This window comes from Schistocerca cancellata, chromosome 10 (genome assembly GCF_023864275.1).
Source record: "Schistocerca cancellata isolate TAMUIC-IGC-003103 chromosome 10, iqSchCanc2.1, whole genome shotgun sequence".
In the NCBI taxonomy this organism is placed as follows: Eukaryota; Metazoa; Arthropoda; class Insecta; order Orthoptera; family Acrididae; genus Schistocerca; species Schistocerca cancellata.
The window spans coordinates 163,148,696-163,437,053 of NC_064635.1; the positions used below are offsets into that span (position 1 = coordinate 163,148,696).

The following is a 288,358-nucleotide window of genomic DNA, read 5'->3' on the forward strand; positions in this document are numbered from 1 at the left end:
TAGATTGGGTAATTGTACGGGCGCTGATAACCGCGCAGTTGAGCGCCCCACAAACCAATCATCACCACTTTTAATAGTCCATTAGGACAATGTAGTATGCGAGCAGTAAGGCGTACTACTTAGGCGACTGCGAGAAAATCGCAAGAAAATTTTCACGCGGCAGTGATGTACTGTTGCTTTATGACCCTGAGCACGGGACGGTGGCGGTTATGTGGGTTAGCTTCCGAGCTACGTAATCATTGGATGGAATCCCATTCATGTTTTCTTTTAATTTGTATTTTTTTTCAACACTTGGCATATTATGTCGTACGTATTACATATGAAAGGTGGTATGATGAAAAGACATGTGTATTTGCATGAACTTTTATTGAACTTCCGACGTTATTTGGTTGTTCGTCAATTTTTAGTACCGCAACAGTTATTATATTTGTAACTATCGACAAGTAGATGACAAAACGCATAAAGTTTTCCTGAAATTGTATGCCTGTCGTGATTTTTGAAATACCTTATCGGATAAAGTGCATTGGTTTATGCTAGGTCTGAGGTGCCTCAAGGTTCAGTACTCAGACCTTTGTTGTTTTTGCTAATGATTAATGACCTCCCTTTATTTATGAATTCTCGCACAATATTGTATGCCAACGACACAAGTTTTCTAAATAAAACTGAAAATACCATTTCTCATTCTTTATTATGGTTCAAAGTGAACGGTTTCCTACTAAATGAAAGTAAAACACAGGTACTCAACTTTAGCCTTAAAGAGATTCCTAGCTATTATGAATTAGAAACTGTTTAATTTTTAGGTGTCCTTATTGACAATAAATTTATCTGAGAACCACACATTAAACACACATGTGCTAGACATTCAAGAATTATGTATTTAATTAGAAATTTAAAAAGATATGCTCCAAATAACTATGTAAGATCAGTATATTCTGCTTTCTTCCAAAGTATCATATCATATGAAATTTTATTGTAGTAGTTGTCATGTAAATGACATTTTACCCTTGCAGAAGAAAGAGATAAGAATAATGACTGATTCTGATTAAACAAAACATTGTAAACCTCCGTTCATTAAACTGGAATGTCTAGTAGTAGTAAACTTATGCATCTTTTTATTGTATGTAAGAAACAATGTTTCTAATTTTGAACTGAGAAGTGATGTACATAGTTGTATCACTAGAAATAGAACATTTGTAGACGTGCCATATCAGATTATCTAAATCACATGATTCCTACTTGGTCGTTGGACTAAGGATGTTTAATAGGCTAAGAGCAGGTTTTAAAGAATTGCCTGTAAATATATTTAAAGCTAAATTGCGTAAGCTACAAGTAAACAATTCTTGTTAGACAGTTGATGGATTTTTTGAAGATGAAAGTACAGCTTTCTAACATGTAGTTTCTAGTTCCATCACTTTCATGTAACCTAAATTACGTTGATACAGTAGTTAAAGTAGAAATGTATGCTTTTGGCTTTGTCTACTACTGTAAGGGCTGAACGACAGTAAATTATTATTATTATTATTATTATTATTATTATTATTATCGAGAACTGCTTTGCACCTGGACTCTTCGATTTTCAGACACGGATTTCAAGGACGAGGGACAGGCTTGGAAATCCCAAGCCCAACATCGATAAATAAAGATTTAAGTAGCTTCATTCAACAACGCAATGGGTTACAGTATGCCAGAATATGAGGGTAATGTACGATTACTCGTCGGATGTGCTTTCGACATTACATGTTGCTCGATAATATTCTTCACACAGGCGCGGAAAACATAAGTTAAATCGACATCTGCTATATCAAACGAATGCAGTTTTCCCACGTTGAAAAGAAACTTTCAGAGTTTCTGAGGCAAAACGAAACTCGCTGACATTTTGAAAAGTTTCTCTTTCTTCCGATAATTTGGATGCAAACCGTGCGTAACGCAACAGTTTCGTAAATATCGGAGCCGAAAATTGGTGATGGACGATAGAATGCACATCCATAGCATCTTTACAATAAGCCATTTCTCGTTCGTTGTCAATAAAATATGACCAAGATTGAAGCCGCTTCATAAAGTTTTCAACTTGCCTATAGAAATAGGAGTCGTATAATATTTGTTTTAACAATAAAATGTTGTAAATTGAAAGGCAACATCGGAAATTTAATAAAAGTTCATGCAAATACACTTGTTTTTTCATCATATTATCCTTCAGATTTAATGTGTACGAAATCATGAAGAAAAAATTAATTAAAAAAAGAAAAATGAGCGGGATCGGATCCATCGATTACGGAGCTTGAAAGCTAACCACATGACCGCCGCTATCTTGTGTTCAGGGCCGCAATGCACCTTTACATCAATGACGAGTGAAAATTATTTTGACATATTCTTTAAATCGCCCAAATACTACGCCCTACTACTTGCATATTATGTTGTCCTAACAGACTACTACAAGTGTACAAAGTCTGAAGTAAATCTGTGATCCGAACGCTGTGGTCTCCCGTTGTAAGTTAAATCTCCATTATCTTGAGGGGCAATCTACATCTACTTTTACATGAGTACTCTGCAATTCACACTTAAGTGCATGGCAGAGGGTTCATCGAACCATCTTCGAACTATTTTCCTACCGTTCTACTCTCGAACAGCACTTTGGAAAAATGAACACTAAAATCTTACCGTATGCACTCTGATTTCTCTTAATTAATTATAATGATCATTTATTGCTTTGTAGGTTATGTTCAATAAAATATTTTCGTGTTCAGAGGAGAGAGCTGAAGAATCAAATTTCGTGCAAAGATCTCGCCGCAACGATAAACACCTTTGTTATAATGACTGCCACCTCAACCCGCTTATCATACTCACGATACTCTTTCCCCTTTTTCGTTATATTACAAAACGAGCTCCCCTTCTTTGGACTTTTCGATGTACTCCGTCAGTCGTGTCTGCTAAGGATTTCACACCGCACAGCAATACTCCAGTAGAGGACGGACAAGCGTAGTGTAGACAGGCTCTTTACTAGATCTGTTGCATCTTCTAAGTCTTCTGCCAATGAAATGCACTCATTGGTTTGCCTTACCCACAAAATTATCTATGTGATCGTATAAATTTAACTTGTTCGTCATTCTAATTCTTAGGTATTTAGTTGAATTGACAGCCGTTAGATTTTTGTGATGTATCGTGCTACCGAAATTTAACGGATTCCTTTACGTACCCACGTGGATGACCTCACACTTTCATTAGGATAAACTGCCACTTTTCAAACGACACAGACATTGTGTCTAAGTCAAGTCTCTACCCATTCTTTCTAGATGTTGGTTCCTGTTGCATCTATTATCTTGTATTTTATTGGGGATATTAAATAAATTGGATTCCATTCTACCCTAACTTCTAAAATATGAAATTTTTCACCTTCTCTGATTTTAGAAATTTCATCGCTGTTCCCTGTATGCGACTCTTTCTGGCGTTTATTTATAATCCACGACTAATCTCCGTAAACAAGCATTGGGACTGTCATTGTTTTATAAAACAGCAGTCTGTGTACAGACATGAAATATAAATACACTCCTGGAAATGGAAAAAAGAACACATTGACACCGGTGTGTCAGACCCACCATACTTGCTCCGGACACTGCGAGAGGGCTGTACAAGCAATGATCACACGCACGGCACAGCGGACACACCAGGAACCGCGGTGTTGGCCGTCGAATGGCGCTAGCTGCGCAGCATTTGTGCACCGCCGCCGTCAGTGTCAGCCAGTTTGCCGTGGCATACGGAGCTCCATCGAAGTCTTTAACACTGGTAGCATGCCGCGACAGCGTGGACGTGAACCGTATGTGCAGTTGACGGACTTTGAGCGAGGGCGTATAGTGGGCATGCGGGAGGCCGGGTGGACGTACCGCCGAATTGCTCAACACGTGGGGCGTGAGGTCTCCACAGTACATCGATGTTGTCGCCAGTGGTCGGCGGAAGGTGCACGTGCCCGTCGACCTGGGACCGGACCGCAGCGACGCACGGATGCACGCCAAGACCGTAGGATCCTACGCAGTGCCGTAGGGGACCGCACCGCCACTTCCCAGCAAATTAGGGACACTGTTGCTCCTGGGGTATCGGCGAGGACCATTCGCAACCGTCTCCACGAAGCTGGGCTACGGTCCCGCACACCGTTAGGCCGTCTTCCGCTCACGCCCCAACATCGTGCAGCCCGCCTCCAGTGGTGTCGCGACAGGCGTGAATGGAGCTTGTTTGGCGCCGTGCAGGTGAGCGCCACAATCAGGACTGCATACGACCGAGGCACACAGGGCCAACACCCGGCATCATGGTGTGGGGAGCGATCTCCTACACTGGCCGTACACCACTGGTGATCGTCGAGGGGACACTGAATAGTGCACGGTACATCCAAACCGTCATCGAACCCATCGTTCTACCATTCCTAGACCGGCAAGGGAACTTGCTGTTCCAACAGGACAATGCACGTCCGCATGTATCCCGTGCCACCCAACGTGCTCTAGAAGGTGTAAGTCAACTACCCTGGCCAGCAAGATCTCCGGATCTGTCCCCCATTGAGCATGTTTGGGACTGGATGAAGCGTCGTCTCACGCGGTCTGCACGTCCAGCACGAACGCTGGTCCAACTGAGGCGCCAGGTGGAAATGGCATGGCAAGCCGTTCCACAGGACTACATCCAGCATCTCTACGATCGTCTCCATGGGAGAATAGCAGCCTGCATTGCTGCGAAAGGTGGATATACACTGTACTAGTGCCGACATTGTGCATGCTCTGTTGCCTGTGTCTATGTGCCTGTGGTTCTGTCAGTGTGATCATGTGATGTATCTGACCCCAGGAATGTGTCAATAAAGTTTCCCCTTCCTGGGACAATGAATTCACGGTGTTCTTATTTCAATTTCCAGGAGTGTACAAATACCTGCAATCCGTCCACTTATAAAATGTTCCGTAGTACAGTACATGTTAAGCGCCTGCGGAATTGAAGCTCAGTATTTACCAAACATTAGTATGTTTAAAAACTTTCCACTTACCAGAAGCTAGATGTTATCTTTGCACTCTGCAGTGTTTACAGAGTGATGTTACACGTGATGTAATGCAATAGAAAAACGTGTCTGTGATTACTGGAGGTATTTTTACTTTATATACACTGCCGGTAATTATTATTGCTACACTGAGAAGAAATGCAGATGATATACGGGTATTCATTGGACAAATATATTATCCTGGAACTGACATGAGATTACATTTTCACGCAATTTGGGTGCATAGATCCTGAGAAATCAGTGCCCAGAACAACCACCTCTGCCCGTAATAACGGCCTTGATACGCCTGGGCATTGAGTCAAACATAGCTTGGATAGCGTGTACATGTACAGCTGTCCATGCAGCTTCAACACGATACCACAGTTCATCAAGAGTAGTGACTGGCTTATTGTGACGAGCCAGTTGCTCGGCCACCATTGACCAGACGTTATCAGTTGGTGAGAGATCTGGAGAATGTGCTGGCCAGGGCAGCAGTCGAACATTTTCTGTATCCAGAAACACCCGTACAGGACCTGCAACATGCGTTCGTGCATTATCCTGCTGAAATGTAGGGTTTTGCAGGGACCGAATGAAGGGTAGAGCCACGGGTCGTAACATATCAGAAATGTAACGTCCACTGTTCAAACTACCGTCAATGTGAACAAGAGGTGACCGAGACGTGTAACTAATGGCACCCCATGCCATCACGCCGGGTGATACGCCAGTATGACGAAGACGAATACGCGCTTCCAATGTGCGTTCACCGCGATGTCGCCAAACACGGATGCGACCATGATGATGCTGTAAACAGAACCGGGATTGACGTTTTGCCATTTGTGCACCCAGGCTCGTCGTTGAGTACACCATCGCAGGCGCTCCTGTCTGTGATGCAGCGTCTAGGCCAGGGTAACCGCACCCATGGCCTCCGAGCTGATAGTCCATGCTTCTGCAAACGCCGTCGAACTGTTCGTGCAGATGGTTGTTGTCTTGCAAACGTCCCCATCTGTTGACTCAGGGATCGAGACGTGGCTGCACGATCCGTTAGAGCCAAGCGGATACGATGCCTGTCATCTCGACTGCTGGTGATATGAGGCTGTTGGGATCCAACATGGCGTTCCGTATTATCCTCCTGAAGTTACCGATGCCATATTCTGCTTACAGTCATTGGATCTTGACCAACGCGAGCAGCAATGTCGGGATTCGATAAACCGCAATCGCGGTATGCTACAATCCGACCTTTATCAAAGTCGGAACCGTGATGGTACGCATTTCTCCTCCTTACACGAGGCATCACAACAACGTTTCACCAGGCAACGCCGGTCAACTGCGGTTTGTGTATGAGAAATCGTTTGGAAACTTTCCTCATGTCAGCCGGCCGGAGTAGCCGTGCGGTTCTAGGCGCTGCAGTCTGGAACCGATCGACCGCTGCGGTCTCAGGTTCGAGTCCTGCCTTGGGCATGGATGTGTGTGATGTCCTTAGGTTAGTTAGGTTTAATTAGTTCTAAGTTCTAGGCGACTGATGACCTCAGAAGTCGCATAGTGCTCAGAGCCATTTTCCTAATGTCAGCACGTTGTAGGTGTCGCCACCAGCGCCAATCTTGTGTGAATGCTCTGAAAAGCATCTTCTTCCTGTCGGTTAAACTTCGCGTATGTAGCACGTCGTCTTCGTGGAGTAGCAATTTTAATGGCCAGTAGTGTATATAGTATTTTACATAAGGCAAAGTTTAAAATACCCAAACTATATATATATATATATATATATATATATATATATATATATATATATATATATATATATACAGGGCGAGTCACCTAACATTACCGCTGGATATATTTCGTAAACCACATCAAATACTGACGAATCGATTCCACAGACCGAACGTGAGGGGAGGGGCTAGTGTAATTGGTCAATACAAACCACAAAAAAATGCAGGGAAGTGTGTTTTTTAACACAAATCTACGTTTTTTAAAAATAGAACCCCGTTAGTTTTGTTAGCACATCTGAACATATAAACAAATACGTAATCAGCGCCGTTTTTTGCATTGTAAAATGTTAATTACATCCGGAGATATTGTAACCTAAACTTGACGCTTGAGTACCACTCCTCCGCTGTTCGATCGTGTGTATCGGAGTGCACCGAATTACGTAGGGATCCAAAGGGAACGGTAATGGAACTTAGGTACAGAAGAGACTGAAACAGCACATTACGCCCACATGCTAACACCTTTTTATTGGTCTTTTTCACTGACGCACATGTACATTACCATGAGGGGTGAGGTAAACGTACACACGTGGTTTCCGTTTTCAATTACGGAGTGGAATAGAGTGTGTCCCGACATGTCAGGCCAATAGATGTTCCATGTGGTGGCCTTCATTTGCTGCACACAATTGCAATCTCTGGCGTAATGAATGTCGTACACGCCGCAGTACATCTGGTGTAATGTCGCCGCAGGCTGCCACAATACGTTGTTTCATATCCTCTGGGGTTGTAGGCACATCACGGTACACACTCTCCTATAACGTGCCTTACAGAAATAAGTCCAAAGGTGTAAGATCAGGAGAACGGGCTGGCCAATTTATGCGTCCTCTACGTCCTATGAAACGCCCGTCGAACATCCTGTCAAGGGTCAGCCTAGTGTTAATTGCGGGATGTGCAGGTGCACCATCATGCTGATACCACATACGTCGACTCGTTTCCAGTGGGAAATTTTCGAGCAACGTTGGCAGATCATTCTGTAGAAACGCGATGCATGTTGCAGCTGTTTGGGCCCCTGCAATGAAGTGAGGACCAATGGGGTGGCGTCAACTTTAGGTTACAATATCTCCGGATGTAATTAACGTTTTACAATGCAACAAACGGCACTGATTACGTATTTGTTTATATGTTCAGATGTGCTAACAAAACTAACGTGGTTCCATTTAAAAGAACGTAGGTTTGTGTTAAAAAGCATACTTCCGTGCATTTTTGTATGGTTTGCATTAAACAATTACACTAGCCCCTCTCCTCACGTTCGGTCTGTGGAATCGGTTCGTCAGTATTTAATGTGGTTTACGAAATATATCCAGCGGTAACGTTAGGTGACTCACCCTGTATATTCAGTTTGGGTTTTTTATGTTAGCCGAGGGCGCTAACACGCTGCTTCCTGGACTCAAGTAGGCCCGCCGGCCCTGGATCGAATCCGCCCAGCGGATTAACTACGAGGACCGGTGTGCCATGACAGCCTGGCTACGGTTTTTAGGTGGTTTTCCACATCCCACTAGATGAATACCGGATGGGTTCCCAAGTCTCGTCTCAGTTCCACGACTTGCATACATTTGAAAACGTTCGCACTATTTCGTGGTTTACACTCGACACAGACAACTGGGGTACACAATTCCGTCACAGGGGGTATGGGATGGCGACATTAAGGGCAGCCGGCCACCCTCTAACATCGCCATAGTAACAAGGTCGACCCCACACTGATGTGGGACAGAAGCCACAGCTAATGAATGAATCAGTTTGGGTTTTTAAAGACTTTGCCTTGTATAAAATACTATTTATTTCTTCCTACAGTGTTTTTCATAAGGCTGAGATAAAAAAGAACCAAATTTTAAATCGCAAAACACGGAAAAACGTCAAGATCTTCTTCCAATATCAGTAAGATAATATATATTTTCGTTCCTGTTTTCATCCACAGACCTCGACAGAATTATGAACCATATACTAAAACTGTTTTGTTTTTGACGTCTTCTGCTGGTGAGTGACGCAGGATACCTCAAAGGTCATAAATACAAAACATACACAGTCCAGTCACATTAACGTGACAGTCTGTCAGAAGCCTGAATATGATCCCCAAGGATAGATGCATACGTTGTTGTTGTTGTTGTGGTCCTCAGACCTGAGACTGGTTTGATGCAGCTCTCCATGCTACTTTATCCTGTGCAAGCTTCTTCATCTCCCAGTACCTACTGCAACCTACATCCTTCTGAATCTGCTTAGTGTATTCATCTCTTGGTCTCCCTTTACGATTTTTACCCTCCACGCTGCCCTCCAATACCAAATTGGTGATCCCTTGATGCCTCAACACATGTCCTACCCACCGATCCCTTCTTCTAGTCAAGTTGTGCCACAAACTTCTCCCCAATCCTATTCAATACTTCCTCATTAGTTCTACCCATCTAATCTTCAGCATTCTTCGTATACGTATGTTGATCTATTGTGCCTTCCAGGATGAGGAGATCACCCAGGGACTGTCACGAAATTATTCCCCCAAACCATAATGCTCCCTCTTCTGGCCTGGACCCTTCCGATGATTGTTGCAGGGTGTTTCTTTTCATAAGTTTCACACCGACCACACCAACAGTCATCTGTCCGGCGGAGCATAAAACGTGATTCATCTGAAAAATCCCACTTGTTACCACACAATGGACGTCTGATTGCGGAACAGGTGTGCGGACTACACTGCTCATCGTCGACGAACAGCAGTCAGTATGGGTGCATGAAAAGGCGCTGAGGAGATCCTGTAGGTGGCCCCTTCGTTCATTTGAGCGATTACCTGCTCAACAGTCCACGCGCCGTACACATTTCTGCAGCCATCGTTCACCCCTGCTATCTGTGGCCCGTGGTGCGTCACAGTTGCCTCGGCCCCGGTTTTGGATAGAGCCATGTTTCCATGCTGGTATACGAGGATAAGTCAATTATTATCCGCAATTTAGTTACAAAAATGGTTCAAATGGCTCTGAGCACTATGGGACTTAACATCTGTGGTCATCAGTCCCCTAGAACTTAGAACTACTTAAACCTAACTAACCTAAGGACATCACACAACACCCAGTCATCACGAGGCAGAGAAAATCCCTGACCCCGCCGGGAATCGAACCCGGGAACCCGGGCGTGGGAAGCGAGATTTAGTTACATTTTTGTTTATTTTGGTAGTAATTTGCCACCAATTGGATGAAAATCAGTGTGGGTTTAGGCCTCTTAGAGGTTGTCAGGACCAGATCTTTAGCTTACGGCAAATAATGGAGAAGCGCTACGAGTGGAACAGGGAGTTGTATCTATGTTTTATAGATCTAGAAAAGGCATATGACCGGTTTCCTAGGAGGAAGTTAATGTCTGTTCTACGTGATTATGGAATAGGAGGCAAACTTTTGCAAGCAATTAAAGGTCTTTACATAGATAGTCAGGCAGCAGTTAGAGTTGACGATAAATTGAGTCCATGGTTCAGAGTAGTTTCAGGGGTAAGACAAGGCTGCAACCTGTCTCCACTGTTGTTCATATTATTTATGGATCATATGTTGAAAACAATACACTGTCGGGTTGAGATTAAGATATGTGAACACAAAATAAGCAGTCTTGCATATGCGGATGACTTAGTTGTGATGGCAGATTCGATTGAAAGTTTGCAAAGTAATATTTAAGAGCTAGATCAGAAATGTAAGGACTATGGTATGAAGATTAGCATCTCCAAAACGAAAGTAATGTCAGTGGGAAAGAGAGATAAACGGATTGAGTGCCAAATAGGAGGAACAAAGTTAGAACAGGTGGACGGTTTCAAGTACTTAGGATGCATATTCTCACAGGATGGCAACATAGTGAAAGAACTGGAAGCGAGGTGTAGCAAAGCTAATGCAGTGAGTGCTCAGCTACGATCTACTGTCTTCTGCAAGAAGGAAGTCAGTACCAAGACTAAGTTATCTGTGCACCGTTCAATCTTTCGACCAACTTTGTTGTATGGGAGCGAAAGCTGGGTGGATTCAGGTTACCTTACCAATAAGGTTGAGGTTACGGATATGAAAGTACACTCCTGGAAATGGAAAAAAGAACACATTGACACCGGTGTGTCAGACCCACCATACTTGCTCCGGACACTGCGAGAGGGCTGTACAAGCAATAATCACACGCACGGCACAGCGGACACACCAGGAACCGCGGTGTTGGCCGTCGAATGGCGCTAGCTGCGCAGCATTTGTGCACCGTCGCCGTCAGTGTCAGCCAGTTTGCCATGGCATACGGAGCTCCATCGCAGTCTTTAACACTGGTAGCATGCCGCGACAGCGTGGACGTGAATCGTATGTGCAGTTGACGGACTTTGAGCGAGGGCGTATAGTGGGCATGCGGGAGGCCGGGTGGACGTACCGCCGAATTGCTCAACACGTGGGGCGTGAGGTCTCCACAGTACATCGATGTTGTCGCCAGTGGTCGGCGGAAGGTGCACGTGCCCGTCGACCTGGGACCGGACCGCAGCGACGCACGGATGCACGCCAAGACCGTTGGATCCTACGCAGTGCCGTAGGGGACCGCACCGCCACTTCCCAGCAAATTAGGGACACTGTTGCTCCTGGGGTATCGGCGAGGACCATTCGCAACCGTCTCCATGAAGCTGGGCTACGGTCCCGCACACCGTTAGGCCGTCTTCCGCTCACACCCCAACATCGTGCAGCCCGCCTCCAGTGGTGTCGCGACAGGCGTGAATGGAGGGACGAATGGAGACGTGTCGTCTTCAGCGATGAGAGTCGCTTCTGCCTTGGTGCCAATGATGGTCGTATGCGTGTTTGGCGCCGTGCAGGTGAGCGCCACAATCAGGACTGCATACGACCGAGGCACACAGGGCCAACACCCGGCATCATGGTGTGGGGAGCGATCTCCTACACTGGCCGTACACCACTGGTGATCGTCGAGGGGACACTGAATAGTGCACGGTACATCCAAACCGTCATCGAACCCATCGTTCTACCATTCCTAGACCGGCAAGGGAACTTGCTGTTCCAACAGGACAATGCACGTCCGCATGTATCCTGTGCCACCCAACGTGCTCTAGAAGGTGTAAGTCAACTACCCTGACCAGCAAGATCTCCGGATCTGTCCCCCATTGAGCATGTTTGGGACTGGATGAAGCGTTGTCTCACGCGGTCTTCACGTCCAGCACGAACGCTGGTCTAACTGAGGCGCCAGGTGGAAATGGCATGGCAAGCCGTTCCACAGGACTACATCCAGCATCTCTACGATCGTCTCCATGGGAGAATAGCAGCCTGCATTGCTGCGAAAGGTGGATATACACTGTACTAGTGCCGACATTGTGCATGCTCTGTTGCCTGTGTCTATGTGCCTGTGGTTCTGTCAGTGTGATCATGTGATGTATCTGACCCCAGGAATGTGTCAATAAAGTTTCCCCTTCCTGGGACAATGAATTCACGGTGTTCTTATTTCAATTTTCAGGAGTGTAGCTAGGATGATTGCAGGTACTTGTAGATGGGAACAATGGCAGGAGGGTGTCCACAATGAGGAAATCAAAGAAAAACTGGGAATGAACTCTATAGATGTAGCAGTCAGGGCGAACAGGCTTAGATGGTGGGGGTCATGTTACACGCATGGGAGAAGCAAGGTTACACATGTGTTGAGCAGTAGAGGGTAGGAGGAGTCGGGGCAGACCAAGGAGAAGGTACCTGGATTCGGTTAAGAATGATTTTGAAGTAATAGGCTTAACATCAGAAGAGGCACCAATGTTAGCACTGAATAGGGGATCATGGAGGAACTGTATAAGGGAGGCTATGCTCCAGACTGAACGCTGAAAGGCATAATCAGTCGTAAATGATGATGATGATGATGATGATAGTAATGTCGTTTTAGTTTGATGACGCATTATTTGTTTATTTGTTGTTATATCCATGAACCATGGACCTTGTCGTTGGTGGGGAGGCTTGCGTGCCTCAGCGATACAGATAGCCGTACCGTAGGTACAACCACAACGGAGGGGTATCTGTTGAGAGGCCAGACAAACGTGTGGTTCCTGAAGAGGGGCAGCAGCCTTTTCAGTAGTTGCAAGGGCAACAGTCTGGATGATTGACTGATCTGGCCTTGTAACAATAACCAAAACGGCCTTGCTGTGCTGGTACTGCGAACGGCTGAAAGCAAGGGGAAACTACGGCCGTAATTTTTCCCGAGGGCATGCAGCTTTACTGTATGATTAAATGATGATGGCGTCCTCTTGGGTAAAATATTCCGGAGGTAAAATAGTCCCCCATTCGGATCTCCGGGCGGAGACTACTCAGGAGGACGTCGTTATCAGGAGAAAGAAAACTGGCGTTCTACGGATCGGAGCGTGGAATGTCAGATCACTTAATCGGGCAGGTAGGTTAGAAAATTTAAAAAGGGAAATGGATAGGTTAAAGTTAGATATAGTGGGAATTAGTGAAGTTCGGTGGCAGGAGGAACAAGACTTCTGGTCAGGCGAATACAGGGTTATAATTACAAAGTCAAATAGGGGTAATGCAGGAGTAGGTTTAATAATGAATAGGAAAATAGGAATGCGGGTAAGCTACTACAAACAGCATAGTGAACGCATTATTGTGGCCAAGATAGATACGAAGCCCACACCTACTACAGTAGTACAAGTTTATATGCCAACTAGCTCTGCAGATGACGAAGAAATTGAAGAAATGTATGATGAAATAAAAGAAATTATTCAGATAGTGAAGGGGCTAAGAAATGAAAGAGGAAGCCGCCTGGTAGAATTTTGCACAGAGCACAACTTAATCATAGCTAACACTTGGTTTAAGAATCACGATAGAAGGTTGTATACATGGAAGAACCCTGGAGATACTAAAAGGTATCAGATAGATTATATAATGGTAGGACAGAGATTTAGGAACCAGGTTTTAAATTGTAAGACATTTCCAGGGGCAGATGTGGACTCTGACCACAATCTATTGGTTATGACCTGTAGATTAAAACTGAAGAAACTGCAAAAAGGTGGGAATTTAAGGAGATGGGACCTGGATAAACTAAAAGAACCAGAGGTTGTACAGAGTTTCAGGGAGAGCATAAGGGAACAATTGACAGGAATGGGGGAAAGAAATACAGTAGAAGAAGAATGGGTAGCTTTGAGGGATGAAGTAGTGAAGGCAGCAGAGGATCAAGTAGGTAAAAAGACGAGGGCTAGTAGAAATCCTTGGGTAACAGAAGAAATATTGAATTTAATTGATGAAAGGAGAAAATATAAAAAGGCAGTAAATGAAGCAGGCAAAAAGGAATACAAACGTCTCAAAAATGAGATCGACAGGAAGTGCAAAATGGCTAAGCAGGGATGGCTAGAGGACAAATGTAAGGATGTAGAGGCTTATCTCACTAGGGGTAAGATAGATACTGCCTACAGGAAAATTAAAGAGACCTTTGGAGATAAGAGAACCACTTGCATGAACATCAAGAGCTCAGATGGAAACCCAGTTCTAAGCAAAGAAGGGAAAGCAGAAAGGTGGAAGGAGTATATAGAGGGTCTATACAAGGGTGATGTACTTGAGGACAATATTATGGAAATGGAAGAGGATGTAGATGAAGATGAAATGGGAGATACGATACTGCGTGAAGAGTTTGACAGAGCACTGAAAGACCTGAGTCGAAACAAGGCCCCCGGAGTAGACAACATTCCATTGGAACTACTGACAGCCTTGGGAGAGCCAGTCCTGACAAAACTCTACCACCTGGTGAGCAAGATGTATGAAACAGGCGAGGTACCCTCAGACTTCAGGAAGAATATAATAATTTCAATTCCAAAGAGAGCGGGTGTTGACAGATGTGAAAATTACCGAACTATCAGTTTAATAAGCCACAGCTGCAAAATACTAACACGAATTCTTTACAGACGAATGGAAAAACTAGTAGAAGCCGACCTCGGGGAAGATCAGTTTGGATTCCGTAGAAAAATGGGAACACGTGAGGCAATACTGACCTTACGACTTATCTTAGAAGAAAGATTAAGGAAAGGCAAACCTACGTTTCTAGCATTTGTAGACTTGGAGAAGGCTTTTGACAATGTTGACTGGAATACTCTCTTTCAAATTCTAAAGGTGGCAGGGGTAAAATACAGGGAGCGAAAGGCTATTTACAATTTGCACAGAAACCAGATGGCAGTTATAAGAGTCGAGGGACATGAAAGAGAAGCAGTGGTTGGGAAGGGAGTAAGACAGGGTTGTAGCCTCTCCCCTATGTTATTCAATCTGTATATTGAGCAAGCAGTAAAGGAAACAAAAGAAAAATTCGGAGTAGGTATTAAAATCCATGGAGAAGAAATAAAAACTTTGAGGTTCGCCGATGACATTGTAATTCTGACAGAGACAGCAAAGGACTTGGAAGAGCAGTTGAACGGAATGGATAGTGTCTTGAAAGGAGGATATAAGATGAACATCAACAAAAGCAAAACGAAGATAATGGAATGTAGTCGAATTAAGTCGGGTGATGTTGAGGCTATTAGATTAGGAAATGAGACACTTAAAGTAGTAAATGAGTTTTGCTATTTGGGGAGCAAAATAACTGATGATGGTCGAAGTAGGGAGGATATAAAATGTAGACTGGCAATGGCAAGGAAAGCGTTTCTGAAGAAGAGAAATTTGTTAACATCGAGTATAGATTTAAGTGTCAGGAAGTCATTTCTGAAAGTATTTGTATGGAGTGTAGCAATGTATGGAAGTGAAACATGGACGGTAAATAGTTTGGACAAGAAGAGAATAGAAGCTTTCGAAATGTGGTGCTACAGAAGAATGCTGAAGATTAGATGGGTAGATCACATAACTAATGAGGAAGTATTGAATAGGATTGGGGAAAAGAGAAGTTTGTGGCACAATTTGACCAGAAGAAGAGATCGGTTGGTAGGACATGTTCTGAGGCATCAAGGGATCACCAATTTAGTATTGGAGGGCAGCGTGGAGGGTAAAAATTGTGGGGGGAGACCAAGAGATGAATACACTAAGCAGATTCAGAAGGATGTAGGTTGCAGTAGGTACTGGGAGATGAAGAAACTTGCACAGGATAGAGTAGCATGGAGAGCTGCATCAAACCAGTCTCAGGACTGAAGACCACAACAACAACAACATCTTTGCAATTTTCAAGCTGCTAGGTTAGTTTCGTTATCGCTGCCATGCTGTTAATCATGGCTGCTCCGCTATTTGCACAAAATAAGGGTAACGACGTGATCCGCTTTTTCTGGTCGGAAGGCGTATCAGGGACCGAAATTCACCTAAGACGTTCGGTACAGCATGGGACAATGATTTGCCACAACGGAGTGTCTACAAATGGATTGAAAATTTCCGAAATGGTCGGACTAGTGTTGCGCACGATGAAGGAACCGGAAGACCATTTACCGCCACAAATGAAGAAACCATTGAGCGTTGACGTGAAATGATTCTCTTAGACAGACGATTAACTATTGACGAAGTGACACATCGTCCGCAAAATTAGTTCTGCCTACGAAATCATCCACTACAGAATTGGATTTCATAAAGTTTGTGCAGGATGAGTCCCAAACAACTCACACAGTTACATACACTCCTGGAAATTGAAATAAGAACACCGTGAATTCATTGTCCCAGGAAGGGGAAACTTTATTGACACATTCCTGGGGTCAGATACATCACATGATCACACTGACAGAACCACAGGCACATAGACACAGGCAACAGAGCATGCACAATGTCGGCACTAGTACAGTGTATATCCACCTTTCTTCCATCTGGTGAGCAAGACGTATGAGACAGGCAAAATATCCTTAAAGAAGAATTTAGTAATTCCATCTCCAAAGAAAGTAGTTGCTGACAGGTGTGAAAATTACCGTACTATCAGTTTAATAAGTAATGACTGCAAAACAGTATCACGAATTCTTTAAAGAAGAATGGGAAAACTGATGGAAGCCGACCTCGGGGAAGATCAGTTTAGACTCCGGAGAAACGTAGGAACACGCGAGGCAATACTGACGCTACGACTTATCTTAGAAGATAGGTTAAGGAATGACAGATCTACTTTATAGCATTTGTAGACTTAAGGAAAGCTTATGACAATGTTGACTAGAATACTCTCTTTGAAATTCTGAAGGTAGGAGGGGTAAAATACAGGAGCGAAAGGCTATTTACAACTTTTACAGAAAGCAGACGGCAGTTATAAGAGTTGCGGGCATTCAACTTATACAAGGTGTTACAAAAAGGTAGGCCAAACTTTCAGGAAACATTCCTCACACACAAATAAAGAAAAGGTGTTATGTGGACATGTGTCCGGAAACGCTTACTTTCCATGTTACAGCTCATTTTATTACTTCTCTCCAGATTACATTAATCATGGAATGGAAACACACAGCAACAGAACGTACCAGCGTGACTTCAAACACTTTGATACAGGAAATGTTCAAAATGTCCTCCGTTAGCGAGGATACATGCATCCACCCTCCGTCGCATGGAATCCCTGATGAGCTGATGCAGCCCTGGAGAATGGCGTATTGTATCACAGCCGTCCACAATACGAGCACGAAGAGTTTCTACATTTGGTACCGGGGTTGCGTAGACAAGAGCTTTCAAATGCCCCCGTAAATGAAAGACAAGAGGGTTGGGGTCAGGAGAGCGTGGAGGCCATGGAGTTGGTCCGCCTCTACCAATCCATCGGTCACCGAATCTGTTGTTGAGGAGCGTACGAACACTTCGACTGAAATGTGCAGGAGCTCCTTCGTGCATGAACCACATGTTGTGTCGTACTTGTAAAGGCACATGTTCTAGCAGCACAGGTAGAGTATCCCGTATGAAATCATGATAACGTGCTACATTGAGCGTAGGTGGAAGAACATGGGGCCCAATCAAGACATCACCAACAATGCCTGCCCAAACGTCCACAGAAAATCTGCGTTGATGACGAGATTGCACAATTGCGTGCGGATTCTCGTCAGCCCACACACGTTGATTATGAAGATTAACAATTTGATCACGTTGGAATGACGCCTCATCCGTAAAGAGAACATTTGCACTGAAATGAGGATTGACACATTGTCGGATGAACCATTCGCAGAAGTGTACCCGTGGAGGCCAGTCAGCTGCACACGCTGTACATGGTACGGAAACAACTGGTTCTCTCGTAGCACTCTCCATACAGTGACGTGGTCAACGTTACCTTGTACAGCAGCAACTTCTCTGACGCTGATATTAGGGTTATCGTCAACTGCCTCGTCCATTGCAGGTGTCCTCGTCGTTCTAGGTCTTCCCCAGTCGCGAGTCATAGGCTGGAATGTTCCGTGCTCCCTAAGACGCCGATCAATTGCTTCGAACGTATTCCTGTCGGGACACCTTCGTTCTGGAAATCTGTCTCGATACAAACGTACCGCGCCACGGCTATTGCCCCGTGCTAATCCATACATCAAATGGGCATCTGCCAACTCCGCATTTGTAAACATTGCAGTGACTGCAAAACCACGTTCATGATGAACACTAACCTGTTGATGCTACGTACTGATGTGCTTGATGCTAGTACTGTAGAGCAATGATTCGCATGTCAACACAAGCACCGAAGTCAACATTACCTTCCTTCAATTGGGCCAACTGGCGGTGAATCGAGGAAATACAGTACATACTGACGAACTAAAATGAGCTCTAACATGGAAATTAAGTGTTTCCGGACACATATCCATATAACATCTTTTCTTTATTTGTGTGTGAGGAATGTTTCCTGAAAGTTTGGCCGTACCTTTTTGTAACACCCTGTATAATTTGAATGCCCGCAACGCTTATAACTGCCGTCTGCTTTCTGTAAAAGTTGTCAATAGCCTTTCGCTCCCTGTATTTTACCCCTCCTACCTTCAGAATTTCAAAGAGAGTATTCTAGTCAACATTGTCATAAGTTTTCCTTAAGTCTACAAATGCTATAAAGTAGATCTGTCTTTCCTTAACCTATCTTCTAAGATAAGTCGTAGCGTCAGTATTGCCTCGCGTGTTCCTACGTTTCTCCGGAGTCTAAACTGATCTTCCCCGAGGTCGGCTTCCATCAGTTTTTCCATTCTTCTTTAAAGAATTCGTGATACTGTTTTGCAGTCATTACTTATTAAACTGATAGTACGGTAATTTTCACACCTGTCAGCAACTACTTTCTTTGGAGATGGAATTACTAAATTCTTCTTTAAGGATATTTTGCCTGTCTCATACGTCTTGCTCACCAGATGGAAGACTTTTGTCGTGGCTGGTTTTCCCAATGCTACCAGGAATATCGCCTGCCCTCGCGGCTTAGTTTCGGCTTAGATCCTTCAGAGCTCTGTCAGATTCTTCTCCCAGTATCATATCTCTCATCTCCTTTGTATAGACTCTCTACACACTCCTTCCACCTCTCAGCTTTCCCTTCTTTCTTTAGGACTGGTTTTTCATCTGAGCTCTTGATACTCATATAGCTGCTTCTATTTTCCTCAAAGGCCTCTTTAATTTTCCTGTAGGCGGTATATGTCTTTCCCCTAGCGAAATATGCTTCTAATTCCTTACATTGGCCTTCTGCCATTTCCTGCTAGTCAATTTTGCGCTTCCTGTCAATCTCGTTTTTTAAACGTTTGTGTTCCCTTTCGCTTGGTTCATTTGCCACATTTTTTAAATTTTTTACTTTAATCGAGTATATATTCAAGATCTCCTTTGCTATCCAAAGGTTTTTTCTAGGCCTTGTCTTTTTACCTATTTTATTCTCTGCCGCCTTCACTATTTCATCTGTTAAAGCTACCCATTCATTGTCTACTGTACTCGTTTCCCCTATCCTAGTCAACTTTGACTAATGCTGCCTCTGAAACTCTCAGCAACCTCTGGTTCTTTCAGCGTATCCAAGTCCCAGCTCTTCAGTTTCCTACCTTTTCTCAATTAGATTTTCAATCTACAGTTCATACCAAAGAGACTATTGTCAGAGTCCACATCTACACATGGAAATGCCTTACAACTTAAAATCTGGTTCTTAAATTTCTATCTTACCATAATATAATTAATCTGCAACCTTCCAGTGTCTCCAGGCCTCTTCCACGTATACAACTTTCTTTTACGATTCTTAAACCAAGTGTTAGCAATGATTAAATTATGCTCTGTGCAAAATTCTACCGGGCATCTTCCTCTTTCATTCCTTTCCTCCAGTCTGCATTAATTTACTATTTTTCCTTCTTTTCCTTTTCCTACTACCGGATTCCAGTCCCCCATCACAATTAAATTTTCGTCTCCTTTAACTATATGAGTAATTTCTTTTATCCCATCATATATGTCTTCAATCATCTGCGGCGCTGATTAACATATAAACTTGTACTACTGTGGTAGGCATGGGCTTTGTGTCTACCTTCGCTACCATAGTGCGTTCAATATGCTTTTTATAGTAGCTTACCCATGTTCCTATTTTCTTATTCATTATTTAATGCACTCCTGCATTACCCTGTTTGGCTTTGTATTTATAAACCCGTATTCATCTGACCAGGAGCCCCTTTCCCCTGCAATCTAACTTCGCCGATTCTTACTATATCTAACTTCCAACAATCCATTTCCCTTTTTTAAATTTTCTGACCTACCTGCCCGATCAAGGGATCTAACATTCCACGCTCCTATCTGTAGAACACCAGATTTCTTTCTCCTGATGACGACATTCTTCTGAGTAGTCCCTGCTCGGAGACCCAATTGGGGGATTATTTTACTTCTGTAATATTTTACCCAAGAGGACACCATAACCGTTTAACCATACAGTAGAGCCACATGCCCGGTAGTTTCCTTTGCTTTCAGCCGTTCGCAGTACACACTTGGTAGAAGAACTTAATAGTTCTAAATGCAAAAGCACAGTAGTGTGTATTTTCTTCAGTAATAATAATTTCATTAGTCGGTTTTCGGTTTTCAAGGCCATCGTGATACTTTAACTGTTTTTGACTATGATAGTCATTACAAGCTGAAAACCGGTTAAGGAAATTAATTAATTCCGCTGAACATCCACAATGTAGTGCTTTTCGTTTACAATCACATAAAGAAAGCAGATGCGTAGGTCGAAACCTCTGAAACACACAGCGGATGCAAAATAAATTGTGACTGGTAACAGCAAACTTGTTTCAATGAAAGTAATGGTAACCACCTGCTACCATACTCTGAAACTGAGAGCATCAGTTCACTGCGGCTGCTTCCTCTTGCACCAGTTATTAGGATTCCTTCCTGTTCATTCACCTATGAATTACGGGAACAATAGCTGCTTAAACGCCTTAGTACGTAGCCTAATCTTGTCCAGGCGATCCACACGGGACTGGCACGTAGGATGTTGTAGTATATTGCTACACTAGCGGCGAAACCCGACGCTGACCAGGTATTTATGGTCTCCTTCGAAATGCACTCCTCCATAACTCAACCGCTCCCAACGCTGTTTCCACTTACGGAAGCAGTCTTGGTACGCCTCTTACTGGATCGTGCGAAGCGCTGCCAGCGAGTTTTCTTTTATCTCGTCGATCGTTGCAAATCTTCGTCTTTCAAAGGGATTTTCAGATTTGGAAATACAAAAAGTCCGCAGGGGCCAGGTCTGTAAAGTACGGAGGATGAAGCAGCACAGTTATTTGTTTTTTGTGCAATAGTCACGCACCAAGAAGGATGAATGTGAGGATGCGTTATTCTAGGCGCTAAAGTGTGGAACCGCGCGACTGCTACGGTCGCAGGTTCGAATCCTGCCTCGGGCAAGGATGTGTGTGATGTCCTTAGGAGAGTTAGGTTTAATTAGTTCTAGGGGACTGATGACCTCAGATGTTAAGTCCCATAGTGCCCAGAGCCATTTGAACCATTTGCGTTATTCTGATGCAAGTCCATGAATTGTCTCGCCACATTTCAGGTCGCTTCCTTCTCACATTTTCTAGCAGGCGCCGCAATACGTCCCGATAGTACCGTCGATTAACAGATTGTCCCTGTGGCACGAATTCAAGATGAAAAAAAAATCAGCATTGCTTTGACATTTCACCTGAGCTGACGTTCTTTTTTTGTGAAGTCTGAACCTCGCTCTCAACTTCATAACCGTACACCCATGTCCTAACACCAGTTAGGATTCTCTTAAGGAATATCTCGATATCATTTGCGCGATCCAAAAGCTGTTCACAGATTGCGAGGCGAAGGTCTTCCTGGTCTTGACTCATGAGCCGTGGGACGAACTTGGCGGCAATATGATTCACTCCAAGATGATGCGTCAAAATTGCGTGATATGATTCAACAGAAATGTTACATTCTCCTGCAATCTCTCGGGCAGTCAGTCTTTCATTGGCACGCACAATTTGGTTGACGTTCCTGACATGAGCGTCGTAGGTAGACGCCGAAGGGCGTCCTAAACGGGGGTGACCTTTAACCTCCGTTCGTCCATTTTTAAACGGTGTGAGCTATTCGTAACCCTGAATATGGCTTAAGCAATCTGTGGTGTGCGTACTGTAAGACCTTTGGTACACACACCATCAGATTATTTGTCGCTCTAACGAAGTAGGCGTGTCAGCAATATGTCTCCTGGTCTTATCGTGGCGTGTTTATCTTCTGCCGTTAGGTCAGACGATAGAAATTCCACTTGCACGCTTAGAGTAGCAGATTGACGGTGACGAACTTTAAACAGAACTTGATTAATTTTCACACACATTTATTAAAATAGTAACAAGCATAAACCTTACGTAACTTGATTCTGGATGCTATTTACAATTGACAATCTGAAGGTCCTTTGGTCTTGGTACGTTAATCTTATTCTCACATATCTCTGATACTTGACAAAGTGACTATACATTTATCTTCATGGCTATGTACAGGAATATGATAATCTTATTACGCACAGACTGAAACGTGACTATAGACTGGTACAGAATAATGTAGACTGGTACAGACAAATGCAGACTGACTAATCGGAGGTCTGTACACTCGTTATAATACCTCGTGCATTCAGGTATCACTGCGCGAGTGTGATCCGCGAGGAGAAAAGGTTCTACGTTAGCAGCAATCTCATTGGCTGCGTTACATATTAATACGTGGATCGGCGGAAGCAGAATTTGATCTGTCTCTAAGGTAGCGCCATCTCTTAGTGCGGAGATGGACGAGCGCTGCGCCTGCGCTGTTGTGCTTAACGGGGCGCGCTCTAGTGGGAAAGTTGTGTATGTGCTGACTACGCGTAAGTATGTACACAACACAATCATCACCGTAGGCTTCCTGCATCATTTGCTGTGTCTCTGTAAAGGTTTTCTTGTGTATCACGCAAAATTTAATGCAGACGCGTTGCTCCCCTAACGCTGCCGTCTCGAAATTCGCAAACTGTGCGACACAACACTCCTCAATACAGCACTGAACAATAGCTAACAGACATACAATGACGAAACTCCCGGAAGTCACACATTAAACACAGGCGTGTACAGGGATGCCAACAGCATTGCATTCCAACACACCACTGGTGCGAAATTACGAATGTTGCAGAATTTTTTGAATAGACCTCGTGTAGCTGTGCATCCACGGACGTACGATCCAGTGTCTTGCCTTGTGCTTAACTACGTGTCGTACAATAAACTGCATAGCGAATACTGTCTGCAAAGTGCGTTCTGAATGTATTTTGTAGCAATGAAGTAATGAATTTAAACGTCATGCACAATACAGCAATTTTTCAAGCATCTCACAGTTTATTACATCATACTTCCTAAACTATGTGTCGTCCAGTGATATAATGTTTTAGGTACATCAGCGGCATAAGTGGATACTGTCTGCGAAATTTATTGTGAGTAGAGTTAGTAGCAAAGTAGTAAATTTAAATGTCACGCATGATGCAGCAGTTTTTCAGGCATATCATTTCTGATGACGTCATTATGTCCTGAAATACGTGTCGTAAGCCGATATGATTTTGCAGTTAGATTCACTGGTATACGTGCATACTGGCTGTGAAATACGTTGCGAATACAGTTAGCAGCAAAGAAGTAATAAATAATAATGTTACGCCTCATGTGGTACTTTTACTGGATGAACAGTGGGAAAGTAGTAAGCGATAAACGTTTTTCCTTTCATGATTTTATAGTGGTTGTCAGCGAGAACAAGATTCTTTAAGGTTTGATATTACACGCATAAAAAACAGTTTTGCATCACCCCGATTCCCAGAACTCCTGAAGATAGACGTTGACTGTGGATATTGTATCACAGACACAGTCCCTTTGACTGCTCAGAGATGTCACTAAACAGGTCCAAAGATGTAAACAACCACCATGAGCAGCGCCTATTAGTCGGAGCGGGTTAGACAGCCGATCAGTTCCAGTCATTCCACCAGGAAGAAGGTACATGGCTCGTGTTGTCTGTAGTTCAACCATGCCTAGACGGTCAATACCGCGGTTAGATCGCGTCCGCATTGTTACTTTGTGCCAGAAAGGCTCTCAACAAGGGAAGTGTCCAGCCATCTCGGAGTGAACCAAAGTGACGTTGTTCGGACATGGAGGAGATACAGAGAGACAGGAACTGTCGATGACATGCATCACTCAGGCCGCCCAAGAGCTACTACTGCAATGAATGACGGCTACCTACGGATTATGGCTCGGAGGAACCCTGACAGCAACGCCACCATTTTGAATAATGCTTCTCGTGCAGCCACAGAACGTCGTGTTACGACTCAAACTGTGCGCAATAGGCTGCATGATGCGCAACTTCACTCCCGACGTCCATGGGGAGGTCCATCATTGCAACCGTGACACCATGCAGCACGGTACAGGTGGGCCCAACAACATGCCGAGTGGGCCGCTCAGGATTGACATCACGTTCTCTTCACCGATGGGTGTCCCATATGCCTTCAACCAGACAATCATTGGAGACGTGTTTGGGGACAACCTGTTCAGGCTGAACGCCTTAGACATACTGTCCAGTGACTGCAGCAAGGTGGAGGGTCCCTGCTGTTTTGGGGTGGCATTATGTGGGGTCGACGTACATCGCTGGTGGTCATGGAAGGCGCCGTAACGGCTGTAAGATACGTGAATGCCATCCTGCGACCGTTAGTGCAACCATAACGGCCGTATATTGGCGAGGCATTCGTCTTCTTCGCGCCGCCATCGTGCACATCTTGTGAATGACTTCCTTCAGGAAAACGACATCGGTCGACTAGAGTGGCCAGCATGTTCTCCAGACATAAATCCTATGGAACATGCCTGGGATAGATTAAAAAGGGCTGTTTATGGACGATGTGACCCACTAACGACTTTGAGGGATCTACGCCGAATCGCTGTTGAGGAGTGGAACAATCTGGTGCCTTGATGGACTTGTGGATAGTACGCTACGAAGAATACAGGCATGCGTGAATGCAAGAGGACGTGCTACTGGGTACTAGAGGTACCAGTGTGTACAGAAATCCAAACCACCACCTCTGAAGGTCTCACTGTATAGTGCTACAACATGCAACGTGTGGTTTTGATGAGCAATAAGAAGGGCGGAAATGATGTTTATGTTGATCTCTATTCCAAATATCTGTGCAGGTTCCGGAACTCTCGGAACCGAGGTGATGCAAATTTTTTTTTGATGTGTGTATGTGTAAAGTCTGTTGCAAGTCGCTAATTCTCTCATTCACACTACAGGAGGGATAAAGGGAGACGACTGTGACAGGTGAAGTGTATGTAAGCATCCTGTCTGATCACCTGCATCCAGTCATGTCCATTGTGCAATTCCCGCAGGGCAATGGGACATCCCACACATCCAAAATTGCTGCAGAGTGGTGTATTGAGCATATTTGGGATGCCTTGCAACGTGCTGTTCTGAACAGATCTCCATCTCCCCCCCCCCCTCTCTTACTGATTTATGAAGAGCCCTGCAGGATTCAAGTGACAATTCCCTCCAGTGCTACTTCAGATATTAGTCATGCCACATTGTGTTGTGGCACCTCTGCGTGCTCATGGGGGCCCCATACGATATTGGGGAAGTGTACCAGTTTCTTTGGCTCTTCAGTGCATATTGCCGGGTATGGTAACATACTGAATTTTTCTTTGCACTTGGATGGAGGTCTCTATCTGTCACCAATCTCGAGAAAATTGGCCTGACGTGTAGAACACTGATTTGCCATTACACTGCGCCAGCGATAAAGCCAAACTGTAACATTCACAGCATTCCTAATATTTCGTAAACAGTTTGAGATATCGAAAGATTTTGGGAAATGAAAGCACACAAAGAGGAGAATATTTTGCCATATTGTTATTATGTAAAACTGGATTATCTACCCCGCGAACTACTGACTTTTTCGATGAAAGAATGTAATTTTTAACAGCGGCTGTTAGCTGGCGAAACGAGAAATGCTATGGGGTTTGGAACAACGTGATTAGTGAAGATCTACATGTTTATTTTGTGCTGAGGGTGTGGCTTTTCCTATGCTACTGACCTTACTTTTCCTCAGTTCCTTACTTAAAAATAAACTTAGTAAACCACTGGTTCCGCACAACATGTTAGTGAGGTGACACTGTGTAAACTCCGCTGTGTTTTGGCAAAAGAAGCAAATTTTAACATGGCAACAAGAGAAAAGTGTAGGTTCCACTCGAAATTCGCCACTCATGATGCTTTCTGCAACTTACAAACGGTTAACAAGCCAGGCGAAAATAAATCGCTGCATTTTCAGCGGAATCCTTCTTGGATACTAACCAAAACAGAGCTGACAGAACTTTTTGAATGGTCACCATGCAAGTGTGGGCGTGGAGTGGCTCCACTTATCGTTCAGAAAAAATGTGTGTGCAGGTTTCAGTTTAAAACGACTCTTCCCCTCCAGCGCTCAGCGTTTCCCCTACAGTGCCTGCCGGTAACCCCCACCACTACCACTCTTCCCACGTGTGCCCTGACGACTGTGCATCTACGGGCCACGGTATTCTGAAAGTATTCTGCCTCAGTTTTTTCAGCATCTTCGTGACGCTCTCCCATGACTCAGATAAACCTGTGACCATTCCTGTTGTCAGTTTTTTAGTATTGTCAGTGTCCCACATTACTCTTATTTGGCACGGGCAACATTTGAGTAATATTCTGTGATAGGTCGCACGAGTGTTTTGTAAGCAGTCTCTGTTTGTTGACGGATTGAAATGAAGTCTGCTATCAGCTTTACTTGCAGCTGCACTAAGTGATCGTTCAGTTCCATATCCCCTCACATTGTCACACTCATTTACAAAATATGAATTTTTAAACTTCTGGGTGAATCATTACTAGATAGGGCATAACCCCTATGGCAAGTTAAAATACACCAACAAGCGACAAACGTCGGCAAGCCTCTGCACATCGCCAACGTTGACTGGATATACCAGCTGCTATTATAGCTGACCATCAGGCTACTGCATGGAAACCGAAGAGCTCGCCCACTGATGCACAAACAAATCACCATCATCACCCTACACTGTGCATCTGATATATGACCTATCGGACACAAAACAATGATGTAACTAACTGTTACAGGTTTGCTGATGCTGACCGAGAGGTCAACACCGGCACCCAGTGGTAGCTGCCGCATAACCGCACCGCACAACGTCAAAGGTATCAATATGCATCATACCCACTACTAACAAAGCCTACCCCTGCATGACCTGTCGCAGGCAACAAGTCATCCACTACTGCTCTTACTACCCGACCTAACTATCGCAGAGCTTTTTATCCCTTGGCTCTTGCCTTGGCACTTTTTTCCCCTGCCCTTCAAACTGCTACCCTTCGTTCGACTTTCGATCCAATCTATCTCCAGATGAGTGCGTATTAATAGTTAACCTTTGAAACGTCCCCTTAGAAAAATTTGTGAATTACTGTGCTGGTAAGCCCCTACGTTATTTCATTTTCAAACAGCTGAGCAGAACTGACTGTACTCAGACATTTCGCTCTTTACCTATTCTGATTGACACTAAAATGACACACAATATTTTTAGCGCAACGCAATCTGACTTTCAATAATCCCTACAAAAGAATGGCCCTGACTAACATTAACATATACCTTTCACAAATCACTTACCTCACAAAAATCTTCGTTACTCTAACTACTGCAATACAGCGAGCGCCACTACTGCCAGCTAAATAAAAGATTCAAACTACTGAAGGCACTAAGTACTGATAGGCATAGTTAGCAAATGAAAGATTTTGATAGAGAACAAACAATGTATTTACCTTAAAAATGTTCAAAAGTCATAATATATGACATCCAGTCTTACAAATTTCAAAACTCCGCCATTTCTCTCCCCATATCCACCACTGCTGGCGGCTCACCTCCAACTGCGCAACGCTACGCGCTGTTAACAGCCAACTGCCCAACACTACAATAGCCAACAACAATGCAAACCAGCCACAGACTGCACACAGCACACCTTAACCAGACGTACACAAACATCGCAGTACCCACATCCTGCGACACCTCACTTTAGTGGAAACTAACCCTTATGCAGAGATGGCAGTAGACCTTTTGAGTTGACCATCATGCCGGTGTGGGCTCCACTTCTTTAAAAAAAAAAATCTGAAGACGCACCTGAAAAGGGTCATTTTAGGAGATAAAGCAATATTTCATAAGCTCCTGGACACAGCTACCAGTATTTAGATTTCATTTAATACGCAGTCACGTAGTTCTTCTCCTCCTGCAACGGTGAAGCTTAAAATACAACCAGTCGATGGACTTCTACACATAAAATACAGTGAACCATTTGTTTGCAGCGGAGCAAATATTCGTTATCAGTATTATGAGGGGCGCTCAATAAGCAATGCAACACTATTTTTTATGAAAGTAGGTTAGCTTTATTCAGGATCCCAATGTACCATATTAGTTCCCACTCGTTTTGCTGCAAACCCCTATTTTTCAATATTATCTCCGTGCAGTACGCCACCTTAATGGGAGGGCGTGTAAGCTCAAATGGTACCAGTCTGCTAGTCGATATCGCAGTCAACCTCTTGCTGCATCAATAACCTCCCCATCATACACGTACTACTTCACAGGGAGTGCATCCTCCTTTGCACCATTCAGATGGAAGTCAGAAGTGAGAGGTCTACTACGCGTAATAGCAAATGCACTGTTCAAAATCACAAGAGCAAAACGCATACTTAGAAAAGACCTAGAGGTATCAGAAGATTCCAACTGGATTATATCATGGTCAGACATAAATTCTGAAATCAGATATCGGATTGTAAGGTGTACCCAGCAATGATATAGACTCGGATCACAATTTTGTAATGATGAAGAGTAGGCTCAAGATTAAGAGAACCGTACGAAATGTGTGTGTGAATTTCTAAGGGACCATAATGCTGAGGTCATCGGTCCCTAGACTTACACACTACTTAAACTAACTTAAACTAACTTATGCTAAGAACAACACACACACCCATGCCCGAGGGAGGACTCGAACCTCCGACGGGGAGAACCGTACGGAAGAATCAGTGTGTAAGGAGGTGAGGCACTGAATTACTAAGCAATGATGACATACGTTTGAAGTTCTCTGAGGTTATAGATACTGGGATAATCAACACCGCACTTGGCTGTTCAGCTGAAGAGGAACTGATTTCTCTAAAAAGAGCAAACACTGAAGCTGAAAAGATAGTCATAGGTACAAGGAAGAAAACTGTGAAGAAACCTTGAGTAAAAGCACGAATATTTCATGAGACTGATGAAAGAAAGAAGTATGAAACGGTTCAGGAAAATTTACGAATATAGAAACGTAAGTCATTAGGAATGAAGTAAGTAGGGAATGCAGGGAAGCCAAGACGAAATGTCTGCAGGAAAAATATGAACAAATCAAAAAATTTGGCCATCAGAAGGACTAATTTAGAATATAGGAAAGTCAAAATAATCTTCGGTAAAACTAAAAGCAAGTGCGTCAACATTAAGTCTATTCCTCTATGGGTTCCTATCACCAATTACGAGTTTGCATCTTTGCATTTACAGCTGATTTCGTTCCTAATTGACTTGTACTGCTGCCCCTATCTCGGCTTGCGATCGACGCTTTAAGCCCTGTAAGGTGGCACATGCTTCCACCAGTCACCAGGGTGGATGAGAAGGAACAGTGCAATGAAGTTATGTGGGCTCTGCTAGGATGCGCATACTTGTGTTAGTCCTTGCATTGTAACGAAGAAGTTTGTTTGCATATTTGAAACACGCTGAAGTCGTTTCTTCAGTTTCCTGAGAGTAGCACAACACACTTCAGAGTTGATCGTTGCGCCACCAGGGAGGACATCAAACAGAATAACTCCTTCAGAATCCGGGGAGACCATCGCCACGATTAGAATTTCTTCATCTGAGGTGACGTGATGTGGCACTACTCCACGCATTGCTATTTCGTTTCCGGTTCGGTCACTGTCAGAGATACATTCGTTTGAACTTGAGCATTCACATCGGAGCACTATACTGCACATTCGGGAGGACGACGGTTCAATCCCATCTCCAGCCATCCTGATTTAGGTTTTCCGTGATTTCCCTAAATCGTATCAGGCAAATGCCGGGATGGTTCCTTTGAAAGGGCACGGCTGATTTCCTTCCCAATCCTTCCCTAACCCGAGCTTGCGCTCCGTCTCTAATGACCTCGTTGTCGACGGGACGTTAAACACTAACCACCACCATCAAACAACCCCCTTATAGAAGTGGTGTCAGCGTGGGGATAATTATGGGAAATCTACAGTCCTGAAGAGGTGCAGCACAATGTGAACTTCGTGCAGCAGCAGCAGCAGTAGCATTAACATCTTCCGACTAGGTGGGGACATCCAGCGTTGGAATTCAGGTTGGTCTACTCCAGTTTGGATGGAATATGAAAGGCAGTGATGGGTTTTATTTTACATTAGAGTGACTCACTGGCGTTAAATTAGACGAAATGTCGCAATCCAGTCAGAGTAACGTTGTCGATCTACAAACCGTTATTAAAGAACTGCAAGAAGAGATTCGGTAGTTAGAAACAGAAAGGAGCGAGCGTAACATTCCGAAAGATTTGTCAGATGATAGTTCATGCAGTCCAGGTACAACTACAATAAAGAATTTTTCATTATTGCCATCAGTACCAGGGTTTAGCGGGAAACCCGAAGATGACGTGAAGGTATTTTTTCGTAAACTTGAAGGTGCCGCTCTGTTAGGATCATGGACAGATTCCGATAAGTTAGTAGTTGCCAAATTAAGAATTCAGGGAGCCGCACAAGATTTCATTAGCGCGGAGCGTACTTGCGTGTAAACAGAAGATTTCAATGAGTTTAGAACGATTGTTGTTCAGAGATTTAAACGTAAAAACGCGATCAGATTTTACAAAAAATGGCTCTGAGCACTATGGGACTTAACTGCTGTGGTCATCAGTCCCCTAGAACTTAGAACTACTTAAATCTAACTAACCTAAGGACATCACACACATCCATGCCCGAGGCAGGATTCGAACATGCGACCGTAGCGTTCCAGACTGTAGCGCCTAGAACCGCCAGATTTTACAGAGAGCAGCTTCACAGTTTGCAAATGCAACGGGACGAATCTATGGAGCCACGTGTGACGGACACGGTCACTGTGTTCACAGCAGTCACCGCCGGACAAGCATCAGTTTGAATTGGAGTGTTCGCACTGGGACACAGATCACAGAAACAGCGCTGCAGATTTGCCCACAGACGGCAGTCATTTCTGAGACAGTGCAGCGAAACGTTCATTATACAGGGTGTTACAAAAAAGTACGGCCAGACTTTCAGGAAACATTCCTCACACACAAATAAAGAAAAGATGTTATGTGGACATGTGTCCGGAAACGCTTAATTGCCATGTCAGAGCTCATTTTAGTTTCGTCACCAGCCTATGACTCGCGACTGGGGAAGACCTAGAACGACGAGGACACCTGCAATGGACGAGGCAATTCTTCGTGCAGTTGACGATAACCCTAATGTCAGCGTCAGAGAAGTTGCTGCTGTACAAGGTAACGTTGACCACGTCACTGTATGGAGAGTGCTACGGGAGAACTAGTTGTTTCCGTACCATGTACAGCGTGTGCAGGCACTATCAGCAGCTGATTGGCCTCCACGGGTACACTTTTGCGAATGGTTCATCCAACAATGTGTCAATCCTCATTTCAGTGCAAATGTTCTCTTTACGGATGAGGCTTCATTCCAACGTGATCAAATTGTAAATTTTCACAATCAACATGTGTGGGCTGACGAGAATCCGCACGCAGTTGTGCAATCACGTCATCAACACAGATTTCGTGTGAACGTTTAGGCAGGCATTGTTGGTGATGTGTCGATTGGGCCCCACGTTCTTCCACCTACGCTCAATGTAGCACGTTATCATGATTTCATACGGGATACTCTACCTGTGCTGCTAGAACATGTGCCTTTACAAGTACGACACAACATGTGGTTCATGCACGATGGAGCTCCTGCACATTTCAGTCGAAGTGTTCGTACGCTTCTCAACAACAGATTCGGTGACCGATGTATTGGTAGAGGCGGACCAATTCCATGGCCTCCACGCTCTCCTGACCTCAACCCTCTTGAGTTTCATTTATGGGGGCGTTTGATAGCTCTTGTCTACGCAAGCCCGGTACCAAATGTAGAGACTCTTTGTGCTCGTATTGTGGACGGCTATGATAGAATACGCCATTCTCCAGGGCTGCATCAGCGCATCAGGGATTCCATGCGACGGAGGGTGGATCCATGTATCCTCGCTAACGGAGGACATTTTGAACATTTCCTGTAACAAAGTGTTTGAAGTCACGCTGGTACGTTCTGTTGCTGTGTGTTTCCATTCCATGCTTAATGTGATGTGAAGAGAAGTAACAAAGTGTGCTCTAACATTGAAAGTAAGCGTTTCCGGACACATGTGCACGTAATTTATTTTCTTTCTTTGTGTGTGAGGAATGTTTCCTGAAAGTTTGGCCGTACCTTTTTGTAACACCCTGTATATTATACTGTGCACATTGTAGCCATGAGTTTAGATTTCATTAACACGGAAGATTTTATAAGTGAAGTAGAAAGTCGTCCCGCTATTTGGGATGTCAAAAGCGATGACTATAGCAACAAAGTGGTGGCTAGGAGGGCTGTAACCTTCAAGCACATTTGCATCCCTCGCCCGCTTTTCTTTTAAGGCGTTCCGCCTTATGGTCCAAAAAATAGACTTAAAATATTATTCTTAATTACAATTATTTACGCATATGTGGTTACTACAGTAATGAATTTTATTTATTTATTATAACTTCGAAAAAGCCTTTGATTCTGTTACCCACACTGCAGTCATACAAGCACTGGCTGAGCAAGGAGGCGAAACAAAATATATAAACATTATATTAGAACAAATAAGCCCTCGATCACAAATATTAAGTCAGAATTGACCAGGTTTCGACGCTACTATGAGCGTCGTCTTCAGAATTAAACTAACTGTTCTAAAACATATTAGGTATTTAATACATTAATAAAATACAAGTGCGAATTTCCTATTGGAAAAGGAGTAAAGCAGGGCGATCCTACATCCCCGAAGTTATTTATAGCAGTTCTTGAGATGGCTATGTCCAAAATTGTTTGGAACAACAGAGGAATAAGGATAAGTGGTAAAAGGCTCACCAACCTGAGATTTGCTGACGATGTAGTGGTCCTAGCTAACAGTAAGATGGAAATGCAGTCCTCTATAAAAGACTAACAGATCGTTGTCAGGAAGTTGGACTTAAAATAAATCACTCTAAAACTAAGTTTATGCATAATAAGTGGGTAGCTGCAGGACGAGTAACACTGAACAGCAATAATATTACAGAATACGTTTATCTGGGGCAATTAATTGACACAAAATGGGATTTGAAACCTGAAATTTTTCGTCGAATTAAACTGGGTTGGAGGGCTTACGAAAGGAATGCAACAGTTTTCAAATCTAACTTGACAGTCTACTTGAAGAAGACAGTTTTTGATCAGTGTGTCCTGCCGGTTTTAACGTATGGGTGTGAAACTTAGACTTTAAATGAATTTTTCAAAAGGACACTTAGAACGGCTCAGAGAGCTATGGAAAGGTCAATGTTAGGTCTCACTAAGAAAGAGCGACAGAAAAGTGAAAACATTCGAGCAATAACAGGAGTAAAAGATATTATAGAACGGGTTAAGACTCTGAAATGGCAGTGGGCAGGACATATTGCAAGAACGAAGGATGGAAGATGGAAAAAATCAGTTTTAGAGTGGAGTCCCAGAGAAAAACAAAGGCCCCCAGGGAGACCACCTAATCGCTGGGATAAGGAACTCAGGAAAGTTGGCTTCAACTGCCAGAAGACAGCAGCGGACAGAGATGCGTGGAAAAACAAAAATGTATTTAATAACTTAAAGAGGCTACATCTTGTATAGATTGAATTAGCTGAACAATAAATAAATAAATAAATTATAATATTATTGAGGTACAAGTTCCTGACACACTATAATCAGTTCACTGACTACAGTAATGTGACTTCTTACAGTTAACTTAGTAATAATTGCACGATGCACATCACAAACACAATGCCAGATGAAGAACGAGGCCTAACCACATTAACGTTCACGTAACATTTCTAGCAATTACATTTTTGCAGCTGCCATGCCACTTCACCTTCAGGGTTAACGAAGTAGTTTGCAAAGTCATCTCTGATACTGTTCGCAATATTTCCTCCACGGACTAAACGAGGTGACTGTCCTGCAATACCTGACTAGTTAACGTATCCTCAAACGACATAAAGAGTATAAGACAATCCTTTCTCCATCCGATCTTGTACCAATGGATGTACGTGTAATAAACGTTTTGTCTTCATTCTCCTCCTCCCCCTCCTTAAGAAGTACCAACAAAAGTTCCTCCTCACTCGCGCGGGATTAGCCGAGCGGTCTCATGCGCTACAGTCATGGACTGCGCGGCTGGTCCCGGCGGAGGCTCGAGTCCTCCCTCGGGCATGGGTGTGTGTGTTTGTCCTTAGGATAATTTAGGTTAAGTAGTGTGTAAGCTTAGGGACTGATGACCTTAGCAGTCAAGTCCCATAAGATTTCACACACATTTGAACATTTTCCTTCTCACTCGAGTCCATTTCTCTAAGTAATCACTTGACAATACCTGCGGTGTCTGGCATTAGTGATGGAGGAGTGTTCACCACAATTACCGGTGACCGTCACTGGCGACAGTCACCAGTGACCCAGTGTGAAACGGGCGTTATTGATTCTGGTAAAAGTTCACCCGTAACATTAATAAAACTAACAATTTGGCACAAGGGTCCAAAGCCTGGGTTATTGTTTAAAATGTTGGGAATAGCTCCGACAAAGAGGAGTTCAGTAGAATAATTTTATTCATTAACTGAATAGGTTCATTCAACGCCAAACCCTGAGTTCCAAGCTTTTTAATACTTGCAGTTATATGGGGAAAATGAGTGCTAATCATAGCAATGTCTTTTTTAATACAGGAGTCATTAAAAGCTTCCTTGCACTGGCAAACTGCAAAAGCCTCTGCACTATTGAAATCGTTTACTACACCTCCAATGGTCTCGAAATGTTCACTGTAAAGCAATACAGCTTCGGCCCACGTATCCCAACGAGTTACCACTGGTTCGGGAGGTAAACACACATTTGGTAGTTTTCTCTGTAGGCCCTGATGCTTGCACGAGCGTTCAGAAACACTTTCTTTGTGGATGAAATCAGTTTATTTACATTCGCAAAACGTGGAACGTATTTCTTCAGCAAGACGATGTACTCCATGTGCAATGCACGTCACATTAACCAAATCGGGGCAAAATAGTCGGAGGGCGTCTCCTGCTTTCATCATATGGGGAGAAGAATCTGAAATAAATACAAACACCCTTTCATCTGCAGAATATTCTGGAAATATTTTTGTAATACCCTCATTCACAAATCTGGCGATTGTAGAATGATGTACTGTTTCAAGTTCTTTCACAAGTGTCTGTAGTTTCGTCGACTGAAATTCAGATAACATTGTCCTTCAGTTCTTGCGTATTTCTTCCAAAACATTTACGTAAATTGTCGGTATGTCATTTTTACGCACTGTTGATTCATCTGATATTTTTTGATTTAAGCAATATATGCGCAGGAAGCCTTTGAAGATAGGGTTTGAAAGTTTGTGAAGAGGAATATTGCTTCTAATGAATGCTTCACATAGATCCATGTTAAGACGACGTTTTTGGTTACCTTTGCACAAATCGCTGCTACTGCAACTTGCTGTTGTCTGAAGTTGTTGTTGTGGTCCTTTCTTCTGCAGTCCTGCGGTATGAAGATTTACCTTGACATGCTGGTCTATTCGAAACTTTTTTTTGCACGAAACTTTTTTATCGCAAACTCGACAATAGAAAACAATTCCGTCATATGTAAATGTTCCAGGATGGGCAGTTATCCACGAAACGTCGTTTCATTTTTCGGGCGGCGTGGCGCACAACACGTTACGCACTACACGCCGTAAACACGTTCAAATGTGTACAAGGAAATGGAAAGCTAAACTGAAACAATGGACGTGAGACTAAAAGCTTTAATTTAATTGTTGCCGACGCCTACGGTATGACAGTGGAGGGGATGAACAGGGCCAGCGGGCGCAGGAGCATTGGCTATTGTCTGCCTGTTCCTGTTACTCTTCTGTAGTGGTTTAGCTAGGCAGTCGCCTCTCGCTTACCGACTGCACGCAATTCTAGGTCGCGGTCAGTCTGTGATACATCAAAATTAGATCGAGCTAGAGACCGCCCGTCTAAATTTTTAAAATACTGTAAACATAGAACGAGCTTCGTGTTTATCTTAGCCACAACAATGCGTTCACTATGCTGTTTGTAGTAGCTTACCCGCACTCCTATTTTTTTATTCATTATTAAACCTACTCCTGCATTACCCCTATTTGAGTTGGTATTTATAACCCTGTATTCACCTGACCAAAAGTCTTGTTCCTGCTGCCACCGAACATCACTAATTCCCACTATATCTAACTTTAACGTATCCATTTCCCTTTTTAAATTTTCTAACCTACCTGCCTGATTAAGGGATCTGACATTCCACACTCCGACCCGTAGAACGTCAGTTTTCTTTCTCCTGATAACGACATCCTTTTGAGTAGTCCCCGCCCGGAAATCCGAATGGGGGACTATTTTACCTCCGGAATATTTTACCCAAGAGGACGCCATCATCATTTAATCTTAACAGTAAAGCTGCATGCCCTCAGGAAAAATTACGGCTGTAGTTTCCCCTTGCTTTCAGCCGTTCGCAGTACCACAACAGCAAGGCCGTTTTGGTTAGTGTTAAAGGGCCAGATCAGTCAATCATCGAGACTGTTGCCCCTGCAACTACTAAAAGGCTGCTGCTCCCACATTGTTGCCCCTGCAACTACTGAAAAGGCTGCTGCCCCTCTTCAGGAACCACACGTTTGTCTGGCCTCTCAACAGATACCCCTCCGTTGTGGTTGCACCTACGGTACAGCTATCTGTATCGTTGAGGCACTGAAGCCTCCCCACCAACGGCAAGGTCCATGGTTCATGGGGGAGGGGGGGGGGCGTGGGAAATGGAAGAGGATGTAGATGAAGATGAAATGGGAGATATGATACTGCGTGAAGAGTTTGACCTAAGTCGAAACAAGGCCCCGGGAGTAGACAACATTCCATTACAACTACTGACAGCCTTGAGAGAGCCAGTCCTGACAAAACTCTACCATCTGGTGAGCAAGATGTATGAGACAGGCGAAATTCCCTCAGACTTCGAGCAGAATATAATAATTCCAATCCCAAAGAAAGCAGGTGTTGACAGATGTGAAAATTACCGAATTATCAGTTTAATAAGTCACAGCTGCAAAATACTAACGCGAATTCTTTACAGACGAATGGAAAAACTGGTAGGACGCGACCTCGGGGAAGATCAGTTTGGATTCCGTAGAAATGTTGGAACACGTGAGGCATTACTGACCCTACGACTTATCTTAGAAGAAAGATTAAGGAAAGGCAAACCTACGTTTCTACCATTTGTAGACTTAGAGAAAACTTTTGACAATGTTGACTGGAATACTTACACTTAAAGTAGTAAAGGAGTTTTTGCTATTTGAGGAGCAAAATAACTGATGATGGTCGAAGTAGAGAGGATATAAAATGTAGACTGGCAATAGCAAGGAAAGCGTTTCTGAAGAAGAGAAATTTGTTAACATCGAGTATAGATTTAAATGTCAGGAAGTCGTTTCTGAAAGTATTTGTATGGAGTGTAGTCATGTATGGAAGTGAAACGTGGACGATAAATAGTTTGGACAAGAGGAGAATAGAAGCCATCGAAATGTGATGCTACAGAAGAATGATGAAGATTAGATAGGTAGATCACATAACTAATGATGAGGTATTGAATAGAATTGGGTAGAAGAGGAGTTTGTGGCACAACTTGATTAGAACAAGGGATCGGTTGGTAGGACGTGTTCTGAGGCATCAAGGGATCACCAATTTAGTACTGGAGGGCAGCGTGGAGGGTAAAAATCGTAGAGGGAGACTAAGAGATGAATACACTAAGCAGATTCAGAAGGATGTAGGCTGCAGTAGGTACTGGGAGATGAAGAAGCTTGCACAGGATTGAGTAGCATGGAGAGCTGCATCAAACCAGTCTCAGGACTAAAGACCATAACAACAACAGAACGGGATAATGCGTCGTTACTAGTTTTTAGTTAAAATATGCAATAACCGGTGAGAAGGAGCCAAATACACAAATGCATATGCAACATGCAAACGCATATAATCCATTCTCTTGTGATGACGATGCCGGAGAAAGACAGTGTTAGCAAGCTTGTGAATCCCCGCAACTCATGTTCGTCGCGTCGCTACACTGCTGCTGCTGCCAGTTGAATATAACTTTGCCAGATAGAAATAGGTTTCCCGCGGCATCGAATATATGGCCATTTTAAAGAAAGGACGGAATTTCAAACGCTGGACGCTTCATATTAACTTCGAGTATAAGACACACCTGAATTTTGGTGGCAAGTTTTCGAAGAAAAGAGTGCGTCTTACAGTCCGTAAAATACTGTACTCATTTGAAGGCCGATCAAAGATTCTGCACTCTTTAGCAACAACGGCAAAAATACATTCAGCATATCTTTCTAGCCCTACGGAGACTGTATCTGAAAAATCCTTGAAATCCAATTGTGTCCGTATCAGCGCAGCAAGAAAGATGACATCAGCCGCTTCAGTCTGGAATTGCACGACCGTTGCGGTCGCAGGTTCGAATCCTGCCTCGGGCATGGATGTGTGTAATGTCCTTAGGTTAGTTAGGTTTAAGTAGTTCTAAGTTCTAGGGGACTGATGACCTCCCATAGTGCTCAGAGCCATTTGAACCATTTGAAAGATGACACCCTGAAACCTTAATCACTGATGGTTACAAGAGGAAAATAATCACAGGCTTTACACAGCTGCCTGGTTTGAGGAAACTTAGTTTCGTTGTCAATTGACTTCTTATGAAGCAATTAATTCTTGAACAGAAATCAATCTGGCAATCTTCTATTTGCTCCAACGTCAACGAAAAAGAGTCTATGGTGGGTATCACACGTGGCCAGCAACAATATTGGAAAAATATTCTTATTGTTGTAATAAAGCGACCCACAGCCAGCTGCTTTGATGACACGTACATGATTAGCATTTGAAGCCGTCACATAGTTAGTAAACCTTTAATCTTCCTTAGAGAAATAGTAGCACCCAGGATTTACTTTTAAATCACGTCTTTCTGTTTTTCTTATTCAATAAGGCCGGATCCACACATTGGAGCCAGCGTTGGCGCCAACAGTATTGGCCGAATGTCTGGATCAGTGTAATAGCATTGAAACCAGGGTTGGCACCAGTGTTGTTTCGAGTCCGTCGCTTGCCGGTATTTCGACCAAAATGGTTCAAACGGCTCTGCGCACTATGGGACTTAACATCTATGGTCATCAGTTCCCTAGAACTTAGAACTACTTAAACCTAACTAACCTAAGAACATCACACAACACCCAGTCATCACGAGGCAGAGAAAATCCCTGACCCCGCCGGGAATCGAACTATTTCGACCAAACATCAAAGGACGTTGGGCCAAAACCGATACCTCGTCCCCACATTGGCGCGAACTGTGACTGCTTTCTGTCATAGTAGCTTCGGATTAGAAGTTGTTTGTTCGCTTGCTCGTTTTCGTAGTCTTTATTTGCACGTGATAGTTTCGAAATAGCACAGGAACAGTGCACAAATAGTCAAGTGCTCGAGTTTTTGGGGCTGTATCAGCAAGAAAGTAATTTTGTTGACTCCAGCAAGAAGCAGCCACAAAAACCGCAATGCAAATGCGGATGCTTGGCAGCGGATACAACAGAAATTTAGTCTCAACTGTACCGTTAACGAATTTAAGTAGAAAAAAAAGAATCTTTAACGTCTGCATATGTACTATATCAAAAGGAAACCAAAGAATCGCTCTATTCAGGGGCCTCAGCAGATGAGATACACAGACACACATGGTCTGCTGACAACTTTATGGCTAGTTTTCTTGATCAGGTGATAGCAAATAGAATATTAAGTACAGAAGTGAGAGAATTGAAACAAAGTTGTTTTCATATGAGACCTTTTTTATTATCAAGAACGCTCTTGCACATGTGATCGTATTTAAGATCTGGCTGAATATAAGTAAGCTGCAAATTCGTCACATATTTCTTTCACATTTTGCTTTGGCCACCTTGGTTCATTAGTTTGTGGCAGCGGTGAGGAGTGATTTTACTGTAAGATGGCGTAGTATTGCATACTATATGACGTTCTGCTTTCCTTTAAACGGTTGTGAAATATTACAAAAAAGAAAAAAAATGGCTCTGAGCACTATGGGACTCAAATTCTGAGGTCATTAGGCCCCTAGAACTTAGAACTAGTTAAACCTAACTAACCTAAGGACATCACACACATCCATGCCCGAGGCAGGATTCGAACCTGCGACCGTAGCGGTCTCGCGGTTCCAGACTGCAGCGCCCAGAACCGCACGGCAACACCGGCCGGCTGAAATATTACACATCTGAGCGTTATAAGTGTTGATTTTTCTGGTTCCAACAACATTGGTGTCTGGAAAACTCTGAAAACAGGTGTCGTTTACAACCCTGGCACGTGATAACTGCTGATTGAGTATTCTCTGTTAACTGGGGTTGGGTTGTTTAGGGAAGGAGACCAGACAGCGAGGTCATCGGTTCATCGGATTAGGGAAGGATGGCGAAGGAAGTCGGCCGTGCCCTTTCAAAGCAACCATCTCGGCATGTGCCTGCAGCGATTTAGGGAAATCACGGAAAACCTAAATCAGGATGGCCGGACGCGGGATTGAACCGTCGTCCTCCCGAATGCGAGTCCATTGTCTAACCACTGCGCCACCTCGCTCGGTTCTCTATTAACTACCACTGTGTGCTAATCCAGTATAAGACTTCATAATTCTGTCTGATAAAGCAGAGCCGGTATCTGCTACAAAAAGTGTAGGTAAATGGTAGATTGAACCAGGGGAAACGTATTACTGTCTTGAAGTTTGTAGTAAAGCAAGCTATCATGAAATTCCACCATAGCTCATCCAGCCAGGCCTAGTAGTATTATACGGAAACTATTTTTGTTATTAAAACAACTGCCCAATCTTACAAACTGTCCTCTATTGATAGGAGCCTGTATTTTGACATGTTTGCCATCCAAAGCCCCCAGACAGTGTGGGAATTGCTAAGTGTTCCCAAATCTTTGTGGTACAAGAAGTCATTCTTCACTACTTGCAGGAAACTGAAACAGAAGTAAACAAAAACAAATTAGTACTTTCACTATATTATTAGGCCGGCCAGGGTGGCCGTGCGGTTCTACGCGCTACAGTCTGCAAGCGCGTGACCGCTACGGTCGCTGGTTCGAATCCTGCCTCGGGCATGGATGTGTGTGATGTCCTTAGGTTAGTTAGGTTTATATAGTTCTAAGTTCTAGGGGACTGATGACCTTAGAAGTTAAGTCCCATAGTGCTCAGAGCCATTTGAACTACTGTATTATTAGGTCTACAACTTTGCTTCCGCCGTTTTGCAATAGACGGCAGTAGCGGCAAATGGGGTTCGGATGGTTGGTCAAAGGTGTAATACAATAACCTTAGGCATCTGTAAACATAACGCCATAAAAATATTAGTCGATTTGTGATTGCATCATAAGGTTATTCTCGATTAAGTACGTCAGCTTACGTACCCATTTCTCGCCATTTGCGGGAAGCTTTAATTTTCTGCTTTAACATGAAGAAACCTGAGGATGTGGCTCTTAAAATGCTGGGTAACACCAATGGTGAGGGAACTATTGGTGAAAGAACGTGCAGAGAATGTTTTCAACGCCTTTGATTTTGATGTCGAAGACCGGCATGGCTGTGGATGAGGGAACGTTTTCGTAGCTACTGAAACAGACGAAGACAGTCACAGGACATCATCATCGAAAGCAGTTGATGCATTCGAGCCTAGCACTAAAACACAAACGGCTGCAATACAGCGATAGACGCGTAAAAGTAATTTTGCAGCAGGTCAGTGCTCGAGCCCCTGTCGCAAAACCCGCCAAAATACTGTATATATGGAAACGTTGAAATGAGAAGTCCTATCTTGTTGTTGTGGTCTTCAGTCCTGAGACTGGTTTGCTGCAGCTCTCCATGCTACTGTATACTGTGCAAGCCTCTTCATCTCCCAGTACCTACTGCAGCCTACATCCTTCTGAATCTGCTTAGTGTATTCATTCTTGCTCTCCCTCTACGAGTTTTTCCCTCTACGCTGCCCTCCAGTACTAAATTGGTGATCCCTTGATGCCTCAGAACATGTCCTACCAACCGATCCCTTCTTCTAGACAAGTTGTGCCACAAACTCCTCTTCTCCCCAATTCTATTCAATACCTCATCATTAGTTATGTGATCTACCCATCTAATCTTCAGCATTCGTCTGTAGCACCACATTTCGAAAGCTTCTATTCTCTTCTTGTCTAAACTATTTATCGTCCACGTTTCACTTCCATACATGGCTACACTCCATACAAATACTTTCAGAAACGACTTCCTGACATTTAAATCAATACTGGATGTTAACAAATTTCTCTTCTTCAGAAACGCTTTCCTTGCCATTGCCAGTCTACATTTTTATTCTCTCTACTTCGACCATCATCAGTTTATTTGTTCCCCAAATAGCAAAACTCCTTTACTACTTTAAGTGTCTCATTCCCTAATCTAATTCACGCAGCATCACCCGACTTAATTCGACTACATTCCATTATCCTCGTTTTGCTTTTGTTGATGTTCATCTTATACCCTCCTTTCAAGACACTGTCCATTCCGTTCAACTGCTCTTCCAAGTCATTTGCTGCCTCTGACAGAATTACAATGTCATCGGCGAACCTCAAAGTTTTTATTTCTTCTCCGAGGATTTTAATACCTACTCCGAACTTTTCTTTCGTTTCCTTTACTGCTTGCTCAATATACAGACTGAATAGCAATGGGGATAGGCTGCAACCCCGTCTCATTCCCTTCCCAACCGCTGCTCCCTTTTCATGTCCGTCGACACTTATAACTGCCATCTGCTTTCTGTACAAATTGTAAATAGCCTTTCGCTCCCTGTATTTTAGCCCTGCCACCTTTAGAATTTGAAAGAGAGTATTCCAGTCAACATTGTCAAAAGCTTTCTCTAACTCTACAAATGCTAGAAACGTAGGTTTGCCATTCCTTAATCTTTCTTCTAAGATAAGTCGTAGGATCAGTATTGCCTCACGTGTTCCAACATTTCTACGGAATCCAAACTGATCTTCCCCGAGGTCGGCTTCTACCAGTTTTTCCATTCGTCTGTAAGGAATTCGTGTTAGATTTTGCAGCTGTGACTTATTAAACTGATAGTTCGGTAATTTTCACATCTGTCAATACCTGCTTTCTTTGGGATTGGAATTATTATATTATTCTCGAAGTCTGAGGGAATTTCGCCTGTCTCATACATCTTGCTCACCAGATGGTAGAGTTTTGTCAGGACTGGCTCTCCCAAGGTTGTCAGTAGTTCTAATGGAATGTTGTTTACGCCCGGGGCCTTGTTTCGGCTTAGGTCTTTCAGTGCTCTGTCAAACTCTTCACGCAGTATCATATCTCCCATTTCATCTTCATCTATCTCCTCTTCCATTTCCATAATATTGTCCTCAAGGATATCGCCCCTGTACAGGCCCTCTATATACTCCTTCCATCTTTCTACTTTCTGCTTTCTGCTTTCCTATCTCTCCCGTCGTATCCTCCACACGTTGCTCTCTCTGACTACCACCTTTTTCGATCAGTGGCATACAGTCTGGCTCACCAGCACTTCCGATCGTATGAACAAGTGCAAAATTGAATCGATTCATGGATCCTCACAAAAGACGCCCAGTTCTTCCGCCACGGGATTCGTATGCCATCCGAAAGATGGGAGAATGTAGTGAGCAGCGATGGGCAATACTATGAATCATAATATTTTGTAAGTTTTTCACAATAAAGCCCCGAACGTCGAGAAAAAAAGGCGGAAGCAAAGTTGTAGACCTAGTAGTATAAAATAATTGTGCTTCACATGATTAATTATAGCATACGTTTTCCAATAACCAACACTGTGTGTTTGTTTCGGACTTTTTCCAAAGAAACAGATTGTTAAAGGGAAGAGAGAAATTCAGTGGCAAAAGAGTCAACAGAAGAATCCGTCAGTACCAAATGCCGTAGAAGCCAGAGATAGAACATGCCAAGAAACAAATGGATCAGCTGTCTCAATTTTGAAAACATTATCGGGAAGAAAAGAACAAGATGCCGATGAGATAGATTTATATTGCCAACTGCTGGCAAGGATAATTTTAAAAAAATGATGAGCGACGAATGAAGAACATTATGCAAGAAGTAAACAGTTTCTCATACGAGAAGCGTGCAGTGAAAAACCAATACACGACAGTGCACCAAAGTTCGGGTGGCAACCAATATTGCAGTGTATGCAACGCCCACAGAGCTCTGGGCTGGGGAAGAAACAGGTGGTGACTGCCCCGAAAGAGATATTAGGAAGAACACTATAAAAGTGCTACACCAGTGAATGATTTTTATTTCTTTAATTTTGTTTTGTAATGAAGTGCCCTTTATCCAATTAACAAATGTTTTTCCATTCACCTGTTTTACAGTTTCCTTAAACAGTGTGGCGAAATCACTTGAATGGCTATTTGAAACGAATAGCTAGGCTTCTCAAACTTAATGGCGCCTCTGACACCCACTATTATTACAAGTAATTTTAAAAGTAGTCACCATTGTCTTTTAAATCTCAAATATTGCTTTGCAAATTTCAGGCATTATCAGTGATGTCACTTGAGTGGATATTTTAAAAGGAAATGTAGGCTTTTGAAACTGTTTCCTGTTGCAAGCATTCGCGTTGTCACTGCCAAACGAACTTTAGCAGGTATATCTTCCCACCAAAACATATCTTTCTTTTTTTATTTTGAGTTCAATCATTTGAAAAAGCAGCTCAAATTGTCCTGACGGTTCTTGCACCAAACGGCCCTATAATTGATTTCCGTCATACCTGCAACAGTAATTATAATTAAAATCAAGTTGGTAGAATTTTAATTACGGTAACTGATAACTCACACCTCGTTTAACACTTTCTATTTTCGATATGTGTGAAGTGATACAGTCCACCACCTTCTTTCATGTCGTTTCCTTGTTTTGTTTTGTAATTGTAAAGTGTAATTATTGACGCTCAAAACAGCAAATGCTCCGGTATGCGACCTATGCTTCAGACACGTTGACGCTGAACATGTTATTTTAATTTCTTTAAAGTCAGTACCGCCATTAGACTTGTTTATTTACAGTGTTACATTTACATTTACACAATCATTATTTCGGCTTCAAAGTGCCATTATCAAGTGCTTTATGCGTTATAAATTGCCTAAGACGGCATACTGTCATATTAAAATACTCTATTAGACACACTGTCTAAGAGTCGATATGAGTAATGAAACAAAGTAGTAGACTCTGCCAGAAATATCGACTATTAGACAGTGGGTCTAATAGAGTATTTAAATATGACAGTATGCCGTCTTTGGCAATTTATAACGCATAAAACACTTGATAATGGCACTTTGAAGCCGAAATCATGATTGTGTAAGTGTAGATGTCCCACTGTAAATAAACAACACTCTAATGGCGGTACTGACTTCAAAGAAATATGTAGCGGGACTTTGAATTTTTCCGCGCTACACCCGTTCCCTCAGATATAAATTATACTGTCGCAGCTGTATGAGCGCTCGACGGCAAAGAAAATATATAAGAAAATGAAGGTACAAAAGTTGTAACTCTTTTTGTTTTCTACCATCTCTTGTCTCTGGAGAGCGGAAGCTTAATTCAGACGTAAAAACTTATTAGCTGGTCTTGGTCGGATTAAGACGAAAAAACTTATTGATGTGCAGACGTATTGTGGAAGTTTATACGAAATTTGGAGGATGGAAGCAGCAACGTAAAATACATTGCATTAAATATCAAGACGGTTTTAATTTGTATACATTAGTAATTCCTGGGCAATGAAATTTATTGCAAGATTTCGGAGCAGCTACGACTTTTCACGCAGAAATGAAGCAGGAGATTTTTGGAGGACAAGACCTGGACGCTGCACGAGAGAAGACATGTTAACATGGTAAAGAATGAACTCTTATCTACGCCATTTCCCCCTGTTAATCAAATTTTGTTATTCTCTGTTCTCTTTCAAATAATTTTTGTAGTGGAAATTGGTTTGACTTTTGCTCAGGAACGCCACAAGGACCACCCCAACCATAGCTTTTCGGAATCACGAAGTCCGATAACTTTTCTGTAATACGAGGTCCGATTTGCATTTCATTCTTTTCCTTTTTCACGGTCATTAACGATTTTAAAACCCCCTTTTTATTCACCATTTCTTCCCACATTTTCAACCTTTTCTTTTCTTCTTTTTTTTCCTTTTTATTAACCACCTCAAATATACACTCCTGGAAATGGAAAAAAGAACACATTGACACCGGTGTGTCAGACCCACCATACTTGCTCCGGACACTGCGAGAGGGCTGTACAAGCAATGATCACACGCACGGCACAGCGGACACACCAGGAACCGCGGTGTTGGCCGTCGAATGGCGCTAGCTGCGCAGCATTTGTGCACCGCCGCCGTCAGTGTCAGCCAGTTTGCCGTGGCATACGGAGCTCCATCGCAGTCTTTAACACTGGTAGCATGCCGCGACAGCGTGGACGTGAACCGTATGTGCAGTTGACGGACTTTAGCGAGGGCGTATAGTGGGCATGCGGGAGGCCGGGTGGACGTACCGCCGAATTGCTCAACACGTGGGGCGTGAGGTCTCCACAGTACATCGCTGTTGTCGCCAGTGGTCGGCGGAAGGTGCATGTGCCCGTCGACCTGGGACCGGACCGCAGCGACGCACGGATGCACGCCAAGACCTTAGGATCCTACGCAGTGCCGTAGGGGACCGCACCGCCACTTCCCAGCAAATTAGGGACACTGTTGCTCCTGGGGTATCGGCGAGGACCATTCGCAACCGTCTCCATGAAGCTGGGCTACGGTCCCGCACACCGTTAGGCCGTCTTCCGCTCACGCCCCAACATCGTGCAGCCCGCCTCCAGTGGTGTCGCGACAGGCGTGAATGGAGGGACGAATGGAGACGTGTCGTCTTCAGCGATGAGAGTCGCTTCTGCCTTGGTGCCAATGATGGTCGTATGCGTGTTTGGCGCCGTGCAGGTGAGCGCCACAATCAGGACTGCATACGACCGAGGCACACAGGGCCAACACCCGGCATCATGGTGTGGGGAGCGATCTCCTACACTGGCCGTACACCACTGGTGATCGTCGAGGGGACACTGAATAGTGCACGGTACATCCAAACCGTCACCGAACCCATCGTTCTACCATTCCTAGACCGGCAAGGGAACTTGCTGTTCCAACAGGACAATGCACGTCCGCATGTATCCCGTGCCACCCAACGTGCTCTAGAAGGTGTAAGTCAACTACCCTGGCCAGCAAGATCTCCGGATCTGTCCCCCATTGAGCATGTTTGGGACTGGATGAAGCGTCGTCTCACGCGGTCTGCACGTCCAGCACGAACGCTGGTCCAACTGAGGCGCCAGGTGGAAATGGCATGGCAAGCCGTTCCACAGGACTACATCCAGCATCTCTACGATCGTCTCCATGGGAGAATAGCAGCCTGCATTGCTGCGAAAGGTGGATATACACTGTACTAGTGCCGACATTGTGCATGCTCTGTTGCCTGTGTCTATGTGCCTGTGGTTCTGTCAGTGTGATCATGTGATGTATCTGACCCCAGGAATGTGTCAATAAAGTTTCCCCTTCCTGGGACAATGAATTCACGGTGTTCTTATTTCAATTTCCAGGAGTGTATTATGACTGCATTATGGAAAAAAAATTATTATGTTATTGGAACACGTGAGGCAATACTGACCCTACGACTTGTCTTAGAAGCTAGATTAAGGGAAGGCAAACATACATTTCTAGCATTTGTAGACTTAGAGAAAGCTTTTGACAATGTTGACTGGAATACTCTCTTTTAAATTCTGATGGTGGCAGGGGTAAAATACAGGGAGCGAGAGGCTATTTAGAATTTGTACAGAAACCAGATAGCAGTTATAAGAGTCAAGGAGCATGAAAGGGAAGCAGTGGTTGGGAAGGGAATGAGACAGGGTTGTAGCCTATCCCCGATGTTATTCAATCTGTATATTGAGCAAGCAGTGAAGGAAACAAAAGAAAAATTCGGAGTAGGTATTAAAATCCTCGGCGAAGAAATAAAAACTTTGAGGTTCGCCGATGACATTGTAATTCTGTCAGAGACAGCAAAGGACTTGGAAGAGCAGTTGAACGGAATGGACAGTGTCATGAAAGGAAGGTATAAGATAAACATCAACAAAAGCAAAACAAGGATAATGGAATGTAGTCGAATGAAGTTGGGTGATGCTGAGGGAATTAGATTAGGAAATGAGACACTTAAAGTAGTAAAGGAGTTTTTCTATTTGGGGAGCAAAATAACTGATGAAGGTCGAAGTAGAGAGGATATAAAATGTAGACTGCCAATGGCAAGGAAAGCGTTTCTGAAGAAGAGAAATTTGTTAACATCGAATATAGATTTAAGTGTCAGGAAGTCGTTTCTGAAAGTATATGTATGGAGTGTAGCCATGTATGGAAGTGAAACATGGACGATAAATAGTTTGGACAAGAAGAGAATAGAAGCTTTCGAAATGTGGTGCTACAGAAGAATGCTGAAGATTAGATGGGTAGATCACATATCTAATGAGGAGGTACTGAATAGAATTTGGGAGGAGTTTGTGGCGCAACTTGACTAGAAGAAGGGACCGGTTGGTAGGACATGTTCTGAGACATCAGGGGATCACAAATTTAGCATTGGAGGGCAGCATGGAGGGTAATAATTATAGAGGGAGACCAAGAGATGAATACACTAAGCAGATTCAGAAGGATGTAGGTTGCAGTAGGTACTGGTTCAAATGGCTCTGAGCACTATGGGACTCAACATCTTAGGTCATAAGTCCCCTAGAACTTAGAACTACTTAAACCTAACTAACCTAAGGACATCACACACACCCATGCCCGAGGCAGGATTCGAACCTGCGACCGTAGCAGTCCCGCGGTTCCGGACTGCAGCGCCAGAACCGCTAGACCACCGCGGCCGGCACAGTAGGTACTGGAAGAAGCTTGCACAGGATAGAGTAGCATGGAGAGCTGCATCAAACCGGTCTCAGGACTGAAGACCACAACAACAACAACATTTTAAATTACGGTCAACCGCAGCCAAACTTCCTCATTTTGAAAGAAAGAATCCGCACTAGCTGTAGACTATTTATTATTAAGGTTACTGCCAGTTTCGCGCCACTAGAAGACGCGTCCTCAAGTGATAGTTTTTTTGTAATTGGTCATCGTCGAAAGGTAACGGCCTTAGAGCCAGTCCCCATCATTCGCGTCATGACGCAAACAAATAGCGCTAAAAGCAGCAGTCCTTATTCAAAAGGAACTAGTCAGGAGAACCGCGCCACAAGCGGGAAGGTGGTTGAAAATGCAGATTGTTTCAAAACGTTGACCTTGGCCCTGTACGAATTCAACTGCATGTTGGCTCCAGAGTGCGAACGCTGTCCCACAAATAGTTCCAACGTTGGCGCCAGCGTTGGCTCCAGTGTGTGGACGAGGGGCAGGAGAAGCGAAAGGAAGGCGTCCTGCTCATCAGACTCCACGACGGAACTGAAACGTGGCCGACGGCAGCAGAGGCAGATCAAAGGAACCGCTTCTCTTTCCTGCAGCGCCGCGCCCTGTGAAGCTTACTGTGCGCTGCAGAGAAGCACTTTCTGGCGGTGCCGTGCGAAGCAGCCCTCCCTGTATCTGAATGGAAAAGTTTAGTGATGAATCCTACTCCTATGTACTCTTTATTTACGTCACACTAAATTCACAGAAGTACACTGAAGCGCCAAATATACTGGTATGTGCATGCGTATTCATATTCAGATATACAGGGTGTTACAAAAAAGGTACGGCCAAACTTTCAGGAAACATTCCTCACACACAAATAAAGAAAAGATGTTATGTCGACATGTGTCCGGAAACGCTTAATTTCCATGTTAGAGCTCATTTTAGTTTGTTCTTCCACCTACGCTCAATGGAGCACGTTATCATGATTTCATACGGGATACTCTACCTGTGCTGCTAGAACATGTGCCTTTACAAGTACGACACAACATGTGGTTCATGCACGATGGAGCTCCTGCACATTTCAGTCGAAGTGTTCGTACGCTTCTCAACAACAGATTCGGTGACCGATGGATTGGTAGAGGCGGACCAATTCCATGGCCTACACGCTTTCCTGACCTCAACCCTCTTCACTTTCATTTATGGGGGCTTCTGAAAGCTCTTGTCTACGCAACCCCGGTACCAAATGTAGAGACTCTTCGTGCTCGTATTGTGGACGGCTGTGATACAATACGCCATTCTCCAGGGCTGCATCAGCACATCAGGGATTCCATGCGACGGAGGGTGGATACATGTATCCTCGCTAACGGAGGACATTTTGAACATTTCCTGTAACAAAGTGTTTGAAGTCACGCTTGTACGTTCTGTTGCTGTGTGTTTCCATTCCATGAGTAATGTGTTTTGAAGAGAAGTAATAAAATGAGCTCTAACATGGAAAGTAAGCGTTTCCGGACACATGTCCACATAACATATTTTCTTTCTTTGTGTGTGAGGAATGTTTCCCGGAAGTTTGGCCGTACCTTTTTGTAACACCCTGTATGTAAACAGGCAGAATATAGCGCTGTGGTCGGCAACGTCTATATAAGACTACACGTGTCTGGCGCAGTTGTTAGATCTGTTACTGCTGCTACAATGGCAGGTTATCAAGATTTAAGTAACTTTAAACGTGGTGTCATAGCCAACACCGACTGAAAGGAAGGCCTCGGCGCTTGTTCGTGACGTCACGTCAGCTAGGCACGGCGAACGCCAGGTCTGTTGCAGGCAGAAACGCCTGAGCGTGCTTATCACTATAAATCTCCTATTTTTGGACAAAATGTTTGGTATTGTTTTGGATTCTGCAGTTTTACTTAGATGAAAGATTTTCTTACTTTCGTAAAGCTACAAATGAAGATCATAGTTCTGTATTACTGAATCCTGTCGAAACAAACGTAGATCAATATGAGAAGATGCTTTGCCCCATTGCAAGCTTCGGAAATTTTACATTCAAGTAACTATATTTACTTGATCCATTTTGTTATCGAAACTTACCCTAACTCCCTTACAATGAATTCGTTTCTTTTATTTATTTATTTATTTTCGTTTGACATCGTCACTGGAGATGTGAACTAATTTACATGTCGTTAGATTACAGTCGTTTTCAACGAAAGGAATTGTAAGCAGGAAACAAAATAGCTTCATACATCGAAAATACTGCTGAGCTTAAACTTTTTTAAACATGCACATTAGAAAAGATAAATATTCCCCTCTTGCAACTGAAAGGAGAAACTTTGTAAGATAAAAAATTTTTATTGATAAAACAAATATCTCTCTTTTGCCTCTTCTTCTGTGCCCCCACCCCCTCCCCCAACGTGTACAATCGCAAGACATTTCATTAACATTCAGTGCTCCTCACCCCACAGTCAAGCAAGATACCTAAAGAAGAGCACCAATATGTTCACAGATTCTTGTAAAAGCAACCCAGTACAAACGTAACTTCCTCAGATTTACAAACAAGGTAAAGAAGCACGAATTCTGTTGCTGCTGGACCATGAAGTTGTTTTTGTATGTCAATCCTTAAAACAGGTGGAAATTTAAGTTCAGGAGTACACTATTTGTTAAGAAGTGTAATGAATTGCACAATTAATTGAGTGCAGAAATCTCTCAGAACAGTGTGTGTTGGTCACTTACCGCCAATGGTTTCACATTTTCCTGTTTCAGAGAGGGAGACACCACAATTATGAGTATGCCTGCAACAGACCTGGCGTTCGCCGTGCCTAGCTGACGTGACGTCACGAACAAGCGCCGAGGCCTTCCTTTGAGTCAGTGTTGGTTATAGCCGGTGCATGGGCGATGGAACACAGCGTCTCCGAAGTAGCGATGAAATGGGGATTTTCCTATGTGACCATTTCACGAGTATACCGTGAGTATCATGAATCGGGTAAAAAATCAAATCTCCGATTTCACTGCGACCGGAAAAAGATCTTGTAAGAACAGGACCAACGATGAGTGAAGAGAATCGTGCAACGTGACAGAAGTGCAGCCCTTCGCAACTCGGTGCAGATTTCAATACTGGGCCATCAACAAGTGTCAGCGTGTGAACCATTCAACGAAACGTCACCAATACGGGCTTTCGGAGCTGAAGGTCCACTCGTGTACCCTTGATGACCGCACGATGGGACCGATGACCTCGCTGTTTGGTCCCTTCCTCCGAATCAACCAGCCAGTCAACCAACCAAATGTCTTCGAGTGTGTCGATGAATGAAAACTAACTGAAGTTCAGGCTTTGTCAAATGGACTGAAACGGAAATTTCCTTCAGTACTTTTACTGGGAGACTGACAAAACTCTACCATCTGGTGAGAAAGATGTATGAGACAGGCGAAATACCCCCAGACTTCAAGAAGAATATAATAATTTCAATCCCAAAGAAAGGAGGTGTTGACATATGTGAAAATTACCGAACTATCAGTTTAATAAGTCACGGCTGCAAAGTACTAACGCGAATTCTTTACAGACGAATGGAAAAACTGATAGCAGCCGACCTCGGGGAAGATCAGTTTGGATTCCGTAGAAATGTTGGAACACGTGAGGCAATACTGACCCCACGACTTATCTTAGAAGAAAGATTAAGGAAAGGCAAACCTACGTTTCTAGCATTTGTAGACTTAGAGAAAGCTTTTGACAATGTTGATTGGAATACAAATTCTGAAGGTGGCAGGGGTAAAATATAGGGAGCGATAGGCTATTTACAATTTGTACAGAAACCAGATGGCAGTTATAAGAGTCGAGGGGTATGAAAGGGAAGCAGTGGTTGGGAAGGGAGTGAGACATGGTTGTAGCCTATCCCCGATATTATTCAATCTGTATATTCAGCAAGCAGTAAAGGGAACTGTTGTGGACTGACAAGGCAGCCAGTCCACAGTGACGGGTAACCGAAGTGCACGCTTTACTCACGCCGGCTGGCGTGAGATCTGAAACAGGATACGTGATGAATGCTATAAAGAAAAGTACGTAGCTGCGTTAATACTTTATTCCATCATTGTGGTACATCGCTCTTGGTTATACAAGTGAGACACTTTAAATATGGTTAATGGCGCCTTGCTAGGTCGTAGCCATGGACTTAGCTGAAGGTTAGTCTAACTGTCTCTCGGCAAATGAGAGAAAGGCTTCGTCAGTGTAGTCGCTAGCAAAGTCGTCGTACAACTGGGGTCGAGTGCTAGTCCATCTCTCTAGACCTGCCGTGTGGTGGCGTTCGGTCTGCAGTTACTGACAGTGGCGACACACGAGTCCGACATGTACTAATGGACCGCGGCCGATTTAAAGCTACCACCTAGCAAGTGTGGTGTCTGGCGGTGACACCACAGAAACAAAAAAAATTCGGAGTAGGAATTAAAATCCATGGAGAAGAAATAAAAACTTTGAGGTTCGCCGATGACATTGTAATTCTGTCAGAGACAGTAAAGGACCTGGTAGAGCAGCTGAACGGAATGCACAATGTCTTGAAAGGAGGTTATAAGGTGAACATCAACAAAAGCAAAAAGAGAATAACGGAATGTAATTGAATTAAATGGTGACGCTGAGGGAATTAGATTAGGAAATGAGACACTTAAAGTAGTAAAGGAGTTTTGCTATTTGGGGAGCAAAATAACTGATGATGGTCGAAGTAGAGAGGATATAAAATGTAGACTGGCAATGGCAAGGAAAGCGTTTCTGAAGAAGAAAAATTTGTTAACATCGAGTATAGATTTGAATGTCAGGAAGTCGTTTCTGAAAGTATTTGTATGGAGTGTAGCCATGTATGGAAGTGAAACGTGGACGATAAATAGTTTAGAGAAGAAGAGAATAGAAGCTTTCGAAATGTGGTGTTACAGAAGAATGCTGAAGATTAGATGGGTAGATCACATAACTAATGAGGAGGTATTGAATAGAATTGGGAAGAAGAGGAGCTTGTGGCACAACTTGACGAGAAGAAGGGATCGGTTGGTATGACAAGTTCTGATACATCGAGGAATCACCAATTTTATATTGGAGGGCAGCGTGGAGGGTAAAAATCGTAGAGGGAGACCAAGAGATGAATACACTAAGCAGATTCAGAAGGATGTAGGCTGCAGTAGGTACTGGGAGGTGAAGAAGCTTGCACAGGATAGAGTAGCATGGAGAGCTCCATCAAACCAGTCTCAGGACTGAAGACCACAACAACTTTTACTTAATTTTGTACTACAGACGTTAATGCGCACATATGTGCTATTCTCAATTGCCGTTTTTTTCATTTTTTTGAGCAAATAATGGAGATGCTGCGCTTTGAAATTAGTACGTAATCGAAAACTGCGTTTTTAATCAGTTCAGTGTTTCGTTTTACACTGAAGAACGCAGAGGAAAGAGCAGACAGGGGGAAAGGAAAAGATTATGTTCAAAGTCTTACAAGGTGGAAGACCTGTCTGATGACGTGATAGAAGAAGAAACAGAAGTCGATATATACTGAAGAACCAAAGAAACTGGTAGACCTGTCTAATATCGTGTAAGGCCCCCACGAGCACTCAGATGTGCCGCAACACGACGTGGCATGGACTCGACTAATGTATGAAGTAGTGCTGGAGGCAGTTTGTAAAACTCTAATTCCTCTCTCTCAGACCTCTCCCAATGGGGGAAGGGGGAGAGTTTTAGTTTTAGTTTATTTACGAAGTAAATAAATATTTTCTCTTTATCTGTAACCATTTTCCACGCAAAAACGAGAACATGGGTTTTCTTTAATTACAGGGCCAACTACCAAGAATCAAAACAAATATTTAAGACAAAATGTACGTAGTTTTTTATGTACAGTCTGATTCTGCAATAAAAAATGGGGGTTCCCATTTGAAATTTTAAAGTTTCGTCCCGCTTCACCCCCAGTGGGCTAGGGTGGCGTGCTAATTTTAGCACCAGCAGATGTCCCCCTCGAAAATAATCATCGTTGGATTCTACACATTTTTTCGTGTGAAGCTTATTTTTGGAGTTATTCTGGTTTGTCAACTTAAAATTTACACCCTGTGTGTGACACTCTCTCGTGGGTCAAACAAACCTGCAACCACTCGTGCCGCCCTTCTCTGTACAGGTTCAATACTCTCTGTTAGTCCTGTATGGTATGAATCCCAAACACTTGAGCAGAGATTGTAAGCAATCTACTTTGTAGACTGATTGCATTTCCCCAGTGTTCTGCCAGTGAATCGAAGTCAGCCACCTGCTTTATCTACAACTGAGCCTATGTGATCACTCCATTTCATTCCATCACAAAGAGTTGTCAGTTATCTGTATGAGTTGGCCGATTCCAAATGTAACTCATTGACATTTGCAACATCCACACAATAACACTATCCTCAGATGTGCTATCCATAGTAATAATCCTGTAAATAATAAAAATATAAAGTGTCTGGTGGCTGCTTGTCACACTACAAACAACTTGTTTTACTTAACCAATCAAACAAAGAGACACAATAACGACCATTCACTATAAACACTTTTAACAAACTGAGCGAAAGGGGCTGGGAAACAGAAGTACGGAGAATGGAAAGTTTTGTCGTTATGTGCGTTGGAACATTGGGTGATGTATTCTGATGCCCTACAACACCGACTGGGGATTGATATACTTTAATCTTGGCATAATAGTTATCATCATTTTTTAAAAGTATAAGGAATCTAAAAATGAGTACCACGGGATACATAAGTTTACACTTCCTTTTGGGCCACGTCTGGGCCACGGTTGAGGGATGTGGTACATGCGTAATGTAACAACAGCACATTTTGTTGCTGATGCAAGACGTCATCTAAAGCGAAAATATCGTCCAGGATGAATAGGTCAAGCAAAGTCCAGGAAGGAAAAATAAACATTTTGAGGTTTTCAAATGACATTGTACTTCTGTCAGACACGGCAAATGGCTTGCAAAAGCCGTTGAACGGAATGGTTAGCGTCTTGGAAAGCGGTTATAAGATTAACATCAATACAAGTAAAACCATGGTGATAGAATGTAGTTGAATCAAATCGGGTGGTGCCGAAGGAATTAGGTAGCAAGCGACACACTAAATATAGTAGACAAGTTTAGCTATTTGGGCAGAAAAATAATTGATTATGACCAAAATAGAGAGGATATAAAATGCTGACTGGCAATAGCGAAAAAAACATTTCTGAATAAGAAATTTTTTAACATCTGAGATGGATTTAAGTACAATGGAGTGCTTTCTGGAAACATTTCTCTGGAATGTAGCATTTTCCAGAAGTGAAGCATAGACGATAATCAGTTGAGACAAGAAGAGAATAGAAGCTTGTGATAAGTGGTGCTACAGAAAATTTCGGAAGATTAGATGGGCGATCGAGTAATTAAGGGGGTAGGACGTCAAACGGGCCGACGTGGAGCAGGAGAGGCACCACAGGACATTTTATTTTCTACTGTCTATAATTTTACAAATAAATTCATAAAACTTTGTCAGCATGACCAGGAGGATTCAGGGTTCACACTCATAGCAGTGGAAGTGCAAAAACATAACAAAATAATTTCTTTTAGATATGAAATTTCATCATTTTTTCACTTACTGTTGGCTGCATTTGTTGCTATAGGTACATTTTTCTTCACAAGTAAGATTCTTTGATGAATTTTGCACAGCATACAAACCATACTTACAGGTGTATGAAACTCTAGAATTTTTCAAATCTATTAAAAACTGTGATAAAATTGAGATAATTAACTACAAAATTTGATTTTTTTTTCTAAACATAAAGTTTAAAACGTAACAGCCCATTCACTTTTTCATAAATTAAATAGATTCTAGAGTTTCAGACACCTCTAAGTATGGTTTGTATGCTGTGCAAAATTCATCGAACAGTCTCTCTTACTTATGAAGAAAAGTGTACCTATAGCAACAAATGCAGCCAATAGTAAGTGAAAAAAATGATGAAATTTCACATGCAAAATATATATATATATATATATATACTCCTGGAAATTGAAATAAGAACACCGTGAATTCATTGTCCCAGGAACGGGGAAACTTTATTGACACATTCCTGGGGTCAGATACATCACATGATCACACTGACAGAACCAAAGGCACATAGACACAGGCAACAGAGCATGCACAATGTCGGCACTAGTACAGTGTATATCCACCTTTCGCAGCAATGCAGGCTGCTATTCTCCCATGGAGACGATCGTAGAGGTGCTGGATCCCTGTGGAACGGCTTGCCATGCCATTTCCACCTGGCGCCTCAGTTGGACCAGCGTTCGTGCTGGACGTGCAGACCGCGTGAGACGACGCTTCATCCAGTCCCAAACATGCTCAATGGGGGACAGATCCGGAGATCTTGCTGGCCAGGGTAGTTGACTTACACCTTCTAGAGCACGTTGAGTGGCACGGGATACATGCGGACGTGCATTGTCCTGTTGGAACAGCAAGTTCCCTTGCCGGTCTAGGAATGGTAGAACGATGGGTTCGATGACGGTTTGGATGTACCGTGCACTATTCAGTGTCCCCTCGACGATCACCAGTGGTGTACGGCCAGTGTAGGAGATCGCTCCCCACACCATGATGCCGGGTGTTGGCCCTGTGTGCCTCGGTCGTATGCAGTCCTGATTGTGGCGCTCACCTGCACGGCGCCAAACACGCATACGACCATCATTGGCACCAAGGCAGAAGCGACTCTCATCGCTGAAGACGACACGTCTCCATTCGTCCCTCCATTCACGCCTGTCGCGACACCACTGGAGGCGGGCTGCACGATGTTGGGGCGTGAGTGGAAGACGGCCTAACGGTGTGCGGAACCGTAGCCCAGCTTCATGGAGACGGTTGCGAATGGTCCTCGCCGATACCCCAGGAGCAACAGTGTCCCTAATTTGCTGGGAAGTGGCGGTGCGGTCCCCTACGGCACTGCGTAGGATCCTACGGTCTTGGCGTGCATCCGTGCGTCGCTGCGGTCCGGTCCCAGGTCGACGGGCACGTGCACCTTCCGCCGACCACTGGCGACAACATCGATGTACTGCGGAGACCTCACGCCCCACGTGTTGAGCAATTCGGCGGTACGTCCACCCGGCCTCCCGCATGCCCACTATACGCCCTCGCTCAAAGTCCGTCAACTGCACATACGGTTCACGTCCACGCTGTCGCGGCATGCTACCAGTGTTAAAGACTGCGATGGAGCTCCGTATGCCACGGCAAACTGGCTGACACTGACGGCGGCGGTGCACAAATGCTGCGCAGCTAGCGCCATTCGACGGCCAACACCGCGGTTCCTGGTGTGTCCGCTGTGCCGTGCGTGTGATCATTGCTTGTACAGCCCTCTCGCAGTGTCCGGAGCAAGTATGGTGGGTCTGACACACCGGTGTCAATGTGTTCTTTTTTCCATTTCCAGGAGTGTATATATATATATATATATATATATATATATATATATATATATATGTTTTGTTACGTTTTTGAACTTCCGCTGGTACGAGTGTGAATCCTGAATCCTTCTTGGTCATGCTGACAAAGTTTTATGAATTTACTTGTAAAAGTATAGACAGTGGAAATTAAAATGTCCTGTGGTGCCTCTCCTGCTCCAGGTCGGCCCGTTTGACGTCCTACCCCCCTTAATGGGGAGGTACTGATTAGAATTGGGGAAAATAGAAATTTATGACCCAACTTAACTAAAAGAAGGGGTCGATTGGTAGGACGCATACGTAGCCATGAAGGAATTTGGAAAAAAAAAATTTGGAAATTTGTGGCAAGGTCTTATGGGAGCAAACTGCTGAGTTCATCGGACCCAGCGCTATAGCCCTTGGTGAGCCTTGGCTTCTTCAACGATCTTCCTCCACACTTCTCGGTTATTTGCTGCTCTTTTCCATCCCCGGACTCCCATACTGGTGATATCCATCACTACCTCGTCGATCCATCTTCTTCTAGGTCTCCCTTTTCGCCTAACTGGATGGATCATACCTTTCATCATGTTCTTTGGAATTCTATCCTCTGCCATTCTCTTCAAGTGTCCTAGCCATCGTATTCGCTGTGATTTCACAAATTTTACTATGTCCCTGCCTTGTATTAACTCTTGTTATTCGGCATTGTAGCGTATTCTCCAGTCTTCTTCCTCCCTTATTGGCTCATAGATTTCGCATAGTATTTTCCGCTCAATGGTTCTTAGTACATTTTTATCGTGTTCTGTCAACGTCAATACCTCTGAGCCGTATGTTAGTTGCTTAGTTTTTCTTGTAACAAGGCTATTTTTGAAAAGTTGCATATTTGCAAAGTAAGCTCTGTTTCCTGCTTGTATTCTTTCCCTTATAACCTTTCCAATATTGTTATCATTTGTTATTAGGGCTCCCAAGTAGTTAAAAGAGGACATTCCATTGAAGCATTTCCCATTGATGTTTATGACCCAACTTAACTAAAAGAAGAGGTCGGTTGGTAGGACGCATACGTAGCCATGAAGGAATTTGGAAAAAAAAAATTTGGAAATTTGTGGCAAGGTCTTATGGGAGCAAACTGCTGAGGTCATCGGACCCAGCGCTATAGTCCTTGGTGAGCCTTGGCTTCTTGAACGATCTTCCTCCACACTTCTCGGTTATTTGCTGCTCTTTTCCATCCCCGGACTCCCATACTGGTGATATCCATTATTACCTCGTCATCCATCTTCTTCTAGGTCTCCCTTTTCGCCTAACTGGATGGATCATACCTTTCATCATTTTCTTTGGAATTCTATCCTCTGCCATTCTCTTCAAGTGTGCTAGCCATCGTATTCGCTGTGATTTCACAAATTTTACTATGTCCCTGCCTTGTATTAACTCTTGTTATTCGGCATTGTAGCGTATTCTCCAGTCTTCTTCCTCCCTTATTGGCTCATAGATTTCGCATAGTATTTTCCGCTCAATGGTTCTTAGTACATTTTTATCGTGTTCTGTCAACGTCAATACCTCTGAGCCGTATGTTAGTTGCTTAGTTTTTCTTGTAACAAGGCTATTTTTGAAAAGTTGCATATTTGCAAAGTAAGTTCTGTTTCCTGCTTGTATTCTTTCCCTTATAACCTTTCCAATACTGTTATCATTTGTTATTAGGGCTCCCAAGTAGTTAAAAGAGGACATTCCATTGAAGCATTTCCCATTGATGTTTAGGTTTTTGGGGGTTCTTCTGGCCTCAGATTGTGACATTACCATATATTTTGTTTTGTTTTCATTTACTATGAGGCCAATTTTTAAGGATTCTGTTTCCATTGCCTGGTATGTTTCTAGGAGTGTATTGGTATTTCCTCCTACTATAGCAATGTCATCAGCGTATGCACATATCTGGCTAGTTTTCATAAATAGGGTGCCTCTTTTGTTGATTTTATTTTCTACACTATGCAGGGCTATATTGAATAGGACAGTGGAGAGACTATCCCCTTGCTTCACACCTTTATTAAAGTCAAAGCTTTCACTTGTTCTGTTAAGAACCTTTACTTTTGCTCTTGCCTCTGTCATTGTCGTTCTGATTAGTCTTATTAATTTAGCACATATAGCAGCTTCTTTCAGTACTTTGTATAGTTCTTGCCGATTTATGCAGTCAAAGGCTTGTTTGAAGTCGATGAATAGGAACTGCAGATCTATATCATATTCATAGAACTTTTCCATCATTTGTCTTATCACAAATATTTGATCAGTTGTTCCTCTGTCTGGTCGAAGCCACACTGATATTTCCCTAGTATGCCTTCTGCACACTTCTGTATCCTTTCGTTTAATATACTTGTGAAGATCTTATAAGCTGTACTTAGGAGTGTTATACCTCTATATTTTTCACATGCTGTTCTGTCCCCTTTCTCATAAATGGGGATTATCATTCCAATTTTCCAATTATCTGGCATAGTTTCTGTTTCCCGTATATCTGATATTAATGTGTGCAGTTTCTTTATTACAGCCTCACCACCAGTTTTTATTAATTCAGCAGTTATACTGTCTTCCCCAGGGGCTCGATTGTTTTTTGACTTGTGCACAGCCTGGTAGACCTCTTGTAGTGTTGGCTTTCTTGCCTCATTGGTTTCACTGTCTACTTCCAGCTCCACTCTTCCCTCCTGTGCGGCTGTCTCTTCATCTTCTAGGCTGGTGCTTAGTGTATATTTTAAATACTCTGTCCATCTTCCCACTAACTGTTCTTCCTCCCTTATCATCTTCCCATCTTTAATGGAACAGGCCATTGTTTTTGGTTGGAATCTATTCTTCATTTTGCCTGTGGCATGATAGAACTTTCTTATTTCACTCTGTTCCTTTAGTTCTTCTAATTCTTGAAATTTCTTCTTATACCACTCTCTTTTCTTTCTCTTGCACAGTCTGTTAGCTCTTCTCCTTAATTGTCTATATTGTTCCACATTATTTCTGGTTTCTCTCTGTAGCACTTTTGTTCTTTCCCTGTTCTTTTCCTCTATTGCTGACCTGCTATCTTCATCACACCATTCCTGGGTTCTTCTGTTCCTTCTTAGGCATATTATTTCCTCTGCAGCATCCTTAATGACTTTTTCAAACCTGTACCACCTTTCATCTACTCCTACTGTGGTCTCTTCATTGCTCAACTTTCTGCTTAGTGTTACTTGCTATTTTTTTAACTTCATCAGGGATGTTCAGTTTGTCTGTATTCCATATCATCATCTTTCCTATTCTGTTGCCATTTGTTAGTGACAGTTTCTCTCTCAAGACTGGTTTTATCACACCTGGCAAGATCAGGGCCATCAGGCCCTCTCTTACATCTAACCAAGCATTCTACTTATTTTACATTCATATGTTTTGGTAGGCATGTTAAACTACATCTAGTACAAAAAGTGAAATACACAATGACAAAGGCACACCTGGAAAAATACATATATATAGAGTTTATATTCGTAGATCATAAGTACTGTTATAATTAGACATTATTGAAGAGACAGATTTTAGATAGGAGTGCTAGCAGCAGGGAGTATGAGTGATGGTGAAGGGAGGAGAAGAATAGAGACATGATGAAACATAAAGGAAATATGAAGGAAAAGAAGATTGCGTGGCTAATAGAGATAGATGAAGAGGAAGGCATCTCAGGAGCGAGATAGGAGACGCTAGCTTTGCTATTTGACAGATGAGAGGATTAGCCTTGTACATTAATTTTGTGGAGAACGTTATGAGGATGATAGTAGGAAATGCTTCAACTTCGTCTTAAAAGCAGCAGGGGATTGAATTTTGCGCAAGGTAAGGGGCAGTTTCTTCCAGAGGCGGACCGCGGCAACTGAGAAGGAGTTAGCAAAAGTTTTTGTTTTGTGAGTGGGCACAGTTAGGATACCAAATATGGTGTGGGTGGCAGTGGTGAATTATACAGACTTTTCAAGACTTGTGAGATAATCCGGGTGTGTATGTGAAAGAATTTGCAACTCAGTGCAGAGATAAGTGTGTTATTGCATCCAAATGCGGACAAGACACTTTAACAGGTACAAGTTTATAGGGTATTGTGACACGCAACAGAAATAAAGGTTGTATCAAAAAGAATCATCCGACTTTAACAAAATCATAATGATTATATCATTTGAGATATGTGCGTGAACAACATACTGTAGAAAAGAGCAAACTTTCAACTTTTACATGATTCCCGTTAGGTAGCAGCTGTATGCGCTTGGCAGCAGCAGTTCTTGGCAAGATGGAGGCTGACAGTTTTCTTCCAGAGTTAGCGTTTAGTGATGAGGCTACATTCCACTTAAATGGAAAGATGAACCGTCATAATGTGAGAATATGGGGTACGGAACAACCACGTGAAAGAGGGACTCTCAAAATTTAACAGGTTGTGTGCAGTTTCACGGGAAAAGGTGTACAGTCCATTTGTCCATTTTTCTTTGCCGAGAACACTGTTGCAGGAAGCACATATCTCGATATGGTTGAGAATTTTCTTTTCCTACAGTTGGAGACTTCATTTACCAACAGGATGGGCACCGCCACACTGGCATATGGAAGGGCAGGAATTTTTAAATCAAAGGATTACTGAACAATGGATTGGTTGCCCTGGATCAAATGATTCCGCCTTACATTAGTCGCTTCCAACGTCACCACACCTGACTTTGTGTGATTATTTCTTGTTGTAGTTTATAAAACACTCTGTGTTTCCGTTACCAACAACAATGAATGAACTGAGACATTGCAAAACAGCAGCTGTGGAAGCTGTGACTCAAGACATGCTCGCTGCAATGTGGGAACAATTTGAATACCGCATTGACGTAAGACGTGCTCCTCAAGGAGGGCATATTGAACACTTATGAAAAGGTATGAAAAGAAAAAAACTTTTTGAGTTTCCTGTTGATCAAAAAATAAAATTCATTGCGTATGTTCATTAGTTTCAGAGATACAAACGTGCCAAATCGGGTGATTCCTATTGATACAAGGTGTAGTATCGAATTTTTCATTAAGATTGTAGTTCGCCTTGAACACATTAAACGTAAGTGATATTCGTGATTTCAAGTAAAATAAAATAGAATGCTAAATCTGATGATGCAGTTTTATTTCTTACACTTTTGTCTTCAAAATATCCCTCTAACCGGTGCAAGAATCCGTCGAATCCTGAACATTGGTCATCAGCGGGAATTCCGGAAGCTCCTGTTGGATTTACAACAAAATAATGTTGTTGAAACGCGGCAGGCAATTTGGCGTGGGTATTTTTACTTAATTTGAGATTGGTTGTGTAATTACAGGATGATTGCAGTAGGGAGAACATTGAGAATGTTTCTATTGAAAGTATTGCACCACAGTGACAGGTAGTATGGTCATCCATGTAGCTTCATTTCCCTTCCAGAATGAGATTTTCACTCTGCAGCGGAGTATGCGCTGATATGAAACTTCCTGGCAGATTAAAACTGTGTGCCGGACCGAGACTCTAACTCGAGACCTTTGCCTTTCGCAGGCCAGTGCTCTACCAACTGAGCTACCCAATCACGACTCACGCCCCGTCCTCACAGCTTTACTTCTGCCAGTACCTCGTCTCCTACGTTCCAGACTTTACAGAAGCTCTCCTGCGAACCTTGCAGAAGTTTCATATCAGCGCACACTCCGCTGCAGAGTGAAAATCTCATTCTGGAAACATCCCCCAGGCTGTATCTAAGCCATGTCTCCGCAATATCCTTTCTTTCAGGAGTGCTAGTTCTGCAAGGTTCGCAGGAGAGCTTCTGTAAAATTTGGAAGGTAGGAGACAAGGTACTGTCAGAAGTAAAGCTGTGAGGACGGCGCGTGCTTGGGTGGCTCAGTTGGTAGAGCATTTGCCCGTGAAAGGCAAAGGTCCCGCGTTCGAGTCTCGGTCCGGCACACAGTTTTAATCTGCCAGGAAGTTTCATTTCCCTTCTTTAACATGGTGACAGTCTCGCTGGTTTCTGAATGCTCTTTGCGTGCATGGGAAGACAGTGCACTGGAGTCGAGACCGGGTGAACAGAGAAGGCAAAAGGCACTTTGCTGGGGGAGGAGACTGGAGACTCGGGTGCTCTTCGCGGAAGCGGTGCTCTTGAGGCGTCCCCCGGGGGTACCAAATCATTGTCCAGCTCAGCAACCTGGCCCAGCCTAGTGTCCGGCCGGGGCCAAATACGCGGCACAGGCAGTAGGCCGGGATCGCTTCCTCGTGTTTTGTGGACCGCCTTTGTACACTGAAGAGCCAAAGAAACTGGTACAGGCATGCGTATTCAAATACAGAGGTATGTAAACTGGTAAAATACGCGCTGCGGTCGGCAACGCCTGTACAGGGTGTTACAAAAAGGTACGGCCAAACTTTCAGGAAACATTCCTCACACACAAATAAAGAAAAGATGTTATGTGGACAAGTGTCCGGAAACACTTACTTTTCCATGTTAGAGCTCATTTTATTACTTCTCATGGAATGGAAACACAGCAACAGAAAGTACCAGCGTGACTTCAAACACTTTGTTACAGGAAATGTTCAAAATGTCCTCCGTTAGCGAGGATACATGCATCCATCCTCCGTCGCATGGAATCCCTGATGCGCTGATGCAGCCCTGGAGAATGGCGTATTGTATCACAGCCGTCCACAATACGAGCACGAAGAGTCTCAACATTTGGTACCGGGATTGCGTAGACAAGAACTTTCAACGGAGGACATTTTGAACATTTCCTGTAACAAAGTGTTTGAAGTCACGCTGGTACGTTCTGTTGCTGTGTTTCCATTCCATGATTAATGTGCTTTGAAGAGAAGTAATAAAATGAGCTCTAACATGGAAAGTAAGCGTTTACGGACACATGTCCACATAACATCTTTTCTTTCTTTGTGTGTGAGGAATGTTTCCTGAAAGTTTGGCCGTACCTTCTTGTAACACCCTGTATAAGATCACAAGTGTGGCGCAGTTGTTAGATCGGTTACTACTGCTACAATGGCAGCTTATGTAGACTTTAGTGAATTTGAACGTGGTGGTATAGTTGGCGCACGGACGATGGGACCCAACAACTCCGATATAGCGATGAAGCGGGGATTTTCCCGTGCGACCATTTCACGAGTGTACCGTGAATATCAGGTAATCCGGTAAAACATCAAATCTCCGACATCGCTGCGGCGAGATAAAGATCCAGCAAGAACAAGATCAATGGTGACGGAAGAGCATCGTTCAACGTGACAGAAGTGCAACCCTTCCGCAAATTGCTGCAGATTTCAATGCTGGGCCATCAACAAGTGTTAGCGTGCGAACCATGCAACGAAACATCATCGATATGGGTTTCTCGAGCCGAAGGCCTACTCGTGTATCCTTGATGACTGCACGACACAAAGCATTACATCTCTTCTGGACTGTTGATGACTGGAAACATGTTGCCTGGTCGGATGACTCTCGTTTCAAATTGTATGGAGCGGATGGACCTGTACGGGCATGGAGACAACCTCGTAAATTCATGGACCCTGCATGCTGGTAGGGCTCTGTAATGGTATGGGGCGTGTGCAGCTGGAGTGATATGGGACCCCTGATACGTCTATATACGACTCTAAGAGGTGAAACGTATGTAAGCATCCTGTCTTATCACCTGCATCCATTCGTGTCCATTGTGCATTCCGACAGACTTGAGCAATTCCAGCAGAACAATGCGACACCCCACATGTCCAGAAATGCTTCGGAGTGGTTGCAGGAACACTCTTCCGAGTTTAAACACTTCCGCTGTCCACCAAACTCCCCAGATATGAACATTATTGAGCATTCTGGGATGCCTTGGTACGTTCTGTTCATAAGAGATCTCTATCCACTTGTTTATGGACAGCCCTTCAGGATTCATGGTGTCAATTTCGTGCAGCACTACTTCAGACGTTAGTCGAGTCCATGCCACGTCGTTTTGTGGCACTCCTGCGTGCTCTAGGGGCCCTACATGATATTAGGCAGATGTACCGGTTTCTTTGGCTCTTCGGTGTATATAAATGACCAAGTAGATAGGGTCAGAAGTTCCACGAGACTTTTCGCGGATGATGATGTTTTACACACAGAAGTCGCTGCGCTAGAAAACTGTAGCGACGTACAGGAAGACCTGCAGCGGATCGACGTTGGTGCAGGGAATCCCAATTGACCTTCAACTTAAACGGATTAACGTATTGGGAAAACACACAAAGAAAGGCCCTTTATTGTGTTACTACACAGTTGCTGAACAATTTCAGGAAGCAGTTACTTCCATAAAATATATGTAGCAGTATGCGTAAGGAGAGATTTGAAATGGAACGACCCCCACAAAATTAATCGCGAGTAAGGAGGATGCCAGACCGAGTTTCAATGGAAGACTCTTCACGAAATTCTTACAAACCATATGTGGCATACAGCAAACCAGTGCTTAACAGTATTGGTTAAAAACAGTCTTGGTTGCAATTTTAGTTTTTTTTATTTTTCAACTATGCGTTTTGCCTTATTTAGGATCTTCAGGTTATCTCAATTTGGTATTTCTTAGAAGGATCCTTTAGTCAGTGTAGTCAAAGGGCATCGTCGAATATATCAGGCCAACATCGCCTTTGTTAAACTCAGTAAAAATTTTTCTAGATGGACGCGATTGAGACCAAGACCTGCATAACGCGTTCCCGTTCACAGGAGCGAGTAACAGAAACTTCAATCAGGATGGCCGGACGCGGGTTTAAACCGTCGTCCTCCCGAATGCGAGGGCAGAGAGCTAACCAATGCGTCAGCTCGCCCAGTGATATGGCAAGAGTGTTGCGCAAAAGCACAGAGTAACGTGGCAAAAGAAACAGGAAGGACAAAGTCCCGTAGGCTGGCGTCATTCCGTCGGTCACGTGGCGACGTGCTGCCACGGGATTGGCTGCCTGGAAGTGGCGTGATACTCTCGTAGCAGCACAGAGCAGGGTGTGGTCGCACCCACCTCATCTCAGCAAACAGATGGTTGAGAAGAGTGATATTGTATTTCTCTAAATACAATTTTAATAACATTCTCGGATTAACACATCAATTAAAAAATGCAAAATTAGCCTCTCAGACAGCGCAATCTTTATGGTTAAAGCCTAACACAACTGTGAAGCTAGTACCGGTATCCATTCCCTTTGTTTCCAGCGTCTCAAGCATAGTAATAAGAAAAATATAATAATACTAATAATAATAACGCTGCCAATGAAACGTGATGCAGTTGCTGATGTGGTCTTGAGTCAAAGACTGGTTTGTGCAGCTCTCCACCTTACTGTATCCAGTGCAAGCCTCCTCATGTCAGCTAAATACAGCAACCTCTATTTGAATCTGCTTAACTGTATTCATCCCTTGGCCTCCCTCTACAATTTTTACTCAGCACACTCCCCTCTACTATCAAACTACCGATACGTTCATGCCTTAGGACATGTAGTACCAACTGGTCCCTTCTTCTAGTCAAATTCTCCTATAAATTTCTTTTCTCCCCAATTAGATTCAGTACCACCTCATTAGATACTCGATCTACCTATCTAATGTTCAGCATTATTCTGTAGTACCATATTTTGCAAACTTCTATTCTCTTCTTATTTGAACTGCTTGTAATGCATGTTTCATTTCTGTACAAGGCTATACTCCACACAAATACTTTCAGAGAACACTTCCTGACACTGAAATTTGTATTAGATGTTAACAAATTCTGCTTTCTGAGAAATGTGTTTCTAGCTGCAACCAGTCTGCATTTTATATCCTTTCTGCTTCCGCCATCCTCAGTTACTTTGCTGTCCAAACAGCAAAAATCAACTAAAACTTTTACGTGCCTCATCAGTAAACCCATCACCCAATTCTTTAAAGATGCAAACTCATATGTATGAAACACCTTCAAACATCTGATTAATATGCGAATGAGGTAAGGTGTTAAATATTCAACGCTAACCATGTAAGGGAGAAAAAATTTAACAAAGATTTAGAATTACATTTAAAGTTATGTTTCATGCTCTTCAATTTCATAACTGCAGTACGGTCTGTCCACTAGCTGTACATAACCTTCTGCTCTCTGTATTTTATCCCAGCTACCGTTAGAATTTAAAAGACTGTATTACAATCAACATTGTCTAAAGCTTTCTCTGGGTCTACAAAATTATAAATGTAGGTTTATCTTCATTTAAACTGTCTTCTAAGATAATTCGTAGTCACAGTATTGCTTTGTGTGTACCTTCATACTTCTGAACCCAAACACATATTCCCCAATATCAGCTTTAACGGTTTTTTCCTTTCTTCTATGAATATTAGTGTCTGTATTTTGCAACCACGACTAAATAATTGATGGTTTGGTAATATTCGGACCTATCTGCAGTCGCCTCTTTTGAAACTGGAATTAATACATTCTTCTTGAATTCTCAAGGTATTTCGCCTGTCTCTTACATCTTGCACATCAGGTAAAATAGTTTGTCATGGCTGGCTCTCTACGGCATCTAATAATTCACACTGAATATCATCCACTACAAGGCCCTTGTTTCCACTGCCAAAATTCTTCTTCCAGTGTCATATTTTCAGTTCATCTTCATCTAATTCCTTTTCCCTTTCCGTAACTTTACCTTCAACATAATTTACATTCCATTGCTCTTCTGTGTATATCTTCCACCTCTCAACTTTGCCTACTTTGATTAGTACTGGCTTGCCATTGAAGTTCTTGACTTTGCAAAAACAGACATAATGTCTTATGGGATAACAGCAATCACTGATTTTATACGTCATGACGTAGCATGTGAAAGCTGCTGGATTTGGACGTGTTACTCCTGTAACTAAAATATCAGATCTGAAGATGGTTCTGAATGAACCGAAACCGGTCATATGAATAATAAAAAAAAAAAATTGCAATCAAGACAGATTTTAAGTAACATTATAGAAGTTCTTGACATTTATACAGCAGCTTCCCTTTCTCCAAAGGACTCTTTAATTTTTCCTGTGGGCGGAATTTATCTTTGCCTAGTTTATATGCTTCTTCATCCTTGCATTTCTCATGTAGCAGGTTCTGCTTAGCTGCTTAGCCATTTGGCACTTGGTGTCAATATCTTTTTTTGGACATCTGTATTCCCTTTTCACGGCTTCAGTTGCCGTATTTTTATATTTTCTTATTCGTCAATCATTTCAATATCTCATGCATTATCCAACTATTTCTACTGGTTCTTTTGTTTTTACTTGTTTGATACTCTACTATCGTCACCATTTTATCTCTCAATGTTACCCATTTGCCTTCTGTTGGGTTTCTTAAGCTTCTTTCAGTCGATAGTTGCCTACTTCTTCCTTGAAATTCTCATCAACCCCTGCTTATTTTGACTTATCTGTGTCCTATCACGTTAATTTCTTACCTTACTGCAGTTTCCTCCGTTTTAATGTGCAATTCATAACCAATAAAAATATTTGCAGAATCCATATCTACACCTGGAAATTTTTTTGAGTTTAACATCTGGTTTCGAAATCTCTGTCCTACCATCAGGTAATGTATTTGAAGCCTTTCTTGTGTCTGCAGGTCTTTGCCATGTGTACAGCCTTATTTCATCATTTTTAAACCATGTATTAGCGATGATTAAATTATGATCCATGCAGAATCTACCAGAATCTTTCATTCTTTCCCCCAGCCCTTGTCCTGCTACTCTTATTCCTTCTTTTCGTTTTCCTGCTACCTACTTCCAGTCCTCAGCAAAGTTAAATTTTAGTCCTTAACTATTATTTTATCTCATCACAAATTCTTTCAATCTGTACATCATGTGCAAAGCTAGTTGGGATATAAACATGTAATTTTGTAGTGGGTGTTGGCTTCATTTTTTTCTTGACTACGATAATGCAGTCACTATGCTGTTCATAGAAACTTAACCTACACCCTTATTTTCTTCTTCATCATTACACATATCCCAGCATTATTCCCAGTTGATTTCATATTTATAATCCCATACTGACCTAACCAGAAGTCCTGTTCTTTCTGCCACCGCACTTCACTAATTTCAAATATATCGATCTTCAAGCTATTCGTTTCCCTTTGTAAATTCTCCAAACTACCTGCTCAATGCACCCCACTTGCAAACAGCACTTGGCAGACACGGACAGTGACATATCTGAGTCCTAGCCAAGCTCTAGAGCACTTAACCTGGGTCATCCAATAGGGATCGGTGTTATCACTGTGGCAAACCCATTTCCTACATGTAGTGATAGAGTTATGAACCCTGAAGTGCAGTAGGCATGTTGCACAATATTGTGACAACCTGGGGTTAGACTATCATCTTGTTTCTTCAGTTCTAGGCTGTTAAGTCAGTTCTACTGGTTAACTTGAATTTTTTTGGGAGCTTAGAATGCTGACTGTGGGTTGCACTTTATCCAAATAAACCAAAAAAGAAATTTCGTTTTACTTTAATTATACAGGTCAGCCCTAAACGATGGTGTGAAAATAATCTAATAAATCCATTCACATAATCAGATTTTACATTTTGTAAGCCAGATGACTTCGAAGTTCCTATTTTAATCAGTCACACTTTTTATGGTTAGTTTTGTGATATCCAACAAGGTTTACGTAGCTAGTCTGACTTTTTCGTTCTATTGTAGTATTCAGTGACAAGCTAAACATTATCACTATATGAATGAAAATGTCTTTAGTGAATATTTTCTGCCATAATTTCCTGATTTGTTGAATCATATGCAGATGTCATTTTCGATCGTTTAATCGAAAAGAATGTATCCATATTCATTATTACTAGTACAAAAATATTTACTTTGCATTTATTTATGAAATATGCTTGCCTTTTGGGTTATGAAAGTAGCGTGTGCTTCAAAATATACTGAGTCAACTACCAATGCTTTGAGATAAAATAAAACTGATAATAGCATGTTAAAATTTATTCTTTGGGTATAATCGTCTGCTGAGGGCCATAGAATAAGTCATATCAAATACGAAAATTTTAAAACCTTGACCACTCCTGAAGAAATTTCTGCAAACATCCACATTTGCTGCATTTAAACATGGCTGCCATCAATGTTTGCACCATATCATAGCTCAGAAAAGAAAATACACACTGTCATCTGAAGCTGTCAAACCAAACTAATGTGTCCCTTATTAGTTGGTTAGTAGATAACTGCCTATTACAGCTCATTTTACAATAGTGATGTGTAATGTCATTCTTATGGCGTCAGGTTAGAATTACACAATGACTTTTCAATCGAATTATCGTTCAAGCAATTTCAAATACAACCAAAATGATGTTCAGGTATCCTTACACCCTGTCTCTGTTGTTTGGAGGCAAATCGTGTTTGTAATATATTGACTAAATTGGGTTGGTTTGGGGACAGAAGGGCTAAAAGTTACGAAAACGATAGTTACTACAAAATCAAAATTTTACATAATTTAATTGGTATATCGAAAGACTGGATTTTGTAAGCTTAAGTTCTCGAAATTTGCTGCTACATCCTTATTTCTGTTTTAGTTAATTAATAATGACTAAAACATCTTCTTTTAGATTAATCAGATCACCTCCATCACGGCATTTTGACCTCATAGTTTGATTAATATATCTCAGATGCTTAAAAACTATATTTAATGAAAGTACCAAAAAGCAAAGTGAAACACACTTTCGTATCAGAGTTAGTGGGATTAGTCCATAGAAGCCATCCTCCACATACATAATGTTACTGTGGGTGGTTCTGATTTCCACTAAATGTTACTAATGCTGATGATATTTTCTAAATAAGTAAACTTAAATTACAAAGTGAAAGCTGATAAAGTAGATATAAGTGAAAAGATTTATATGAAAAGACACAATAAATTGATAGCATTTTTATGTTGTATTAGGGATTGTTTCTTATGCTTTGAGTGACTGAAATCAGTAAGTACCACAATGTGTGGCTGGCATTTGGATGAAATCAGACTGTGACATGATGAATTTCTCTCACAAATGTGCGCTTTGTCTTGACTACCACATTTATGAAAGTGCTGCTAAAGAGTCGATCATAACTAAATATTTATGACAAGCAAGACCATAAATATGATTGCTGCTCATTTCATTTTCACCAGTTTAAGCTGTGCTCTTAGGTTTCTGTATAACCACACTCTCAAAAATCGTTGCTTATTTCAAAGAAACCACAAAGTATTGGTAACAAGCAAGACCATAAATATGATTGCTGCTCGCTTCATTCGCAGTAATTTAAGCTTTACTTGTAGGTTCCTACCTAACCACACCCTCAGGAATCGCGACATATTAAAAAAAGTCAATTATTTGCGATAAGAAAAAATATAAATTTCATATGATATAAATGTCTTTACTGGTTGTTTCACTAGCAGCAGTTTCATCGTTCATTTTTTAATCAGATTGAAGCCATGAAAGAGAAGAAACTCATTCCATGCAAATAACACCGAATATTGTGGGACATGCTTCTATTACATAAATAAGAAGACCCAGAATGTGTTACTAAAGCAAAGCTGGAGAGAAAAGGTATTAGTGCGTTCCACAATACTATCCTACTTCTTTCAGTTCTGTAACAACACATCTCTAACCGTATATAGAGTGATGTATTTGTGATAAATCTTCTATTTGTCGTTGCCTTCAAATTGCATACTGTCAAAAAATCCAAGTTATAACATGGAAACAACGAAATATGATGAATACAATACTGTGTCTCAAAATTAGTGAGTGAGGGATGTCACATGACCGATTTCTGATTTCAACCAAACACCAGCCACTAATTTCTGATTTCAGCCAAATGCCAGCCACATAACATAAACTTCCTAATTTTAGTCACTCATGATACGTTATGTCATAACCAGTGATTAGTATGTGAAAATTTAGGTTATGATGGTACCACTTTTGTTCCAGCTGGTAAAAATTGAGGAGCATTAATGCTGTAAAGTAGGGATCATTTCAGAGCATCCAGTAAGTGGTTCCATCTCAATGAATTTTGTATTAATTGTGACAAACTGTAAATATTCTCTTTCGCTTATCAATTAAAGAGGATGGCAATGACTGCTTCAGCTAAACTTCTTGACTTCTGTCTTCACACGAAATTAACATGGAAGAATTATACCAAATATATATCTACTAACTTAGTATGTGTTACATATTTGTTAGGTAAACTAAGGTCATGTATTAATGATAAGCTATTGCTAAATGCATACTATACCTTTTTCCAAGCACAATTGACATGCCATTGTGTTATTCAGGAATTTCCCTGGAGCAACAAAAGATCACATTTGGTAAAAATAAGGAGTTCAGATGCATCTGTGGGGCTGTAAATAATGAATCTTGAAAAACCTATTTAAAAAAAAATGAAAATATCAACAGCTACATCCCTCTTCATATTAAGTTGTCTAATACATACAAAAGAAAATTAACACTATTACAAACTAAAACACTCTATCCATCGATGTAATTTTGGAAATTTGTTGTATGTTCCTATGGGGACAAATTGCTGAGGTCATTGGTTTACACACTATTTAATCTAACTTAAACTATCTCACTAAGGATAACACACCCATCCATGCCCCCGAGGGAGGACCAGAACCTCTGATGGGGGGGGAGGGCGGGGGGGAGCTGCAGGAACTGTGGCAAGGTGCCTCAGACCCTGCGGTGTATCCATGTGGCCCGTCAATATAATACACACCTACAACAGAAGACGGACGGACATCACAGTCGCTAGACTTAAGGAAACTCTAGACAGTTACAAATACATGAGGGTAAAACAGTTTAATATGTTGTCACTACAGGCACACAACGTGTCACCAATATGTTGAAAAACCTCGCACAGAAGTGGCTTGAGAGAAAAATTTTTTTATACAATAGAAGAGTTCGAAATAGGCTTTAAAAATTATCTCAGACACTAATATAGTTTCATTACATTAAACTTATGTGTGTGATTCTACAGAATACATCATGTGCAGTATGATGGGCAATTTAATGCCCGACAGTAATTATGTAAAATGTTTTTAAGACTGTGTGTGTTATTTATGTAATTGTATTGCTATGTCTGTGTTCCCAAAAGATGATGTTGGTTGCATTTTTAGTGCATAAAGGTGTATAATAAATAAATAAATGAAAAATTCTTCATCTGAAGCACTTGATTAGACAGAAAGCGAGTATTTGTAATTGACCTTGATCTTTTTTCCTTTCAGATGATTTTGCAGAGTTACAGTCATCTCGAATACAGGCTGCTGTGGCAGACTTATGTCCACTTATGGAATTTACCAAAATATCCTATTCGTTCTGTTCGACTGATGTAGAGACCCATAAATATTCCTGTCTATTCCAGAAATTGGGAATCTAGCACTTTCTGCAGTGTTTGCTTATTTTTACATGACATCCATCTTCTCACTTTGATTTCTTGGGGTGGTAGGTTCCATGTTTCCACAATATTATTTTCCAACTAATGAGAACTAATCAAGCAGATATATGTGCAAAATAGAACTAAGAGCCCTTGGTTTCCAGAGCTCTTACTTCCATAACAAAAGGTGTGCAAAATTAATGTATTTATAGAAATACCAGTAACTTGATGTTTTTAATTTCTGGATCTGCATCTTTTACCAGTCATGACTGGACAGACTCCATAAAGATTACATATGCAGGAGTTATTTATCATTTTTCATATATATATATATATATATATATATATATATATATATATATATATATATATATATATATATATATATATATATATAAGTAAATATATATGACACACACACTGAAGAGCCAAAGAAACTGGTACACCTGCCTAATATCGGGTAGGGCCCCTGCGAGCATGCAGAAGTTTCGCAGCACGACGTGGCATGGACTCAACTAATGTCTAAAGTAGTCCTGGAAAAACCATGAATCCTGCAGGGCTGCCCATAAATCTGCTAGAGTATGATGGGATGGAATCTGTTCTGAAGAGCTTGTTGCAACGCATCCCAGATATGCCAGAGCATGTTCATGCCTGGAGAGTTTGGAGGCCAGAGGAAGTGCTGGACGTGTGGGGTGTCAGATTGACCTGCTGGATTTTTCTAAGTCACAATGGACATGAATGGATGCAGGTAGCCATGATGTTTACATATGTGTCGCCTGTCAGAATCCTAGAAGTATAAGGGGTCCCATTTCATTCCAACTGCACATGTCCCACACCATTACAGAGCCTCCACCAGGTTCAACAGTCCTCTGCTGACATGCAGGGTCCATGAATTCATGAGGTTGTCTCCATACTCATACATGTCCATCTGCTCGATACAATTTGAAAAGAGGCAACATAGTCATTGTTGACGGGCCCTGGCGAGGTGTAAATCTTTGTGTTGTGCAGTCGTCAATGATACACAAGTGGGCCTTCGGCTCCAAAAGCCCATACTGATGATGCTGTTTCATTGAATGGTTTGCACATGGCCCAGCATTGAAATCTGCAGCAATTTGCAGAAGGGTTGCACTTCTGTCACGCTGAACGCTTCTCTTCAGTCGTCGTTTGTCCCATTCTTGTAAGATTTTTTTCCAGCTACAGCGATGTCGTAAATTTGATGTTTTACCGGATTTCTGATATTCACCATATGCTCGTGAAATGGTGATACGGGGAAATCTCCACTTCATCGCTACCTCAGAGTTGCTGTATTCCATTGCTCTTGCACCGACTATAACACCATGTTCAAACTCACTTAAATCTTGATAACCTGCCATTGTAGCAGTAGGTCCCGATCTGACAACTTCCCCAGACACTTCTTGTCTTACATAGGCATTGCAATATTCTGTCTGTTTATATATCTTTGTATTTGAAATCACATGCCTATACCAGTTTCCTTGGCGCTTCAGTGTTTGTGTGTGTGTGTGTGTGTGTGTGTGTGTGTGTGTGTAGAGAGAGAGAGAGAGAGAGAGAGAGAGAGAGAGATTACTCTTTCATATCTTGTGCAGTTTTCCTTTTGAATGGTCCTGGTGACAGGAACTGCACTTCTGGGGCAATGAGTTGAATATTTTTAAAGCAACCATTGAAAAACTATCTTGTGTTCCAGACAGTCGACAACATAGTGTATCAATGTTCCTTTCATGATTATGTATGTCTTGCCTCATGCAGATAACACCTTGGTTTTCTTTTACACTGATGTGGAATAAAAGCACGTACTGGATCTAGATTGTCATTATTCCTAATTGGGTGAACATTGGCTTGCAGTGCTGCAGTCTTTAGCTTGATGCAATGATTCTGACTGCTTTTTTAATGTAGCACTGCCACATTCTTGCAGCCTTCAGAGTATCTCCATAACAAAAGGCCACTATTGATGTGGCTATGAAATAGTGCATAATGCACCGTTATAAGGTATGGGTCAGTTAATACACCTTCTGTTCTCCTCAGAAGGTATATTACTGTACGCTCAAACTAAGTTGACACTCGGCGCGGTGGCTGAAGCAAGCGACAGTGGAGGCATTTCCCATTTACAGTCGTTCCAATAAGCCACGGCGGCGAGTGTCAACTTACTTTCTGCAGACAGTACATCGGAAAGCTGGGAGCACACATACACTACTTGCTCATTCATTATTAATTTGCTGTCAATCAGGAATCCCAGTAGTTTGATAGCCTCCATATTATCGTGGTATGCAACATTTGTAAGGCTGCATGTTAGATTTTGTTGTGTTATTTCTTCATTCGTTTTCGTTTTATTGTCGAAGAACCATTTTTTGATGTTTTGTAAGAGCACATTTGTTGTCTGCAGAGCTTGTGCAGCAGTTTTTGTTTTCGCAAATACTAACAGTGCACTGGCAAAAAAAAAAAAAAGTTAAAAGCTATGTGAATCATTGGTGCTGTACAAAAAAAAACACAGAAGGAAACATATACTGGAGACTGCCCAACCGAATGAACTGCTGGACAAGGAAATATGCATGTGTGGTTGGACATTTAAAAAAGAAAAATTCGTAATGTCCTGTCTGTGCCGAATTCACTGAAGACATGATACATGCGCGGATTGGAGAAGGATAGAACTGTCTCTGTTATTTTCCTTGAGTTATTTAGTGAGATTACAGAATACATAAATCTGGCAAATCAGTCGAGGATTATACACTTCAGAAAAGTTGCAGTAACATTTTGAGGGAACAGGTCACTTTCTCATATCGTTAGAACATTTTTTTGTTAATAAACAGTAAAAGTTGGATTCGATGGAAATTATATATTTTTTCTCTCTCACGTGATGTAAAGTGGGATGCTGGTTGGACAGCGGAGTTAGGACTTAGTCCTTAATTTCCTCTTTTGGCCTCAGCTAAAAGCAAGACGTTTACGCCGGAAGACTGCACGGTTTATATATCTTGACAGCTGAAAGAAGAACCAGCCTTTGTCACCGAGCGGTTCTAGGCGCTACGTTCGCAGGTTCGAATCCTGCCTCGGGCATGGGTGTGTGTGATATCCTTAGGTTAGTTAGGTTTAAGTAGTTCTAAGTTCCAGGGGACTGATGACCTCAGAAGTTAAGTCCCATAGTGCTCACAGCCTTTTGAACCATTTTTTGAAACTAGTAAAGAATCTAGGAAGGTGTTTTGTACTGAGTGACTAAAACAGCCAAACAACACTTCAAAAATGTGCCTCTGTTTGATGGCTCTGTTTAAATTTAAATAAGAAACTCTCGCATTACAATGAGCCAATAGTAGCAACCGAAGTATTAAGCTGTAAACATGATATTTAAAATTTACGATAGAGTCACATTGACAATAAGTATCCTTTACTTCCAAAGCAATTCGTATTTTCTCCTTGAGTTTCATTCTTCTACACATATTTCTAGTGCACACTGTGCACATTTTTATAAGCGGATTCTAATAAGCAGAGGTAAGTTACTGGAAATTTCTTGTTTAGTTATTAGTGTAAGATCTACGGTCTCTATTGGATTGGCTTGGCTATGTCAATAATGATTTTTAATTCTGTCATCAAATGCCCCCAGTTAGCAAGTTAATCTAAAAAGCCATGGATTCATGTCAGCAAATAACAACTCTTTTTTTCCTTCACATTTTAAATTAAATAAATAAACTGGCTTGTTCTAGTGCGTAGTTCTGTTGCTTTGTTATCTTTGGTTGTCGGTATTATTAAAATCCACTGCTCCGGTATGTCTTCATTTATTAAAATACAATCTCTGAAAAGCAGTTTATTTGGAGGCGTACGAAATCCGTTGCTGTGTTTATCTAGGTTTGTTATTTTGAGTATGCGTATGGTGTCTGTCATGTAATCGTATCGTGTTAAGAAGTTATTTGTGTGTTCGAAGTTTGGTTCCGCGATTACTTGCTAGTTGCAAGCAGTTATTATTACCGGTGTACTGCTACAGATTATTCGGTTCTTGTAAAAGACGTGTCCTAGACTATTTCGAGTCATAACGTCAAAAAATTGATGAAAATGCCTCCTAAGATAAGCTCCGTTCGTTGTCTTATACCACTGTTATTATGTATGCTGTCTGACGTTTTGGATTCCGGGGGAGAAAAACCGGTAAATTAACTTTGTAAACATTTATTTGATAGTTTCAGGAGAATTAGTAACATCCAGTACCGGTATGTAATTTCACTGATAAAATAAAGCCACTAACGTCGCACCCCTCCAGTTCTGTAGGACTATGGTTTTGTTGAATACATATTTTTAATATTGAACTGTATTAATCATCCCGTTTATGTGTAATCATGCTTATTTCTAGACCTCGGTATATTTATTTTATCACGCATTTTATCGCAGTCTTGTTTTACGTGAATTTTCATTGCTCACATCGAAATAATTGTGACACATTGCCATTATTTCATCTGAACCAAGTATGTAAAAGATTTGTATTTACGAATACCGGTACATGAAATGTGTAGCTATTGGAATTGTGAATAAGTTTTATTTTTATTGTATCGTGAATCATTGGTAAGGTCTTGGCAGCCTAACTTGACTGTGCAGCTAATATGTAAACCCCAGAAAGCACCAAGCTGATATTCTGAAGTGGGTGTGGAATCTGAGAAACAACCAGTATTCAAGAATATCGCTATGAAAAAGATGACTTTGGAAGTTAATTTGACAAAGTTAACCATGATAACCTCATGACATTTCTTCAAGAAACTGGACTAAGTAATAAATGTGTAAAATAATAATAATACTAAACCTGTTTGGAGTCCAGTGAACAACATGAGCCATAGGTAGCCTATATGAAGTGTGTCATATGGTATCTAGGATATTTTGTTTGTTTCAGTGAAATATTTTGAGTGTGTTTTGATCATAATATGTTTATTTTTTGTGGCAGGTAGCTTGGACCGTTTTGTTTGCTAGGTGTACCTTAAGTCTAGGCCTACTGGAGATGGTGTTCGACTGGGGGAATGCTTGTGGTATACAAGATGTATATATGTGTTCATTTACATTGACAGGCTGATCTGTAGACTAGTGTAAACATATATCTAGGATAGGTTGGGTTGGTAGGTCATTCCATAGACACATTTAAGTACCTATGTGAGGCTCCATTTTCAAACTATGGTCTGGTATTTTCAAGTTTTTAATATGTTCAAAGGATTAATAGAAAGAACATCCCGGGCCCAAAACTACCTTTATCCACAGAGATCCTGTTAGTCTCTAGCATTTTATTTCGCTAATGTTTTCGTGTTATTAGTTACGTGAGCAGTTGGTTGGTTCTGTAAGTCTTATACCTCCACCACTTTAAGGGTGTTGTCGTTCATAAGCTTGGTATCACATTTTTAACTAATGCTGCTGTTGGCATTTCAAAGATTGATTTGGACACAACTGTTCATAACCAGTTCTTTGTCTTGCCTTTCTCCAACCAGTCAGTTATAGAGAGATCTGTGGTTTAACATGAACTCTAAAAACAGTGCAGTTTTTATATTAACAGATTGTTGCCAGAAGTTAAAGATGTGATGAATGACAGAAGAAAGGGGTTGTGACATTTTGAAAACTTAAAGTAAGTGCAATTTTAGGCTATGCTTTCTTAGTCACTGTCCACGTTCTCAGACTAACGTGTAAAAATCTTTTTATGTACCGTGATGTTATGTCTGAGTTGAAGTTTGTTGTCTAGATAACAATAGGGGGAACAATCTTACACGTGAGGTGACATCAGTGCAAGAATCCACATATTAAACAATGAAGTTATTAAGGAATTGTTTTATGAAGAAACAGTATGGCTGGTCACTACTGACAGTGAAGGAAGCAAAATCCCAGGAGGCCCTACTGCTGATTAACACTTTTAAAAGTGAAACACTAATCTTATTTTTCAGAACTATTCATCCTTGTCGTCACAACCTGTCTATCTACATGAGGTAGGAACTATGTTAAGGGGCCATTGGAAGTGTTCGATTCCACCTGTCTTCTTTGACCCATGACATAATGGTGTTGGAATTGGTTTGTGTTTGTAGATGTCAGGTTGTTGTATTTGAAGGTGCCCTCTGGTTGTGGATCTTCACATGTTGAGTTTAACTTGAGATATTGGGTTCATTTGAGTCTTGGTTATCACTGTGGCAACATTAGTTTATTGGAGTATGGGTAGCCAGTGCTGCAATGTGGATTTGGAAATCTTTGCATTTTTCAATGATGGTTTTTTATGTGTGTGGCATTTTGTTAGGTTTGATTAGTTGTGTGTGTGTAGTGGTAGTGGCGGTCAACCTAGGTGATTTTGTTGCAGGCTTTTTGTTGGTAATAAACTTTTATTTTTGTTTTATTCTGTAGTAATTCTGATGTTCTGTCTGTTTTACATTTATCGTACTTCGGTTGGTTTTAATTGATCTGGTGTATATAGGTGTTTTTGGGTTTTCGAGTTGTTGAAGATTTTGGTTTTTGTGGTGTTTTTTGAGTTATGTAGGTGTGTGAAGTTTACATTGTTTTCTTTATTATTATTATTATTATTATTATTATTATTATTATTATTATAGTTGGTAGGTATTAAGAGCTGCATGTGAGCTACATAGGTCAAGGGAAATGTCTGATTCCACTTTTCGTTGTTGTAGCTATTGTTTCCTTGGTATCTGGGCTTCATTTCAGCTGTATAGGTTGAGGGAAACGTCCGATTCTGCTTTTTGTGTCACGGAGTACATGTGCTGATCACAAGAAAAGTAACTATTTTTTAAGGAAACGCGTGTTTCTGAAGATATAAGCACATACATGCGCAGAATACCAAAAAAAATTTTATTTCAAATCTTGAGTGTTACAGTCATATCTGATGCACTCTTCACCATAAAAGTACTTATTTTCATTTGGATGCAAAAAAAAAATCAATTAACTTTCTTAAAAAAAAATTTATAAAAAATGGTGTATTGCATATGTATGCATGGAATTTCAAAAACTTTTTTTTTTAATGATGGAATTAATAACAAAATTTTCTCAAAAAATGATATTTGTTTATTTTGCACAGATATACATTAAAGCTCGAATCACAGATTAGATAAAAACAGCTAGGCTCTACCTCGAGTTAATTTGCAGCATTGGGATAGATTTTTCAAACTTGCTCAATGAAAGTGTGGAATGGATTTTCCCCAAAACGTTGACGCCAGAGAAATTCCGCCAGGTAGTTATTCAGCATAGCACGGTGAGTTCCGAAACGCCTTATAGGATTTTTTTATTTAGCTTTTTGCCAGACTAACTCCATGTGATTTGTGGTTGCGTTTGTAAAGGGATCAACAAAATAAAGCAAATGATTAACAGCTAGATGATTGTGGCCCAAGTTACCTATGGTGTTGTAAGCTTGCCACAAATCGGAAACTACTGGGATTCCAGGCAAAACATACTGTTGCAAAATTGGTAGAAAATGGGTAGCATCACGTCGTGGCACAGCAACCATAAAGCTTTGCTTTGTCTCACTGCCATAACCACCAAAGACCCATTGCTTTCGCACAGTATGACCTTGATGGTACTTTCTCCTGATGAAGCAGCTCTCGTCTATTTCAACAGTATGGCCAGGGCCGCCCAAAACTATTGGCTCAATTAAGAAATATTTATGGCAGATATCCCTACAAAATTGGCACCAATCGACCTCAGTGTGCTCACTGCCAATTTTGAGCTCCCTCATTAAAAACTTTTGCTTATTGAGCTCGAAAGCCCACGTGTAAGACAGTCGCAAAATTTTAGAAATGTCTAAACGACTGTCAGCAAAAAATGACATTTTCCTGATTGAATATTTCTTTCTGCAGTCCCTGCCAATGGAGCAGCACCAAATTTCGCTATCTTTCGCTGCTTCATCTCGTTGTATCCAACACAATACCCACTTTCACACACCATATTGTTCTTCAAAAGACTTTGTTGCCTAGCCCATTGTCTAGAGCTTTGGGTGTTCTCCGTAACATGGTATAAATCTTCCGTTACAAAGTCGCTCAAATCTGGAAAATTTCTCGACGTTTTGGCACACACAGTAATATACGATACTTCAAAACAGACAGCCTCAGCAGAAAGATATAGGTTGTTGGGCGCACTGATCAAGATACATAACTGTGAGCGACAGGGACATATACCATATGCAACAATATGCAAAGCCAACAATAGCTATCATGGTTAGGATGTATGAAACTGTAAGCATTACAAATGGATAAAGAACTCTGTGAAGAAATATATTAAAGTGTCTGCAGCATATTGGCATAGCAACATGAATAAGTTGGTGAAAGCAGACAGTTAATTTATCTTTTTTTATTCCCCCCCTCCATATGAAAATAAGTACTTTTTTGGTATTCCGTGCATTTGTATGCTTATATCTTCAGAAATATGCGTTTCCTTCAAAAATAGGTACTTTTCTCGTGATCAGCGCATGTACCCGCTAAACTGCATAAGCGCCCTTTTCGTTATTGCATATGTTGGTTTTTTGGTATTGTGGGTTTGGTTTGAGCTATATAGGTCGAGTGAACTGTACGATTCCTGCTGGCTTTGTGGCTGTAGCATTGTGTCGTAAGTTGAGACTTTTTTTGGAGTGATGTGATGTTTTGTATTGTGAAAATTAGGTTGTCCTTGCCCTAGACACCCTATTTCACATGATTGTTCTGTAGTTCATTTTATCGTTGAAGTGAGATTACTTTCACTGTTTCTATTTTTCTGTAGGTTTGTTGGCATGTGTACATAGTGACAATATCGTCGACATTTTGTATACTCTGGACATAGGCGTTTCTGTCATATTGATGACGTTGTGGGTCAAAGCAGATGGATTAAATCAGATACTTCCCTAATGTAGAGTTCTGAAGGTTTTTGAATCTACTGACACTGCCTTTGACTGGTAGCATTCTACTGATGTGGTGTGTATGATATCCATGCACAAAACTTCCATACAAACACGTGCGTCGTTTCACAATGCCGTAATTAGTTTCAACCAGTCAGTGGTCGTCTTCAGGCTAAAGGCATTTGCTGAAGCCAACGGTAGACAGAGATCTGTTTCTGCTGTTGTGTTCAATGTTGTTGAGTACAGAATGGAAACCAGTATGTGCCTTTACCCTAAAGGCGACAGCTGGCTTGTCAAAATTGGATACATCGTTGTGAAATGCTTGTGAGATTATGTCAAAAAATATATAAAAGAATGTTAGATCCCTTATCTCTAAAACAGTATGTCATTCTTTTCCATATTTATATTGCTTCTGCATTATTTTTAAATGCAAGTTGGGGAAGCCTATGGTTGTTTCATTATGAGAATAGATAAAATTGTCATTGCAGTGTGTGGTTGATTTCGATGAGTGAGTCCAGCATATTGATGATGTGATAGGTGAAAGCAGACAGTTGGTATTGATAAAAATCAAGATTTCTTTTATGAAAGCTAGGACTAGTGGGTCAGGGAAAAAACTAACTAGTCGCTCGGTCATTTCAGAAAAGAAAATTGATATTTTATGGATGAATTCCCGAATGTTTAATTGGTTTAAAAACATTTTTAAAAAATTTTATTGTTTACATTTAGAAACAGTGGCTATTTTTTGCTTTTACAGGCATCTGTGGTGGTGGTGTTTTTTTTTTTAATTATTCAGTACTGAGTTGTCCCAGACATTTCAAATAAGAATCAAATAAGAATCATAAATTAAAACCATGATAACCATGCTGAATGTGTTTCTTAATATAGGCCCTACTTTTAATGGCTCAAACTTGTTGATTGCAAGCTAAATAAGCTCATTCTTTAAACTATTTAATTGGATAGATAAAAATTCTACTCATCAAGCGGCGGCAGAGCACATACATAAAAGACGGTTGTAATTGGCAAGCTTTTGGAGCCAGTGGCTCCTTCTTCAGGCAGAAGGGTGGAAGGGGAAGTAATCGGGTGAAGGAGAAAGACTGGAGAGTTCTAGGAAAAGGGGTAGATATTGGGAAAGTCACCAAGAACCGCGGGTCAGAGGAGACTTACCGTGCGGGATGAGAAGGAAAGACATTGCTTACAGTAAGTCTCCTCTGACCCGCTGTTCTGGGTGACTTTCCCGATATCTACCCCTTTTCCTAGACCTCTCCAGTCCTTCTCCTTCACCCCTCTTCCGTCTTTTATGTGCGAGCTCTGCTGCCACTTGGTGAGTAGATTTTTTATCTATCCTAATTGTATTTTTCCAAATTAAGAATAATTTCTCAGCCTTAATATTTATTGTGCTATTACACTACACAGTATAACTACTATTTATAGTGAGAAGCTTACACAAAGTGTACACTATTTTTAAAAAAATTATTTTTTTGGATTTTTTCATTCTTTGACCTGCAATATCTTTGTAAGGAGAGCAGATAAAAATCTGAAAATTACACACTTAATGGATCTTCATGATATCAAACTTAAATTGGAAGTAACACACAGAAAATATTGTGGGGAAGGCTAACCAAAGACTGAGTTTTATTGGCACTACTAAGGAGATTGCCTACACTACGCTTGTCCGTCCTCTTTTAGAATACTGCTGCGCGGTGTGGGATCCCTGCCAGATAGGACTGACGGAGTACATTGAAAAATTCAAAGAAGGGCAGCACATTTTGTATTATCGCGAAATATGGGAGAGTGCGTCACAGAAATGATGATGCATTTGGGCTGGACATCATTAAAAGAAAGGCATTTTTTATTGCGACAGAATCTTCTCATAAAATTCCAATCAACTTTCTCCTCCGAATGTGAAAATATTTTGTTGACACTGACCTACATAGGGAGAAACGATCACCACGATAGAATAAGGGAAATCAAGAGCTCGTACGGAAAGATATAGGTGTTCCTTCTTTCTGGGCACTATACGAGATTGGAACAATAGGGAATTGCGAAGGTGGTTCGATGAACCCTCTGCTAGGCACTTAAATGTGATTTGCAGAGTATCCATGTAGATGTAGACAAGCCTGTACAAATCTGTGTGTTGTCTTCCCCCTTCCACCAACATTTGTTCACTCACACTTAGTTAATAATGAGCCCTTGAAGTGTGTGCAGTTGAATAATGGAGTCTCAAAATCATGAGAAGAGTTTTTTTAAGTGTTGGTTACTAACCTTGAAAACTCGATAGTGCGTCATTTAATTGCCAAAGTCATTATAAATTTCTGAAGGACAAAAGCAAACCATGGCAGTTGATGAATGTATAGTTCTTGCTGACTTTTCTGAAAACTATTCCTTTGTTGTTAAAGTGAAATACAAGGTCGCCACTGGGTAAACAGTTTGTCCATTTCTGTTCTGCTATAAAGATCCAGATAAACTAGAGTCATAGTTTTTGTGTTGTAAATGATTACCTTGAACACAAAGCTACAGCAGTGCATGCTTTTCACCTACAGTTAACAAACTACATAAAACAGCACGACAATTCCATATAAACAAACTGATGTACTTCTCTGATGGTGCTGCAAGCCAATATAAAAGCAAACAAATATTAACATCTCCTCTCTCAAAGAAAAAAAGATTGTTGGCTTGGTGCAGAATAGCACTTTTTTGCATCATGCCATGGGAAGAATGAGTGTGATGACATCAAGGGTACAACAAAGCGAGCTGTCACAAAAGCTAGTCTACAATGGACCTATGAGAACCAAATCTGGACACCTCAAGAAATGTTCAAATTCTGTAAAGAACAGGTAAAAGGGATTACGTATGTTTCATTAAATGTGAGGAAATACGAGAACTCTATGCCATTGTCTTGGAGGAAAGATTCAAAACTTGTCATAAGATTAAAGGCACCCGATATTTTCATTGTTTTATACCTTAGTCATACAACTTGCTCAACTGTAAGTTCACATCAACATCCTCTAATAGTGAATGTCACCACTGTGGAAAACTTGTACCACTGACACTTCAAAATAGGACATAGTGGCTTGTGTCTATGGCGAACAGTGGTGGACTACCAAAGTTGGTAACATTGCTCGTCAGAACCAAGATGTGGATGTTACATTTTACCAGCACCAAGAATCCCATTTAAAAAATTTGAAAAGGATCAATTTGAGAGGCCCGTTAAAAATGCATTAACCCTTAACTACTATGGTCATTCACAGGAACACAATTACTGTGGAGGTGTCTCACAGACCGCATTTTTCTATTTTATATATCAAACCAGAATTTTGCTGAACATATGTAGTTTCTTGACTTCCAGTCATTCATTACACTTCTTAGAGGTGGCTTTTGTAGAAATTTGATTTTTTTAAACACTGCAGTATTTTAAACACTTCGACAATTAAAACAAAGCGAAATCTGGAGTATATTTTTATTTTATGAGTTACGAAAATAACAGCAAATAATTAGCTCTCTACTCACACACAGATTTTGATCAGAGGGATTATATTATAAATTGGCAATATAACTAGGGGGAAGAATCCGACATGACTTGCAATAAATTGTGTGCAAAGTCAACTTTCAGTTTGACTCACTTTGCAATGTAGAGCGAATATTTCAGTTCATAAGTCTATGAATGGAGAAACTTTGCCACCATTTTACTTCTAAAATTACAAGTAAAAAGTAAATACTTGTTTTCATGTGCCACTGAATCATACTTAAGTCAATTTCCACCTGCAAACACTTCACGCAGACCTTCCTGGAACACTCCAAACAAATCAGAACACCACACTGTTGACATGGATACCTTGTTTTCCTCTTCAGACGAGGAGGGCAAAAGGTGCACATTTTTCGATTTTAGAATTATTCTTTCGGTGACTGAGGCTCATCTTGCAAGTGAAGACCTCTGTCTCAGATAACACACGTTGCACAGGAGACCCAGCTTTCCCCGCCATGGAGAAACAGTAGCATGCAACAAAAATGCGGCACGCAAACACTATGGTACGTCTGTGAGACCTCTCAAGGCAAATAATTACGAAACAAAGAGCAGCAAGAATGCTGGCACGTGTAGCTTGACAGCCAATAGGAAGGTACATGGAAGAGTCCATTTGGCTTTGCAGGGGTGTGAGAAATATCTCGACAAAAAAATTAGTAGCGGTCTGAGAGACGGTCGATAGTAGTTAAGGGTTAAAGAAGTTGCCTTCTCCCCAGGAATTTATGACTGTGACTAGGCGAACATTTAACCCAGTGCCCAAAGTGAATGAAGAAATGTCTCTGTTGTTCAATAAACAATGTAGTGAAAACAAATAAGTTGAGAACGGGATAATGTAATGAATTGTCTCATTGTTTAAAAGAGTTAGCCTAGATATTTTTAAATTATGTAATTTATACACTTTTTCCATCAGCCCAGATATTGCAAACATTAAGACACATATTTTTGGCATTAAATGTGTGTTGAGGAATACATTCAACAGGGTGATCATGGTGTTAATTTATAGTCCAGTGTCTGCTGAAATAAATACCTCTTATGTGAAAGGTCTGGGGCAATCCGTTACTGAATAATTTAAAAAACCACAGACACTTATAAAAGTGAAAGAATGCTTTCAGCCTGAAACAAAAATGGCTGCTCTTTCTAAACGATAACCAAAAAAATTTTATTAAAAATATTTTTGAGTCCACCAAACATGAAGGAATTCACCCAGTGAATTCTTTCTACGAGGATGCAGTTGTCTCTCTTTGTAATTTTATGGCTTTCTCAAGTATGTTTCCCTTTGGATACAATTAATTGATAGTTTTATGGTTTGGATGGTGTATGATCTTCCACGGCATGCCTGTATTTACTTAATAGGCACACGTTTCAAAATCCAAATATTAGATCATTATTTCTCTGAAGGAAACATTTTTTCCTGTATAAATCCTAGATGCAGAATTGTATTGTTTACATTGTGACTGCAGAACTATTCTTCTCTCACCTGTTGTATATAAATATTTCTGGAATAATTTTAACATCTGTTTAACAGGACACTAATGACAGCAGCAGAGAAGCTTGCCGCTGTTCCTGATGTGGATATCGACCCAGAAGGAACATTTAAGTATGTTCTAATACGTGTCTTTGGTCCAGAGGGTCCTGATGGCAAAGAACCAAGCAAATTAGTGGTCAGTAACTGGTAAACTAATATTTGGTCAACTTTGTGATACATTATTATTTGAGAGACAGTCCTTAGCATCATTTTTCAATTTTCTCAGTTGAATTTTTCTTTTGATGTCGGTGACTTGCAATGGGGAATTGTAGCCTAAGGTTGGTTGGTTATCTGCATACAATAGTGTTTGTGTTTACTGTTAAATTGGAAGTGAGATGGTGAATGGTGATACAACTGAAAACATACAAAAGATTTTCAATGAAACACTGTTGAACTACACAGTTATGACCCTGTATGCTATGGTATCCTTGCCAGATAGCGTTGACAGAGGACGTTTTATTGCTTAGAAGGGGGAGTGCGCCATGGACATGCAGGGTGTATGCAACCTGGGAGATCCAGGAAAAACTTGGGAATTTTTTAGAATGCCAGAAATTTTTCATTGTTTTTGCTTTCAGTTAAATTTTTGTAATTTTGATCGGTAATAACCGATACACTAACAAAGGATATTACTGTGTCCCGATACTGCATCGATAAAACATAAACGAGAGAAAAAACGAAAATAAAAGGGAAAGGCACCATATACAGCAACAAAACACTGCTCATACAAGTGTCTGCCAACAGCAAAATGTGTCAAAGGCTTTAGGAAGACTGTGAAATGCTTCATAACAACAAATTGCCTCCACTTAGCGTGACATCACAACTGTTTGCATTAGATTCGTTTTAGCGGTTACGAGCGGGATCATGCGCATGCACAGTTGAGTAGTACCTTCTCCCGCTTCTGGCTACAGAAACGTGGCTGTTGGCTATGTAAGCAGTCGCAGCAAGCAGCTAGATGCTACCGGGAAAAATTTTACTGGAGCGCCCAAGCTGCCAGATTTATGCATGCGCAGAGGGTCCAAATCTAGGGGGGGGGGGGGGGCAAATTTTCATATTCTTGAGGAGAAAAAACCTTGTTTCACAAAGCGACTAGCATCCAGCGCACGTTAGTTCGTTAGTTTATCGATTATTCATATTACTTTGAAACGCATCCCTGTCGGTTTTTGAACATTTTTAACACGTTCTAAGTTGATTTTGAGTGAGTCGTAAGTTGATTTGTGAATGCGTGCATAGTGTACATGTTTCCTCTGTCAGTGGAATCTGACAGAGCTGAGCGGAGTAAGGCTGAACGGATGAATGCCAACCACTGTCCGATTGTGTGGTTGATTGGGTTTGCGAATGATGAGCGTTGTTATAATTACTAGTGAAATCCATAGATTCAGACTACAAGAGTGGAAATAAACGAATAACAGGTAAGAAAGATTACATATTACCTTCTCGGTGCATCCAAGAAAATGAAATTTTTACAAAAAATTTTTGGACAGATCGCCGTACTAGTAAGGGCCAGTTGAACAGTCCCCGGCTAGCAGCTGCTTTAAGTTCTGTTCTGGAAGAAGCATGGAAAATGCATTGTACGAACATGTAACAATGCCTAACCGGAGCGGGATAGCTAAACCAGTAATTCTGGTAGAGTTAATGAAGTTTTTTTTTTTTTTAAAAAAGAGGGACTTAATGTCAAACTGGCCAACTGTAAACAGGAGAGGTACCACAGGACATTTTAATTTCCACTGTCCTGAATATGGTTTGATGGCATCCATTACGAAATATACACATTTGAATTCCACAGAGCGAAGTACAGTTACGTGCAATAGAAGAATGCTGTGTGAGGAGACAAGGCACTGCACTTTGGCACACTTATGACATGTCTTACATTTCCTCGAACACATACGTTGTATGCATCAGACCCTTCAGAAAGATGTGCGCTACAAAATGAACATATTTTTGAAAATTCTAGTGACCCGTGTTTACATTTAGTGATTTTGCTGTTTCCTCTTCATTTACTGCTCTCACGTCAAATGAAAACAGAACAGATTTCTGTGGCCGGGAGCTATCAAGTGAATTAAAATACATTCACATAATTACAGAAGGCTAAAATGTGTTTAGTTATTTTATTTCCACCTCTCTGACAGTCGAGCATTAATTGCCTTGCAGAAATAATGAAGTTATTTTTGTTGGTTTGCGAAAGAAATTTTCTTTCATTAATCTTTTCCACTAAGGCAGACAATATATTTGAGACAGTGTTTAATTCCGCACACTGTGTTCGCTGCATTTCAAGTGCACATTTTCAGCTTCTAGAACGTTTGGCATTATGCCATAATAAAGAACCAAACATGAGATAGCACAGTACTGGTACTCCCAAGAAAATTTACTTCCCGAAAACCACATTGAAAAGCTTAATATCAGGTCGTGCTACTTCACTGGGAGTCTGGACATACGAATGTGCACTTTAAATGTGCACATTTTAGTATGGGTCACGAAATTCCAATTCTCTTGGAGTATCCTCTGATGTCTTGTTTCTTTTATGACATAATGTAAGATCTTTTAATGTTTTACAGGTACGAACATACGGGCTCCCTATGGCATCATAGCTGCGCAAGTGCAGTGACGCCTGTCATCTGGCGCTCTTTGGCAACTGCAGAAACGAACCTATTTCTAACAGATCGTGGGAAAATATTTCGAATGGTGGTTTGAAAAGCGTCACCATCAAAGTACCATTCTAGCAGTTACATCAGGACTATGAGAGATAATGTACGATGAATTTCTTAATTCACAGAGTGTTTGACTCTCATTTAAAAATCAACTCTTGGATGATAAGCCATTTAGATGAATTTTGAGCCTGAAGATCAGACATTTATGTTGTTATTAAAAATTTTACTGGCACCTTTGTGTGATCCATCTTAAATTGTAATATGCGCATAGAAGACCAACATTGTATGTGAAAGCTTAGCTTCTCTTGCAGCGTATTAATCTTATAGACCAATATTATATGTGAAAGTCCCCCCAGGGGGTCCACAACTGTCCCCCCAGGGGGTCCACAACTCTTTTGTGGATACGTGCGTAGCGAGCACAGGACCCCAAGCTAATGTGGCCTTCCTTCCTTTCCGGGCTGCATACCTTCCCTTTCCGCATCCTTCCCCATCCCCCATCTTCGCCCCTCCTCCCCTCACCTCTGGCTCTTTCCTTCCCTTTCTCCCCATCTGGGAGTATGGTTTGTGCCTACGTCCGGAGATGGACGCTCGAAAATGTAACGCATTCTTCGCCTTCTTTACTTGTATGTCTTCTTCCTTCCTTTGTCCTTGTCTTTTCCTTACCTCTTCTCTTTACCCTTTTCTCCGCTGCGGCGTTTGAGACCTCTCTTCTTTCCTTTCTCTTTCTTCCTCCCAGTGGGTGTCTGAAGGCCGACCCACGCATTTATGTGCGTAGCCGGTGATGGGGTAATGCGTAATTCCCCGCCCCGGGTAGACAGGTAGGACACGTACGTACCCCACTGGTAACAGCCAGGCCCAGGGAGGGGTGATTACCCGAGCTGATACCTTCCGAAAGTGCCGATTGGTCCCTCCGTCCGTTTGTCGGGAGGTGTGACCTGAGGTGTGCACAATCACCTAAGGCGGGAGTGCCCTCAGAGAGGGCCCCCACAAGGGAGGAGCGCGCCATCGGAGACGCCGGTAATCATCGGGGATTCTTCCGCAATGGTTTTGTCACCTTCCACTATGTCTGCTCACAAGCGTAAGTATACTGAGTCTCAGCCACAGACGGTTCTTCCATCGTTGCCACAGTTCCTTGTTGTTTCTCGGTCTGACGAAGGTCACGACTTCTCCACGGTCAACCCTTTCATTATTCAGAAAGGTGTTGACGCAATTGCAGGTCCTGTAAAGTCTTTTTCCAGATTACGGAATGGCACCTTGTTGTTAGAAACAGTCAGTGCCCTCCAGGCACAAAAATTGCTGCGTACTTCACTGCTCCACACCTTCCCTGTCCGGGTTGAAGCGCACCGTACTTTAAATTCCTCGCGTGGAGTCTTATATACACGCTCCCTCGATGGATTGTCTGACGAAGAAATTCAGCACTACTGTCTGACCAGGGCGTAACGGCTGTTCATAGAGTTATGAAACGGGTTGACACGAACATCATTCCAACCCGCACACTCTCCTTGACATTTGACAAAGTTCAACTTCCATCGAAAATCAAAGCAGGCTATGAGATAATTTCCGTTCGCCCTTACGTCCCAAACCCTATGCGTTGCTATCGGTGTCAGTGGTTCAATCACACCAGCCAGTCCTGTTCCAATCCGGCCAAATGTGTTACGTGTGGCAAGGATGCCCATGAGGGTGCTTGTCCACCTCCATCCCCTCGCTGCATCAACTGTATGGGTGACCACGCTGCTTCCTCTAGAGACTGCCCCGTTTTTAAGGACGAGAAGCTCATCCTGGAAATCAGAGTGAAGGAAAAGGTGTCGACCTTTGCTGCTCAAAAATTATTCGCCAGTCGACAGCCCACCGTGCCTCCGACAGGAAAATACAGCACTGTCCTTGCTTCTCCTCGGCCAACAAAGGAGGCGGCCACGCAGACTTGCGACCTCACCTTTAGTGCCACGGTCGTCAGATCGGCCAGCGCAAAGATCGCCTGTTCAACCTCACCACTTTCGCCTGCCCACTCTATGGCTCACCCTTCATCGGGTTCTGCTAAATCACGAGCCCAAAAGTCAGACACCAAGACTTCAAAAAAAGAGCATACTCGTGAAGATTTTTTACGTACCCCAACTTCACAACCATCGGTTCCTCCTTCATCTAAACATCATAATTCCAAGAAGGCTACAAAGAAACCCAGTTCATCTCCTTCTCCGCCAAGGCGTGTCCCATCTACAGCACCACCTGGCGGAAATCGCCCTCAGCAGTCTTCTGTGTCGCCGAGGCGCACTGCTAGCGGCCGATCAACCGGCCGATCGCTGGTGGCAGGAGCTGCTCCTGAACAACCTACGGATCAGGATCTTCTGCCTTCGGCTGAATGCCATTCCATGCTGTCGGTCGCAAGCTCTGAGCAGTCGTTGAGTTGACAGCAACCTTGGTCACATTCCTCCATTTTCTGTTCACCCTATGTCCATTATCCACTGGAATATCCACGGCATTCAAGCCAATCGGGATGAATTGTCGATCCTCTTACGATCCTACTCGCCGGTCATCTTCTGTCTTCAGGAAACAAAGCTGCGTCCCCATGACCGCTTTGTTCTCCCTCATTTTCAGTCCGTCCGATATGACCTCCCCTCTGTTGAAGGCACTCCAGCCCATGGAGGACTCGTGATTCTTCTCCATGATACTCTCCATTATCACCAAATCCACTTAAACACTTCCTTCCAAGCTGTCGCCGTCAGTCTTTCACTTTCTGGATACACGTTCTCTCTTTGTACTGTATACATTCCATCGTCCACACCAATGGCACGAGCTGATCTCCTTCATCTTCTTGGTCAGCTTCCACCCCCCTATTTGCTGGTCGGGGACTTCAATGCCCACCACCCGCTTTGGGGATCTCCACATGGCTCACTATTGCTAGACGTCTTCCACCAAGTGGATCTACTTTGCCTCAACACTGGGGTCCCTACATTTTTGTCTGCCTCCACGACAAATTTATCTCATTTGGATCTTGCGGTCGGTACTGTTCCGCTAGCTCGGCGCTTCGAATGGTTCGCCCTTCATGATACACACTCGAGTTGCCACTTTCCATGTGTCCTTAGACTGCAGCCTCAACTGCCATATATGCGCCCGAGACGCTGGAAGTTTGCCCAGGCTGACTGGACACTTTTTTCGTCTCTAGTGACATTCGATGACCGTCACTTTCCCAGCATCAACGATGAGGTCACACACATTACCGACGTTATTCTTACAGCTGCGGAACGTTCAATACCACGCACCTCCGAATTGCCCCGGCGCCCCCCCATTCCTTGGTGGAACGAGGCATGCCGTGACGCAATACGTGAGCGGCGACGTTTTCTCCGCATTTTCCGCCACCATCCTACTTTGGCCAACTGTATCCGCTATAAGCAGTTCCGAGCGCGATGCTGTCGTGTCATCCGCGATAGCAAGAAGGCGAGCGGAAATTCTTTATTAGCTCATTTAATACCTTCACTCCCTCCTCGGAAGTTTGGAGTCGGCTTCGACGGTTCTCAGGCGTGCCTAGTTTCTCCCCGGTCTCTGGGCTCACTGTCGCGCATGATACATTAGTGGACCCCGTCGCAATTTCTAACTCATTGGGTCAGAACTTTGCTGAGATTTCGAGCTCTTCAAATTACCCGCTAGCGTTTCTCTCGAAGAAACGTGCAGCGGAAGTGCGACCTCTTGCTTTCTCCTCTCAAAATCGCGAAAGCTACAATACTGTTTTCTCCATGCGGGAACTCCAACATGCATTCTCTTCTTCTCGCTCCTCCGCCCCAGGACCGGATGGTATACACATCCAAATGTTGCTGCAATTATCAACCCATAGTCTGCGTTACCTCCTTCGCCTTTATAATCGCATTTGGACCGACAGTACTTTTCCCAGATGATGGCAGGAAGCTATCGTTGTTCCTGTTCCGAAACCTGGAAAGGACAAACATCTCCCCTCTATCTATCGCCCCATTTCTCTCACGAGCAGTGTCTGTAAGGTTTTGGAGCGCATGGTGAATTACCGTTTAGCTTGGTGGCTGGAATCCCGCAGTCTTTTAACACCTGCCCAATGCGGATTCCGAAAGCATCGTTCTGCAGTTGACCATCTTGCTGCTCTCTCCACTTACGTCATGAATAATTTTCTCCGGAAACGCCAAACAGTACCAATATTTTTTGATCTGGAGAGAGCATACGATACCTGTTGGAGGACAGGTATCCTCCGCATACTGTTCTCTTGGGGCTTTCGAGGTCGGCTGCCCCTTTTTCTTCGCGAATTTATGGCAGAGCGCACATTTAGGGTGCGGGTGAACACTACTCTCTCCCGTACTTTCTCCCGAGAAAACGGGGTACCCCAGGGCTCCGTGCTGAGTGTTGTACTGTTTGCCAGTGCCATCAATCCAATTATGGATTGTCTCCTTCCTGATGTCTCGGGCTCCCTCTTTGTGGACGATTTTGCGATCTACTACAGCTCTCAACGGACCAGCCTTCTTGAACCGACGTCTTCAAGGATGTCTCGATCGCCTCCACTCTTGGAGCATCGACACCGGCTTCCGTTTTTCTCCCAGTAAGACCGTTTGTGTTAATTTTTGGCGACGTAAGGAGTTTCTTCCGCCCTCCTTACATCTAGGTCCTGTCAACCTTCCGTTTTCAGACGTCGCTAAATTCTTGGGTCTTATGTTTGACAGAAAACTGTGCTGGTCCTCCCACGTTTCCTATCTTTCGGCTCGCTGTCTGCGATCCCTCAACACCCTCCATGTCCTGAATTGTACCTCCTGGGGAGCGGACCGAGTGGCCCTTCTCCGCCTCTATCGCGCCTTAGTGCGCTCGAAATTGGACTACGGAAGCATAATCTACGCCTCTGCTCGGCCGTCTATTCTTCGGCGTCTCGACTCTATCCACCACCGTGGATTACGGTTAGGGTCTGGAGCTTTTTACACCAGCCCTGTGGAAAGCCTTTATGCTGAGACTGCTGAACCTCCGCTTTCCAATCGGCGAGCAGTCCTTCTGAGTCGTTATGCAAGCCATCTGTCTTCCATGCCTGCTAATCCAGCCCATGACATTTTTTTCGACACCTCCTTTGATGTAGGGTATGCAGGCCGCCCCTCCTCCCTACTACCACCGGGAGTCCGCTTTCGTCAACTGCTCCATTCTCTTTCCTTCCGCTTTCCTAAAACCTTCTTGACGACTTGGGGTACAGCACCGCCTTGGCTCCGTCCCCGGATCTGCCTGCTCAGAGACCTTTGTCAATTTCCTAAGGATGGTACCCCTTCACTTGTTTATCGTCGGGCATTTGCTGCTCTATGTGGACAAATGACGGACGCCACATTTATTTACACCGACGGCTCGAAAACATCGTTAGGTGTAGGGAGTGCCTATATTGTTGGCGACACCCCAAATCACTTTCGGCTTCCCGGCCAGTGTTCAGTTTATACTGCGGAGCTTTACGCTGTTCTCCAGGCTGTCCACTACATCTACGGTACGTTATCTGCTCCGATTCTCTCAGCTCTCTCCTCAATCTCCGAGCTCTTTACCCTGTGCACCCTCTGGTCCACCGGATTCAGGACTGTCTGCGCTTGCTCCACCTGGGGGGCGTCTCGGTGGCGTTCCTCTGGCTCCCGGGACACGTTGGTATCTGCGGAAATGAGGCGGCCGATATTGCAGCCAAGGCTGCAGTCTCTCTTCTTCGGCCAGCAATTCAATCGCTTCCCGTCGCCGATCTCCGGAGCGTTTTATGTCGTCGTGTTGTTCATTTATGGCACGCGCATTGGTCGACACTTCCCCACAATAACTTGCGGGACGTGAAAACTCTTCCTTGTGCTTGGACCTCTTCCTCCCGAACGCGTTGTCGGGAGGAGGTAATTTTAACTAGACTCCGGATAGGACACTGTCCTTTTAGCCATCGACATCTTTTAAGCGGCGATCCTCCCCCACTCTGTCCCCACTGCTCTCAGCTGTGGACGGTAAGACACCTTTTAATTGAGTGCCCCTATTTTAATCCGTTACGCTCCCGTCTACAGCTGTCGCCTGATATATCGTCAATTTTAGCCGATGACACGCGCTCGGCCGATCGCGTTCTAGAGTTCATTCGTGACAGTGAAATGGTGTCAGTCATTTGAAGTTTTTTTTGGGACAACCAACCCCCTTCTGTAGTGGATTTTTAAGCCTTCCTTCTGCTTTTAGTTTCTCCAATTTTATGACTTTCGTTCCCATTGCTGCTGGTTTCCGTTTTCGGTTTTTTACTGCTTCCTAAGTCACAGACCGGGCGCTAATGACCATAGCAGTTTTGCGCCCTTAAACCAAAACCAAAACCAAAAATATATGTGAAAGCGTTGCGTTTCGTGTAGCAACACTATTTATATTAATTTAAACTGTTAACTTTTTCTGTTTGTGTGTTCATGCTACTTAACAGTGATGTTGCTATTGGTTGACTACATCACGTATCCTAAGCTCTGAATACCTGCTATGATCGGTTGGCTAGATCGCGTGACATGAGCTATGACTGGCGTACAAAAGCTCATCCCAATCTCAGTTTCAATGCTTCAGAAAGTAACATGCGGTGTTTGGTGGAATTCAAATTTATACTTTCGTAATAACGAAAATATGTCAGCATACATGTTGCTGCACATCAAAGATCTTTCCAAAACGCTTTTTTTTTTTTTTTTTTTTTTTTTTTTTTTTTTTTTAAAGTGCCTGGAAATTCTACGTCTGTGTATAAAACTATAATCATTCAAAGGACTTATAAGTTATACAGTTCCAAGAGAAAATGTACTGTCAGTTAACAGGGAAAAAGTATGTTTTCACCTGGGAGAAAGTGTATTTTTGACCGAGAAATCCGGGAATTTTTTTTCCTTGTCCGCATATACCCTGGCATGATATACAAGTTGGGCTGGCAGTCATTAAAACAAAGGTGTTTTTTACTACGAGATTAAAACTGTGTGCCTGACCGAGACTCGAACTCGGGACCTCGGGAGTTCGAATCTCGGTCGGGCACACAGTTTTAATCTGCCAGGAAGTTTCATATCAGCGCACACTCCGCTGCAGAGTGAAAATCTCATTCTGGAAGTATCTCCATGGTTCTCCATCATTTGAAAAAACGTCGTTTTCACTAAAACACACAGCTACATTTACAACTCCATTTTTCCTGTACAGTGTTCTATAATACATACAATTGTGACTTTAAATGACGGCTTCGAATTATCAAGGGCATCCGTTTTTTTTCCATTTACAAATTTAATGTGCCATTATCAACAGAATGGTTGCATGCAGACCATTATATTGGCGTGTGAGGTTTTGGGATTGACATTTATTTTTTTTATCAGGTATCTTGAGACTTTGAGCCAAAGCTCGTGGGATGAGGTGGAACCTAGTTTACAGAAAGCTGAATATAAAATTTATAAACAAAAAATTACAGAATTAATAAAATATAAAATTAAGAGAAATTAGGATAAATTACATGTTGCATAGAGAAGTTCTCAAGTATCGTGAGGGTCTCCTGTGTGGAATAGTAGCATACCACAAGGTAACCTTTGTTTGCGGATTTGAATACTTAGGTTTATCACTCTTTTTTTCTTCTCTGCTGGGAAATTTGGAAAAAAAAAAGCCTGGAGAAATCTTGTTTTTTTGTCTCAGTAGATGAAACGGTTTGTTTACTGGGATTTCATGCATCGTCGCTGGCAGGGTGCAGCTTAATACATGCACTGCTTCCCTACTCCCTCATTCTTACTGCGTCTCCCCTTCCTACCACTCCCCCAGCTGGCAGTCAGTGCTGCCACCACTTCTTGCCACTAGCCTAGTAGCTGCCGATGGGAGGCGTGAGGAGTGGTTTGTTTTGATATGATTCTCAGAGATTGTTGACCCAGCGGCTGGAGACGGCGGTCATGTGTGCATGAGTTGTGTCTGAGTGTGTGTGTGTGTGTGTGTGTGTGTGTGTGTGTGTGTGTGTGTGTGTGTGTGTTTCATTTTCTAAGAAAGGCTATGGCCAAAAATTTAGTTGTGAGAGTGTGATTGTCTTTTCTACGTGTCTGTCCATGGTTCAGCGATCATCTTTATGGTGAGTTGCCACCTATCTTTATTAACATTAATTCTCAGAGTATTTGCACAAATTGATGGATTTATCACTACCATCTCATTTCATCAACATAATGTCAGTGACTTGTGAATAGCTGGCCACATGAATGGACTTCCATGATGGGCCAAAACCACAGGCCATTTCTGTGGGGGGTCTCTAATGGATTGGGGCTGCCGATTTGAAGCCCATCGTTTCCCAATAATGTGCAAGCCCTGCCTGTTGGATCTAGTCTCACCGATCTGCTCCCAGGCCGGCTCTGTTTGTGTGTGGCATAATGCAGAGGATTTTCGTGATTTATCCAAGGATTCAGGACTGTGGTGCTCCTCGGCAGGCCAGAGGCCACGGGCGATGGAGTTCAGGAATTGCAACTTTCTCACAGCAAGTACATTGTGCGGTACATTGTTTTATAAACATTTTATTTATTCTAGTACATTTTGGGGCTTAGAAAGTAATTTATACAGGATGTACATAAAGTTCGGGAACACTTTCAATAAGTTATTGCACAAGAACTAAACATTGTACAGATGTCATACATATGGCATTTTTGAAGAGAAACTCTGAAAGTGTTGTTGTTGTTTGTTGTTGTTGTTGTTGCTGTTTGTTTTTTTTTTTTTTTTTTTTTTTTTTTTTTTTTTTTTTTTTTTTTTTTTCAATATGCGAAACATGAGTGACCCGGCAGACATCAATACAGTAATCGAATTCGTGCCATACCTGTCCCAGCATGGCATCGTCGACTGTGACATTCGCTTCTCGTATTCTCTCCCAGAGCTCTGCTACATCAAGTGGTAGAGACCATACATACACCAGATCTTTAATGTGTCCCCACAGAAAAAAAGTCACACAGAGTGAGATCTGGTAATCAGGGAGACCATTCCATGAAACAGCTGTTCCCTTCTGTAGCACGGCCAGTCCATCGATGCGGCAGCCCCGTGTTCAGGTACCCACGAACTTCACAATGAAAATGGGGTGGAGCCCCATCCTGCTGAAAGGTGAACGGAGAATCCGATTGCACCTGAGGCATCAGCCATTGCTGCAACATGCCCGAGTAGGAATATCCAGTGACAGTGCTCTTGGCGAAGAAGAATGACCCGTACAGTTTTCGACATGACAAAGCACAAAAAAACATTTACATTTAGCAAATCACACTCAAATTCAATGCATTCGTGTGGATGCTTTGTACCCCAGATTCGACAATTATGCCTGTTCACTTTCTCATTAGTGTGAAAAGTGGCTTCATTGCTAAAACTTAAGCGATCAAAAATACCATCCCCATCCTTATTCAGTTGTTGCAACTGTGAACAAAACTCAAAACACTTTGTCGTCGTTATTGACCTTCTACACTAGCTCCAATTTGAATGGTTTCATAGACAACTTCTGTCGCAGGACTTTCCACAGTCAATGGAGCCATTTCGAGTTCACGGGATGCACGACGCACTAATTTCTTTGGACTCCTTATGAATGTCTCTCGTATACAATCCAAATTCACTTCACTCACACTGGGATATTCGCTTCTCTGTGCTGGGCACAAGCAATCCGTCATAATAAATTTGTTGTGCCTTCCTTGTTGGTGGTTTCTTACTGTACTCGTATTTTGTTCTAAACATCCATTGAACAGCTGTAGCACACACTTTTTTTGTCGAACTCCAACACACAGAAAACTCGCTCCGCACCTGAACTTGCCACGTTTATGACTGGTGCTATCGGCAAATCACCAAACTATGCTGTGGTGGTATACATGAAAAAGAACTTTCAGGGTTTCACTTCAAAATTACGTGTGTGATATCTGTGCAATGTTTGGTTCTGTATGAGTGATAGGAAGAACAACTTGCGGCAGTCACTGGCGGTTTGTATGCTATGTACTCGTATATTTTGGCCTGTCTTATACACTTCTTTCAGGAGGCCTACTTTTTTCTGAGGTTATTTCTGAAATCAGTGAAGGTATTTTAAATCTGTCTTGCGACACCAAATGCGTGTCACCAAATATGTTTCGTTTTATTGAAATAAAACAACAACAGTGGTCTTAAATGAAATACATATACCATTATCTTCCTTTCTCCATCTAAAAACTGTTCATTACGAAAGGTGCTGACACTAGTACTTAAGATTTTTGCTCACGAGGGGAAGAAATACAGAAGTCCGTACATTCTTTTTTGTGTGTGTGTGTGTGTGTGTGTGTGTGTGTGTGTGTGTGTGTGTGTGTGTGTGAACTTATGTCTTTACTTGCCCTTAAGACCTCGAAATTTGTCAGGGAAAAATGCTAAAACTTGTCTGGAAATCAGGGAATGTCACTTGGGGAAACTTGCGACAACCCTGAATGTTCACAAGCTGGCACTGCAGAGCTTGCTGACTGCATTTTTCTGGGATGAGAATATTCTTGCCAAGTGCACAGAATTGCCCCAAATTATAACACCATATGATATAACAGAGCAAAAGTAAACAAGCTTTTGTGTTTGTGTCCAAGACATTGTGTATAGTGAAGACAGAAGTGTTCACTTTCTGCTTAAGGTGTCGAACATGATACTTCCGAGAGAGCTTTTCATCTATCTTCAGTCTTAAAAATTTAAAATGTCTGTTCGACCAGCTCAGGACAAGACTATTTCGCTTTTACAAGAGTTCAGTTGTTGGCAGTGAAGTGTTAATCCATTCTCCAAAAGCCACGTGCTGATGTTGCCAACTACCTCGTTAGCCTGATGATTTACATTATGTTCCACGTTTTCCGAGAGAACACTTGTCCGAATATACAAAAGCTTTCATTTGCATTTGCAGTAGATACTAGAAAAAACAGAAGCTCCTGTTTGTGTTTCCTATAGATAGTGGATATAACAGCTCCTTTAAGTTTTGTTTTCAAATTATTTTTGAGGCAACAATTTCCACTCATGTTGCTACTTTTGTGTTTTCTTTTTGCTTAGTACTCTTGGATACATTTTGTTCAAAGTTTTACTATGGTTCTTGCTACTAGGTGCGAGGATACAAGCGAGCTGGCTTCCATTCGGACGTCTACGATGAGACGATGGACAGGGTGAAAGGCCTCGGTGTTGATACCGAGTGCACTGGTGGTGGCAGAATACAGCACGACCCCAGTGCCAAGGTCATCAAAGTGTACGGCTACTCACAGGTAATACCAAAAGCAGTGAGTTGTAGAAATGACAGTATGTGTCATCTTGAGCTGTTATTCAACTTAATTTTTTACTGTGTGACTGGTTTCAGTTGAAGACCATTTTCAGGACCTGTCGTATATACATCGTGGATACAGGAAAATTTTGGGTGAAAAGAATGTTTGAAAATTATAGTAACAATACAAGCAACACTTGCAGAATTTAGTTACCAGCAAAAACTATATATAAATCAAAAGAATACAGTGTCAGAAATATAAATTAAACATCCACAAGCATTGTATGTATTGTTACTATAGTTTTGAAATATTCTTTTTGCCTGAATTTTTCCTGTTTCCGTGCTGTGGGCACAACAGGTGCTCGAAAATGGTCTTTGACCAGAACTGGTTGCATCATAAAAAAAATTTATCAACAGCTTAAAGTGTTACGTGATGTCATTTTTACAATTCGTATAATCTGCAGACCACAGTTAAAACAAAAAAATATTTTAAAAACAGTGAAATTTCTTTTCATACGTTGTGTACCCTATAATTCAAGTATTTTTAAAGATTTTAAGATTATTACTGTTTATGTATAATTTGTCCAGTCACATTAATAGCGCTCGCTGATACGTGCACCGTCCATATTTTTCTGTACATATTCCTCCCTAAGACAGAATTGTCAGAAACTAAAATATTTTAAGTGATTACTTTATTAACCACCTTGTCCAATCCAACCTCACTTTAGGACATTGTGCAATCAAATATACTAACTGTTCTATTATTTATTTTTTTTATCTGTTTTTTGCCAGTATTCTGTGAAAAACAGGTCATAAAACAATTTTGTTCAATTCCATATGCCAAGCTGCTCCATGGGAAGCCAGTTTCTGCTTCGGTTACATGGCACAAATTATAGAATACCCTGTTAGATGGTCAGAAGTAAATGTCACTAGATGTTAATACCTGTAAATCATCATCATGCTTCTTACAACCGTGTACAATAATTTGGGTGTGGTGTTGTGGACAAGTGTTTTGGTAGAAATTGCTACTTTTGTTGTGGGTAGCAGCCATGGAAACTTCCTGACAAATTAAAACTATGTGCCAGACCAGGACTACATCCTGAAACCTTGCCTTCTGTGGACAATGCTGATACCAACTGAGCTGTCCAGTCTGATTCATGATTTTTTTCTCACACCTTTCAGATTATTTTTGAGGCCACAATCCTTGCTTCCACCTGAATATTCAGAGAGAGAGAGGATGTTCTGTCCCATATTTTTATGACATTATTATTATTGCCAGCTTCTATATCTTTTGATTGAGTATAGTTACGGCAGCACATGAATTGTGGTGAGCCTGGTGTTTTTACAAGACCTTTTCCAGTTGCCAGGACAGTTGTTGTCGTAATTACTCAAATCAACCATTCCTTGCACTTGGAGCAGACCAAATGATTCCTCCGTACCCCTCGCACCTATTTTATGTTTTTCAGACTGTGTTTCACACATTTTGTGATCTACCTGTTTCATTTATCACAGTTAATACAGTTGCAGATCGTGGGTACATGTTCAATTTTTTGCATGATTACTGCCGCTTGTGTTTCAGTGTTGTGTACAATGCCAGACCCATCAATACAAAAATTAGTTCAGATGCTACATCTTGCACATCTGTTCTGAAGGTCTTTACACGTTTCCTTTTTCTGCTGCTTTTGTGTTGTGATGTGTGGTTTAGAAAATTTCAGATTGCTTTACAGTTTGATGTGCTCTGTATTAGTTGTTTTTTTAGTGTATGTACAAGCACATTATTTACTTATTATGTAGTTGTAGTTAAGAGTTCTCGTTTTAATGTTTAATTATTATTGTGATATGTAGCACACTGTTTAATTGTTCTTTAGTTTTAAAATATCCAAGGACTGCTTCATTTCAGGGGTTTGGGAAGGCAGACCACAGCAAGACTGTAGAAATTCTGAAGACTGCATATCCTGATTACAACATTACTTGGAGTGATGAAGGATACTGATCTGCTCAGGTGATTAAATTTACATATGTGTGTGATGCATTCAAAATGTCTTTGACATTACGACGATCTTCGTAATGAATGAAGGTGATATTTTTCCATTTAAGCTGTTGTATTTTAATAAGACCTCTCCTTAATTATACAGTTACTTCTGACCCAAAAAGCCATTTTAAATGTTTTTAAAGTACAACAAACAGTAGCATTTCTACTGTAATTTGTAAGCCTTGATGAACAGCAGCACATAGTGTGAGTTTGCTGCCATTTTTATTTCTGTGGGACCTCGCTATGTGTGTAAACCAAAAAATAGCTTCTCAGGCTGAAACTAGTTGATTAACTAAAAATATTTTTAATAACTATATTAGCTTAAGTTGAAAAATATCATTTTCATCCAATGACATTAATAATTTTTGTGTCCTCTTTTTCACTTTTGCCATATGGGACTGTTATGAGGAGATCTATCACATGACTACTGCTTTGTTTCTCAGATTGGTACAGTTGTTTTCTGTCATTAGTTATTGTATGCTGCTTTTGACCACTGAGAATCAAATTTTTCAACTGTTTAATATCAGGATTTAGCAGCAAGTTTTTTACTTAAGTGTTAATAGGTGTTGTATCTAACAACTATTTTTCTGATCTGAAGATTGCCATGCAGGAATTCAACAAACTAGTTCTGATCTGATTCAAAGATTGCATTCATTTTGTTGGTAGAGACAGAGGGAGCTGCCCCCTTCAGTCATCATTATCCAGAGGTGAAGCTAGTTTTCTTCAGTACTGGCTGTCATTATTGACTTCAGTCTTCAAGAGTGTGTCTCAGAAATCATTAAATCAGCAGCAGGCTGTTGGTTTATTGCATGAAGAGATTCCAAATACTGCTTTAAATTCACTTCTATCTTAAATTCAGTGCCACGTATGAATGTCTTCTTTTAAACTCCATAGCTACCTCAATCTAACTGATGTGTGTACAAAAGGAGTGAACAAGTGGCCCATGTAATATGCCAAGTGTGGTGAATTTGCCTAGTGTGTTAACAGTGGACACCATTACACACTGGCTATTTTAGAAAATGAATCACTCTACAGCAACCCATGATGTCTCAGAATTCCCACACTATGCAGTACAGTATCCAAAGATTGTTATTCTGTGAGAAGAAATCCATTGGTGTTAATTAGATGTGAACTGTACTCTCCATTTAATGTACAAAAGCAGCTGTTCAGTAGCAATTCATTGCAAGAGGAGGGACAATTTCCAGTTTTTTGTTATTTATTTTATTTACCCATTTAAATAAAGCTGACTTAGGAATTTTCCCTTATGCGGGGACTGCTTGTACTAGATAATGTATCTATTTAAAGTTCTATATTTGCGTATTTTGCTGTTCACATCACTTCTTCTGCATAATTTTTCATTGATTGTGTCGATACTTGTTTGTATTCTGATATGTTGTGAAATTTCGAACATTTGGGAATGCCGCGATAAACTAGTACTATTATTTTCAATTGTAGGCTTAAACTAAACTGTGCTCTTTCAAAAATTTTAAGGACAGTAGGCCTATCATCCTCATTCAGAATAGTCTGTCCCTAATTTTGTTGTCCAATTATGTGAGAAATAGTTTAGTTTCAGAGTTGTCAGGCGCCTACAAAACTATATTTTGTAAGTTAGTGCTACCAGTGTTTTGTATACGCAATTTACTTCGTAGCAAATCAATCCTTTGTGGTTCACAGATCACCCAAAGTATACATCACCCCTGAATTTCATTGTATATCAATGCAAATAAATGTGTGTTTTTGAGAATTTTCAGACATTACCGTTTCATATCAGCGCACACTCCGCTGCAGAGTGAAAACTCATTCTGGAAACATTACCATTGTCCTTTGCATAATCTGTGAGCAGTCGGGGTTTGTGATTTAGTTACTGTGGCAGATTTTCTGACAGACATTTTGTGTTACATTTGGTTTTCCCTTAAAGAGGTGTAGTCCTGTATATTATCTGCATTCATCATAAATTAACGCATTTTTCGAGTTTGCTAACAACTATAATTAAAATCAAAATGTTTTAGGAACCTAGTAATTTCTGCCATAGTGTTTTGCATTGTCTTAATAGAAATCTCGTTTTGTGTATCTGCTTTAATTCTTACAGTGAATTAGCAACTTTTAGCTCAACAGATTAAAAGATAATCAACAGGTTTAATTCAGAGTCCTTTGTTGACTGACTTGTAATACATTGCACCAGCCAAAATGCAGCCCCACTTAAGTGCTGTTCTCAGACATGGGATGTTTGTAAGCAACTGGAAATAGTTCTGACTACTGGCAAACGATTGACAGCTGCTGCGAATCGATGTGTTGGAAGAGCTCTCGAGAGTCGTGTACCTGCAATACCTGTGCAGAGGTACCTCAAGTACTATCTTCTCTTGTGGATCCTGTCTCCTCTGCCGAAAGTACAGGATCTGTCATTACATATTCACTTGACTGCCAGTGGCATGTCAATATTAGATGTAGGCATCGTGTACAGGGTGGATGGGGACCAAGGTCGACTCAGGGTGTTGTACTGATCTCCCTAAACAACAAGGTTGAGGTGCTGTCTTTCACTGAAACTGAGCCAGTGGGATTCACTTTACCTGTTTTGTCAAGTTTCAGGTGGAGGCAAATGCAAAAGGATAGGGGTCCATTAATCGTCGGCATTTCAAACGTACAGCAAATGATGGCACCCCCGAGGGAAATGGCAGCAAGGGGCAGAAAAGGACACCAGGGACACCCAGTGTGTATGCCTGGGGGAGGCTACTCCAGCAGCCATTACGGGAACAGGGTGCAACTAACTGCAAATTGTGGCCCTCATTGGGACAAATAATAACTGCCATCTGGGCTCCAAAGTCATTCTAGGGTCATTCCAACGACCAGCAGAGAAGGTTGAGAAGACCAGCCTTGCATGTAAAGTTTCAGCAAACCTCACAATTTACAGCATTGTCCACTGAACTGATCGTGGCCTTTTTGTTCTGAGTCGAGTGGGAGGACTGAACCAGTTACTTTGAAAGTTCCGGGAAAAGCTAGGCTGCGACTTCCTGGACTTGTGCCGTAGGGTTGAGAACTGTAGGGTCTCCCTAAATAGGTGGGATGTGCAGTGCAAATCATATGCTACTTCTCAGGTAGCTGACTGTGTGTGGATACCACACAAGGATTATTTAGATTATGTGACTGTCCATCCAGTCCACATAACGATGGGTGTAGGATACTCAGACGTATGAGTGTAAGATTGAAAGAAATGCCTCCAACATGTGAGAGTATTAAAATCTTAATGGTAAACTGCCGAAGCATTCATAACAAAATGCCAGAGTTTGAAGCGCTCATGAAATGCAGTGCAGCTCACGTGATACTAGGTACAGAAAGCTGGTTGAAACCTGAAATTGATAGCAGTGAGGTTTTTGGGAAAAATTTAAGTGTATTTCGAAAGGAAAGGGAGGTGATGTATTTGTTGCAGTAGACCAAAAACTCAAAATCCACCGAGGTAGATGAAGCTGCATGTGAGAGTGTTTGGGCAAGACTCTGTGTCAGGGTTGGGCATAAAACGATGATTGGATCCTTCTTTCTGCCACCAGACTCTTCGCATGATGTAACTGAAAACTTCAGAGAAAATCTTAGTTCACTTGTACATAAGTTACCCAGTCATACTGTAATCATTGATGGAGACTTTAATCTTCCAACAATTAATTGGGAAAATGTCCACATCAAAACTGTCGTCAGTGACCATGATGCGGTTATGGCAACAATGATTACCAAAGTACAAAGGACAACTAAAATAAGTGGAAATATATATAATAGAGGGAAACATTCCACGTGGGAAAAATATATCTAAAAAGAAAGATGATGAGACTTACCAAACAAAAGCACTGGCAGGTCGATAGACACACAAACATACACACAAAATTCTAGCTTTTGCAACCAACGGTTGCCTCGTCAGGAAAGAGGGAAGGAGAGGGAAAGACGAAAGGATTTGGGTTTTAAGGGAGAGGGTAAGGAGTCATTCCAATCCCGGGAGCGGAAAGACTTACCTTAGGGGGAAAAAAAAGGACAGGTATACACTAGCGCGCGCGCACACACACACACACACACACACACACACACACACACATATCCATCCGCATATACACAGACACACGCCAAATGTCTGCGTGTGTCTGTGTATATGCGGATGGATATGTGTGTGTGTGCTAGTGTATACCTGTCCTTTTTTCCCCCTAAGGTAAGTCTTTCCGCTCACGGGATTGGTATGACTCCTTACCCTCTCCCTTAAAACCCAAATCCTTTTGTCGAAAGCTAGAATTTTGTGTGTATGTTTGTGTTTGTTTGTGTGTCTGTCGACCTGCCAGCGCTTTTGTTTGGTAAGTCTCATCATCTTCCTTTTTAGATATATTTTTCCCACGTGGAATGTTTCCCTCTATTATCTCTCTCTCTCTCTCTCTCTCTCTCTCTCTCTCTGTGTGTGTGTGTGTGTGTGTGTGTGTGTGTGTGTGTGTGTGTGTGTGTGTGTGTGTTTTCAGTAAACAAGGTAGACATCAGTAATATCTTATCTCAATGAGGAACTTGAATATTTCAGCACAGGTCAGGAGCATGTAGAGGCACTCTGGCTCAATTTTAAAAGAACTGTTGACCATGCACTGGATAGATGGGTATCTAGTATAACAGTTCATAATGGGATTTAACCTCCTTGGCATACAGTCACTGTAAAGAAACTTCTAAAGAAACAGAGATTACTGCTCAATAGCTGTAAAACAAAGTGTAGGATTATAGATAGAGAGAGACGCTGGATGAAACATGTTTGGCTGTCAAGAGAGCAATGCATGAAGCCTTCAATGACTACTGTAGCAGAATATTGTCAAATGACATTTCACAAAATCCAAATAAATTCTGGTCGTATGTAAGGCCTGTTAGTGACACAAAAGTTAGTGTCCAGTCCCTAGCAAGTGAGACAGGAACTGAAATTGAGGGTAGCAAAGTAAAAGCTGAAATTCTGAAATCAATTTTTTAAATGTTCCTTTGCAAAGAAAAACCCAGAAGAACTGCCCCAGTTCAATCCTCGTACACTGAAAAAATGAATGAAATAGGTATTAGTGTCAGTTGTGTCGAGAAACAGTTGAAATCGTTAAACAAAGCTCCAGCCCCCGATGGAATCCCAGTCAGATTCTATATTGAATTTGTGGCTGAGTCATCCTCTCTTCTCACTGTAATCTATCCAAAAAACCTTACCCAGTTTTTGGAAAAAGTTACAGATCACACCCGTCTACAAGAAGGGTTGTAGGAGTGACAAAACTACCATCCAGTAGCCTTGACATCGATTTGTTGTAGAATCTTAGAAAATATTCTGAGCTCAAATATAATGAGGTATCTCGAACGGAGCTACCTTCTCAATATCAACCAGCATGGTTTTCAAAAACATAGATGATATTAAATCCAACTCGCACTTTTCTCACATAACTTGCTGAAAGCGTTGTATCAAGGCAACAGTTAGATACAGTATTTCTTGATTTCCTAACAGTATTTGATTCTGTTCCACACCTACACTTACTGTGAAAAGTACGATCATATGGGGTATCAAGTGAAATTCGTGACTGGATTGAGGTCTTTTTGATAGGAAGGACACAGCATGTTACATTGGATGGAGAGTCATCATCAGATGTAGAAGTAACTTCAGGTGTGCCCCAGGGAAGTGTGTTGGGGCCCTTGCAGTTCTTGTCCATTAATGACCTTGCTGTAAATCAGGATTTTTGCAGATGATGCAGTTATCTGTAATGAAGTACTATTTCAGAGAAGCTGCATAAATATTCAGTCAGATCTTGATGAGATTTCAACATGGTGCAGTGATTGGCAACTTGCTCTGAATGTTTAGAAATGTATAAACTTAGTATCCTATGATTATAGTATTGGTGAGTCACTGTCGGAATCTGCCAACTCGTACAAATACCTGTGTGTAACACTTTGTAGGAATATGAAATGGCATGGTTTATTGGTATAATGATGGGGAAGTGCAATCAGTCTACTAAAGAGATGCTTACAAGTCATTCGTGTGACGACACCCCCCCCCCCCCCCCCCTCCAGACTATTGCTAAAGTGTGTGGGACTTGTACCAGATAAGACCAGCAGGAGACATTGAATGTATACAGAGAAAGGCAGCATGGTCACAGGTTTGCTTAATCCATGGGAGAGTGTCACAGAGATACTGAAGGAACTGAAATGGCAGACTGTTGAAGACAGGTGTAAACTATCCCAAGAAAGTGTATTAGCAAAGTTTCAAGAACTGTCTTTAAATGATTACTCTAGGGATATACTACAACCCCCCACATATTGCTCTCACTGGGGTCGTGAAGATAAGATTAGAATGATTACTGCTCACACAGAGGCATTCAATCATTCTTCCACGCTCCATACATGAATGAAACAGCAAGAAACCCTGATAACTGGTACAATGGGACCTACCCTGTACCATGCACCTCCTGGTGGATTGCAGATTATAAGTGTAGATGTGAACTGACAGTCTCTTATATGTGCATGATGGAAACATACAATCACCTTTATTTTACCAAGACAAAAATTATTATTTACTAAAGTTTCAAACCTTGACAGGAAATAATGGATTAGGCTGTCCATAAATTATAAACTAACATTATTGTGATGATGGAAAATCTCATATAAAGACGTGAAACAAATACTAGCAAAGAGATAGAGGGGCTGGCTAGTACTTAGCTCAGTACAGCCAATAGATACACAAAACATAACAGAAAATTTACGTATCCTAGCTTTCGAACTTTGTTTCTTCGTCAGGGAGGAGAGAGGGGAAAGAAGGGGAAGAAGAGAAAGTGGATTCAGTTACTCACAACCCAGGTTATGAAGCAACAGGGGAGAGGTAAACAGGGAGGGTAGCAAAGATGGAGGCATGGGTGTATACTCCACAGTATGTCAACATGTTGCCTTGACCTGTTTGATCACCAGGTCTGGCTCCAATTCAGTGCACACAGGACATCATTGAACAACTCCAGTGTCTCCCAAAAACAGCATTAACCATCCCTGTTTTGGTGACAATGTGAAACAGGCATGGAACTTCATCCCACAAACTCATATCCAGCACAATGCATGAACGTTTGTATGCTTACATTCAGCATTCGGGCAGTTACACTGGATTTCAATGTATTAGTGTATCACATTTGCAATGGTGTATCTCGCACTTATATTAACCTGTGATCTTGCAATGTTAATCACTTAAATAAGTTACTTAGACATATATGTTCCTGAAATTTCATTACTCTATGTTAATTACTTTTTGGTGTTGCAAATTTTTTTTTTTGTCAGTGTACATGATGACTACAATAAAACATTATAATGTTTCTCCAGTGGTTTCAACATTAACTTTTTAACAGAAAAGATTTTGCTTACAGTTCATTTTTAAGTTAACATTTCTAAACTTTTTAACAATCCATATTAAAGCTAGCAATAGTAACTATATTAATAATTGCTACTGTAAACAGTTACACATATGGACATCAGTTTTGAATAATGGGTTTTGAGTGTAAAAATGTTTTATGTAAGTGTTTGTATTGATACTTAAAATTAAATGTCGTGTAATGAATGTCCAGATACTCATATAAAAAGTTTTGTTGGATCAAGTTATTTACGAACGCGATGTACTGTGTTCTTCTATTAGAGAATGAGTCTGTATTGTTTATCGGTTTCATTACAAAATGCTAATAAGCTTTTAGTTAGAAAACCTTCTATAACTAGAATTATTAATATGAGAATAATAGGAACAATGAAAGAACGGAAGATCAGTTGCAGAAACAAGAGTAGCTCAGAGTTGCAAGAGTGGTTGCTTTTCCCACACATGTAATTAACTGGCATTATCGCCACTATTAACTTACCGTGGTTTCACATCTCATCTGTTCATTGTTCCCCATGTCCTGCCCTTCTGTTCCCCCTTCCTATTAGACCATATATGCCTCTGTTACTGTAATCGATATGTAAACAATATTTATCACATGACCTTTTTTTGTTACAGGTTGTAATATTTGAAATTGCAGCTTTTGAAAATGGAGCAGGATGTTGTGCCCTGTTTCCTATTGGAGTGTTTCTCTGAGATCAGAATTGGAGGCAGACAATTCACTTGAACTGCCATTGCTGTTGTTGATGTCTTTGAATCATGTTGTTTCTTTGTGATTAATAAAAAAATTATACAACCCAATGGTTTCTTCACCTTGTCTTTAAAAATTCCAGACCTATTGTTCAAACTCATATTTTGAGAGTTAAGCATCTGAGCATTTTTGTGGAAAGTGCTTTTCACACATACATTAATTTTTAAACATTGGGAAATCTGGGATGGAATAACAATAATATGAAATAGGATAGCTTTCTGCTCCCCACCTAGAGGAGACACTGAGTGGCAGACAGGCATGTTGAAGGAAGACTTTTAGATATTAGGAAGTGTGGGACAGAGTCCTCATCTGGCAGGTGTGGTGGGGGATAGCAGGTGGTGTGAGGCTGGGGTGGGAGCAGGTAAAGGCCTAGATATGTGAGACACAGAGACTAGCAAAGGTTTAGGCAACGGGGTTTACAGGAGTGAAGAATATGTCGCAGCTAGAGTTTCTAGGCTTCGTTCCTGTGGCCCCACACCTCAATGCCCTCCCCTGCTCCTATTCCAACCTCACACACTGTTACTGTCCCCCTAGTACACCTCTCTCTGTCTGTCCACCTCCACACTCCCAACCAGCAGAGACTCCCTATGCTGAGGTGGGCTCTGTCCATTAGATTACACTCGTAAGATAAAAATAAACATTATGCAGCATGAAAGAATTATCCGTGTGGGATGGAAATATGTAGATGTGATGTACGTGCACAGACAAAAAAAAATTACAATGCCAGAAAAATTGAATGATTTATTCAAGAGAAAGAGCTTCACAAATTGAGCAAGTTGGTCCACATCTGACTCTTGAGCAAGCTCGGCATTGATAGATTTGTTGGATGTCCTACTGAGGGACATCAAGCCAAATTATATCCAAGTAGTGCATTGTATTGTCTAAATCATGAGCTGGTTGGGTGGCCCTGCCCATAATGCCCCAGACATACTCAGTTGGGGAGAGATCCCGTGACCTTGCTGGCAAAGGTAAGGTGTAGCAAGTATGAAGACGAATTGTGTGTGGGCAGGCATTATCTTGCTGAAATGTAAGCAGATGATGGCTTGTCATGAAGAGAAACAAAATGGGGTTTATAATATCGTCAACAGATGTCTGTGTTGTAATGGTGACACAGATGACAACCAAAGGGGTCCTGTTATGAAGAGACATGGCACAGTAGGCCATCAGTCCTTGTTTGGCTGTATGGCAGCCAGCAGCCGGGTTGGTATCGCACTGCTATCTGGTGTGTCCCCAGGCACATCCCTGGTCTGGAATTGCATTGACTGGAATATAATTGGCTTCAGTGATGAATCCCACTATGAACTGAGCCCCAATGATCAGCACAGATGTGTCTGAAGACGCCCCAGACGGTGGGATACCACCCTGAATGTCGCATCCCATACGGTCCAACTACCAGGACTGATGATCTGGGGTGCAATTTCTTTTCGTAACAGATCCCTTTTGGTTGTCATCCATGTCACCCCTACAGCATAGTAGTCTGTTGACAATACTGAACATCCTATTTTGTTTCCCTTCTTGGCAAGCCATACGTTGCTTACATTTCAGCAAGATAATGCCTGTCCGCACACAGCTTGTCCTCGTGCTTGCCAAACCCTACCTTGGCCAGCAAAGTTGCTGGATCTCTCCCCAACTGAGAATGTAAGGAGCATTATGGGCAGGGCTGTTAGACCACCTCGGGATTTTGACTATCTACCATGACATTTGAATAGAATTTGGCATGATGTCCCTCTGTTGGACATCCAACAACTCTACCAGCCAGAGCCAAGCTTGTATAAGGGCCAGAGGTGGACCATCTCATCCAATTTGTGATGCTCTTTCTCTTGAATAAATCATCCAGTTTTTTCTGAAACTGTAATTATTTTTCTGTCTTCACATGTATGTCACATTTACTGATTTCAGCCCTATTTGGTATTTGGATAATTCCTTTAGTACCCAAGTGGGTGTTTTTTTTTTTTTTAAGTATATAGTATCTGACAGTTTCTTTTTTTCAGTATGCTTGTCTGCTGCTCTAACTGGTGAGAAGCAATCTGTCCTATTTCATATTGTTAGAATTAACTTTTGACACTCAATATTTATGATGCAAGCAAACTGTTATTGCCACTTGACATTGGCACAAATAGATTGACATGATAAAACAAGGGTCCACAGCTTTTACAAACTTTTTGAATGTGATAAATACAGCTTACTGCTGTCAATACTTTTGTTAATTACAATTTTGATTGTTAGTTATTTTCAAGCATACATGTCAGGTGCCACGACACCTTTGAATTACTGCAAATGGACAAAGATGACCAGACTCATTTCTCTTCAGTAGAAACAACTATCGACAAGAGAAGAAACTTGATGTCATTCAAATCTACTTTTTCATTGGTAGAGATCTTTCACTCATGGGATTAGCAGCAGAGATTAAAAAGAAGCAGCAGCAAACAGATCCAAGGCATCCATTGTTTGGAACTCGTGTTCTTCCATTACAACTCCTTATAATAGTATCAGCTCTGGAGAACTAAGTCCCATGGTGGATTGTGGACAACAAAAGAGAAGTTGTCATCGGGCTATCATCTCCAATACAGCCTCGGATGACCCCCAACAGACTGAAAACTGGAGTGATGATGTGCAAAATTAATGTGAGGAAGTGGGTCGTGATGAACTTTTATTAATGCGTAATGGAATTGTTTGAATGAGGGACAAGAGGGTGAGGGTCTGTGAACATTTGTTGACCCAGTATATTATTGTCTTCCTCTGATCTCGGAACCACTTACCCTTACCAGTCTTAGAGTTTAACATAGGATCCAACCTATTTTGCAACTTGCTATATACACAAAGCATTTCCAAAAGTGAATATCACATAAACTCTCATAAAAAAGTGCCCTGCAGTCGAACAGGGATCAGTTGCAGACCTTACATTTGCATTTCAATCATTTTTAATTTCAACAACATTTTTGTTGTACAAGTCATATAAGACTGATTAGATTTTTATGAGCTACCTAAGGGCCAACAATAGTAATTTTAATCATGTGATTCATGGTGTTCTAGTAAGTTGTTTCCATTTTATGCACAATATTTCGATGACCAACCCATCCATTTTCTTCAGATTAAACAGCTTGGTAGAACACCTGGAAGCACACTGCTAATCAGATATGCCAAGAAAACCCGAGAAATGACATTCATTTTCTTGTAACAAAATAGACTGGCATTACCTTGCAGTTAAAAATGGGAAGCTTTACATGAATGTCCTACATGCAGTTTTTTTATACTTGTGCTCTTTGAGTTCCTGTCCTAGAATACATTAAAATATTAAAAAATGTGTAAATTAATCTTTGAAACAATCCAAACCTTTCAATGGAAACCAGGAAAGACTTAGAAACATTATCATTTTTTTTAAAAAAAAATCGAGGAAAGGAACAATCAGGGAAAGTCTGCTGTACCCTTCCTGTTGTGTACTGTGTTATTGTTGTTCTTAATTTTTTAAAATTTGATAATGGCCATTAAAGACCACACAGAATAGCAATTGCACATTACTAGAAGCTGCCTTTGCATTCTTCCTCCAACAGCCCGTTGTATTTGCTCTGTTCATGCACTGTTCACAGTTTATGCTCAGCGTAGAAGCCTTTAAAGTTGTAACTCTGGTCGGTCTGAGATGCCGCCTAGATTTAATCCAGCCTGTCAAAGATCCCTTTGTCATTCCCCTGAACTACGTCGGAAACTTTAGGGTTGTTTCCAAGAGTATTAAAAATCTGTTTTGTCAACCTGACCTTAAAACTTTCGTCTTCCTGACTCAACAGGTGCAGGCAGTATTTCTCGATTTCTGAACAGCTTTTGACTTAGTGCCAGATCGATGCTTATTATCAAAATTGCTACTGTGAGGGGTATCGAGTGAAATTTGTCACTGGATTGAGGATATTTTGGTAGGAATGGCTTTACATGTTATCTTGGCTGGGGAGTCATCATCTGATGTAGAAGTAACCTCAGATGTGTCATAGAGAGGTATGTTCTGACCATTGCTGTTTGTGTTCATGTACATTAATGACTTTGCAGACAATATTAATAGTAAAGCACTCTTTTCACAGATAGTGCATTTATCTAGAATAAAGTACAGTCTGAAAGAAATTGTACAAACATTCGCCAGATCTTGATAATTTCAAACTTTCTTTTAAATGTTCAGACATGTAAAATCGTGCATTTTGCAAAATGAAGAAAACGCAGTGTGGTATGACTACAGTATCAGGGTGTCTTGCTTGGATTAAGTCTATTCATACAATTACCTGGGTGAAGCACTTTGGGGATATGAAATGGAACAGTCATATAGGCCCACTCAGGGGTAAGGCAGGCGAAAGAGTTCGATTTTTTTTTGGTAGAATACCATAGAAATGCAGTCATTCTACAAATCATTTGTATGATCCATCCTAGAATATTGCTCAAATGTGTGGGACCTGTATCAAAATGGATTAATGGAGGATTTGAACGCATGCAGAGAAGGGCAGATCAAATGGTCACAGGTTTTGACCCATGGGAGTGTGTCACAGAGATGCTGAAATAACTGAATTGGCAGACGCTTCAAGATAAGATGTACACTATCCTAAGAAAGTATGCTTACCAAGTTTCAAGGACAGGCTTTAAAAGACGACTCTAGGAATATGCTACAACCTCGTAACTACTGCTCCCACAGGGACCGTGAGGACAATATTAGATTAATTACAGCATGCAGAGAAAGATTTAAATGGTCTTGAAACATGAACAAGCTTTAATATCTGGTACAGTGAGATGTACCCTCTGCCATACTCTTCATAGTGATTTGCAGAATGTGGATGAACATGTAGATAGCATCATCAAGAACTCAATCAACATGTATCTGAAACTTGAGCTTCTCCTAGTGTGTAGTGTCACAAACTTTTTGACATTATTATACATACTTCTGCCACTGGGGCAATCATAGGTAATGACTAATTTGGCAGTAATATGCAGTGCTAGATTTATTAAAAGAAAAAAAATAGACTTCTTAACATGAATTTATAGTAAGTAGCACTCTTCTCATTTCCTATATTTCTAAGTTCCAACCGAGAGTTTCCATAGTTTGATTTAGACTTCTGAAAAAGTTATAACACTTTTCTGAGCTTTTTAAAAGTGTGAATACAACATTTGTATCTTACCACTTCAACTAGAGCAAAAGTTCTATTGTACCACATCTCAAAATCTTTGGGTCTAATTTTTTTCGTCATCAGCGGTATACTGTCACAAATCAAGCCTTGGTTATGTGTATTGTTAGATTTTGTTTATTATTATTTATGTGGGTGCATGAGCAATGCAGCTGACTGGGATTCACCTGCTGCAAGTCATAGACTGACCGCTGCTGTGTTCACTGCCTGGGCCAAAGGTGCTGAAAGGATGTGCTCATTGATGCTATGGAGACACTTTTCTGTGTTTTATTTTAATGACAATTATTGTCAGTTTTTTCTTGTTTTGTTTATAAGAAAGGAATGAGGACATCATTAGATCTTTTGAAGAGTACACAACATAAATCACAAAATGTTATTTCTATATTAGCAAAAATTTGGACTACATTGTATGATAGAGATGAAAAAGAAACTGTGATTAAATTCTTTCTGTGTTAGATTCCTGAACCTGCTGATCTTGAGAGAGAGAGAGAGAGAGAGAGAGAGAGGGGGGGGGGGGGAGATTTAATTGTATCTCCCCATGCAGCCATAGCATTTCGGCATGTCGTACATTGGTCAGATCATCAGTAGCTTGGAGGACTCGTATGTAGGGCATAAGCAACACACACACTTAATAATAGTCAAGAAAATTTGCAACCGCAAAATATTACCTCGGTACAGGTCATAGAATCTAATATACAACACGGATATTTCAATACGCATGTCCAGTTACTGGAATAGTGTTATTAAGGAAGCTGTTGAGACACAGAAGTTTTTGCTTAAATTCTGTTTGGAATTGTATTGTTGGGGTCAAACAACGGAGTGACAGTGTTGGTGCTATTTGATCACCTGTTCTCGTTTAATATTTCACTATCAATAACATCTGAAGTCAGTCAAATTTGACTGTGTCATGGTATTAATTATTATTGGCGCTGTGTGTTACCTTCCTGCATATACTGTGTGTTTCCACACTGATGCAGCTTCACTCACTGAGGATGTAAAGTGCTTTGCACTGTAATGTCTTATTTAATTTGTGGCAGAAAATGATGGAATGTTCACCTATGAAAATCCTGACACGTTAAAGACATTACCCATTTGCATGGCTGTAAGTTATCTGAACATCAAACATTGGAACATCCAGGATGGAATAATGACAATACTATGAAAAGGATAGGTTGTTACTCGCCACATAGAGATTTTGAGCCACAGACTGGCATAAGGAAAAGACTGCTATAGATCTGAGCTTTTGGCCAAAAGGATTTCTTTTAAAGTAGAAAACACACACACATTCAAACAAGCACAACTCACACAGCAGCCTTTTCCTTGCGTCACACTGTGACTCAACCTCTCCTTTATATAATGAATAGCACACCATTTTTTTTTCATTATTTGGTCATCAAGCTCTTAGTAACAGGCCACAGCCTCCCAAATCAGCAAAAGCTTGGAATTCTACGTTGAATTCACTGCAGGAAAGATGGCGTGTAATGTGTACAAAAGGAGCAGCAGCTACCTTGACAGCTTTGTGCATCAAGAGATGTCTGGTGATAATAACAAGGGGCATTGCCAAGATGTTCTGCCAGGTACAAGCATGAAGTAGCACATGTGAGAAGACATCACACAATTTTGTTTAGTGACCTCTTCCACTGTGTGAAGTGTATGATCCCTTTCTGGAATTTTTCAAATAATTTATGGAAGAAAACACTAGAAGAACAGCATTATTACTTTCACCTTTATTAAATTCCTTATAATTTACACCAGATGATGTACAAAATAAACTCCAAATTACTGTAACAACATAGTGCACAAGGCACACATTCATTTTCTAAGTACAACAATCATACCCCAAATATTGAAGACCAGCATTTAATTTTAGCTGCTACAAAATTATGTCACAGATAACAATTATTTAATTCACTTCTTAAACATAACAATTTAATTTAAAAAAGACAACAAATAACATTTTTAAGTACAATATTCAAGTTTAGCTGCTGCAAAGATGCATAACAATCATCTATATTTCAACATTCTTATAAAAAATACAACGTAAAAAGGAAGACCTGATTGTAGATCATGGGTGGGCTACATAAAATAAATGACAAAAATCAGCAGCTGTAAAAGGCAGATTTTTTTTCCAACTACAACCAATTCCTCCATTTTACAACAGCATAAATGAATGCAGCTCTTTTCCCCCAAATTTGCTGCTGCTGCTTCAGAGTATTAGTGTCATAATGAATTCTTTTAAGAATTAGAGGCACAAACAGATTAATAAATACAAACAAAAGCAGGAATATTCAATTTGCTCGAGACTACCAAATGAAAGAAGAAAGGGGGCTAGGGAGGAGAAAAAAGATCACGAAAGAAAGAAATAAACTGCTGATTGTTTGCATCATTCCTAGACTCAAAACCCTAAGCAAAAGAAACAGTGATGATAGCATTGATTTAAAATCATGTCAGAAAAGACGGCAGCTAATTCTAGGTGATTCTCCATAAAGCCATGGTCTCATGTTGTCAAACCCCTGCAGGATTATTTGAGGGACAATGATTTAACATTGATTGTTAAGCCAAAAAGGCAATGCATCTTTGACTGAAGAAACAATCAAAAATACATTCTTTTAATGAAGTATTTACATTGCAGTGTACTGATCTGAGAAACATATTGAAAAGAAACATGACTATGTTGAGAAATTTTCATTTTCTTATATTTGTAACCGCAGTACATGAAAAAAGTGACACTCGACATTTGAGTTAACTGAAAGATGAAAGATTAGGCTTTCATGCCCTGCCGATCTTGTCCCCAAACTGGGACAGCCCGCAAACAGAATTCTACCAGCCAGCTTGGACTGAAAACATAACACACGAGGATCATGCCCGTGAGTGTAGATTGCACTCGGAATATCACGCAACACGGATACCTGAAGATGGTGTCTGTCAGAGCAGATTGTAGATGAAGCAGGAAGGCAGAGGGAACAAATTACAGACCTGCTCCATCTGACGATCAGTCTCAAGTAGCACTTTGTAAAAGCAACGACTAATGTTACCGAAATATGCGAGGAAAACAATGATGACTGACTGTGCAAAGGACAACTTGGGAATTTCAGCAAACTTCTGGAAAAACCTGAAGAATCAAATTGACAGAAACCTGTTCTGGATTGGTAACTTACAAAATATAACATTTTCAATCTCTGGACAAGTCACACACAAGAAAGATAATAGGCCTTTAAAAAAAGAGGATACCATACAGTATAAAGCTGAAACATGTAAATTAGTCTGGCCAATATGCTCTACACCTGAGCAAAAGTGTCAATGAAGTGGTGCACCTTTTAGGAACTGTTAAAAAAGTGTCATTTTACATCAATGAACACAGCAATGACAACCTGATCCTAGGAAAAAAGAGCTGATATACACTATACCTCAACATCACAGCACAGGATCATCAAAAATTGAAACAATAGAGCAACACAGAGGACACTACCACACAGCTGGGGGAGGGCACAGAGAGAGAGAGAGTTTAATGACCTACTTACTCACTTTTTACTGGCAACAAGATAAGAGTGGAGGTGGTGTCATATCAAAATTGTAGAGAACATGCACGAGAAAAAGTTTTAACAATAGCAAATTAACGTACTTGCTAGTGCTTATTTTTTGTTTTAAATATCTCTCTCAAATTGATCAGGTATTGGAAAAAGAAAGATAAATATTTTGAATTAAGACTTAAAACAGGATGGAAACAGGTACCATACTGGCCTGAATATAAGCTACACCATTTCTACAAAAAATGTCCAAAAAAATTAGAGTATACAGCACACCCCATAAAAACTGGGACTTTTATGAATCATAGAAACCTAAACTGTAGTGCTTCTTCTTAAGTTTGAAATGAAACAAAAATATCACTACAGTTTGTAAATCAATTGTTGTGTATGAGGTAGCAATGCAAACATTCTCTTTGTTGATATCCCATTTAGGTAGTGACTACAGAGGGATCCAGAAAAATGTAGACATTCTCTGATAGTTATTACCTTTGGAACAAAGTGTTATATGGCTGCAATTTTGAGTGGTAGCATAAACCACTGTTTTCCCAACAGATCTCGTCATGTGGGTTTCCAGCAGATGACAACGCAGCACTGAATGAAGTACAACTATTGTTTGAGCAATGCAAGGCTGTACTGAAGTGGTACTGTTAGTACGAAAACACGATGGAGGTACAATGGCAATGGCATAATGTGTACGGATCTCAGCCACCAACATATACAACAATTTATTGTATTTGGGATAAATTTTAAGCCGACAATACTGTTTAAAATGTGCACAAAGAAAGGTCCGCCGAACAAGAACATCAACCTCCAGGTTCCAGCACTGCTGTATTGCAACATTTTTCTAGATCATCTCAAAAATCTATGAAGCAGGGTGTATGGGGAAGTGGGGTAAGCCGATCAAGTGCATGATAAATTCTGAAGACTGCAAAGTGGAAAGTGTACATTCCAAGATTGTTTCACACTATGAATGAGGACAACCTGAATCGAAGGATGGAGCGCTACGAGTGGTCTGAAGCCAGGCTTCACGAGGATAATGGTTTGCAGGGAAGGTTATCTGGCCTAATGAGGCGCAATTCAACCTGAATGGTAATGTAAACTGTCATAGCTGCGTGTACCGGGCTGCTGAAAATCCTCATGTTCACATGGACAAACATGTTACTTCACTTTGTGTTAATGTGTGGTGTGGTCCGTCATAGTATTGTTTCTCTGACCCATTCTTCTTTGAAGGTACATAACTGGTGAGGTGTATCATATGCTGCAAACATTGATTTTATTAGCCATCAAAGAGGTGTTTGAAAATAAAAGATTTTTACCTACAAGACTGTACTCCGCCTCACCACCACAGAGATATCAGACTCTACTTAGATGAAAATCTACCTGGACAATGGATAAGTCGAAGAGGAGCTGTCAAGTGCCCACCTAGGTCACGGGAGCTTACAATTCTCTACTTCTACCAATGGGGGACCTCTACAAACAAAGTTTACCAACAGAACCCATGAGATATGAGAAACCATCAAGACATCCTGTGCAGCTACCACACCGGCAACACTGACAGCTGTACTTCAGTCAACAATTCAGCAGCATTGATGTTGCTTGGCTGCTAACAGGTGTCACTTTGAACACACAAAATGATCTTCCTCCCATGCAAGAATTTTGACACTCTGCCATTTTGTTCCATCAATATTGACTATCAAAGAGAGTCTACATTTTTCTGCACCCCTCTGTATTACCATTCTCACAGTTTCACTATTTTAGACAATGGGACAGGCACAGTTTTTCTCTAACTAAAGAATATAATTTATTCTTCACCAATGAAGCACAACATTGAGAGAAAATTTTGGAATTCGGTACAGTTACGTTGCAAATTTCAACAGTTATTCATCTAACAGATGTGCTTTTTAAAGGTACGGTTCAAGAAATGCTCTACATGCAATGCCCGGGATTGTAGCGACGGCACTGTACTTTGGGAGGAGAGTGACAAAAATACTGACAGTGACAAAACAATGACTGTTAGTGAAGTTAACAGTGTCTTACATGAAAACTGCAACTGAAAGCTTTGTTTTTATGTGTAATTTATCTACAGTGTACTACAAAAAAAGTGGTTAAGGGTAATCACATTTTGAAAAGCTTTTGTAAATGGGTAACTTGACACATTATTTTTAATTAAGTTTCTCTCTTTTTCGAAATTAAAGGTGCAACTTATATTCAGGCCAATTCGATGTGTATATAATTTATGAAAACTACGAACAGACTTTGAAATTTGCCTACATCACACCAGGTATACTTAACTTATTTCATTGACCCACACTGATGCTCATGTCCGGTGGAAGTCTCCTCTAGTTCCCCCACTTTTGGCCAGAAGCATTATTTCAGATATCACAATGTCATGACTCACAGCTTTGCACATATCGTACACTGTTAAGGCAGACACCGATACAGCAGTGAGAGCTTCCATCTCCACGCCCGTCTGCCCTCTACACTTTGCTGTGCCAGTTATAATCACACAATTGAGAGCAGAGTCCAGTTCAATGTCCACAGCCACAGAGGATAAAGATATGTTATGACACAGAGGGATAAGGCTGGACGTCTGCTTGGCCCCCACAATTCCTGCCAGGCGAGCAACGCTAAGTACGTCACCTTTCTTCAGGCCATTTTCTCGTACGAGTTTCATCAGTTCGGGTCCCACAAAAACCTTTGCTCGTGCTGTAGCAGTCCGTTCTGTCACCGGCTTCGAACCCACGTCGACCATTTTCGCCCTGCCGGTCCGGTCGACATGAGTCAGACTTCCAGACTGTGCTCCCGAACTGCAGAAACGACAAGAGAAGACAGAGGGCTGTGCTCTGTGCGTTTGTCTTGTTAGGAGTCCTGCATTGCACATAATGATTGAGGTACAGGGAAGCAAAAGAAACTGTTTTCTAGATTCAGTCACTACACTCAAATTATGTGATAACAACTGAGACATCTGTGTATCCGACACAAACAGGGGCGGAATATTGGTATCTGAGAAGAAGTACTTTTGAAAATCTTGTTTCTGAAGGTTTAACAACTTCCGACTTTGTGCCTTCACGACATCACTGCAGCCATCAAGGTCAGTGCCACCTGGAACAAAAATACATGCTTAACAAAGAACTCTTCATAATCTGAAAATAGGTTAACTACAAAAGAATTTTTAAGCATTCATGTTCAAGACAAGTTCTTTGAACCTTAATGATCGGTGATGATTCTTTTCTTTCCTAAGCTAAGGTCGAAAATCTGATTTGTCTGCAGAAGTGTGCAATATGAATATTACACAAAGTTGATAGGAACATCTCACATAAATCTCCTCAGTGGCTGTAGATTTCACAATCTTGCAGGAGTGGATACAAGGGGAAGTCGTGACAATGGTGATAACTGCCACCCACTTCCCAAACAACATATTATACTGGGGTGCACTTAAGAAGGCAGCAGTGTGGTGCATTCTGTGCGGAAAGAGATGGGGAATGCTTTATGGTGCTGTCTGTGTGTTTTCGTTTTCGTTTTCTCTCTCTCTCTCTCTCTCTCTCTGTCTCTCTCTCTTTCTCTCTGTCCCACGACTCACATTCCAGCCACTTCCAACCCTTGTGTCTGGCACAGGCCACTGTGTCTGCTTCTGACTCTGCCTAGCAGAATTTATGCGGTCGGAAAGCTATCGCTGTTGCTTTCTAATGTAATACTTGTCATGTTTCCTTTATGCCAGCCATTGTGAACACTAATGGCTAAGTAACCTCACCATACCTAAATGCCTTGTATCGTACATGCACCCCAAAATGCACACTACAGGCAGATGTCGCAGAATGACACGATGTCTTTATATTTTTTACATCAACAATTTCCAAATGCACACACAACTTTTGGAGAAGGAGGTAGCGTGGAAACAGAAGTGTCTCAAAAATGCCAAGTACTTCCAGAAATGACAAGCTACATTTAATAAAGGACACTTTTCAGTTGCTCGTGCTAGGCTCTGCCCACAAGGACATGCTTTTGGTCTGATTGACAACATTCCAGCCGGGTAAAGCTGCACACCACTGGGTTGAACATACCAGCTGTCAACAACAGATCCGATACAACAACAACAGAAAGAATGACTTCCTGAACACAGTTGGAAATCACTGATAGAAACAGCATTCCCCTCATTCACATGTGTTTGCAGACCTCTGTTCAGTCATAATGTTTATTGAAATAATGATGGTGAGTACACACTTTGACAGAGTTCAACTTGGTTATTACGTGATTGTTCACTTTTTTCTTTCTTTCCTCCTCCCTTTTCTCTTCCCAAAATCTTTTCATTCTTTGACTGTGTTCTTGTTTCCTTTGATATGTACATATTTTCTCTGTTTTCTTCCTTCCCTTTACTTCATGTTTTATGTTCATAATTTTGTTTCTGAATTTGTCTCTTTCATTCATCATTTCCATTCTGATTCCTGCGCGTTTTAGCCTTCTTCTATTTCTTGAAACCAACTGGTTTTTTTTTTTATTATTATTATTATTAAGGCATTTACTACATCCTAAATCCCTTTGTGAATCTGTCGCTGTTCATTGTGTGTATGTGTCCACAGAATGTTAGTCGGTGTTTTCTGATCATGACTGAATCTGCCTCTGTGTTCTTATAATTCTTTGGTTGATCTCTTCATCCATATACCATCTCTGTGCATTGCTCCAAAAAATTTTCTGAGGGTTTTGCATTGTATTCTTTCTGCTTTGTGGTGCCTGGTCCTCAGATTGTGGTCATTTCTGATGCAAAGAGTGCTTCTGATACTATAACTGACGTAAAGAGTGCTTCTGATACTATAACTGTATTGTAGTGCATGTGTTTGCCTTGTACTGAAATGTTTCTTTTATTATAGTGTGTCCATGTCAGTTTGTACACTTTCTGAAGTTCTTTTGTTTGTTCTATGTTTTCTTCCTTCTTTGATCCACCTATTTGTATTGTTACTATTATATTGAATAATTTAATATATTTTTGTGTGTTTATTATTGTTATTAAAATTGTAGATGTCTGTCGTATGCTAACAGCGAGGTTGCTAGCAAGTTGCATTTTTGAAGGAAGCTGGGCGAGGGGGGGTGGAAACAATAACAAATCGTCACTCCCCCCCCCCCCCCCCCCCCCCCCCTAAATAACCAAACCCTGGATACCAATACATTTGCTCTGCATAGGTGTTTGTGTCCAGAAGTAAGAGTCAATTTAGCAAAAAAAAGCAAAGGAAAGCTTCATGTTCTGGCCCACATCAGAACCAGATGACCAACCACAGTGTAATCCTCTGCAATGGAATCACTGAAAGCAGTATGGGGGAGGGGGGGGGGGGGGGGGGAGGGGGAGTCAGCACAACCTGTTCTGGTCACTGCGGGCTTTCTTGACCTCAGAGTCACTACGCCTCACTCCAACAGTTCCTCAATGAGCATCACAAGGCTTGGTGCACCTCGTTCCAGTCCTCCCACCAAGGAAAACCATGGGCAGTACTACACGTGAGTCGCAGCTGAGCAGCTGCCTGTACCTGCATTAGCTGCGAGAGGATATTTGTGTTACACATACGCTAAAACTGGCGTAGCTGCCACAGGACACTCTTTGGAGTGTCACTAACAAGCACACACTGCTACACACTTGACAGTGCTAGGTGGCCAAGAGTTCTGGCTCGAAGTTCCTGCAACTGCGGTTGCAACTTCCCCAGTGTGACTCTCCCATTCTTTAATAGGGTATTTCAGTGTCCGGGGCACGTTCACATTGGACAACACTGTCCAACACAGGATGCTGTCTTCCACCCGTGCTCTCTTGCACTGTGCATTGCATCTTGCACAAGTGAGTCATAAGGACTCTCCTCTTCTGTATGTACACTGATAAAGCAAAATTGTCTTTTCAGACAAAAAAGTAAAATTTTCTCATATCCACATTCTACCCTCAATAAAAGTATCCTCGTGTCTGGAAGACGGCAGATCCACCGAGCAGATCCCACCCGATGACCCGTAGCAAGACTGCAGCACAAGAGGCAGGAATGCCATCTGTTCCCTTCGACGTTTCTGTCTTGCTTTGCCACCTATCAGTAAGTGATGAACCAGCTGAATCTGGACTTCGCTGCCACCAATCAAGAAGCAATGGCTCGGAAACAGCACGAGCTCATTGTCCGACTGAGTGGAAGCAACACAACAGCAACAGCAACACCAACACCAACACCAGTCACACCACCAGTGAATATACTAGAGAGGCCCTCAATATCACCGCAGTAGTCCTCGAGCTGGAAGTGACAGCTCCGAGGAACAAAGATGGACCTTGGAAGCTGGTGGGTCCAAAATGCAATCAGCAGCAACATACACGAACAACTGAGCCTACTGACTCACACGGCAAATGCAGCGAGCTTTTACCAACACCAGTTCCGAGCATCGGTAATATGAGGGACCATGCAAACAATTCTGCAGCACCTCAACTACACAACACTACCCCAGCCGCTACGCAGAACACTACACCGACTGGCTTCCCACTGGTCATAATACACAATTACACTTGCCTCGGCAAGCTAAACATTTGTAAAATGTCACTCCCCACCATATACCAAACACAAAACTCCCAAGGGACCATGTATCACTGTATGTATGCAACAAAACAGATTGCACCAATCTCCTGAAATTCCTCAAAGCTGGGGGAATTGAGTATCATAAATATAGCACCCACGGGGGAAAAACTCGAATGTACATCGTGAAAGGAGTTGACATCACAACCCTCAATGACATTCTTCATGATATAATCACAGCTCTCAGCTGGGACTGTGAAAGCATGAAATGAATTCTGGGATTCGTGACACACAGACTGCAGCCAAACTATTTAGTTTACTCCTGCAACTTTCTGACGCAGATGCTCCTGCTTCACATGGTCGTAGTAGAAATATACACACCTCCGTGTGTCCCCCAACAGTGCCACCACTGCCAGCAGTTTGGCCGTGCGGCCCCCGATGTGATCTGGCACACGGTGCCGCAAATGCACTGGTAACTGTGTAGCACGACACTTTAAACTTGGTACAACTATCAAATGTACCAAATGTGGAGGGGTCCATGTGCAAACTACAGATGGTGTGCAGCATACAAAGAAGCTCTAAGGTGCAAAAGTGCCAAAGACAGACAAGTGGTAACCAGAACAGCTCCAAGACACTCCCCACCCCCCAACCAGTAAGGTCTGGAATCTCTTTTACTGGCATTGTCAGTGGAAGTGGATGAACTGAGGACGCACAGAGCTCCACAAACTCATGGCACACTCCCACAACAACAGAACCACAACCCACACCTGCAATGCTAGAAACTGCCCCTGTACTGATGACAACACTGCCGGTCCCAGACAACACCAAGTCAACTCTGTCTGGGCCAGATTGTGACACTCGTGATATCACAGAAGACACACAAACACACGAAATGAAACGGAGGTACCCAAAAAAACCAAAGAGGGGACACTATCACACCACAACAAATACACCAACAACAGACCAAACAAACATAGGAACACATTCAAAGGAACAATGTAACCGTAACTCACACTCTTGCTCCCCTCACCACAGCAATAACACAGGTGACCCCAGATGAAATACGAACCATGAATAACACATAAGCCAGCCCATCCAGTACATCAACATAAGGACCACCAGCCACCAACACCACCGCCAACACTTTGGCTGACATAACAAACATTCTCACCACAATCAGAGGCATAGTGGAGACACTACTCCCCACTCACGTGGCTTAAGATCCTCTTGAGGCTCTTCATCGTAACACAAACAACTACTCTTCCCAAGATATTACATCTACTGTACTGACCACCTGAAGGCACAACTGTAGGTGGAACAGCAATCATCACTTATTGAGACAAAGAATACACAAACATCAAGATCTCTGAACCTGAAAGACTAGAAGCCACAGCTGTTAGGGTCAAGTTCAACTGAGTGAACACTACATTGATATCGATATACAATTGGTTTGGTAACATCATAACAAGCGACATCAGCACAATACTCAACATAGCATAGTGACTAATAGCCATTGGTGATCTTAATGCTAAACACTCTGCTTGGAACTAACAAAGATCAAACACCAATAGCAAAAAACTATGCGAACATGCACTACGCCCAAACTACATTACACTAGTGCCAGCTGAGGTGACACTTAAAACAGGGAACAGAGACTAGATGTGATAGGCATTAGATGTGATAGGCATTATAGTCACAATCAACATTGAAATTATACACGATTTGGCCTCACCAAACACCTGTAATACTTTACACGGAAGAAACACAGCAGTATGATGAATCTCACAGGATACTGAGCTACAAGCGCGTGAATTGGGCATTGTTCAAGGAAATGCTTGAGAAGTCGTATCCCACAAATTCCCAAAATTACACAAAGCAGGAAACTTGTTGAAGCTGTCAAAGCCCTTACCACCGCAGTTCAGGATGCAATAACAGGCACCATTACAGTACTTATACCACAAGAATGCTCAATGGCCCTGCACCCAGAAATATAGGGGCCGATGTCAATGAGATTGACTGGCTGTACAAACAGCATATTAGCAGGCTCCAGGGGATCATACAGGGTAAATTAAAACTTTTAAAACCACAAACTGGGACAATACACTCACAGGGCTGCACACCATGACCTGGAGTGTGGCAGTTAGCTGTCCACTCCACCAAGAAGAAATGCTAAAGTTTACAAATACCTTACAGACCAGCATACTCCATGGAGGAGAAGCATGAGCTGATGACCAGAACACTAGCAACATCATTCACACTGAATCTGGCTCCTTCCAAGCCAGCACTGCTACTTGAAATGGACCAGGAGGTTACATGGCTTGTAACCCAGCCCAAATGCAACGTAACAATACATACTGCTAGACATGAAATTACACAGGTTATTAAGCACAAAACAGCTAGAAAAGCTCCTGGTCCCAATCACTTTCAAAACTGTGTCCTCCAGGAGTTCACGAATAAAGCTATAGAGTATCTCACACATATGACGAATACCATTCTACAACATCAACACTTCCCTGTCGTGATGTTCAGGAAGCCAGGGAAATACCACTCCCTACCAGAAAATTACGGAGGCATCAGCCTGCTGGGCTCCCTGAATAAGATTGTTGAGAAGATGATTCTCAAACATCTTACTATGCACTGCAACACCAATGACTCGCTGAGACTGGAGCAATTTGGATTCAGCAATCACCACTCCACAACACAACAACTCCTCCATGTAGTAGAACATATCACACACACACACCCAACACCAACAAAGCTACAGGAGCGCTGTTCCTGGCCTCCAGTCACCTACGGCACAATTGTCTCATTCGCAAACTCTGCAATGCTAGTCTCCCCGACGAGCTCATACATCTTACACACTCATGTCTCACCAACAGAAGCTTCAACACCGACGTTCAGGGCAAACAGTCAAAACAACACAGTATACAAGTGGGATTACCCCAAGGCAGCATCCAAGGGCCCCTCTTGTTTAATCTCTACGTCAATGACTTTCCAACTGAACAAAACACGATGGCGGCCATCTACGCAGATGACACTGCCATCCTAATGCAAGACTGGAACCCATCAGGCATAATTCACGACTGCAAACAAAACTGCTGAGCCTTAGCTGGAATGACAGTGTGTTAAAGCAAACGTTGATAAGTGTGAAGCACTTCTGTTCACTGACAAACCATAACAACTGCACAAACATTAAGTGTTCTGGCATACCCACAAGCTCTGGAATGAAAATTAAGATCGCAAGAGCAAAAAATGCAGTGAACGCACCGTCAGCCAATAGCCCGCTGCCAAGGGCCGCCCCACGACGGGAGCAGGCCCCTAGACAACGAGAATATAAGTGCCGCTCCTGCCAGCCTTGGCCACTCAGTATTTGGACAGGATTAGGACAGTATACGGACAGGCCTAGCACAGAATGCTACAATAACAGTTATTAGTGATCCACAAACTGTGTGTCAAACTTGCACAAACATTGTATATAACAAAGGACTAGGATTTATACTGCATGTCGCCTATCGCTTGCGACACCATTGTAAATTCCAGGTTAAGCATTGTCAAGCTTCTTGTTTGTAATAAAAACTATTAATGTAGTTTGCTTGAATTGTTGTGTAGCATTTTGAGAATGCAGCATTCTTTAGGCACCCTATACGAGATGAGTGGGCAGGACCTCACACATTAAGACTGCAGAAAAATAACACTACACACACGCCCAATACGTTTCAGTGTGAAAGTCAAATACTTCAGTGACAAGCCAACTGACCAAATGCAAGGCTCAAACAGTGTTACTCTAAGCTCAGCAGGTAAAGCGCACTGAACAGGAGGGTATCGAGGTCCATGTACACGACACTATGACGATACGTGCACCTCCAGTCTGGGGTTACTGCCAACAGGTGATACAGGACAAAGTGCTCCATGATACACACACACTGTGGACCTTCACAGAGAATACTGCCTCGAGACTCTCACATAGGTATTCAAAAAACTCATCACACAACTGTACAAGAACTTGAGACACTCTGACAATCCCTTCATTCTTAACCTGGGAAACTACAACCACAACCACGGGTGGAAACACAACTGCTGAAAAACACTTCTATCTAGGGACAATTAATCACCTGTGGACAGCACAAGCTCACAGACAAAATAAACACTGGTGAATCCTTGTGTTACAGCAAAACTAAATGGCATTGCCAGTTGCAAATATCTAGCTGACCAACTGGCAATACGGGAACGCAGTATTGCACGCTAAACATAAACATATCCAACCAAACCTCTTAAATCGTGGATCGCTTTATGGCCAATTGACCGCTCGTATAACGACCTCGGCATGTTACAAGGACAGATGCTGCAGGTAGCCCAGGAGACACTCAGGTGCCCAGCCCAGCAGTACCCCTCCTCAATAGGACTGACACTCGTAAAGAGTGTTTTAAGCTGCAACAATGGTATCGAGCATCGCACGATACCCAAAACTAACGACAACCTCACCCTTGCAGACAGTTAAGAAACTGATACTGCTCTTACTATCTGTCCAGACTATTGCAGAAGTTCTTTTCCTCTGGTGCTTGCCTCAGCACTTTTCTCCCTCTGCCCTTAAAACTGCTACCTTCTGCTCACTTCTCGACCACTTCTATCGCCTCAAAGTGCCTTTATTAGTGGGTAATCCTATGGACAACATCGTGACCCCACATCCTGTGTACGCCTCAATTGTAACTAACCAAACGGAGGTGATGGTAGAACTTTGGTGATGGTCACCATGTTAGTGTGGGTGTGGAGTAGCTTCACCCTTAAAAAAAAAAGGCATTACCAGGAATTTGACCTGGGTCCTCCACATAGCAGCAAGATATGCTGACCACTGAGCTGCTCAAATGGACAAGAGAGAATTTAGCATTAATTGCAAAGTTTGCAACCATAACAATCACAATATAAATAATTTACATCGAGAGTATGCATTGAAGCTTAGGGTTAAGAAAGCTGTTTTATATTCAGGTGTAACACCCTTTTAACATCTGCCAGCCAACATTAGGAGCAATCTGGAAATCCCCAAATATTCAAAATTAAAGTAAAAAATGCTTTATTAGCCAGTCCACCAATAATTTACCTGGATCTGTGAATGTGAATTTACCTACCTGTCCCACCTCAGATACACAATGCACAAACACTTTCTAACAGAAACCCACATTTGGCCATGCAACATATTCTCTAGGAGCAGACAGGAATGGTACATGGTTTACTCCACAGAGGGAAGCTGGCAGCAGCTTTGGAATGCCTTTTGAAGTGGTGAGTCCATCGAAATAATAGCCTATGTGCAGGTACGGTTGGTTTTCCACGGAACAGAAACTACTCTACTGGTCCCAACGTGGCATTGACGGCATAAAGGGCATTACACAGGAAGGAAGTATAAGAATTTATCAGAATAAGTTTAGATGGCAGTGTCCTGTGTAAAATTAAATGCCCATTTAGCATGAAGTATTAAATCAAAATAGTGGCAGAGCAGTTTAAGTAGCAGAACATTGGCTTTTTTCAAGTAGTTGCTTCTCTATATACGAGTATTTATAAAAATAAAATGATGTAGAACTGATCCCCTTCAATAATGATTAATGTGAGCAGATTAGTAGTAGATGAAAATGGTTGTTAGTAGTTCAGTGGCACTTCTCGCTTACTCGTTTTACACCCCTGAAGGCTCTCATCGATGATGGAGCTGTTGCAATATTACATGTGAATGAATGGCTGAACTCGATAATTTTCAAGGTATTCAATATTCTTGTACAGTGCATTCAAAACAAAGTTATATAAAAATGAAGAGGGATGTGTACTTCATAAATTGGCTTGACACAAGCACACAACAAAGCAGTGTGATGTAGCTTACTCAAGCACCTCAGTTTCGCAGGAGACCCTGAGGCAACAAGTACACACATCATGTTTGCTCATTGTTTTTTATTGCCTGTGCTCGAGCACAGTATGAAATGTATTAATTTTTATGGAGTCAGCTGTGTACTGAATAGGACTTTCAGCAATTGTTTTCCTGTGATTTTCTTAAATTGCTTTGAAATGGACACAGCCAATTTCCTTCTCCAATCTGGGGCTGCATCCAATCTCTAATTAATTTGTCGTCAACAGGACATTAACTGTAATATTCCCTTTAATGAACTCATTTTCAGCAAATTGCTAAGCCGGTAATCTTCCTTTCTGTATCGAATAATAATAGTAACCCTGACATTTACATAAAGAGGCATACCAACAGCAGCAGTTCACTGGCTTTTAAACTTCATTTGATGCATACAGAACATTGGAAATATACTGCAATGTCAGTAGGACATATTTACTGAGAAAAATCATACACAACACACTTGCCTCCACTGAACACATCCACACCCATTAATGAACAGGCAAAAATCCACAAAACCTAACATTCTAGAAGTGGAACAAAATGGATATTTTTCAAATACAGTGCTTAAAAAAAGTTTCACACTGCCCTCACAACTTGCATACTTTGTTTTTAACCCATTTGTGGGCACATTTTTTGTAGCAGCCCTGTTTTGGCACCATCTTAGAAGTGTCAACTACATATAATTTTCGATTATTTTATTTTTGTGATTTAGGAGCAAAAAACTATAGTGGTAAGTATACTTCCCACTGTCTTTAGTAAGCTTTCTGAGTTACTATTACATGTGAAAAAAAAGGAATTTTCTGTTTTTATTTGACTATTTACTACTATTTTACAACCCTAGAAACTTCATTTAACACTACTTAAAGAAACGAGCTGAGACAAGTCACAATAGCGTATATTGCAGAATGAAACAATGTGTTCTGTTGTAACAAGTGACAACAGTACTGACGTCATGACAGACAGACACTAATTGTTTACCATATTACCACAAAAGGTCAACCACATCCAAAGGAGGTACGACATATTCCCAAGAGCATAGTAAAACAACTAAATTAGCGGTAAGTATGGTCAGTTGGTGGTAAGTATCCTTTCTGCAGTCCAAAAAAGAAATTAATTTTGTGGTAAGTATATTCCCCTTGTATCATGGAAAAATTACTTTGGTAGTAAGCATACTTCCCAGTGGCCTTCAAAACAACATTATTTGGTGCCACATATAGTTGCAGCTGCTTCTGAAAGGAACAAGTGACATTTCATGACAATTAAAAACTACATTTCATAACAGACAGAAAGTTCAGCTGGTGCAGCAAACTAACATCTGGTGCCAAGTGCATACAGAGCTCGTATGATGTGTTCTCAGGAATACAGTAAAGAAATACAGTTGGTGGTACGCACACTTCCCACATCCCATAAAATGGTTAAATCAGGAACTTCTCTCACAACATATCGAGCAAGGTGACACAGTGGTGAGCTCACTAGACTCACATTCAGGATGACTAACAGTTAAAGTCCATGCATTACTTTTCTGTGGCAACCTGTTCATCGCAGAGTAGCCCTTTCAACCTACAACCTCAATTATCTGCTGGATGTATTACAATCTCTGTTTTCCTCTACAGTTTTTGCTCTCTACAGCTCCATCTAGTCCGTCCAGACTTGGGTTTCCTGTGCTTTCTCTAAATCATTACAGGCAAATGCTAAGATGGTTCCTCCGAAAGGGCACAATAAATAGCCGTCCCATCCTTGAAATAATCAGACTTCGTGCTCAGACACTAAAGACCTCACTGTTGATGGGACATTAAACACTTATCTTCCTTCATTTCTCCTTTCTCAATATTCTTTTGTCTACCAGAAATTACGAAGTACAACTGACTGTGTAATGTAGGTGAAAGCGAACCTGCATTCTCATTTACTTTAGCAGAGTGCACTGTCTCTCCATTCGTTAATGGGACAGTATGACTCACGTGGGTTGTACAGTCTGTCAACCTGCTGCAAAGAGTGACTTAAGGCTTTTACTGGTCATAAGAGATATACTTAGCAGTAGCTGTGTTTCTTTACTGCATTTTGGGGAATACATTGAACCACTTCTGCATGCTCCTGGCATCCTGACTGCACCAGTTTACTTCTTTTTGTTACGAAATATAGCTTTTAGGGCTGTGAGAAGTATACAGCCCACCAAATAACAGCGTTTTAATGGCTCTTGGAAAATATGCTTTCCATCAAAATAGTTTCTCAAAAAGGCTTGCGAAGTACACTTATTACAAAATTAATATGTCTTGTGAATCTCGGGAAGCATACTTACCAAGCACTTAGTGGTTTTACAAAACTTTTGGGAATATATATTACCATCTGTAGATGTACCTGGTATCTTGTGACAGTACACTGTACCAGATGCATAAAAATTGCTACAACAAAAAGTTTTTGTTTATCGTCAGATCACTACTATCGTCACTTGTGTAGTCGGAAAAAAAATTGCCTCATTTTCACAGTGGGAAATACACTTGCCACAAAAATAGCAGCTCACAAAAGGGCTGTAGGAGAAATACACTACCACCACAGTTTTTGTCCTAAACCACAAAAATAAAATTATAAAAATTTGTGTTAATGCTTAAAGACTGCCCAAGCATTGTCACTTTATAATAAGAATGTTTGTCAGCCTGGAAAGTTACCCCCACAATTGGCACACGCTACAGCGATGTCATATGAACATTCCACAGCCTTTGCAGTAACAAAATGTTAAAAATCTGCACTGCAGAGATTGCTCAGAGCCAACAACAACTGACAACTGCTAACTTCAAATTATAGCTGACAGGTAGTACCTCAGGGGAACTTACTGTAACTGCACTGTGACTTTTTTGCAGATAATGGGGAGAGCTGTGTTGACTCACACGGTACACAACCATCTCGACACATTCAGTGGGGCCTCTAAGTGTCCATTACATACTACAGTACAAACCCCCGGGGAATGTGGTGCACAAATAATCATGATGTACATGGAAACCGGTGGATGGAAAGCGACATTCTTTTTGAGGAGCACTAGTGAGAAAATTTAGAGAAATGGCTGTTGACGCTGACTGCAGAACAATCTACTGCGACTAATGTACATTCCATGTAAGGGCCATGCAGACAAGTTTAGAGAGATTAGGGCTCATACAGAGGTATATAGACAAGTCATTTTGCCCTCATTCTGTTTGAGGTGCAACAGGAAAGGAAATTACTAGTGGTGATACAGGGTGTCCTCCAGCATGCACCATATGGTGGCTTGCAGATTATGTACATAGAAGTAGATGTAGATGTAGATGTAGAAAGAAGACGAGTGAGGGAACACCTGGAAAGGAACTTGGATCAGTGGTATTGTTTTCCTTTCACAATAAGTGAAGCATTTCTTTGATACCTGATGATCCTTGTAGAAGGGTGTGGAAATGGCCAGGTACCAATGCATGTCTCAAGTGTGAAGACCCACAGATTCAGCAGGTAGTTGGGTCAGTCTGGTTTTGGTCTGGTGTCACCTATGGATATCAAATGTCTCTAATAACTAGTAAGTATAATTTGAGAGCTGTGCAGTATCAGAACTGAATCCTACAGCCTACTGTCTAGCCAACATAATGTCAAAATTTCAGCAACGGGTCTCTCGACAAATAGTACACTACGGCATTGGTCCTGTACTTAGCATGCATTTATTGTGATTTCTTGCTTAATGCAAAGTCCAAAGCAATTAGAAAAAAGCACGGTAATTCCTGTATATAAGAAGAGTAAAAGAATGGACCCGCAACATTACAAACCAATAGCCTTAACACTGGTTTGCTGCAGAATTCTTGAATGTATTTTCACTTTGATTTCCATGAAACAGAAAAGCTTCTGTTCACAAATCAGCACAGATTTAGAAATCATCGCTCGTGTGAAACTCTGCTTGCCCTTTTCTCACAAGATATCCTGCAAATCACGGATGAAGGGTAACAGGCAGATTTCACATTGCTATTTCCAGAAAGTGTTTGCCACAGCGCGCCACTGCAGACTGTTGATAAGGTGTGAAATTACAGATTAGGTTTCAAGATATGTGAATGGCTCGAGATGACTTCTTGTGTAGTGGAAGCCAGAATGTCGTCCTTTATGGTGAGTGTTCATCAGACACAGGGGTATCGGGGTTATTCTCAGGAGTGCCCCAGGGTCACCTATAGGATCACTCTCATTCTCTATATAGACTGATGGTCCAAAACATTATGACCTGCTTAATAGCTTTTTTGTCCGTCTTTGGGACAAAATACATCACTGATTCTGCATATCAGGGATCAGACAGTTTGCTGTTAGGTTTGTGGAGGTATGAAGCATTAGATGTCTACACACAGGTCTTGTAATTCACGTAAATAACATATCACTGATTTGCATACGTGGTAATGATGCTCGATAGTGACCCAGATGAGTTCCTTTAGTTTTACATCAGGCAAATTTGGCCACCATGACATCAACGTGACGTCACTATAATGCTTCTCAAACCACTGTAGCATGATTCTGAGTCTAAGACACAAACAATTATACTGCTGAAAGATGACATTGCTGTCGGGGAAGACACCGAGCACGAAGGGACGTAGGTGGTTCACAGCTGTCGGCATGTCTTCGATTACTAACATAGGTCCCATCAAGTGCAGGAGAATGTCTCCCAAGCATAATACTGCTCCCACCAGCCAGCATCCGTGGTGTGCTGCACATTTGGAGCTGCCATTCACCTCGATAATAGTTTTTGTGGAGACACCTATCAACCTAGTGTAGCAAAAATGGGATTCACCCAAAGAGCTGACATTTCCATTGATTAATGGTTTAATCCCAATGGTCCTATGCCCACTGCAATCATAACTGATGATGATGTTGGGTCGACGTGTGAACATGTAGGAGTGGTCTGCTGCGGAGCTCCTTGTTCCAGAATTTACAATGAACCGTGTGCTATGGAACATTTGTGGGTCCACCAGCATTGTGCTCTTTCAGCAGAGTTGCTACAAATCACTGTCTATCTTACATTGCAGCTAGACATGCCTCCAAACCCTGTGTTCTGTGAAGAGTCACGGATGTCTAACCATTTAGCACCTGGTGATAGATAGCACATGAACGTTTGACCAGCGTTGCCGCTTTTGAGATGTTTGTCACAGGCTCAGCATAATAATAATCTGCCATTTGTCTTATCTCAACTGATTTCCCCTTTTGCAGCCCATATCTTCCCTAAAGTAAGCCCCCGTCTGTGTCTGCTCTATTTACACATTTTTGTTACCGCATCACATGCCCGCAATGCCACCAGGCAGCATCCAACTTGCAGTGGGCAGTGGTCATAATGTTTTGGCTAATCAGTGTACATTAAGGATCTGGCAGCCAACGTGGCCAGCACTATGAGGCTGTTTGCTGATGACGCTATTGTGTATGAGCAAATGTCGTCATTGAGTGACTATAGGAGAATATAAGATGACTTAGACAAAATTTGTGATTGCTGAGATGAATGGAAGCTTACTGTGTGTGTGTGTGTATATATATATATATATATATATATATATATATATATATATATATATATATATATATATATAGGTTAATGCAGATGAGAAAGAAAAAATCCCATGATGTTTGAATACAGCATCAGTAGTATGCTGCTTGACAGTCATGTCAATTAAATACCTAGGCATACTGTTGCAAAGCAGTAAGACATGAAACAAGCAAAATTGGTTGTAGGGAAGGCAAATGGCCAAATTGGTTTATTGCAAGAATTTTAGGAAAGTGTAGCTTATCTGTAAAGGACACAACACTAGTGTGACCCATTCTTTAGCATCGCTTGAGTGTTTGGGATCTGCATGACATTGGATTAAAGGAAGACATTGAACCAATTCAGAGATTTGTCATCAGTAAGTTTGACCAGCACATAAGTATTATAGAGATGCTTCATGAACTCAAATAGGAACCCCTGGAGGGAAGATGATATTCTTTTCACAAAACACTATTAAACTATTTAGGTACCTCGTACTTGAAGCTGACTGCAGGACGAGCCTACAGCCACCAATTTGCAATTCATGTAAAGGCCACAAAGACAAGAGAAATTAGGGCTTGTACAGAGGCATATAGACTATCATTTTTCCTAGCACTATTTGTGAGTGGAACAGGACAAGAAATTACTAAGGTGGCTTGTGGGGTATGTACGTAATTTTAATCAGCATGATAGATACATTTTTGTACATGTTTACTTTCAAGGAACTTTGTTGTGCTGTTCTTTTTTAATAAAAACAAATACAAAGCTCGTGCTTATTCACTCGATTCCTGGCTGATGAAAGTATCTAATGTAATTCTCATCTTTCTCATGTTCCCAGTACCTCGGAAACTCTCTGTCAATTGTATTTCTTTTTATTTGGCATTTATGGTGTGGACATCTTGGAATTCACGAGCATCTATTCTGTTATCAGAAACATTACATTCTCTTCAGACCATTCTGCCACTCACAGATCTTGAGTTGAAGACAAAAGTTCACTGATGAAACACCAGAATTTAGCTCTCCCTCTCCTGCTCTCACCAATGCAGAGACGATGGAGACTTCGTTTGACAGTTCATCGAAAGACTGATAATGGGCAGAACATGAGTGAACACCTATGAATGCTAACCAATTGCAACAGAATGGTGTCTGCTTGTGCTCAGCTACTGTTCAGAACCACAGAGAATTCTTGTTCACTTGTGTCCGCTCCAGTGAAAAATGAGTTTCAGACCTGCAGTCCTGTCTTTTAAGTTTAGCAGGCAGATGGATCAGTCATGTTTTGGGCCAATATGGTATACAGATGTCTGACACATCTCATTTCTAACGAGGCTATTTGAGGGCTGTGCAATATGATGATAGGATCCTCCAACCTACTGTCCTGTCATATAGTCGACGTTTGGATGATCATTGGTTGTGTTTCAAGATGACAATGCACAAGCACATCATGGGATACGAATGATGGAGGAAATCAAAGTCAAAATGAGGGCAGCTCAGTCTGTATTATTGTAAAATATTAGGAGAGAGAGAGTCACGGACATGATATGCGAGTTGAGATGGTAATCACAAAAAAAAATACTTTTTTGCTGTGGCAAGATCTTTTCACGAAATTCCAGTCTCCAACTTCATCCTCCAAATGCAAAAACATTTTCGTTTTCATAGCACTCACCTTCATAGGGAAAAATGATCATTGTAATAAAACACAACAAATCAGAGATCACACAGATCAATTTAAGTGTTCCTTTTCCCCACACATTGTTCAAGAGTGGAAAGGTAGAGAAACAGTATGAAAGTGGTTTGATAAATCCTCTGGTGAAATGCAGAGTAGCCATATAGATGCAGACATTTCATATCCCATAAGCACGGTGGTTGTGGTGGTCTAGTGGGTAGCACACTAGACTCCAATCTGGAGGTCCCGGGCTCGATTCCCCATAAAATGTGGGGATTTTTCCTTGTTCCAGTCACTGCAGGATGGCCCCACGTGACATCAACCTGCTATCAGATGACTCCTGGGGATATTTCCCAGGGGTAAAAGGAAGCTGGGATGATAGGCCCATAACCCTCTCCCTCCTAGTGCCACAGCGAACAAAGGCTGCACCCTACCTGCTGTCAGGACAACAGCCCAGTCACTGCCTGCCATCATAGACCTCACTTTAACTTTTATGTTGTATGCGTCTGAACAATTACTTTAGCACAGAACAAATATGGAAATGAACAAGACCATAATAATTAACATATTCTGTTGGATTTTCTGTTGCAGCTATATCATAAATTAAACAACGACAGAAAGACATCTTCAATCAATTTTCTAAAATTCATGACATAAAAGTATTGTATAAATCATTAAAACTCTACTGTACTCTATCGAAATTGTAATATTCCTGGGTAGATGCCAACGTTAGCATGCAGCTAGGGCCAGTGTTGACATGGTTTTTAGGCTGTTGTCCACATCCGACTAGATGAATAGCAGACTGGTACACACACCCCACATCAGTTGCATTATCCTCAAACATTTTGAAAACATTCTCACACTTTCACACACAATAATATTAGGTACATACAGATACAGGGTACATAACTTTCATCCTGGTGAGGGTTGGAAGGGGAGGGAGGGGGGAGGTGGCATGGAAAGGGCATCTGGCCACAATTTACCACTAATACTGCCAAATCCACATTAACATGCTGAGACTGTGATAACAGGGGATAAAGACTAAGAAAAAGAAAAAGTAAAATGTATCAAAGTTGTGAGGTAAAAGTCTGTGCCCACTGCCAGAAGAAAATTCACTCCAGATTTAATGTTGCAACAGTGCATATGGAGTACATGAAATGATCACATTTATAGATCAATACTGCAAATGCTTCTCAGCTACCATGTATCGACCCGTGCCAAAACACACACATTAGTATGTGGTGTAGCCCTCACTGGTGACAATGCAGGCACTGACTATGGCATTCAGTCGATAGTGTGCAGATGGCAAAAACTGTCCTGAGATAAATTATGTCACACATGCTCAATCTGTTCACATAGTTATGTAAGAGTTGTTGGTTGACAAGTTGCACGAGTCACTTCTCATCCCATTGTGTCCCACATGTGCTCGGATGGAGACAAACTCGTAGAACGTGCTGGCCAGGGAAGTCACTGCTCATCTTTCGGAGAACATAGAGTTTCATGGCCAGCGTGTGGGTGAGCACTATACTGTTGGAACAGTACATTACCTTCCAGTTGCAAGAATGCAAAAATAATGGGTGTAACATCATTCTGCATGTACCAAGTGCAGAAACACCACAGATGAATGAGAGTTGTAGTTTATCGCACCCCAGGCCATAAGGGCCACTGTATCTTGGACGAATGCACTCTACAGGAGAGTGTTCACCAGCTTTATGTCATTTGCTGATACGACCATCACTTGTGTGCGAGCAGAATCTGCTTCCATAACTTACGACCACGGCGTGCCATGCCATCCTCAAAGAGATCCTCTGATGGCACCACTCGAGCCATGCATGTCAGTGCTGTGGCACGATTGGAGGACGGGCTAGATGTGTGCACGTCCGTAGCGCAACTGTCAATAACCGCTTCGCAACAGTTCGTGTTGACACATCTGGGGCTCACAAGACCTTTTATCTGTGCTGTGGTAGCTGTACGATCTGCAACTGCTGCCCTTACAGTACAACAATCCTAGTGAGCATCTGTGTTGTGTGGATGTCCAGAACCTCGACTACGTGTGTGAGAATGTTCATGTGATCACTGAGATTAGCAACGTTGCATAACTGACGCAGCACGTCCACCTAGTGTGGCAATTCCCTTGAAAGGACCATCCTGCCACTCGGAAGCCCACAGTTTGACCCCTTTTCAAACTCACTCGTTGGCTATAAGAACCACGAGCATGCCTTCCTGGCTTGCTTCACATATCTGCATCACACTGGCTGTGAGCATTTCCTATTAAAGGGTAGACACATATAGCACTCTGGTAGCTATGCCATTACGGCTTTGACAGAATGGATTGGTAGTCAGGGACCCAATATTGTTACCCAATCAACAGATTGTAAAGATACTTTCTTGTGCAGATGTACACTTTTTAAATGAAACTGTGCTTACTGACATTAACAAACGAAAAATATGGTAAATCAGAATGTCAGTGGGGTTTGTTGCATGATTCTAGTACAAGTTGTCAATGAGATACAGTATTTTTAAAAGTTTCCACACCAATACTAGTTTGTGCCACTCAATCAGGGTAGTTGCTAGGTATGATGTTGTTTGCTTACAGTGTGTTTGTGTGTGTGTTCCTCGAGTGCATTGTGGCTTGCAAGTCAGTAAGTGTGTGACAGTCCAAGCAGTAGGTCATAAGTGGACGATGGGATTTACCAACGCAGAAAAAGGTGACATGCTCATGGTGTATGGAGAGTGTACGAAGAATGCAGTTCATTCTTGTACAGTATATGCGGCAATAAATCCCAATAAATGTCAACCATATCGGCAATCATTTATCAACCTCTTCAACCAGTTATGTGGAAGTCATAGCCTAACTCTTAGCAACATAACAGATGAAACAAATAGTTGATCCACATGTTACCTCCTGCACAATCGCACGTGGAAATGGCATTAATCGGGCAAGTGTCCTATGCATTCTCCATTGACATAGGTTTTATCCCTTTCTATAAAGAGCTGCATGGAATTGATCAAGAGAATCGTGTTAACTTCCATACATGGGCATTAAGACAGGATACTCCAGATGTATCATGTATCTTGTTTAGTGGTGAAGGAAATTTTAACAATCATGGCCTGGTAAAGTGCTGAAATAAGCACTATTGGTCTGTTAACAATTCTCTTTGGCTGTGGCAGGTGGAATGTCAGCATCCTTGGAATGTAAACGTGTGGTGTGGGGCAGTGAACCATCAGCTCATAGGCCCGTTTTTCTTAGAGAGAACACTGAATGCGCACAAGTATCACAGCCTCCTAACAACCATCTTCCACGGATGCTAGAAGAGATTCCTCTGCAGACTAGGAGCAACTTGTGGTACCAATATGATGGCTGTACAACCCACAGTGCACGAAGTACAACATGGCTTCACAAACTGTTTACAAATCATTAGATTGGATGCAGAGGACCTGTATCTTGGTTGACCCATTTGCCAAATTTCATGCCTGCAGACTTTTTTCTATGGGGAAAGCTGAAAGACTGTCTACAAGGGCATACCAACTACATCTGATGATATGCAATGATGTATTACTGCAGCCTGTTGGATTGTCCCTGCTGAAATACTGGTATGTGTGCAGCAGTCTTTCCATACCAGACTGGAAGCATATACTGGTGCTGCCAGTGGTCATTTTGAACACAGCCTGTGATGGTCAATTGTCTCATTACTGGTCACAATCCACGTAACTAGTGTATGGACTTGGACTGTTCTTTAGTGTGTGCTACCGCAGCTAATGTACAAGTGTTGGCGTGGGAACTTTACAGCTAATGTACAAGTGTTGGCGTGGGAACTTTTCAAAATATGATATCTCGTGAATGGCTCACACTAGACTCCTGCAACAAACACCGCTGACAGACTAATTTACCCTACTTTTAGTTAATACCAATAGGCATAGTTTCATTTAAAAAAGGGTATGTTTGCACAAAAAATGCACTTTCTAATATCACTACAATCTGTTGGTTGGTTACTAGCACAAGCACCCAACTACCAAACCATCCTGTGAAAACCACACATCAATAGCACTTTCCATTTCTGCAATGTTTGTGGTGCAGGTTTTAAGCGATTATCCCTGTATAAACAAATCTGTAGTACTGCCATGGGTACTCGCATGGTGCCATCCTATGCCAACTTTTTTATCGGCCATCAGGAGAAGTCCTTCCTATCCAGTCAACACCTAAAACCTCTTGTCTGATTCAGAGTAATTGAGACATTTTCATGATCTGGACTCATGGTATAGACTGCTTCTTCCATAACCTAAAAACCTACTCCCAAATCATCTTAACCTGATCATTCTCAACTCAATGCGCCATGTTACTAGATATCGATATCCATAAATACATGTCAAGTGGACCAACCACCGACAGTACCTCCCTCCACTTTGACAGCTGCCACTCATTCCATGTCAAAAAGTCTCTTCCATACAGCCTTGTCACATGTGGACTCACTATCCCCAGTGGAAAGCAGGAGTTGTCTAAATATGGCAATAGCACTACCAGAGCCACAGTATCCTATCCATCTCATTCATAAATAGATCTCCCGTGCCATCTCCTCATCTCACACCAGTAACCCTGTTAACCAGCACTTCTCTAATCACCCAGGCCTTGAAAAGCTCAACCACATCCTTCACTGGGGCTTTGACTATCTCAGATGGGGTATACTGTACTCAAGATACTACCCACTTCCTGCAAAGATGATGATGATGATGATGTTTAGTTTGTGGGGCGCTCAACTGCGTGGTTATCAGCGCCCGTACAATTTCCCAACCTTTGCTCAGTCCAATTTTGCCACTTTCCTAGATGATGATGAAATGATGAGGACAACACAAACACACCCAGTCATCTCGAGGCAGGTGAAAATCCCTGACCCCGCCGGGAATCGAACCTGGGACCCCGTGCTCGGGAAGCAAGAACGCTACCGCGAGACCATGAGCGGCGGACACTTCTTGCAAAGTAGTGTTCCATTGCCCGCACAATCTAGAGAACATCCTTGTCCGCCCCTAATCCTGTGAGTGACCCAGGCGTGAGACCTGTCCCACAAATCCACCCACCACTTCCTACAGCAGTCCAGTCACAGGCATCTCCCACCATATAAAAGTCACGATCATGTGCAAAAGCAACCTGTTAAAAATCAGCTATGCTGCAATTACCATACAATTTTCCATGTAGGGATGACAAGTAACCAACTGTTCACTCACAGGAATGTCTAGCCCCAAACTGTGGCAAACCACAGACTTGACATTCCAGTTGCCAAGAGGCTGTACACCACTTCAACAACTGCTTCACTAGACATACCATTTGGATATTCCCTACCAGTGCAAGTTTCTCTGAACTACGCAGGTGGAAATTGTCTCTCCAGCACATCTAGTGCCATCCACCTGACCTAAACCTCTGCTAACTTGTTTCTCACTGTATCACTTTACCTTTTCCCTTCTCTCTCCTGTACTTCTGTACCAACCAATCTTTTCCCATTCAGACCATGTACTGTCTTCTCCAATCTCTCTGCCCCCCCCCCCCTCCTGCAGCTACTGCAGGTGTGTACATTTGGGTGTTTGTGTGGTTTCCAAACTAAACCATGTGCATTTTAGATATGTTAGATCCATATAATTTACCCGAAACTAATTCTCTGAGGTACTGAGATTGCTGCTTACTGGCTCAGGGTTTCTATTTTCAGCTAACACAGAAGTATTGTCTACAAACAAAAGTGTATGGGACAGGATATTTACCAGTGAATCATTCACACTGGACACCAAAAAGACTGTTGTGTGGCATGTAGACAACCCCCGAGATGGTGCACCCAGGCAGTGTGACTGCAGAAGCAGACAGCAAAAACTCTACACAAAAGATGGTCCAGCGCTCCTCAGAGCTTACAGTGAAAAATTATCAGGCAAGGTGTCCATATTATGCAAATTAATGTAGGATTAACAAGTGACAAATGCGGTTACCAAAGCAAATTAGATGATGAGCATGCCATCAGTATTATAGCTCTATAGGAAATGCGTTTAGTTGATAATTCAGCAGCTACATGCAAGATTACACAATATAAAGCAATATCAATACTCCTCTCAATTGTTATGTGCATCCACAATAAATGAAAAAAGAAACGGCTCTTGGATTATGCTGGCTTAAGCTGTCAGAAAATTAGTGATGTAGAAGTAATTAGAATAAAACTCAAAGGCCTGGTTATTACATCAGTCCACAAATCACCTAACAAAAAGTGTCTGACCCTAGTCTTACACACAGCACCTAGACAGCACGTATATGTTTAAGGTTTTAATTCCAAAACACAACCCGGACATACATAAATAGAGACAAAAATAGAGAACCATTGTTAAAATGGATCAACACACAAGAAATTATCTAAGTTTGGTGCCAAGGAATTTAAAACGTTTTGGGCAGGCAGATGGAAACTGATACAAAACCTGACCCATCCATCTTTTCCACTGATAAGAACAAATTACCACTGAATCACTCAATAGTAGTACTGAAACATTTTTCAAGGAGTGTACATTGGCTCACAAAAGTCATCATTGGTGCTGAAATATCAGTTACAAAATACATTGATAAACCCGCATGGAAATTTGAAAAAGCTAACTAGATACAATACACCCAGGAAGTGGAGAGCAACCTGCACTGGACACCTCAAAAGGCAGAAAATTACACAATATCTGTGGGAATTATTGTAGATGCAGCTAAATGGAATATCTGAAGGAAAGTAACAAAATAATGTGTACTAGGATGGGACAAACCTGCCCAAGTCCTCTACAAAGGATACCAAGGGACTAAATACACTCCTGGAAATTGAAATAAGAACACCGTGAATTCATTGTCCCAGGAAGGGGAAACTTTATTGACACATTCCTGGGGTCAGATACATCACATGATCACACTGACAGAACCACAGGCACATAGACACAGGCAACAGAGCATGCACAATGTCGGCACTAGTACAGTGTATATCCACCTTTCGCAGCAATGCAGGCTGCTATTCTCCCATGGAGACGATCGTAGAGATGCTGGATGTAGTCCTGTGGAACGGCTTGCCATGCCATTTCCACCTGACGCCTCAGTTGGACCAGCGTTCGTGCTGGACGTGCAGACCGCGTGAGACGACGCTTCATCCAGTCCCAAACATGCTCAATGGGGGACAGATCCGGAGATCTTGCTGGCCAGGGTAGTTCACTTACACCTTCTAGAGCACGTTGGGTGGCACGGGATACATGCGGACGTGCATTGTCCTGTTGGAACAGCAAGTTCCCTTGCCGGTCTAGGAATGGTAGAACGATGGGTTCGATGACGGTTTGGATGTACCGTGCACTATTCAGTGTCCCCTCGACGATCACCAGTGGTGTACGGCCAGTGTAGGAGATTGCTCCCCACACCATGATGCCGGGTGTTGGCCCTGTGTGCCTCGGTCATATGCAGTCCTGATTGTGGCGCTCACCTGCACGGCGCCAAACACGCATACGACCATCATTGGCACCAAGGCAGAAGCGACTCTCATCGCTGAAGACGACACGTCTCCATTCGTCCCCCCATTCACGCCTGTCGCGACACCACTGGAGGCGGGCTGCACGATGTTGGGGCGTGAGCGGAAGACGGCCTAACGGTGTGCGGGACCGTAGCCCAGCTTCACGGAGACGGTTGCGAATGGTCCTTGCCGATACCCCAGGAGCAACAGTGTCCCTAATTTGCTGGGAAGTGGCGGTGCGGTCCCCTACGGCACTGCGTAGGATCCTACGGTCTTGGCGTGCAACCGTGCGTCGCTGCGGTCCAGTCCCAGGTCGACGGGCACGTGCACCTTCCGCCGACCACTGGCGACAACATCGATGTACAGTGGAGACCTCACGCCCCACGTGTTGAGCAATTCGGCGGTACGTCCACCCGGCCTCCCGCATGCCCACTATACGCCCTCGCTCAAAGTCCGTCAACTGCACATACGGTTCACGTCCACGCTGTCGCGGCATGCTACCAGTGTTAAAGACTGCGATGGAGCTCCGTATGCCACGGCAAACTGGCTGACACTGACGGCGGTGGTGCACAAATGCTGCACAGCTAGCGCCATTCGACGGCCAACACCGCGGTTCCTGGTGTGTCCGCTGTGCCGTGCGTGTGATCATTGCTTGTACAGCCCTCTCGCAGTGTCCGGAGCAAGTATGGTGGGTCTGACACACCGGTGTCAACGTGTTCTTTTTTCCATTTCCAGGAGTGTAATTTTTTGATGACATTTTGTATTTAAAAATATTTGTGTGTAGAAATTGTTCATGCTGATGTAAATTTGACAATTTAAGAAATGGTCATGCTTAGGAACAATGTAAGAAATAGGTGTTATGTAAAAGCCAGAGTGCTTTTGTTTGAAACGAAAATGGCTGTGGGGAGTGGAAAAGGTGGCAAGGGCGAATTGGCGTGCTACCTTGAGCAAGCGTGGGAAGTAAGTCACACAGTCTGTAGGCACCAGTGATTGAGGTAACTCCTTTGTGAAGCAGGAGAAGCTTTGCCTGCAAATTTTCATAAAAATGCCTCGGTTGAAGACTGCAAACAGCTTACAGCATAGCTGCGAGTTGTTGAGCTACTGTATGTAAAATTGAATGAAGCCAAGAAGAGTAATTGAGCCCATACAGCAAGAAACTTGCAGGGTAGTGTAGCCATCATAACTGTTCACCACACCAAAGCCTACAGCCACCAGATAAGATTTTTTTTTATTTTTACTTTTGTACAGCATGAATCATTAATTTAAACTGTGTTTTAATAATCATTCTTGAACTTTACGGAAACTGGCTCACCCTGTTATTTCATCCTAATCATACATCTGTATAGGGTTCCTTCCTGGTGTTTGATTAATCAGAGTGTCCTGTTTTACAGACTTATGAAGTGCCAAGTTAATATAAAGAGGCACCATTTAAATTTCTTTGGTGTAAATAATAAAAATGTTTTCTTAACTACTGCAAAGTGTTATAGTTTGCTTACATAAAATTCAATTAGAGTGAAGCCAAGTTACTAGAATCTGTTAGATGGCTATACAGAATTAGTTCAAAGAATAATAGCTTTTGAAAGTAAATTTCATTAAGAAAGAGGTTTTCTTTAAGTGAAATGTTCAGTATAAAAAGTGTGTGCGTAAGTGTCTAAGTATTTAAGTTTCTTGATTATGGAAAGTGCTTTTCTAAAGGTTGTCCCCCCCACCCCGGCTAATTTTTTTTAGCTTCCTTGAAGTTATCTACTGGGCTTTTTCTTTTTTAAAAACACAATGTATAAAGGTGTAGCCCAACATTGTTTAAGTGGGGTAATTTATTTGAAGAACCAACTAAACAGTAGCAAGAAAGTAGGCAAAATTCACATTTCTGCTTCTCCAATACTTCACTATTTCATTGCCAGGATAAGTTGGTGACCATTAAGTACATATTTTAAACCACTAAATGAACTTGGAACTGAGTTGTCCTAGCTTCAGTATATTATTATTCATACTGTGTTTCTATCTAACCACTGGGTAAGATCTTAGGAAAAGAAGTGAAGAGTCCAATTTACTTATCCATTAGACGCAACACACAGTAAATCCTGTAAGAAGGATAACTCTATTGATTATCTTTTCCTATAAACAGGACTATCACCACATTCCTATTGAAACTATTTACTCTTCTTGTAAATAACTCCTATGACAGTTTTATACAAATGTCCACTAAGACTTTGTTCGTCAACTTTCATTTATGTAACAGCGATCTTTTAGATGTATTTAAATCAGTACTGTTAAGAAATCAGTACTATAAAGAAATACTGACTAGCTTTATTTTCAAGAATCTCAAGTTTAAGTTATACATACTGTTATCCTCCAATAAGAATCATTGGCCGATTCTTCATCTTTGACAGGTTCATCATGCCTGCAATGCAAAACATTATCTTTTGCATTAACAGATGAAATCCAACTTTTTTAATTTAATAAATACTTATACAAACATAAAGTTTCTTCAAAAAATGTATTTCTGACAACTGCCTGTCACAGATAATTTTCACTGAATGTTGCAACCCAGTTATATTGCTGATGAGAAGCAAATGTTGATCTTTTCCCTCTCTTCCTTCACCATCTCCTGTTTTGTTCACCTTGACATATTTCTACCAAAAAGACTACCCCAATGGATCCACTGCTTATATTTAACATACAGCAAATTCAGTGCAAATATTTCCTTAACACAGGATGTGCATTGACAAGCTTGAATTAATCAGAAAAATATAAATAGATACTAACCATTCCACAACTCTTACAAAATACATGCATTAAGTAATCATCAAAGCTACTTTTTGTACAGCAAGAGGACTAACAGTCAAAATGGTGCTACGTGCTACGGGCAGTGCAATACAAATTTATTTTACTCATTGCTACAGCAATAAATGTACTTATAAAAATATTCAGACTTAGACTATAATCAAATACAGACAGAGAAAATATTCTAACTAAAGAGATATAGCAGCCATAGGCAGAAACAAATAAAAAAACTGATACGAATCTTAGCTTTGAGAACCAAAAGTTTCTTCATCTGGAAAAAGTAAAGAGAGAAATGAGACTGTTCAAGAATTAAGGATGAAAATTCAGGATCTTGAGTAAGGCAGATGGATGGTTAAATGAATGAAAAAACTAGACTGGACATGATGAAATTCAGTTGCGAAAGAGCAGCACATGATGTGATTTTAAATGCTGAGAAATAAGACGTCTTCAAGAGGAGCCACCAAAAGGTCACATTAGTGAAGAACAAACTGAAAATACTCGTAAATGGGCTAAAATGGCGGCAAATAGATAAAGGAAACAGAAAGAAAGTGCTGAAGAACAGGCAACCAAACAACAATAATAATAATAGCACATTGTAGCAATATATAATAGCAGTCCCATAACATCTGGAGGAAGATTTCCCACTAACAGAGCAATAAATTCATGAAGCCATCAACTCATTCGAAAACATCACAGCAACAAGTGAAGACTCCACTACAGCAAAATTATTCAAATAGTCAGAACACATAAATGATCTACAACTGCTTTTTGAGAACATTTGGAAAGCTGAAGAGATTATGAAAAGCATTAATCCACAGCTATGGAAAAAAGGGGACACACAAAATGTCAACAATTGCAGAGGTGCCTCACTTCTGCCAGTGGTATACAAAATATTATCAAAAATTCTCTGGACAGAGTTGTAGAAACTTTAAACAAATAACTGGGAGAATCTCAAGGAGCTCTAGAAAGGGAAGAACCTGCACAGAACAGATTTTTAATAGAAAAACAATAATTCTCCACAGACTGTTCATCACCAAACCTATAATAGTATCATGTATTGGTTTCAAGAAAACATTTGATTTGGTAGGCAGAGAAATAATAGATAAAATCATCAAAGAATTGTGTGTTAAAGCAAACATAATCCTCAAAACTCTAGCAAATAGGATGACTGAAGCTAAATTTATGGGAGAAGTATCTCAACCATTTGAAATAAAAACTGGTGTTAGACAAGGAAACAGTTTATCACCTTTACTCTAACACTGCATTCTAGAATAAATAGAAAGTATCTGAAATTTGGAGAAAAAAAATCATAAAATTGAACGAATAATTCTAGGACGAAAAACGAATGGAATTAAGGTAAACTGCCTGGCTTCTGCAGATGATTCTGATATACTTTCAAAAAATCTGACAGATATAGTTATTGAAAGAAAGCTTCTGGAAGAAATAGCAAATAGAGCTGGTCCCAAAATTTCCGCAAAAAAACCAACATTGATGACAATTTCAAACAATGCATCAACATTCTTAGAAAAACAAAAATGTAAAATAGCGTTAGTAAGTAAATTTAAATATATTGGACAAACTGTACAACAGAATGGACTAGAAGAATTTACAGTAGATGCAAGAGTCAGCAAACTGGAGAGAGCAAATTGTTTGACAAAGGATATTTACAACAAGAAATGTACGACCAAAAAAACAAAACTAAAACACTATCCCACAGTGGTATGACCAGGATGTTTATATGGATGAGGATGCCTAATGATGAACTATAAGCTGGACAGAACAGAGAGTCCTCAAAGGAGCATATTAGAAAATAATGGTTGCAATACAAGCTACAGATGGCTGGAAAATGAGAAGTAATGAGGAGATCTACAAAAATTTTGAGAAAATATCAGAAGTAATGGCTAAAAGAAGATTAATCTCTTTTTAGAGACCTCTACTGAATGAGTAGTTCTGGAAAAAGGAATCAACAATAGCGTGGATTGCAGAAATAAGAAAGAAACAACATCAAAGAATCCTAAATAATAGAAAGAAACCTTTTTACAGATAAAATACTAAATTTAAAGGATCATTACCTCTCCAAGATCAAAATTAATTTCATCCCTCTCAATAAGACCGTGAAAACTGGAAATAAAATTCATAAATATGATGTTGCAAAGCTCAAAATCAATCAAAACATATTGGAACAATGCCACCAGTAACTGACAGTTGAATCCCATAAATGGGCAGACATTGCCTCCACGATCCAACAAGCAGCTAATACTACAATCCTGACAGCTAAAAAGAGGAAGCATAGATGGTGGAATGAGGTTTGTGATGAGTTGGTGGCCCAAACAGCAAGTGCATGGAAAAAGTGGAACTCCACTAGGAGACCTGAAGATTCTGATGTCTTCTATGAAGTTCGAAAATATGCAGCCAGAACTCTACGAAGGGCTAAGCAACTGTATGAGAAACAGCAGTTAGAACAGATAGATCAGTATTTCCAGATAAACAAAGCCAGAGACTTCTATCAGATGTTCAAATCGAATCTGAAAGGATACCAAGCCCCTAGTTTTTGTTTTAGAGATGAAAATGGAAAGCTCGGTGTTGTGTACATAGTTCCGCGTATTCAGCGCGTACACAACTTTCCCACTAGAGCGCGACCCGCTAAGCACAACAGCGCAGGCGCAACGCTCGTCCGTCTTCGCACTACGAGATGGCGCTGTCATAGAGACGGACCAAATTCTGCTTCCTCCGATCTGCTTATTAATATGTAACGCGGCCAATGAGATTGCTGCTAACGTAGAACCTTTTCTCCTCGCGCATCACACTCGCGCAGTGATACATGAACGCACGAGATATTATAACAAGTGTAAAGACCTCCGATCAGTCCGTCTGCATTTGTCTGCACCAGTCTGTACCAGTCCGCATTAGTCTGTACCAGTCTGTACGAGTTCTACATTTGTCTGTACCAGTCCATAGTCAAGATTCAGTCTGCGCCTAATAAGATTACCATATTCCTCTACATATCCATGAAGATAAATGTATAGACACTTTCGTCAAGTATCCGAGATATATGTGAGAATAAGATTAATGTACCAATACCAAAGGAACTTCAGATTGTCAATTGTAAATAGCATCCAGAACCAAGTTAAGTAATTTTTATGCTTGTTGTTATTTTAATAAATGTGCGTGAAAATTAATCAAGTTCTGTTTAAAGTTGGTCACCGTCAATCTGCTACTCTAAGCGTGCAAGTGGCATTTCTATCATTTGACCTAATGGCAGAAGACAAACACGCCACAGTAAGACCACGAGACATATTGCTGACACTCGCCTCCTACTTCATTAGAGCAACAAGTCAAATAATCTGATGGTGTGTGTACTGAAGGTCTTACAGTACGCACACCACACTCTGCCTGACCAACAAAGAAAACTGCAAGATCATGTCTTGTTATTTTGAAAACCTACTTAATTGTGATGAACTGAAAGAAAGATTCCCAGTATGTGCCCCAATCCACAAACTACCCAACTCATCTCAATCTAGTAAAGAGGAGACCAAAGAGATCATCAACAACTTTAAGAATAATAAGGCAGCTGGAGAGGATTCAGTAGTGGCGGAACTACTGAAGCTGGCAAACAATGAAACTCTAGATGTACTAGTCCAACTTTTTGAGGAGATCTGGAGAGCTGGGATGATACCAACTGAATGGCAGTCAGCTTTAATCCATCGTCTACACAAAAAAGGTGATAAAAAGAATGTCAATAACTATAAGGGTACCTCATTAGTATCTGTTCCATATAAGATTCTCTCCAAAGTGATACAGAATAGAATAGAATAGAAGATCATTGTAACCAACTGATTGGGGACTATCAAGCTGGTTTCCGAAAGGGCCATTCTTGCACAGGACAGATCTTTAACCTGAAGAACATCATCAGGTACAAAAAAAACTGGAAGAAATAACTATGTGGTCATGTTTGTTGATTTTCAGAAAGCATATGACTCCATCGACCGACAGGCATTAATGAATATTTTGGAAAAGTTTGGGGTGGATAATACATCAAGAAAGCTGATCAAACAAACTCTCACTAACACAGTGTCAAAAATTAAATTTATGGGTGAGGTATCTGAACCCTTTACAATCAGAATGGACATAAGACGAGGAGATGGACTATCCCCACTCCTTTTCAATTGTGTCTTGGAAAACATCATTCGAGAGTGGAGAAAGTTACTAGCCCAAGAAGAAACAAATGAAGAGTGGTTCAGACTTGATCCTAAGAACAAAGGGTGTGCATTGACTGCTTGGATTTTGCGGCTGACCTGGTCATTTTTGCTAACAACATAGAGTCAGCAGTCAACAAGATAAATAGGCTGTCAGAAATAGCTGAAAAAGTTGGACTCCAGAGCTCTATTCAAAAGACAAAATATATGATGAGCATCTGTGATGGACCTGAATGGATGATCACCAACCTGGGAAAAATCGGACGAGTTAAGAATTTCAGGTATCTCGGTGAAGTCATCCACCAGGAGAATGGATTGAAAGAAGAAGCAATTGTCAGAATGAGGAAGTTAGACCAAGCACACCAACTGACAAAGAATACTTATAACAAAAAGTCTATGAGTATATGGGCCAAGTTCCAACATTATAATACAGTTGTAAAACCTGAGGGCTTATAAGCATCCAAAACTTTGACCATGAATAGACAAGGTCAAGCTGAGTGGCTGGAAAAGCGAGAGCGTACAATATTAAGGGAAATCCTAAGGTAATAGATGGGTTGATGGACAATGGTGAATGAGAGCAAATGAGGACTTGTACAGCAAGACAGAACCTATCACAGCATCCATTACGAAGAAACAATTGTTATTTTATGGTCATCTCAGGGGGATGGACGGTGATCGACTAACAAAAAGAATATGAAGTTTCATCTGACATAAGAAAACAAGGCCAAGATGATTCAAAGAGTGTGAAAAAGATCTTAGGCAGATTGGTATCTCAGAGAGAGAAATTCCTGAAAGGAACAAATTTAGAAGATTGGTGAACAACTACCAAGGTTTTAAAATGACATCAACATCCAAAAGACAGAGAGGACCATTATCTGAAGAGCATAAAGAGGCACTTCTTGGTGGGCTCCGAAGATACTGGAAGGAAGTCAAAGCTGGAACGAGAACAAGACCTGAACACTAGAGTGAAGTTGGTTGTTACCACGCAGTCCATATAGACTCAACTCGATAATAAAAATAAAATAAAAGGCTTTCAATGCAGAAGAAATAGGGGATTGAGAACAAAATGAATAGAATAAAGGGGAAAATCAAAACATGGAGAGGAGATGGCCGAGTACTGGAAAAACAGGAGACAACAAGGGAAGAACAGGAAGTTAAGTTGTTACATGACAACAGATGGTAATTGAATTTGTTTAGATACAGTTTAAGTTCCATAGACGCAAAAAATGAGATGACTCTCGAGGGTGTGGAACATGTCAGAATGTATAACATGAAAACATTTTAATATAATACATACTACCCTGATCATTTGTCACAAGATTGTCAAAATAGGTGAATACAATACAGTTAACTGGAAAAGCTAATATTTACAGAATTAATATGCTGTCAGAATGAAACACTGTTATGCACTATTAATAAATTTATCATACACAAAATACCTAATCTTGACTGTTGCAACCAAGTGCTGTCAAAACTGAAATCTAACACATTTTTTACTTAAGCTGGCCTAACAGTCTCTGTTAGGATATTCATCTACAGAGTAGAAGGAGTTGCCTATCAAAAAGTCATTCAAACTCTGTTTAAACTGTGCTTTATCTGAAACCAAGTTTTTAATGGTTGCTGGTAATTTATTGAAAATGTGTGTTCCAGAATATTGGACCCCCTTTTGGACCAACATAAGTGATTTTAGGTCTTTATGTAGTGTGTTCTTATTCCTAGTATTGATAATATGTATTGAGCAATTTGTTGCAAACAAATTTTATTAAGGAGTAAGTATACTGAGAAGCAATGGTTGGAATACAAAGTTCCTTGAACAGGTTCTACATGATGTTCTTCAAAGACTGGTCCCACATACTCCATTGCACCGTTCACCGAACATAATAACCCCAAGTTGTCAGTAACAAAAATGAAGTCTTGTTTAAGAGGTTTACAACACTACATGCATTTGTTACCAAAGTCTCATTTACTTTTAGAGCTATCTGTTCCTCTTCCTTTTTGGCCCCACCTCTCTCTCTGTCTTCACTATATCCCATACAGTTCTTATTTTGTTGCCCGATACAATTATCTCTTTCTCTTAATAAAGCTGCTTCGATTTCTGGATTACTTGATTCAATATTTTGCAATATTTTCTGTAATGCATTACAATGCTAATATCAGAGCTGTTCCTAGATAGTAGATACAGTCTCCTTTTTGCCCCACATGATATCTTTATTCCTTGTGTAATCCATGGTTTATTTTTCGACTTCTGTGTGATTTGAGTTACCTGTAGGGGAAAACAGTTTTCAAATGTGAAGGTAACTTTATTAATGAATGCTTTGTATTTTCCATTTGAGTCAGGTAAACATCTATCCAGTTCCTGAATTCCTCAATTTTTGGCTATTTATTACCATCCTGTACTCAGATTTAATATGTTTTTTATCCTGACAAGTTTCAACATTTATGACTTTTTTTCTCCTAGATTTGTTCATAAAGATATTATCAATAGCAGTCTCAGAGCATTTAAATATCCTAGCTGCAAAGTTCACACTAGGAACTAAGTTCACAGTAGGCTGCTTCTTCTTCTTCTTCTTCTTCTTCTCCTCTCTTCCTTTTTTTTAAGCCATTCCTTTCGCTTTGTGAAATGAAGCGCTGCCTAGTTCCAAACCACAGGACTACTATGACAAGTTGAAGTGTTCTCAGAGTGCTACATGTTTTTGTTATGTGTGTACATTCTGTATGATAGTAAATGTAATCAGCACTATAGTTGTTTTCTGAGTAGTTATGCTGTGTGTGTGTTTCATTCAATCAGATGAAATGGAATAAAATCATCAATTTATTTATTTTGGCTCTTTATCACCAAGATCGAGATTCAAGCAGTGATTAAGTACTTTGTAAAGAAAGGTATGAATGCGAAGGACATTCATGCCGATTTCTAGAATACACGAGGGGACTCTGCTTCTTCGTCTTCAACTGTTGCCAAGTGGATAAATGAATTTAAATTTCGTCGGGAGAGCTTAGATGATGATCATCCATGAAATGGTCGGCCAAGATGTGTCACTACTCTAGAAATCATTGCAAAAGTGTACAAAATGATCAAGGAGGATCACCAATTTAGAGTGCATGAAATTGCTCACACTTGCCAGATGTCATTTGAAAGGTATCCGCAAGATGTGTGCCGTGACTCTTGACGCTGGATCAAAAACGCACGAGAATGGACATATCACAACAATGTTTGGCCTGTTTTAGGAGAAACGAACAAGATCTTTTGCGCTGGTTTGTGACCACGATGAAACTTGGGTTTACTACTATACCCTAGAGACAAAACAACAATAAAAGCAGTGGAAACATGCTGAATTTCCGCCGCCAAACTCCTTCAGCGGGGAAGATCGTGGCATTAGTATTCTGGGATGAGAAGGGGATTCTGTTTGTACATTATCTCCCCACTGGGCAAACAATTACTGGAGAATACTATGCTAACCTTCTGGACAAATTGCAACAAAAGATATGTGAAAAAGGCCAGGTTTAACAAGGAAGAAAGTCATCTACCATCAAGCCAATGCACGCCCGCACACACGTGCCATCGCCATGGTAAAATTACACAAACTAAGGTATGAATTGTTGCCACACCCACCTCTTCCCTAAACTGAAGAATTGATAGCCAGAGTTGACAACTATTTTGTAGGCCTGGAGGAAAATCATTGTCAAGATGGCACTGGAACACTGTTGGACCACGTGAATTTATCTACAAGCAGAGTACATTGAAAAACAAAAAAAGTTTCAGTGATATAAGTACTTTTTTTCTATTCTGTTTCGAGAACTCTTCAAACCACCCTCGTAAGCATCCCTGACACCTGAAATAATTAAAAACAAATAAGTCGCCAGTTGCAGATGGAATCTCAATTTGGTTTTACAAAGAGTACTATATGGCATTGGACCCTTACTTAGCTTGTATTTATTGTGAATCTCTAACCCAGTAGAAAGACCTAAGCAACTGAAAAAAAAAAAAAAAAACCACAGGTGTCTCCTGTATATACGAAGGGCGAAAGAACAGACCCGCGAAATTACAGACCAATACCTGTAACATCAGTTTGCTGCAGAATTCTTGAACATATTCTGGGTTTGAATCTAATCAGTTTCATAGAGACCAATAAGTTTATATCCACAAATCAGTACAAAGCATCGGTCATGAGCAACTCGGCATGCCCTTTTCTCATACGAAGTCTGTTCAAAAAATTCCAGAACTTTGTCCACAAAATTTTCTATGCTTATCTTTTAGTTGCTATGCATTGTCTCCTTCGAAATACTCTCCTCCACAATTGATACACTGCTCCCAATATCATTTCCACTTCCAGGAGCAGTCTTGACACACCTCTTGCTGGGTCGCATAAAGTGCCGTCTGTGAATTTTCTTTTATCTCATCTACCAATGACCTTCATCCTTTTCAACTTTGGAAATAAAAATAAGTCTGCAGGAGCCATACTATTCTCGTAAGGAACATCTCATTCTCATTTGTAAGATCCAAAAGCTTGTTTTGGTCTTGACTCATGAGCCGTGGAATGAACTTGGCGGCAACACAATGCCAAGATGCTGTGTCATTTCATAACATGATCCAATTGAAATGTTGCATTCTTCTACAATCTCTCGGACAGTGAATCTTCGACTGGCACACACAATTTCATTGACGTTCCTGACACGAGTGTCATCAGGGGACAACTAAGAGTGTCCTGAACGAGGGTCATTTATGACTTTTGTAAAGCCATTTTTAAAACGTGTGAACAATACGTAACACCGAGTACGGCTTAAGCACTCATCACTATAGGCTCCCTGCATAATTTAGTGTGTAAAGGTTTTCTTGAGTTTCACGCAAAATTTAATGCAGATGCATTGCTCCTCTAACTTTGCCATCTCAAAATTCACAAACCCAAATTCCATATTTCTTGATTTCCAAGAAGCATTTGACACAGTGCCTCACTGCAGACTTTTAACAAAGGTACAAGCACATGGAATAGGTTCCTAGACATGTGAGTGGCTCAAAGACTTCTGAAGTAATAGAACCCACTACGTTATCCCGACGGTGAGTGTCCATCAGTGACTAGGGTATCATTAGGATCATTCCAGGGAAGTGTGATAGGAGTGCTATTACTCATATTTTCTACGTGCATAACTGATCTGATGGACAGAGTGGACAGTAATCTGTGGTTATTTGCTGATGATGTTGTGGTGTATGGAAGGTGTCATCGTTGAGTGATTTAGGAGGATAAAAGATGACTTGGACAAAGTTCCCAGTTGGTGTGATAAATGACAGCTAATCCTAAATGCAGAAAAATATAAGTTACTGCAGATGAGTTGGAAAAACAAATCCATAATGCCAGAATCCAGCATTAGTAGTGTCATACATGAAGAAGTCACACTGTTTCAATATCTGGTCATAACGTTGCAATGTGATATGAAATGGTACAAACTCGTGAGGGTCATGGTAGGGAAGGCAAATAATCATCTTTTGTTTTTGGTGGATTTTACTACAGTGTGGCTCAGCTGTAATGGACATCACATATAGGATGCTAGTGTGATCTCTTCTTGAGTACAGTTCGAGTGTCTGGGATCCGCAAGGGGTCAAATTAAAGCAGACATTGAGGTAATTCAGAGGCAGGATACTAGATTTGTTAACAGTAGGTTGAAACAACAACATACAAGTATTATGGAGATGTTTCTGGAACTCAAATGGAAATCCCTGGATGGATTTTGAGGAACACTGTGCTGACTGCAGAACAATTCTGCTTGCACCAACATACATTACGCATAAGGACCACGAAGATAAGAGACGAGAAATTAGGACTCATACAGAGGCATTTAGACATTCACTTTTTCCTCACTCGATTGGCAGATGGAACGGGACAGGAACTGAGTACATTCGAATTAAAATTACTTGATAATTGGCACCTCAAACGCCAATAAGAGTAGTCAGCGTCACACTTGAACTGTCTGCTGTTGCCAAACTCCACCAAAATTGGCCATTCACTTCCAATTCCTGGTTCAGCATTCTTGATGTATTTGTATCCCGAATCACGGGCCCAACACTTTTATTATGTATTTCATGACATGCGATAACGACACAAAAACAACACACACTAACAATGCTAATGAAAGACACAAATTTCATTCATAGCACTAACCAAACACTACCGAATAACTCAGCGCAAGATGTAATTCAGTATCATACATATAGTTATCATATTCACAGAGATCGTCTTACATTAGATAAGCTTTGCATTACACTGCGCGAAACTGAAATTTTTAAGATTGCAATTCATAGTTGCAACTGGGTCACTACAGTCACATATATAAATACTTCATGCAGAGCTATGGTATAGCACAATGGTTGGCAGATTAATCTAATGTGTAGCATGTCCTAGGTTTGAATCTCATCATTGTAGCAAAATTTTTATTTCTAAATCTAACCAAAAGAGTGTGATTATTATTTTCATTCAATTATTTGGTTTAAATGTATTCTTTTATTTCTAATATGTTGCTGCATCATTTTTCATCATTGTTTTGACTTTTCTATTTGGTCTTATTTTTCTTCCAGTCATTATTTCTTCATTTGGAATCTGCCTCTGTCATCTATAATCCACGACCAAGTGCCAACATGGACTGTTCACTGGTTTCTAACATGGCAGCATGTGCAGCTAGTGTAAGGATAGTTACAGGTAACAAATGTCAGGGAAAAATCTCAATTTGCTTTCAGCCCTGAAACTGAGCTTTTGTTGTCTCGAGTTTACCCTTAAGGGTTAGCTTTAATCGCCATGAACAAAGCGATCATGATATTAGTACTGCTGCAGACTGCTGACCCCAATTTTCTCGGCTGGGTTAGGACACAAGTTTACTGTCAGGGATACAAAACGGGTTGTCTGCCCCAGTTCAGTTACTGGTCACTTTAAATCAATAGTCGACAGAGCATCTAACATTTCTGACATACCTTGCACCAGCCACTAGAAACATTGCTCCGTGTTAAACATTTAACATCATTTGTGAAGTGAGCCGCTTGTTTGTTGTAGCTGGTAGCCAATGTGGCAACATTGTTACAGCAAGTGATTGATGTCAACTATCAAGTAATTTTGCACATGCCTTAAGACTGATTCGTGTGCCTCAGTGGCAAAGGTTTATTAGCTGGTTGGTGTCTAAATGCTCTTGGTGTTTTGGATTTGCCAGTTGAAGTAAGACACAGTTTATGATTGCCAGTGGCATTACTGCAAGTGAGGACAGTAAATCTTTCTTTGATTTTTTATATCCGGAAACCATTTCTTCTTCTTTAGAGGCAAGGGTTTCTGTTGCAACATTTTGTAATTGTAGGCAACATTCTGTAATTCAACCCAGTTTCATCACATTTGTAAAGTTCATTGTCAGTATAACCTCCTTTGTCGATGACTGTGTGCAGTTTCTTCTTAAAATCAGCGATAGCAGCTTCATCCCCAGATAATGATTCGCCACTGATTGCAATTTCATGAATGCCATGCCACTTCTTGAAACGATCCTGCCGACCATCACTTCCGAGGAATTCTTGCTTCTTTCCTTCAATCAGCTCATCAGCTCATTTTGACCAAGTAGAGGACCTGAAAATGGCACACCTTTGGCTCTTATTTATTCGTGCCAGAAAAATAATGCTTCTTTTAACTGAGGATGTGCACCTTTTCTCATTGTTTTTCGAGATTTCACTGTGCTGCCCAATGCTTGGATGAAACAAAATTTTTCAATTTCTGATCGATTTGTCTTCCAATCAGTAATTGTACTCCTACTCTGCAGCAACTTTTGTGGGTGGCTTACCAGCATCAATTCTCTGCAAAGTGTGAAGCTCTTGTTCCAACAAGATCACATTCGTTTTATGTTTCGTGCCTGTAGTCATGTTCAGTGTTCTTTTTACAGACACTCGACTGAGTCCTTTTTGGTTTTTGGCCCCTTTTATCTCTGGACATTTTAAGGCACATAGTGGGAGCACAAAACCTCAAATCAAAAACACACAAACGCACAACTTGACAAGACTCTAGACACACTACACAAACTTTTGACTTTTGAAACCAGGCTGTGACAGCCATCAATGAAAACATTTGATACATCTATCCAATCTCCTCTGTTCTACCCAAGCCCACGTGGCAACACAACAGGGTGTTGTACGTTCACTATTAAACACTTGGCTTTGTCTGATGTACCGACAACAGGCAGAAAGTGTTTGGTGCCGCACTCTCATTGTCGGTTTTGACAGGGCTATGTCACGCTGCATAGAACAGTACTGTATGTACTGTACTTCCAAGGAGTTTCAATAGATGGCAGTGGCACGAAACCGTGCAATACGAACCAGAAACACACTAAAAGTTCAACCAACACACACACAAATTGACAACACTCGGACTTTTGATACGTGCCAGTGCACTGATCAGCAGTAGACTGCCAAAAAACACCAGCGAATGCTTGGCTCCAGGTGCAGACAAGTTGAAACTTGTCAAGTGTCAGTCTAGCTAGCCAAAAGCGTAGCTGCGCGATGCGTCAGACAGCGCCAATGTGACCCACGAAGATCGGAAAAATTTATTCGGATAAAGCAGATTTTGGTTAAACACGATTCGGATAAATGGGAGTTTACTGTACTTGTTCTCATATGTCAGTCACAGATGTGAACAGGTCACAGTGTGCTCGGTACACTATACAGTTATGCTCCCTTGTAGTGATCAGAAGATGTAGTTGACTGGAGCCTTGATGACGAGTATGCCCTTACTTTCCAACATCAGGCCACTGTCAGATCCAAATAAAGATGTTGCAAGGTTTAATCAGGCGACCAAATGGACATCCACAATGAGGTTTCTTTCAAAATCTCATCAGGTGCAGATAATGCTGTCTCATACCAATATTCAGCAACTTCATGTCCTCCAGAGTGAGAATTCAACATCTGATGCTATACGCATCCCTTATATACCACACAATGCTTGCTAAACAGCAATAAAAACAAAGAGCACTAATGAATAATGCAGGAAAAGACAGACTGTTACTTACCATAAAGAACACACCTTAAGCTGCAGACACTTACATAAAGCTTTCAGCCACAACCTTCATCAGTAAGTAGCAATCTGTCTTTTCCAACATTGTTGATATTCCTACTGGAGTTTCCATTGTTTCAAGAACACTAATGCTTTTCTGTGAGTGTACCCTTTATGATGTTTGCTGCATTTTAGCCTTTTCTTAAAATAAAAATAAAAAAATAAAAAAATTAAAAAAAATTGTTGCTGGAAAACTTCTGAAGTCCAATAAAGGAGTAACAAGAGCCACAGATGGTTATCTGGTGGAGGGCTGAAATGTACTGTTGACCAATGGGCATTAATCAGAATGAATATTAAATAAAAAATTAAATCTATTTTTACATAAAAACCACAGGCTCTATCACTGTTATTTTTCGTTCTATTTTGCTCTTATGTTTGCTATGACTTGTTAAGTAGAAATATTATTTCTATCTATAGAGTTACATTTTCTGTAATGTTTTTGAATATGTTACCTGCATGTTGTTTCTTCTTTCTTCTCACTGCTGCTCCAATCATGGCAAGTAAGTCATCCTCACTGCATTTGCTTCGTATTGCATCTCTGAAACAACAGTTGAAACATCCGTTAAACAGTACCAGGCAATTACCACACAGTGAAATGTCGGTACACTAAAGAGGGAGAAAAACTTTACAGAAATTTTCAATAGCAATCTTGCAGTCTGCAGTAGGCAACAGCAGGATAACAAACCCAAGTCATGATAGAAGTTATGTTTCCTTTTATAAGTAAACAGGTATCTTACACAAATGCTCAAGAGTGTACATATGACCTCGGGCTGGAGAGGTGGAGCAGAAACCGACATTAGTTTTGTCGAAGAGGGTGTAGTGGAACACAGCACAATTTCTTGCAAAATGAAGCCAAATTTATTGATAAACTGTTAATTAATTGCCAAGCTTACTAATGTGACCATTTTACAACAGGTACTTACTGCTTGGAGTATATGTGAATTTTTAGGCTTGCCTGGTAGATCGGTTGCAAAAACACTTTGGCTTTCCCACCAGATAACATTATGCAAGTCCCTCCCTCAATACTTCAGTGACGCAACTTTTTGGCATCTTCAGGTGGTGGTGATTGCCACCATCACTGCTGCAAGATGCAACTGGCAATTTCTGCATGACAGCTTTGAAATTTATCAGGCCAGAAGCAGGAATTACACGTCTAAACATCACGCTTGCTTTTGGGACCTCTCGTGGACAACTATGACCATCATATTCCGAATTCGGAGGATTTCATAGGACACCTGAAGATGCTTAAACTAGAATCTTCAAATCGTTTGGTTAGCTCTAATGTTATATCATTACTTACAAAAGTGCCTCTATAGGCCTCATTAGAGGTTATTAGCAGCAAGTTTGAGAAAGACATTGTGGTGTTGTTTAAACATGTGCTTACTCCATCCTATTCCTTACATAACACCCACTACTTTGATCAAGAGGACAGTGTTCCCATGGGAGGTCCCCCAACTTCCCTTGGTAAATATCCAACCTTCCTCCTTCTGGTAGTATGCTGAAGAGACATTTGTGGTGTGGCCCACATAATACAGACACTACCTATGTTCCTGCACCATTTGTATTTGCTCCATCTGAATATTGAGTTCACTGTGGAAGTGCAAAAAGATGCAGCTTACCATTCCTGGATGTCACAGTTAGAAGAAACAATACCAGAGAAGGAAAGTTGCTACTCACCATATAGCGGAGATGCTGAGTCGCGATAGGCACAATAAAAAGATTCACACAATCATAGCTTTCGGCCTTCTGTCCCTTCTCTTTTTGTTTACAGACATTAGTTAGTAAAGAAAACATAGGTCATTTAATGGCAATGTTTATACTCATCTACTTGTTATGCAATATGGTAGGTTTTCATTGTACTGTACTTTGCAATAAATCAAGGAAACTGCAAGACTGGTAAATAAAATAATAAACCTCAATATAAACACATAATTGTTTAACACAATGAAAACATACTGCCTGCCAGATGCAAGACTCAAATCCTGAACGCCATCACTAAAGTCGCACACGTGTGTCCGTAGCCACAATGATATGAATACTTGACTTGGGTTGGGATGATCAAGTGTGACAGACCGAGAGGCTCAACCACTGCAAGCAAGGCAAGGTACATCATCTGGTGACATTTGTCATTCGCTTTTGACACATTTCCCAACATTTGCGACCCCATGTGTCGTATCCAACATTTGCGATCCCATGTGTCTTGTATTAAATTATTTGTCTCAGGGTAATCTACAGTGCTTTGGAGGTTTTTAAATGTTAATATGAATCACCCTGTCTGTGTGTGTGTGTGTGTGTGTGTGTGTGTGTGTGTGTTTTTATGTTTATATATATGAAACAAATACTAACAAAGAGATAGAGGGACTGGCCAGTACTTATCTCAGCTCAGTACAGCCGATAGATACACAAAACAGAACAGAAAATTGATGTATCCTAGCTTTCGGAACTTTGTTCCTTCGTCAGGGAGGAGAGAGGGGAAAAAAGGGGAAGGGAAAGTGGATTCAGTTATTCACAACCCAGGTTATGAAGCAACAGGGGAAAGGTAAACAGGGAGGGTAGCAAAGATGGAGGCATGGATGTCAGAGGGAAGCCAAAGATATTCTACTGTAAGTACTGTGCCAGCTTCAAACCAAGGAGGATGCATACAGAAGTAAAGAGGTATATAGTATAAAGATAAACGCAACTATGTAGGAAGAAAAGATGCGTGAATGGCTAAAGAGGAAAGGGAAAGAGGAGAAGACTAAAGAGTAAATGGGAGTGAGGTTGTTTAACGTAGGTTCTGTCCAGGGGGATGGCGGGATGAAAGGATGTGTTGGAGTGCAAGTTCCCATCTCCGCAGTTCTGAGGGACTGGTGTTGGGTGGGAGAAGCCAAATGGCACATATGGTGTAGCAGGTTCCTAGGTCCCTAGAATTATGCTTGAGGGCATGCTCTGCTACTGGGTATTGGACATCTCCTATGTGGACAGTTCGTCTGTGCCCATTCATGCGCTCAGCCAGTTTAGTTGTCATCATACCAATGTGAAAGGCTGTGCAGTGCAGGCATGTCAGCTGATAAATGATGTGTTGTCTCACATGTGGCCCTGCCTTGAGTTGTGTATGTTTTACCAGTAGCGGGGCTGGAGTAGTTGGTTGTGGGGGGATGCATGGGGCAGGTTTTGCATCGGGGTCGGTTACAGGGGTAGGAACCACTGGGTAGAGAAGGTGGTCTGGGAATATTGTAGGGTTTGACAAGGATGTTACGGAGGTTAGGGGGGTGACAAAAGGCAACTCTGGGTGGTGTGGGGAGAATATTGTCAAGGGATAATCTCATTTCAGGGCTTGACTTGAGAAAGTCATATCCCTGGCAGAGTAATTAGTTAATGTATTCGAGGCCAAGATAATATTGGGTGACAAGGGGAATGCTTCTGTGTGGTCTGGGTGTAGTAACATTGTTGTTGGATGGGGAGGAATGTATTGCTTGGGAGATCTATTTGTGGACAAGGTCTGCAGGATAGTTGTGGGAGAGGAAAGCACTGATATATAATATAATACAGGGAAACATTCCACGTGGGAAAAATATATCTAAAAAAAAAGATTATGTAACTTACCAAACAAAAGCGTTGGTATGTTGACAGACACACAAACAAACACGCACAAAAAATTGAAGCTTTCACAACCCACGGTTGCTTCATCAGAAAAGAGGGAAGGAGAGGGAAAGACGAAAGGATGTGGGTTTTAAGGGAGAGGGTAAGGAGTCATTCCAATCCTGGGAGTGGAAAGACTTACCTTAGGGGGGGAAAAGGACAGGTATACACTCGCGCGCACGCACGCGCGCGCACGCACACACGCACACACGCACACACACACACACACACATATATATCCATCCGCACATATACAGACACAAGCAGGATATATGTGCGGGTGTGTGTGTGTGTGTGTGTGTGTGTGTGTGTGTGTGTGTGTGTGTGTGTGTGTGGCATACTGATTCTGTACTATGCAGCCTTCAAATGGAAGTTTTTTGATCACTCCTTATTTTGCACCCAGCCACCTTGGCAATATGTACCGCAAATCATCAGACAGACGACCTTCCTGCATGCTTCGAGCATCCACTGGTGCTGTTCCGAACAAATGCTAATCTTTGTAACTGCGGCGAGCAGTGTGCAGAGTGCATCTTTGTATCCCACAAAGAGGTGACAGTTCCCAGTGGCATGAATGGTTACTGTTTATTGACTGTCACTGAGTTGGTGAGTCATTTGCTACATTGTGGCCCACCTGTTCGCTGCTAAAGCCATGCTAGTCAGTGGTAACCCCTGTCAATGATATCCTGTTGCCCATAGCAGTTCACTCTGCTGATTGTGGTAGTATTTTCCTTGAATAAATCTGCTCACAGTACACCTTTGACACTGTGGTACAAGAAAGCCCAATGACTACACACCCTTATAGACTAAGTGTCTCGAGCCATGGGTACCCACGATATGGCAGTGATAAAATCACCCTGTGATCAACTGTCACACTGCAGCTGTAAGCTGCACCTCCTTTTTCAAAATACTCAGGTTTATTAATTTGAAGTAAATCAGATCTTTTGAAGGAAGATTTAACAAAAAGAGCACATTCAGGAAAGGATGAAACCATGTCTAATTAACTGGCACACAAAATTAATAATTAGTGGTGACAAAGATCCTCTGCAATAAAAAATAATGTCCACTGACTTCATGTATTAGTCTTCAATTGACAGAATATATGTAACTGTGTCCTTCTTATTTACACTGATTAAACAATGGAAATTCCAGGTAGGAATATCAACAGTGCAGGGAAAGATAGATCACTATTTACCATAAAGAAAACATAGTTGCACACAGGCACAACACACAAGCAAGCACACCACGCGCACATGCGTGCGGCCGCCCACACACACACACACACACACACACACACACACACACACACACACAGAAAAAAATACTGCCAAGTCCAGCAGCTAGGGGCAAGTTGCTGGAGTTGGCAGTCATGTGTGTGTGTGTGTGTGTGTGTGTGTGTGTGTGTGTGTGTGTGTGTGACATGTGCTTGCCTGTGTGTATGAATGTGAGTGTTTCTCTGTATCTCTTTTGCTGATGAAGGTTGTGGCCAAAAGCTTTGTGTAAGTGTCTTTTTATTGTGTCTGTCTACAATGTAACATGTCTCCTTTACAGTAAGCAGCAATCTATCTTTTCCTATATTTTTCATTTACACAGATGTAATTAACAAATCAGAGTCTATTTATTCCAGAGAAGTGACAGTTTGTTCATGACAGTTCAGCACAAATCTGATTTTTTATATATAGCAAGGCTACCTATAAATTATTCTGTGTGCCAGTGTTCATGCTGACTATAGGGATTCACACTGATCATGGGTAATTTGACATCTGGTCCTGTAAACTTACTTCTGCTCAACGTGAAAAATTCTCCAATTCACATTTTGTAATTAACCTTAATATATCAAATAATGTACCCTTCAATATAACTGCTTATTGTCCACTTCCCATCACTCTATTCCCAATGTCAACCCAGCTGACCTCTACTTCTAATCCAAAAACCATGGTTGACTCAATGTTTGCTATTGCAAGCTATTGCTATTGCAACACAAAAGTGCCAGAGGCACCAGTCATGATACATAATTAAAAATACTAGAAAGTAAGGCTCACCGGTTAGTACATGCTACGACAAACACTACAAGTGTCTAAGACACTGCGCTCTCACATAACAAGTACGAGGTCTGAATACATTCCAGTTACGATACACTAAACTGTTTCATTCACAGTGGCAATATACATACTCTCTCCCCAATAAATAGAATAGTTATAACTCAATTGTTCACAAGTGTATATTATGACTCTTGCCACAGCTATGCAGTCAGTATGCCACAGGCGTGCCATAGAAAGGGATCAGGTTCAATTTCTTGTAGAGCCGGGAAATTCTGCTCGGTGGACAGACTGGAATAGGGTACACTCTGCTTGTAGTTCCAGCTGAGGAGCTACTCAAGTGAGAAGTAGTGTCTTCAACTTCTGGAAGTTGATAACAGCCTGGAGAGTTGTGTACTGACCCCCCAGCTCTCCATAGATATATAGTAGAGGACATCTCTCGATCAGCATTGCGTGGTCTTCTGGGCCTAATGCAGAGTTCTTTTATCAATGTATATTGTATATCACCACTTGTACACACTCATCAGCACAGTACCATATTGTCTCTTCACGTGGCAAATTTTTATTTCCTTGTTTCCAGATCAACATTTTTCTTCTTTTTTTCTTTTTCTTTTACTATCATTACTTGTACCACACATATTCAACACAGTTTATGCTCACTCCTTCAATGATACTGCCCATCCTTCTCTAGTGTGAGTTGTCCCTGCTTTCCTGCATGTTTGTTGGTTTAAACACCCTTGTTTCAAAAGAGAGTGACAGCTTAGATACAGTCTTGTCAACATTTTGTATTTTTATTTAGCAATTATCGTTTGAGCCTTATAGGTGAATGTCACAAGATATTGTCAACCACTGCATTCACTAGATTGGAATGGGGTTCATGGTAACTTATTAATTCATTTTTTAAGTTGCTGTTATCTTTTTCATCCTATCTTGGACTAGCTTTTCCATACTCCCACTCTATTTTACGTAGTCAAACAGTTATCTGCCCTTGCAAACTTGCTCCTTTACTACCAAGTTAACTAATACTGGGCAGCCTAACAGAATTTCCAATATCCAGTCTTTCACCACAATTCACCTACACACACTTGTCACTCCCTGATTTTCTTTTTTCAATGTCATAAATATTTTGCTTTCACAGACTGTTGTGCTTTGAACATAAAATTGTAGGAACATCTGCCTCAATTGCATGTCAGTAGACCTGTACATCAAAACTACAGTTTTTCTTTTTAATTTTTTTTATTAAAGAATATGTTCCTTGCTTATTCCTATCTGCTTCTGATACATTTCCATTCTCACTTTTATTTTCTTTTTAATCCATTTCTTTTTTCTTTGATAGACAAGTCAAACAACAATGGCAATATGTTGCAGCCATTTCACCCTACTTACTACGAACTTACTTTTCTTAGCTTCCAATTTTATTAGTCATTTGGTTTTTAAGATACTTAAATTAATTGTTTGACCCTGCATTTTTATATCTTATTTTACCTTGGGTTGATAAAGGATTTCTGGTATGCTCACAAAGAGAGAGCTGATTCTTCCCACCCCCCACCCCCCTTACCTTGTCCTGAAACAAACTTATCGCCAAGTATCTTGCAGTTTTTTCCTATTATTAATCTCTTAGTCTAGTCATCAATTTAAAAGTGTCAGTTGTTGGTCCTATTGTCTAATAATTTGTACATTTATACACATGAAGTTCCAATTTTTATTTGGAACATATAGACTCTGATAATCATGAATCACAGTTCAAATGGCTCTGAGCACTATGGGACTTAACATCTGAGCCGAGGCAGGATTCAAACCTGCGAACGTAGCAGTCGCGCGGTTCTGGACTGAAGCGCCTAGAATCGCTCGGCAACTGTGGCTGGCAAATCATAGTTACCATCACATGGACAGAAATACTGTGTTAACTTTATTACAACCTAGAGACATAGTTAAAAATGTCTTTACATAATTTCCAGTCCTGATTACTTTCCTTTAATTTAATCTCACAAATAGGTTAGTGTAACATGATGTTGACAGAGGCAAATTATATACACTCACAAATTATTTAGCTAGAGGTATCTGGTTTGTATGTCTGGGAGGGGGGAGGCTGCAAGCTGAAAACTTCAAGAAAAGATTACTCATTTCATACCTGCTGGATTTAACTGCAGTTTATCTCTTCCATATACCAACCAAATACCTAATGTGCATGGCAAACAGTTTGAAAGTATTATTCTATACTCAGCATTTGGAACTATCAGTTCCTTCATGAGAGAGGAAAGAGGGATAAGTTTCTGAAGGTCTGAAAGGTCACTCGGACTCCATGACTAATGTGAGGACAAGAGGAACGAATGTGTCTACAAGAAGTTTTAGAATTTCACATCCTGAAGGTAAAATACTGATCAGTCTGTCAGTCTTCTAGTAATTTTATGGTTTCCTCGCATGAATTTTCACTTTGACACAACTATTCTATGTTTCATTACTCACCTGAGAGATATCTCTGAATTCCCAAAGAGACACACCTTCAAATTGCCATCAGCTGTTATCCGTAAACGGTTGCACGTGCCACAGAAGTGTTCACTCATTGAGGTAATAAATCCCACACGTCCCTTGAAGCCCGGGACATGGTATGCCTGCAAAAAGAAATTGTAAGAAAATAGCTACTGCTGTTGTGAAAATACTATACACGTGTTGCTCACCAAGTGGAGGAAGGAGAAAATGCACATTAAAGGGAGTTTGAACGCCCTATCCTGACAATGTTAAATTTAGTGACTTAGCTTCCCCGTATTTCAGGAACAACTGTAGCCATTGACAAGAAACTTTTACAGGACATTAAACTATATGTTCTGAGTCTTACAATAATTGAATTTCAGCCACTACTTTTGGAAATACAATTTTTTAATTACACAGTTAAAATTTTGTGTACTTTTTTGTATGTTATTCTAAATAATTTTATTTATACATAACATTATGTTCTTCTTTTAGTTCAGAAGACTCAGGATATGTATGTTATTACTCCATGAAAATTTGAATTCGATACTTGAAGTAGTTCCTGAGATTTAGGGAAAAATGCTAGAGAAAATGTAAATTTTCAGAAAGAGTTTTTAAAGTTTTAATAGACTGTAACTCAATATAAGCTTAACATTTTATTTTTAGTCGCTCAGAAGCACCCTGCACCATATTGTATATCATTCTCTTGATCTTTTTTAAGTTTTTTCTTGTTTTCTTCTTTCTAGACCCCGAAGTGGCCAACTGTGCGGCATACTCTGCTTTACCAGTGCAAACCTTGTCCATCCATTCAAATTCTCTGATGCAGTTTGCTCCAGGATTAATTCCCATATGTTGTAACACTTTCACGCTACCAATGTTGCCATCATTAAAAGCAATAACAGCATGACTGACCCCCACTTTAGTGTCTTCATTCCAAGAAAAACATTTTTTGGTCTACATCTACATCTACATCCATACTCCTCAAGCCACCTGACGGTATGTGGCGGAGGGTACCTTGAGTACCTCTATTGGTTCTCCCCTCTATTCCAGTCTCGTATTGTTCCTGGAAAGAAGGATTGTCGGTATGCCTCTGTGCGGGCTCTAATCTCTCTGATTTTATCCTCATGGTCTCTTCGCGAGATATACGTAGGAGGGAGCAATATACTGCTTGACTCTTCGGTGAAGGTATGTTCTCGAAACTTCAACAAAAGCCCGTACCGAGCTACTGAGCGTCTCTCCTGCAGAGTCTTCCACTGGAGTTTATCTAACATCTCCATAACGCTTTCGCGATTACTAAATGATCCTATAACGAAGCGTGCTGCTCTCCGTTGGATCTTCTCTTTCTCTTCTATCAACCCTATCTGGTACGGATCCCACACTGCTGAGCAGTATTCAAGCAGTGGGTGAAAAAGTGTACTGTAACCAATTCCTTTGTTTTCGGATTGCATTTCCTTAGGATTCTTCCAATGAATCTCAGTCTGGCATCTGATTTACCGGCGATCAACTTTATATGATCGTTCTATTGTAAATCACTCCTAATGCATACTCCCAGAGAATTTATGGAATTAACTGCTTCCAATTGCTGACCTGCTATGTTGTAGCTAAATGATATGGGATCTTTCTTTCTATGTATTTGCAGCACATTACACTTGTCTAAATTGAGATTCAATTGCCATTCCCTGCACCATGCGTCAATTCGCTGCAGATCATCCTGCATTTCAGTACAATTTTCCATTGTTACAACCTCTCGATATACCACAGCATCATCCGCAAAAAGCCTCAGTGAACTTCCGATGTCATTCACAAGGTCATTTATGCATATTGTGAATAGCAACGGTCCTAAGACACTCCCCTGCAGCACACCTGAAATCACTCTTACTTCGGAAGACTTCTCTCCATTGAGAATGACATGCTGCGTTCTGTTATCTAGCAACTCTTCAATCCAATCACATAATTGGTCTGATAGTCCACATGCTCTTACTTTGTTCATTAAACAACTGTGGGGAACTGTATCAAACGCCTTGCGGAAGTCAAGAAACATGGCATCAACCTGGGAACCTGTGTCTATGGCCCTCTGAGTCTCGTGGACGAATAGTGCGAGCTGGGTTTCACACAATCGTCTTTTTCGAAACCCATGCTGATTCCTACAGAGTAGATTTCTAGTTTCCAGAAAAGTCATAATACTCGAACATAATACATGTTCCAAAATTCTACAACTGATCGATGTTAGAGATATAGGTCTATAGTTCTGCACATCTGTTCGACGTCCCTTCTTGAAAACGGGGATGACCTGTGCCCTTTTCCAATCCTTTGGAATGCTACGCTCTTGTAGAGACCTACAGTACACTGCTGCAAGAAGGGGGGCAAGTTCCTTCGCGTACTCTGTGTAAAATTGAACTGGTATCCCATCAGGTCCAGCGGCCTTTCCTCTTTTGAGCGATTTTAATTGTTTCTCTATCCCTCTGTCGTCTATTTCGATATCTACCATTTTGTCATCTGTGCAACAATCTAGAGAAGGAACTACAGTGCAGTCTTCCTCTGTGAAACAGCTTTGGAAAAAGACATTTACTATTTCGGCCTTTAGTCCGTCATCTTCTGTATCAGTACCTTTTTGGTCACAGAGTGTCTGTACATTTTGTTTTGATCCACCTACCGCTTTGACATAAGAGCAAAATTTCTTAGGATTTTCTGCCAAGTCAGTACATAGGACTTTACTTTCGAATTCATTTAATGCCACTCGCATGGCCCTCCTCACATTACATTTCGCTTCGCATAATTTTTGTTTGTCTGCAAGGTGTTGGCTATGTTTATGTTTGCTGTGAAGTTCCCTTTGCTTTCGCAGCAGTTTTCTAACTCAGTTGTTGTACCACGCTGGCTCTTTTCCATCTCTTACGATCTTGCTTGGCACATACTCATCTAACTCATATTGTATGATGGTTATGAACTTTGTCCACTGATCCTCAACACTATCTGTACTGAAAACAGAACATTTGTGTTGAGTCATCATGTACTCTGAAATCTGATTTTTGTCACTTTTTCTAACCAGAAAAATCTTCCTACCTTTTTTAATATTTCTATTTACGGCTGAAATCATCGATGCAGTAACCGCTTTATGATTGCTGATTTCCTGTTCTGCGTTAACTGTTTCAAATAGTTCGGGTCTGTTTGTCACCAGAAGGTCTAACATGTTATCGCCACGAGTCGGTTCTCTGTTTAACTGCTCAAGGTAGTTTTCAGATAAAGCTCTTAAAAAATTTCACTGGATTCTTTGTCCCTGCCACCTGTTATGAAAGTTTGAGTCTCCCAGTCTATATCCGGCAAATTAAAATCTCCACCCAGAACTATAACATGGTGGGGAAATCTACTCGAAATATTTTCCAAATTATCCTTCAGGTGCTCAGCCACAACAGCTGCTGAGCCAGGGAGCCTATAGAGACATCCAATTACCATGTCTGAGCCTGCTTTAACCATGACCTTCACCCAAATTATTTCAAATTTCGGATCTCCGTCAATTTCCTTCGATACTATTGCACTTCTTATCGCTATAAACATGCCTCCCCCTTCACTGTCCAGCCTGTCTCTGCGGTATACATTCCAATCTGAGTTTAGAATTTCATTACTGTTTACATCTGGTTTCAGCCAACTTTCTGTCCGTAGTACTATGTGGGCATTGTGACCGTTTATTAATGGGAGCAGTTCTGGGACCTTTCTATAGATGCTCTTGCAGTTTACTATTAGCACGTTAATATTGTTATTCCCTGTTGCATTTTGCCTACTCCTACCTTGCCGCATCTCAGGAGGCATCTTGTCGGGCCTAGGGAGGGAATTCTCTAACCTAAAAAACCCACATGTGCACTCCACACGTACTCCGCTACCCTTCCTGCATGTAGTGCACGCCTGACCTATTCAGGGGGACCCTATATCTCCACCCGATAGCGGAGGTCGAGAAATTTGCACCCCAGATCTCCGCAGAATCGTCATAGCCCATGGTTTAAGCCTTCCACTCGGCTCCAAACCAGAGGACCGCGATCGGTTCTGGGAATGATACTACAAATAGTTAGCTCAGATTCCACCCCACGAGGCTTTCCGCCTTCACCAACTCCGCTAACCGCCTGTATGAACTGAGGATGACCTCTGAACCCAGACGGCAGGAGTCATTGGTGTTGACATGAACAACAATTTGCAGTTGGGTGCATCCAGTGCTCTCTATCACCGCCGGCACGGCCTCCTCCACATCTCGGATGAGACCCCCCGGCAAGCAGACAGAGTGAACACTGGCCTTCTTCCCTGACCATTCCGCTATTTCCCTAAGGGGCTCCATCACCCGCCTAAATTTGGAACTCCCAATAACTAATAAACCCCTCCCCCCATGTGCCTGCTTGGACCTTGCTGAAGGAGTGGCCACATGTCCACTCACAGGCAGAACGGGCGATGCCACACGGCCAGCCTCCACATTGACCCTCCGCCTCATGCGCCGCGAACGCCGCTGAACCCCTCCACTCCCCTTGGGGAGAGGGTGGCCCAACCGCGCCCGGTACTCGCGAAGATGTCTCGACAGCAGGGACAGTGGGTGAAGCATGTAACACCTGGGGTGTACCATGCAACGCACCAGACTCCCCACTGCCGCTACACTCCGAGGCAGCAGCCTGAAGACGGCTAACCGCGGCCATCAACACGTTCAGCTGTTCGCGAACAGTGGCTTCCTCCTCCTGTGTCTCTACACAGCAGTCACACATCCTATCCATCCTAAGAAATCAATTTACTGTGGAGAGTTAATCAACTTATAACTAGACTGCTAATTCACTAAAGGCGGCTGATAGTTGGCTAAACTGTGGTTACTAGACACTTCTTGTAGAAAACAATGAAAATAGCACTACCTGTCTCTGGACTGTATTGAAAACAAACACTAGCACTACTGGCACTATGGCTGACTAAATGGACTGACTGTATTCAAAACAAACACGAAATCTATGGAACGCTATTACTAGCACTCGACAATTAAAGCTTCCTAAAAGCAAAAACACACGGAAGAAGAAGTGACAAGTAAGAAAAATAGAGTTAATACTTAAATTAGCGTAGCTCGCTGCACAGCAGACGTGACGCAGACGGCAGTTACGACGACACTGACACTATAAGATTATTGAACGACTCATTGTGATTTTGAGTCTGACAATGCAGACACTTCTTCAATAATTCAGGATTGCCAGGCCTCTGTAAAGAGGTTTTATGATATCCACAACTGCTGCTGGGATGGAATGTTTATGGCTGTATGACCTGTTTGTGTACTGGGCATTGCAGTAATTGCACCATGAACAAGATCCAGGAGGGCAAAGATGGTGTACTGATTTTTCATCAGCTGACAGTCTCTGGAAGAAGGTAGCCCATACTACCTGCTTCATTTTCAACAAATCCTCAGTATTATTTCTAATGGCAATCTCATGATACTGTTGTCGTTCATCAATCATTTTGTTTGTCAGCCTGCTTCTTATGATCTTACCACCTGAAAGTTTCTTATCTCTCAAACTTTGTTTCAACTTCCTCAATCTGGTACCCATCCTCTTCTGGACATGACAACACATTCCAGTTTTGTGATAAGCTTCTCACCATTAGGCTGAGTGGCTACTACACTGTTATATGCATTTGAGTCTGCATAACCTAAGAACTTAGTGTAATACACTCCCCTTTAGTTTACAGATCGATTATAAATTTCAACAGCTGCACAGGCCTCCGTACCACCAGATGTCCTTCACAATTTCTGTCACAGATATGCCCTTCTTCATTCCCTGATTTATACTGATAACAATGTTTGGTTAAAATCTGGAAATCTATTAGCTTTCCAGTATCCACACTGGTCACTGTAGCAACAAAATTCTTAGAACTGTAGCTGCGCTTCTACCAAGTGCCCCAAAAGCTACTGATATGTCAATCATACCATCGTTTATTTCAGCAGCTTCATTTGCAGCACTCTTCATTGACTCGCAGATTCCACAGCAGCTCCAATAAATCCTGCATACTTGTTGATTTTACAAAGTGGGCATGGCATATACATCACGACACACATTGTTTCTGCTGCAGTGGTCCTTTGCCAATAGCTCTCAATCCATAAAACCACCTAACATTTACTTCAAAATAATTATCTTTACACTTATCAGAATTCCAAAATGAATGAATATATTGACAACTGGCACAATTAATGATAAGTTTTCTGGCTAGTCCATTTGATACCTCAATGTCTTCATGTAAACTAACTGGCCCTCCACATACATACAGCACACACATTCACATAACACCCCTGTTAGGATGTGTAAATCTATCAGAATATAACCTAACCTACCGTTTACATGACTTTTGTTTTGAGAAAACTGTGTTATCACTATGTTTTATTTTAATCTTCAAAGCACTAATGGGTGTTTCTCTAGATACTGATGAGTTTGCCAGTATTTCATTGTCTGTTACTTCACACACCACATGCTGAACACAATGTTTCTCTTTATTCAAAAATCTATTACCATGAAACCCACATTTCTTAAAAACACTTCATTTTGGAGTCATACTTTTTGAGAGATTTACCAGTCTATTCGTCACTTTTCCTCAGAGAAACGTTACCACTTCAATATACAAAGCATGTTTATACTATGAAAAGATACTATACTATTTTCGACAGTGCTACCAATACAAACACATAATTTAACCTTTATAACACAGCAATCCACAGCCTTCTACAGGGTGGTCCATTGACAGTGACAGGCCAAATATCTCACGAAATAAGCATCAAATGAAAAAACTACAAAGAACGAAATTCGTCTAGCTTGAAGGGAGAAACCAGATGGCGCTATGGTCGGCATACTAGATGGCGCTGCCATAGGTCAAACTCATATCAACTGCATTTTTTTTAATAGGAACCCCCATTTTTTATTACATATTCGTGTAGTACGTAAAGAAATATGAATGTTTTAGCTGGACCACTTTTTTCGCTTTGTGATAGATGGGGCTGTAATAGTCACAAACATATAAGTATGTGGTATCACATAACATTCCGCCAGTGCGGACGGTATTTGCTTCGTGATACATTACCCGTGTTAAAATGGACCGTTTACCAATTGCGGAAAAGGTTGATATCGTGTTGATGTATGGCTATTGTGATCAAAATGCCCAAGGGGCGTGTGCTATGTATGCTGCTCGGTATCCTGGACGACATCATCGAAGTGTCCGGACCATTCGCCGGATAGTTACATTATTTAAGGAAACAGGAAGTGTCCAGCCACATGTGAAACATCAACCACGACCTGCAACAAATAATGACGCCCAAGTAGGTGTTTTAGCTGCTGAGGCAGCTAATCTACACATCAGTAGCAGACAAATTGCGCGAGAATCGGGAATCTCAAAAACGTCGGTGTTGAGAATGCTACATCAACATCGATTGCACCCGTACCATATTTCTATGCACCAGGAATTGCATGGTGATGACTTTGAACATCATGTACAGTTCTGCCACTGGGCACAAGAGAAATTACGGGACGATGACAGATTTTTTTGCATGCGTTCTATTTAGTGATGAAGCATCATTCACCAACAGCGGTAACGTAAACTGGCATAATATGCACTATTGGGCAACAGAAAATCTACGATGGCAGTGACAAGTGGAACAGCAGCGACCTTGGCGGGTTAATGTATGGTGTGGCATTAAGGGAGGAAGGATAATTGGCCCCCATTTTATCGATGGCAATCTAAATGGTGCAATGTATGCTGATTTCCTGCGTAATGTTCTACCAATGTTACTACAAGATGTTTCACTGCATGACAGAATGGCGATGTACTTCCAACATGATGGATGTCCGGCACATAGTTTGTGTGTGGTTGAAGCAGTATCGAATAGCATATTTCATGACAGGTGGATTGGTCGTCAAAGCACCATACCATGGCCTGCACGTTCATCGGATCTGACGTCCCCGGATTTCTTTCTGTGGGGAAAGTTGAGGGATATTTGCTATCGTGATCCACCGACAATGCCTGACAACATGCGTCAGCGCATTGTCAATGCATGTGCGAACATTACGGAAGGCGAACTACTCACTGTTGAGAGGAATGTCGTTACACGTATTGCCAAATGCATTGAGGTTGACGGACATCATTTTGAGCATATATTGCATTAATGTGGTATTTACAGGTAATCACGCTGTAACAGCATGTGTTCTCAGAAATGATAAGTTCACAAAGGTACATGTATCACATTGGAACAACCAAAATAAAATGGTCAAATGTACCTACGTTCTGTATTTTAATTTAAAAAACCTACCTGTTACCAAATGTTCGTCTAAAATTATGAGACATGTGTTTGTGATTATTACAGCGCCATCTATCATAAAGCGAAAAAAGTGGTCCAACTAAAACATTCATATTTCTTTACGTATTACACGAATATGTAATAAAAAATGGGGGTTCCAATTTAAAAAAACACAGCTGATATCCGTTTGAGCTATGGCAGCGCCTTATAGCAGGCCAACCATAGCGCCAGCTGGTTTCCCCCTTCGAGCTAGACAAATTTCGTTCTTTGTAGTTTTTTCATTTGATACTTATTTCGTGAGATATTTGGCCCGGCATATAGAAAATTACCGATTTTATTAGGTCTTGAAGTAATGCATGTAAAAATTTTAACATTTTCAACTGGTGTAGATTACATTTTAGAAAATAAAATAAAATACTTCCCACGCAAGTTTATAAGTGATATACATATCATTTTATTCGGAAAATTGCAAATTTTATAATCAGATAAAAACCCGAAAAAGTGAAAAAGAATTTTTTCCCCTTCTAACTCCCCTTAAAGTTACGGAAATGTGCAAGCTTTCGGAGCCAGTGGCTTCTTCTTCTGGCAGAAACAATGAAGGGGAAGGAAAAGGGAAGAAAGAAAAGGATTGTCAAGGGGAGAGTTGCAGAAAAGCTGCACAGAAACCCAGGCCAGGACAGACTTACTGAATGGGATGAGAAATATGTAACTAAACCAGTCCATCTCTCATACCACCAGCAGATGTGAAATATTCTTGTGATTGGTAGTAAGTCACAAACATTAAATTATTTTCAATGTATGTTCATATGTAATACTGCACGTACCTTTGAGGTATCATTGGGCCCATTGGGAAGAGGTGCAAAATCAGGCCACTGCTTTCTAATTATTTGGAGCATTTCACTAAATGAGACCATCTTCCCATCATTCCATTTGTTGCCACTGAAAGGCATGTACTCGATAAATCTTACATCAACATTTTTCTCTTTTGTTAACTCCACAAAACTGCACACTTCATCTTCATTAAAACCTCGCATTACAACACAATTTATCTGTGGAAGAAAGACACCATTAAAAACTTGCTATCAGATAAAGCATGGTTTAAACAGAGTTTGAAAGACTTTTTGATAGGCAACTCATCCTACTCTATAGATGAATATCTTAACAGAGGCTGTTAGGCCAGCTTAAATAAGAATGTCTGTTAGGTTTCAGTTCTGAGAGCACTTTGTCACAACAGTCAAGATTATGTATTTTTTGTTTGATAAATTTATTAATAGTGCATAACAATGTTTCAGACTGACAGCGTATCAATTCTGAAAATATTAGCTGTTCCAGTTTGTATTGTATTCACCTAGTTTGACAATCTCCTGACAAATGATCAGAGTATTCAAATGTTTTGTATTTTTTATGTTATACTTTCTGGCATGTTACTCACCCATGATAATCATCTCATGTTTTGGGTCTTGGAACAAAAGCTGAATCTAATCTAATCTAACCTACAAAATAATGGTTCTACAAGTCTGTTATATTTGTATACCTCACTGATTCTGTTAAATTAATCTTTTTCTCTCTTTTTAGAGAATGTGGGAATTTATCTTAGCATGCCAAACTGTTAACCTTCTTAATAATTTACGAAAATTAAACTACATACATCTCCAATCTTTTTCCCCACTCCAACGCACACATCTTTTGCTGAAGGTATTATTTTAACCATTACATTAAATTAAATTAAGAAGCTTTCTTGGAACTATGCTGCCATTTGTGGAACAAAATTAAAAGTGTTCTCAAGATAAAAGGTCTTCACAAAAGGAGCATTTAGTATTTGTGCAGGTTGTAATACTGACAGCCTTCATATAAACAAGCCCAAATGGTACAACGTCCTGCTTTACACATACACGCAATGACAGAAAAAAGGAAAAGAGCACACCTTTCATTCAAGCATTGAATATATAAACTGATGAGACAGAACACTATGACCTCCTGTTTGATAATGTGTTTGTCCACTGTTGGAACACAATACAGCAGTGATTTTGTGTGGGACGAGTTCAACAAATTTCAGGTATGTTCCCAGTATTATGTGAGGTATGTTCCTAGCATTATGCAGCACCGCATGCCTAAGCACAGGTCATGTAATTCCCATAAATTGGAGATCAGTGGTTTCTGGGTGCAGAACTGGTATCTGATAGCATCCCAGATGTATTCCATCAGATTCAGAAGGGGTGGATTTGATTCTGACCTCGTGACACTGAAAGTCAAATTGTTGAAACATGTCACCTTCATTAGGGACAGGGTGCGGACAGTGCACAATAATGTTCACACAGAACAAAGCTGTTATGGAGCCTTCAGTTACTACCACAGGACCCACAGAAGACCAGGTGAATGTCCTCCATAGCATAATATTGATCCCACTGGCCTAAGTCTGTAGCAAAGTGCACCTTTCAAGCACCCATTCACTCTGTTGACATTGAATGCGCACACAACCACCAAGCAGGTGTCATGCGAAACACGAATGATTCAACCAGATGACACATTTCTATTAATTCACTGCCCAATCTCAATGCTCCTGAGCCACAGAAATTGTAATGCAACAGTGTTGTCAACATGGGAACATACAGGGGTTGTCTGCAGCAGAGCCCTATGTTTAACAATGTGCAATGAATGGTGTGCTCTGAAATACTCGTGCTTCCACCAGCCCTGTGTCATCAGACCTGCCACAGAAATTCGCTACCTCAGCCGAATGTCATCTTTTTTAAAGGAACCATCCCAGCATTTGTCTTACATCATTTAGGGAAATCAAGGAAAACCCAAATTTTGGTGGCCCGATGGGACTCGGGTCTGTTGTCCTCTTGAAGGCAAGTCCACTGTCTGACCACTGTGGTGGCATGACCTAGTCTTCATTAAGCCAGAAAATCCTGGGAAATGCTGACATACTTATTGATTTAAGATATAACAATTTAAAACAATCCTTTCATGAATTTCACTACAATTTTCTGCTCTTTTGAAAAAAATTTTCTTTTGATTGTTTTGATTTTGTTTAGTATGTTTAAATAATGATAGCAGTCTCTATAAATGGGCACTTTGACTTTTAAGTTTAGTTATACTGTTTTAAACTACATCCTTTATCCATTTGTCCATCCAGAAGTGCGATAGGTTAAAACTTGAAGACTATGGTGGGGTGGTGGAGGACAGTCATGTGTCAAGGAGGAGGTCCTGCCAGAAATAAAAGAGTGTGTGAGGTGACCTAATTCACACTGCATACAGGGAGAATAAAAATGCTCTATTCCATATTCATTTACAATCTACGTCTGGCCCCCATGTCGTTTTACTTTTCTCCAATAAGAAAAAAGAAATCATCAGTAACTGTCTTTATAAGGTCTTAAAAGGAAACAAACAACAGAAAATCTAGGTTGGAATAATGACCATATTATAAAAAAGATACATTTGCTATTCACTGTATACAGGAGATGTTAGGTCACAGACAAGCACAACAAAAAGACTACTAAACACGTAAGCTTTCGATCAGAAAGTCTTCTTCTAAAGTGGACACACACACGCACGCACGCACGCACGCACGCACACACACACACACACACACACACACACACACACACACACACACACACACCACACGACCATTGTTTCTCCCATGATGCGCACTTGCTCCCAGTCTGGCCCTGGCAGCTAGAGACAGTGGTCATGTATGTGTGATCTGCATTTGCGCGCACACATGTGTGTGTGTGTGGGGGGGGGGGGGGGGGGTTGCCCCAAAAGCTTATGTGTTTAATAGGTTTTTTTTCTTTTTTCTTTTTTTTTCCCCCTGCCTGCAGCTCAACATCTACACTATACGGTGAGTGCCAATCTATCCTTTTCATAATACTGCCTGAATAACCTTGCCAAGAGGCATATTGTGGAGTAATCCGAAAGGCTCTACTAAGGAAGGAGAGCACAATCTCAATGTAAGTTTTTAGAAAACTGGTGTGTCCATTACTTCTGCAAACCTTTCAGAACGGACACGGTATGCACTTCATTCAGCAAGATGAGTAATAAACAATATTAGCAATACTGCATCAAACTTGTTCGCTTTCATCCTGGGATTAAACATTCAATTTCAGAGAGTACAGAATTTGGCAGAATCAAATTTTGGGGATATGTGGAATTGGGACAATGGCATATTTTTTACCCATTCAACAAACTAAGCACTGCTGATTGCTACATGTTGTAACTTTTATTGTGTCTGCTGCTGCAATGCATATATGAAACTGTAAGTGCAGCATCTATGATGGAATAAAATGTTATACAAATGAAACAAACAGGCACAGTGAAATAGAGTAGTATGGCTCATCATTTCGGTCTCACAGATTAGCAGATGTTGACTTGAAAGATAATACTGAAGAAGTTGAATCCAAAGGAGAGGATGTAGATGGTATTTCAACTAATTCTGACTATGAAATAAAACAAAGTACAGCAGGGAGCTCTGACGAATCAAAGAGCAGCGATGAAGATTCTGATGAATAGTAAAGTACGAGTTAAGAAATAAGATGCTACTGAGATCGTAAATTTTTGTTGTGTTGATGAATCTGTTAACAAACATCAAAAATGCACTGAAACATTGGCACATGTAGTGTTGGGAGGTGATAAACTGTCATTACTGTTGGAGGCGCTACATATTTCTTGCTGTTCTACTCCTACATGACACTGTATCTGAAGGTATACAATGAATCTTCATTGGTCAGAGAAATGGGTAACACAATTTTACAAGTCTCAGCTGTCATGCAATCTCTTCAGGGAAATCATGACTGTACCAAGATTCGGTTTGTGGTCGACAAGGTCAGAGTGATTAAGAAATGGAAGGCAGCTACTGTGTCAGTCCTACAAGAGAGAGACGTAGCAAACTGTCAAAGCACGTACATTCCCGGTCCATATATTTGTGGTGATGTACTAACCAAGTAATACTGAAGTGTGATCCAAGTCGCACAAATATGGCTTTAACAATAACCTCCGAACAATATGCCTCTAAGGACTCCTCAAGACGCAGAACACTGATGTGCACATTACAAACTAGAATCACACAGAGAGGCAGTCGGCACTGCTCCACACTTATATATGTGCGAGTCGCCAGCAGATGGCACGGCAGGGACCGCGCCGCACGCTTGCCTCCCAGAGACGGCCTCCAGCAGCCGGCCTGCACTGATCAGTCGGTGGCCAATTCAAAGACACCCGTACAGCAACACCACTCTCTGTACAATCGCACTGACACGTACTAGTAGCACGATACAGCAGTGATGAGCAGCAGTACCCCTCCTGTCTTGCGCGCTTTTCATCTGGTTCTACAATTTTCTTTCCTACACCCACATACATGCCTGATCCTCCTAATTCAATTTGCTCTGCAGACTATTTAAAATCCATAAAGAAAAAGGAGCCACAATTGCAATTGGTGTGCCAGTTACTTTCCAATGCATTGGCACCAGCTGATCTTATTTAAGAATACTAAACTTTGGTAGCCATACTTCCAGCACATCCTTTGCTCCTGTAACTTTCCTGGCCTACATCCAAGTTAACTCCCAGCCCCCACCCTTGCCACACACACACACACACACACACACACACTCTCTCTCTCTCTCTCTCTCTCTCTCTCTCTCTCTCTCTCTCTCTCGTCGCCCCCCCCCCCTCCCATCAGCTATGTGTGTGCTGTTATCTTACGTCACGCCCTAGTCTATGAATGCCCAGCTGTCTGTCACCTGACCCCTCTACCAGCACCCCTAGCTAGCCCACAGATGGCTCCCCATTCTCCCACGGCCCACTAGGTGCTACACGCTTCCCTCCAAACCCCTCCCTGCCTCCCATCTCTCTCCATCCCTCACATCGCCTCAACCCACCCCATCCTACCCCACTCTACAGACCCACCTCACTCCAGAACACTCACCGTGGGCCAGTAAAGGGCTAGCAGTCGACTGACCACAACATAAGGAGACATGCATGCGCATGTGAGTGTGTGTGTGTGTGTGTGTGTGTGTGTGTGTGTGTGTGTGTGTGTGTGTGTGTGCGCGCGTGCGTGCGTGCATGTTTTCCCTACAGCAACAAAAAGAAAGTGCATTCTGGGAGCTCGCCAAACAACATACCTTTCATGTTTGGAAGGTAGAAGGCGAGGTACTGGCGGAAGTAAAGCTGTGAGGACGAGTCGTGAATCGTGCATGGGTGGCTCAGATGGTAGAGCACTTGCCCACGAAAGGCAAAGGTTCCAAGTTCAAGTCTTGGTCCGGCACACAGTTTTAATATGCTAGGAAGTTGCATATCAGCGCACACTCTGCTGCAGAGTGAAAATATCATTCTACGTACCTTTTGTTTGTGTGCCTATTGATGACACAGCGCTTCTGCCTTTTGGTGAGTTGTCTCCTTTATTCCTAAATAATTCGTAATTTTCAACCGAAACTTTCCATACGTTATTATTGCATCCTACATTACAATATGCAATTTCCAGAGTATGTGGTCATCTGTGAATATGATGGGGGTAACAACTGTAGGAGACCAAAAACTGACTGCAGTAAGCAAGTTCAAGTTAATCTAGGCTGCAGTAGTTACGCAGAGGTGAAGAGGGTCACACAGGGTAGACTAGTGTGGGCAACTCTATGAAACCAGCCTTCAGATGGAAGATCACAACAATAAAAACATTTGATTCAGCATACACCAGACTCCAAACAGCATACACAACCTGTATGCTCAAAAACACAGAAAATCACTGGGGAGTAATAAGAGAGTATTGTTGTAACTTCTTATCAACCTGGTTACCAAAATACATATTAAGAAGACTGGTAAAGTGTTATTTTAAAGGGGTCACTCCAAAGCACCATGAAAGTATTTGAGCAATGTATAAAATTAGAGAATCAGTGCACAATATTGAAAGCCTATCTACATTATCTATATCTGCATGACTAGTCTGTAATTCACAATTAAATGCTGGCAGAGGGTTCAGAGAACCACCCTCAACCTATTTATCTACAATTCCATTCCCCTACAGCATTTGAGGAAAAACAAACACTTAAATATTTCTGTACAAGCTCTGATTTCTCTTATTTTATTACAATGATCATTTCTCCCTATGTAGGTGGGCTCTAACACAATATTTTCACATTTGGAGGAGAAAGTTGATGATTGAAATTTTAAGAACCTGCTGCAGCAGAATGCTTTTGTTTTATTGACTGCCACCCCAATTCACATGCGATATCTGCAGCATGCTCTTTCCTGTTTCCCAATAATACAAAATACGCTGCCCATCTTTAAACTTTTAAATGATGTCCTCTGTTAGTCCAATCTGGTAAGGATCCCACACCATGCAGAATACTCCAGAAGAGGACAGACAAGTGTAGTTGTAGATAGTCTCTTTAGTAATCCTAATCTTCTAAGTGTTTTACTAATAAATCACAGTGTTTTGTTTGCTTTCCCACCACATTATCTACGTGAGCATTCCAATTTAGGTTATTTGTAAATGTAATTCCCAAGTATTCAGTAGACTTCACAGCCTTTAGATCTGCGTGAATTATCATGTAACCAAAATTTAGTAGATGCCTTTTACTACTCATGCGGATGACATCACAATTTTTATTATTTAAGGTCAGTTACCACTTTTTGCATCATATGGATATGTAGTCTAAATCCTTTTGCAGTTCATTTTGATCATCTGATCACTTTATAAGACAGTAAATGATTTACAAGACTGTAAATGATAGCATCATCTGCAAACAATCTAAGAGGGCTGCTCACATTCTCTCTTAAATTGTTAATGTAGATCGGCAACAGCAGGTGGTCTACAACACTTCCTTGAGGAATGTCAGATATCACTTCTGTTTTACTTGATGATTTTCTATCAATTACTATGAACTGTGACCTTTCTGACAGGAAACCACACATCCAGTTGCACAACTGAGACAATACTCCATAGGCACACAATATGATTAGAAGTCACTTGTGAGGAACTGTTTGAAAAAGTCTTCTGGAAATCTACAAATATGGAATCAATTTGAGATCCCCTGTCGACAGCACTTATTACTTTGTGTGAATAAAGAGCTAGCTGTGTTTTGAAAGATCGATATTTCTGAATCTGTCTTGGCTATTTATCAACAAATCATTATCTTTAAGATAATTCATAATATTCAAACACAATACATCTTCCAAAAACCAAATGCAAATCAACATTAGTGACATGAGTCTGTTATTTAGCAGATTACTCCTCTTTTCTTTCTTGAGCATTGGTGTGACCTGAGCAACTTTCCAGTCTCTAGGTATGGATCTTTATCAAATGAGCGGCTGTATATGATTTCTAATGGAGCTATTGTATCAGCATACTCTGAAAGAAACATAGCTGCTTTATTGCACTGAGGATAGCTACTTCTAAGTTACTCACAGTTGCAGTTGTTCTTGATGTGAATACTGCAATAATCACTTTGTTGTCTTTGGTGAAGAAATTTCAGAAATCCGCGTTTAGTAACCCTGCTTTAGTGGCACTGTCATCAGTAATATTACCACAACTATCGCGCAGTGAAGGTATTGGTTGTGTCTCGCCACTAGTGTACTATACATGCAACCTGAACCTCTTTGGATTTTCTTCCAGATTTCAAAACGAAGTTTCACTGTGGGAACTATTAAACACATCTTGCACTGAAACCCACCCTAAGTTTCGAGCTTCAGTAAAATATCGCTAATCTTGGAGATTTTGCATTCTTTTAAACTTTGACATGCTTTTTTTCATTACTTCTGCAGCAGTGTTTTGACCTGTTTTGTACACTACCCTTTTAAATTATTTGGTATCCTTTCAATTTATTTGGTATAAATCTCTTAATTGATGTTGATACTATTTCTCTGAATTTAAACCACGTCCGGTCTACATTTACATCGTCAGACTTGAAGGAGTAGAGTCTTAGGAGTAGAGACCGTCTCCTTGGAAGGCATCAAGTTAATTTTTATCTGCTTTCTTATTAAATGCCCTGTTGTGTAGGATTGAAAATTAATAGAGATAAGGCAGACAGAATGTGCAAAGTAAGTGGAAATTACTCATCTGTTCCCCAATTGCAGTGCAATAGAAGATACTACAAGATGTTGACTCAGTAGCTTTATCTGTAATAATGAGGTCACAGATGCATAAATCACCAGAAGAACTGGAAAACCAGTCCATATGGCAATTAGGTCTATAATATGCCAACAAAGCTTTGGCTGTACTCCTCTATCATTCTACCAATAGCCATTTATGTGTGTGGGACCTGGAAAATGTCAGTAAAATCAGCACACAGTCTCAATATTTTTCACCAACAATGTTCGAGGCGAATTCTGATGATCAGTTATCCCAACCAAGTTACAAACGATGAAGTGCTGAGAATATGAGGTCTACACAGCCTAAACAAAATTCTTGCTGATAGAAGATTGAAACTTGCAGGTTATGTTCTATGCGTGTAAGGTGGAAGAATTGCAAAATTAACACTGTTGTGGAAATCAATGGACAGATACAGATGTACAGGAAGACCTTTTAACACCTGGAACTTTTGCAAAGAATCTTCAATGCATGGACACAAACTTGGAGGAAGATGATAACTTGGCAGCTGATCATGTGCACTGGTGGAAACCAGTTCCTTATATGGTACATAGCAAGTCTGAGTAAGTAAGTAAGTAAGTAAGTACAATTAGGGATTTTGCAAAACTGTTGGATGACTGATATTATTGTGTAGATTTGACACTGTTGGACTTCTACCTTTTCCTTGCTGTGTATTGTTCAAATTTTGAGTTTTATGAGAAAGCTGATAGGTACTTATCGATCAACCTTCCCTCACACGAACTGACATTGTCTCCTTATAAATTCTACTGTGCTAACAATTATTTACTGAAAATCCTCGACTAGGTCTCCACAGCTCAAATGAGCCAGTTTCTTTTAAATTTCTGTCTATGGCTATAATTGTCTTGCAAGTATGGTGACACAACATCCTGTCGTGAAACTTTTATCTTTACTCTTGTTTACTTTTCTTGGCACTGCCTTTTGCTGCACTGTATACTAAATACACTATGTGAGTAAGCCCAATCTCCAACAACCAATTGTGAACTGTAAACAGTCGTAAACTCTACCAGGACACATAACAAACAATTAACATTTTTGTTTTAGTGTTCTAAGCTGTGAGGTCATCAGCGGACAAATAATTTAGTACCTACTCCTGACATGCTGTTGTTTGGAGCAACAACTGACATGATCAAAAATATTACTTTCTTTTATTATAGCTTCACTTTTATTTTGTCTAATGATTACTAATTTCAGTATCAAATACCATCATCAAGCCACTCTATGATCAGAAAGCACAGTATATCGTTAAAATATCGTTTAATAGACAGATTACCATTAAATCATCATTCCTTAAAGTAATGTCCAAAGTGGAGGGACAGATGACTAATTTTATATACAAAAGTCAGAGTACTGAACCGGATATGAAAGAAGAAAACCAGAAGGGCAGTGAGAGACGGGTGCCTTCTATCACCTTACTTATTTAATATGTTCATCAAGGAAGTAATAACAACAACAAAGAAAAGATGATAAGAATAAAAAGGTAATTTCTGGAATACTCCAAGGAAATGTGATAGGACCATTACACACACACACACACACACACACACACACACACACACACACACACACACACAGAGAGGAAAAGAAATCCAATACACTATTAATGACAAATTGCTGGAAACAGAATCTACCATAAAATATCTAGAAGTAACTATCCAGAGCAACCTTAAAGTGAATGACCACATAAAACAGCAATAGGAAAAGCAGATGCCAGACTAAGAATCACGGGAAGAATCTTAAGTGAATGTAAATCACCCCTGTGTCCTTACCCAGTAGGACTGACAGAAGAGAGAAAGAAGATCCAACGAAGTGCGGAGTGTTTTGTCACAGGATCATTTAGTCACCGTGAGATCATTACAGAGATGCTCAGCAACTCCAGTGGCAGATGCCATAAGAGAGCAGTTGTGCATCACAGAAAGATTTACTACCGGAATTTCGAGAGAGTAGTTTCCGAGAAGAGTCTGGCAACATAATAGTTTCTCTCATATACAATTCACGAAATGATCACGAGAAGAAAATTTGAGAAGTTAGAGATAAAACAGAAGCGTACTGACAGTCATTCTTCCCAAGCACTGTTCACAAGTGGAACAAGGCAGAGGGGATCAGTTGGTGGCATGAGACGTACCCCCTGCAACACACGGTTAGGTGGTTTTTGGAGCATGATGTAGATATGGAAACTTAATTGCATGCATATACACTGCAGATTGACGACATTGCAATAGTAAATCAGAGTAGGAACTAAATAAAATGTTTCAGGCCTTAAATCAAGAAATGGTAAAACTAAAGCTAAAAATGAATACAAAGAAGACAAAAGTTATGGCTACAGACAAGAAAGGAGGTGGAGGTAGGACTGACACAGAACAGGCAATGAGCAACTCAAGAAAGGAACTGAAATTCACTGTCTCAGTAGCATTTTGCAAGAAAACAATCAATATTTCAAGGCATTCAAGAAAAGAATAGCACAGGTGAAGAGTTCCTTCCAAAATAAGAAGCTGCAACTGAATAAACCTATCAGCTTCCACATTAAGAAAATATTTGTAAAGACCTTTGTGTGGAGTGTTCTGACACACAGATGCAAAATCTGTACATTAGAAAAGCCAAAGGAAGCTCGCCTCAAACCTGCTGAAATGTGGTTCTGGAGGAGAAGTACAAGAACTAGCTGCATTGACAGAAAAATTAAAGGAAATAGGAGAGAAGAATGAACCATTGAAAGTTATAGGCCAGGGCAAAGCAAAATACACTGGACACTTAACTGGAGACGATAATCTTTTAAAAAACATTTCTGAAGGCAAGATCGTAGGTAAGAAAACAAGGGGATGAGTGAGAACATCCTACTTAAACAATATGATCAATGAATGGGATTTTCTTCATACATGGATATGAAGACAACTGCTGAAGAGAGGAAGCTGTGGCTGCAGAGGCAAGGTTTAACCTTTTGGAAGAGTAAGGACAAACTAATACAAAATATGATTCTGCATGGTAGCTACATATGGAATAAATGACAACTTCTTGTGTGCAGTCATCAAGTCACTTACCCCAGTAGGCGTCTTATCTACTAAAAGTAAAGGTCACTGTTGTGCTTTCAATAGATGTGAACTGCACCCTGAAAATGGTATGTCTAGTTTGCAGTTGTACAGAAGCTTTTTATTTTGCAAAATGGTTCAAATGGCTCTAAGCACTATGGGACTTAACATCTGAGGTCATCAGTCCCCCATACTTAGAACTACTTAAACCTAACTAACCTAAGGACATCCCTGTCCGAGGCAGGATTCGAACCCGCGACAGTAGCAGCAGCACGGTTCCGGACTGAAGTGCCTAGAACCGCTCGGCCACAGCGGTCAGCTTTTATTTTGCAAAGAAATTTTTGATAATAAGATGAACTGATGTTGGTACTTGCTACTGAACCCAGTAGTACTTAGACACAACAAAAGTGTGACTACAGAATAAAGAATAATTTTTCCAAACAATCGAGTATTTTTTTCAAAACAACACCACAATAGAGGAAACTTATTTTAAACTAAAGACACAAAAGAAAAAAAGAGAAACTGTAAAGATCTTGAGTCTCATAAGACTCTCTTGGGAGGAAAATATAAGATATTTAATTGGTAAACTTGCAAGGCATACTTTTTTATGTTGTATAAACTACGAAACTGTTAGCATCGTCAGCTAAAATTTACTTCTTCTGTCTTAATATACCTTCCTTCACTTACAGCTGCAGTGTGAAGGCAGGGGTGAGGGTGGGAGCGGGGATGGGGGCGAGGGTGAGGGCGTACTGCTTTAAAATGGTGGTTCTCGTATTGATATTCTTAACAATAGATTTATATCTTTTGCTTATGAAAGTCTGCATGCGATGACAGCTGCACTAGTAATACCTTCACAGGGTCGTATTCAAGTTGCAAGGCTAGATCTATGCCAGCCATGACACGCTCCCAGCCTTTCCTCCTCGTGATCTGGTTGTAGCGTTGGGACTGCAGGGTGTCTAAGCTAATGTTCAGACCGTCAAGCCCTGCCCTCTGCAAGGCAACCAGCTGTCTTGTCAACATGAGGCCATTGGTTGTCATTAAGACACTTTCGAGATCTTTTATTTTCTTCAAGGCACCTGTGAAACAGCAAATTATTCTAAAGAAACTGAAATAAATAATTTGTAACATTGCTGCTGCATATGAAACAAAACTCCAGTTGATAAATTGAAAATACAAATTCCTTAAAAGTTAACTGTACATTTGCCCTAATACAAAGAGATAAGAAGGGTTAATAAACTGAATTGAAGAATGCATGTTAAGATAGCAATGAAAAAATAATTGGAGGCATAAGATCACCTAATGCAACAGGGAAATGGGAATCAATATGAACCATTACCCAACTACTGTCAACTGGTTCTGTGCATGATGTAATTAATCTTACCTTTATGGTCCCTATAGGAGTGATACATATGTGGTTATTGTATAATCCCTAAATACCTCGCTTAATACAAGTTCCTGAAATTTCATAAGTTGTGTTTTGTCATATATTTGGCGTCTATCTTCACTTGTCTGGCATTTCCAATTTTTTAGTAGCTTCTTGACGCTCTCCCATGCATCAAATAACCTATGATCAATCATGCTACACTATTTTGTATACATTCAATGTCTGCCATTAGCCTTATTTGTTATGGGTCATACTTAAGCAATATTCTAGAATGGGCCACACAAGTATTTTGTAAGCAATGTCCTCAATAGACTGATTGCATTTTCCAGTATCTTACCAACGAATTGAAGTCTGCATTCTGCTTTGCCTACAAGTGAGTCTATGTCATCATTTCATTTCTTTTCATTCTCTCACAAATTGTTACATCCAGATATTTGTATGAGTTGACCAATTAAAACTGTGATTATTTGATAACGTAGTCATATAATACTGTCTTTTATTTGTTTTGTGATGTGCTGCAATTTACATTTCTGAAAACTTAAACTCAGTTGCCTATCTTTGGACCAATTTGAAATGTTATGATCTGACTCAATATTTGTGCAGATTTTTTTCAGGCAATACTTCATTATAGACAACTCTATCATCCAGGAAAAGTATGAGGTTCCTTATAATATCGTCTTCCAGAACATTAACGTACAACATTAATGTAATGGTATAAATTACTATAACTGTATAATAAGTTTATAAGTGTGTAAAATACACTGAACTATTTGTTACAACAAAACATTGTACTGGTATACTCAGCAAGATGTTAAATCAGCAGATAGCTACATTTTATGTTCAACATTTTGTGTACAGCATATATGTTGGAAAGGATTTATACCCAAATTAAATAAATCTGAAGAAATGGTAGTGTGTCTCTGGAAAAAAAGTCCATAAAACTCACACAGTCCAATTTGCTATTATGTCACTGTTACTGAAATATAATACAAAGTAACTGAATTCGATGAACATTCTCAGAGTGCAATATGCCTCAGAGTGAAATGCACAGTAATGTCAACATCATTTTTCAAGGCTATGTTTGTGAAAATGGATGAAAGCAAACCACACATTTTGTTCTCAATCTGCAGAAGCATTGTGCACTGTGAAACACTGTACTGCTGTTCTACATAAAAGCTGTCTCATTGCCAACATCTTTCCCCTGCTGGCTGTTCTACACTTCTCATTACTGATTCAACATGTTGTAAGATATTTTAAGCTGTATGACACCACAGTCCAATCTGGTTAGGATAGCATAAAAATAATATATGAATTTCAGTATTGAAACTGGAACAGCAGAAAAGGTAGGAAACAGCAGAAATTTACTTGTAATGGTGCATACATGATTAAATTTTGGGAGTATTGGGTGCAGACTTAAGTACACAGAGCTGCTGCCGACTGACAGGAACAACAGCTCTCAACACACTGGATATCAAATCGAGCTTGGATTACAGCCGAGGGTACATCATTTCATGCTACTCAACTGTATGTCACATGTCAGAGTTCATCAACTGTAGTGGCTGGCGATTGGTGGCATACCCATCTCTTGGCATCCTGTGAACAGACGTTCTCCACAGGTGACAGATTTGAAGAAAATGCTGGATATGGCAACAGTGGAACACTCTCTGTATCGAGGTAGCTCAGTACAGCTCGGGTGATGTGTAGTCTTGCATTATCTTGTTAAAAGATAACATCACGGAGCCCTCGAAAATAGGGCACAGCGATAGGCCTTAACAAAACACAAATGCAATGGCTGCTGTCCAAATTACTGGCTATGTGAACCAGAGGTTGTGACATGTATCCAGTTGCACCCCATATCATCACATCACATGCTGGACCCATATGAGAATGATAGGTACAATCTGGCCAGGTCTGTTGACATCAGAGCCTCCACACACAAGTACATCAATTGTGACGATGTTGCAGAACCGAGACTCATCTGATACGATGACACAGTGCCATTCCTGTGCCTGGCATTGTTGTCAGTTGCACCGGTGTCAGTTCACCTCTCTCTAGAGCTGCATTAAGGGCTTGACAGTCTGTGCTGCTCCAGATGCCATCACATTGTCTGTGTGGATACTTGTCTCGCTGTATACAAGCCCATTTCCTGACTAAATGTACACACCTTCGCTGCAGGATCACGTACGCATGAGCGAACACTTGTCTGCCCTCTCAGGTGCTAGTTGGGTGGCACTACTGAGGCCCTGCAAGGCATTTAGCATGGCCCTCCTGAACCTACCAATTCTATGTTTGCACAAAATGAGATTCTGAGCAATGCAAGCAGCAATATAGTGAAACAATAAACCAGAGTCTCAGCAGACCATGAGCATGCTACTGCCAAATCTGGAATGCTGATAAACATTTCTCCTTCTTACATATGGCTTAACACGGTCTTCTCATAAACAACCAACACTGAAATAGAATTTCTGAATGAGAAACCTGCTCCATAAGCTTTTATTACATACAGAATATGCATGGGAGTGCTGAAAAGTAATGCCTCTGAATTTTTTATTCTGTTCTCAATATCGGTTGAGGTATGACATCACGCATATTACTCGGTCGACTTTCCCACTTCACTGACTCGTGGTGCAACCCCCCCTCCCGCAAAGAGAGGGAGTCGCATTGTGAATATGTTTATGGTGCACTTCGAGGAAGAGGCTCTGACATCATCCAAATGGAAATCCATCTTCTTTTTCTGTTATGTAGATAACACACTTGTCATCTGGCCCCCAAGGAAGAGACAAACTTCTTGACTTCTTTGTACATCTGACCTCCACACGCTGGAAATTCAAATTCACTAAGGAGACCAAAGAAGAAGGAAGACTACCATTCCTGGACATAGACAGGAGAAGAACGGACAGCACCCTGTGCCACAGCGTGTATCAGAAGAGAAAGCACACTCATCTGTATTTGCATGCAGATAACTGCCACAACTGGGTCACGAATAGTGGGGTACTAAAAACACTAGTACACAGGACGCACACCACCTCAGAGGCAGAGTTTCTGCTCCAGGAATTTGAACGCCTCAGACTGTATTCCAAAAGAACAGATACTCAGAATGGCAGATTAAGCATGCTCTTTGCCCCACCGCTACAGTATAACCAGTGGAGATGGAAGAAAGCAGGTAGGAAGAGTTATTCACAACCTTTATACCATTCACTGGTGTGCTATCAGGGAAAATCGGGCACATACTGAAAAAGCACTTCATAATAACTGTCTTTCACCTGTCCAATAAAACACGGACATTTTTAGGGAGTGTAAAAGATGGTTGCGGTTTGCAGGTGGTCAGGGTATACTAGAATCCGTGCCAGTGTGGTAAGGCACATATTGTACAAATAGAGCACAGCATCAGAGATCGCTGCCAAGAACACCAGCAGCCCACTTGATTAATGTACTCCAGCGAGGAGGAGGAGGAAATTAGTGTTAAAGTCCCATCGACAACAAGGCCATTAGAGATGGAGCACAGGCTTATATCAGGGAAGGATGGAGAAGGCAATCAGCTGTGCCCTTTCAAAAGAACCATCCCAGCATTTGCCTTAAGCAATTAAGAGAAATCACGAAAAACCTAAATCATAGTGGCCGGACCCATGTTTGAACCATCGTAGTCCTCCTGATTGTGGTCCAGTGTGCTAACCACTGCACTACCTCGCTCAGTTGTCAGGAGTCATAGAGCACTGTTTATCAGAGAATCATGGTATGGAATACAAATGTAGCAGGATTTTAGTGCAGACCTTCAAATAATGGGACAATGTTGTTAGAGAAGCCACTGAAATTCGCACCAGGGGTAATCTTATCAATCGGCACTGCAGCTATGATCTCAGCAAGGCTTGGGAACCCACACTGGTTCTAATTAAGAAGCAGCTCAGCAAATGCAAAAATCTGGTGACCAGGGCAGATGGAGCAACTATATTGACACTACCACAGATGCCGACGCACACATCTCCACGGCTGCTGATGTGCGTCCTCGGGTGTGGACCACAGAAAGATCGGCTTGCGGGGGGATGGGGATATACACTGAAGTGCCAAAGAAACTGGTATAGGTATGTGTACTCAAATACAGAGATATGTAAACATTCAGAGTACAGTGCTCCAGTCGGCAATGCCTATATGAGACAACAAGTGTCTAGTGCAGTTGTTAAGTACTGCTGCTACAACGGCAGGTTATCAAGATTTAAGTGAGTTTGAACATGGTGTTACAGTCGGCACACGAGCTATGGTACTCAGCATCTCCGAGGTAGTGATGTAGTGCAGATTTTCCCGTACAACCATATCAAAAGTGTACCGTGAACATCAGAAATCCGGTAAAACATCAACTCCCTGATATCGCTATGGCCAGAAAAAGATCCTGCAAGAACAGGACTAATGATGACTGAAGAGAATTGTTCAATGTGACAGAAGTGCAATCCTTCTGAAAATTGCTGCAGGTTTCAATGCTGGGCCATCAAAGCAGTAGGGTAGAGGACACAGTGGGACAAAGGAGATGCACCAAAACTTAGATCGAATGATAAAACCCACCCTCCCACATAAAACGTGAAACTAAAGCTGCTGTCGAGGCATTGTCGCCCAACACCACAGGTAGGGTGCTGGGAAAGTTAAAAGTCCGCCGCAGAGCAGCTAAAGTGGGCAGTCCAGCAAGAGGTGGACGACCGTCATTTGTGAGAGACAGCAACACAGAGGTGGGTCCTCGCAATGGAGGAGGTAACCGTGCGTTAGCCACATATGGCCAAATATGTCCATTTCCAGAAGCAGTTTCCATGTAGCCTGTTTGGTGAGCCTGTCGGCAAGTTCGCTGCCTAGGATTCCAACATGTCCTTGGGTCCACACAAACACCACTGAATGACGGGACCATTCCAGGACATAGATGGACTCCTGAATGGACACTACTAAAGGATGGCGAGGGTAGCACTGATCGATAGCTTGTAGGCTGCTCAAGAGTTAGTACACAGGAGAAATGACTCACCAGAGCATGAGCGGATGTGCTCAAGAGCACGAGAAATGGCTGCCAGCTCTGCAGTGAAAACACTGCAGCCATCTGGCAAGGAGTGCTGTTCAATATGTCCTCCACAAACATACGCAAAGCCTTTGTGACCTTCAGCCATTGAGCCATCGGTGTAAACCACTTCATAGCCCCGGTACATGTCGAGAATTGAGAGGAAGTGATAGTGAAGAGCCGCAGAGTTAACTGAGTCCTTAAGGTCATGCAAAAGGTGAAGAAGAATCTGCAGCCTAGATGTACACCATGGAGGTGTATGTGAATTGACCTCGAGGAGAGGTGGTAATGGGAAGGACTCCAGTTCAGACAGAAGGGAGTGGATACAAACTGCAATCATAAGCCCTGACCAGGGTCGCCGATGCAGGAGATGAACCACCGTGGCTGGGAAAAGAAGACGGTAATTCAGGTGCGCAGGAGAACTATGAACGTTTGCAACGTAACTGGCAAGCAGTTGTGCATGCTTAACTTTCAATAGAAGGACTCAGGCCTACACCAGGACAACGGTCACCGGCCTCATTCTAAAAGCTCCCGCTGCTAGGCGAACACCACAGTGGTGCACTGGGTCAAGTAGCAAACGCAACGTTGAGGGCGCCACAAAACCTTAAATCAGACTCCCATAGTCAAGGCAGGATTGAAAAAGGGGTCTGTAGAGTTGCAGCAGCATAGAGCAATCTGCAGCCCAGTTGGTGTTTCTCATGCAGTGGAGGTGCTGCCAGCACTTTTGCTTAAGCTGACGAAGGTGAGGTAGCCAAGTCAATTGGGCATCAAAAACCAGTCCTAAGAATTGATATGTCTCCACTACAGTGAGTGGATCATCATTAAGGTAAAGTTCTGATTCTGGACGAATGGTGTGACGCTGACAGAAATGTATGACACACGACTTCGTGGCTCAAAACTGGAAGCCGTGGGCTAGAGCCCATGACTGTGCTTTGTGAATGGCTCCCTGTACGTGCCACTCAGTAACACCAGTACTGGAGGAGCAGTACAAAATGTAGAAGTCATCCGCATACAGAGAAGATGAGACCGACAGCCCTAAGCTGCTGCTAGACCGTTAATTGCCACTACAAATAGAGAGACACTCAATACGGAGCCCTGCGGAACACTATTATCCTGAAAAAGGGGGAAACTATGGGAGGCACCAACCTGGACACGGAAAGTACGGAGTGACAGGAAGTTATGGATAAAAATTGGGAGCAGGCCCTGGAGACCCCACTCATACAATGTGGCAATGATATGATGTCGCCAGGTCATGTTGTACGCTTTACGTAAGTCAGAAAAGACGGCAAGCAGGTGTTGGCATCTGGAAAAGGCTGTTTGAATCGCAGACACGTGGGACACAAGATTATCAGTTGTAGAGTGACCCTGGCGGAAGCCACCCTGACATCGAGCCAGTAGGCCACGTAACTCCAGACCCAACCCAACCGCTGACACACCATACGTGTCAGCAGCTTACAAAGAAGGTTGGTGAGGCTGATGGGCTGGTAGCTCTCCACATCAAGCAGGTTTTGACCGGGTTTGAGCACCAGAATGATGGTGCTCTCCCACCATTGCGATGGAAAGATGGCATCACACCAGATCCAGTTGAAGATGACGAAATGTCACTTGTAATCAGATGAGAGATGTTTAACCATTTGACAGTGGACCCGATCAGGCCCAGGAGCCGTGTTGGGACAATGTCCAAGGGCACTGAGCAGCTCCCACTCTGTAAATGGAGCATTATAGGGTTCACTGTGGTGTGTAGTGAATGAGAGGACTTCCCTCTCTATCCCCCAGTTGAGGGTGCAAAAGGTTGGGGGGTAGTTCTCCTACGCAGAGCTCGAGCATAGTGCTCAGCAAAGTGCTTGGCAATCGCGTTTGTGTCTGCAGATAACATGCCATTGATGTTAATGACAGGGACACCTGCTGAGGTCTGGTACCCAAAAAGATGTCTAATCTTCGTCCAGACTTGAGAAGGTGACGTATGGCACCGAACGGTTGACACGTACCTCTCCCAACATTCCTGTTTCCGTCTTTTTATAAGCTGGAGAATGCGAGCATGGAGCCACTTAAAGGCTATTAGGTGCTCTAGGGAAGGGTGCCACTTATGTTGCTGCAGAGCTCGTTGATGCTCTTTAATTGCTTCAGCGACTTCCGACAACCGCCAAGGGACTGTCTTTCGCTGGGGCACCCTAAAGATTGAGGGATCACATTTTCCACCGCAGAAATGATCGTTGTAGTGACCTGCTCAATGACAACATCAATGGCACTATGTGGAGGAGATCCAGCGGTGACAGCAGAGGTGAGGCTTCCCAGTCTGCCTCGTTTAAAGCCCATCTGGGTAGGCGTCCGTGGGCATGATGCCGGGAAAGTGACAGAGAGATGGGGAGTGGTCACTACCACACAGGTTGTCATGTGCTCTCCAGTGGATAGATGGGAGAAGGCCAGGACTGCAAACCGAGAGATCAATGGCTGAATATGTGCCATGTGCCACACTGATATGTGTGCGGGCACCTGTATCTAAGAGGCAGAGGTCGAGTTGTGACTAAATTTTCGACCTCCCTACCTCGGCCAGTAAGCACAGCGCCACCTCACAAGGGGTTATGCGCATTACAAGGTCCCAATATAAGAAAGGTTTAGGGAATTGATAAATCAGTGTAGCTAATACATTCAGGGATACTGCACTATCTGGAGGAAGATGTACATCGCAGACAGTTATTTCCTGCATTGACCTCATCCCGACAGCTACAGCTTCAAGAGGGGTTTGAAGGGGCATAGGTTCACCACATTCTGAGTTCAGGAAATAGATGCAAACTCCACCTGACACACTATTATAGTCGCTACAGTTCCTGTAATATCCTTCATAGCCCCGGAGGGGTTGGGGGACCGTATTGCCAGGAACCAGGTTTCCTGGAGGGCAACACAGAGAGCAGGTGTAAACTTTAAGGTTGCCGTAGCTCAGCCAGGTGGTGGAAGAAACCACTGCAGTTTCACTGGAGGCTTACGTGAGCGTGAGACTGGGAAGGCATGAAACACTCAATGAGGCAGTCTATGCCTCAAGGTCACCTGCTGCCCCAGATGAGCACCTGTGCAATCGACATCCATTGTGTCTGAAGGCCCAGCAAGATCTAGGTCCTCAGCGGACAACAGAATCTCCACTTCATCCTCAGACACAGAGCTTGTAGGTAGTGGCTGTGTGGGTGTTACCGCAGTGCCTTGGTTCTTGGCGGTCTTTTTCTTTTTAGGTTTCTCGTGCTGCTCTTTAGGTTTGTCTGGCTGGGAGGACTTCACTGATTCAGTCTCGGGGACTGAGGAGGACTGTGAATCCCTACGACCAGATACCTGTGGTTGCTTCAGCCACTGGCGGGTGTCAGGTTTGCCACTGGTAGGAATCTGGGATCCCTTCCTGGTGAGAGGAGCCAAAGAAGACTTACACTTCTCCAGCCGGGAAGTGGGGACTGATGTCCCCGATAATTGGGGGGATGTTGCTCCTGAAGTAGGTTGTGCAGGAGCAACAGAGATCAAAGTGCCTCCCACCATCAAGGGGGCAGGCGGAGTCTTTACAGCTCTGAGAGCCAACTGTACGTGGGGGAACAGAAGATGGTAGAACCATTGTCATAATGGGGCGTACGTTGATGTCATATGTACAGGATGTAGCCTCTCCTATTTTCTCTTAGCTTCAGTGTATGTCAGTCGGTCCAGGATCTTGTATTCCATAATTTTTTTTCTTTCTGGAGAATCCTGCAGTCTGGTGAGCAAGACAAATGGTGCTCTCCACAGTTGACACAGTGGGAGGCATGGCACAGGGAGTATTGGGATGTGAAGGACATCCACAATCCCGACAGGTGACACTGGAAGTACAGCAGGAAGACATATGGCCGAACTTCCAGCACTTGAAGCACTGCATCAAGGTAAGGATATATGGCTTTACGTCACAGCCGTAGACCATCACCTTGACCTTCTCAGGTAATGTGCCACCCTTGAATGCCAACATGCAAGCACCGGTGGCAACCTGATTCACCCTCAGACCCCAGTGGACACACCGGACCAAATGGACACCTTGCTGCTCTAAATTGGCATGCAGCTCATTGTCAGACTGCAAAAGAAGGTCCCTGTGAAATATGATACCCTGGACCATATTTAAGCTCTTATGGGGCGTGAAGCAAACAGAAACATCCCCCAGCTTGTCACAGGCGAGTAGTGCCTGTGACTGGGCAGAGGATGCTGTTTTGATGAAGACTGAACCTGACCGCAATTTGGACAAGCCCTTCACCTCCCCAAACTTATCCTCTAAATGCTCCACAAAAAACTGAGGTTTCATTGACAAGAAAGATTCTCCATCAACTCTCGTACATACGAGGTACCAGGGTGAATAAGCTCTGCTGCCATCCTTAGCCTGGCGTTCCTCCAATGGTGTGGGAATGATTTGGGGTCGTATTTCTTAGCATTGAAGTTAGACCTTGACCACTTAGAGACTGCTGGTGTTTGACCACCAGCAAGAGATGACATACTACGCTCCATGGCGTGTCATCCGCACTGTTGCCACCTACTCCGACCAGTAGCCCTCTCCACAGGTGCCACCCAGTCGCAGCAAAGGCCACATTGCAGCATGGCCATTGACGGGAGTCCTGATGCCCCAGGGCGATGGATGTCTACTCCTTGGTATATGTGGGGAGTTAAGAGTGCAGGCATCAGCAGAGCGATCCCTGTGCGGTCAGGGGGCTACAAGCAACAGGGTACATGGCCCCACCAGAATGGACTGGCTACCATGCTGGATATCGGGTGCAAACAAGCTAAGAAGTCCAGCACAGAAAGCAATACTGCACAGAGGTTGGAGGAAAACACACCCAGGAGGGCGATCTCGTCCAACAGCTAGAGAATGAGTGGAAGTGCAGATCCATATCGATGAAGGATGCGAGAGGTCTCAGCGGGTGACGGACACTATGCACCATGAAAGGCACCCTTCCCCAATTGGCTTGATCTTCAGGAAAATTATGAAAAATGAAGGTCAAACCCTACAGGGGACCATCACATCAAGGCTGAAACATGTGAGACTCCTTTTAGTCACCTCTTACGACACACAGGAATACCTCGGGCCTATTTTAACCCCCAGACCTACAGGGGGCATCAACAAGTGTCAGTGAGTAAACCGTTCAACGAAATATCATCAATATGGACTTTCGGAGCCGAAGGCCCACTCGTGTATCCTTGATGACTGCATGACACAAAGCTTTAACCTCACCTGGGTCCGTCAACACCAACATTGAGCTGTTAATGACTGGAAACACTTTGCCTGGTTGGACAAGACTCATTTCAAATTGTATCGAGTGGATGGACGTGTACGGGTATGGAGACAACCACATGAATCCATGGACCCCGCATTTCAGCAGACCTTTCTGCAATGGTGTGGGGCATTTGCGGCTGGAGTGATATGGGACGCCTAAGATGTCTGATAGGTGTCAAGTATGTAAGCATCTTGTCTCATCACCTGCATGCATTAATTCCATTGTGCATTCAAAAAGACTTCGGCAATTCCAGTGGGACAATGCGACACCCCACACATCCAGAATTGCTACAAAGTGGCTCCAGGAACACTCTTCTGAGTTTAAACACTTCTGCTGGCCACCAAACACCCCAGATATGAACATTATTGAGCATATCTGGGATGCCTTGCAACTTGCTGTTCAGAAGAGACCTCCACCCCCTGATTCTCTTACAGACTTATGGAAAACCCTGCAGGAAACATGGTGTCAGTTCTCTCCAGCACTACTTCAGCCATTAGACAAGTCTTTGCCACGTCATGTTGAGGCACTTCTGCATGCTCTTGGGGGCTCTACACAATATTAAGTAGATGTACCAGTTTCTTTGGCTCTTCAGTGTAAGTCAGCCACCTACCCTCAGGATCTCAGTTCTGTTCATCAGCACACCTGATGATGACAACATGTCAGATCCCTGAAATATTGTGCCTGTCAGACACTACGGACCAGCAGTACACCTGTTGACTGTTGATCAACAAATACACCAGGAGAAACTGTACAATCACATGTAGAATGTTAATAAAGTTTGTTTTATTTAAAAAGTTTTAACAGTCTTCATATAAAAATGGAGGCATTACTTTGAAGTACACCTTTGTATATAGCATCACTCCTTGTGCTGTTACACTGAAATGCTAAGCATTTGCATATCCAAGTATGTGGTTCATTTCAAGCCAATTTTATGTGTAATGCCAACTCCATGGTGTTACAATTTTAATGTCCATCAGTGTATTTAGCAACAGCAACCAAGATATCAACATATCACACATAGCAAAAGGAATGTCAAACAGTGTACGAAGACATTACAATATTTGTTGATAAACACTTACTGACAATGTCTACAATGTCCCTCCGGACAGTAGGTTCACCACCAGTCAGTCTTATTTTCCTAACTCCTTGTTTAACGAAGAGTTCAGCCAGGTAGACGATCTCATCCGTAGTCAGCAGCTTTTCTTTCTTTGTTAAAGTGACACCTTCCTCCGGCATACAATACTGACCTGAAAATCATGTAATAACTGAATAATTAATTGACATCTACAGAATATACTGTCCTTTTCAAGAAATCAAAAACCACACACATTGCTGAGGAAATACAGCTAAAATACATCCAGCTTTGAAGCAGCAGCAGCAGTGAACAGTAATAATATAGGATAAAGCAGGTAACCACACATCTTGCATCAATATCAAGACATAGCACATAATCTTTGCACTTTAGTGTGGTAAGCCGCAGCAAGATGGCGTCTCGCTGAGGGAACAGCATAAGTTGTTTGGGTGAAATAAAAAGTGCATTGTGGAGTCGACATGGAAGCCAGTTACTTTAGAGTGAATCTTCGTGCAGAGATAAGGTCATAGATGTGTATTATCAGCCAAATCGGTGTGATACAGCACCATCATCAGAGATAAGCACCAGGAAAATGTAGCTGTGTGGCATGCCATATTATAGCATACGGCTATGTGGTTTATTGTGACAGTGTGGTGCATGTAGTACACTTAAATAATAACACTAATAATGTATAAAACATTCTCGGTATTCTTGCCGCGTCAGTTCTAGATAAAATCTCGAGCTTTCGACGATTACCTCCATCGTTGTCATCAGGAGCTGACTGTCTCCACTGCTGATAAGGGAGCCTCTATATAGCCCAAAGACAGCTTCTGATTGGTCGGCTTATGATCAATCATATATAGAGGCTACCACAGCAGCAGTGGAGACAGTCAGCTCCTGACGATGACGATTGATGTAATCGTCAAAAGCTCGAGATTTTATCTAGAACTGACGTGGCAAGAATACCGAGAATGTTTTATACATAAGTGCCGCTGTGAAAAACTTCATTCCCAACACTAATAATGAGATTATGAAAAGGATAGATTGGTACTCGCCATATAGAGTGGATGTTGAGTCACAGAGAGGCACAACAAAGAGACTGCTATTCATTCAGGCTTTTGATCAAAAGGCCTTCTTCCAAAGTAGAAAAAATGCAAGCACAATTCGCACACAAATGACCACTGTCTCTGGCTGTTGACTCCGGCCCCAGAGGTCATAAGTGTGCGAGTTGTGCTTGCTTGAGTGTGTGTGTGTATGTGTGTGTGTGTGTGTGTGTGTGTGTGTGTGTGTGTCTACTTTACAAAAAGGCATTTGGGCAAAAGCTTAAACGTACAGCAGTCTTTTTGTTGTGCTTGTCTGCAACTCAACATTTTCTCTATATGGTGAGTAGCAATCTATCTTTTTTATACCAGGTGTACCGGTATGAAATGAGCATTAAGATACAAATATGTCTATAGGAAACATTTGTTGTAAACGAGCATTAATTTTTTTTTTTTTTTTTTTTTTTTTTTGTTTGGTTGGTATGACATCTGTCAAAGATATTTAGTATACATCAAGTCATGGAACAAACAACATAATATGTTTTCATCGTGTTAACAATGTCAAATTTTGTACCAGAAAGTGATGATTTGCAGAAAGCATTAATTTTTTGTTTTCATTTGAAAAAAAGTGCTACAGAGTCGCATCAAATGCTTGTCGAGGCATATAGTGATCATGCTCTATCAGAAACAACATGCAAAAGATGGTTTCCACAGTTCAGAAATAATGATTTTGATGTAAGGAATGAAGAACGTGGAAGACCACAAAAAAAGTTTGAAGATGCCGAACTGAAAGCAATATTGGATGAAGATGATACTTTGAGTCAGAAGCAAATGGCAGCAATGCTAAATGTTGCACAACAAACAATTTCTGACCGCTTGAAAGCTTTGGGAAAGACCCAAAAGTGTGGAAAATGGGTGCCACATGAACTGAATGAAAGACAGATGGAAAAGCGAAAAACCATTTGTCAAATTTTGCTTCACAGACATGAAAGAAAATCAATTTTGCATCGAATTGTTACTGGTGATGAAAAATGGATTTATTTTAAGAATCCTAAACGGGAAAAATCATGGGTTGATCCGGGACAACCATCAACATCGACTGCAAAACCAGATCGATTCAGCAAGAAGACAATGCTCTCTGTTTGGCGAGATCAGAAAGGTGTGGTGTATCATGAGCTTCTAAAACCCGGTGAAACTGTGAATACTAATCGCTATAGACAACACTGATCGAAAAAAGACCAGAATGGGCCAGAAGACATGGCAAAGTAATTTTTTTACATGACAGTGCACCTGCACACAAAGCAAAACTGGTTCAGGATACAATAAAAACACTTGGCTGGTAGCTGCTACACCACCCGCCATATTCAGCAGACTTGGCTCCTTCTGACTACCATTTGTTCTCATCAACGGGACATGCATTGGCTGAGGAACACTTCCGATTCCTACGAAGAAGTCGAAAATTGGGTTTCTGATTGGTTTGCTTCAAAAGATGAATATTTCTATTGGCGTGGTGTCCACAAATTGCCAGAAACGTGGTCAAAATGTATAGAAAGCAGCAATGGTCAGTACTTTGAATAAAATGTTTTTACTTTTCAATTCAAAATTAGTGTTTCATTTTCACAAAAAAACGCTCATTTCATACCGGTACACCTGGTAATAGTGTTGTTGTTTCAACCTTGATTTTCCATTGTTTACTCTTAAATAATACTAATATTTTATGAAATCATGAACTATGGGACAATCTCTAAGATAGTTACCTAGAGTCCCTTAAACATAAACGATTGTTGCATTTGTGATGGGCATTACCATGTGCCTACTGTAGGGTTTATATGTCTGTTAAATTGCCGTATTCTTCAGTGTAGTTCCATAGGTTCATCCCCTTTTTTTTTCCTTCTGTAAGGAGGAAGACTTAATTCCTAACACAATAAAAGGAAATACAGCAAAGGGTGGACTCCATTAGCTTCTCAGAAGCTATAGTGTTCAAATTTTTTGCTTCAAATCCTGATTCAAATTTCCTGAAACACATTGTTCACAGAGACTTCTGTGAAATTAAATTCAAGCATGGCCATCCCATACAGACAACACAGACAACACTTTAACACCAAAATACCATAAGTGTATATCTGTACAGCATAATAAACTACCTAATGTCATATGTCTGCTTGCCTATACAGGATGAATCAGCTGCCCCTGTCTATGGCTTTTATGCATCCTGCCATGCAAACTATTAGCCCTACAGAAAAAAAAATGAACAGCATTTTTATTGGAAATTTAATGTACCGTATTTACTCGAATCTAAGCCGCACTTTTTTCCGGTTTTTGTAATCCAAAACACCGCCTGCGGCTTAGAATCGAGTGCAAAGTAAGCGGAAGTTCTGAAATATGTTGGTAGGTGCCGCCACAACTAACTTCTGCCGTCGAATATACATAGCGCTACACAGGCATGCTTTGCAGGCACAAAGATAAATTCTGGCGCCAAATTCTCCGCGTCAGTAAATAAATTTAAAAAAAGGTGGAAGACGAGCTTTTTTCTCCGCCCCGAATTTCGACCACTGCATTTTCATACATTATCCAATGAAGTAAATACAAATTCCGTATTATTCATCTTCGAATGTAGCAGCTTTTCAATGTACTACGAAAATCCGACTGGCAAGACTGTTTGCAATGTTTGTCAATATACATTCTGAATTTTTTCCTACCTGTGAGAAGAGGTGGTTGCTAATGGGAACTTTTATGAATTGTGAATCACATGCAGTATTCTCTTCACCATAAGAATAATCTGGATATAATTATTTTGCCATGTATTCTTTCGTGTTTACTGCTATCTCATTTAAATCCTGTCTGCCTAATAAACTACAAAACTAGAGTGAGACAACAGCAAACGCGGAAGAATACACATATCATGTCATGTTTATATTCGTATTATTCTTATGCCTAATAGTGATACAGTCAGAAATGAAGCACGGCAATTGAGTAGATTTTTAAATCTAAGATGACTCTAATTTCTGTGCAGAAAGTAATGTACTAAAGAGGCGTCTGCAAAGATTTTCAACAGAGAAAAATTTTCAGTAAATTCTCGTTCAGAACATCTTCTATCATATGCAGTTTATTATTTGGTTCTCGGTGATCAGAAAGCAGCAGTGTAAATCACAACAAATAGCAGTCTCTTGCCATTGTATCGCTAATGAGACGATTCCTCTCTTTTTTTTTTAAATTGTAAGCAGCGGCAGCGCACACCAAAGCAAGCCATGCCGCGAGCGGCGACAGGTCATGAACAAACATTACCAGAATGCGACAAACAATGCATGACACAGTACGGTAATACATTTCCAGCTTAGAGTGACGTAAACACCTATAACAAAGAGAATGGCACTTATTAGATCAAAGAAAAATAAGCAATCAATTCAAACCAGACGAAGCACGTGAAAAACGAAGGGTACCCGTATAAACACGGACAGAGCGCCTGACGCATAGCAATGGCTACTTGGTAAAGCTCAACTGCTAAGCTTACGACTCGAACCAAACTACTGTATCTGTAACGTCATTCATTCGACCTAAATTGTGTCTCATATCACAATGGACTAACTTTGTTTCGATTTGGAGGTGCGGCCTAAAACTTTTCTCTCCCCTTGAATTTCGAGTCTCAAATTTCAGGTGCGGCTTAGATTCGGGAAAAATATTTTTCCTTGATTTTGAGTCTAATTCTTCAGGTGCGGCTTAGATTCGAGTAAATACTGTAGTTAAATTTTGTGCTAGGATATGCTTTCGGAAGAGGTCGTAACATATTTCTCTCGAATAATTCAGAAACTACAGCCTCCAGCAAAAATGTATTCCAGTGCAAAATTTAACTACATTAAATTTCCTACAAAAGTATCCTGTTCATTTTTCACTTAGAACTAAAAGTTTGCACATATCGAGAGAAGGAATATCAAAATCTTGCATATGGCATTTGAAGGAGTTGCAGTCTGCATAAAACCCATCAGTAGGGCTGTATAAACACCTGATGCACATCATGGGTATTATTTGTCTCCAACTCAGTATGAAACCAGAGAGCAGGCTGATGAAACTGAATTAATTGATAGTAGTGTCTTAGATTACACTGAGAGCAGTGTCAATTATGATCAGTGAAGAAACTTTGGTGATATATAATGACAAGCCATAAAATTATATGTATTCATTGTATTTGTTTTCACTATGTGCAGTACTTTAAAATGCCCTATTTCATGTGAAAAGAATACCTTAAAGTATTGAGTACCTCATAATACTACATACATACCTCTTATGTCCATCAGCTGATTTATGAAACTTTTTGAACATTCATCTGTCTCTCCTGTATAATTTACTTAATGTGACTTAACATTATTTAGCCCCAAGCACCTCAATTCTTACACTCACTTTCCAACACCTCCTAACACCATTACCAACAAGATTCAACTTAAAATGTACTGCTTTTTACACAGCCACCATTATTTTTCTTTGTTCTCCCCCCACCCCATATAGCATTTACCTCCATGTGCTGTGTTTTATTCATATACCAGAATTTGCATTAAGTCAAAACAGTTAAAAGGAAAGAAGATTAGGGTTTAATGAGCCGTTGATGACAAGGTCATTAGGGACAGAGTACAAGCTCAGATTGGAGAAGGGAATCATCTGTGCTCTTTCAAAACAATCAGCCCACTATTATGTTAACTGATGCAGGGAAACCATGGACAATGTAGATTTGAATGGCTGAACAGGATATGAACTCCCGTCCTCATGAATACTAGTTCACTGGGTTACCTCTGCAATGTGACACTCAGTCTCAAGTAGTATGCTTCAGTTATATTACAATGTGACTCAACATATTTTCATATTATAAGGATATGAACAACAAATAATTCATCCATTTCATGATTTTCTGAGAAGATGGTAGCACTGGCACATATCTGGTTGCAACATGTTGCACGGAGTCCGTGCAACAGTAACTGCAAGTGAATAGTTGTGCAGTTAGTGAGGCCAAAATGAGCTGTACGAGGAGAGCTGATCATTTGTGCTGAAGAAACGTGCTACATCAAGTGCCTCCCAGCAGAAGGTAATGCTCCAGTTATTTATTGAAGACTGAAAGCTGTCAGTGATAATGACTGTGAGATGTTAATCTGCAGCACTGAGTATACTGAGGTACTGCTAGTGGGCAACTTCATCAACAACCAAAGTGTTTCACAAGAGGAAAGTTCATAGGCTAATTCAGGTGAATCAGTACATCATTTGGCAGGAAAGTGGTGGCAGAATTGGAATTCTGTAGCAACAAGACAATGTTAGGCAACAAAAATTCACACGCAATCGAGGAAGACATAAGGAGGCTGAAATATATGACATTCTGCATCCACCACACAGTTCGGATTTGGCACCCCGTAACAGTCATCTACATCTACACGACATCTCTCAGATTCAAAGTTAAGTCTCGGTTATATTTGGGTCCACAGCCTTCAGAAATTTCATAAAAGAAAACATTGTCTATAGTACGCTGTAGCTTTGTATTCTTTATTTGTTGTGCAATTGGCTAATTTTGATTCCCATGTAATTATCAATCACATATACATTAACATTATTCACTACATTGCACACAGTGTAGCACACAAATTACATTATCAATCCACATGTGAAGCTACATACGAAACAGTCAACATACAGTAGAACTTGAGGATGAAAGCACTGTCCTTTCATTACAAGACCACATCATATCATGTGCAAATCACACATGTGGTTTTGGTTAATGTATTTGGATAACGTATGCCAAAACGCATGCGACATAGTGCACAATGTTAATGTATATGTGCTTGATAATGACACGGTAGTCAAAACTGGCTAATCACAACAAATAAATTATACAAAGATACAGCCTAATATGGACCATTTTTTCTTTTATCACACTTAAGTGGTTGGCAGCAAACCACCTTCAGAATATTTCCCTAACATTCCACTCTTACACCATGTAGGATGAAATGAACACTTAAATCTTTCCAAATGAGTACTGATTTCTCTCATTTTTTACGATGATCATTTCTCTGTATGAAGGGGGGCATCAACAACATATTTTAAAATTCAGAGGAGAAAGTTGGTGACTGAAATCTGATGGTGATTTAATCAGTTCCATAAGATAAAGAAATGTGTTGTAGATACATATAGGTCTTCAATAAGGAAATCCAGATGGTGGTGGAGACCAGTTTGAGGAGTCACGAGGTACTGTTCTTTCATGACGGATTTGTGAAAATTGTTTATCACTGGTGAAAGTGTATTGAGTTATCTGCCAATTTGTTGAAAAATAAGAGTATGTCATCAAAAAAAGAAATTGTATGGAAGCTTTCTGTCTCATTTATTAAAATATTCCCATAAGCACTTGTACTATTCACAGAGGTATTTCTTATCATTTGACTGTGGTACAGGTCAAAAACAACAAAATTTGCTGGTACAGAAGGCCAAATAAAATTTTTTTGTGCTTTTAGATAATTGGAAATTTAAATTATAAATTTTTAACAATGATGTCCAATAAAAGAAACCCGTATGGTCAATACACTGATATACTCATATTCTCAAGCCGAGGTTGCCTCTTTCAGGCATAGTAATGAGTGCCAAGAAGCTATTGCTCAATAGATATCCTCCTTCAAGTGTGCAAGGGTCCTTGGACAATTAGTGTAAACAATGGATTTTGGATGTCCCAATTAAAAAATGGCTATTTGAGATCAGCTTAAAGAATTCGCTTTGATGAACTATCAGAAAGTCAAAAGCCAGTTGCAGGTGGTGTGCCGAGCATCAAAGCGATCGCAAAAAAGATTGTCCTACTGCTGTGGAAAATCGAGGTTCGAATAATGATACTATTATGAAAAGTACAGTTGCTACTCACCGTATGGTGGAGATAGCAGAAAGGCACAACAAAAAGACTGTCAAACAAAGCTTTCAGACAAACAGCTTCATCAGAACAAGACCCATGCTGCTTCTTTGGACATTTACAATTCTAAATCTACATCTACATCTGCAAACCACTGTGAAGTGCATGGCAGAAAGTACCTCCAATTTTGTTCCACTCACATATGGAGCACGGGAAGAATGATTGTTTAAACGCCTCTGTGCTTGCTGTAATTAATCTAGTCTTGTCCTCATGATCCCTATAGGAGCAATATGTATGGGGTTGCACTAAATTCCTAGAGACATCATTGAAAGTCGGTTCTTGAAACTTTAATTCTCGAAATAGCTACCAAGATGACGTTAACATTACTGATACATAGTGCTCTAGAGAAGTGACACGCATCCATACATATTATTACTGATGAATGCCACTCACAAAAAGAGTTTCCTTTGCCTTTACAAATGTCTGCTTGTGTCTGTGTATGTGCGGTTGGATATGGGTGTGTGTGCGAGTGTATACCTGTCCTTTTTTCCCCCTAAGGTAAGTCTTTCCGCTCCCGGGATTGGAATGACTCCTTACCCTCTCCCTTAAAACCCACATCCTTTCGTCTTTCCCTCTCCTTCCCTCTTTCCTGATGAAGCAACCGTTGGTTGTGAAAGCTTGAATTTTGTGTGTATGTTTGTGTGTCTATCGACCTGCCAGCGCTTTCATTTGGTAAGTCACATCATCTTTGTTTTTAGATATATAACAATTGTGTTTATGACACTAGAGCCATATCTTGTCACTAGTTTACATTTCTTTAGAAAAAACATATATGTGCCATATAAATAAATGTTAACTGTATTGAAAGTGATGTTTGTTTACTTTTATGGATTGTGCATTACTGCCCACTGTGTGAGCCCCTGGCAACGCTTGCCCTGCATATTACAGCAGAAACTGCAGTGCAATTGCCATCCTTTAAAGTCTAATAATTTAGATTGTATGAGGTTTAGAAAGGTGAAACTAAGTCTGCGTCACTCACTGTACATCTAGTTTTCATTTCTGTAGAAAACACAGATATACATACAGGTTAGCCCATCAACACTGGCAGTTTTCCTCTAGTCACATTAGATGGCTTCATCAACTCACAACCAAACTGTAACATTCCAGCCTAACCTCTAACAAATTATCAGAACTATGGCCATATACGGTGTCAAGTGAAATTTGTGACTGGACTGAGGATTTTTTGGTAGGGAGGACACAAAAAGTTACCTTGGATGGAGAATCATTAACCAATGTAGATGGAAAGTCAGGTGCATCCTGTTACTGTTTTTGTATATTAATGACCTTCCAGACAATACTAATAGTAATCTCAGACTTTTTGCAGATGATGTAGCTATCTATACTGAAGTACTGTCTGAAAGAAGCTGCATTAAACATTCCATCAGATCTTGCTAAGATCTGAAAGTGGCACAAAGATTGACAACATGCTTTAAATATTCATAAATGGAAAATTAAGCATTTCACAAAAGAAAAAATGCAGCATCCTATGACTATAATATCAATGAGTTATGGCTGAAAATTCATATAAATACCTGGGTGTAACACTTTGTAGGGGTATGAAATGGGATGATCACACTGACTCAGTCATGGATAAAGCAAGTCGTAGACTTTGGTTTATTAGTTGAATACTGGAGACATGCAGTCTGTCTAAAAAAGTCATTGCTTACAAATAACTCATGAGACCCGTTCTAGAATACAGTTCAAGTGTGTGGGACCCACACCAAATAGTACCAGCAGGTGATACTGAACATATATAAAGAAGGGCAGCACAGATGGTTGTTTGACCCATGGGAAAGTGTTATAGATACACTGAAGAAACTGAACTGGTAGTCTCTTGAAAGTAAGTGTAAACTATCCTAAGAAAACCTGCTTACAAAATTTCAAGAATCAGTTTTAAATGGTGACTATGTATCACTCCCATAGGAATCTGGAGAACAAACAGATTAATAACAGCACACAGAAAGGCATTTAAACATCATTCTTGCTGCACTTCATATGTGAATGGAACAGGGAACACATGCTAATAATTGTTATGATGAGACGTACCCTTCGCCAAGCATTTCACAAGGGTTTTGCAAAGTGTAGATGTAGGTGTAGAGATACGCTACAGATCAGTCTGTCACCACAGCCAGTTTACCCCCCAGTCATATTCATTGGCTTTGCCAACCCACAACCAAACTGTTACATTTCAACCTAACCTAGACCTTGAGCTACACTACAAATCAGTCAGTCACCACAACCAGCTTAATAACATTGGAATATGAAAATATATCCCAAGAAATCCTGTTACATCCTGTGAAACAAACAATACAAGAAATAAATACAAAATTCAGTAACCAACCTTATAATTCAAAATAGATTTGAGGTGGGCGGATGTGGTGGGCGGAGGGGGGGGGGGGGGGGGGGACCAAACAGCGAGGTCTTTGATCCCATGATCTAAGATGACAGAAACTGAGGGAGGAACAACACAAACACCACAGTCCAGAAAATGAGCAAACAGAGAGGATGGGTGGCAGGAGAGGAGGGGGGGGGGGGGGGGGAGGGCGAGAGCAGGATGCTCCAAAGGTGCTGCACACGATGGGGCACCAGCACTGCTACTGACCCATCCCGGGAAACGCCCCACACCACACCATGAGCGTAACAACAGGAACAGCAGCAGGGGATGAAGACACAAGGAAAGGCAAAAGAAAATGACACAAAAATACCAGACAAAATGTAGGGAAAAGAGGGGGGATGGGCGATCTGGCTGGCATGAAGGCAAGGCCAGAGGCCTCCCAAACCAAGTCCAATGCTAACCAAAGGACTCTAATACCAGAAGGAAGGGCCAAAAGACAGGGCAGTCCTCCAAAATATGGATCACAATGAAGGAGGCCCCAGAACTGCAAAGGGCATGGCTCATATGTAGTACTATGGGTTAACCTGATAAAGCCAATACGAAGACAGCAGAGGGTGGTAGATTCCCACCGAGAGAGGAGGAGGAGGAGGAGGAGGAGGAGGAGTAGGAGAGAAGAATGTCACATGGTGGGAGTTCCTTATTCACATGAAGTTATTAAGTTTATTAGACAGAAGAAAAAGTGCGAGAGGGAGTGGGGGGGGGGGGGGGAGGGGCACAGAGCGTGTGGTCCTCCAAAAGTGGGGCCATGACTGAGCAAAAAAGGGAGAATAGGGGGTAGTTGGCAGCCCCACTAGTCAGCTCATTACCCAGGATACCCATGTGGCCAGGAACCCAAAGGAAATCAACTGAACGAGCAGCACAGTCAAGATTGCGGAGCAGGTCACGGATAGCAGAGACCAAGGGGTGGTGGAAAAACCCTCAGTGGTAGCCTAAGGGCCACTCATCTAGTCTATAAACAACAAAATATGTGTGAGGGAGGACCATTTAATGAGTAGAGGACTTGATAGATGGCCACCCCAGACATGGCAGGCAAGAGATGGTATTCCATGCCAACAGAAGACATGAAGGCATATTCCATGTGATCAGCAAATTTAGAGCCAATGGTGTAAAAAACAAGAGCATGTCCCAGAGCTGCCATAGGAGCAGGTGGAACAAACAACAGAAACAAGAGATCCACTGGAATACAGAAACAAGGAACATTGGGGGATGGGAGGAGGGGAAGAGTGTTCGAGAGAGAACGTGAGGAACAGGACAGAGAGGGAAGATGGAAATCATGGTGGAGAGAAGCAAGGCAGAGCCCAACAGATAAACCAACACAAAGGAGGGCAATGGGCAGGTCACGTCCCTAAGCTGCAAAAAGAGCAGTGAAAGAGCAGATAGTGATGGAATTGCAAACAAGAAGCTGGGACTGCTCAACCAAAAGAGGTGAGGGTCCAAGCGCCAACCAGAAAACTATCAACACAGCTAGTGGGGAAAGTATTGGTGGCCAATGGATATCATGATGCTGGACTGGGTCCAAGAGGAGCAGTGTGGAAGGGGTAGCTGACTCGTGAGTCATAAACTTGACAACCATAGTCCAGATAGTACAGAATTAAGGCCTGATAATGGCAGAGAAGAGTCGAACAATACACACACCAAGAGGTGTGGACAAGGGAGCAAAGGACTTTTAGTTTACAGAAGCCACGGTCACAAGGAGAGGGATATGGGGCAACCAACTAAGCTTGTTGTCCAAAAGGAGACCCAAGGAATGGAACTGGGGGACAACGGTCAGGCATTGGGCATCGAAGTAAAGCTCTGGATTGGGATGGACTGCAGTATGGCAACAGAAATGCACCACACATGTTGGAAGTGGGGAGAAGTGAAAACTGTGAGAGAGTGTCCATGTGGAAGTGCATTGGATGGCACCCTGGAGCTGTTGCTCTGCAGAGGACACTGAATGAGAACTAGTCCAGATATAGAAATCATAGCCCAATGGAGGACACGAGTCCATCAGTAGTGATTAAAAAATGGAGGAAACTAATTACAGAGCCCTGTGGAATGTCGTTCCCCTGGGTCTGCAGAGAGCTGAGAACAGTGTCAACCTGATGGTTGATATGGGTGATGGCACAAAGATGTGTTATAGGCCTTACAAAGAGTGAAGAAAACTGCAACAAGATGGCAGCGTTGAGAAAAGGCCTGCTGATCTGTGGTTTCCAATTGACACAGGTGTACAGGCGGAGATTGTCTCTGCCGAAAGCTGTACTGGTTCGGATATTCAAGGACCCAACTGAGCCAAAAAGCCACCATCAATTCAAATAACTTCCAGACGATGCTGGTCCAACTGATTGGGAGGTAACTATCGACAGATAACATATTCTCACCAGGCTTAAGGACAGGAACCACAATACTGTCCCTCTACAGGACATCACCTTTGAGCCAAATGTGGTCAAGCAATCAGAAGAGAGACTGTTTTCGTGGAGGACAGAGGTGTTGAAGCAGTTGGTTATGTATGGAATTGCAGCCAGGGACTGAATCATGGGAAGAAGAGAGGGCCACAATAAGTTTTCATTCAGTAACGGGTTTATTGTAAGATTTCACCTGACAATTCGTAAAACATGTGGGAACCTTCAGCCAACTATTTCCAGAGGAGGAAGGTGACCGGATAGGAGGCTGATGCTGAAGGCAAAGCATTCCCAACACACCCACTTGGTCTGTTTCATTAAGTAATGGGCTTTGGTGCAAAGAATTTTAAAGGTAATAAGACCAGCAGAGGACAAGTGCTGCTTAAGGCACTGCAAAGCCCGATGGTGATCACAGATGGTTATGGCAATGACCATGCCCCATCACAGGACCAGCTGGTGGCGAAAGGAGCCTGTTGAGTTGGGGATGACAATATTGGCGGCGCGAATAATTGTATCGGACTTGTCACTGCTGACGCATTGATACAACCTGACGAAGAGGGGGTAAACATGACCTGGAGCAAGGTTGCAAACCAGCCACAGCAATGGCTGCCTGGCACCCCAGATGGTTTACACTGAGAAATTTTAGAAGGGGAGGTCAGACCCCAAAGGGGGACCAAAAATGCCAAAAAGGAAAGGTGAAAACGAAAAAGCAAGGCGTGAGAGAATGAAGCCCTGGAAGGAAGAAAGGCCCGCAATAGCTCAGGGCTTCAAGTGTGCCAAGCACGAACTCACAAAAGAGCCATGAGCCCTCGGAGGGGAGGCTAAAATTGTGCTCTCCAAGTTGAAAACAAAAGTAATAAGCTTGTATCTTCTGCTGAAACAACTCATTAGATTCAACGATTCTCTTTGGCTACTGTACACTATCATCTGATGGGCTATGGCTTATGGAAATGAAAGGTCAACAGCAACACGCAGCAGAAAAGCCGCTGACACCAAAAGTGCACTTTAGCCACCCTCCACCACTAACATAGCTAAATCCAGGTTAACATGCTGACCCCATGAAGATGAGGGATAAAGTAAAAAAATATAAAAAAATGAATGTCAGGAGAAAAACAGCTAACAGGTACTTTGGAGAAAGCCACCGCTCTTGCTCCTGCTATGTTACTCAGCTGCTGTTTTCATATTGTTGTGCTTTAGCTTTGGATAATATGTAAACATCTACAGATACTTTGATGACAATCACACTCTTAGGTGTGCAAATGAAGACAAAAACTATATTTATTCTGTTAGTGTGGATGAAATGTAGCCACATTTACAAATTAATTTGCAATATGAATGTAAAAGTACTTGTTCCATGTCATTATAATTTATCGTGCATAACGATCCACAGAACATGAAACTGGCTAACTGATTACTTAACAATATTGTGTATAGTTTTCGTGACAGTTATGTTTGCATCCTTGAATTCAATGTTTGTGTAAAACTTATTACTGATACCTACGAATCACTGTAAGGATAATGGTCTATAGTCATTTAACTTTAAAACCTAAATTTAAGTATTACAGTGTTATATTTTACTCATTCAAACATAATTATATTCCATAAATCAGATCAGGAAGGAAAGCCTTTACGAATGCGGAACGAGTCACACCATACTAAAGCTACACTAAAACGCTGGAGCCACAATTGCCAGCTATTTATGTGAAGTATACTAATGACAAATTATTATTAGTGCCAATCTACTGAAAACAATATTTTTGTAATTACTTCTGGATTACATTATATGGAAACTTAACTGCAGAAAGGGAACAAGTCCCCTTCTTCAAAGTTTACAGACAAGTCAAAAAACTGTTTTATACAGAAACTCTTACGTAAAATTATTCTACACTTTTTCTATAAATATGTGGCTGTAAGGTATTTAAATTTCGTAACTTTTATCCATTTTGTGTTCCCAGTAGCTCAATTTTTTTCCTTCTTTTTCTTTTCAACTTGACATACTCCCTTCTTGTAGCAAAAGATGTGGAATATAAATTAAAAGACTTATATTTTGAGGAAGAAAATTTATTTTACATATTTTCCTCAAACTAAATACATTGTAATCAATATTATATCAAATTAAGTCACTGGGCTTACCATACTCTTCCCTTTCATCACGCTCTTTGTGGTCAGATAAGTCATAATTTCACTCCAAAAATGCAGTCTTTCTTCCAGAACATAAATTAAACTTTATTTCATATGATCCATTTTAAGAGGTTTATATGTAGTTTGGCTTTGTAGGCTGGTTCCTTGGGAAGTTCTAGATTCACCTTAATATTTCTTACATAAAATCTATCAGTTCACATAGTTTTGATGTTTATCTTACATTGAGCTATCGGTGGTGTATCTTTATTGAAACTAAATTCGTGATTGACAGGACAAAAGAAATATTTTGCCTCTTTGGAACACATTTTCCATAAGAACTGTTACTAGGGGGAGCTTTTATGTAGAGTCTTGACCACCAAGTATTTTAGTCTGTGAAGTTCGCTGTTTTTATGAGAACAACCTAAATTTGGCTTTCTTCTGTGATGATCCAAATATGAGTTTTATCACCTTACTAACAGTGTAATATCAATCCTGGTTTCTGAAGTTTCTCCTGATGATACCAAACTCTCCACACGGTTCACAGAAGAAAGGGAACATGTCTAGGACATGATCTCTTTCTGCAGTAAGCAGTTAATTGTACAAAGTTACTAGAAGCACTTTATGACTTCTGCAATAACAGAAATTTTGAACATTTATGACCTGTTGTTTTTCTGCAGTTAGCTATTCTTGTGGATGTTAGGAGAAAAACAGCTATTTGGAAATGTGTAGCTTTACACATACTACTCTCAGCTTATGTGTTGGAAAAGCATGGGCCTGTCTACTACCAATATTAGAGTTACCATACATAGTGTTTACACTGACTGTAAATATCAAATTGTAAGAATGGCTAACGAGTCAGTCTTGTACTTTTTTTATACATTTGGGAAAGTTCAGTTTGTAAAAAGTTGAGTTCATCCTAAATTCACTCTGGTTGTTCAACCACAAATATCATTAGGGAGCATATATATTGGCATGTACTTTTAAGAATCTGTAATCCATGAAGACGTTTCTACAAGATATTTGGCTACCAACTATAAATGATATTCTCATTGCACACTTCTATAGAACATCTTTTTTAATCTTAGCTGCAATGCTCCAGAAGATTACGCCATATTACATAATTTAATGAGGGTATGCAACATTTCATATACAAAAGTATTTGTTTCAATGACACACAAAATGTTTTGCATATTCTGTGAGTACTGAAACAAACGGAAATATTAAAAAATATAGTATGTTAACAAAGCCTACTGCTACCATGGTAAGCATCGGTTTATAAACTAGAGTTACAAGATACTTACATCTCAAATTGCATCTTTCTGTCAGTGATATCCGTAAATATGTGTGATATCGCCCAAAAGTATCTGTCAGTATGTTTTGTTCCTCAACGCTCGCTTTCTCTTTCACTAAGGCCTAAAATGAAAAAAAAGGTTAAATATCAAACACTATTCCCTTAAACACAAATTTGATTTCTTACAGGGCTTGCCCACTATAGTAACTTTCACTTTGTATTACTGTGGCGAATAATTATCATACACAACAAAAAAAGGTAGCGAAGTCCGAACGGTTAGACAGCTGTTATGAATGTACACAACAGAGCACTGAATGCATTAATATCAATGAAACCGGCATAGTTTTTCGCTCTTGAAGAACTATATATGACACTCAAAAGATACGTGAACGTTCTTATATTATGCAACAGATATCTCGTCCACTGTTAGCAAACAATGTTATTTTTAAAATGCTTACACCGACAGCAGAAATCTGCGAGTTGTTGGCATCTGTAAACAGACTCCTGGACACGCATGTTGTGCGCTTCAGCATACGCAGTAACATCACAGGAAATTCTTCTATGCGTCTGTTTCGTAACAGGCAGCGAGTTTTCTGAACAGAAGTCGGGAGATCACTTACATGAATACACTCATACAAAGGAGTACATTTATCTTGGACTGCAGACGAAGAAAAACACCAATTTAATCTCGACGATTAGAAAGGATTAAACTTTGAGAGCGTCAGTAGGTAGTCGTACACGAGACACACGATAGACGACACGTAAAGCAATGTTTTCTCACGGCGCGTGGGAAGTCGGTGGGTCTGTTATTCGAGTTGTGCAGTAATAGCAGACGTGTTGTGCATATGCAACAGCGTCGCTCTCCCAATTAGTCTCTATTCTTCCCAGGCTTTTCATGGTCGCACGCAGACTCTCTCTGCGGCGCTTGTCGTTCCCCCTTTTCGTCCTCTGCCTTATCATCTCCTCTCCCTCTTTATGTAAACTTGGCCTTTGAAAGCACCAAGTCAGCTGATACACAAGTAAACAACAAAGAAGAGGAAGGGGGAAAAAAAACACACACCCTCTTCTGCGCAGGCGCTACGCTGCACGTCACAGAGAAAGAGTATAAACAGCCACTGTAATTAGAGCTCGCTGACGTCACAAAGATACAAACGCAAAGGCGGTAACGTGACATTGCATGTCACTCTGACGTAGCAGTTCAACAAGCCATGGCACCATACCTTCTTTTTGACATGACTTGAATTTTTACACTGCAGAAATCTTACGACTGTGAAATAAATGTTTCGATTATTACTTTAATAAGAGCTCTTAGCAGTGACGAATCTCATTTATGTATTTGGCCTACAACGAACTTACATTGTGCGTCGGGGAGTACGAAGTGTACGGTTTTGCTACCACCACTAAAATGAAAATCCGCCGAAATTTATTATTAATGGCATTTCTCCTTTTTTATGTTACACTTATTTTAGGTACGCCATCGCAAGAAAGTACTTGCTTCTGAACTATGGATTTAATGCTGCAAAGGAGTACATGGCTATCTCTAGCTCTACTACGTTTTAGTTACTAGATTTACATTTCAAATTGATAATACCCACAGTGTGATTTGCAATGTGAGCGTGTATTCTGCATGTCTAAAACACTGGCAAAGTCCAGTGTCTTAATTGTGCAAGATTTTAACAAAGAAGTGTACAAATTAAAATTATCTGCTGTTTTGATATTTTCATTGAAAATGCCGTTCGAAATTTGTCTTCAAGCATATGTTTATTTCTGTCACAAAAGTTCCGTTAGTCACAAGCCATGATAGAACAGCCACATCGCGATTACCTCTTGATTTTGAAGCTCAACAGACCTACGAAATCGTCAGAGTAGCACAGAAGATTTCAAAGAGGCACAGAGATTGGCAACTCACTTTAAATGCTCAAAAATGTAAAATTGTGCACTTCACAAAACGAAAAATCGTAGTATCCTATGACTATAATATTAATGAGGCACTGGGGTGTAAACTAGCTCGCGTCCGTAGTGGAAAACTACACGTGCACCCCGGGTAACGCTAAATGAGCTAGAACGAATAGGCAGCCAGACCAGATATTGGATTTCCTGGCTACAGACGTGCAGACAAACCAAAATCAAAAAGCTTTAAAAAATGGACCTTTTCAGGACCAACTGATTAAAAGACTTGGCTCTTCAATCCGAGTATTCCATTTAAAAATAGAAGTTATTAGCCGAGCTGAAAGAGAGTACCTGTCTAAACTCCTTGTAGACAATGATACTGACGTAGTTCTAATCCAGGAAACACTTGCTCCAACTATGAAAGAAGAGGTAGGATTCATGGCTACGATCTTATGGGTGGTACATATCACAGTGTGTATGGTGTTGCCACCTATGTAAGGAGCAATATCAAGCATGCTAGCCTCATATCGACAAATACAGAAAATGAGATCCATTAAGTCTCTATGCAAGTGGAGGAGACCATTATAAATAATATTCACAAGCCACCAAAAGTGCCATGGCCACTGAATGTTCTGTCAATTACCGCCCACCCATCGATTTATGCTGGAGATTTTAATAGTCACCATAGTCACCGGGACTATGCACGTGACAATGAATGTTGTGTTGCACTCACCGACTGAATTGAATATGAAAATCGATACGGTACCTGGTTTATGATGCCAAGGATTTGGGAACTTTCAGATCGGCCGCTTGAGATTACAACCCGGATCTCTGCTTTGTGTCCTGGGACTGCAGAGGGCACCCAGTGCCTGTTTCCAGAGAGGTCATACCTAATTTCCCTCACAGTCAGCACAGGCCAGTAATACTCGATATGGGGCTCTCTGTCCCAATAGCGAGACCTGTACCACAGCCCAGATGGGATTTCTGCAAGGCTGATAGGCGGAGTTTTGCTGACCACCTAGATAAATATATGTTTTATTCCACCAGAACCTAAAAACTGCCCTCGATTCGTCGGGGCTGTTCTTACTGCTGCTGAGAAGTTTATTCCTCGTGGGTACAGAAAGAAATATGTTCCAGGCTGGAATGAACATTGTAAACAACTTTATGAACAGTATAGCGAAACTGGCGTCAGCGATATTGCAGACGACCTCCTCCAAAGTCTTGATGCTCCTAGAAGAGTACGATGGTGTGAGATGGTAGAAAATGTAAACTTCAGAAATTCAAGTAGAAAGGCATGGAGCCTTCTGCATAAGCTTGGCAGACCCTCCAATAAACCCGGACAGAAACCTGGTATTTCAAGTAATCAAATCGCTAACTATATAGTTGAAACATCTAGATCATCCTGTGACAAAAAACATACTTCTAAAATAAAACAGGAACTTACCTCTCTAAAAGCTGAGTACCGAAAAGAACCCAATTTCTCTACACCATTTACACTGGCTGAATTGGGTGAGGGCTTGAAACAAACGAAATATGGTAAAGCACCTGGTCTGGATAATATACACCCCGAATTTTCATAAAAATGGTGGAAAAATTGGCTTATCCGCTTCTTCTCCAGCATCCTAGATAGTGGGTCGCTGCCCAAAGAGCTAATGAGAACAAAAATAGTGGCAATTTTGAAACCAGCTAACCACCCTCAAAGCTTCAGTCCAATTTCTCTTTTGAGCTGTACTTATAAACTTTTGGAAAGGCTCATCTATAACAGAATTAGCTGCTTCATTCTGGAACATATTCCAGCTGAGCAAGCGGGGTTCAGGCCACAGAGAAGTTGCTGCGACCAGATACTGGCCCTAACAACTTTCATAGAGGCTGATTTCCAAGAAAACGTGAAGATATCTGTCGCGTTCATAGACCTAACTACGGCATATGACACACTCTGGCGATAAGTGATGGTACACAAATTACTAAAAACAATCCGATGTTGAAAAACTGTAACTCTCATCAACACCATGATAGGCAACGGATATTTCCGTGTCTACTTGGGAGAAGATGTGAGCAAGGAGATGAAATTAAGTAATGGTCTACCACAGGGCTGCGTCTTAAGACACCCTACTATTCAGCCTATATATCTCTGATCTCCCCAACACCAGGTCAACAAAATTCTGCTACGCAGATGATATCACTCAGCTTATAAAACCACGGATTTAGGACGAGCGGAGACAATTCTCACAGAAGATGTAGCTGTAATGAGTGCCTATTTTAGCAAGTGGCGACTTAAATCCAGGACAAGTGAAACTGAAGTAAGTACATTCCATCTGACAAATGAACAAGTTAATTCAGAGCTCAGATTGAATCTTAACAGAAACACTCTTTGCCATAACAAGTACCCCAAGTACCTTGGTGTCGCCTTTGCCTAGGTCCCGAGTTCGAGTCTCGGTCTGGCACACAGTTTTAATCTGCCAAGAAGTTTCATACCAGCGCACACTCCGCTGCAGAGTGAAGATCTCATTCTGGTTTTGGCATTGTTTTGCGCTTGAAAATGACCGCTGGATTAGGCGTAGTACCGTCAGTACAACATGATAGAACAACAATGTGATGCATTCATCGCAAAATTCTGTTACTCGGCACATCAAATGTCAGAGGAGTTAGTTCCACACCGCTATTCTTTCGATGTTGAATAGCAAAGCTGGGTAAAGATGATATTTTCTCTTCATACTCTCGTGGCATTTTCTGAGATATTTTGATTTTGGTTCGCATGGTAAATCGATGACACTACATAAACTTGTAGAATCAACCAACTCCTATCAAGTTCCACTGCAGCGCTAGCTTACGACCGTGTATTTGAATCATCTTTGTATTAATTCCAGTGCCATTTTGACGATGTCCTTGAACCTATTGCAATACGTCACCTCCTAGTTTTGACAATTTCACATTCACTTCTCTGATTTTCACATTTAGTCTTCCTCATTTTTTTTTCAGTTCTTATTTATTAGCCCGCCAATCATGGGTTCTTTTTTTCTGTTGGTGGAGGATCGAAGTGCTTCTCAGACGCTCGGCTTCCATATTCTTCTGCATATTCTACTACTTTCCATTTATAGCTCGCATCATATGAATACCTTTTATTTTTTCCTTTATGAAACTAGCCACTAACAGAAATATCGAACTGCTACTGAGAACACAAATCACGTTCAATTCGAGTTCACTGCCGCCGTAGACTGCAATGATGCATCATGGGCTAGACAGTGTTCTGGGTTTATGATGGTGGCGCGTGAGGGAGACAGTGTTAAGCTGCGTTTTCCTGGCTGCGGGAATTTTCCACAGCATGCTGCGTAAAACGCGTGGGAGACCCCGCTGTCCACTCGCAAATGCAAACATACGAGGGCAGTTCAATAAGTAATGCAACACTTTTTTTTCTGAAACAGGGGTTGTTTTATTCAGCATTGAAATACACCAGGTTATTCCCCAATCTTTTAGCTACACAACACTATTTTTCAACGTAATCTCCATTCAATGCTACGGCCTTACGCCACCTTGAAATGAGGGCCTGTATGCCTGCACGGTACCATTCCACTGGCCGATGTCGGAGCCAACGTCGTACTGCATCAATAACTTCTTCATCATCCACGTAGTGCCTCCCACGGATTGCGTCCTTCATTGGGCCAAACATATGGAAATCCGACGGTGCGAGATCGGGGCTGTAGGGTGCATGAGGAAGAACAGTCCACTGAAGTTTTGTGAGCTCCTCTCGGGTGCGAAGACTTGTGTGAGGTCTTGCGTTGTCATGAAGAAGGAGAAGTTCGTTCAGTTTTTTGTGCCTACGAACACGCTGAAGTCGTTTCTTCAATTTCTGAAGAGTAGCACAATACACTTCAGAGTTGATCGTTTGACCATGGGGAAGGACATCGAACAGAATAACCCCTTCAGCGTCCCAGAAGACTGTAACCATGACTTTACCGGCTGAGGGTATGGCTTTAAACTTTTTCTTGGTAGGGGAGTGGGTGTGGCGCCACTCCATTGATTGCCGTTTTGTTTCAGGTTCGAAGTGATGAACCCATGTTTCATCGCCTGTAACAATCTTTGACAAGAAATTGTCACCCTCAGCCACATGACGAGCAAGCAATTCCGCACAGATGGTTCTCCTTTGCTCTTTATGGTGTTCAGTTAGACAACGAGGGACCCAGCGGGAACAAACCTTTGAATATCCCAACTGGTGAACAATTGTGACAGCATTACCAACAGAGATGTCAAGTTGAGCCCTGAGTTGTTTGACGGTGATCCGTCGATCATCTCGAACGAGTGTGTTCGCACGCTCCGCCATTGCAGGAGTCACAGCTGTGCACGGCCGGCCCGCACGCGGGAGATCAGACAGTCTTGCTTGACCTTGCGGCGATGATGACACACGCTTTGCCCAACGACTCACCGTGCTTTTGTCCACTGCCAGATCACTGTAGACATTCTGCAAGCGCCTATGAATATCTGAGATGCCCTGGTTTTCCGCCAAAAGAAACTCGATCACTGCCCGTTGTTTGCAACGCACATCCGTTACAGACGCCATTTTAACAGCTCCGTACAGCGCTGCCACCTGTCGGAAGTCAATGAAACTATACGAGACGAAGCGGGAATGTTTGAAAATATTCCACAAGAAATTTCCGTTTTTTTCAACCAAAATTGGCCGAGAAAAAAAAGTGTTGCGTTTCTTATTGAACTGCCCTCGTACGAGACCTTTTTCCTTGGGTACGGACATCGTAGTGCCGCAGCGGGCTCCGCTTGCGAGAAACGCTTGCGTGCTTCGGGAGGAGTCTGTCCCGCACGTCGAAGCGATTTATTAGCCCAGAATTGTTCAGGGCGATCCCAGTTGAACAGGCAGGCTTTCGGCCATGAAGAAGTTGTACTGACCAGGTGTTGTCACTCACTACTTACATTGAGGCGGGATTCCAGAGAAAATTGAAAACATCAGTCGCCTTTATTGACCTCTCGGCAGCTTACCACACTGTGTGGAGAGAAGGCATCATGTACAAAATTCTTCGAGTAATTCCTTGCAAATCTACAGCACGCGTAATAGACAGCATGCTCAATGATAGGGTGTTCCAAATAAGTATGGACACTGACTACAGCTCCAGCAAAAAACTAAAGAATGGCTTACCACAAGGATCAGTGCTTGCACCACTGCTGTTTAGCCTCTATGTTGCAGACCTGTCGGAAACACAATCAAGAAAGTTCGGGTATGCTGACGATTGGGCCCTCGCTACAAGATGTAGCACAATTGAAGCATCTGAGGATATCCTAACGAAAGACCTGAAGATAATAGGTGAATATTTCCGTAAGTGGATACTTCAACCAAATGCTTCCAAAATAGAGGTTAGTTGCTTCCATCTCAACAACAAACTCGCTGGAAAGGAACTCAACATTCGATTTGAAAACACTGTTCTCAGGCATAATAAAACTCCGAAGTACTTGGGCATGACGCTGGACAGAACACTATCTTTTAAAGAGCACCTAACAAAGACTGCCGAAAAATTAAAGACAAGAAACAACATTATTCAAAAGCTCTTTGGTACTACCTGGGGAGCAACGGCCTCCACTCTCCGCACCTCTGCTTTAGCAGTTGTATTCTCGGCTGCCGAATACTATGCTCCGATTTGGCTAAACAGCCCACATGTAAAAAAAGGTGGATGTCTAGTTGCATAACACTCTAAGGATGATTTCTGGAGTAATTAAACCCACTCCAATGCAATGGCTCCCAATATTAAGCCACATCCCGCCGCCACGTCTGCGACGTACTGACGCCCTTGTACGTGAATACAAAAACACCATGGGAAATCGAAGCCTGCCAATCCACCAAGACATTGAGGCTGCAAACACTAATAGGCTTCGATCTAGGAACCCGCCAACAATAACAACAAGGAACTGTGTACAAGAAGGTTTCAGTATCACAAGCGCATGGTCTGAAAAATGGAACGCCTTGCATCACACAAAAGCCACCTGGTTTTGACCTACCACGCAAAACGTGGTCCACTCTAAATAGGATTAGAGCTCGTCATGGCAGATGTGCTTACTCACTGTATAAATGGGGTAAAATACTATCCCCTCAGCGTGACTGCGGAGAAAGTCAGACCATCAGCCACATTGTTGAAGAGTGTTCCAGAAGAGCCTATAATGGGAGCCCCGACGACTTCCTGCTCGCAACTCCAGAGGCGAGAGATTATATTAATAGACTTGATATTTGTCTTTAATCCATAAACTTTGTTATATTAGTAATTTTGGTTTGCAAGTATTAACGTTTGTTGTATTAGTGATTTATCTGTTTGTTTCTTATGTGTCTGTATTGCCATACGATAAATAAATAACTGGGGGTAGTCGAACTGGGCAGCAGCGAGACGACGGCTGCACTGTTTTGTTTCGCGCGCGCAGGCAACAACAGACAATTTTTAACAGAGTTGTTATACGGGGTGTTCAAAAAGTCTCTCCGCAGTGCCGTGTGATTGTTCGCCTGCCTGGGTTACTTCCCTTCAAGTGGACTCTCCCAACATTCCACTGCTTCGTTTATCTCAGCCAACGTCAGTAGTATCGTTGGTGTGTGTCGTTACGTGTTGACGTGAACGTTTAAGTTAGTTCCTTTGTTCGTTTGTTTCGTTTTTGTTACTGTTAAAATGGTAACCATTGAAGAATGTGTGTTTTTAGTCGAACAAGTGTTCAAAGCTGGCGGTAAATACGCAGTTTCAGTTCGTCAAACATTTATTCAGTTTTCCCGGAGACAAAACTCCCACATCGCGATACTGTGCGAGATTTGATTAACAAATTTCGAAGTACGGCTTCAGTGACAGATGCACCGAGAAGTGGTCGTCCTAGTGTTTTGTCTGAGAATAAGCTACTCGATATTTCCGATAAAATGTCCGCGAGTCCGAAGAAGTCAGTAAGAAAACTCGCCCAGGAAATCGATGTTAGCGTCGGAACGGCCCACACAGCTGTAAGGAAAAAAATTAGAACTTTTCCCATACAAAGTGACAGTCGTGCAAGAACTGAAAAATACTGATCATGGCAAGAGACTGCGTTATTGTCAATGGTTCAAAAATTTCGTTCAACAAAATGGAAGAGATATTCTTAATGAAACGTTTTTCACTGATGAGGGGTGGTCTCATTTATCCGGGTACATGAAATCGCAAAATTCTCGTATGTGGAGTACTGCAATTCCATTGTGTTTTCATAAGGAACCACTTCAGTCTTTGAAAATAGGAATTTGGATTGCAATTTCTAGACGTCGGACAGGGGGTCCCGTATTTTTCAACGAATCAATAAACGCACAACGATACTGCAGTGATATTCTGTACCCATTCATAGGAGAACTTGTGTTAAGTGAAATACTGAACGGTTATTTTCAACAAGATGGTACAACCGCGCATACAGCTCGCATTTCAATGTCACTGCTTGCTGACATTTTTGGTGATCGCATAATTTTACATGGACTTTGGCCTCCACGATCGCATGACCTAACATCTCCTGAAATTTTCTTCTGGGGTCGCATCGAAAGCAACATCTATAAAAACCGTCTAAATTCATCGATGAATTGAAAATTGGAATATCCACTTTTACTGCTTCTGTTACAGAACAAATGGTACAGATCATGTTTGTAAACATGATAGACGAATTGAATTGTGTATTCGACAACAGGGGAGACACTTCCAACATTTAAGGTGAAAATTTGTAAGTAAAAATGAATATTCAATAAATTAATAACTTGTATTTCACTGAGTTTCATTTCGTTATGCTCACTGCGGCATACGGCACACACAGCTAACAATCACATAGCACTGCGGAGAGACTTTTTGAACACCTCGTAGAAACAATCACCAGAAATTTCGGCTGACCGCTTCTTTGCTGCGAGGATGAGCAACTTATCGAACTGGCTTCCGAAAAGCAAATTTTGTGGAACATGGCCGACGCCGAGTGACAAAATCAAATGAAAAAGCACTTAATTTGGGTAGAAATCGGAAGAAAAATGAATAAAACAAGTAATTAGAAATGTCTTTTATTATCTTCAATGTATTTGTACTAATTTTTTAACCAAAGTTATGATGAGTTGGAAGTCGTTAATGTGATCAGTACTGTGAACGTCGATTAAAATTCGGTCCATTGAAGGAATCAGTGAATCCGCTTCTCACAGTGAATCCCTCAGCTTTGGCGTAACCGCCGGTTCCTGCCAAGGGTATCATATTGTCCTTGGGCAGGTCATTAATTTCTGATAGATCTGCGTTATAAGGCTGTTTGTCTTCAATTAACGAAAGCAGATAATGAAACTGGTTGGGTATGTATCTGAGAAATGCCTTAAAACTTCTCCGCATCGTCGAGCAAATGTTTTGTACCTAAAATTTTATATGCTCCTTCATCACGATGCAAGGACATTTGTCGCGCTGCTTTGCGCTTCCTGAGTATTCTTTCTAATAACGTATAGTCTTCCTCCTCTTTCCTAACTTCCACGTACTTTCGGAGCGCCAAAATGAACAGTTTTTTAGCTTGAGCACTGCGCTGCATGTTTGGCTTTCACTGTCTCCGCTGCTACTGTTGCGCCGGGCTTCGCAGAAAGCTCATCGCGGCGCGCCAGGCACCCACAACCGCACGAGTGGTCGTCTGTGAAGAGCGGACAAATTGAATACCTGGGCGGCGGCCATTAGAGTGGTAAAGTGGCGCGCGGAGTTCGAATGTTTATACATCGCTTTTGGTTATAAAATGCCTGCCCTTGAGTTAGGTCACAAACATAATGCCTCATTTAAATACGTTACTACAATACACTTTTTAATTTATGAACAAACAGCAACTAGTCACTTTATGAATTTATCTTACGTACTACATGGAATCTGCGTAGCAAAAAGTTATGTACTGGACCCCTAGCATTTTTCGTAGTTCATTTACGATAGATGTAAGCAAAATGCATCAAAATACTCGAAGATTTGCCCACTATATTAATAGATATTTTCTGACTCTACCTTGCTTTAGATTTTATGACGAAAAGTGCGTTATATATGGCATAGTGCTTTGGCAATTCACGACCAAATTATCAAGTTTCAACCTAACCTAGACCATGAAAACACTACCGATCAGCCAACTTTCTTCAAAATGATCAGAACATATAAAATGGTATTTTGTCGGTCGGAAATCTTGCCTTCTGACAACGTGTAACCATTTTTGTAACAGCTGTGGTTTTGAGAAAGGAAACCTGCAAATAGATGCACAGGCATTATGCTAATATCGTGTTACAAAAATATTTATTAAGCAAATGCACTGACATACAAAACAACTTAAAATTCCACATACCTGTCAAACGTAATATTCGTTCCTTTCTCGGATATATTTGTACAATTAATCGCTGCACAACTCTTCACCATTGTACTTCATTTGATTGGAACATACAGACAGTAGAATTACGAGTAACAAATACTGTATGTACGCCCCAACAAATATACAACGTCGAATCAAGGTCTTCATAAACAACAATACTACACAACACATCAGACTACAACCACTATAATGGCGTCCAGCCGAAGGTTCAAATTATCCCGCGACTGCAGCGTCATCTGTGAGTCTAGTTATTTTTTACAAGGTCTTTGCTGCGCGCGGGAAATAGCGTCGCGCCATTGAACCACACGAAACTGCTCTCGTCTACGAGAAACTATAGCACCCCCCGACTTCCAGCAAACTGTAAAAATTGTTGCAAGCCTTTCTGAAACTTTTTCTCGCTTTCATCCCCCACAAAAATCGTAAATGGGAAAAGTTTGTCACTTACTACATTTTGGACGTTGGTGTGCTACATTTTACGCGTCAGACGTTACATTTTAATTTATTACTTCACTATTACCGACTCTAGGCAACGGCCATGCCATAGTGGATACATCGGTTCCCGAGAGATCACCGAAGTTAAGCGCTGTCGGGCGTGGTCGGCACTTGGATGGGTGACCATCCAGGCCGTCATGCGCTGTTGCCATTTTTCGGAGTGCACTCAGCCTCGTGATACCAATTGAGGAGCTACTCGACCGAATACTAGTGACTTCGGTCAAGAATACCATCATAACGACCGGGAGAGCGGTGTGCTGACCCCACCCTATCCACATCCCACACCGAGGATGACACGGCGGTCGGACGGTCCCGGTAGACCACTCGTGGCCTGAAGACGGAGTGCTACTATTACCTACTCTATTGGCCAGAACTTCTGCAGACGTTGTCGGCTTATACTACTGAAGGCAACTATAAAGCTATGTTGTTGTACGACACTTATTTTAGGAGATATGGCGTTATAAATATCGAGTAGCTCAAAAAAATCAACTGTTCTTAAAATACTAAATATTTATCTATTCAATAACACAAAATTTTCATTCAGTTAAAAAAACAGTATCAAAAGGTAGTTCTCGTATCACTCTATCAGGTGCAGATGCCAAATTCTAAAAAAAGAATTCAGTTTTTAGGTTCCGCGCCTAGGAAAACGTTTCATGCAGCGCCCTGCGACCCGCATCACACAGCGGAAGACGCAAGCGTATTCCGCAGCACGCTGCGACAAATTCCCACAGCTAGGGAAACGTAGCTTTTAGCAAGAATGTGAATCTTCGCAACTCGTGTTCGTCGCCTCGGTGCATTGCTGCTGCCAATTGAATCCAATGTTGCCAGACAATAAAGGTTCCCCGCGGCATCGAATATATGGCCATTTTTAAGACTGGCAGGAATTTTAAATCAAATACTGGACATGTTTATATTATTTTCGAGTAGAAAACGCACCTGAGCTTTGGAGGCAAGTTTTCAAAGAAAAAGTGCGTCTTAAAGTCCGTAAAATACGGTATTTTTCTTTGGAGGCATGGGAGGCAGCTGCGCGCATCTGCCCGGTTACTGCGTACATACGCTGATAAGCGAAAACATCATGACCGGGTGCTTAGTTCAGTGCGGCATGGATTCGACAAATACCTCGGATGCTCGCTGACAATGGAGGTGTGCCAAATATAATGACAACAAATAGACCTGACCTCTTTGAGGATGTCTGTACTGAAACTGGTATCAACGACCACGAGGCACTTGTAACAACAATGTTTACTAAGTGCAAGGGGCAGCCAAAGCAAACCTTCAGTAAACTAGATAAAGCAGTCATGTCATATCTCAAATAGAAACTCAGAAATCTTACTTCAGGCTAGAAGCGTGTAGGGGAACTGAAGCTCAAGTTTTGAACAGTAGCTGACCATGCACTGGACAGATACCATTCGGTAGCTTTTGAGAACATTTCTCTTGGAAAAAAAATCACCGATGTATCTAAAATATTCAAGATAAATTAAAAACAGTCTTGATCCCAGTAAAATATGCGTTGAAGTCCATGGAGCCACGGAATCTGCTTCGTTCACCGTGTACCGTCCCTAGTAGAAATATTACAAAAACCTTAAAAGTGGTATTTGAAAAAAAAATTAATATCGCATCCCCTCCCCCTTCCCTCACAATGCGATGAAAGGAAAAACAGTTCATCGCCTTCAGTATTTTCTCTGGTTCAAAATGGTTCAAATGGCTCTGAGCACTATGGGACTTAACATCTGTGGTCATCAGTCCCCTAGAACTTAGAACTGCTTAAACCTAACTAACCTAAGGACACCACACACATCCATGCCCAAGGCAGGATTCGAACCTGCGACCGTAGCGTATTTTCTCTGTCCACGCCGTAAAACTTCAGTAGCAGTCATGGTGTTTTCATTTACGAAGTCTGTTAAAAAAATTCCGGACTTTGTTCACAAAATTTTTCTGAGCTTACCTTTTACTTATTGTGCATGGTATCCTTCGAAATATTCTCCTCCACAATTGGTACACCGCTGCCAACCCAGTTTCAATTTCAGTGCGGTTTGGTACGCCTCATGCTGGCTAGCGCATAGCGCCATATGTGAATTTTCTTTTATCTCATTTATCGCTGCAAATCTTCGGCCTTTCAACGGGGTTTTAAACTTTGGAAATAAAAATAAGTCTGCAGGACTGGAGAGTACAGAGGATGAGGCAGCACAGTGATTTTTTGTCCAATGGTCACGCACCAACAGGGATGAATGTGCGGGTGTGTTATGATGCAAGGGAAATGAATTGTCTCGCCTCATTTCAGGCCGTTTCCTTCTCACATTTTCTAGCAGGCATCGCAAAACGTCCCGATAGTACCGTCGATTAACAGTTTGTCCCTGTGGCACGAATTCATGATTAACTAATCCTTCAAAGCCAGCTAAATTTGATTACGCGGTAAGTCACACAAATCTGAAGGCTGTAAATTCAACTAAATACTTAGGGATTACAATTACAAATAACCTAAATTGGAACGACCACATAGATAATTGGAACGACCACATAGATAATATTGTGGGTAGAACACTTAAAAGGTGCAACAGGTTTACTAAAGAGACTGCTTACACCACGCTTGTCCGCCCTATTCTGGACTATTGCTGTGCGGTGTGGGATCCGCATCAGGTGGGACTGACAGATGACATCGAAAAAGTACAAAGAAGGGCAGCTCGTTTCGTATTATCGTGAAATAAGGGAGATAGTGTCACAGACATGATACGTGAATTGGAATGGCAATCATTAAAACAGGCGTTTTTCGTTGCGACGGGATCTTCTCATGGCCGGCCGGTGTGGCCGTGCGGTTCTAGGCGCTTCAGTCTGGAACCACGTGACCGCTACGGTCACAGGTTCGAATCCTGCCTCGGGCATGGATGTGTGTGATGTCCTTAGGTTAGTTAGGTTTAAGTAGTTCTAAGTTCCAGGGGACTGATGACCACAGATGTTAAGTCCCATAGTGCACAGAGCCATTTGATCTTCTCATGAAATTTCAATCACCAGTTTTCTCCTCCGATTGCGGAAACATACTGTTGCCACCCACCTACATAGGGAGAAATAATCATCACTATAAAATAAAAGAAATAAGGGCTCGCGCAGAAAAATTTAAGTGCTCTTTTTTCCAGCGTGCCATTCGAGAATGGAACGGTAGAGAGACAGCATGAAGGTGGTTCATTGAACCCTCTGCCAGGCACTTTAATGTGAATAGCAGAGAAATCACATAGATGTAGAAAGTCAAAGAAAACTATCAGTGTGGCTTTGATATTTGACCTGGTTCATTGAACCCTCTGCCAGGCACTTTAATGTGAATAGCAGAGAAATCACATAGATGTAGAAAGTCAAAGAAAACTATCAGTGTGGCTTTGATATTTGACCTGACCTGTCGAGCTTTTCTTTGATATTGGAGAACCTTTCCCCACTCATTGTAAAGATTGAACCTTGGACACAACATCGTAACCGTAGACACACGTCTCATCACCAGCTATGATTTTCTTAATGAACATCCCCTTCTCATTTGCGCGATCCAAAAGCTCTTCACAGATTGCGAACCCAAGGTCTTTCTGTTCTCGGCTCTTGAACCGTGGGACACGATGCATTACAAGATCCTATGTCAGGATTTATTGAAATGATCCAACTGCAATGCTACATTCTTCTGCAGTCTCTCGGACAGTCAGTCTTCGTTTGACACGCACAATTTCGTTGACGCTTCTGACATGAGCGTCGTTGGTATATGTTGTGTACATAGTTCCGCGTAGTCAGCGCGTACACAACTTTCCCACTAGAGCGCGCCTCACTAAGCACAACAGCGCAGGCGCAGCGCTCGTCCGTCTCCGCACTACGAGATGGCGCTGTCTTTGAGACGGACCAAATTCTGCTTCCGCCGATCCGCGTATTAATATGTCACGCAGCCAATGACATTGCTGCTAACGTAGAACCTTTTCTCCTCGCGGATCACACTCGCGCAGTGATACCTGAATGCTCGAGATATTATAACGAGTTTACAGACCTCCGATTAGTCTGCATTAGTCTGTCGTCAAGTTTTGGTCTGCGCCTAATAAGATTATCATATTCCTGTACATAGCCACGAAGAGAAAAGTATAGACACTTTGTCAAGTATCAGAGATATGGAAAATAAGATTAACGTACCAAGACCAAAGGAACTTCAGATTGTCAATTGTAAACAGCATCCAGAATCAAGTTACGTAATATCTATGCCTTTTTATTATTTTAATAAATGTGTGTGAAAATTAATCAAGTTCTGTTTAAAGTTGGTCACCGTCAATCTGCTACTCTAAGCGTGCAAGTGGCATTTCTATCGTTTGACCTAACGGCAGAAGATAAACACGCCACGATAAGACCACGAGACATATTGCTGACACTCGCCTACTTCGTTAGAGCGACAAGTCAAATAATCTGATGGTGTGTGTACCGAAGGTCTTACAGTACCAGGCCCCCACAACCGCACGAGTGGTCGACTGTGAAGAGCGGACAAATTGAATAGCTGGCTGGCGGCCATTAGAGTGGTAAACTGACGCGCGGATTTCGAATGTTTATACATCGCTTTTGGTTATAAAATGCCTTCCCTAGAGTTAGGTCACAAACATAATGCCTCATTTAAATACGTTACTACAATATAGTTTTTAAGTTATGAACAAGCAGCAACTAGTCACTGTTTATGAATTTATGTTACGTAGTACATGGAATCTGCAGCAGCTAAAAGTTATGCACTGGACCCCTAGCATTTTTCGTAGTACATTTACGATAGATGTACGCAAAATGCATCAAAATACTCGAAGATTTGCCCACTATGTTAATAGATATTTTCTGACTCTACCTTGCTTTAGATTTTATGACGAAAAGTGCGTTATATATGGCGTAGTGCTTTGGCAACTCACGACCAAATTATCAAGTTTCAACCTAACCTAGACCATGAAAACACTACCGATCAGCCAGCTACAACAAACAAGACTTCAGGCAGGCATCCAGTATCGCATTAGTCACAATATTTACTTTCGAAGATGTACACTTTAGTTTATATGCGTGGTTTTTTCATATAATAAATAAAACTCAACAACTTTTCCATCGAGAGAAGTTGTGAAATCAGATTACAATTACACACATTCAGTTGCATTTTATAACGATAAAAAGCCTGCTAACTCAAATTTCGTGTTGCTTGCAACTCAACTTTTATAGTTAAAATAAAATGTGGTTCACAAAGAAAAATTTATCTTCTGCTGTATATGGTCTGGAAAACGAAAGATGGATGGAACAGCATCATCTTTCAGCTATTTACGTAATTTTCAAGGAAACAACTTTCTTCAAAATGATCGGAACATATAAAATGGTATTCTGTCGGTCGGAAATCTTGCCTCCTGACAGCGTGTAACCATTTTTGTAACAGCTGTGGTTTTGAGAAAGGAAACCTGCAAATATATGCACAGACATTATGCTAATACCGTGTTACAAAAACATTTACTAAGCAAGTGCACTGACATACAAAATAACTTAAAATATCCGCATACCTGTGAAATGTAATATTCGTTCCTTTCTCGAATTTATTTGTACAGTTAAACGTACGGACAGTAGAATTACGAGTAATAAATACTGTATGTACGCCCCACCAATATACAACGTTGAATCAGGGTCTTCATAAACAACAGTACTACACAACACATCAGACTACAACCACTATAATGGCGTCCAGCCGAAGGTTCAAATTATCCCGCGACTGCAGCGCCATCAGTGAGTCTAGTTATTTTTTACAAGGTCTTTGTACAGTACGCAAACCACAGTAGACATCTAAGGGCATCCTGAACGGGCGTCACTCTTAACTTTCGTCCGCCCAATTTGGAACCGTGTGAACCATTTGTAACACCGAGTACGGCTTAAGTACTCATTACTGTAGGCTTCCTGTATTATTTGGTGTGTCTCTGTAAAGCTTCCCTTGAGTTTCACGCAAAATTTAATATCGATGAGTTGCTCCTCAACTCCGCCATCTCGAAATTGGCGACTTTGTACTCAATAAAATACTCAACAATATCTAACAGACGTAGAACAATGAAACTTCCGGCAGTCACACATTAAATACAGGCGTGTGCAGGGGTGTCAACCGCATTTCGCTCCAACACACCATTGGCGAGAAACTGCGATTGTTCCGGAAGCTTTTGAACAGACTTCGTATTACTGCTTTACTATTGACTATTCGCAACTCATTTCGCAGATTGTATCGACATGTATCACTGTATTACAAAGTCATAGCATTGTAGAACTAAAATAAATTTCGTGTGACTAGGGTCTCCCGTCGGATAGACAGTTCTCTGGGTGCAAGTCTTTCCATTTGACACAACTTCGGCGACTTGCGCCTCGATGGGGATGAAATAACGATGATTAGGACAACACAACACCCAGTCCCTCAGCGGAGAAAATCTCCGACCCAGACGGGAATCGAACCCGGTCCCGTAGGATTGACATTCTGTCGCACTGACCACTTTTTTTCTTTTTTGTTTGTTGCATCTGCTCGGGGCGGATGTCGTAAGTTCGTCGTTGATCGATTAGCTCAGTTTTTTTATTACAGAGGGCAGCTAACCCTCTGACAGAAAACACTGAGCTACCGTGCCGGCTCCACTCAGCTATCGGGGTCGGACATTGTGGAGCTCATAGGTAAAGAGGCATCGCGTTATAAACATTGAGACGCGCGAAATCCTAGCTTTGTTTAAAATGGAGAGCAAATTACTTACTTTACTCTAATCAGGTGTTTCATACTGAGAACACTTAGCGACTTTTTAAACTAACGGGAAAAAATAGCAATACCCAAAACTAATTAATTTAGCGTAATGAAATTTCGGAAATACACTCCTGGAAATTGAAATAAGAACACCGTGAATTCATTGTCCCAGGAAGGGGAAACTTTATTGACACATTCCTGGGGTCAGATACATCACATGATCACACTGACAGAACCACAGGCACATAGACACAGGCAACAGAGCATGCACAATGTCGGCACTAGTACAGTGTATAGCCACCTTTCGCAGCAATGCAGGCTGCTATTCTCCCATGGAGACGATCGTAGAGATGCTGGATGTAGTCCTGTGGAACGGCTTGCCATGCCATTTCCACCTGGCGCCTCAGTTGGACCAGCGTTCGTGCTGGACGTGCAGACCGCGTGAGACGACGCTTCATCCAGTCCCAAACATGCTCAATGGGGGACAGATCCGGAGATCTTGCTGGCCAGGGTAGTTGACTTACACCTTCTAGAGCACGTTGAGTGGCACGGGATACATGCGGACGTGCATTGTCCTGTTGGAACAGCAAGTTCCCTTGCCGGTCTAGGAATGGTAGAACGATGGATTCGATGACGGTTTGGATGTACCGTGCACTATTCAGTGTCTCCTCGACGATCACCAGTGGTGTACGGCCAGTGTAGGAGATCGCTCCCCACACCATGATGCCGGGTGTTGGCCCTGTGTGCCTCGGTCGTATGCAGTCCTGATTGTGGCGCTCACCTGCACGGCGCCAAACACGCATACGACCATCATTGGCACCAAGGCAGAAGCGACTCTCATCGCTGAAGACGACATGTCTCCATTCGTCCCTCCATTCACGCCTGTCGCGACACCACTGGAGGCGGGCTGCACGATGTTGGGGCGTGAGCGGAAGACGGCCTAACGGTGTGCGGGACCGTAGCCCAGCTTCATGGAGAAGGTTGCGAATGGTCCTCGCCGATACCCCAGGAGCAACAGTGTCCCTAATTTGCTGGGAAGTGCCGGTGCGGTCCCCTACGGCACTGCGTAGGATCCTACGGTCTTGGCGTGCATCCGTGCGTCGCTGCGGTCCGGTCCCAGGTCGACGGGCACGTGCACCTTCCGCCGACCACTGGCGACAACATCGATGTACTGTGGAGACCTCACGCCCCACGTGTTGAGCAATTCGGCGGTACGTCCACCCGGCCTCCCGCATGCCCACTATACGCCCTCGCTCAAAGTCCGTCAACTGCACATACGGTTCACGTCCACGCTGTCGCGGCATGCTACCAGTGTTAAAGACTGCGATGGAGCTCCGTATGCCACGGCAAACTGGCTGACACTGACGGCGGCGGTGCACAAATGCTGCGCAGCTAGCGCCATTCGACGGCCAACACCGCGGTTCCTGGTGTGTCCGCTGTGCCGTGCGTGTGATCATTGCTTGTACAGCCCTCTCGCAGTGTCCGGAGCAAGTATGGTGGGTCTGACACACCGGTGTCAATGTGTTCTTTTTTCCATTTCCAGGAGTGTAGATTTGTATAGATGACATACACTACTGACCACACCACAAAGATGACGTGCTACAGACGCGAAATTTAACCGACAGGAAGAAGATGCTGTGATATGCAAATGATTAGCTTTTCAGAGCATTCACACAAGGTTGGCGCCCGTGGCGACACCTACAACGTGCTGATATGACGAAAGTTCCCAACCGATTTCTCATACACAAACAGCAGTTGACCGGCGTTGCCTGGTGAAACGTTGTTGTGATGCCTCGTGTAAGGAGGAGAAATGCATACCATCACGTTTCCGAATTTGATAAAGGTCGGATTGTAGCCTATCGCGGTTGCGGTTTATCGTATCGCGACATTGCTGCTCGCGTTGGTCGAGACCCAATGACTGTTAGCAGAATATGGAATCGGTGGGTTCAGGAGGGTTATACGGAACGCCGTGCTGGATCCCATCGGCCTCGTATCACTAGCAGTCGAGATGACAGGCAACTCATCCGCATGGCTGTAACGGATCGTGCAGCCACGTCTCGATCCCTGAGTCAGCAGATGGAGGCGTTTGCAAGACAACAACCATCTGCACGAACAGTTCGACGACGTTTGCAGCAGCATGGACTATCAGCTCGGAGACCATGACTGCGGTTACCCTCGACGCTGCATCACAGATAGGAGCGCCTGCGATGGTGTAGTCAACGACAAACCTGGGTGCACAAACGGCAAAACGTCATTTTTTCGGATGAATGCAGATTCTGTTTGCAGCATCATGATGGTCGTATCAGTGTTTGGCGACATCGTGTTGAACGCACATTGGAAGCGTGTATTCGTCATCACCATACTGGCATATCACTCGGCGTGATAGTATGGGGTGCCATTGGTTACACGTCTCGGTCACCTCTTGTTCGCATTGACAGTGGACGTTACATTTCAGATGTGTTACGACCCGTGGCTATACTCTTCATTCGATCCCTGCGAAACCCTACATTTCAGCAGGATTATGCACGACCGCATGTTACAGGTCCTGTACGGGCCTTTCTGGATACAGAAAATGTTCGACTGCTGCCCTGGCCAGCACATTCTCCAGATCTCTCACCAATTGAAAACGTCTGGTCAATGGTGGCCGAGCAATTGGCTCGTCACAATAAGCCAGTCACTACTCTTGATGAACTGTGGTATCGTGTTGAAGCTGCATGGGCAGCTGTACCTGTACACGCCATCCAAGCTCTGTTTGACTCAATCCTCAGGCGTATCAATCCCAAGGACCTCTCATTCCACACCAGCTCACGTTAACCACGGGACCACGGCGCTCCTGAGTTCATATTCTCCTTGATGTTGCCTATTTTCCGCATGGACTACTCAGTTTGTATATTTTGCTTATTTTTTTCATAGTTCCACACAACTTCTTCCTGTTTTCTCGACTGATCTGTGTTCAGTTTTTCAAGGCCTGTCCACTGTGCCAACTTATAACTAAATCTGAGGGGGGTGCGATGGGGAGATTCCCTTGTAAGCAACGTATCAACAAGCTGATATGCAACGATTAATATTTGTCGTATCCCGACAGTAAATCGCTTATCGCGTGCTTTAAGAATCAAGACGATTACTATGCCGCTCATATACGTCTTTGATAGTTATTATCAAGCTAATGTCCGTAAATTGCAGTTAATGTTACTGAATCATACACGCGACGATAACACCCGATATCCAGCCGCGTATCTTAAACTCCACGCCGATATTTGAGAATTCGCGCTCGATTTGTTTGTACCAAAGTCGGGCCGTGGTTCCCTAAAATAATTTTTAAATGAAGGTCTGGCTGTAAATTAACAAATTTTTAAATGAAGGTCTGGCTGTAAATTAACAGTTCTATGCCCATTCATGAAAGTTGCAGAAGATTCGCACTCGACGACTACTCGATCGCGCACTCGAGCAACACAGAAGTTTATTTTTACAAAGAGAAAACATTTCATGCATAATGCAACAATGTGATTTGCTAGGTCAGGACATATTTATATCCGTCTCATTAAAACTCATAACCTATTAAATGTGGTACATAATTTAATTCTTTACTTTGCAAATAATCAATAAAATTAAGTAATGAATTACATGTACAAAAAAATCTCAAGTTGATATGACGTCATGGGTCCCCATACACTCACGTGACGCAAAGTAGATCCGACTATATTGTACATACTCATGTAATGCTACACTGTTTTATATATGGGAGTTCGATTCGTTAAAGAATCTGTAGTTTACTGATTGAAACTTAAGGTCCGAGAAGCAACTGCCGAAATTCCTGAGGAAATTTTACTACAATCCGTGCACAATTTATTTATCACAAGAGAGTGCACAACTATTTGTACAAATATGGGCCTCACCTGCATCATGTCATGTTCAAGAAATAAATTTACTTTATATATTTTTAAATTGCATGTTTTTAGTATTAAATATCTTAAAACCGTACATAAAAATAATTTTCGTTTATAAATCGTATTTAATTTTTTCAATTTCCCATTTTTTCTGAAACACCTTTTGCTTTTAAAGTGCAGCTCATGATGTTCAGCAAAACGACGTTTATTAGTCATGCTCGATTCCACGACCGTAATGCAATACAGGACAGAATAGAGGTCAGCATCGGTCTAACGTCATCTGTCTTTTTTTACTGCAGATTTAGGTTCCAACTTACAGCGCAGCTACGTAATTATAAAGACTCTACGTAATTATGACGACACATAGTCCAGTCTATCTCGCGCTTGTATAAGCATTAGTCCAAGCATTAGTTGAACTAAGCTTAGACTAATGCTTGTAAATACCTGTGATAAACTGGAATATGTGTCGTTGTAATTACGTTGAGTCTACATGATTACTTATAACGCACTGATGATAGCTGCATAGTCAATTGAAATCTAAATCCGCAATAAAAGAGCCAGATGACGCTACGGCCGATGCTGACCTTAAGATCCTACTCGAGCTCTCCTTTGTTCTGGAAGTTTAACTAGCTGTTTACGCAGCCACATCGGAATGTGCGGAGAGTTTTATATTCTGGAACAATAGCTACAGCACTCAGCAATACTGTGAAGTGTTGGAGTGCAGAACTAATGAGCTCTACAGTACAGCGTGTTGGAAACGTGCAGCTCCTCGAAGATCATTACCAGTCATTCCAGAATATATTCTGAGTACAATCGTAATGGGGTATCTCGAACAGAGTCACCTCCTCCATCTATCACCTAAAATCCAATCCGACATTTTCTCATCTACATCTACATTTATACTCCGCAAGCCACCCAACGGTGTGTGGCGGAGGGCACTTTACGTGCCACTGTCATTACCTCTCTTTCCTGTTCCAGTCGCGTATGGTTCGCGGGAAGAACGACTGCCGGAAGGCCTCCGTGCGCGCTCGAATCTCTCTAATTTTACATTCGTGATCTCCTCGGGAGATATAAGTAGGGGTAAGCAATATATTAGATACCTCATCCAGAAACGCACCCTCTCGAAATCTGGACAGCAAGCTACACCGCGATGCAGAGCGCCTCTGTTGCAGAGTCTGCCACTTGAGTTTGCTAAACATCTCCGTAACGCTATAACGCTTACCAAATAACCATGTGACGAAACGCGCCGCTCTTCTGTGGATCTTCTCTATCTCCTCTGTCAACCCGATCTGGTACGGATCCCACACTGATGAGCAATACTCAAGTATAGGGCGAACAAGTGTTTTGTAAGCCACCTCCTTTGTTGATGGACTACATTTTCTAAGGACTCTCCCAATGAATCTCAACCTGGTACCCGTCTTACCAACAATTAATTTTATATGATCATCCCCTTCATATCGTTCCGCACGCATACTCCCAGATATTTTACAGAAGTAACTGCTACCAGTGTTTGTTCCGCTATCATATAATCATACAATAAAGGATCCTTCTTTCTATGTATTCGCAATACATTAGATTTCTCACATGACATTCTGAAAGCCATGGATCAAGGCAGTCAGGTAGATGCATTATTTCTCGATTTTCGAAAAGCATTTGACTCAGTACCACTCCTGCGGTTATTATCAAAAGTACGATCGTAAGGTGTATGAAGCGAAATTTATGACTGGACTGAGGACCTTTTGGTAGGGAAGAGGGAGCAAGTTATCTTGGGTGGAGGGTCTTCGACAGATGTAGAATTAACTCCAGGTGTGACCCAGGGAAGCGTATTACGACCCTCGATAATCCACATTATATTTTAATGACCCTGCAGATGATATTACTAATAACTTTAGACTTTTCGCAAATGATTCTGTTATATATAATCCAGTACTGTCTAAAATAGCTGCACAAATAATGTTCCTGGTCATGGTAAGTTTGCGAAGTAGTGCAAGGACTGGCAAATTACTTTAAATATTCAGAAATGAAAAATGTTGCACTTCATATAGTGGAAAAACGTAGTGTCCGATGACTACAATATCAATGAGTCACGGTTAGAATCAGTCAACTCATACAAATATCTAAGTGTAATGCTTTGTAGGGATATGGAACGAAACGATTACACAGGTGCAGCCGTAAGTTAAGTAGGAGCAAACTTCAGTTCATTGGTAGTAAACACGGGAAATGCAGTCCCTCTACAAAGGAGCTTGCTTACAAAATAACGATGAGACCCATAGGACATCGTTCTAGTCAATAGTGTGTGCGACCCGTACCAGACAGCACAAACAAGAGGTACTGAAAGTGTACAGAGAAAGGCAGCGCAAATGGTGACAGGTCTTTTCTGCCCCTTGGGAGAACATCACGGGGAGGATGGAAAGAAGCTTCAGCGTGGATAGACACAAACTATCCCATGAAAGCCTATGTACAAGGCCTGAAGAACATCTTTAAGTGAGGAATCTAAGACTATAGTACAGTCCGTTACATAAAGCTCTCGTAGGGACTGCAATGACAAGTTCAGTCTGGAATCGCGCTACTGCTACGGTCGCAGGTTCGAATCCTGCCTTGGGCATGGATGTGTGTGATGTCCTTAGGTTAGTTAGGTTTAAGTAGTTCTAAGTTCTAGGGGACTGATGACCTCAGATGTTAAGTCCCATAGTGCTCAGAGCCATTTGCAATGACAAGTTTAGATCAATTACAGCGCGCACAGAGGTATTTCCGGAATCATTCTCACCTCGCTCCATATGTGAATAAAACGGGAAAATTTCCTAATATCAAAACTAGACATAGTTGTCTCACTGGGAATTCCGCGATCGTTCATTAAATAAAATATGGAGTTTCAGTCTTCGATCGCTATTCTTTATTTTCAATTACCGGTTTCGGGCTAGCTGCACATCTTCAGATCTGTTAGACAATGTTAAAAATGTAATTAATAAGAGAGATACAGTTAGTGAAAAAATATCTTAGTTTACAAAAAGAAATTTTGGAACGTATTAAATGCCAACATACCATATGTTGTAGTTACAGAGTAACTTGTCCGTACAGAACACACAGTTCACTGTCATAAGTAAAGTAAATTTCAATCTGTTAAAACATTATATCGCAGTATTTAAGAGTAACCTGATTGGTAACAGTTTTTTATTATTCAAAGGGGAAAAAGAAGACGTAGAGGAAATTACTAAATTTTAAACGAGCAGCATCCAAAAATTCAATTCACACTAGAAATGGAAAACAACGGGGCGATTAACTATTTGGATTTGACTGTCAGAAAGGAGGGAGGCAGGCACGTTTTCGGCGTCTATAGAAAAGACACGTGCTCCGACAACATCATAGTGATTTTATGCACAGGAATTATTATGAGATTTTTAAAGACCTGTTTTAGGCTTACTCTTGAATGCAACAGCACGCCCCAGTAAGAAACAGCTACAGCGGAACGGCCCTCAGCGTACTGGCGGCGAGGTGAATTGGGCGCGGCGCAAGACGACTCGGCGTGGCGTTGTATACGTTCTGACGTAGGGAAATCCACTCAACCACCAATCAAAAACAAAGAAGAGTAAACTCACATTTTCGGAAGGATATCTACATTTTAATTATATTTTATGTTTCTTTATAAAGAAATTTTAAATTAATGTACAAATTTTTCGTTTCATGGTCCACTCAAAAAGATTATTCATTTGTTATTACCTTAAAAATTGTTTTATTAAAAAGAATATTCGCCAATAATATATACGGCGAAATAATAACAGATGCACAATTGTTATAGGTAGAGGGCACTTTTTACTGTTACCAATCAGGTTACTCTTAAATACTGCGATATAATGTTTTAACAGATTGAAATTTACTTTACTTATGACAGTGAACTGTGTGTTCTGTACGGACAAGTTACTCTGTAACTACAACATATGGTATGTTGGCATTTAATACGTTCCAAAATTTCTTTTTGTAAACTAAGATATTTTTTCACTAACTGTATCTCTCTTATTAATTACATTTTTAACATTGTCTAACAGATCTGAAGATGGGCAGGTAGCCCGAAACCGGTAATTGAAAATAAAGAATAGCGATCGAAGACTGAAACTCCATATTTTTTTAATTTCCTAATAACTGATACAATGGGACGTACCCTCTGACATACACTTCACAACGATTTGCCGAAAACAGGTGTAGATATAGATGTGAATGGTCACAGGAGGTCTTTCTTGGTGAGATTTAACAACAACCTCTGTTATTTCCCGAAGCTTCATACTGCATGTTTCTACAATTAAAATAACAGTCCCATGTAGAATTCATTTGCGAATAACGCGCCTATGTGGAAACCGGCATCTCTGTCATTTTTGTGAAGAAACCACTCCACAGTAATCATGATTTATTTGCACTGATTGACTATCCGGTCGGTTCTTGGTAGAATATTTACTATGAATGAAAACGCACGTGAGAGTGGTGTAATATTCTAGAATATTACACCAGTGTAGTGTGTCGTTTCATTTATAATGCGTCATTGATTTTTTTCCCACACGAGATGAGGAGGGTACTTCTGGTACCATTATCCCTTCTCCCCCCCCCCCCCCCCCCCACACACACATCCCATTTCCCTGTTCTATTCGCGAATTGTGCGTGGGTGTGACTAATTATGGGCCTTGCTATGAGATCTAATTTTCCCGTCGTTATGATTTCGTGAGATGAACACCATCTGTTCAAAAGTATCCCCACACCGCTATGCAAAACGGAATTGACCGCTGTGACTCGAGAGGCGAACACGCCAGTTTGAAAGGAGACGGGGAGTATTGTATTGCTACTCTACTGGCCATTAAAATTGCTACACCACGAAGATGGCGTGCTACAGACGCGAAATTTAACCGACAGAAAGAAGATGCTATGATATGCAAATGATTAGCTTTTCAGAGCAGTCACACAAGGTTGGCGCCGGTGGCGACACCTACAACGTGCTGACATGACGAAAGTTTCAAACCGATTTCTCATACACAAACAGCAGTTGACCGGCGTTGACTGGTGAAACGTTGTTGTGATGCCTCGTGTAAGGAAGAGAAATGCGCACCATCACGTTTCCGACTTTGATAATGGTCGGATTGTAGCCTATCGCGATTACGGTTTATCGTATCGCGACATTGCTGCTCGCGTTGGTCGAGATCCAATGATTGTTAGCACAATATGGAATCGGTGGGTTCAGGAGGGTAATACGGAACGCCGTGCTGGATCCCAACGGCCTCGTATCACTAGCATTCGAGATGACAGTCAACCCATCCACCTGGCTGTAACGGTCCGTGCAGCCACGTCTCGATCCCTGAGTCAACAGATGGAGACGTTTGCAAGACAACAACCATCTGCAAGAACAGTTCGACGACGTTTGCAGCAGCATGGACTATCAACTCGGTTACCCTCGACGCTGCATCACAGACAGGAGCGCCTGCGATGATGTACTCAACGACGAACCAGGGTGTACGAATGGCAAAACGTCATTTTGTCGGATGAATCCAGGTTCTGTTTACAGCATCATGATTGTCACATCCGTGTTTGGCGACATCGCGGTGAACGCACATTGGAAGCGAGTATTCGTCATCGCCATACTGGCGTATCACCCGGCGTGATGGTATGGAGTGCCTTTGGTTACATGTCTCGGTCACCTCTTGTTCGCATTGACGGCACTTTGAACAGTGGACGTTACATTTCAGATGTGTTACGAGCCGTGGCTCTACCCTTCATTCGATCCCTGCGAAACCCTACATTTCAGCAGTATAGTGCACGACCGCATGTTGCAGGTCCTGTACGGGCCTTTCTGAATACAGAAAATGTTCGACTGCTGCCCTGGCCAGCACATTCTCCAGATCTCTCACCAATTGATAACGTCTGGTCAATGGTGGCCTAGCAACTGGCTCGTCACAATACGCCAGTCACTACTCTTGATGAACTGTGGTATCGTGTTGAAGCTGCATGGGCAGCTGTACCCGTACACGCCATCCAAGCTCTTTTTGACTCAATGCCCAGGTGTATCAAGGCCGTTATTACGGCCACAGGTGGTTGTTGTGGATACTGATTTCTCAAGATCTATGCACCCAAATTGCGTGAAAATGTAATCATATGTCAGTTCTAGTATAATATATTTGTCCAATAAATACCCGTTTATCATTTGCATTTCTTCTTGGTGTAGCAATTTTAATGGCCAGTAGAGTATTATACACTGAAGCGCCAAAGAAACTGGTATAGGCATGCGTATCCAAATACAGAGATATGTAAACAGGCAAATACGGCGCTGCGGTCGGCAATGACTATATAAGACTACACGTGTCTGGCACAGTTGTTAGATCTGTTACTGCTGCTACAATGGCAGGTTATCAAGATTTAAGTGAGTTTGAAAGTGGTGTTATAGTCGGCACACGAGCTGCGGGAAGCAGCATCTCCGAGGTAGCGCCGAAGTGGAGATTTTCCCGTACTACCATTTCAAGAGAGTACCGTGAATATCAGGAATCCGGTAAAACTTCAAATCTCCGACATAGCTGCGGCTGGAAAGATATAGTGCAAGAGCGGGACCGACGACGAGTAAAGAGAATCGTTCAAGGTGACGAAAGTGCAACCCTTCCGCAAATTGCCGCAGATTTCAATGCTGGGCCACCAACATCGTCAGCGTGCGAACTATTCAACGAAACATCATTGATACAGGCTTTCAGAACCGAAGGCCCACACCTGTACCCTTGATGATTGCACGACGCAAAGCTTTACGCCTCGCCTGGGCCCATCAACACCAACGGTGGATTGTTCATGGCTGGAAACATGTTGCCTGGTCGGACGAGTTTCGTTTCAAATCGTATCGAGAGGATGGAGGTTGGGTATGGAGACAACCTCATGAATCCAGCATGTCCGTAAGGGAATGTTCAAACTGGTGGAGGCTCTGTGATGGTGTGGGGGTATGCAGTAGGAGAGATATGGGACCCCTGCTACGTCTGGATACGACTGTGACAGGTGACACGTACGTAAGCATCCTGTCACATCACCTGCATCCATTCATGCCCATATGCATTCCGACAGGCTTGAGCAATTCTAGCAGGACAATGCAACACCCCGCTCGTCCAGAATTGCTGAAGTGTGGCTCCAGGAACACTCTTCTGAATTTAAACACTTCAGCTGGACACCAAACTCCCCAACATGAACATTATTGAGCATATCTGGGATGCAACTAGCTGTTCAGGAGAGTTCTCAACCTCCTCGTTCCCGACTTATGGACAGCCCTGCAGGATTCATGGTGTCAGTTCCCTCCAGCATTACTTCGGACATTAGTCGAGTCCGTGCCACGTCATGGGGGCACTTCTGCATGCTCGTGGTGGCCCTACACAATAACAAGCAGGTGTACCAGTTTCTTTGGCTCTTCAGTGTAAGTCAGCTGCCTACCCTCAGGATCTAAGTAGCGAAAGGCTGGACGTGTACAGGTATGGAAACAAACCCATGAATCCATGAATCCTGCTTGTCAGCAGGGCAATGTTCAAGCTGGTGGAGGCTCTGTAATGGTGTGGGGCGCGTGCTGTTGGGGTGATATGGGACCCCTGATACGTCCTGATACGACTCCTGACAGGTGACACGTACGTAAGCATCCTGTCTGATCACTTGCACCCATTCGTGTCCATTGTGCATTCCGATGGACTTGGGCAATTCTAGCAGGACAATGTGACACTCCACAGTTCCAGAATTGCTGTGGGTTGGCTCTAAACTCTCTTCTAGGTCTAAACACTTCCGCTGGCCACCAAACTCCCCAGATATGAACATTATTGAGCACATCTCGGATGCTTTGCAATGAGTTCTTCAGAAGAGATATCCACCCCCTCGTATTCTTACAGCCCTGCAGGATCATGGTGTCCATTCCCTCCAGCACTACTTCAGACATTAGTCTAGTCCATGCCACGTCGTGCTGCGGCACTTCTGCGTGATGCCAGGGGCCCTACACGATATTAGACAGGTGTACCAGTTTTTTGGGCTCTTCAGTGTAGAAGCAGTACAGTAGGATGGTCGATCAGAAGAGCTATGTGACTTCGAACGCGGACTAGTCTTTGGATGTCACTTGAGTAACTGATCCATCTGGGACATTTCAGCTCTTCTAAAGCGGCCCAAGTCGGCTCCTGGTGACTTCATGTACTGACGAATAGAGACTACCGACTATTGTGGAAGGCGGTTGTAAAAAATTCGCATGAAATCAGTGGAAGCAATCACTGGTGAGTTCCAATGTACTAGCAGAACGACTGTCCCTCTGGGTTTCAAAGGAATGGGATGCAGTGGCAGGGCAGCTCCTAATAAACCACAATTTCTGTGGTCAGTGTTAAGCGACGCTTTGGGTGGTGTAAAGAGTGTCACAACTAAACAGTTCCGACTGGAAACGAGCGATTTGGAGTGCTCAGTCACACTGTACCCTGTGGCAATCCGATGGAAGGGTTTGGGTTTGGTTAATATCTAGAGAACGTCACCTGCCATCATGTGTACTAACAAGAGTGAACTGTGGAGGAGTTGGTGTTACGGTTTGGGGGTGTTTTTTGTTGTTAAGGTGTGTTCCCCATATTGCGCTCGAGAAAACGCTAATTGCGGAAGGATATGGACACATTGTACAACACTGTGTACTGCGTACTGTAGAGGAATAATTTGGAGGCGATGATCGTGTGAGCATGGCAACCCTGTCATAAAACAGCAAGAGTAACACTCCTGAAATAGACTGCCCTTCCCGAGTTCCGACCTGAATCCAACAGGAGATCTCTGGAATGATTTGCACTCATGTTCATAAATTAAGGATAATGCTGTTGACGGTGAAACAACACTCTGGTTGTCGGTTTGCGTGTTTAAATCACCTCGGGGTACGACCATGTGGTGCATTTGACCTGTGGTCGTCGCACGGTGGCGCTGGCAGCAGTCCACGTACGCAGAGATGTGTTGGTGCATGTCAGAGTACGGTGCAGCGAGTAAGTGTGCAGACATTTTCAGACGTCCTAATGGTGACTGTGTGTTGAAAATGGTTCAAAGAACACATATTGACGATGTTATGAGGGGTAGAATACTAGAGCGACTAGAAGCTGGTCAAACACAGCAGGTCATATAGCATGGGCCCTCCATGTGCCGCAACGTGTGATCTCAAGATTATGACAACGATTCCAGCAGACAGGAAAAGGGTCCAGGCGCTACAGTACGGGACGTCCACAGTGTACAACACCACAAGAAGACCGATATCTCACCATCAGTGCCCGCAGATGGCCACGGAGTACTGCAGGTAACATTGCTCGGAACAGTTGTCTCCAGTCACACAGTCTACAGACGACTGAACAGACACGGTTTATTCACCCGGAGACCTGCAAGGTGCCTTCCACTGAGTCCTGGTCACAGGAGAGCCCGTAAAGCCTGGTATCAAGAACACAGTACATGGTCATTGGAACAGTGGTTCCAGGTTATGTTCACGGACGAGTCCAGGTATAGTCTGAACAGTGATTCGCACAGGGGTTTTCACCTGGCGTGAACCAGGAACCAGATACCAACCCCTTAATGTCCTCGACAGGGACCTGTATGGAGGTCATGGTTTTATGGTGTGGGGTGGGATTATGGTTGGTGCACGTACACCCCTGCATGTCTTTGACAGAGGAACTGTAACAGGTCAGGTGTATCGGGACGTCATTTTGCACCAGTATGTCCGCCTTTTCAGCGGTGCAGTGGGTCCCACCTTCCTCCTGATGGATGATAACGCACGGCCCCACCGAGCTGCCATCGTGAAGGAGTACCTTGAAACAGAAGATATCAGGCGAATGGAGTGTCCTGCTTGTTCTCCAGACCTAAACCACATGCTCTCTGTCGACTTCAGGAGCTCGGACAGGCGTTGGTGCAAGAGTGGGAGGCTATACCCCAGCAGCTGCTCGACCACCTGATCCAGAGTAACACAACCCGTTGTGCGGCCTGTGTACGTGTGCATGGTGATCATATCCCATATTGATGTCGGGGTACATGCGCAGGAAACAGTGGCGTTTTGTAGCACATGTGTTTCGGGACGGTTTTCTCAACTGATCACCAATATCGTTTACTTACAGATCTGTGTCGTGTGTGTTGCCTATGTGACTATGCTATTAGCGCCAGTTTTGTGTAGTGTCACGTTGTGTGGCACCACATTCTGCAATTATCCTTAATTTATGAGCATGAGTGTAGTATGTAAATTTTGCATCAGACTCCACTATATGACATTACTGCTTTCTTTGTTTCGGCTGTCGACGACGACTGAGCTGTCATTCCTCCACACACTTTCAGGTAACTCATTGAAAGTGTCCATAGCAGAGTTCAAGGCTATGGGTGGACACATCCCATATTAATGTCCACTTATAGGTGTCCGGATACTTTCGATCACATAGTGTATGTCAGAGAGAGTAATATGTTGGTTGACCATTACAGGGACACACGTGCCGAGAATCTGAACAGCAATCCTCTCCACGATTCTCAACGCCCTTCTCGTACGAGACATTCCTTCAAGTGCACGCTATGGCGATTGGGAAATGAAGCTCCGCAAAGCGGACGTCGGTAGACTCTACTGCATGTTGAGAGAGCAAGCTGTCACGGCGTGCAGTGCTAAAAGGAAGTTAGAAGTTCTAACTTTCTCTGCGGCCGCTGCATTGAATAGTGAAGTAGTGAACAACGTGAGAAGAAGGAAACGACTATTATGTGTGAAAACACAGATGAGGAGACGGGAGAAAAGGCAAGCTTGGCATTTCTTCGAAAGTAACTTCGTTTAGAGGACGGATACACGATTTGAGATTGGGAATGAGCGGGGATAATTATTATCGATGCCCTCTAGGCCGTGTGCGGCAGAAATTACGATAGCGGGACAGTGTGATTAGAAAAACAACCAATTCTTCCGAGAAGTTATTGGCTACTTTAAGGTTCTGGCGGAACGAATCCCGCAAAAAATTATACCTTTGGTAAGTAACTACATCACTGTCAGTTCAACTTCAAGGTCTGAATGACACATCTTAAGTAACTACGTCACTGCCAGTTCAACTTCAAGGTCTGAATGACACGTCTTTTTTGGCCAGTAGTACGAACGCATAGTCTTTATTTTCTTTTTAATTTCGTCAACTGTTGACTGCAGCCTACACTCTTTAACGTACAGCATATTTCGTTTAATGCTGTACCATCTATGTTGTTCTGGCGTCAAGTAGGCGCGACTTCGGACAATATTGCTCAGTTAAAACATTTACGTGTCCTTTGCACCAAGCTGCCACGTTCCACTCTTGTTTCTGCTGTCAGAGCATTGCGAGAGCTGTGAAATGCAGAGCTTCAGACGACTTCACTGCTTGAAAGCACACCTATGAGTTAACGCTTCGGCTTCTATCGGTCTCAGGGTTGCCAACTATCATTCTATGAAAATAGCAAAACAGCCAGAAATGGCTGAATTATAACTTATATGTTTAATACATAAAAAATTAAAATACGAAAAAAGAAAACACTCACCTAACAAAAATAAATATCATCTGCCCTTCCCTCATTTCCTTTGCACGTGCTTTTATTTAGAAGTACCGTGGCTGCGCTCCTTTCAAAGATATACTTGGTTTCCTCGAATGCATGTCTCTGTTGTCAAGGTATCATCGTGATTGCGGTAGCCATTCTATCAGACGCATTAAAGCAGAAGCTCTTTATATGTTCACCTGGTTCACTCATCGCAAATCTGGGAACTATTGCTGCCTTTTCTTTCTTTCAAAGTGACCTTCTGCCCACTTCATAAGCGTTATTTTACATAGCGGTATATATAAGTAGTAAGAACAGTAATTAACAACCTTCCCCAACGCTAAATAAACGTGCTGGTTGTGTGAAGTGTGTTCTAATTTGTGCAAAAATTACAAATATCGCTGAATTTTCTTTCTTTGAAAGTGAAACCTGCCAACTACAGTATATTTACGTAGTGATATGTATTACAAAAATTACTTAAGGATAAATTCGATACATCCAGAAACGCACCCTCCCGAAACCTGGACAGCGAGCTACACCGCGATGCAGAGCGCCTTTCTTGCAGAGTCTGCCACTTGAGTAAGCTAAACATCTGCGTAATGCTATCACGCTTACCAAATAACCCTGTGACGAAACGCGCCGCTCTTCTTTAGATCTTCTCTATCTCCTCCGTCAACCTGACCTGGTACGGATCCCACACTGATGGGCAATACTCAAGTATAGGTCAAACGAGTGTTTTGTAAGCCACCTCCTCTGTTGATGGACTACATTTTCTAAGGACTCTCCCAATGAATCTCAACCTGGTACCCGCCTTACCAACAATTAATTTTATATGATCATTCCACTTCAAATCAAATGGTTCAAATGGCTCTGAGCACTATGGGACTTAACATCTATGGTCATCAGTACCCTAGAACTTAGAACTACTTAAACCTAACTAACCTAACTAATCACCCACAATGCGACAATCTTCCAAAGAAGAAGGACCACTCGCCTTCACCCATAAATGAACGCTACAGTCAGAATTTATCTTACAACGTCTACGAGAAGACAAAGACAAACTGCCGTGCGGAAAAAGGTAGGAACCCTCACTAGCAATGATAATCTCAGAAACAGGTATAGTACGGTAAGCTAAGATCTCCCTAGTTTCAAAAGATTCCAAACCTGGTCTACCTGCATTGTTACAAGCAACGAAAGCTACAGTTAGCCACGCGTTACCCAAACTAGAGGAAGAAGATACTTTCATTACAGAAAAATTTAACCTCGCACCACAAAATAAAGTTGGTCCATTAATAAGAACAAATTAAGTAGTTTTACCAACTCCTCTCGTTTCGTTCTTTTTACCCTTCGCAGAAGATGTCGAAGCACCTAGAGTGCCGTCCACATTGATAAGTGATTTGTAAATATAGTCCACATCCGCTGCGTGCGCCAGGACTGATGCTATAAATAGCACACTGTTCTGTCTAGCGCATTCACTCGGTTTGAGGGAATAGCCACTGAGGCACTGCTTCTTACAATGATGCGTAAACGTTGCTTTCGTCGCCGTCGGCGAATGCTTATTTACAAATCACTTATCAATGTGGACGGCACTCTAGGTGCTTCGACATCTTCTGCGAAGGGTAAAAAGAACGAAACGAGAGGAGTTGGTAAAACTACTCAATTTGTTATTATTAATGGACCTACTTTATTTTGTGGTGCGAGGTTAAATTTTTCTTTAATGAAAGTATCTTCTTCCTCTAGTTTGGGTAACGGGTGGCTAACTGTAGCTTTCGTTGCTTGCAACAATGCAGGTAGACCAGGTTTGGAATCTTTTGAAACTAGGGAGATCTTAGCTTACCGTACTATACCTGTTTCTGAGATTATCATTGCTAGTGAGGGTTCCTACCTTTTTCCGCACGCCAGTTTGTCTTTGTCTTGTCGTAGACGTTGTAAGATAAATTCTGACTGTAGCGTTCATTTATGGGTGAAGGCGAGTGGTCCTTCTTCTTTGGAAGATTGTCGCATTGTGGGTGATTGTACTTTATATAATCATTGAAAGTAGTAGTTCTCAACAAACGGCCCTTTTAAGGGCCACAAATACTACACATTGATCTTGCCAAAAGCCGAGAAGCGATTCTTCTTGGTGTTGTAGCTCTCTGGGGCACTCTGGGATGCTCTCTGGGATGCTCAATAGATGTCGAGCACAGTCTCTGATTGGCTGACGTGTTTTTGGCGCGCGATTCAAATTGGTCTGAGCAACTAACCTAACATCACACAACACCCAGTCATCACGAGGCAGAGAAAATCGCTAACCCCGCCGGGAATCGAACCCGGGAACCCGGGCGCGGGAAGCGAGGACGCTACCGCACGACCACAAGCTGCGGACCCACTTCAAATCGTTCCGCACTCTACTCCCAGAGATTTTACTGACGTAACTGCTACCAGTGTTTGTTCCGCTATCATATAATCATACAATAAAGGATCCTTCTTTCTATGTATTCGCAATACCTTACATTTGTCTATGTTGAGGGTCAGTTGGCACTCCCTGCACCAAGTGCCTATCCGCTGCAGATCTTCCCGCATTTCGCTGCAATTTTCTAATGTTGCAACTTCTCTGTACACTACAGCATCATCCGAGAAAAGCCACATGGAACTTCTGACACTATCTACTAGGTCATTTATATATATTGTGAAAAGCAACGGTCCCATAACACTCCCCTGTGGCACGCCAGAGGTTATTTTAACGTCTGTAGACGTCTCTCCATTGAGAACAACATGCTGTGTTCTGTTTGCTAAAAACTCTTCAATCCAGCCACACAGCTGGTCTGATATTCCGTAGGCTCTAACTTTGTTTACCAGGCGACTGTGCGGAACTGTATCGAACGCCTTCCGGAAATCAAGGAAAATAGCATCTACCTGGGAGCCTGTATCTAATATTTTCTGGGTCTCATGAACAAATAAAGCGAGTTGGGCCTCACACGATCGCTGCTTCCGGAATCCATGTTGATTCCTACAGTTAGATTCTGGGTTTCCAGAAACGACATGATACGTGAGCAAAAAACATATTCTAAAATTCTACAACAACTCGACGTCAGAGATATAGGTCTATAGTTTTGCGTATCTGCTCGACGACCCTTCTTGAAGACTGGGAGTACCTGTGCTCTTTTCCAATCATTTGGAACCTTCCGTTCCTCAATTGCGGTACACGGCTGTTAGAATGGGGGCAAGCTCTTTCACGTACTCTATGTAGAATCGAATTGGTACCCCGTCAGGTCCAGTGGACTTCCCTCTGTTGAGTGATTCCAGTTGCTTTTCTATTCCTTGGACACTTATTTCGACGTCAGCCATTTTTTCGTTTGTGCTAGGATTTAGAGAAGGAACTACAGTACGGTCTTCCTCTGTGAAACAGCTTTGGAAAAAGGTGTTTAGTATTTCAGCTTTACGCGTGTCATCCTCTGTTTCAATGCCATCATCATCCCGGAATGTCTGGATATGCTGTTTCGAGCCACTTACTGATTTAACGCAAGACCAGAACTTCCTAGGATTTTCTGTCAAGTCCGTACATAAAATTTTACTTTCGAATTCACTGGATGCTTCACGAATAGCCCACCTTACGCTAATTTTGACATCGTTTAGCTCCTGTTTGTCTGAGAGGTTCTGGCTGCGTTTAAACTTGCAGTGAAGCTCTCTTTGCTTTCGCAGTAGTTTCCTAACTTTGGTTTTGAACCACGGTGGGTTTTTCCCGTCCCTCACAGTTTTACTCGGCACGTACCTGTCTAAAACGCATTTTACGATTGGCTTGAACTTTTTCCATAAACACTCAACATTGTCAGTGTCAGAGCAGAAATTTTCTTTTTGATCTGTTAGGTAGTCTGAAATCTGCCTTCTATTACTCTTGCTTAACAGATAAACCTTCCTCCCTTTTTTTATATTCCTTTTTACTTCCATATTCAGGGATGCTGCAACGGCCTTATGATCACTGATTCCCTGTTCTGCGCTTATAGTCGAAAAGTTCGGGTCTGTTTGTTATCGGTAGGTCCAAGATGTTATCTCCACAAGTCGGTTCTCTGTTTAATTGCTCGAGGTAATTTTCGGATAGTGCACTCAGTATAATGTCACTCGATGCTCTGTCCCTACCACCCGTCCTAAACATTTGAGTGTCCCAGTCTATATCTGGTAAATTAAAATCTCCACCTAAGACTATAACATGCTGAGAAAATTTATGTGAAATGTATTCCAGATTTTCTCTCAGTTGTTCTGCCACTAATGCTGCTGAGTCGGGAGGTCGGTAAAAGGAGCCAATTATTAACCTAGCTCGGTTGTTGAGTGTAATCTCCACCCATAATAATTCACAGGAACTATCCACTTCTACTTCACTACAGGATATACTACTACTAACAGTGACAAACACGCCACCACCGGTTGCATGCAATATATCCTTTCTAAACACCGTCTGTGCCTTTGTAAAAATTTCGGCAGAATTTATCTCTGGCTTCAGCCAGCTTTCCGTGAAGAATGTTCTAATATGTGCGAAAAGTTGCAATTCATTGTCAGGAAAGTAAACTTCTTCCTTTCCTCTTGAAAGTAATTGAAACAATTAGAAAAAATACCATTATTAGAATACATTTCGTACACATATGTGCTTAATTTGAGGACGTTCTTGTTTGGAAAAGAAGTCTCCTAAAATAACTAGCTTGTTTGTAACTTTTCTTTTGTAATTTATAGGCGGCCGACAGTGAGACTAAGTCACCTTTTAATTCCTTTACGTATGTGTCAGTCTTGTTTATGCTTTTTCTTCTGACAATGAACGGTATTTTGTTTTTACCAGATAATCAACGTGTTTTGAATATTCACTTCCACTTACGTATTTGATGCTAAATTTGTAAATAGTTGACAATGAGAAGTCACAGAAGCTGTCGGAAATGTGAAGACGAAAATTAAAATTTTTGCGAGTGGCAGAACCCGAACCAAAAACCTGCTGTCATTCATCTAAATTTCATCTAAGTTCATTACCTATTTGTCCACAGTGGTGACAAGCGCGTTATGACTTTGTTTTATGTAATATCGCTACTGAAAACTTTAAACGCTGATAACTCGTTATTTGATATTCAGTATCAATAAATTGTACCTTTTCGCGAGATCCTCACTGCGCTAATGTTCTGGAACAGCATTTATTTACAGGGCAGAAATTAGAAGTTCGTTGTAATATAAAACGGACCAAATACGAGCTAGACGAAATCCAACATCACCTCATCCAGGTGCTTCAGCCAAAGTATATCTTTGAAAAGAGCGCAGCCACAGTTCCTCTCTTGATGTATATACACACATCAATAAAAGTTTTGCATCATCTCGGTTCCGAGAGCTCCGGAACCTGTACAAAAAATTGGAATAGAGATCAACATAAACATTTCCGCCCTTTTTATTGCTCAGGAACACCACATGTTGTCTTATGTAGGCGTTGCCGACCGCAGCGCTGTATTCTGCCTGTTTACAAATGCCTACTCTGTACTTGAATGCGCATGCCCGTGTCAGTTTCTTTGGCGCTTCAGTGTATTATTCTGCCGTTTATGGACCGAACTAAATTGGTCAAACTATCTAACAACTTGATGGAATCCGCAGCCACGGATTTAAATAGTTTATTTGTTTTTTTTGTTGTCCTGATGGAAAATGCCATCACTGTTGGAGGCGACATCAAGCATGAAAGAATGAAGGTGGCCCACAATAGTATTCCCGAAGTCCGCAGCTGTCACAGCGCCTTTGCTTAGTATCATATGTACCCTGGAATCCCCAATGAATATTCCCCGTACCACAATATTACTCTCACCGCCCTCTGTCCATGGCGTGGTGAACGTTTCGAGCAATGATTCATCTGGATGAAAGTGTGTGGACGCGACCATCGACCTGCTGTACCAAGAAATGCTATTCATCCGAACAGCCGACACGTTTACATTGACCCGCGGTCCAAACTCGATGATCCTGTGTTCACTGTAATTGTAATTGATGATGTCGTTGCGCCACCATGGGAGCACGTAGTGGACGTGCGCTACAGAGCCCAATGGCCAACAGCGCTGAAAGGAGTGCTCCGCAACGCTTGTGGCTCTGGAGAATGCCGGATATTCGCCACGCCGGACATTTGCCACACTTGCCCCTTCGCCAGGTAGCTTGAGTAGCGATCCGTCAGGTAAGGGACGCCCTTCCGCGTTTTTCTTCTGTCCGCTTTCAAACCTCCGTCTCCACATCTTACTCGATACAACCAGTACGTAAGGGACCTTCTTCTTCGACATCTTGGCGAAATACAGAGCTTCTTTCCCGAAATCGAAATATTTATAACTTTTGGGAGGCGAAAGCAATACCGACGATTATGTCAGTATGTAATTAGTTCTGCCAAGTATTTATACAGGGTGTTACAAAAAGGTACGGCCAAACTTTCAGGAAACATTCCTCAAACACAAATAAAGAAAAGATGTTATGTGGACATGTGTCCGGAAACGCTTAATTTCCGTGTTAGAGCTAATTTTAGTTTAGTCCACCTACGCTTAATGGAGCACGTTATCATGATTTCATACGGGATACTCTACCTGTGCTGCTAGAACACGTGCCTTTACAAGTACGACACAACATGTGGTTCATGCACGATGGAGCTCCTGCACATTTTAGTCGAAGTGTTCGTACGCTTCTCAACAACAGATTCGGTGACTGATGGATTGGTAGAGGCGGGCCAATTCCATGGCCTCCACGCTCTCCTGACCTCAACCCTCTTGACTTTGATTTATGGGGGCATTTGAAAGCTCTTGTCTACGCAACCCTGGTACCAAATGTAGAGACTCTTAGTGCTCGTATTGTGGACGGCTGTGATACAATACGCCATTCTCCAGGGCTGCATCAGCGCATCAGGGATTCCATGCGACGGAGGGTGGATGTATGTGTCCTCGCTAATGGAGTACATTTTGAACATTTCCTGTAACAAAGTGTTTGAAGTCACGCTGCTACGTTCTGTTGCTGTGTGTTTCCATTCCATGATTAATGTGATTTGAAGAGAAGTAATAAAATGAGCTCTAACATGGAAAGTAAGCGTTTCCAGACACATGTCCACATAACATATTTTCTTTCTTTGTGTGTGAGGAATGTTTCCTGAAAGTTTGGCCGTACCTTTTTGTAACACCCTGTATAGATCCCTCTGTCTGTACGGTAGCTTCCTTTCACGCTTACTGATTGCAATAGAAACAGTCCATCGCCATGGGAGCAACAAGAAAAAGATGGTTCAAATGGCTCTGAGCACTATGGAACTTAACTTCTGAGGTCATCAGTCCCCTAGAACTTAGAACTCCTTAAACCTAACTAACCTAAGGACATCATACACATCCATGGCCGAGACAGGATTCGAACCTGCGACCGTAGCGGTCGCTCGGCTCCAGACTGTAGCGCCTAGAACCACACGGCCACTCTGGCCGGCGAAGCAACAAGAAAGGAACGATGTAAAGAGAATGCGAATGTACGCTAACCATGTCTTTTTGATCACTGCCTATGTGCCTACTTTAATTACTACAACTGCATGCCCAAAAGAATAAGGAAAGAAGAAATGGGTATGTGAATGTTTGAAAAGAAGAACGACATACTCCATATTAATTTACTCTCTAAAATCCGATACCCTTGCGGCTAAACATCAGTTAATAAAGTGTAGTGGGACAATGTTCAAAACTTGACTGAAAATACGTTCACTAAATAGAGATAAGAACATCTATGACTGGCATGTCATCTAAAGACGACGTACAATTTTAAAATGTTGGAAATAAGGAAATGAAGTAATACAGAATGCTATGCTTGTAACGTACTTTGTTGTTCTAGATCGTTTAGCTCTGGTATTTACTGAGTCACAGAGAAAGCATTCTAGGTTTTGGAGGGAAAAGCCGTAATTGTGATGATCTGCACTACAACAGAAACAAGAAGCACAACTTAAGGAAAATTAATGTAATGTGTGTTCCTGCTTACAAGCGACATTGAAGCAGATAGTTCCTGTGACTTAATATGGGCAGAGGTTATATTCGACAACCGGAATAAATCAATAACTGGCTCCTTTTACCGACCCCCGGTCTCAGATGAAATAGTTGCTGAACAGTTCATAGAAAACTTGTCTCATCACAAATAGGTACCCTACTCATACAATTATAGTTGGCACTGACTTCAACCTACCTTCCGTATGTTGACAAAAATACATTTTCAGACTCTATTGTAGATAGAAAACAACATCCGTAATTGTTCTAAATACTTTTTTAAAATTATTTTGAACAATTAGTTCACGAGGCCTTTCACATTGCAAATGGTTACGAAAACACACTTGACCTCCTAGCCACAAATAATCCTGAACATCACGACAGATACAGGTATTAGTGGACACACAGTCGTAGCGAGGCTCAATTCCGTAACAAAGAAATTCACCAAAACTAAACGCGAAATATATCTATTTATATAAGCAGCTAAAAATTCGCTTGACGTCTTTCTAAGAGACAGCCTCCAATCCTTCCAAACTATGTAAGTGACGACCATATGTGGCTTAAGTTCAAAGAAATAGTATCAGCAGCACTCGAGAGATTCATACCCAGTAAATTAATAAGATACGGATCTGATCCCACGTGATACACAAAACACGACAGAAAGCTGCTGCAGGAGCACCGAAAAAGGCACGTATAATTTAGACGAACGTAAAATCTCCAAGATTGGCGAAGTCTTACTGAGGATCGAAATTCGGTGCGGGTTTCAATGCGAGATCCATTTAATACTTTCCACGACGAAACTCTCTACAGAAATGTGCCGGAAAATCCAAAGAGACTCTGGATCTATGTTAAGTAAACCGGCGGAAAGGCTCAGTAAGTACCTTTACTGCGCGAAAGCGACGGTAATGTTTCTGATGACAGTACCACTAAAGTGGAATTACTAAGTGCAGTTCCAGGGGTCGGGCGGCGGGTGAGGAGGAGGAGGGGCAAGGGACGCAACCCTTCCAAGCAGGTAAAATCGTGGCAGATGTCCGGCGTGGCAAATGTCCGCACACCGCTCTGCAAGCGCTGTCGTCAAATCTGTTACAGGTAGCCGCCAATTGCCCTTCATAGAGAGGGCGAGCCTCCGACTTTCAAGTTCTGTGATGAAGCGTGCATGTTACCTATTCGTGATTTCACCGTCGTTCAACCTCTTGCCATAGGAATGCCGGACATTTGCCACGCCGGACATTTGCCACACTTGCCCCTTCGCCAGGTAGCTTCAGTAGCGATCCCTCAGGTAAGGGACGCCCTTCCCCGCACTACCTCTGTCCGCTTTCAAACCGCCGTCTCCACATCTTACTCGGTACAACCAGTACGTAAGGGACCTTCTTTTTCGACATCTTGGCCAAATACAGAGCTTTTTTTCCGACATCGAAATATTTCTAACTTTTGGGAAACGAAAGCAATACCGACAATTATGTCAGTATGTAATTAGTTCTGCGAAGTATAAATATAGATTCCTCTGTCTGTACGGTAGCTTCCTTTCACGCTTACTAAATGCGATAGAAACAGTCCATCGGCATGGGAGCAACAAGAAAGGGACGATGAAACGAGAATGCAAATGTACGCTAATCATTTCTTTTTGATCACTGCATTTGTGACTACTTTAATTACTGCAACTGCATACCGAAAAAACAATAGGGAAAGAATAAATGGGTTTGTGAATGTTTGAAAAGAAGAACGACATACTCCATATTAATTTACTCTCTAAAAACAGTAGTTATAAAGTGTAGTGGGATAATGTTCAGAACATAACTGAAAACACGTTCACTAAATAGGGATAAGAACATCTATGATTGACATGTCTTCTAAAGTCGACTTACAATTTTAAAACGTTAGAAATAAGGAAATGAAGTAATACAGAATGCTACGCTTGTAACGTACATTCTTGTTCTACATTGTTTAGCTCTGGTATTTACAGGGTCACAGAGTAAGCATCTTAGTTTCTGGAGGGAAAAGCCGTAATTGTAATTATCTGCACTACAACAGAAACAAGGACAACTTAAGGAAAGATAATGTAAGCTCACAATCGACTTGGAAGCAGATAGTTCCTGTGGCTTAGTATGGGCAGAGGTTATATTCGACAACCGGAATAAATTAATAACTGGCTCCTTTTACCGACCCCCTGTCTCAGATGAAACAGTTGCTGAACAGTTCAAAGAAAAGAAAACTTGAGTCTCATCACAAATAGGTACCCTACTCATACAATTATAGTTGGCAGTTACTTCAATCTACCTTCCGTATGTTGACAAAAATACATTTTCATACCCTATTGTAAATAGAAAACAACATCCGTAATTGTTCTAAATGATTTTTTAAAAATTATTTCTAACGGTTAGTTGACGAGGCCAAATTGTAAATGGTTACGAAAACACACTTGACCTCTTAGCCACAAATAATCCTGAGCCATCACGACGGATACAGAGATTAGTGAATACGCAGTTGTAGAGAGGCTCAATTCCGTAACAAAGAAATTCACCAAAACTAAACGCGAAATATATCTATTTATTAAAGCAGCTAAAAATTCGGGTGACGTATTTCTAAGAGAGAGTCTCCAATCCTTCCAAACTATGTAAATTAAGACCATATGTGGCTTAAGTTCAAAGAAATAGTATCAACAGCACTCGAGATATTCATACCAAATAAATTAATAAGAGACGGAACTGAACCCCCATGCTACACAAAACACGACAGAAAGCTGTTGCAGGAGCACCGCGAAAGGCACGTATAATTTAGACGAACGCAAAATCTCCAAGATTGGTGAAGTTTTACTGAGGCTCGAAATTTGGTGCGGTTTCAATGCGAGATGCATTTAATAGTTTTGACAACGAAACTCGTTCTAGAAATGTGGCGGAAAATCCAAAGAGATACTGGTCCCATGTTAGGTAAACCAGCGGAAAGGCTCAGTAAGTACCTTTACTGCGCGACAGCGACGGTAATGTTACTGATGACAGTGCCACTAAAGTGGAGTTAGTAAATGCATTTTCCGAAATTCCTCCACCAAAGAAGACGAAGTAAATATTCCAGAATTCGAAATGAGAAGAGGTGCAAACATAATTTAGAAGTAGATATCCCTGGTGTTGCAAAGCAACTGAAATTACACTGTCAGTGACAGAGGAAATGATCGAATATCTTTTCAAAAAGTCTCTAGTGTATAAGAAAAGTAGGTCTAATACATTTGTTTCTGATGTTCTTTAGTAGCAATTAGTTTTCAGTAGTAAGCTCCTTGCTTTTACTGACCTGTTTAAAGATAATCAACAATTTAGTAAGAAATTTTAATTTTTATAGGACTATATCTAGATGTACTTAAGTAGATTTACATCTACTATAAATGTTTGCAGCTAAACCTAAATAAAAAATATTTGAGGTGCCAAAATTGTCAACCTTAGCATCAGATCAGTTTTGGAATGTCAATTTTAGTTGTAACTCAAAGGTTCAGTTCCCATTTTCTTTTACGAATGCGTATACTATCAGTTTAACAGACCATGATATTTTAGGTGATAGTTGTGATTATGAAGCTTCCGAAAATTATTTTAGAACTCACAATTATTTAATAGTATGGCCATAATATCGGAAGGTAGAAAAAAGTTATCTTTACATGACAACAATAGTGATACTTTTGTGAGGCTCGAAACACTTTTTAATTTTTACATTAAAGGCTAATTCGCATCACACTTTGCACAGGCTTTGGACCGTGAAAATCATAAATGACCATCTACCATTCTGGCGTGTGTAAAATCAACCTAAACACGCTAAACTAATGTGCACTCTATTTACAATTACAACTTAATATTAGCTTCGATAATGCTGCTTCAATGTTTTAATAATTTTATCTCAGTAGCCTGCGAGGACTCAGTGGTCTTCATAGATTGTAATACATCATTTTTAACGTATTTTAGTCCAGTTTCTGAATATGGGCAATGGCTTTCAAGCAAGGCCTAATGTTGCCAGCCTCTTCATAATTCTTTACGATTCTCTCTATCCTGTCGTCCAGCTCCAAGTACTTCTTCTTCCTCTTCTTATCCTCAAGATTCATTTCCAATTTCGTGTACATGCAGTTTGTGAGCTCTGCTTCCTTTTTCAAGCACTCCACCAAATAGTTGATTTTAGGATGAGGGTTTCCAATAATACTATTTATTTTGTTGTGCCACCCTTCAACAGCATTCGTCGTTCGGTGCCTTTTTCCGTAACAGTCCCACATTTCTGTTGCGATATCCTCATTATCTAGCCAGTTATCCACAAAGTAGTCAAAAAATTGAGGGAACCTTCCGTTATCAGGAGCTTCTGTATGAATCTCAATCCATCCATCCATTGCTTATGTCCTCCGGTTTTACAACTGTCAGCGCTGCACACATGCTGACGTGAAGCCTTAAATCCTCGTTCTAGCGGTACTCCTCTGTTAGACCGAGAACTCGAATTCTTCTCCATAAACTCTTCTTCATATGGAAATAGAATCTATTTATTTCAGTTGTGAGAAAAACTTGACGAATGGCCGATATCGCAGCTGCCTCAAAGTCCCCCACTCAGAGACTGCCTGTTATATCAGACGAAACAGACGAACATATGTGTCTTTCTTCTTATTAGGGAGCAGTGCAAATGCAGTAGGAAGAATGTTTGTTTCTTCAATCGGGCCTCTGAAGTCTACGTGTATGGTGTAGATCTGTGCAAACTGCTTGCTGCATCTCTTAAATGTTCCATCCGTAAAAAATGGGAACATGTTTTTAAACTTTCTTTTCCTTTGCTTCCACTAAAAATCATTATTCTCACCTCTGATCTATCGTCTTCCAGAAGAAAACTACTGCCATCTACCATTTTTAATAGATCTCCATGAAGATCAATTTCGTAAGAGTTCTTAGGCTGTTGTTGCTTCCCCCACTCTTGACTCCATCGACGACGCATGGTTCTCTTCATAGATTCTGAATTAGGCATCACTGTAACAAAGTCGTAAACTTTATTATGTAGATTTCCCATTTCATCCGCGTATATCTCCGATAACTGTGTAGTTTCTTCTCGAGACCTTCTCTTCGCCCTTTCCACTTGCTTTCTCACTTTCAGAGCCGCATCGTGAGGTGGTCCACAGAGATGTTCTAATACGCTCAACACTTCTCCGTTCCTCGAAAGCAGCTTTCGCTTGCAACGATCCGCCTTTCGGCGTAAGCACATCCATGTAACAATACCTTCTTTCGATCCCCTCTGTTTAAGATACGCGTAACCTTTGTAATGAGCAGGAGGCCTGCCCTTGTTCGTTGTAATAACTTCCATACTGATGGTCACGTTAGGAAATGCAAAAGCAAACTGGGCGGGCGGGTGAGGAGAAGGAGGAGGAGGAGGAGGGGGGGGGGGGGGACGAGGGACCTAACCCTTCGGAGCAGGTACAACCGTGGCAAATGTCCGGCGTGGCAACTGTCCGGACACCTGCCGTAGACTTACGACATTAACACTCGAATAGCTTCGTTGTTTCCGGGTTGCTCGTTGCCAAGCGCCACACGATAACAGTCTGTCCTTGTCGAAGTCGCTTATGCGTGTTTATTTCCCCACTAGCGGGCCCGTATCGACGCTAGAATGCTCTTAGTCGTTTCTGCTCTGCTTATGCAGTGTAATTCACGAAGATACGCTAATATTTTAACATGCAATTCTACAAGTAAAACTAAAGAAAAAAGTTCATACAAACATAGGTCCGCAAATGTTTACTTATGGAGTTAGGGCTAATAAAAGATTTTGCCTGAAATTTAGCAACTTCACTAATATGAAGCCATCGCAAAACCTTACGAGGTTAAAGTAAAGCACGATTTCCATTTATTTTGTTGTTATTGGTCTGGTGAATCTAATAAAACATGTCCCAAACGTATATCTGCAGTAGTTTTCCGGAACACCCAGAGAATCAAAGATTGTTATAAAAGTAAATTTGTTTACTTTCCACTAAGAAAGTAGTAACGTCTATTTCATTGTAGGCAACCGTTAGTGAGTTGTTTCAGTCGTTTCCTAACCTTGAAACGAGTTAGTTTTCTGTATTGTTCAGTGGTTCAAAAATGGTTCAGAGCACTATGGGACTTAACATCTATGGTCATCAGTCCCCTAGAACTTAGAACTACTTAAACCTAACTAACCTAAGGACATCACACCACACCCAGTAATCACGAGGCAGAGAAAATCCCTGACCCCGCCGGGAATCGAACCCGGGAACCCGGGCGTGGGAAGCGAGGACGCTACCGCACGACCACGAGCTGCGGACTACTGTTCAGTGGAAGAACACAATAACAACAATGTATTTAAGTGAAACCACATAGTAATGTGAATGTAGATGAAGACGAAATGGGAGATAAGATACTGCGTGAAGAGTTTGATAGAGCACTGGAAGACCTGAGTCGAAACAAGGCCCCGGGAGTAGACAACATTCCATTTGAACTACTGATGGCCTCGGGAGAGCCAGTCATGACAAAACTCTACCATCTGGTGAGCACGATGTATGAGACAGGCGAAATACCCTCAGACTTCAAGAAGAATATAATAATTCCAATCCCAAAGAAAGCAGGTGTTGACAGATGTGAAAATTACCGAACTATCAGTTTAATAAGTCACAGCTGCAAAATACTAACGCGAATTCTTTACAGACGAATGGAAAAACTGGTAGAAGCCGACCTCGGGGACGATCAGTTTGGATTCCGTAGAAATGTTGGAACACGTGAGGCAATACTGACCTTACGACTTATCTTAGAAGAAAGATTAAGAAAAGGCGAACCTACGTTTCTAGCATTTGTAGACTTAGAGAAAGCTTTTGACAATGTTAACTGGAATACTCTCTTTCAAATTCTGAAGGTGGCAGGGGTAAAATACAGGGAGCGAAAGGCTATTTACAGTTTGTACAGAAACCAGATGGCAGTTATAAGAGTCGAGGGGCATGAAAGGGAAGCAGTGGTTGGGAAAGGAGTAAGACAGGGTTGTAGCCTCTCCCCGATGTTATTCAATCTGTATATTGAGCAAGCAGTAAAGGAAACAAAAGAAAAATTCGGAGTAGGTATTAAAATTCATGGAGAAGAAGTAAAAACTTTGAGGTTCGCCGATGACATTGTAATTCTGTCAGAGACAGCAAAGGACTTGGAAGAGCAGTTGAATGGAATGGACAGTGTCTTGAAAGGAGGATACAAGATGAACATCAACAAAAGCAAAACGAGGATAATGGAATGTAGTCAAATTAAGTCGGGTGATGCTGAGGGAATTAGATTAGGAAATGAGACACTTAAAGTAGTAAAGGAGTTTTGCTATTTAGGGAGTAAAATAACCGATGATGGTCAAAGTAGAGAGGATATAAAATGTAGACTGGCTATGGCAAGGAAAGCGTTTCTTAAGAAGAGGAATTTGTTAACATTGAGTATAGATTTAAGTGTCAGGAAGTCGTTTCTGAAAGTATTTGTATGGAGTGTAGCCATGTATGGAAGTGAAACATGGACGATAACTAGTTTGGACAAGAAGAGAATAGAAGCTTTCGAAATGTGGTGCTACAGAAGAATGCTGAAGATAAGGTGGGTAGATCACGTAACTAATGAGGAGGTATTGAATAGGATTGGGGAGAAGAGAAGTTTGTGGCACAACTTGACTAGAAGAAGGGATCGGTTGGTAGGACATGTTTTGAGGCATCAAGGGATCACAAATTTAGCATTGGAGGGCAGTGTGGAGGGTAAAAATCGTAGAGGGAGACCAAGAGATGAATACACTAAGCAGATTCAGAAGGATGTAGGTTGCAGTAGATACTGGGAGATGAAGAAGCTTGCACAGGATAGAGTAGCACGGAGAGCTGCATCAAACCAGTCTCAGGACTGAAGACCACAACAACAACAACAACAACAACAACATAGTAACTGTTGTAGTTTGTAGATTATTTATGATATAGGGATGGTGCTACACGTCTGTGGCATCCCAGATCGCCCTATTTAACACCAATGAATTTTTGTGTATGGGGATGGTTGAAAGAAATGGCTTATAAGGACAAAGTCAATGCGCGTGAGGCATTACTTGCTCGCATTACGAATGCAATAGACGAAATTAAGAACAACCCTGTGAAACTGAAACGAGCAACAAAATCTGTTCATACAAGCAGCTAAATGTATTTAAGTGGAGAACATTTATTGTGAAACTGTATGTACACTGTACAACTTCCTTAACACTGAGCTTTGTTTTTTTTCCCCCTGTTTAACATGAATTCACGTGTGCTATGGTATTAATAAAAGCAGATTATCTGACACATTCATACAGTTTCAGTTAACGGTATTATATTACCATCATTATTTCAAAAATAAATTCTCTAATACTTCTGTTGAAAACTTTGTGCAATTGTCTCGAATTTAAAAAACAAATTGGGCCAAGTAGTTAATAAATTAAAATTTTTAGGAAATTACTTCTTTGCTTCTCTGGATTTTCTGGAAAACTACTGCAGATACACGTCTGGGACATGTTTTATTAGATTCACCAGATCGATAAGAACAAAACAAATGGAAATTGTGCTTTACTTTAACCCTGAACTGTTTTGTGATGGCTTCATATTAGCGAAGTTGCTAAATTTCGGTCAAAACCTTTTGTTAGCCGTAACACCGCGACTAAACATTTGCGGACCAATGTTTAAATGAACTTTTTTATTTAGTTTTACTTGTGGAACGACATATTAAAATATTTCCATATCTTCGTTAATCGCCCACTGTATACTCGATCAACCACAACTTCACTGGCAAACTTTCAGAGGTGGCCTTGTCGCCTTGTCGACCGAAAAAACAAAACAAAAAAAACAAAAAAAGTACTAATAGGTATGGAATTTTGAGCCCTTGTTTAATGCATGTTTCTTTCTTGTTTTGATGTATACCGGGTCCCCTCAAAATATGCAGATCAAGAGATTCATATCGTCTCTCTCTCTCTCTCCTCTTTGGTAGTGAGGTATTTTGATTTTAGTGTAACATTGTTTGCAAAAAGGTAAAGGATATTTAATACGCGTATATTCTGCTCGATTGTAGCCGGCCGCGGTGGCCGAGCGGTTCTAGGCGCTTCAGTCCGGAACCGCGCGACTGCTACGGTCGCAGGTTCGAATCCTGCCTCGGGCGTGGATGTGTGTGATGTCCTTATTTTTAAGTAGTTCTAAGTTGGGGGAAGTGGCAACAAAACGACTATTCACGTTGGTGTGTAGAATATATGAGTCTGGCGATATACCATCTGACTTTCGGAAAAGCATCATCCACACAATTCCGAAGACGGCAAGAGCTGACAAGTGCGAGAATTATCGCACAATCAGCTTAACAGCTCATGCATCGAAGCTGCTTACAAGAATAATATACAGAAGAATGGAAAAGAAAATTGAGAATGCGCTAGGTGACGATCAGTTTGGCTTTAGGAAAAGTAAAGGGACGAGAGAGGCAATTCTGACGTTACGGCTAATAATGGAAGCAAGGCTAAAGAAAAATCAAGACACTTTCATAGGATTTGTCGACCTGGAAAAAGCGTTTGACAATATAAAATGGTGCAAGCTGTTCGAGATTCTGAAAAAAGTAGGGGTAAGCTATAGGGTGAGACAAGTCACATACAATACGTACAACAACCAAGAGGGAATAATAAGAGTGGACGATCAAGAACGAAGTGCTCGTATTAAGAAGGGTGTAAGACAAGGCTATAGCCTTTCGCCCCTACTCTTCAATCTGTACATCGAGGAAGCAATGATGGAAATAAAAGAAAGGTTCAGGAATGGAATTAAAATACAAGGTGTCAAAAATATTAGTAGAAATGGGTACAGTTTTGCTTGCAGTGGTTTAGTTACGTATCCGAGCTCGCGGCTAGCTCAGTGATAATCAGAAGTAGGTGAAACTATTATTGTTACTGCCCGATAAATTAATTGTTACGAAGAGAGAGGCGATGTAATCACCTACTTAGTGTAAGGATTTTTACTCACGATAAATAATTTCATTTATATCACAGTGGCTTCAGTTTGGTTAAGTATTTACTTGACAGAAATAAATTTAATTGTAAACTCAAATATTTCGTGAAGCAAACCTATGCCTTGTTGCCTACTCCAGTCAAATTTATCCATGCAATTTCGTAAAAATTCTGATGATATATACTTTGCAAATCTTAATGCTTGAAAATTATTATCAATGATCACAGTATTTCTTACATTAACTTGAAGGTGAAGCCCAGTATTTAATATTTTAATTAAATTCCACGTAATGGCCACCTGCTCGCCATTACGACAAAAGAAAGCCAGATGGGCAATCTTCTACAAAACTCACTTTAAATAATTATTTTCACTTAAATATTTCTACAGGGAGGGAGAGGTTTTGAATAAGAAGAGGAGAAATTCACTTTTTAGCATATATTGTAACAGAAAAAAAGTGCATTAAATACTTAATGCGTCAGAACAGCTAAGCGATTTAATTCTTCAACAGCAGAGACCAAAGTAGTATTAGATCATTGAACCAAGTCTTTTTAACATTAATAAGATAGGATTTCCTCGGTTACAAAGAATGTCTTTACAGTGTATAGTTAATCTTTGATACGTAAATTTTTAATGTAAAAAAAACTTAACGAATTGTTTGTTTTATAATAATCTGTTGTACTAGCTACAGTTTTTATCGACAGAAATGCACTAGTTTTGTACTTTCTTTACACTTCACATTTACTCGTCTCGTATAGGTTTAACTTTACTTTTAAACAGCTTTTCAGGGAACGTCAAACATTCGTAAGGATATGCGGAAAAGAAATAACGAACAAACTATAGCTGGAAAAAAAATTAATTTCCACATGAGGCAATGACATTTGTTAATTGTGTATCGTGTTTACGTTCCAGGTTATAAACATAGCTCGATGTGACGACCACTCGCATCTACGACAGCCTGGAACCTCAGTACAGACTGCTCTTGAAAGAAGTCTACTGGAGCACACTTGTTTGTGGCACCAGAATATGACACGAATATTAATATAAATTAAAATGAAACTAGTATACTACACACATAAAAAAAGTTTTGCATCACCTCTGTTCCGAGAGTTTCGGAACATGTACAGAAAATTGGAATAGAGATCAATATAAACATCCGCCCTTTTTACTGCTCTTGAAAACCACACGTTACATGTTGTACCACCATACAGCGAGACCTTCAGAGGTGGTGGTCCAGATTGCTGTACACACCAGTACCTCTAATATCCAGCATTGATGCATGTCTGTTTTCGGCGTGCCATACTATCCACAAGTTCATCGAGGCACTGTTGGTCCAGATTGTAACATTCCTCAACGGCGATTCGGCGTAGATCCTTCAGAGTGGTTGGTGGGTCACGTCGTCCATAATCAGGCCTTTTCAATCCCAGACATGTCCGACAAGATTCATGTCTGGAGAACATGCTAGCGACTCTAGTCGAGCGATTTCGTTATCCTGAAGGAAGCGATTCACAAGATGTGCACGATGGGGGCGTGAATTGTAGTCCATGAAGACGAATGCCTCACCAATATGCTGCCGATATGGTTGCACTATCGGTCGGGGAATGGCATTCACGTATCGTACGGCGCCTTGCATGACCACCAGCCGCGTACGTCGGCCCCACATAATGTCATCCCAAAACATTGGGGAACCTCCACCTTGCTGCACTCGCTGGACGGTGTGTCTTAAGACGTTCAGCCTGACCGGGATGCCTCCAAACCCGTCTCCGACGATTGTCTGGTAGAAGGCATATGCGACACTCATCGTCGAAGAGAACATGATGTAAATCCTGAGGGGTCCATTCGGCATGTTGTCGGGCCCATCTGCATCGCGTTGCATGTTGTCGTGGTTGCAAAGATAGACTTCGCCATGGACGTGGGGATTGAAGTTGCGCATCATGCAACCTATTTCGCACAGTTTGAGTCGTAACACGACGTCCTGTGGCTGCACGAAAAGCATGGTGGCGTTGCTGTCAGGTTTCCTCCGAGGCATAATCCACAGGTAGCTGTCATCCACCGCAGTAGCGGCTCTTGGGCGGCCTGAGCGTGGCATATCATCGACAGTTCCTGTCTCTCTGTATCTCCTCCATGTCCGAACAACATAGTTTTGGTTCACTCCGAGACACCTGGACACTTCCCTTGTTGAGAGCCCTTCCTGGCACAAAGTAACAATGCGGAAGCAATCGAACCGCCGTATTTATCGTCTAGGCATGGTTGAACTACAGACAACACGAGCCGTGTACCTCCTTTCCTGGTGGAATGACTGGAACTGTTCGGCTGTCGGACCGCCTTCGTCTAATAGGCGCTGCTCGTGCATGGTTGTTTACATCTTTGGGCAGGTTTAGTGACATCTCTGAACAGTCAAAGGGACTATGTCTGTGATACAATATCCACAGTCAACGTCTATCTTCAGGAGTTCTGGGAACTGGGGTGATGCCCAACTTTTTTTGTTGTCTATATAAAGGAAGTATGTCTCTGATAGGCTTTATAATGTGGACCACTGATTGTGTACGATCGCAGAGCCAAAGGAAGTCCTTCTCGTCTGAGATTGTAATGTTGGGGTAAGAAAGCGCTTGGCGCACAATGATACGTAGCTGTCTGTGAGCGAAAAATGATGGAGTAGGCAGTTTTTGTGGTGTGCTCTGTGAAGCCACCAAGTGTTAGGTTAATGTAGGTATGTCAATATATTGTTGAACATTGAAGTATAAGTCCTCATGCAAGCAAGGTAAAGATGTTAAATAATTGCGATTTTTGTTTTGACAGCGTTTTAGTACAGATGAGTTGGGTGATAAATTGTAATTGTTGGGTTACCCCAGAATATACGAAAACTGATTTGATATAAAGGCTAGTTAGATATTTCACTTTTATAATTTTTTTTTTTTTTTTTTTTTTGTCATCAGTCTACTGACTGGTTTGATGCGGCCCGCCACGAATTCCTTTCCTGTGCTAACCTCTTCATCTCAGAGTAGCACTTGCAACCTACGTCCTCAATTATTTGTTTGACGTATTCCAATCTCTGTCTTCCTCTACTGTTTTTGCCCTCTACAGCTCCCTCTAGCACCATGGAAGTCATTCCCTCATGTCTTAGCAGATGTCCTATCATCCTGTCCCTTCTCCTTATCAGTATTTTCCACATATTCCTTTCATCTCCGATTCTGCATAGAACCTCCTCATTCCTTACCTTATCAGTCCACCTAATTTTAAACATTCGTCTATAGCACCACATCTCAAATGCTTCGATTCTCTTCTGTTCCGGTTTTCCCACAGTCCATGTTTCACTACCATACAATGCTGTACTCCAGACGTACATCCTCAGAAATTTCTTGCTCAAATTAAGGCCGGTATTTGATATTAGTAGACTTCTCTTGGCCAGAAATGCCTTTTTTGCCATAGCGAGTCTGCTTTTGATGTCCTCCTTGCTCCGTCCGTTATTGGTTATTTTACTGCCTAGGTAGCAGAATTCCTTAACTTCATTGACTTCGTGACCATCAATCCTGATGTTAAGTTTCTCGCTGTTCTCTTTTCTACTAGTTCTCATTACCTTCGTCTTTCTCCGATTTACTCTCAAACCATACTGTGTACTCATTAGACTGTTCATTCCGTTCAGCAGATCATTTAATTCTTCTTCACTTTCACTCAGGATAGCAATGTCATCAGCGAATCTTATCATTGATATCCTTCCACCTTGTATTTTAATTCCACTCCTGAACCTTTCTTTTATTTCCATCATTGCTTCCTCGATGTACAGATTGAAGAGTAGGGGCGAAAGGTTACAGCCTTGTCTTACACCCTTCTTAATACGAGCACTTCGTTCTTGATCGTCCACTCTTATTATTCCCTCTTGGTTGTTGTACATATTGTATATGACCCGTCTCTCCCTATAGCTTACTCCTACTTTTTTCAGAATCTCGAACAGCTTGCACCATTTTATATTGTCGAACGCTTTTTCCAGGTCGACAAATCCTATGAAAGTGTCTTGATTTTTCTTTAGCCTTGCTTCCATTATTAGCTGTAACGTCAGAATTGCCTCTCTCGTCCCTTTACTTTTCCTAAAGCCAAACTGATCGTTACCTAGCGCATTCTCAATTTTCTTTTCCATTCTTCAGTATATTATTCTTGTAAGCAGTTTCGATGCATGAGCTGTTAAGCTGATTGTGCGATAATTCTCGCACTTGTCAGCTCTTGCCGTCTTCGGAATTGTGTGGATGATGCTTTTCCGAAAGTCAGGTGGTATATCGCCAGACTCATATATTCTACACACCAACGTGAATAGTCGTTTTGTTGCCACTTCCCCCAACTTAGAACTACTTAAACCTAAGGACATCACACACTTCCCCCAATGATTTTAGAAATTCTGATGGAATGTTATCTATCCCTTTTGCATTATTTGACCGTAAGTCCTCCAAAGCTCTTTTAAATTCCGATTCTAATACTGGATCCCCTATCTCTTCTAAATCGACTCCTGTTTCTTCTTCTATCACATCAGACAAATCTTCACCCTCATAGAGGCTTTCAATGTATTCTTTCCACCTATCTGCTCTCTCCTCTGCATTTAACAGTGGAATTCCCGTTGCACTCTTAATGTTACCACCGTTGCTTTTAATGTCACCAAAGGTTGTTTTGACTTTCCTGTATGCTGAGTCTGTCCTTCCGACAATCATATCTTTTTCGATGTCTTCACATTTTTCCTGCAGCCATTTCGTCTTAGCTTCCCTGCACTTCCTATTTATTTCATTCTTCAGCGACTTGTATTTCTGTGTTCCTGATTTTCCCGGAACGTGTTTGTACTTCCTCCTTTCATCAATCAACTGAAGTATTTCTTCTATTACCCATGGTTTCTTCGCAGCTACCTTCTTTGTACCTATGTTTTCCTTCCCAACTTCTGTGATGGCCCTTTTTAGAGATGTCCATTCCTCTTCAACTGTACTGCCTACTGCGCTATTCCTTATTGCTGTATCTATAGCGTTAGAGAACTTCAAACGTATCTCGTCATTCCTTAGTACTTCCGTATCCCACTTCTTTGCGTATTGTTTCTTCCTGACTAATGTCTTGAACTTCAGCCTACTCTTCATCACTACTATATTGTGATCTGAGTCTATATCTGCTCCTGGGTACGCCTTACAATCCAGTATCTGATTTCGGAATCTCTGTCTGACCATGATGTAATCTAATTGAAATCTTCCCGTATCTCCCGGCCTTTTCCAAGTATACCTCCTCCTCTTGTGATTCTTGAACAGGGTATTCACTATTACTAGCTGAAACTTGTTACAGAACTCAATTAGTCTTTCTCCTCTTTCATTCCTTGTCCCAAGCCCATATTCTCCTGTAACCTTTTCTTCTACTCCTTCCCCTACAACTGCATTCCAGTCGCCCATGACTATTAGATTTTCGTCCCCCTTTATATACTGCATTACCCTTTCAATTTCCTCATACACTTTCTCTATCTGTTCATCTTCAGCTTGCGACGTCGGCATGTATACCTGAACTATCGTTGTCTGTGTTGGTCTGCTGTCGATTCTGATTAGAACAACCCGGTCATTGGAATGTTCACAGTAACACACCCTCTGCCCTACCTTCCTATTCATAACGAATCCTACACATACCATTTTCTGCTGCTGTTGATATTACCCGATACTCATCTGACCAGAAATCCTTGTCTTCCTTCCACTTCACTTCACTGACCCCCTACTATTGTATATCTAGATTGAGCCTTTGCATTTCCCTTTTCAGATTTTCTAGTTTCCCTACCACGTTCGAGCTTCTGACATTCCACGCCCCGACTCGTAGAACGTTATCCTTTCGTTGATTATTCAATCTTTTTCTCATGGTAACCTCCCCCTTGGCAGACCCCTCCCGGAGATCCGAATGGGGGACTATTCCGGAATCTTTTGCCACAATGTTTCTATGATATGTTAACACAGCAATATGTAATTTGATGATTTGCATTTATGGCCGGCCGCTGTGATCGAGCGGCTTTTGGCGCTTCAGTCCGGAACCACGTGACTGCTACGATCGCAGGTTCGAATCCTGACTCGGGTATCGATGTGTGTGATGTTCTTAGGTTAGTTAGGTTTAAGTAGTTCTAAATCTAGGGGACTGATGACCTTAGATGTAAAGTCCCATAGTGCTTGGAGCCATTTGATTTTTTTTTTTGCGTTTATGCTGTTTTAGAGAGGTTGGATAGTACTTGCTGTATAAATCTGGATCAATTAGCAAATATGATATATTATTCTAACCAGTGTAACTTCAATTGTAGATGTTTCTGAAAAGACAAACTTGCAATATAATTTTGCTTAAAATACCTCAGTGTTAGTAATTAACCACAATCAGTACCGCCTTCCTGTCCAGGTCATATGTTTTTCAAAGAAGCTGGATTTTTCACAAATGTTTTTATTTATCAGCCAAAAAATTTCGTGTACCTTTCCAAATTATTACGGTCAGAAATGCACACCACTGAACTTGTAGCTAGTATATTTTTATTTTTTTCATGAGAGACCAAAATAATTCGCGTTCCACCGTTGCTGCTATAGAGGTAAGACAATTTAATTTATTTGTTATGTGCACAGGTACCAAAGTTATCAGTTTTGAACAGGGGCAGAGGATTCAGTGCCTAAGGGGCTGAATGTACTTTACTGTGACTGTACTTCTTTATTGATATTGGGAATTACATTGCCCAAACTGTTCATATAAAGTTTTTGCTAACAATAAAACAGAGTAAGCCCACCACTTTCAGTTACAACATGCTACACGATAATTCGAGTTTAGTATCCATTTCTTAGTACAGACTTTCATTTCAGCGTAATCATAAAGCTTTCATATTAAAAGAGAGCGTTACAGTCCACTGCTGCCCGAAACATCTCAGGTTGGACGTTGACTGCCTGCCTCGTTACGTTCATCTTCAATCTCTAACGTGTGCTAGTGTCCCGTTGATACACCCTATCCTTCAAGTATCCCCACAGTCAGAAGCCACACGGGTTCCAATCAGGTGATCTTGCTGGCCATGCAGCTTCGAAGAATGGGCGAATAATTCGGTTTTCTCCAGATGTCATAGGAATAAACTGAAAGACTTCATGAGGAATGCGTTGATAAAAAGAGCAGCTCTACTCACCTCGTCCGGACCCATGATGACTGCCTGCAGCTGTAGTGGACACTGATTCTTGTGTTTCAATACAGGTGCTTAACACTACTAACAACGCAAATCCTTCAGCACACAGTGAAAGGTGGCTACACTGAGCCACAGCGCCAGAGATCGCGCCAGAGAGTATTTTTCCGCCGCCTCCACTGGCAGTGCTTATTGAGACGTAGCGGCAGGCAGTGCTTGCCGAGAAGTTGTGGTGGACACTGCTTGTCGTGAAGGCGGAGTGAGATGTGGTAGTGGAGAGTGTTGTTCCATGTTTTATGCAGTGGTTTGATGGGAGAGATAGCAGATGTTGTTCTAATGGAGATATTGTATTGGTCAGAGTGCATTTCGTCAATATATATGGAGGTATTAAACACTATTTTCTTTTATTCCTTCAGCGTCCTGAATAATGTGTCATTACAGGTTGAGTCAACAAGCATCTGGCGTGTGTTCTTGTATTAGAGTGTAATTCTGATTTTCTTGCGCAATCATAGTATTTCTAATTTTCTTTTATCACGTCAGTATAATTGGTATTTAAAAATTCTTGTCTTGTTGAAGAAGAACCGTGCCAGATGTGCGTTGAGTCATACTACCACATACAGAACAGCTACACTTGTGCTATGTTGGCTTCGTAGATTTTATAGTTGCTGGGGACTTAATTAATTAACTGTGTTAACGAAAATTTTCTTTCATTGTTTGTTGTTATTCTATGCAGTCAGATTGCGTACTAAAACTAGTCAGGGCCAGCCGTTTACGAGACTTGCGTAATCGGACTTACAGCTACTAAAAAATATTTTCATTAATATTTAATAAAGCCCCCATGCACGTGGCGACCGCTGCTTCGGATCGTCCCTTGGAATTCTTCTGATTGTAAAAATAGTAGACAGTAGTGTTGTTGTAGTAATTTGTAGTTTAGTAATTGTAGTCTATATTGCATGTGTAGATTTGGTAATTGTCATTCTTCTAATGGTATTTTTTTTCTCAGAATTTGATTTGTTGTCGTGTATACGCGTTTGACAATTTAGTGCAATTATTTCAATTGTTCGTTAATCGTGTTTGAAGGAAACATTTCGTGTGAATGGTATTGTTGGAGATAAAGTGTCATTGTGTGCAATTTTCATATAGTGACGAGTTTTGTATATTTTGTAAATGATTACGCGATCAATGAAAAAGGCAAAAATGATGAATAGTGAGAATGACGAAATTGTTAACATGGCGAACTCGCCAACACAAGAGAACAGTGTGATGGATAATGAAGTGGAAAACAATGTAATAAGTCGGGAAGATAGTCCGGAACCATTTCAAAATTTTTCTCAATCAGAAAATTCACAGAATACGAGATTAACGATAGAAGATTCTGGAATAGTATCGAACACAGATAGCTTTACAGCTATGACGAAGGAAAGTGGTTTTGCGGGAAATGTTAGGGGCGAAAAGAATTTCGAACAAGTTAATATGGAGCAGTTGATGGGTGCAATATTAAATTTGGGATCACAAATGGGAACAATTAAAACAGAGATGGGAACAATGGAAACACGGTTTAGATCTGAATTAAAAACACAGATGGAAACAATGGAAACACGGTTAGATTCACGAATAGGGACATGTTTCAAAAATATGAAAGATGAATTAAAGAAAGAAATCAGAGAAGAAGTACAACCGATTTTGAATTCTCACAATAATAGATTAATTGCAGTAGAGATTAGACAAAGGGAACAGGATAGAGAACAGGAGGAAAGAGATCGCGTGATAGTACAGAAATTTTCAGAGTTAAATTTACAATGTGCACACGATAAGAAAGAAATATTTGAGAGAATCGAGGAATCCGTACCAAATGACAGAATAAATAACTTAACGCAACAGTGTGAACAGTTAACTACTAAAGGTGACAATACCGAAACGCGAGTCGCGACACTTACGGAAGACGTAAATAAACAGAAAGAACAAATAGGTGATCTATCGGAAAGAGTTGAGGAGATTTCAGACAAATTGACAAATCTTAGTCTGAATGGGGACAGAGATTCAGATGATACAGCACCATTGCCATTTGTAGAAACCGAAGAATACCAGAACATAAATAAACATGTTGAAAATCAGGGAAAATTTAATGAACGCGTTAAAAGGGAAGTTGAGGCATTACGAAAGCAAGTCAAACAAATTGAAGGCGAAATCGTAGGAAAAGACAGCAGAAGAAATCTAGAATCACAGATAGCAGAGGGCTTTGAAGAAAATAATTTGTTTCATTTACGGGATGCAACAAGAGAGCGCCAGGCGCGCGAACTTTACAATAATCGACATTCGGACTGGGACAGACGCGGTAGGTCTTTGTCGCCACGAGGCGAAAACTTTGACTATAAACACTTTTTGACTGTTCGAAAATTTAAGATCTTCCGCAATTCTAAGAATGACATACATCCATGTGCATGGTTAGATCAATTTATGTACGCACTCCCACCAAATTGGCCACTAAGTCACAAACGAATTTATGTGTGGATATTTAGAAAACGAACCGGCGACGCGGATGCGCGCACTCATTAGAGATTGTAATAGCCTAAATGATTTTTATCATGCATTTCTATCGGCATATTGGTCCGAAAACACGCAAGACAGAGTCAAACACAGTCTTATTATGCAGCGTAATTTCAAACAGTCTGAGTTCCGCACGCCAGCGGGATATTTTGAAGACATGATTCGAAAGAATCAGTTCCTTTCCAACCCTTATAGCCCGACTGAATTAATTCGCATTTGTTTAACTAAGCTGCCACAATCCATAAGACAAATTGCTTTAGCCGGAAGATGTAAAGACGACATTGAGACTTTTAAGACTTTGTTGCAAGAACTTGAGTATGACAACGACGACGGGACTTCTTATAACTTTTTCAGTAACAGTAATTACAATAGATTTTCAGAGAAAAGGGATAGTGATCGGAACGGGCGTTATATGGGTAACTTTGAGAATGACAGAGGAACAGACAGGACAATAGATACCAGCCTTATGACAATAACAGACGTTCTAACAGAAATTACACAGACTATTATAGTAACGGTAATTCGTACCGGAATGATCAATCATACGGAAACAATAATCGGTATCATCAAGACAGAAATTATTCAAACAGTAATAGAAATTCTTACTACAGAAATAATCAGGGTAGTAGATACAACAATAATTTCAGAAATGACAGCCGAAATTACACAAGAAGTAGTTATGCAGACAGACAGGAAAACAGAAATTTTAATAACAGACACAACCAAGATTTTGTATCTAACAGACAGGAGGGACCTAATTGGCATCCTCCACGTGACAGAACTTCAGAGAGACAAGTGCAAATCGTAGAAATGGATCCGCGAAATGACGCGAATAATCAAAGACGTGACGCAAACAATCGACAATGACTAGCAGCTTCGGCTTCTGGCAGCAATATAGACGGTTCAGAAAGTAATGACACTACGGCTTTACACTACGTACGCGTGGAAGACATGAGAGACATTTTGTTAGACGAAAAGGAAAATAATGTAGACGCATTTTTACATCCTGTTATTGAAGTATGTGTGGGTAAGAAGAAGTTCACTGCAGTTTTAGATTCTGGGAGCCCATTGAACGTCATTAGTGAATCAGTTTTTCGTATATGAGAAAGGACTATTGCCTGTCCTGTGTTACCTATTTCTAAAACTACAATTCGAGGAGCGATTTCTGGAAAAGGTGTAGAAGTTAAACAACAGACCAACCTAAATTTCAATTGTCAAGGATACGAATTTTCTGCTAATTTTATTATTGTTCCATTACTCAGTACACAAATTATATTAGGTATGGAGTTTCTTAACGCACATAAAGCAATTTTGAACTTTAAAGAAGGAAGTGTGAATTTGACTGTTGCCGGAATGCCGAAATGTTTGAAATTTTTCGAGTGTTTAACAAGATCTGAGTCAGATACAAAATGTTTAAGGTTTCTTACTTCTGATGTTTTCGTTGAGCATTATGACGACAATGTGTTTATTCATGACAATGACAATAGATACAGAGACGCGATGGATGATATAATTAATAGCGAAGAACTAATAAATGAAAAGGTTAAGAAAGCTGAAGTGCCAGATGACGTTGCAAGAGAAGAGCTGCACCAAATTTTGACTTCACATGCTACAGTATTTAGTCATCACACGGGAACTATACAAGGCTTACAATATTTATTTAAAGTAAAAGAACACACACCATTTCGGGGGAAAACGTACGCTATTCCTTTGGCTTACAGAGACAAGGTTAAGGATGAACTTCAGTACATGTTAGATCAGGGCATTATTGAGCCTGCAGTCAGTCCTTATACTAGCCCATTACACGTTGTTCTTAAAAAGGATGGGTCAATACGTTTGGTTCTGGATTCCAGACAGATAAATAATATCATCATTCCTGAAACTGACCGCCCACAAAATTTAGATGAACTTCTTCAACATTTCCATGGAATTAAAGTTTTATCCACGATTGACATGCGCGCAAGTTTTTGGCAAATAGAACTCCACCCTGATTGTAGAAAATATACTGCCTTTTTAGCCTTTGGTAACTGTTACCAGTTTCGGAAATTACCGTTTGGACTTACTGTATCTTCGGCAGCATTCATTCGTAGCTTAAATGAAATTTTACCTGTTTATCTTCGTGACAATATTACTTCATATGTTGACGATATTCTTATTGCTAAACATTCTTGGAGTGAGCACAACAAAATTTTGGATTCATTATTACGTATTTTTGCAAGAGTTGGCATTACGGTGAACTTAGAAAAATCTGAATTTGGTCGTTCTCAGGTGAAATTTCTCGGTCACATTATTTCTACAGAAGGTATTCTTCCTGATCCAGAAAAACTAGACGCTATTCGTAATTATGCTGTTCCTACCACAAAACGTGATGTTCGTAGTTTCCTTGGTGTCTGTAATTTTCTTAGACGCTTTGTTAGATTGGACAATTTGGCCACACCTCGTTTATGTGAACTATCTGGAAAGAAATCTAATTGGTGTTGGGATGAGGAAGCTCAGTCAGAATTTGAACAACTCCGTGATGCTTTAGTTGCTGCTCCACTTCTTTCACACCCGGATTTATCTAAAGATTTTTGTTTGGCGACGGACTCATCATACAAAGGCCTAAGTGCACATTTATTTCAAGAGATAGAAGAAAACGGCGTTGTAGTACGAAAGACTATTGCATTTGGAAGTCGTGTTCTCTCTAAATCAGAAAAGAATTATTCGATTACGGAACTTGAAGCTTTGGCTGTTGTTTGGGCTTTTACAAAATTTCGCACATTTTTGTTTGGCAGACATACTAAGGTTTACACCGATCATCGAGCTCTGGAGTTTCTTATGTCGACAAAATTAACTCATGGCAGATTGTCACGATGGGCGTTGTACCTACAGGAATTTAATTTTAGTATTGTTTACATACAGGGTTCTTCAAATATTGTTGCTGATGCTTTATCACGTGCACCTATGGGTTTGAAACAAAGTGCTGAAGAGGACTGCAAGGAAAACAATTATTGTTTGATGTATATTCAAGGTGTTGCGTTCGAAAATTTTATTTCGTCTTCGCTCCAGGACATCACTAAGGAGCAAAATAAGGATCCAATCTGAAAGGACATTAAGAAGAAGTGGAGGAGAAAGGAAAGCGTAGCGATTAGACAGCATTATTTAGTTCGCAACGACATTCTTTTTAAACGAAAATCGGTCGACAACTCTGTTTGGTTAGTTTGTATTCCTGATGAGTGGGTTAATAAGCTGATTTGGTATACGCATTTCAGTTATGCACACTTTGGTCCCAGAAAATGCTTTCATAAATTACGAGAAAATTGCTACTTCAATAATATGGAAAAACGTATTCGATTTGTTCTTGCCAAATGCAAATTATGTCAAAAGGCTAAGCCGCCAACAGTTTCTCACAGAGCACCGTTGTTTCCTATCATTCCAGCGAAATTAAAGGACATGGCTGCAGTTGATTTGTTCGGTCCAGTGGTTCGTTCTACTAATGGTTTTGCGTACATTTTCGTAGCAGTGGAGTTAACATCAAAATAGGTGTGTTTTACACCGTTACGCAAAGCAACAGCTCGTTCAGTATCTAACGCTTTCATCAAACATTTTCTTAAAGAAGTGGGTCATGTTGATAAGGTTATATCAGATAATGGATCACAGTTTCGTTCTAAAATTTGGCTTCGTACTCTACGGCGTCGTAAAATTAAACCAATTTTCACTTCACTTTTTCACCCCCAATCTAACGCTTCAGAGAGATGGATGAAGGAAATCAATAAATTGTGTCGTCTTTATTGTCATCAGAATCACAGAACGTGGGATCAGTATCTTCATATTTTTCAAAACATTCTGAATGAACTCCCTAATGATTCAACTTCTTTACCGCCTATACTGATATTAAAAAACAAAGCACCGACAAATCGCATATCTGAAATCGTTCCTTTTCCGCCTTCACGGAAGCTGCGGCATTCTGAAGTTGTGAACCTGGCTTTGCAAAATATTGCATCTGCTGCTGCTAGAAGAGAGAAATCAGCTAAACATCCTGGTCGTTTAAAAATTTTGTCAGTTGGTCAGAAAGTGTTAATTAAGTCTCATCGTTTGTCTCACAAAGGAAAAGGCTTGTGTCACAAATTTTTTCTGCTTTATAAGGGTCCGTATAGAATTCGCAAAATTATTCATGATAACACTGTTGAAGTAGAAACTCTTAAATCACGACGCTCTAAGGGAATACATCATATATCTAACGTTAAAATTTTTGTGGAATGATATACTTTTGAAAATTTTTTGTAGAATGACATACTTTTGAGAAACTAACAGTTGTATGTAAACACACGGAGAATGCAAGGATACCGCGCCGTGTTCCGGCGGCGGCAGATACTCAAAGCAACAGTCAAGTCTGCGCGCCGCACAAGGCAGTCGTTGACCGCAAACAATCACTTCCTACGTCACGCGCCTACAGCTGATCGAGCGCTCAGTGCGAATGCACTGACAGCCGTAAACAAATACACAGTCTTTCTCCGAATAAAATCAGTATAAAGCTATTATGACTTGATGAATTATGTTATTAACATTCAGTATTTTTCAGGATACGGTTCTATAAAATATTTAAGAACTTCAGGTAAATTCTGTGCGTGCCCGACGTTAAGACGACTTGCTATCGAGAAAATTTCAGGAAAAATGTCATTTCGAAGAAGAAAGTAATAAACTAAAAAGGTAATTATTAATTGAGTTTATTTTTCAGGTAACATATTTCCACTTAGGTACGTACTTTAGACGTAATTTACTGCTCGCGATTACGTGATTCATACTTTGTGCTAATTACATGTTCTATGAAATTACTTGTGAAGCGACGTGCTTGCGTACGTTAACTGATTTTGACAATGATTATTAATGAACTGGA

The 288,358-nt window shown here is 41.6% G+C and overlaps 2 protein-coding genes and 1 pseudogene across 4 annotated transcripts; 2 read left to right on the forward strand and 1 right to left on the reverse strand.

Moving 5' to 3' along the window:
• The first annotated feature begins 78,476 nt into the window (after positions 1 to 78,476).
• Positions 78,477 to 112,888, forward strand: LOC126106628 (sex-regulated protein janus-A-like). Of its 2 annotated transcripts, none has more exons than XM_049912984.1 (5): positions 78,477 to 78,500; positions 88,872 to 89,007; positions 102,532 to 102,687; positions 104,584 to 104,685; positions 112,706 to 112,888. In XM_049912984.1, exons 2-4 carry the CDS (start codon positions 88,879 to 88,881, stop codon positions 104,674 to 104,676), a joined length of 378 nt encoding a protein of 125 aa, XP_049768941.1. In that variant the 5' UTR covers positions 78,477 to 78,500; positions 88,872 to 88,878; the 3' UTR covers positions 104,677 to 104,685; positions 112,706 to 112,888. The 2 variants fall into 2 exon arrangements, with proteins under 2 accessions (XP_049768941.1, XP_049768940.1); XM_049912983.1 differs by lacking the exon at positions 78,477 to 78,500 and adding an exon at positions 78,705 to 78,854.
• Positions 112,889 to 119,696: 6,808 nt separating this feature from the next.
• On the reverse strand, positions 119,697 to 223,071 carry LOC126106311 (molybdenum cofactor biosynthesis protein 1). Of its 2 annotated transcripts, XM_049912537.1 has the most exons (9): positions 222,506 to 223,070; positions 222,058 to 222,169; positions 205,902 to 206,069; positions 193,995 to 194,221; positions 181,853 to 182,077; positions 172,742 to 172,887; positions 165,071 to 165,156; positions 150,920 to 150,977; positions 124,486 to 124,620 (listed from the first exon to the last, which is right to left on the reverse strand). In XM_049912537.1, the coding sequence occupies exons 1-8, from the start codon at positions 222,590 to 222,592 to the stop codon at positions 150,922 to 150,924; spliced, it is 1,107 nt and encodes a 368-aa protein (XP_049768494.1). In that variant the 5' UTR covers positions 222,593 to 223,070; the 3' UTR covers positions 124,486 to 124,620; positions 150,920 to 150,921. The 2 variants fall into 2 exon arrangements, with proteins under 2 accessions (XP_049768493.1, XP_049768494.1); XM_049912536.1 differs by lacking the exon at positions 150,920 to 150,977 and having other exon boundaries at positions 119,697 to 124,620; positions 222,506 to 223,071.
• A 10,724-nt stretch (positions 223,072 to 233,795) lies between these two features.
• On the forward strand, positions 233,796 to 233,913 carry LOC126107179 (5S ribosomal RNA; annotated as a pseudogene).
• The last annotated feature ends 54,445 nt before the right edge of the window (positions 233,914 to 288,358 follow it).

Coding starts and splice junctions, on each gene's coding strand:
- LOC126106311 (XM_049912536.1), bottom strand. CDS start 222,592: ATGTTACTGCGTATGCTGAAGCGCACAACATGCGTGTCCAGGAGTCTG. Junction 222,170..222,505: donor CGCAGATTTCTGCTGTCGGT/GTAAGCATTTTA, acceptor TTTTCATTTTAG/GCCTTAGTGAAAGAGAAAGC. Junction 182,078..193,994: donor TTGAATACGACCCTGTGAAG/GTATTACTAGTG, acceptor TTTCTTCCACAG/ATAAATTGTGTTGTAATGCG.
- LOC126106628 (XM_049912983.1), top strand. CDS start 78,775: ATGTCTTCATTTATTAAAATACAATCTCTGAAAAGCAGTTTATTTGGA. Junction 78,855..88,871: donor CCGTTGCTGTGTTTATCTAG/GTTTGTTATTTT, acceptor TCTGTTTAACAG/GACACTAATGACAGCAGCAG. Junction 89,008..102,531: donor AAGAACCAAGCAAATTAGTG/GTCAGTAACTGG, acceptor TCTTGCTACTAG/GTGCGAGGATACAAGCGAGC.